Source organism: Panthera tigris, chromosome A2 (assembly GCF_018350195.1).
Source record: "Panthera tigris isolate Pti1 chromosome A2, P.tigris_Pti1_mat1.1, whole genome shotgun sequence".
Taxonomy (NCBI): domain Eukaryota; kingdom Metazoa; phylum Chordata; class Mammalia; order Carnivora; family Felidae; genus Panthera; species Panthera tigris.
Genome location: NC_056661.1, coordinates 53,257,233 through 53,525,347, shown reverse-complemented (window position 1 = coordinate 53,525,347; position 268,115 = coordinate 53,257,233). Strand labels below are relative to the sequence as shown.

General features: G+C 40.4%; 3 protein-coding genes across 9 annotated transcripts; 1 reads left to right on the top strand and 2 right to left on the bottom strand.

Moving 5' to 3' along the window:
• The first annotated feature begins 11,838 nt into the window (after positions 1-11,838).
• MKRN2OS (MKRN2 opposite strand) lies at positions 11,839-18,757 on the top strand. 2 transcript variants are annotated; one of them, XM_007075442.3, is made up of 4 exons: positions 11,839-12,152; positions 15,564-15,613; positions 16,855-17,017; positions 18,481-18,757. In XM_007075442.3, exons 1-4 carry the CDS (start codon positions 11,935-11,937, stop codon positions 18,719-18,721), a joined length of 672 nt encoding a protein of 223 aa, XP_007075504.1. In that variant the 5' UTR covers positions 11,839-11,934; the 3' UTR covers positions 18,722-18,757. The 2 variants fall into 2 exon arrangements, with proteins under 2 accessions (XP_007075504.1, XP_042835465.1); XM_042979531.1 differs by having other exon boundaries at positions 16,825-17,017.
• A 7,091-nt stretch (positions 18,758-25,848) lies between these two features.
• TSEN2 (tRNA splicing endonuclease subunit 2) lies at positions 25,849-75,407 on the bottom strand. 2 transcript variants are annotated; one of them, XM_042979530.1, is made up of 12 exons: positions 75,344-75,407; positions 69,897-70,098; positions 68,660-68,741; positions 61,066-61,102; positions 52,830-53,361; positions 51,576-51,653; positions 41,968-42,018; positions 38,961-39,099; positions 31,231-31,267; positions 30,392-30,503; positions 29,280-29,369; positions 25,849-28,363 (listed from the first exon to the last, which is right to left on the bottom strand). In XM_042979530.1, the coding sequence occupies exons 2-12, from the start codon at positions 70,083-70,085 to the stop codon at positions 28,304-28,306; spliced, it is 1,407 nt and encodes a 468-aa protein (XP_042835464.1). In that variant the 5' UTR covers positions 70,086-70,098; positions 75,344-75,407; the 3' UTR covers positions 25,849-28,303. The 2 variants fall into 2 exon arrangements, with proteins under 2 accessions (XP_042835464.1, XP_007075505.2); XM_007075443.3 differs by lacking the exon at positions 75,344-75,407 and adding an exon at positions 74,327-75,289.
• Positions 75,408-119,785: 44,378 nt separating this feature from the next.
• Positions 119,786-255,461, bottom strand: PPARG (peroxisome proliferator activated receptor gamma). Of its 5 annotated transcripts, none has more exons than XM_042979529.1 (8): positions 255,364-255,461; positions 230,952-231,028; positions 170,854-171,081; positions 169,090-169,259; positions 159,799-159,937; positions 147,051-147,250; positions 137,262-137,712; positions 119,786-120,249 (listed from the first exon to the last, which is right to left on the bottom strand). In XM_042979529.1, exons 3-8 carry the CDS (start codon positions 171,071-171,073, stop codon positions 120,002-120,004), a joined length of 1,428 nt encoding a protein of 475 aa, XP_042835463.1. In that variant the 5' UTR covers positions 171,074-171,081; positions 230,952-231,028; positions 255,364-255,461; the 3' UTR covers positions 119,786-120,001. The 5 variants fall into 5 exon arrangements, with proteins under 5 accessions (XP_042835463.1, XP_042835459.1, XP_042835460.1 ...); XM_042979525.1 differs by having other exon boundaries at positions 230,956-231,028; XM_042979526.1 differs by lacking the exon at positions 255,364-255,461 and adding an exon at positions 254,581-254,829 and having other exon boundaries at positions 230,956-231,028.
• Positions 255,462-268,115: the final 12,654 nt, after the last annotated feature.

Genomic DNA, 268,115 nt, shown 5'->3' with positions numbered 1-268,115 from the left:
AAGTCCCTGGCTGTCATTTCTTCCTGTTCTTTCTTTTGGGGTGCATTCTTTCATTTTGTCATTTGGAGGAAGAAAAAGACTTAAATAAAAATTAAAAATTAGAGACAACCCACAAAAAAATCAAATAAAGGAATCTAGATCCTTGGTGTGTTTTGGTCTGTTGTTGAAAGAAGCTTGATAGAATAGAGAAAAAAGAGAAAGAAAAGTAATAAAATGTTTAAAAATTTAAAAATGTATGCAATAGAATAAAATAAAATGAAGAAGGTAAAATAAAAAATAAATTTACAAAAATGTAGTAAAAATATTTTTAAAAATTATTTTATAAAAATGGAAAAGAAAAATAAATTTTTTCTTTCCGCATCCAAGAATAAGAAAATAAAAAGGTAAAAAAAACTGAATAGATGGACCAGCAAACAGAATAAAATTTGAGTGAAATTACAACCAATTTCCCCTAGAAGTCAAACTATGAAGCACTTTATAGTCCATACATTAAGCAGGTAGAGAGACTTGTGGTGGTCCTCTAGGGCTTGATTAGCACAGTTGGACAGGGCTTGGTGTAATGGCTCCGTTCTCCACTAGGTGGCGCTGCTTAGCTTACTGGGGTAGATCACTGTGGGGTGTGTGCACGTGTATATGCTTGCATGGGAGAGGTGAAAACACTGCCACCTAGCTTCCCAGTCTCTAGCACCAGTACACTGTGCTCTCAATGACCAGCAAACAAGTACCCTCCTTTTTCTGTGGTTTCCATCCACTCCCTGCTTCTACACTGTCTGTATCCAAGCCATCAGCCTGCCAGATGGCACCTCCCTCCAGAATTTTTATCTCTTATGGGTCTGTGTTTCCAAACCCCTCACTTCTGATGGTCCTGTGCCTTGGACCCACTCCTGCCCTCTGGGGGAGGGTTTCCTGGAGCAGTTGTGGGTGCTGGCTTGAGCCTGGGGATGTTCCTGTGATCGCACTGCTGCAGAGGCTCAGAGATTGTGGCTAGGTGCTAGCTTGCCCCAGAATAAATTTGTGTGATCGCATAGCAGCAGTGGTTTAGAGATTAAGGTGAATCACAACATACAACTGGTGCCAGGTTTCATCGCACCCTGGCATCTTTTTTCCAATACCAGCAATGATATTCTCTGGGGTCCACTGGGACCTTGGAGGCCATAGGGCCTCTACCAAATGCCCTCGTAGCATGGGAACTGCTTCTCCCTGTGTGGCCCTTGAACCCTCAGACCTCACTGCCTGCCCTGGGGATTCACACTTCCCACCAGAGCACCACCAGCTATTGAGCTCTTAAATTTCTGATGCTGCTTTCCCCTGTTTATAGAGTTTTAATGGTATTGAAACCCTGTCCTTTCTCCTTGCTCCCTTTCTTTTTCAGTCACCTGTGGGTGTTTTCACTCTTTCTCTTTCTCTCCAGCTACTTTCCAGGGGACTGCTTTTCCTGTACTCTCCTCCCTTTCTCTTTCCTCTCTCCACAAATAGAGCTCCCTACCCTCTGCGGCTTCTCTCTTTCCCATTTCACCTCACTGTGTCACATACCTGCTGAGTTCTGTGGCTCAAGTTTTACAGACTGTTCTGTTAATCCTCAGATCAAGTTTCTAGGTGTTCAAAATGGTTTGGTGCTGATCTAGCTGCATTTTAAGGATGAGAGAAGCAGAGAACTTCCATGCTGCTCTGTCATCTTGGCCCCAGCCCCGACCATGACAGTTTTGAAGAATTCTGGTAAGATATTTTGTATAATATCCCTCCATTCTCAACACATCATATAAAGGGTACATACTATAACAATGACTTATCACTATTGATGTTAACCTTGGTCACCTGGATGAAGTAGTGTTTGTCAGGGTTTTGCACTGAAAAATTTCCCCATTTCCATACTAGTCTCTTTTGGAGGAAATTACTATGCACAGCCCACTTTTAAGGAGTGGGGAGTTATGCTCCATCTCCTTGATGGTGGAGTATCTACATATGTTATATGGGTTTTTCTACATGGGATATTTGTCTATTGCTCCCCTATTTATTAATTTATATATATCAATATGGACTCATGGATATTTATTTGATACTTTGTCTTATAACCTAATGCTAATTTCTTTACTGTATTGTTCAAATTGTTCTGTCTCTGGATACTGAGAGCTTTTTCAGTTGGCTCCTGAAAATACTCCCATAATTGTGTGTTTTCTTCTTTTTTGAGGGCTTCATCACTATCTGGGACTTCAAGATGCTCCAGGCTCATCTTGTATATTACCTGCTTCAATCCTAGAATCAGCCATTTTTTTTCAAGGAGGCCAAGTTACTTCTTCTGGAGAATGTTATTAGAAACCAAGATCTAGGGGCGCCTGGGTGGCTCAGTTGGTTAAGCATCTGACTTTGGCTCAGGTCATGATCTCGCAGTTTGTGAGTTTGAGCTCTGTGTTAGGCTCTGTGCTGACAGCTCAGAGCCTGGAGCCTGCTTTGGATTCTGTGTTTTGCTCTCTCTCTGCCCCTCTCCTGCTCATGCTCTGTCTCTCTCTGTCTCAAAAATAAATAAAACATTAAAAAAAAAAAAGAAACCAAGATCTATGTCTTAGGTATATTCATGGCTACAAAGGTGTCATTGCTTCTCAGCCATCTCAACTGACAAAGCAAACAAATATATATGTGTGTGTATGAATTCATGTATCCGTTTCATTTTTGAAGGGTATTTTTCTTGGGTATAGATCTAGGGTGATACTTTCTCTCCTAAACACTTTAAAATGTCACTTTCTTGTCTTCTGGCTTTTAAAAAAATGTTTATTTGTGTGTGTGTATGTGTGTGTGTGTGTGTGTGTGAGAGAGAGAGAGAGAGAGAGAATGCACAGAGGAGGGGCAGAGAGAGCAGGAGAGACAGAAGCAGGCTCCAGGCTCTGAGCTGTCAACAGAGGCCAACTCAGGGATTGGAACTCATGAGCTGTGAAATCATCACCTGAGCCAAAGTCGGACACTTAACCAAGTGAGCCACACAGGCGCACCCTTCTGTCTTCTGTCATAAGTCATTCATCAATCTTATTTTTATATCCCTGAAGGTAAGGTGTTCCTTTCCTCTGGATGCTTTTCAGAAATTTTAAGAAGTTCTAGAACAACAAATAGCAACAAAACAGTAATGGAGAGAATTTGACTTCCAGAGTAGTCACATTATTTAAAACGTCCAGTTGTCAACAAAAATTACAAAACATTAAAAGAAACAAGAAATTATGGCAATCAACAGAAACTATCCCTGAAGAAGCCCAGATCTTGAATTTACCGGACAAAGATTTAAAAGTCAGCTGTTTTATAGTGATTTTTTAAAGTTTATTTATTTATTTTGAGAGAGAGAGAGAGCACATGAGTGTGGCAGGGGCAGAGAAAGAGAGGGAGAGAGATAGAATCCCAAGCAGGCCCTGTGTTGTTAGCATGGAGCCTGATACAGGGCTCAGTCTCATGAACTGTGAGATCATGACCTGAGCTGAAATCAAGAGTTGGACACTTAACCGACTGAACCACCCAGGCACCCCTAAAAGTCAGCTATTTTATTTTATTTATTTTTAAGTTTATTTATTTTGAGAGAGAGAGAGAGTGAGCAAGGATAAGCAGGGGAGAGACAGAGGAGAGAGAGGATCCCAAGCATGCTCTGTCAGTACAGAGCCCAAAGTGGGACTTCAGTTCATGAACCTTGAGATAATGACCTGAACTGAAACCAAGAGTTGGACACTTAACCAAATGAACCACCAAGGTGCCCCAAAGTCAGCTATGTTAAATGTATTCAAGGAACTAAAAAGGAACCATGTCTAAAGAACTAGGGGAAAGTATGAGAATTATTTCTCATCAAATAGAAAATATCAAAAAAAAAGATAGAACATATAAAAAAGAACCAAATAGAAATTCTGCAGCTGAAAAGTATAATAACCGAAATGGAAATTTTACTTAGAGGAGCTTAATAACAAATTTGAGCAGACAGAAAAAGAACCAGTGAACCTGGAATATGAGTCAAATGAGATTGTCTAGTCTGAGGAACATAATGAAAAAAGAGTAAATAAAAATGAATAGATTCAATGGGTATAAAGTTTCAGTTACACAGGATGAATATGTTTTAGATATCTGCTGTACAACATAGTGCCTATAGTTAACAATAATGTATTGTGCACTTAATTTTTTTTTTAATTTTTTTAACGTTTTTATTTTATTTTTGAGACAGAGACAGAGCATGAATGGGGGAGGGTCAGAGAGAGAGGGAGACACAGAATCTGAAACAGGCTCCAGGCTCTGAGCAGTCAACACAGAGCCCGACGCGGGGCTCGAACTCACGGACCGCGAGATCGTGACCTGAGCCAAAGTTGGACGCTTAACTGACTGAGCCACCCAGGCGCCCCTTAAATTTTTTTTTAAGACAGTAGATCTCATGGTAAGTATTCTTACTACAAACAACACAACAACCAAAAAACCAAAAAGGCACAAGGAAACTTTTGGCAGTGATGGCTATATCTATTACCTTCATTGTGGTGATGGTTTCACGGGTATATACATATGCCAAACTCATCGAATTGTATATATTAAATGTGTGCATTGTTTTGTATTTCAACCATACCTCAATAAAGCTGTTAAGAAAAAAAAAAAACGAACAGAGCTTCAGAGAGCTTTGGGACATTCAAGCATACTAACATATGGGAACCCCACAGAGAGAAGAGAGAGAAAGAGGCATGGAGAATATTTAAAGAAATAATGGCAAGGAAGCTTTCCCCATTTGATGAAAAATATTAATCTACACATCCAAGAAGCTCAACAAGCTCCAACTAGGATAAACTCAGAGACCCATATGTAGACACATCATACTAAAACTGATGAAAGACAAAGAATTTTGAAAGTAGAAAAAGAGAAGTAACTTATCATGCACAAGGGATTCTCAATAAAATTAACAGCTGATTACTCATCAGAAAGCATAGAGACCATATGGCATGGAAAGACATATTCAAAGAGCTAAAAGAGAAAGATCATCAAAAAGAATTCTATATCCAGGAAAACTATCTTTCAAAAATGAAAGAACATAAGAACTTCCTAGATAAACAAAACTACAAGAAATCCTCACTTGAAAACATGCCCTACAGGCTGAAGTGAAAAGGGACTAGACAGTAACTTGAATTCACATGAAGAAATAAAGTGAACAAGTAAAGGTAACTACATAAATATAAAAGGAAGCATAAATGCATTTTTTGTTTGTAACTTTTTAAACTTTTTTTTTATTGTTGAGAGAGAGAGAGTGTGAGTGGGGGAGGAGCAGAGAAAGAGGCAGAGAATCTGAAGTAGGCTCTGCTGTAGCTTTGTAAAAACTTTTTTTATCTACCTTGTTTGAAAGACAACAGCATACAGAATTATAAGTCTGTGTTGATGGGCACACATGTATAAAGGTATAATTTGTATGACAACAAAGGATGGGGAAGGGAAAGGCATAACATAGAAACAACATTTTTGTATGCTACTGAAATTAAATTGGTATTAACCTGATCTATACTGTTATAATTTGTTAACTGTAATTTCCAGGGAAACTACTAAGATGAAACCACTAAGATAATAAATTTCAAAATATACAGTGAAAGAAATAACAAGGGAAATAAAATGGTACACTAGAAAATATATATTCTATACAAAAGGTAGCAATAATGGAGGAACAGAGGAACAAAAAAAGAAACAAGACATATTGAACACAAACAGCACATGTAAATCTTACCTCATCAGTAACTATATTAAATGTAAATGGATTAAAGCCTTCAATTAAAAGGCAGAAGTTGGCAGAATGAAATGGAGCAACTATAATCTGACTACATGCTGTTTACAAGAAAACTACTTTATATTCAAGAATACAAATACATTGAAAAGAAATATAATACAAACAGTAACCAAAAGAGAAATGTAGTGGTTAGACCAATATCAGATAAAATAGATGTATGACAACGTTTTTACTAGAAACAAAAAAGCTTTTAGAAAAATAAAAGTGTGGGGTGTCTGGGTGGCTGAGTCGGTTAAGCATCCATCTTCAGCTCAGGTCATGATCTCGTGGTTTATGAGTTTGAGTCCCATGTTGGGCTCTGTGTGGACGGCTCAGAGCCTGGGGCTTACTTTGGATTCTGTGTCTCCCTCTCTCTCTGTTCCTCCCCCCTCTCATACTCTGTCTCTCTCTCTCTCAAAATTAATAACTGTTAAAAAATTTCTAAAAAGTCAATCAATAAAACAATCATAAATATATATACACCCAAAACAGAAGCAGCAAAAACTCACAGAATGGGAGGAAAAATAGATCAACAATAGTTGGAGACTTCAATACGGATATAGAAACTAGACAAAAGATAAGTTGAAGATAGGAACAACACTATAAACCACCCAGACCTAATGAATATCTATAGAATATCCAACCCAACAAAAATAGAATGTACATTCTTTGAAGTGCACAGGGAACACTCTCTAGGATAGGTCATATATTAGACTACAAAACAAGTCTCAATAGATGTTAAAGAATTGAAATCAACAAAGTATGTTCTCAGATGGACATGAAATAAAATTAAAACTCAATTATATATTGAAAGGAAAGAAAGCACTTAAGACAGAGGCCATTATGTTTGTAGTAATGGGTCATTGCCTACCTTCATCACCATACACAGAATGAAGAATAATGCATGTTAATTTTCTTGTGTTAAAGATGCTGTGATTTGTAAAAAGTAAAAAAAAAAATTAAAACTCAATTATCGAAGAAAAATTTGAAAATTCACAGATATGTAGAAATTGACCAACACACTCCTAAACAACCAATGGTTCAAGTAAGAAGTCACATGGGACGTTAGAAAATACTTTGAGGGGTGCCTGGGTGACTCAGTTGGTTGAGCATCCAACTCTTGACTTTAGCTCAGGTCATGTTCTCATGGTTGTGGGATTGAGCCCTGTGCCCTGTGCTCCACACCTAGTGTGGAGCCTGCTTGAGATTCTCTCTCTCAATCTCTCTCTCCCCCTAACTCTCCCACCCCTGCTCATGTGCACACACATTATCTCTCTCTAAAAAAGGAAAGAAAAGAGAAAACAATATGTTGAGATAAATGAAAAAATAAAAACACAACATACCAAAATGTAGAGTGTGCACTGAGAGCAGTGCCTAGAGGGAAATTTATAGCTGCAAATGCCTATGTTAAAAATAAAAAAGAAAACATGAAAAGATGCTCAAAATCACTTATCAGGAAAGTGCAAATCAAAACTGCAATGAGCTATCACCTCACACCTGTCAGAATGGCAAAATCAATAGCACAAGAAACAAGTGTTGGCAAGATATGGAGAAAGGGGAACCCAATGCAAGAGGGTTCCTCTTTGCACTGGTGCAAACTGGTACAGTCACTCTGGAAAACAGTATGGAAGTTCCTCAGAAAGTTAAAAATAGAACTATCCTACAATCCAGCACTCACACTACTAGATATTTACCAAAAGAATACAAATACACACACACACACACACACACACACACACACACACACACACTACTCAGCCATCAAAAAGAACAAAATCTTGCCATTTGCAATGATGTGGATGGAGCTAGAGAGTATTATGCTGAGAGAAATAAGTCAGTCAGAGAAAGATAAATACCATATGATTTCATTCATATGTGGAATAGAAAAACAAACTGATGGTTACCAGAAGGGAGGGGAGGGGGTGAGGGAATGAGTTAAATAAGTGATGGGGATTAAGGAGTGCACTTATTGTGATGAGCTCCAGGTGTTTTATGGAAGTGCTGAATCACTGTATTGTATACCTGAAAGTAATATTACATTGTATGTTAATTAATTGGAATTTAAATAAAAACTTAAAAATAAGACTAGAAGAGGAAACTAAATATAAAACAAGCAGAAGTAAGAAAATAGTAAATATCTGTGTATAAATAAATGAAGTAGAGTATAAAGACACAATAGAGAAAAGTCAGTAAAACAAAAAGTTGGTTCTTTGGGGAAAAAAATCAACAAAACTGACAAACTAGCTAGAATGACAAACTAGCTAAAGACTCAAATTATTAAACCAGGGGGTGCTTTGATGGCTCAGTTGGTTACATCCAACTTTGGCTCAGGTCATGATCTCACGGTTCATGGGTTTGAGCCTCACATCAGGCTCTGTGCTGACAGCTCCGAGCCCAGACCCTGCTTCAGATTCTGTGTGTCTCCCTCTCTCTCTTTGCCCCTCCCCTGCTCACGAATAAACATAAATAAGTTTGTCATCAGGCTTTTGGATGGCAGTGCATTATGCCGGAAGAAAATGGAATGATGCAGTAAATAAAACGTTAGCCAAGGACTCTATATCCAGCAAAACTGATCTTCCAAGTAGAAAGAACAGAGATAAATTGTTATCAACATGCAAAAACTTGGGGAACATTCTTCCTATAAGCCGTAAGTTACCTTTTAGACCATGCACTTCAGACAACCATAATTACTGAAGAGTGACGAAACCAGTAAATAAAAGCTTGTGTCTAGAATTAAGCCTTAGCGAGGATTAAAGGGGATTGCTGTTTACAATGGCAGGTGCTCTGACCATGAAGATATAGAACCACCATATATATATCAAGGCATGATGCCTCAGTTCCTTTTCATAAGATAAATAAATAAATAAAAGAGAGCATTTGTTGGGTTGGATATTCTACGGTAATCCTCTGTATCCTGAACAACCAAAATTTTCAGTGGGGAAGAAAAGAGATGGGAATGTAATATAGAACAAGGTAAGTAAAAACCCTGTAGTCCTGAATTTGAATTAGAAATGACAGTATGGGGGGGTCTGGGTGGCTCAGTAGGTTAAGTGTCCCACTCTTGACTTCAGCTCAGGTCATGATCTCATGGTTTGTGGGTTTGAGCTCCACATCAGGCTCTGCGCTCATAGTTCACTCACCGTGCAGAGCCTGCTTGGGATTCTCTTTCTCTGCCCCTCCCTCACTTGTGCACTCTCTCTCAAAATAAATAAAATTTTAAAAAAAGTATGTATGAACTCATGAAGTATTTTATCTTTGTGTGTGTGCATGTGAGGATGCACTTTTTTTTTTACCCCACTTTGCCCACTGAACAGGTAGAGAAACGATCAACCAGTACATCCTTAGTGTGCAGACTATACTCTTGAATTATCATTTCCCACTGAAAGAAAGAAATCAGGGCTTCTTGGAGGAATGGCCGATTCCAGGTCTGGGTTCAGAGAAAGGTCTGAGATGAACCTGCAACATCTTGATGGACTAGATAGCAAGGAAATCATCAGAGACTATTAGGTTCAAGTGAAAAGGACTCAGGAGCCAACTCAAGAGGCCCAAATGGGACAATCTGAGCTTCAATAAGAATAAAAACTGCATTGGGTTGAAATCCAGCTAATACGTTTATATCTAGGAGTTCATTAAGTGACACTAGAATAAAACTATATGAAACCAACTGGGCACTTTCTGAGTATGTCAGAGATGTCCTCATTATCTTGAAATGTGAATAAGGAATAAGGCACATATCCAATCTTTCCAGTATACTTGTACCACTGCATACATAAATAATAGGTGAGGGGAAGTGTTTCCTCATACAATTATTCCAGCTAGTGTATGAAAACAACATGATAGAATATCATCATTGTACCACTGCCAATGAATGAATGGAGCTCTAGGCACTGAGATTAATGGGAACTAACATCAAATAAGAGTGAAGACCAGATCTGATGTGCCTTTGGTGAGAGAAAATACCACCACGCAAAGTCTTGCCAAGAGGATCAGATCTCACTCTGATCCAGTCTCTGCAACCAGCTGCGAATGTGAAGGATGTACAGAGGGCAGAGCAGTGTGTTGAACTGAACCCTGAGGAAGCAGTCAGCAACATCAGACTGTAGGAGATATTACAGGTCCCATGATTTGGATGCTTCACAGATATATGATAAGAAAAATCAACGGAAGGAAAGGGAACCAAAACTTAAAACACATACCAAAAATGTTTACATGGACAAGACTAAGCCACAATATCTATGGATGCACACCTAGGTGAGGAAACCAAAATGAAACACAAGGAGTGATTACTATAAAAGTGCGGGTAGGGGTCAGTTTTGGAGGAAGAGAGGAGGATGGACATGGGAGGGGCTTCTGAGATGGCTAGAAAAGTTCCAGTTCTTGACTTGAGTGATACTTACAAGGGGTTCACAGTAAAGTACTTCATTAAACCATACATTTGTTTTGGGTAATCATCTGTATCTATGTTTTATTTTTACCATAAGAACATTTTTTGGGAAACAGAGAAAATAAGGTAAAAAAGGATTTAAGATGCCAGTGTTTTTGTTTTTAAAAAGAGAATGCTGGTGTATTAAAAATGTTTATCAAGGCATGATGCCTCAATTCCTTTTCATGAGATTAAAAATACCTCTTGGTATTGCTGTCATGAAGATGAATATATTCTCAGTTGAAAGTAACTTGGGTCACTCAAACATTCGAACAAGAGCTGTGTGGTTTATATTAATAATGAACAATCTCAGACCTTGGTCACCCGAGCTGGGCATCTAGCCCAGCTAGAGAGCCTGTCTGCCTTCACTGTAACAAGAGAAGATGGTTGAAATGATTTCTAAGGTGTTTTATAGTTCTGTGAGTCTGATGATCATTTTCATATTATTAACAATTAATATGCATTTTTCTGCATTTCAGCCTACTGTAATTTACTTAAAGGTATGCTATGAAACACTTTTCCGAAGCGACCTTACCCGCCATGGTACCTTCTCTGTGGGTCTTCCCTTTGTCATTGCTTTTCTCTGGAACTTTAAGCATTGATAAGGGTTTGGCTAAATAAAGTGTGGTGCAGGGGTGCCTGGCTGCCTCAGTCAATAGAGCACATGACTCTTGACCTCAGGGTTGTGAATTCAAGCCCACGTGGTGTCTATAGATTACTTAAAAGAAAAAAAAAGGGTGGTGCAACCAAACTATGGATTCCTCTGCAGTCATCTGAAAGGACTAGGTGGACCTGTATTCCTGATATTGTAGATACATTTCCAAGATGAGAAAAATACACACATTCCAAACGTACACAATGTTGGAATTTTAAAAAATTATGTGGAAATTTTCATTTAACATACCATTAGTTTTCTCAGGGAGCTGGATTCGGTGAGTGGAAAAATATTACGGAGGAACAGAAGACATTACCTTTTTTTCTCACATTTTTGTGTAGTTTCTCAAAATTATTTTAAAATTGAAGAATCAAAAAGTGCTTGTAGTAAAATGTCCAGCTTGAGGAATTTTCACAAAATGTTCACAAACTCTCATACAACCAACCCCTTGATCATGAATCGGAACAGCTCCAGACCCCCCAAAACTCCCTCATGCCTTCTCCCAGTCAGTACCTCCTACCGAGGGTAACCACTATCCTTATTTCTAACTGTACTGTTAATTTTTTATGAGCAAGATTACTTCTACAATATAAAACATCAAAAGACAACAGCCTCCAAGGATTTCTTTCATGTATTTATCCAACAACAAAACAACATAACTTCTTCTAGAAACACAAAAATAAATGTGGGTCCTTAACTCCAAGCAGCTCACAGGCTAATGACTAATCAAATATCAGAGCCCATGAGAAGCATGAATCTAGTCCCACCAGCGCAAGGGACCACTCGAAGAAGTGGAGCAAAGTTTCACAGAAAAGTAGGGCTTTAAAGGATGAGTAGGAGCTGACTGACGGCGGCTGCAGAACGTACAAGGCTAGAAAGAACCTTTGTAAGTGAGCACAAATGAAAACTAGCTCTTTAAGATACCAGTTTATGGGGCGGTCTGGTAACGGGTTAATCCTATTTGGTTTGGCTTCCGAAGCTGTCAATCAGAATGACGTCATTGTTGATCAGGTTACTCGGGAGGCGTACATTTATTTGCCAGCCAGGTAATGAGGAAAAGGAAGTCTCCGGAAACTAACCCTGGTTGCCCAGGAGGGGAAAACCATGCACCCTGCAGAGGCTGCAAAGCCCTTAATTAAATTCAACCACTGTAAGAAATACATCTACAGCTTCAGTGTGCCCCTGTGCTGCCCCCTCTGCCAGCAAGTCATGAGCTCGAGGAAGCTGGAGGAAGCACCTGTTAGCATCTCCAATCCCTTTACCAATGGGCATCAAGAAAAATGTTCGTTCCTCCTCAGACCAACTCAAGGGACGTTTCTGAGGTACGGTGTTTTTTAAGTGTTACATTGAATTCTGTAAACCTTTCCTTTTGTGTTGTGGTCACTAAAACTTTCTAACATGTACTATACAGGGTGAGGCTTGGTGGATAGTCTTGCCAGTTTTTTTGGCATTAAATCCTAAAATGTAGATCTACTCATTTCATAAAGATAGATGGTGTATGTACTTTCCTAGAGGGATAAGTGCAAGAATATATGAAGAACATGTGAAGGTCAAACCTGCTTATACAATCTTAGGAGAGGAAAACTGAAAGCTTGGAACTTTTTTTTACCCATAGATTTTGCACTAAGAGGCTAACTGGGAAAACGACCCAGCAGCTACTCCAGTCAAAATAATTCCTTTACTGTGAGTTAGCCTGAAATATCTGTGGCAAACAGGTACCATGTACAAAAGCCTGAAAAACGGCCACATACAGACTATTCTACATGGTGGTGAATTAAATTGAAGACCAGACCTGGTGTGCCTCAATTGTGGATGCCACCTGACTTTAAGAAAGATTTCAGAAATCAAAAGAAAGGACCTTACCTCCTTAGTGTCCCTGTGGAGTTTACAAATGGAACTAGAAGTGGCCCAGCACAGGCCAGGTGTTGAGAGCATGGATGCTACAGAACGATGGCACGTGCTTTAGGAAGCGTGTTCGTAAGCATCATTGTGACCTAATGCGGAGACATCCTAGCCTTCTTGAAATCCCCCCTCCCAACGCTCATGTGCCCTCAAAAGCTCTGGTTTGGGGTAAGACGGTTGGAGTTGTCTATTTATTTCCCTGCTTACTAACTTCCTTAATTGATTTCCTTCCTGTCCTTATGTGGATAAAATGAACGAAAGTGTGCAGTTTTGCACCCCTGACTCTTCCCGGAGGTCACAGGATACAGAGAGAACAGTGCAGGCCATAGTACCACAAAGCCCCCAATTCCTATCCTGTTTTCAGACAGCATCAGACCCTCTGGAGTCTCTGTTCCTCATCTGCAAAATGAGGGTCCTGCCGACCTTGCAGGGTGGTGAGGGGCAGTGTTAAGGCAGAAACATGACCCGGGCACCAGACACAAAGTGGAGCCAACATGCTCTTTTCCATGCTGTTCTTTTCATATTCAGTTCAGAATGTAACTGGCAGAAACTTCATTTCCCTTATCTAAATCATGAAGCCCAAAATGTTTCACAAGATCCCCTCATTCATGCTAACTTGGAGAATTACTTGGCTAGATTCTGAAAGCTTTTGAATAAAGTGATTAAAATTCAGAATTCATCCACTATAACATTGATTCATTCAACAAATCCTTACCAAGCATCTCTGTGTGGGAAATGCCAGGGATGTCACAGTGAATGAGCCAGAGCCCTGCTCTCCAGAACATGATAGGCTTTTGGGTTGGCCCCTAATAAGCATTTATGTACTCTGTGATGTGGTAGCAATACTGATGGGCCTGGCCTTCCTTGGCATCAGCAGAAGGGAGGTGGTGGTGTTGAAACAGGTTATATGCTTTAGCATCCTCCCATCCCCTCATGCCAGGATCTGCAGAACTTCAAGTAGTCCCCTGCCCACCAGACCTTCTAAGGCCAACTTCTAAACTGTTCCTTTCCCTCTCATCCAATTTCCAAACTCTCAAGAATGACTCCAACTATTCAGTAGAAAATTTCATCTACTTTGTAAAAGAAAACCTTCAATGACCCTTGGAAATCACTGAGGTTCTCATCAAACTAGGTTAAGATCTCTCAGGGCTGCCACATATGGTTGTACAGGTTGTACACTGCACAAAGATGCTTTGTCAAGGTGGTTTTGGGTCCTGAAACTCAGGAGGCACTACATCTAGCAAGCCAAACATGCTGGGCAGAGCTGCATCTGCAGGAAAAAAGGGAACTTTTCTTAATTTGTACAAAGGAGTTGTATGAGAGAGAGGTGGCCCTGCCACTGCCCCTATGACATGCTTCTGTAACAGTCTACATTTTTTTCCCCTTCAGAGCACTTATCTGTTAAAAACTCGTTAAACTAAAAAGTCTTCTCTGGAAGCAAGCAAACTCCAAGAGGGCAGAGACCTTGTCAGGCTTATTTCCTGTTGTGCTACTAGCCTTTCACTTCAAACGACAGGCCCATAGTTCGTTCACACCTGATAAATATCTGTTGCATGACTGAGAAATAACTGAAGGACAGGGGGAGGGAAGGAACACCTAGGATTGAGGCAGGAAACAAAGTGCAGTGACATGCTTATGCAGCAATCTTGGGGTATGTAAGTGCAGCGCTACAATCAGACTGGTACCTTGTTGCCCAGCTTCATTCTCAGCCTCTGAACCCACAGTCTCAAAACCCTCAAAGTGGTGGCTGCAACAAGATGACCTGGGGGATCACTGTGAAGATGGGGCAGCCATTTGTGTTTTCAGTCATTTTAAACCCTCGGACTGCTCACTTTAATGAGGAACCTGCGGTCTCATGAAGGAGCTTTATCATTTAACAACAACTTCTGATTTATTTACTAAAAGTTATTTTAATGTTTATTTTTGAGAGAGAGAGAGACAGAGGAGGGGGGGAGATAGCATGAGCAAGGAAGGGGCAGAGAGAGAGGGAGACACAGAATCTGAAGCAGGCTCCAGGCTCTGAGCTGTAAGCTCAGAGCCTGATGCAGGGCTGGAACTCATAAACTGTGAGATCATGAGCCAAAGTCGGACGCTTACCAACTGAGCCAACAATAACCTCTGATTTATTTGACACTTGCAGGCACTCAACTGGTATTTTATTCTTACAACCAGCTTGCTAGGAGGTTTATGATATTCCCATTTTCCAGATGAGGAAACTGAGATCAGAGAGAGAAAGTGACTTGCTAATGTCCCCGTGCTAGTAAATGATGGCCTGGGATTGGAAATGAAGGTTAAATCATACGGAATCATAGATTTAATGAACAGTCTCAGGTAAAGAGTAATTTCAGAAAACAAGGCCATCCAGGAAAAGTGGGTGTGGCTGCAGGCTATAAAGACCAAAAGATGCTACTTTAGTTTTGAAGGTAGAGGTCCACTGAGATGCACTCAGGATCCTCTCCCCGGTCAGCCTGTAACCTCACCTACAAGGCGGGAAGCATGAGGATCTCTTTCAAGAACTGACCTCCAGCTGTGCCCCTCAGCTGGGCACCTAAGAGTTAAGCTGACTTTATGCTCTAGGAGGAATGGCCTTCCAAGGCCTTCCACTGCCTTTAGTGATGGGGGGCCAAAAAAATCCAGCTGGGGGGGCCGGGGGAGTATTTTCTACCTCAGATGTACTCTTGGCTCAACCAGTTTTGAAACAGTGCTTCCATTCACATGGCCACTGATGGCAAGTTTTGGCACCGGCCAAGATCACTCTCCTGCTTTTAAATATGGACTCTTCATGCCAGTCATGTGCAAATGAGAAAAAACAGAAAACTTGTTTCTTTCAGGGAGTACGATGGAAGGTCTGATCTTCACGTGGGAATAACCAACACAAATGGTGAGTGCACTGCCACTGGTTTTTTGTTTTGTTTTGTTTTATTAAAAACTTAAAATGTCCCCACACTACTAGGTAGGAGAGAGTGGTATTTCTAGAGAAAAAGTGCTCATGACAACATTTAATTAGGGAATTCCTCTTTTCCCGGGGTTCTCATACCGTACCATTAGGTGGGCGATGCTTACCCCCCTTAAAAGAGAAATACTTGACTTTACAGTAACTTAGTACTAATGACAATTCTAAATATTTGAAAGCTTGTTAATGTTTTCTCAGCCAAGAGTATCACCAAGCCTGTTTTGTTGGTTTTTTGAGAGAGGAACATGATTTCTTCTTGTGTTGGAACCAGAATCTGGACCCAGCACACTGCCACTGGGTCCTCACACACCAGGGTCTCTGGTGGCCAGGCACGGGCCTCAGGAATAAACCAAGGGACAGAGGACTTGGGCATGTGGTGGGTTCACTTAAAAAAAAAAAAAAAAAAAAAAAAAGGCATGTTTAAACAAAGCAGTTCCTTTGCCCAGACTTAGCTCTGAGGGCACAGCCTGGAGGCCCTGAAGCCAGAGCATCCAGCGTACAGGAAGAGGGCCTGGTACCCCAGTCACAGGGGGTCGTGGGCCTAGGGATGGTGAGCAAAGCCAGGCAGGTGAGGCTGTGATCACAGGCCTCATAAGTCAAGTCTGAAGGCAACCTTTCTGCACCTGCTCAAGGTGGGAGAAACTGACCAGCGAACAGAAACCCAGGACTGGATTTTTGAACTCAGATTTACCCACATGAGCAAATTTACCACCCATTTCATCAGTGGAAATTTATTGCTGATTTAAGGAAAGAAGATAGACACATTCGTAAATAGAAAACTTGAGCAAAAAATATTTGGAGATGAATATCTATTCTAGTCTCCATTTCCTGGGGGCAACTTCACGGTGCTGGAGAACAGGTAGAGCAAGAACTGGGTTTCCCTGAAAGAAATGCTTTGCTGAGGGCCCCGGAGGCAGAGGCTCATAACCCCCAATCCTGACTCTAGGCAAGGCCCTCTCTAAATCTGTTAGGTGGGTGGCTGCCTCCCCAGCTTGATCCTGTGAGATTCTAGGGCCTCTCACGGTCTACTGCTCTTCGACAGTAATCACAAAGTACAACTGGGTTTCTGTTATGTGGCATTTCCCAGGGGCAGTTGTCATTTTCTGATGGCCTCTAAACAGAGGTGCATTTTCCCTTAGGCTTCCGCATGACTCCAGTTTTGGTTGCAGGAGTTGTGTATAATTACACCATGCACGGGGTCCAGCGAGATGAAGCAGGGTGGGAGCAGAGCGTAAGCATCCCTTTACTGCAGCCCGGCATGTATGGACTGATGGATCAATGGGACAAGTACCTGGAAGACTTCTCCACCTCGGGAGCCTGGCTGCCTCAGAGGTACAGGGCTGTAGGGGCCACCTGCTCATTCACCATGCAGGTGGGACCCCAGCTCAGAGGACTCTTAAGCTGTTTAGTTCATGGTGAGCCTGTACCAAGAGAGTAGTACCTGTAACAAAGTTTAAACAGGGGTTGAATTACTTTGGGTTTTCTGCAGAGGTGAGCCAATGTACATTTACACAATAGAATCACAGCATTTTTTAAAATAAATGTTTATTCATTTTTGAGAGAGAGAGAGAGAGAGAGACAGAGAGATGGAGAACATAAGTGGGGGAGGGGCAGACAGAGAGGGGGACAGAGGATTCAAAGCAGGCTCTGCATTGACAACAGCACAAACCATGAGATCATGACCTGAGCCGAAGTCGGATGCTCAATCAACTGAGCCACCCAGGAGCCCCAGAATCACAGCATCTTAAGAACCAAAAGGACCATAGCTTAGTACTCCAGTTATTTGACTAGATATTTTTACATACTTAACATTTAATATGTACAGCAAGACCCCTATTATATTCCCTTAAACATTTTTTTAAATGTTTAACATGTAAAAATAATGTTTTTGTGATTTGGCAAATTTGAAATTTCTCAATTTATTGCTCCCTCAACACTTTAGATATATAGCATACTTGTGAACCTAAATTGTCTTGAGGCTTCCCTTAAAATAAGTTTAGACACTGGGATACCCTAAAACCTGGAAGGAGAACTCCATTTCTAGAATGTCAGCTCCCTAAGTTGGCAGTTTCCATACAATGAGTCAGCACATGTAGACATGCCCACTCCTGTCTTATGTAACTTGCAAGTGGACATGGCCCAAACTGCCAAGTGTCCCTCGAAATTGCACCTCTGGGAGCTCTGTCACCAAGGGGGTCAGCACACATAGGGGCCCAGTCCGCTGACAGCCCAATTTCAATTCTGCAAGTCCTTCAACAGCTTCATGGCTTGTTCCTGAGCAGCCTTTTTTTTTCTTTAATTTTTTTTTTTTAACGTTTATTTATTTTTGAGATAGAGAGACAGAGCATGAACAGGGGAGGGGCAGAGAGAGAGGGAGACACAGAATCTGAAACAGGCTCCAGGCTCTGAGCTGTCAGCACAGAGCCCGATGCGGGGCTTGAACTCACGGACCATGAGATCATGACCTGAGCCGAAGTCGGACGCTTAACCGACCGAGCCACCCAGGCGCCCCTCTTTAAATTTTTTAATGTTTATTTTTGAGAGAGAGACAGAGTGTGAGTGGGCGGGGGAGGTGGGGAGCAGGGCAGAGAGAGAGGGAGACACAGAATTCGAAGCAGGCTGCAGGCTCCAAGCTGTGAGCTGTCAGCACAGAGCCCGACGCGGGGCTTGAACTCACAAACTGTGAGATCATGACCTGAGCCGAAGGTAGATGCTTAACTGACTGAGCCACACAGGTGCCCCCTGAGCAGCTTTTAAACCTAAGCCTTCCCTTCTCACCATCCTTCTTTTGTAAGGTATGAAGAAGACCATCACAACTGCTACAGTTACACCCTCACGTTCATTAACTGCGTTCTGACCACAGAAGGCAAGGGGCAACTGGACAAGGGTGAGTTCACGGAAAAGTACGTGGTTCCGAGGACAAGGAAGGCTTCCAAGTACATCACACTCTACCGAGGGATAGAGGAGCATGGTTTCTACGTGACCGACTGCCCTGAGGAAGAGACAAACCCTTCTGAGGGGAGCGGTGTGTGCTGAGTGTGCCGTATGCCAGCAGAGGAGTAGCTCGGGACTTCCTACCATTAGTAGATACTAGAGATTTTTAGGTGGGTTAAACTGTGCTTAATACCAAAGTGTTATGACTTTACGTTTAGCATATTTCCACATACTGCAGTATAAGAATTTATAAAATTAATAAAGATTGTCCTGTTTTTAAAAAATGTTTTATTTATTTATTGCAAGAGAGAGAGAGAGAGAGAGAGAGCATGAGCATGTGAGCGTAAGCAAGGGGAAGGGCAGAGAGAGGGAGAGAGAATCCCAAGCAGGCTCTGTGCTGTCAGCATGGAGCCTGACACAGGGCTTGATCTCACAAACTGAGTCAAAATCATGACTTGAGTCAAAATCAAGAGTTGGTTGCTTAACCAACTGATCCACCCAGGCGCACCTATAAGGGTTTTTGTTTTTTTGTTTTGTTTTTTTAAAGAGAGCATGAGCTGGTGGGAGGGGACAGAGGGGGAGGGAGGGATGGAGAGAATCTTAAGCCGGCTCCATGGAGCCTGATATGGGGCCTGATCCCACGACCCTGGGATCATGACCTGAGCCAAAATCAAGAGTCAGATGTTCAATTGACTGAGACACCCAGGCACCACACCCTGGGTTTTAAAAATTGTATTGGATTACAACTAAATTATTCTCATAATGGTTTGATTTTTAAACTGAGATTCCATGATACAGCAGAGTGGCAGCATTTTTATTTACAGAACAATGAAAACTATTTCTATAATTAAAGCTGAACAAATTCACCTTTCCATGTGAACCCAGAAAGTAGGAATTTGTAGAAAGGTGAGCAAGACACAATTAATGAAGTAAATTCACTGGATTGTTTTTATTTAAAAAGCACATGGTAGCCTTTTGACAGCAATAGTGAAACAAAGAGAAGAAAGAAGGAAAGACGTAAGGAAAGCAAGTAAGCCAGGGTCTTGGAATCTAAGTCAGGAAACAGGTTCCACTTCTCAATTAGCCTTTATGAGCATATATGCAAAGTGGATGGCAATTCCTCAAGTCATTCTGCTTCATTTTGCCTGACCTCACATGAGGAGATCAGGGTATTGAGTTTACCAAGGCAAAGCACATCCCCTGCCTACTTTATTATTTTTTAAACTTTATTTATTTATTTAAGTCATCTCTACACCCAGTGTAGGGCTCGAACTCACGACCCTGAGATCAAGAGTCGCAGGCTCCACTGACTGAGCCAGCCAGGGGCCCCTCCTCTGTCTACTTTAAATGCATAATTCAGGAAGGATACAAGGAAAGGTGGACTTCTTTCTCTAACACCTTCAGGGGAAGGAAGGGGGAACAGGTGGGAGGAGTAATTATGAAGAAATGAGGTGACTTAACAACCACATCAGAATTCATATGTGCAAATAATCACTGAACTTTAGCCAAGGAGCGAAATGTTTCAGCATTCCTCTCTGGAAACTGCTTCCAGAGTTCACTTTGTTTTTGACCAAATGTGATATACTGCCACATCTAATCTTATGCCCCAGCTATGGCACCAAATAAATGATGTCTAATTTCCAAAAAACCAAATCCATCTTTAAGGAACCGGTAATTTACCCATAATAAAGATATTCAGAAAACTTGCTACAGATCCGTAAAGCCTGTTACCAAGGAGGCATTTGGGTAATGTTTCAGAACTCGGCAAATTCAGTGGGGGGAAAATGCATGGCACACCAACATTTGCATTTACAAGTTTGGGTCCTTTTAAGAGAAACGAAACTTCCCACCCAGAACATGATACCGCTTTAAACAGAATCATGACTACTCTTTTGTGGTGTTCAAGAAGTTATAAAGACTTGACTGGGTAAAGATGAAAAATCGAGTGTTGAGTTTGGGATATATTCCAATTTGTCCCTATTCTCTTAACACACTATTTTTGGACTCTACTTCTCTGGTCCAGTTCTTTACCCAATTATTGATAATCAGAGCAGCTGTAATTAATGAATATTCATTAAGGACTCCATACCTGAGTAAATTTCTTAATCTTTCTTCCCTTTTAATCCTTAAGACCACCTTGAGAAGTAGGTACTAACAATATTCCCAATTTGCACATGAAAAGGGAAACTGAGGAAATGACTTGCCCAAAGTCACACAGTTGGAAAATCAGAGATCAAATCTAGGTTTGACTGTGAAGGCCGTGCACATAACCACTGGGCCACCATTTGCCACCATTAGAGAAGATAAAGGAGAAAATAAAGATTGTGCTTCCATCGACATTCAAACAGGGAATGGAAATACATGTCATAAAAATTCGGATAAAATAAGGGTAAATGTTAAAAATGGCAATTTCACCCTTTCTCTTAGTGCAGCATTCCTTGATTTTCAAACAAAGCTTTCACGGCCTCCAGTCCCTGTTTTAGGGACTGCTCTCCAACCTGGGGGTGAGAACGGCAGCAGTCAGCCTATTTCTTCTTTCACTTCAGGAGGCTACAAATTCCCTCTCATAAAAATCACAATACCACCTTACAAACTTTACCCCTAATGAAGGAAATTAAGCACTGACATAACACCAATAGATGGCAATGTTGCTCAGTTTTGCAGAATTATGAACTGAGAGTCCTTCCATTAAGTTTCTTTTATCATACCAGCTAAATGCTAACTGAAGGATGAGGAGAGTCAGCATTGGCACCAACTCTGCTTCCCAGAAGAGTTCTCCAGAACTGGCACCCCCACAATGCACCTCTTCCATCTCACGGTCTAGTGCTGCCCTGGGCACACATCTAGTCCTCATCAACCCTCAAGTAATGACTGACTGCTGGGCTCCTTTTCACTGCAAGGTCATAAAGTTAGCCTCAGGGTTAACTGATTTGAAAGTCTAAAATGATCCACCCAAAGCATTTCCCCAAAGCTTTCAGGGCATGCATGAATTACTCCTATAACCAGGAAAACCTAATAAACATTATTTGAGAAAAAACACACAATGGCCATTTCTGGCTCCCCTTGCACAGGAGGAGAAACTTCTCCCCATCCCCAGAGCTGTCTTCACTACTTTACCTCCAACTATTTTTCTGTCACCTCCTTCTCCTCCACTCTGTCACCTACCAGGGCATAAAATAGGCTTTACATTTCCTAGAGAAAACAATTATGGCAGTGCTTATACTTTTGGTTTATCTGAAAGAGGAAAAAGTACACACGCTTCATGCCAGACACTTTCATTTAGTCCACAAAACACACTCAGCATGCTGTGATCATTTCCATTTCACAGGTGAGGAAGCTAAGGTTCAGAGTGATATGGGAAGGCTCCCAAGGTCACCACTGTTTCCCTAGTGTAGACTTGGAATTTGGACGTAGGTTTTTCTAATGCCATTCTTCCTACTTTATCAGAATGTGCTACTTAAAAGTTAGGAAGAGGCGCACCCGGGAGGCTCAATTGGTTAAGTATCCGACTCTTGATTTCACCTCAGGTCATGATCTCATGGTTGGTGAGTTCGAGCCCCACAAGGGGCTCTGCAATATCAGTGTGGAGTCTGCTTGGGATTCTTTGTCTTCCTCTCTCTGCGCCCCTCCCCAGCTCTCTCTCAAAAATAAATAAATAAACATTAAAATAAAAGGAAGAATATCTACCTGTGTAACATTGTTTCTGAAAATGGAAAGATTCTAAACATCTTAAATGCTTGCAATCTTTCATTTTTTTAAAAGAGTGAATTACTTTGAAATTAAAAAAACCCACTACCTCTTAGTTTAACAGTTTCACAAATGTGCTTTTTCAGATCATATACTCCTACAGGATGTCTCCCTGTATTACACAAAGTGGTAGAAAGACTAAACTTTTTCAGCTTATATATAAAAAAAGTTAAGATTGAAGATAAATCAAGCATTAGATAACTCTCAATTTTAGAAATGGACCTCAGTTTCATGGAAGTTAACATTCATGGTATAATTATTTGAGTCTGTAATCAGATTTTTAAGAAATCAATTTAGTTGGTAAAATCACAAATGGGAGGTAGGTGGTGGTGGGGAGAAGATAACTCATTTCTTTTCAACCTAAGTACTCCTCCACAAGGGGAAAACTAAGTTAAAAACCAATTCAAGTAAATAGCAACTTAAAAAAAAAAAAAGAAGAAAGAAAATGACAATGCTTTAACAATAAGGGCAAAAAAAAAAAAAAAAAGACGAAATCAAAATTTTATTCCACAAGTAACAATGACTTTTCAGACTTGTGTACAGACTATTCTAAAAAATGTAGGGAAACCTGAGCAGCTCAATCCCGGTTAAACTGCCTAAAACCACGTCCCATTCATGTTGGTTTAATCCCTGCCAATCCCTGTATGAATCACTTAATGGAACTGAGTCTCCTTACAGGAGGACTTAGGCCAGTAGAGGCACAGACATCGGGATTTCCCCGCACAGTCTGGGAATGAGGTCAGAAAAATGTCAGTCTCTAAAACTGAAGCTAAGAGAATCAACATACCATAAGCGACTGCACAAATCACTGCCTTCAGATGATGGGTAATGGTGGTTCTTAAGACAGAAGAACTTCCTCTTGCCTCACCAAATGAATCAGCATAGCTGGAAATTACTGGAAGTCCATCACGAGCCAGGCATGGTACTAATAAGCACCTTGTAAAGGCCAAGCCACTTAATCTCCCAGCAAGCCTCTGGACATCATTATTATTTTTAATTTTTTTTTTTTTTCTCATGGAGGTGAGATTCTTATTCCATAAACTTATTTTCAAGGGAAAGATTCTGCACTTAGTAGATTCAGTGTTGTGCAACCATCACCTCCACTTCCAAAACATTCTATTACCTCTAAAGGAGACTCTGGACCCACCAAACAGTTGCTCCTTAGTCCTCCCCCACTGACCCTGGGAACCACTGATCTGTGTTCTCTATGGATTTACCTATTTTGGACATATACCTGGAATCAAACACTATGTGGCATTTCTTTCACTTGATATGTGTTTGAGATCCATCCGTGTTGCACGTACCAGCTCTTCACTCCTTTTTGTGGCTGAGCAGGATTCCCTTGTATGTGAAGGCTGAGAACATTAATTCTATGTTATAGATGAGGAAACAGGTTAAGATCACATGGTGAGTAAGGGGATGAGTTGGGATGCAAACCTGTGTCTGACTCCAAAGCATGTAACCACAGCCATCTTGTCATCCAGCCAAGGCCAATTAAAGAAACCAAGCAAGTGCTGACAACCAGAGTCTCAACATTTTAAAAATCCTGAAGACTGGGGCAACTGGGTTGGTCAGGAGGTTAAGCATCCAACTCTTGATTTCAGCTCAGGTCATATCTCAAGGTTTGTGGGTTTGAGCCTAGCGTTGGGCTGTGTGCGGACATTGCAGAGCCTGCCTGGGATTCCCTGTCTCCCTCTCTCTCTCTCTCTCTCTGCCCCTCCCCTGCCTGTGCTCTCTCAAAATAAATAAATATAAAATAAACTTAAAAAAAAATCCTGGTAACTGTAAGCTACTCAGTCTAACCTGAGGAGGTGGTGCCTTAAAGGCAGGGCAGGTTTGCAATACAGAACCATTTATTGGTGCCCTGTTGCTGCCCCAGCTGGCCCCACCTCCCAAGGGTGACCGACCTGTTCTAGCCATGGGTTCTTCAGGAGGCAGCATGAAGGTAATGCAGTTCACTGAGCCAACACTACAGCCCTTCTGGCCACAGAATAGCCCTCAGCTCTCGACTTGCTGTGCACAGGAGAGCTGAGCTACGACTGGTTCCTTTGTAGAAGGCTCACCCCATTACCCAGCCTTCAATAAAATTATCTCTGTGGAGACTAATTACAAGTTAAGAACCACACAACGCTTCCAGGTTTGTAAGTGGGGTCCACAGATGGTCCTCATGGAATCTGTGAACCTCCTGAAGATTATGCCAAAACCAGATGCATGAGCATGTTCCTGGTGGGGGCCCCAGGCTGCACCCCAACACCGAGGCAGGGGACCACCACCCAGATGTACCAGCACATACCAGGCCTGCCTGGAGTGTTGGGCAGCCTTCCTTTCTAACCTCCACTCAGGCCCTAATGGTGACGTATTTCTGACTTCACATGCTTTTCTAGGCTGGTGTCACTTTAGCTGTGGAGATCTTATAAAGGCACTAAATAGGACTGAGAGCTCTGGGGTCAAGTCCTCTGCTCGCACTCTATGGCGGTGGTGTGGGGTGGTCACGTCTCTGAGCCTCAAACCTTCGTCCTGTGGAGGCTCCCACCATTTGAAGTCAAAAGTCTGTTGTGTGATTCTAAGATTTATACCTTAGTATTTCATGATTTATGTTATTATTTTAAATGATACTATTTTTATTTTTAAATTTCAATTCCCATTTTCCATGTATTTGTAGTTGTTGAAATCAAATTGATTTTCTGTATTGGAAAAAAAGCCTATTGTGTGATAAGCAAGAACACAGGGGTCTGCCCCATCTTAAACTCTACTATCTGAATATCTGCTATACCTATTTACAAAAAAAATGGTATATTGGCTATCCAAATACAAAACAATGAGTATAGGAGTCGTCAGCAAAATCACTCAAGTTGTGAGTGTCCGGACCACACGGCACGTGCTGGTCTTAGCTGACTGCTCCATGCTTGTGCTGTTTAGATGTGTGATGTATTGTTGCATCATTTCCCCTGCTGTATTAAGTAAAAACGTCTCTTATGGGACTGGAAAAGCCCAAGAAGAAAGTAGGTGATTTTTTTTTTTTTAAACTTTACTTATTTGAGAAAGAGAGAGAGCACGTGAGCAGGGCAGGCAGAGAGAGAGAGAGGGAAAGAGAGAATCACAAGCAGGCTCCGTGCTGTCAGCACAGAGCTCAGTGAGGCGCTCGATCCCACAAACCGTGAGATCATGAGCTGAGCTAAGATCAAGAGTTGGACACTGAACTGAGCCAACCAGGTGCTATTAAAGTATGGGAGTTTTGGGGCGCCTGGGTGGCGCAGTCGGTTAAGCGTCCGACTTCAGCCAGGTCACGATCTCGCGGTCCGTGAGTTCGAGCCCCGCGTCGGGCTCTGGGTTGATGGCTCGGAGCCTGGAGCCTGTTTCCGATTCTGTGTCTCCCTCTCTCTCTGCCCCTCCCCCGTTCATGCTCTGTCTCTCTCTGTCCCAAAAATAAAAAAAAAAACGTTGAAAAAAAAAATAAAAAAAAAAAATAAATAAAGTATGGGAGTTTTAAAGGCCCAAGAAATCCCTTTATAAGAAAAAAAAATTAGAAGTGATAGTTCAGAAAGGTGGTCACATAAAAGATACAGTCTTGGCCAAGTATGTATTCCTTCTTTTTTGTGTATATATTTTTTGCACTGGGTAACAAAACAACTTGTAAAAAGTGCTGGTTCCACAAAGTTTCGCGGCGTTCTTGAGTGTGGCGTGCTGTTATAAAGCCAGTGAAATTCTTGTATGGAGGGTGCATGGCCAGTCAGTGTGATGCTACTGAACACATGCTGGTACAATGGGCAGCTTAGACACCTTGGGAGAGCTGAGAGAGAGGATTTGGTGAAGAATTCCAGTTTTAAAGCAAATCTCGGAGGTTTGAGATTTAAGAACCACATAAAACATGCTTGGAAGAGAGTGGGTGAAGCAACTTCTGCTCTGTAAGGCGGCAGCATCTCCCCACTGAACCACAGCCATTTGTGAAGGTGGTTTTATCACAGAGCAAATTTCCAATCTTGCTGAACCTGAGCTTTTTTAAAAAAAAAACACATGCCATCTGTTACATTTATTTCAGAAGGTAAGAAAAAAGTGCCAGGACATAATACATCTAAAGACAAGCTAATACTGCTTTTAGCTGGCAACTGTGAGGCTCATGTAACCCAAAACCTTTGCTGGTACATCATTCCAGAACCCCAGGGCCCTTGGGAAATGCTGAAGAGTGCATGGCCCACTGCAGCATGTTCAGACGGTGTACATGAAGGAGGAAAATCTTTCATACAAGGCTTGTTTAAAGATGGTGCTTTTGGACATCCTTCTACAGCTTTCGTTTATAAGTAGTATCTGTGCAGTCTTGTGGCTTTTCTACATCTTTACTGTAGCCTTTACATGAAGAAGTCACCACAACCTTGAAGGCACATTAGCAGATGATAAGCAGGTGATGTGGGTGCTCACGGGCTGACAGAACTGTGATGAAGGATTCACAGAAGAGTTTTTACCATCAAGGCATATGACGCACTGATCAGGTATGGAGAGAAGTGTCACCACAAATGACAGATGAAATGGGGAAAAAAATAGCGCCTGAAATTTTTGCTGACTTTCAGGGTTTTAAAAAAGTGATGTTTGAAAGCCAAGTCTCTGACTTTGCTAAGGAGCCTGGTGAGAGCAAAGCGGGTAGTAAAAATGTTGAGCTACTGGTATCGCTAACGTACAGCAAAAAGGCATATTACTGAGAGGCTCTTTCAAATTGGTAATCATATTGGTCTGCATCGGAGGGAAAAAGAGGAGCTCCCTTATTTCAATGCCAAATCTTTAAAATGTAGATCATGCGGATCTAATGCTTCTGTTGCGAGAGCAGGATCATGACGTGAACAGAGCACCATGTTCAAAAACGACATCAGGTGGAATCTCAGGCCGCCGGAAGCTCCAAGACCACACGTCACAGGAATGCAAACATTCCAGCTCTCACCGTCCACTTCTGGGGTATGCAGTGTCAAAGAGAAGACTGCCATTGTCTTGAATTTGGACACTGGACGAATCTCACACACCTGTTTCCCTCAGGCTGTCACTGGTTTCCCTCCTGCTCATCTTCCCCTCCACCCCTGCTGCCCTGCAAAACCTTGACTGGTATGTAACCAATTTGAAAAAGGCTTTGTTTACTGAGTTTTACTAAATGCTAACTGCATTCATTATGTATCCTCATACATTATTTCACTACCTATTTTTATTTTACAAACAAGTTCACTGAAGCAAGATGCAATTTTTATCTAATACTGTATAACACTGTGGTGTACTGGACACAAATGTGCCCATCAGTGAGCTGAGAGTTAATGATTAGGTGATGACGTTTTTGAAAGGCTTTACGATACAGAAATCCTGGACAGATAATAAGTGGATTTTCCAGGGTTGAGTAATTGGTTGAAGTTCTTAGAAAAGATGAGACACATCATTTTTTCCATTTAACATATTGGCACACAGAGTCTTATAATCCCCAAGTCTCCTTTCCGGCACACTCTCAGGAACACACTGGATGTGAGTAATGAGATGCGTAGAAAAGAGTTTGGGAAACTGTACCGTGTCACATAAATGTAAACTACTGTCGTTGTCAGGTAAAATCAGAGAGTAACAGAATTTCCCTGTAGCTGGAAGAGTCCTCTTGGAACTCATCTAGTCCAATGTGCTTACTGAATAGGTGAGGATGCGGGCCCACAGACGAGAAATTCAGGATCAGTCAGGGTCAGTGACTTACTCAAGAACAGAATCTGAAGGCCAGCAGAGGGCTCTTTGTTCTCCCCTGTGTCATTTTATCTTTTAAAATACTAATTGCTTTTTGGTGATGGGGGGGGACATGCCCTTTAGAACTTTTCACTTACTGGGCGATTATAGTAAGAGGACTTTTTACCTCACACAGAACTTGGCTTACTGTAGGACACTCAACAGTATTTGTTGGTAAATCAGAATTCTGAGGTTGAATTGTTAAAGTTCGTCTTGGTCACTTCTCTCTCGTGAAGAAACCCAACGGCTTAGAATCACCTCCTGCAACCAATCAAAATAAAAAGGTGACTGAAAGTTTCAACATCAGAAATGAAAGAACATGCTAGGTGTGTGACATCACAGTAACATTTCACAAAGAGTTGTCTGTATAATGATGACACCTGTCCCTATTCCTTGTTACTGAAACATCTGGAGAAAATGTACACACCTTATACGCAAATACTACCTACCGTAATCACACAAAGATTTTAAAAGCTAAATGTGCCTTGGCATCCCACTGGGACATTTCAGGAAAAGGAATCTGAAAGCTAGCACGAGAACCAAATCTGAGATGTATCCGGGTATGCATCTGGTGTATCCGGGCTGGCACTGAGAAGGGAGAAGTGGATCTGGGCTGGCATTTTAGGAACAGCTAACCGAGTGGGCACAGGCAAGACAAACTGGATGGATGAGGCACTGAGGCCGGGGAAGCCGAATGGTGACTGGTGGGGCTGTAGAGGGACCGGGTGGTGTGAACAAGGAGATGGGGTGCAATGTTAGAGATGAAAGAGGACGAGGATGGCTGCATGTGGGGGAGGAGTCACAGCAGACAGGCAGTTACTTGCAGAAATAGCGAGTAACCCTGGGGGACAGCATGATGAATGTGGCAGTCTTGCCAGAGAAAAACTCTCCAGGAAGACTGGGAACTGGGAGAGGCTTGGCTGGGCGGTCCCAGGCCGCCTATGAGAGCAGTTTCAGCTGAATGGTGGGGATGGAAGCCAGATGACATTGCAGGTAAAGCAGCAGCAGGAGTTAAGGGGGACTGAGAGCAGGCTCAGCGGGGAGAGGGCCTGTGGGGGCTTCCTGTTACCAAGGCAAGAGGTTTTCCTTTCTTTTCTTGGGACCACGTGGTCCAGAGGACACAATACAGTGGATACGGTCTTTAGGATGCCATGAACTTGTCTCTGAGTTTACCTACCTGAACTTTGATTTGTTTCATACACTCTGGTGACTCCATCTCTTTGTCAGTCATGGTAGAGGGTTTAATCAAATAGCACAGCATAAGTTCCTATTGAGAAACAAAGAACAATCTCCACATCCCACACAATAATAATATAAATTTGGGTGCGTGATCAGGAAGTGCAGGCAGTCTCCATTCCCTCCCACTGAGTGCTCCTGGAAACTCACAAAGCATACCGGTTTCCTCCAGGAACACGAATGGGCCCGGGATCTAACTAAGGACCAGGCCCATACAATGGGTGTAAAAATACTAGAAACAGTACAGATTTCCTATTTCTAAAAGATAAAGCTATTTTTTACAGGCTAAACCTAAGCAGTTTCACCTGCAGACAAGGCAGTTGCCCCCTGGCCTCTGCTGGGCCTTCTGGTGTCACCTCCCACAGCGCCTCCAGCAGCAGTGGGACAGACTCAGAGGGGCTCACTGTCTGTGTTTGGTTAGCAAGTTATTGAGTAACAGAGAACACACAAAGCTTTCATCCTTAGTAGTCCTGGGGTAAGATGAAATTTCCCTTCTATCTTGACGGGAGCAGGATATGGCAGAAGACAAGTCCGGCAGTCAGACGACTCTGGGTCTGAATCCCCATTCTGCATATAAGCTGCATGATCTTGGGTTTGTCCCTTAACATCTCTGACTCTGATTCCTCACTCTTAGGGATAAGGATACCGACAGGGTGGTGACAAAACATGTACAGTGTTTAGCTATAAATACTAATATCCTTCCTCTTGCTTCAAGAGATCTGCTAGCTTTGAAAAGAAATCAATGTTTTGACTCCTTTGTGAACGTGTGTGAGTAACTTTTGAGCGTGTGTTGACGGCAGGCCCGGGAAAGGAGGCAATGCCCACCAACATCAATCACTAGGGATCTTTGAAGCTCAATTCGTGGTGCTCAGTACCAGAGGGTAGGGGCAGGGAACACGAGAAGAGGTCAGCTTCTAGCCCCCCACCTTTTTAGAACTTCACTGGCAGGAACACTGTGAAGTTCCTACAGATGACTTTTATGATTCTACTACATTTAAGAAAAAAAATCCAAGCATTTAAATGACTTGTGAATGCCAAAGCTGATGTCGTTACCTTGGAGACATTAACTGAAACTCTGCTCAAGGCAGCCAGTGACCTCCAGCTGAAAGGTCTGCGAAGAGAGCCCTCAAAATGGTCGTCGACTAATTCAATAATGACAGAATAACTGGAAGACACACAGAGGGCATTAAAAAGCATGAAATCAACCTCTTTAAAAAGAATAATGCTTGTTCTACCAAACAAAGATACAGAAAATAAAACGTACATCATCTCCTCCTAAATTCTCCTACAACGTTATTGGGAAAAATATTAATGAAAAACTCCTACTTTAAATTACAAACTTTCAGGCTGATCTCAACAGTGACAAGGAGAGAACAGAAATACTTTACCTGACGAGAAAGCTGTGAATTCATTCAACTGTTTAGATACTCACTGATATTAAGATGAACAATTACTGCATAGAGTAACTGAATGTGTAATACTAAAACATATTATAACCTATTTATTACTATGTACATAGTACACCATTAGTGTATAAAGCACAGCTGCAGAGCATCTATTCCTAACAGGCCAAGAGAAACATGATTGTAATTGTTTCTGTGGCACAGGAGGTCACTGGAGGTCAGAAATTTCCTCCTGTCCTTTGAAGCCATTACCTTACTTAAAAAATCATCACAGGGGCACCTGGGTGGCTCAGTTGGTTGAGCATCCGACTTCGGCTCAGGTCATGATCTCACAGTTCATGAGTTCGAGCCCCATGTTGGGCGTGCTGCTGTCAGCCTGTCAGCACAGAGCCCACTTTGGATCTTCTGTCCCCTTCTCTCTGCCCCTCCCCCACTTTACACTCTCACTCAAAAAATAAATAAAACATTAAAAAAAAAATCACTCCAAACCTTGCATGGTAAAATGGAGGGCCTTTTCGATACAACACTGCAAAGAAAAAGAAAGAAAATGTATAACCCCTTAAAATCAAAATCTTACTGTATTGATGTTTTCTCTTCTCCAAAGAGCTATAAATACCCAATTATCTGTACATGGGTAATGTGCAAAATGTCCAGTGGTCTACTTTTAAAACCCAAACTGTTTTCCGCCCCCCTTGGAACAAAATGCAATTAATAAAGCAAATCTGTGGCCAGGACTTGAACATTCTCATCCCACCCTCACCCCACAAATGAAATCCAAACTGAAATACAAGTGATTTTTGTCTTGCCTCTTGTCTTACAATCTCCAGAGTGAGAATGTGAAATAATGTCACAACATGTTAAGTTCATATAATAACATTTTGTTATTAATTTCTCATCAGTGTAATTCAAAGTGCCTGAGCTACTCTGGCTAGGTACAAGTTGACTTGAGTGTTGGTACCAGAGATGAGTAACCATATGTGCCACTTGTGGAGATTAGTCTGCCCTACTAATTTAATCTATGGAGCTCAAAAGCCAGTGCCCAAAAGAGCCTGGAGCAGGGACTCTGCCACGTGGACTCTGGAACTGTGCACGGAATCCTGCAGAGGCACACAGTCTGTGGTGGGGAGTAGCTATCTGTTCATCAAACCTATTTCTCCTCTCTTTCCAGGCACATGGCTAGACCCTGTCTCTCAGTTTCCCAAGCAGAAAGCCTGGCCCATAAAACCCTTCCATGCACCAATTGTGTGTTTATTCCTTTTTAAAGGTGACCTTGAAAGCCATGTGGTGAAGGCCATGGAGCCACAAGGAAGCAACCTGGGCTCCTGAAGCACCTTTGGGAGTCGATTGGCCCACCACTCAGAGATACTGGTTTTGAATTTCACGTGCAATGAAATTGTTAGGCCTCTGAGATTTGGGGTTTATATGTAACTATAGCTATAAAAATTACCTTTACTAATACACAATTACATCTGTAAGCTTGTGGCCAGTGCAAATCAAAGCAGAAAAACTTTTTATCCATTGAAGAATTGACAGAATTTTCCTTTTTGGCCGTAACAGTACTGTAGCTAATCCCATTTCCCTAAGGCTCAGCAAGCTCAGAGCCAACTTTACAGCCTCAGTTAGTAACCCTGTAGGATCCTAGAGACAATACAGCAACCCTTCACCTACAGTACATTTTCTAGGGTCACATTTCCTTTTTATTATTTTATTTCCTATTTAAAGTATATTTAAAGGATTTGGCAAGCAGCTCAAATTCACTGTGTAAGGGCACAAATTTAAGTAAATACCCCAACATACAATCCTCAATGTTTTGAGACGCAGTGGAAAGAAACCACGTACTGGAAAAAACTTGAATTCAGGAGTTTTGTTTCCTGTCCAGTCTCTGCCATTCTTGGAGGTGTGACTCCAAACAAGTTACTAATATCTCTGAGCCTCAGTGTCCAGAATTACAAAATGAAGAACAAGGGGAAATTGGGACCTTTTCTAGCCCTCAAATACCATTATTTATGATCAGGCACACATCTTGAATCTCATGTGCATCTGGAACACTGGAACATTCACAGCTCGAAAGCAGCTCTTACCTACAGGTTGGGTCACTTCAGATGACTGATGACGATGGTATAGTTTAGAAGTTAAAAGCATGAACACTGACATCAGACAGACTCAAGTTCAAGTCTTAGCAGTATCAAGACGACATGATGACGCCCTGTGTTTCAACTTCCTTATTATAAAAAACCTGGCGTAGTGACTGAATGTAGAGGCATTGACATGGTGGCTGGCATAAAGTAAGGGTTCAAAATGTTACCTAGGATAGTAATCATCATGATGACAGCATATTCAGAGGGAAAAGTAAAATTGTTTTTACAAAAATGCCTCTCAAGCAGAAAGATGAAAACTTTGGAAGTCTAAGAAATCCTGGGCATTCAAAAATAAAGTCTGAAAGAACGGGGAAATGAAGGGAAAGCTCCTTCTTTTAAGTGAACGTCAGAGATGGCGTGTGGAAGGAACGACAGAATTACAAAATAATGATTAGTGTAAGAAATTAATTCGGGCAACTGTTGTAATTATCAGGGAACCAGATACGCACAGTCTCACCCTACACATTACTTGTTAATTACAAAAGGAAAAATGTAATTTTACAACAGACATCTGACAATGGTCACTTCGGCCACGTGATCATACAGTGGGACAGCCTGATGTTAAGTACCTCCTGATGGGCACAATAAATACACAGAGAACCCATGCATGCTGAAGAATGGTGAGATGGAGTCTAATGATGAGGAAACAATCGAACATATCTAGAATGTGGGATATCCTCTAGGAGTTTTCAAGAAAACTCAGTATCATGAAAAACCAACAAGGTAGAGAAACCGTTTTAGATTTAAAAAAGCTAAAGAGGCCATAGTGGGGTGAATCGTGGCCCCCAAAAGGTACGTTTACATCTTAATCCCTGAATCTGTGAATGTGGCCTTATTTGAAGAAGGTTCTTTGCAGAGACTGGAGTGATAAGCCAAGGGATGCCAGGTGCCACTAGAAACACTATAGACAAGGGACCGAGTTCCCCTACTGTCTCTGGAGAGAGAATGGTCCTGTGAATGTCTGGTCTCCAGAACTGTGAGAGAATAAGTTTATGCTGTTTTTCTAAAAAAAATTTTTTTTTTAATGTTTATTTATTTTTGAGAGAGAGACAGAGCGTGAGCAGGGGAGGGGCAGAGAGAGAGAGAGACAGACACAGAATCCGAAGCAGGTTCCAGGCTCTGAGCCATCAGCACAGAGCCTGACGTGGGGCTCAAACCCATGAACTTCGAGATCATGACCTGAGCCAAAGTTGGACACTTAACCAACGAGCCACCCAGGCGCCCCAGTTTCTGTTGCTTTAAGCCCCCCACTCCAGTATGTGGTAATTTATTATGGCAGCCATAGCAAAATAAAAGAGAAACCTATAATACCAAATGTGGTAAGTGAACTGTGACTAGAGCTGGTATTGAAAACAAAAACGACCTCCCCCCGCACAGCCACAAGACTGTGTGGACAGTAGAAGAAAATTTAAATTTTCTGATATTTTGGTGATATTGAAAAATTCTAGGGGCGCCTGGGTGGCTCAGTTGGTTAAGCGTCCAACTTCGGCTCAGGTCATGATCTCATGGTTTGTGGGTTCAAGATCATGCTGACAGCTCAGAGCCTGGAGTCTGCTTCGAATTCGGTGTCTCCTTCTCTCTCAAAAATAAAATAAATGTTAAGAAAAATTAATAAAGAAAAAAGAAAATTTCTAATTTCTGTTGGGTATAGTACGGTATTACCGTTATGTAGGAGAACGTCCCTATTCTTATGAGCTGCATGCAGAAATACTAAGGCTTATATGCGCAGATGTGGAAAATGTTAAAGTATTTAAAAAATTTGACTAGAAAAGAAGCCAAGAGAGTGGTTCAGGAAAGAACCAAAAAGGGAGACGGAAGAAGGTGCACCTCCTTGTTCTGTGAGGAGTACAGAGGAGCTGCTCTAAAGCCTCTCCCTGGCTCAGTCTCTAGGTGGGGCGCCATGCCCAGGACGGTTCCTCTGGGCTCTGGGAATCCTGTAACTCTGTTGGCTTCTAACAGCTCCCGTCATTCCACTTGTCCTCTGACTTCTAATTTGCAGGCAGCTGCGAAATCACATGACCGAACTTAGTCAATGCAAATCCAAAACTGGAGTGTATGGGAAGGAGGCTTGGGAGTAACTAGATCTTAAGTTACATCAACCAGTAGCTGCCTGCGTCAGAAAAAAACAAAAAATCTACACCTTGAGTTGGATTTTCGCTTTCTGGCTGGCAGAGAAGTACCACTCCGTGGAAGTACACGGAGCTCGGACCCAGACAGAGCTAATCTCTGCACCTACTTGCTGTGGGACCCTTGGCAACTCCCTTGACCCTTTTAAACAGTAATTTCCTCAGCGCATTATAAAAGGAGGTGAATGTCACACGCCTCACAGGAGTATGAAGAGTAAATAAGACGAGGGAAGAAAAGCACCAAGGCAAGGTGCCCAGTTGCCATAAGAGTCAGCAGCTATGGGAGCTTCTGGGTGGGGAATATAAGGAAAGGCTCCAACTTGGTTTCTAGTCTAGTTTTCATCAGTGGGTGATCAAGGTCAAGTAGCTCAGCAGCTGCACTTGATTTGAGATCCATATCACTAGCTCGAGTACCACTCCTAGAATGAAATGTGATTGACAAGATTTATTCAAGGGAAGAGTTTCCCTGATAAGATGTGAATTTCATAAGGGCCCTTTGTCATGAGTCATTACCTCTGTAAACAGAAACAATGGTCAAGAGAGGATGTCCTGGGTTTAACCTGTCTTGGCAGTTCTAGGGTATGTGTGATTAGGTCATCAACCCTCAAAATAATATTGCTAAAAAACAGCAGCCACCGAGGAACTGTGCCCAAAGAAGAGGTAAAGTTTAGGAAACCGTGCCTCTTTTTAAATTTTGTGGGTTTTTTTTTTTTTTTTTTGAGAGAGACACAGAGAGAGCAAGCGAGTGAGCATGTGTGCATGAGTGAGGGGGTGAGGGGCAGAGAGACAGAGAGAGAAAGCTAGATATCACAACTGTGAGATCATGACCTGTGCTGAAATCAAGAGTCAGATGCTTCAACAACAGAGCCACTCAGGCAACCCTACTTTTTCTTTTTCTTTCCTTCTTCTTTTTCTTCTTCTTCTTCTTTTTTTTTTTTAAAGATTTTAAGTAATCTCTATACCCAATGTGGGGCTTGAACTCACATCCCCAAGATCAAGAGTCACATGCTCTCCCAACTGATCCAGCCAGGCACCCCAGCAAGCTGTTCCTCTTATCCCAGGCTAGCACTGCTTGTGAACCTCTGCTAAAGCAGGAAATGTGAAGACATCCTTCATGTTGCTGCTGGGCCAGAGACCTGGTCTCAAATTAATTATACAAGCAGCCTGAAGTTACATGATATGACCCAGCTGTGGCAAAGGCCTCTGGGGAGTTGGAAAATAGCAGTTGTTTCATTTCTTTTAAAAAAACATCTGTCCTTTCAACCATCCCCATAAGGCAGTTTTGGTTTTAAAATTACTCTTCATTCAAAAATATGGCTTAGTATTGAAAATACATGAGATAAGGTATGCTTAGAAGGCACTCAACATAGGCTCCTGTCCCCTGCAACTTTTTTAGTTTTTATGAAGATGTTTTAAATGTGTGTGTGTGTGTGTACGTTATGGTGTTATCCATGTTATATGATGAGCAAATGGAAACTCAGAGAGAAGTAATTTGCTTGAGGTCACACAGTAAAGAGGCAGAGCTGGCTATGAACCCAAAGAGCTCTCTTTACTAGCCCCCTGCCACTTCTCAATGTGTCCCTGCAGACTTCTTGACTGGAAAGTTCTAATTCAAGTTTCACTCCTACAACGAAAAAGCTGAAGAAGACCTGCCAAGTGTTTACACTGAGTGGCTACTCTTACAGGAGTATGAAAAGGAGAACAGGGCAGGAAGCCAAGGAAGGAAAATGGGCACATAACTTATTTAAACATAGTTAACTGTGGCCAACACAATTACATGGAAACCTAGCAAACTAATCTCAAGCTAATCCTGATCATTCGTGTGGTAACCCTGAGTTAGGATATCTGTACCTGAAATCCAGCCGTGGAACAAACAAAAGGAATCATTTATCTTAGAGGAATAGGAAATTCTTAACCTTTATTTTGAACTGCAGACATGTTCCCTCCCCGCTTGAGAATTTAGTGAAAGGTTCAGACTCTTGACCCATAACAACACACCAATCTAAAACACAGTATTTTATATTGTGCTGGGGTTTCCTGAAGACTATCCTATGATTCCAGGTTAAGCACAGTTTAGAGCATTCAAAGATTTAAAAGAATGAATTGGCTTTCTTTGGGTATTTAAAAAGGCTCAAAGCATTTGGAAGGACCATATGACACAGGTCAAAAGACCTCAGGGGCCGTGACTTCTTAGAAGACCTTTCAAATATATTGACATTTTTTGTCTGAACCTCACAAGTAATTCTGAAAAGCATCCAGGAAGCACCCTCACTTGGGAGGTAAGGAAAATGAGTTTGAGGGACTTGGCAGTGACACTAGTGCTGGGCACGGACCCTAGGATTTATGCCCACTGACCTGGGCCTGTGGCTTTGGGAGCTACTTACACAATGACAACTCTAAATTTTTATCTGAAGGCTGTCCTATGCTCTAGAATCATCTATTTTACAGTATCTCCACTGGACTTACTTAATATGTCCAAAATACGAATCCATGTATGTAAGCATTATCCCTGATTCCTCTTAAATGAAACTCCTACATCCATTCTGTCTGCAGGGTTGGTTGGGCTCAGCTTCCCTAACAAAGTCTATCTGCTTCCATTTTTGCCCCCTGCCCTCCATCCCACAGTCTACCAGTAACAGAGGAGACAGAGAGTTCTATTCGTTTAAGTCACTCCTTTGCTCAAACTCTCCCAAGACTTCTAATCACCAGAATAACAACTGGGCCCTACATAATCTGCCCAAGCTTAATTTGCAGACATCACCTCATGTAACTCTCCCCCGGGATCTCTAAGTACTAGATACACTACCTTTATGCTGTTCCTGAGACTTCCCTGCCTCAGGGCCTTTGTGCTTGCTATTCACTCTGTGCCTACCATGTTCTTTGCTCTTCCCCTGGGATCTCTAAGTTCTAGACACCCTGTTTTTATGTTGTTCCTGAAACTGAGCTCATTCCTGCCTCAGGGCCTTTGCACTTGCTGTTCACATTGAGCCTACCATGTATTTCTCCAGATTCTCAAGTAGCCTGTTCCCTACTGTGGTCACATTTTGCTTGTTTTGATCACATCTTTTCAGAGCCTTTTCCTAACTTTCCTGACTTTCTATCCCTCTACTATGTTTTATTTTTCTTAGTATTTAATAGTCCCTGAAATTAGATTATATATTTACTTGTTTGCTTATTGATCTCCCCAGCGAGAATGTACGCAGCTCCATCAAGGCAGCTCTGTGTTTGTCTCATTCACCTCTGTCTTCCTGGTACCTAACAAGACCTGGCTCACAGAAGAGTCTCCGTAATGATCTGTTGAATGAAGTGCTCATCTGGTCCAAAAGCCTTACTTTAAGATAAGAAGATGCAGTTTCTAAGGGCCTGGGCTCCAGAAAAAGCCCAGCTCCGTAAGTAACTGGTCCTGGAAACTATTAGGGGCAAATGACCCATTCTCTCACAACTGCAGTCTCTCTATCAGAAAAATTAGAATAATAAGAGTATCCTTTGCTGCTTTAGGGATTAAATGAGATAATGAATTTTAAAATGTTTGACACATAGTAGATGCTCAACAAATGGTAGCTGTGATTATTCTTCTAATTCTGTGATTATTCTCATTTGCTAGATGTGACAATGGAGGCCTAGAGGATGAGGGACTCCCCAAATCATAGGAGTGAGTGGCTAATGAGAGGAGGGGGCAGAGCTGTAAAACTCTCTTCTCAGATTACAGAGTGGTGAGAGAAAAAAACCTGAACACTTAGGCCTCCAGGCTTCTATCCCGGGCTTGCCCCTTAGACTTCCTTTCCACTCTTCCTGGACAAACCCTCCACTTCAATCCAAACATTCTTACCTAAGCCAGAAGGAAAGCATCATCTTAGAAAAAAATGAGCAACAGTACATATAACCAATTCAGTTTTCACCCTGGGATCTGCTGCGAACCTTGGTTCTCGCACCTACCGAGTCAAGAATTACTTACATAAATCTGTCCCATACTTCAGTCCCACTTTGGGAACCCAGCCCTTGCTTCGGAAGTAATGGTATGCCATGTACGTAGTCCTGAATGTGGGCTGAACTATAGGGAAAGCTTTCCAGAGCTTCAGGATTGTTAAAGGCTCCTAATATTAAAAAAAAAAAAAAAAAAAAAAAAAAAGAGGGGCATGATTATGTATGTGTTCACTCATCATTCAGCCAGTGAACGGACATCTACACTAAGTGCGGAGTGGAAGCAGGGAACACGGTACCCACAACGGAGGGACTTAACAGAAGATCTAGGCCCATGCTGTCCAGTATGGCAGCATCAGATATAAGCCCGAAGGGAGATGTGCCTCAAGGGGAAAATACACATTGAATTTCAAAGACTTGGTAGGAAAACAAGAAAGTAAACTATCTCAGTAAGTTTGGAAATGTTGAGTTAAACAAATCTTGCAAATAATATAAATTAGTTTCACCTTTTTTCTTTTACCTCCCCCACCCACCCTTATTTTTATGAGATAGAGAAAACATGTGCACATGTGAGCTGGCAGAGGGGCAGAGGCAGGGAGAGGGGAAGGGGGAGGGGGGAGGGAGAGAGAGAGAGAGAAAGGGAGGGGGGAGAAAGGGAGAGAGAGAAAATCTCAAGCAGGCTCTATGCTCAGAGTGGTTCCATGCTTGATCCCATGACCCAGAGATCATGACCTGAGCAGAAACCAAGAGTTGGATGCTCAACCGACTTATCCACCCAGGCGCCCCTTTTTTTCTAGCGGCTACTAGAAAATTTTAAAAAGGACCCACATGGCTCCCCTCTGAGGCTTGTGTTTACTTCTGTCAGAGAGCACTGGTCTGGAGGACCTGGGAAAGGCTGCCCTGAGACAGCAACATCTGAGATGAGGAGGAAGTAGCCGAATGGAAGGGGATGGTGGGAAAATTGGGGGAGGTGGGGTGGCTGTGGAAGAACACTCTGGGCAGAGGGACGAGTGCATGCTGCGAGCTCGAGTGTGACAAATCCACCAAAGCCACAAGGCAGCATGTTCCAAACATTTCACAGACCCAAGAGAGTAGCTACTGTATGTCAGGCCACATTCAGAAAAGCCAAAATGTAATTTTGTAAAAGCTTAAAAAAAAAAAAGACGCTTCATTTAGTCCTTGAAACTGGAGGGTGTGTTATCTCATGGCACAAATGAGCAATCCAACAGCTTCAAAGGGCATTTTGTTCCTAATGGAGGATGTGAAGAGACCAAGAATGGCTTGGTTCAGAGAACATTCAATTTTTTGGATGGTTTAGGGCTCAGTCAATGAGACTTGCTCAGTTTGTCTCAGCCTAAGATTTAAAATCCATAAATATGAGCTACACGTTTTTTTCCTTTCCTTATTCTTTTTTTTTGCAGTTGTTCCTAAGATAGAAAATCCATACATATGTGGCCTTTATTTTTTATTTTATGTATTTACTTTTGAGGGAGAGAGAGAACGCAAATGAGCAAAGGGCAGAGAGAGAGAATCCTAGGAGGGGGAGAGGGAGGGGGAGGGAGAGAGGGAGGGAGGGAGAAAGAGAGGGAGAGAGAGAGAAAGAGAAGCAGGGCTCACCTGAAGCAGTGCTCATGTTTTGCTCAAAGCAGGGCTGATGTTCACCAGAAGCGGGGCATGAACTCACCCAATGTGGGACTCAAACTCATGAACCATGAGATCATGACCTGAGCCAAAGTCAGATGCTTGACAACTGAACCACCCAGGCGCCCCTATGCGTGGCCTTTCAGTCCTAACGCAAGGAAACAGTTGGCCCTCCTCTAACAAGAAACAGTCTTTCAGGGAAGGTTGAACTTTCGATATGGCTAGCCCATCAAGTTTCAGAGGCTGAGGATTCTATGTAGCAGTGGAATGTTCTGGCAGATTTTGGCTAAGGCCCAGGAGAGGAGGCAAAGGTGGGCTAAGAATGGCCACCACCTGAGAAAATGAATCACCCATCAGCCGACATTTGTTTCCAAACCACTGGAATAGTCGTGAAAAGAATTTATATAATTAGAATTTGAAGAATGATAAAATTATGCACTCCCAGGTACAGAACAAAATATACGGTCTCTGTCTATTATTCTGCTTACCTTTCTCTTTTTAATTTTAATTTCATTTGAATGATTTTGAATAGGTATTATATTCACATGCATAGAAGTGTCCAGTGAAGTCTCCCCTTCTATCTGTGCGCCCGGCCTCCAATGCCTCCACCAGAAGGTAAGCCGTGGTACCAGCTTCTTGTGGGACTTTCTAAGGGCAGCAGGCTACAGTATAGAATCACGGCTTTGGGAATACCTTGACATAGCTTCAATTATTAGTTCTAACCAGACTAGCTGTGTGACCTTGGGTGAGTTACTTACTTCCTTTGAGCTTCAGTTACCTTATCTGTAGAATTCTTACCAGGCAGAGGCAAGGATTAGGTACTGCAGGTAAGGTACCCAACACACAGCTTTTACCGAAGTAAGTGCTAAACACGGACAGTTTCAACTTTTGTTGCTAATTTTTAGTACTTTTCTGACACAGATTTCCTGATCATTATTTAAGATATTGATCTTCTCCTAGTCTCTGGGAATGAAATCGAATCTAAAAGAGTCAAAGCTGGCTTTTGCCTTAATAGTCCCAATTCAGGACCCAAAGCCCAAATGTAGAAAAAAAATCTGATCCAATTTTACTGGGTGAAAGTAGGCACATTTGTATTACAGCAATGTGAAAATTACTACAAGCTGCTTTCAACACCAGGAAAAAATATTTTTTTAAATTTTTTAATGTTTATTTTTGAGAGAGAGAGAAAGAGCGAGCAAGCAGGAGAGGGGCAGAGAGAGAGGAAGACACAGAATCTGAAGCAGGCTCCAGGCTCTGACCTGTCAGCACAGAGCCCACACAGGGCTCAAACCCATGAACCGTGAGATCATGAACTGAGCCAAAGTTGGACGCCTAACCAATTGAGCCACTGAGGCGCCAGGAAAATTTTAAGTGGACTGTATCTAAATAAGACATCTTACCTTCTCATAGTAGATGCTTAGACATCCTAGAGCATAGACCAGGAAAAAGGCCTAAAAACAGAGCAAGCAGAAAATGCTCATTAGAAACTGTCCCACATTCTTGAGAAGTTATTTTACAGACTGATTTCTCTTTGCCTCAAGTACAAACTAACATCCTTAAATCATCTTCAAAATGGTGACAAATTTTTAACATAAATGATTCATGCAAATTTAAAGGATTTAAAAAACATCTAAGAAAATATAAAAGTCACAAATTGGTTAAAAATCAATTAAAAAAGCATTTGTATGATATTTCCATGTATTTTTCCCCTTAAAAATCACATAGCTAAACTGGAAAATGATGTAAATAGCTGTAACAACAGCAACTTTTGCTCATTAGATTTTCCTCTGTAAAATTAAGTAACCATATTAAACTGAGAAAAAAATTTACAGAAAGAAATACATGGAAATTTGTGAAAAGTAGGCAGTGCAGATTTGGCTTGCATAACAAAACATGAGTTTTTTAGTTACCCATGCAGTAAAGTGATTTCCTATTAAGTAATCCCTATCTTTCCATGAACTTCATTATATGGTAACTTTTTTTCCCACCCCAAATGTTTGTTTATTTTTGAGAAAGAGGGGGGGGAAGCATGAGTGGGGGAAGGGTAGAGAGAGAGAGGACAGAGGATCTGAAGCAGGCTCTTTTGCTGACAGCAGAACCTGATGGGAAGCTCTAACTCATGAACTGTGAGATCAGGACCTGAGCTGGTCGGATGCTTAACTAAGCCACCCAGGCACTCCCATTATACAGTAACATGTTTTACTTGTATGAAGAGGCAGGAGGAAAAGCAAGGAAAGTCAGCTCTAGTTGAGTAAAATCATACTTGGAAATAAAAATAGTTTTTTAAAAAAGTTTATCTTTTTGAGTAACCTTACACTGAACATGGGGTTTAAACTCCCAACCCTAACTACTGACTGAGCCAGCCAGGTGCTGCAAAAGTGATAAAAGTTAAGACAATGCCAAACATGGATACCACCAAATAGACCCTGTTTTTCACTCTACTTGTAGAGGAGAAAAGGATTCATGTTTATACCTGAACAGACTTATGCAAAATTGCTGTGTACTAGTGGCTAAATGGTGGCTATTAGTAAAACCGGGTTACTTTCTGTATAAATATGAGGACGGGAGATTCATTTACAACCAAACGACAAACATTATGCTGCTGCTGCCACCTGGCACAGATGAGGAGGGCCCTCTTATGTAGTGTGGCAACCGAGATGAAGTCCCCAGCCAGAAAGGAGTGGCAGGTTTTTATCAAGAAAGGATGCTGTATTTTGTCAAATGCTTTCTCTGCATCTATTGTGAGGATCATGTGCTGAATCAGAAAAATATGCAGCCAAGAATTCTTTATAGCAAGGCTGTCATTTAAAATAGAAGGAAAGGGGCACCTGGGTGGCTCAGTCAGTTAAGCGTCCGACTTCGGGTCAGGTCATGATCTCGCAGTCCATGGGTTCGAGCCAGCTCAGAGCCTGGAGCCTGTTTCAGATTCTGTGTCTCCCTCTTTCTCTGACCCTCCCCTGTTCAAGCTTTCTCTCTCTCTGTCTCAAAAATAAATAAAATGTTTTAAAAAAATTTTTTAAATAGAAGGAAAGATAAATTCCCAAACAAAAACTAAAGGAGTTCGTGACCACTAAACCAGCCCTGCAAGAAATTTTAAGGGGGACTCTTTGAGCAGAGAAAAAACAAAACAAAAAGACCAAAAGCAACAAAGACTAGAAAGGACCAGAGAACATCACCAGAAACACCAATTCTACAGGCAACACAATAATCACTTGAAATGTAAATGGACTAAATGCTCCAATCAAAACACATAGGGTATCAGAATGGATCAAAAAACACAAGACTCATCTATATGCTGGCTACCACAGACTCATTTTAGACCTAAAGACACCTGCAGATTGAGAATAAGGGGATGGAGAACCATGTATCATGCTACTGGATGGCAAAAGAAAGCCAGAATAGCCATATTTATATCAGACCAACTAGATTTTAAAACAAAGGCTGTAACAAGAGATGAAGAAGGACATTGTATCATAATGAAGGGGTCTATCCACCAAGAAGACCTAACAATTCCAAATATTTATGCCCCCAACTTGAAAGCACCCAAATATATAAATCAATTAATCACAAACATAAAGAACTCATTGACAAATAATACCATAATAGTAGGGGACTTTAACACCCTATGTACAACAATGGACAGATCATCTAAGCAGAAAATCAAAAGGAGACAATGGCTTTGAATGGCACACTGGACCAAATGGATGTAACAGACATATTCAGAACATTTCACCCTGAAGCAGCAGAATACACATTCTTCTCAAGTACACATGGTACATTCTCCAGAGTGGATCACATACTGGGTCACAAATCAGCCCTCAACAAGTAAAAAAGATCAATATCCTATCATGCATATTTTTAGACCACAACGCTATAAAAGTTGAAATCAACCACAAGAAAAAATTTGGAAAGACCACGAATACTTGGAGACTAAAGAACATCCTACTAAAGAATGAATGGGTTAACTAAGAAATTAAAGAAATTAAAAAGTACATGGAAGCCAATTAAAATGAAAACGTGACAGTCCAAAACCTCTGGGATGCAGCAAAGGCAGTCATAAGAGGGAAATTTATAGTAATCCAGGCCTTCCTAAAGAAGGAAGAAATGTCTTAGATACACAACCTAACCTTACTCCTAAAGGAGCTGGAAAAAGACAGCAAATAAAGCCCAAAACAAGCAGAAAAAGGGAAATCATAAAGATCAGAGCAGAAATCAGTGATATTGAAATTAAAAAAAAAAAAACAGAACAGAGCAATGAAACCAGGATCTGGTTCTTCAAAAGAATTAACAAAATTGATAAGCATCTAGCCAGATTTATCAAAAAGAAAAGGACCCAAATAAATAAATAAATAATGAATGAAAGAGAAGAGATCACAACCAACACTGCAGAAATACAAACAATAATAGGAGAATATTATGAGCAATTATATCTCAACAAATTGGGCAATCTGGAAGAAACAGACAAATTCCTAGAAAGATATAAACTACCAAAACTGACACAGGAAGAAATAGAAAATTTGAAGAGACCCATAACCAGTAAGGAAATTGAATCAGTAATCAAAAATCTTCCAACAAACAAGAGTCCAGGGCCAGATGGCTTTCCAGGGAAATTCTACCAAACAATTAAAGAAGAGTTAATACCTATTTTTTTGAAGCTATTCCAAAAAACAAAAACGGAAGGAAAACTTCCAAACTTATTCTATGAGGCCAGAATTACCTTGATTCCAAAATCAGACAAAGACCCCACTGAAAAGAACTACAGACCAATTTCTCTGATGAATATGGATGCAAAACTTCTCAACAAGATACTAGCAAAGTGAAGCCAACAATGCATTAAAAGAATTATTCACCATGATCAATTGGGATTGATGGGCTGTATGGTTGATTCAATATCCACAATTCAATCAATGTGATACATCACATTAGTTAAAAAAAAAAAAAAGAACCACATGATCCTCTCAATAGATGCAGAGAAAGCATTTGACAAAATACAGCATCCTTTCTTGATAAAAAAAAAAAACTCAAGAAAGGAGGGATAGAAGGAACATACCTCAAAATCATAAAGGCCACCTACGAAAGATCAACAGCTAATATCATCTTCAAATGGGGAAACTGAGAGCTTTCCCCCTAAGGTCAGGAACATGCCAGGGATGTTCACTTTCTTCATTGTTGTTCAACATAGTGTTTGAAGTCCTAGCCTCAGCAATCAGACAACAAAAACAAAAAGCAAGCACATCAGCAAGGAAGACGTTAAACTTTCACACTTCACAGATGACATGATGCTCTTTTGGAAAACCGAAAGACTCCACCAAAAAACTGCTAAAACTGATACATATATTCAGCAAAGTTGCAGCATATAAAATCAAGGTACAGAAATCAGTTGCATTTATAGACGCCAATAATGAAGCAGTAGAAACAGAAATCAAGAAACTGATCCCATTTACAATGGCACTGAAAACCAAAAAATACCTGGGAATAAACCTAACCAAAGAGGTAAAAGATCTGCATGCTGAAAACTACAGGAATCTTATGAAAGAAACTGAAGACACAAAGACATGGAAAAACATTCCATGATCATGGACTGGAAGAACAAATATTGTTAAAATGTTGATACTACCCAAAGGAATCTATGCATTCAATGCAATCCCTATCAAAATAATACCAGCATTCTTTACAGAGCTAGAACAAACAATTCTAAAATTTGTATGGAACCAGAAAAGACCTGGAATAGCCAAAGTAATGTTGAAAAAGAAAATCAAAGCTGGAAGCATCACAATTCCAGACTTCAAGCTGTATTACAAGGCTGTAATTATCAAGACAGTGTGGTACTGGCACAAAAACAGACACATAGATCAATGCAACAAAATAGAGAACTCAGAAACGGACTCACAAATGTATGGCCAACTACTCTTCGACAAAGCAGGAAAAGAGTATCCAATGGAATAAAGACAGTCTCTTCAGCAAATGGTGCTGGGAAAACTGGACAGCAACATGCAGAAGTATGAACCTGGACCACTTTCTTACACCATACACAAAAATAAACTCAAAATAGGGGCGCCTGAGTGGCTTGGCTGGTTAAGTGTCCAACTTCAGCTCAGGTCATGAGCTGATGGTTTGGTGAGTCTGTGCCCCATGTTGGGCTCTCTGCTGACAGCTCAGAGTCTGGAGCCTGCTTCGGATTCTGTGTCTCCCTCTGTCTCTTCCCTCCCCTGCTCACACTCTGTTTCTCTCTCAAAAAATGAGTAAATATTGGAGTGCCTGGGTGGCTCAGTCAGTTAAGTGTCCGACTTTGGCTCAGGTCATGGTCTTGCGGTTCGTGGGTTCAAGTCCCGCGTTGGGCTCTGTGCTGACAGCTCAGAGCCTGGAGCCTGCTTCAGATTCTGCATCTCCTTCTCTCTGCCCCTCCTCCACTCGCACGCTGTTTCTCTCTCTCTCAAAAGTAAATAAACATTAAAAAAAATTTTTTTAAATGAATAAACATTAAAAATAAAATAAAATAAAAAAACTCAAAATGGATGAAAGACCTACATATAACAAAGGAAACCATCTAAATCCCAGGGAACACAGGCAGCAACCTCTTTGACCTCGGCCACAGCAACTTCTTACTTGACATGTCTCCCAAGGCAAGGGAAACAAAACCAAAAGTGAACTATCAGGACCTTATCAAGATAAAAAGCTTCTGCATAGCAAAGGAAACAAGCAACAAAACTAAAAGGCAACTGATGGAATGGGAGAAGATACTTGCAAATGACATGTCAGATAAAGGGTTAGTATCCAAAATCTATAAAGGACTTATCCAACTCAACACCCAAAAAAGAAATGATCCAGTGAAGAAATGGGCAAAAGACACGAGCAGACACTTTTCCAAAGAAGACATCCAGATGGCCAACTGACACATGAAAAGATGCTCAACGTCGCTCCTCATCAGGGAAATACAAATCAAAACCACACTCAGATACCACCTCATGCCAGTCAGAGTGGCTAAAATGAACAAATCAGGAGACTATAGATGCTGGTGAGGATGTGGAGAAACGGGAACCCTCTTGCACTGTTGGTGGGAATGCAAACTGTTGCAGCTACTCTGGAAAACAGTGTGGAGGTTCCTCAAAAAATTAAAAATAGATCTACCCTATCACCCAGCAATAGCACTGGTAGGAATTGACCCAAGGGATACAGGAGTGCTGATGCAAAGGGGCACTTGTACCCCAATGTTTACAGCAGCACTTTCAACAATAGCCAAATTATGGAAAGAGCCTAAATGTCCATCAACTGATGAATGGATAAAGAAATTGTGGTTTATATACACAATGGAATACTACTTGGCAATGAGGAAGAATGAAATATGGCCTTTTGTAGGAACGTGGATGGAACTGGAGAGTGTTATGCTAAGTGAAGTAAGTCATACAGAGAAATACAGATACTGTATGTTTTCACTCTTATGTGGATCCTGAGAAACTTAACAGAAGCCCATGGAGGAGGGGAAGAAAAAAAAAAAGAGGTTAGAGAGGGAGGGAGCCAAAACATAAAAGACTCTTAAAAACTGGGAACAAACTGAGGGCTGATGGGGGGTGGGAGGGAGGGGAGGGTGGATGATGGGTATTGAGGAGGGCACCTGTTGGGATGAGCACTGGGTGTTGTATGGAAATCAATTTGAGAATAAATTTCATATTAAAAAAAATAAATACAATGATTATTATTGGACTCAAAAAAAAGATTTAATGAGATTAAATCTTATAAAAATTTTAAAGGCTACACAAAGCACCTACCTGCTCAATTCATTTTCGTTTTCCCTCCTTTTTAAGGAACGATTTAGATATTACAGCCTGGAAAATTTCAATCCTCTGTTTGCTAAGCAAGAGACTCCTTCCTGGTATGTGTTAGAATTTAAGTTCCTTAGAAACTTTCCATTATCAGTCAACAAGTGTTTCTCTAAGAACTGATGAAACCAATGCCTCATTAATATTTACTGGCCTAAATAAACGGCTTTTATGAATGTACACAAACTGCTCTTAGGTACTTATTACAGATGGAGTGGATCTTAATTCAGTTGAGTCGGCTTTACTTGGAATTAAATCATCAGCAGACTGGGGAAGTCAGGGGAGGGAGCAAGTATGTCCCTTGAGGTCTCATTAGTAAGTTTTTACTATCAGAGCAAAATGGAGGGAAGAGTTTAATGAGGATTTAATGTCACATCACTAAATCTAGTTAGAGCCCAAAGCATTATAACAGAAAAACAGTTCTCAGTAACAGATCTCTAAGAGGCAGATCTTTAAGTCAGCTGTGGTATTACCATTCTCAATCCCTAAAAAGAACTCCTCTGAATCACCACAGAAGGGCCGCCCGTGTTCCTAAGGACATTTATGGAAACACATTAAACTGCAGAGTGGTGCACCAAACATGGGTGATTCATTCATAGGAAATCTGCCAAAACAGAACTGAGAAGCAGAGCTAGGTCTCACTGCACGCTCCCTGAAAACTGTAACACCTCTCTGGAATGTCCTCTGGAACCAAGCAGCTTCCAAGAACACAGAGCAACCTCACCTACCTCCCAACACTCTTGCTTTTCTTCAGGGAGTGTTTGGGAGACAGCAGTGGACAGCAGCCCCTTTTCTTGTAAAAAGCACCGAACGGAATACAAGTGGTCACCTACTGGGACAGTGAGCTGACACCTAACGCTCTCTGCCTACTGCTGCTGCCTCCCAGGGCAGAGACACTGCCTGGCTCCTCCTGGCCTCAACTATCCAGCCCACCCTCCTATTGATGCTTGTTATGGTCCTCACCCTTCCCTGACACAGCTGTCTGCAGTGCCCTGGTGCCACCCGGTAGAGAGACAGACTCCTGGTAGATACTTATAGATGTGCCCTCCACAGTCTAGCCATCCTGTATTGCCATCCAGGACTGAGCTGCAAGAAAGAGCCCATGCTGTCCAGTGTCCAAATGGCAATCCCCCATTTATCCTTTAACCTCCACGGATACTACCGACCTTGTAAAGTCTTCCCAGCTATAATTAGTAATCATAATTATTAAGCATCCTGGGTAAAGGATACTAGAGGAGCAACACTGGCACCATCCACAGACTGCACTGAATGTAATTATTTCTGGGCTACCTTTAGAACCAGAGTCATAGTCTGTTTATTTCTGTATTGTTACTACTAAGCTCAGTGCCTGGCACACAGGAAGTACCCAGTGAAAATTTTTGCAAAATTGACTGCAAAAGAAAAGATTCCAACTAGCTTTTATAAGTAATTTAATTATAATTTACAAGTAATTTAATAACTTAATAATGATGATAATGACAAGAATAGCATGTGGTAACACTTACTGAGCATTTTACTATATATCAGGCACTGTGCTGAACCCATCACAAGCAGTAGTTAATTCCCAGAACATCTTATGAGTGAGATGCTATATAACCCTCATTTTACAGAGAAGAAATCAAGGACCAGAGAGCTCAAGCCCTTAGAGAATGGGTATCCACAGTGCTGTCCAGAACTTTCTGTGATGATGATGTTCTACACCTGTGCTATCCAATACAGTTGCTACATCCACAAGCAGCTGCTGAGTGTGTGAAATGTAGCTGGCGCAACTGAGAAACAGAATTCTGCATTTTGCTCCATTTTAATTAGTTTAATAGAATAGTCACATGTGCCTAGTGGCTATTGTCTTTGACAACAGACTAAGCTATCTCATATAAAATGAGATGAAGTAAATAATTCCAAAAATCCTTTCCTGGTCCATAAGGCTGTACCTTTGGCTTCACTGTGTGGAAGGAAGTACAGACAAGGAAATCAAGAGAATATGGAGACACAATCATTTCTCTGTGGACATGTCTATGAAGTTACCAATGTGGATGCATTCAACACACATTTCCTGAGAATGGTGCTAGACACTGCTGAGGCTACCCAAGACAGGCAGGAGCGCTCTTGGGGAAGAGGCACATGGGTGCAAGGAACGGGTGCTATCTTCCAGGGCAGAAAGGACACTTCTGTGAACAGTATAAACATAAGCAAACAAAGAGGGACTGAACAACAGGTGAACACAGCATAGAGGAACTTTAAATCAGAGGAAAAATTTATGATGCACTTAAAAAAATTTTTTTTAATGTTTATTTTTGAGAGAGAGCAAAACAGAGTGTGAGCAGGGGAGGGCAGAGAGAGAGAGTGAGGGAGACCCAGAATCCGAAGCAGGCTCCAGACTCTGAGCTGTCATCACAGAGCCTGACACAGGGCTTGAACTCACAGACTGCTAGATCATGACCTGAGCTGAAGTTGGACGCTTGACCGACTGAGCCACCCAGGTGCCCCAGATGCAAGTTTTAGTGAGTCACTTTTAAGCCAACTTTTGGGAATGCAGCTATTCCATTAAGAGAACATGTATTAGTAATCCTACAGAAGGAGATATCTAGAATCCATTTATGTAATCAGCAGTCATTACATGACTTAAAGCATGCATCATAGCTTATTAAAAGCTGGCGAAACTCCACAAATATACTGAAAACCACTGAACTGTACACTCTATCTATCTATCTATCTATCTATCTATCTATCTATCTATCTAGAATATGGAGGAAGGGAGAGAGAATCCCAAGCAGGCTTGTTAGTGATGTCAGCGCAGAGCCCGATGTGGGGGCTTGATCCCACAAACTGCAAGACCATGACCTGAATCAAGATCAAGAGTCAGGGGCTTAGCCAACTGAGCTACCCAGGCACCCCTGAACTGTACACTTTAAATGGGTGAATGGTATGGTACATAAACAGTATCTCATGATATAGGGAAGTCCCCCACCCCCAAAATCTTAGACTTGATGAAAGGAAGGCTAAGGAGTGAAACTTAGGCAGGCCTACTTTGGAAGCTGCCTATGGTCATTTCAAGACCGATTTATAACATTCAGTTACTGAATACTCACTTGCTGAATTACAGACAGAATTGCATTTATAGGTGGGCTGCATTTACAGGTTGCCCAGGCCCTGAGACCAAGAGCTGAAAAAATAACATGCAGGAAACATACCTCTTCTAGGCTAAGTTGCAAATACTCCAAGATCCGATATGGATTTCTTCTGCATATTAATCTCTTTTTTGGTGCCAACTGAAGACAGAAGAAAGAAAATACATAGAGAACAAATGAAAGGACTACATGTTACACAGAGCAGATTGCATTTTAAAACAAACATGCTTCTTATAAATTTCCCAATTCACATTTATTGGCTTAATACTGTTAAAAATATAGATTTTTATTATTATTATGTAGAAAAATAAGTTTTAGGTTTTCTACGACTAACATTTTCATTTATTTCTTTTTTCCCCAAGAATTTTTCCCGCAATTGTGATCCTTTTGTTGGTCTGTTTTATGTCCTTCTTTTCACTGACCTGTACCTCACAAGTGTGTGCCTAGGTTCTTAATTAGACTTCACCATCTCATTCTGAAGCGTAGATAGCACTTCTTCAAATGGTGTTTCACGTACTACTTAGCCATTAGATTTTTTCATTTTTAGCTATTATAGACCATTTCAGGGCACCTGTCTCTGACTGTGCATCCATCTTTGAAGTGGCTCTGGGTCTGCTTCCCAGTGCTTCTCCTATGCTGGCTGACTTCCATACCCGAGACCCTCTGCTACAGCCAGACTCAAGACTACATGTACTTACCACAACACTTCTTTTTATCCCACCCAAGGGAAAGAATATTATTGCAGCTGCTTTAATTTATACATTAAAAAAAAAAAAATTAAGTTATTCACAGACTTGAAGTTTTAGTAGAAACAGCCCTCGTAACTACTGAGCCACCAGGGCTGGGATGCAGTGCCTGCGGATTCTGACTGTCTCACCACCTCTCACATGCCCTGAGTACTTAATATGGGCCTGCTACCAGTTCCAAGTAAGGGACACCCTGGTCATCCCATATCTGCTATGGGCCAGAAATAGATGGTTCTGGAGGAAGTGAATGATTTTCTTCTTGAACAATGCAGGGCTGAGGGTGCTGACGTCCTGTAATAGAAAAGCTGTTATCACTTTTGACTCCCCCAAAACCTAACTACTAATAACCTACTGTTGAATGGAAACCTTACCAATAACATACACAGCTCATTAAGGCATATTTAAGTATTATATGCTGTATTCGTACAATAAAGTAAGCTAGAGAAAATAAAATGTTATTAAGAAAATCATATACAAAATACATTTATTGTACTGTATATTAAAAAAAAATCCATGTATAAGTGGATCCATACAGTTTGAACCCATGTTGTCAAAGGCCAGTTATACTCACTTCCTCACGTGGGGCACATTCCTTCTCGCTCACATGATACACATCTTCCTCTACCAGCACATACTCATCACTGGGCCCTCTCTCTCTGGCACAGATGAGATCCACTTGGGGACTCCTGTCCCCAGGCTGAGTGTCACGCCGGGGGAGAACATCTTTGCTGCAATGAACGTGGGGTGGGGGGCAGTGCTGCAGTGTGGCAACCTCTACCAAGTGTTCATCCAAGCCATCTGGAGTCAGTGGGTCAGGCCCTGAGCTCTCTTGTAGGTGGTCTGATTGCTCGTTAGGACCCTCCAGGTCTAGTGACTTTTCCGAGCCCCCATTCATCACAGAAAATTCCTCTTTATCTGCAACACCTTCCATTTTGGGAATGGTTTCAGAATTAAGCTCATCATGCCATTGAAATTCTTCATTCCTTTTTATACCAGGGTGCTCGAGTGGTTTTGTGTAATCCTTGAGGATTCTGTGCACTGTACTCTCATCCTGCCCCTGTCTTTGCATGAGCTTTGTGGCCCATTCTATACTACGCTGATACCTGCAAAAGGGAAATAATGTCAGTAACACTTGAATTTTTTTTTTTTTTAATTTATTGTCAAGTTGGCTAACATACAGTATATACAATGTGCACTTGGTTTTGGGGGTAGATTCTCATGATTCATTGTTTAAATACAACACCCAGTGCTCATCCCAACAAATGCCCTCCTCAATGCCCATCTCCCATTTTCCCCTCTCCCCTGCACCCACCCCACTCGTCAACCCTCAGTTTGTCCTCTGTATTTAAGAGTCTCTTATGGTTTGCCTCCTTCCCTCTCTCTTTGAAACAATTTTTTCCCCTTCCTTTCCTTCATGGTACTCTCTTAAGTGTCTCAAGTTCCACATATGAAGTAACACTTGAATTTCAATATTCAAAAGACAACACAGCATGCAAAAAAGATGGGTAGGCAGTATGCTGAAATGTTTATAGCAGTTTTTCTCAGTGGCAGGCCATAGGTAAATGTTTTCTTTATAATTTTTTTGTGCTTTCTTATTCTAATTATTTCTAATAAGCATGTGTTATTTTTGTTTTTATTATTAGAGCTTCATTTAACTTTTTGGTTTTCGAATAATTTTTTTTATTTGAGAAAGAGAGTGAGCGAGTGTGTGAGTGGGGGAGAGGGGCACAGGGGGAGAAGGAGAAGGGAGAGAGGGAGAAGGAGAGGGGGAGGGGGGAGAGGGGGGGGAGAGGGGGGGGAGAGGGGAGGGGGGGAGGGGGGGAGGGGAGAGAGGGAGAGAGAGAGAGAGAGAGAGAGAGAGAGAGAGAGAGAGGGAGGGAGGGAGAGGGAGAGGGAGGGAGGGAGGGAGAGATCTCAAGCAGGCTCCTTGCTCAGCATGGAGCTCAACATGGGGCTCGATCCCACGACCCTGGGATCATCATGTGAGCCAAAATCAAGAGTTGGATGCTCAAAAGACTGAACCACCCAGGTGCCCCTATTTTTCTCAATTTGAAAAAAAAATTGACCCTAGTTTAATGAAGTATGAAAATTTATGTAATTTAAAACTGGTAGGCCAAATGATTTAGGTAAATATAAAGAGAATAGGGAGTCATCTGTCAGGATTTCTTTTACATTATTCTCAATTTTGGATATCACAATATTTTCTGAAAAATATCCCACTCACAACGTAAAGAGCTTTTGTTCAGTATTGGAGTGAAAAATGAGGATTTTAAGTTTATTTATTTATTTTGAGAGAGAGAGTGCACAGAGACAGAAGTAGAGAAAGAATCCCAAGCAGGCTTCGCACTGTCAGTGCAGAGCCTGACATGGGGCTCAAACTCACGAACTACGTGATCATGACCTGAGCCCAAATTAGGAGTCAGATGCTTAACCGACTGAGCCACCCGGGAGCTCCAAAATGAGAATTTAATAAATAGTTTTCATAGTACCTACTAAGGTTTCCACTACATAGGAAAAGAAATGATTATGGTGCTATACATATAGCCAAGCATCCTAGCAGGAAGGGCCCTTTTTCTCAGAATAATTTCTGAAGCATATTTTGGTGAGGAAATACCTGCTTAGTTCCTCAAATGTAAAGGCAACCCCCAAACATTTCCCAAGTTACATAAAGTCATAGGTAAGACAACAGGGTTCTGTCCCGGTGAGATGTCACCACATGACAACGCCACTGGAACACTTCCGTGTGGGCTCAGACCAACATACTGGAAAATCTCATCATCAGAAGGGCTAAAGGCAACTTTCTGCCTCTACAGCTGTTAGCCTGATAGCACTTAAGAAGGCATGGTTTGTTGAAAGACAGGTAATTTTACTCTTCACCTTGAGTATTTTGCTTTGTGTAAGGATAGCTGAATATGTCATAAACTGCTACATCTCACACGCAATTGAACAAGGAAGCGGGCTGTTATATTTAAGAGATTTGTGGCTGCTTAACCCTGACCCATGAGAAGAATCTCCCAGCTGTCCACACCCTGTTTATCCTACATGGGGATGAACATGCCTTCCTACGTATTGGGAATTGTATCTTAGATTTAAAGGTTAAAACCTAGCAAAGCTATTTTCACACCTGAGAAGCAGGGTGACATCGCGATTACATGCATGAGCTCTGTATTGCACATTTCACATTCAGCCTGACTTTGTCACTTGTAATTGTTTGACAAAGTCAATTACTTAACTTCTCTATGCTTGTTCCCCCACCCAGAAAATGGGGTAACCACATAAAGGGTGTTATGTATTACTTTTAATGATCAGAATTAAAAAAATGTAGCTGCTCATACAACAGCAGGGTGTCTTCTCACCTGCATGGAGAGCATGGCCACGGTTACAAGCAGTTAAAAGAACTTTCATTCAAGAGACCTAAAAAGAATCTTTGCTTTTCATACCACCTACAGCAATGGCTTTATCAGCTTCGTGGTCTATGAATCTCCTTTATCTGAACACAAATTTTTGTGTCAATGTGTACTTTTCTGGGAAGGGATCCACAACTTTCATCAAATTCCTTGACTCAAAATATGTGGAAGAATCACTGAAAGAAAGGTTCAGCAATTGCCCCTCTGAACAAAAGATCTCTAACTGAGAGACAGAGCACACACAGGCCACTGCTCTGCTCTCTGCAGTACGGTGGTCAAGGCAAATATGGGTTCAAACTCTCATTCCATTATGTTCTTGTACCAGCTACACAACCGTGGTAAGGCCCAGTTCCTCATCTTTAAACCAGGACTAACTGCACTTACCTCATGGAGGCTCATTTATTAAAAAAAAAAATCATTTTGGGGTGCCTGGGTAGCTCAGTCGGTTAAATGTCTGACTTTAGCTCAGGTCATGATTTCGTAGTTCGTGAGTTCAAGCCCTGTGTCGGGCTCTGTGCTGACAGGTCAGAGACTGGAGCCTGCTTCGGGTTCTGTGTCTCCCTCTCTCCCTGCCCCTCCCCTGTTCATGCTCTGTCTCTCTCAAAAATAAATATGAAAAAAATAAAATCATTTTGACTCACATTACATTAAGAAATACAAATAATATAAAAAAAATTTCATTTCATGTTTATTTTTTGAGAGAGACAGAGCACGAGTGATGGAGGGACAGAGAGAGAGGGAGACACAGAACCCGAAGCAGGCTCCAGGCTCTGACCTGTCAGCACAGAGCCTGATGTGGGGCTTGAACCCATGAACCATGAGATCATGACCTGAGCTGAAGTTGGGTGCTTAACCGACTGAGCCACTCATGCACCCCACAAATAACATTTTTAATGAATGGAAATGTACACCTTAATTAACTGCTCTTTGAGAGCAGGGACAGCCATGTGGGAACAAGCCCTGCACTAGATCTGGGTTCTGTAGTTGGTTCTTTTGTGTGATTCCGAGCTAAGCCACTTAGCCTCTCTGTCTCTTTGCTCTTCTGCAAGAGGCCAGAATCACACCTGCATTCCTGCCTCATAATGACCTCAGATGTTCATTTATGAAAGCTCAAGTGAGACAGTGGCTGCAAAAGCATGTGGAAGAAAGCCTCTGAGTAAGACTGGTGATGAAAACAGCCAGATACACAAATGACTAAGACATATGGCCTATGAGTCACAGAGCAGGTGTCGGCTCATTGGCTGGCAATACCTTAAAAAGCCAAATCCTGCTGCGATTACCCCCAAACACTGCTAGAGAGGCCGCAGGAAGAAAAAAGTGAAAAGTAAAAGTGAGGAAACATGAGGTGCAGACCGGCAGGAGGAAAAGGTGGTAGCTATGATTAGAAGCAACAATGAGGCTAGGGAAAAGCAGACTCAGTTTAGGGACACCAGACTACAGAAAATTGTGTACCATGTGAATACACCTCTGCTTTTTCTGTTTCTATTTCTTTGAACACACCTCTTTCTTTAGCATGGAACACCCTTCTCCACCGCCTATTGATTAATGCCTATTTATTACTGGAAGATCACAGCAAAATAGTTTTGAGTCAGTGTGCTTAGGTCTAAGTACTACCCTTGAGCAAGTTACGTAACCTCCTCGGGTTCCACTTCCTCACCTGTCAGATAACAACAGGACCTACCTCCAGGGGTGATGTGAGGACTTCAGAGATAGTAGAGTACCTCGTATGTGGAGTATACCCAAGAAACACCAGCATGTACAACTACGGTACTGTTCTATGTGTCAAGTCCTCAGAGGCTCTGGAGCTCAACTGCCTGGTCTGAGCTGACATAATCTCAGACAAGCTGTTTCTAGGTTCCCCATGTATGAGACGGAAATAAGTACATCTACCTCAAAGGCTTCTTGAGAAGATGAACTGAGATGTCAGGTAAAGCATACAGACTGGGAACCAGCACTACTGGAGCAACCAGTACCCACTGACCACGACAATGGTGATGATAATACATCACCATATTTATCACAGAAGAGTGCAATTGCTTACCTCTCTTTCTCTCCCACTAGACTGAATCCCTTGAGAACAGGGACGGAATCTTTTCCTCCTCTTCTATCTGCAGCACCTAGCCAATGCCTGACACACAGGCACCTGCAGTAAATGCTGGCTGAATAAAGGACCACAAAAGAGGAGGGGAGACCAGTACCCCTCTCAGGGCTACTCCTTCAAGGACACAACCAACATACTTCAGTCCCCTTGGGCATTATCTGAAGGCCCTGATCCCCATCTCCAGAAAGGATTTCACGGAAGGTAAAGGCCAATCAGAGTGAATGCACTTGAGAAATGGATCAGAGGGGCGCCTGGGTGGCTTGGTCGGTTAAGCGTCCGACTTTGGCTCAGGTCATGATCTCACGGTCCGTGAGTTCGAGCCCTGCGGCGGGCTCTATGCTGACAGCTCAGAGCCTGGAGCCTGTTTCAGATTCTGTGTCTCCCTCTCTCTCTGCTCCTCCCCTGTTCATGCTCTGTCTCTCTCTGTCTCAAAAATAAATAAATGTTAAAAAAAAAAAAAAAAAAAAAAAGAGAGAAATGGATCAGAGTTTCAGAGGGAATAGTAAAGAAACAATTATAACAAGTATTTAAACTGGAAATTAACCTAAAATATAAAAATAAGCCATTTTTTTAATATTTAGTATTTTTTTAATATTTAGATTGTGACTGTAATTATTACGGCCAAATAATGAATCAAGTATTGATAAGGGGGCATAATTTTCTGACAGAGTTGTCAGATATGGTTAAATCCTAGCCCCTGGCACCTGTGAATGTGACCTTCTCTGGAAACAGGGCCTTCGCAGATGTAACCAAGTTATGATGAAGTGGTACTGAGTGGTATCCTTGAAGGAAGAAGGAAATTTGGACACAGACACAGAGACAGACACAAGGGGACCTCCACGCGAAAATAAAGGAAGAACCTGGAGGGATGCATCTTCAAGTTAAAGAAGGCCAAAGATTGCTGGCTACCACCAGAAGCTAAGGCCAGACACGGAAGATGGAAGGATCATCCTCTAGAGTCTTCCGAGAGAGCACACCCCAGGTGACACCTTGATTTTGGACTTCTGGTCTCCAGAAGTATGAGAATACATTTCTGCTCTTTTAAGCCACCGAGCTTGTGGTACTTTGTTATGGCAGCTCTAGGAAACTACTACAAGGATCAATAAAATCCTTGGAACGTTATTACTACAGAGCTTATGAAGGGAGAACCCCAGGCAGGTGGCAATCTCCCCCCACCCAGAACCTCACATACTCAAAATGGCTTGATGCCATGCCATGTTCACTGCCAGCATGATCCGGATGCAGTTCTGAGGGTCAGGCTTCTGCTCTGTTTCTGAGTTTTATGTTGACTGCGGCTTTTCTGCCAGCTACTACTGGGATGGGGGCTCTACTCCTGGGATGGGGGCTCTGCTGGGTCCTTAGCAGGCCCCTCCCATGGACTAGAACCTGACATCCAGCCCCTGCCTGCAGTTATAGCCAGAGCAGCCACTGAGATCTCCCCGGTATCACTGCCTCCTGGCCACTCCTCTGGCCATGGGGTTACCGAGCACGAAACCAAAAAGGAGCTGTCAGATTCTGCCAGTATGTGCTAGAAGCAAGATGAAACATCATCGTGGGCATGGATATTTTTAGGAGGCTTACAGAAGAGGTGCACTTTGAGTTGCCCTTCAAGGATGCTGAGGATTTATTTATTTATATGTTTTTTAAGTATTTATTTATTAGTACAATTCTTATATATATATTTTAAAATTTATTTATTTTGAGACAGAGTGCAAGCTTGAGCCAGAGTCAGCATGGGGCCCGATGTGGGGCTTGAACTCACAAACCATGAGATCATGACCCAAGCTGAAATCAAGAGTCAGATGCTTAAACTACTGAGCCACACAGGCACCCCTAAATTTTTTTTAATGTTTATTTTTGAGAGACAGAGTGTAAACAGGAGAGAGGTAGAGAGGGAAAGGGGGACAGAAGATCTGAAGTGGGCTCTGTGATGACAACAGACAGCCTGATGTGGGGCTCGAACTCATGAACTGTGAGATCATCACCTGAGCTGAAGTTGGACACTCAGCCAACTGAGCTACCCAGGTGCCTTTATCTATCTATCTATCTATCTATCTATCTATCTATCTATCTATCAAGTTTGTTTGTTTTTGAGAGAGAGAAAGAAAGTACTCATGTGTGTGAGCAGGGCAGGGGTGGGGGTTGGGGGGAGACAAATGATCCCAAGCAGACTCTAAGCTCTGAGCTGTCAGCACAGAGCCCAGCACAGGGCACACACTCATGAATCATGAGATTATGACCTGAGCTGAAATCAAGAGTTGGATGCCTAACTGACTGAGCTACCCAGATGCCCCTCAATGAAGATTTAAATGCATGAATATTGAGTCAACAAAATCCTACCAAGGGACCACTAAGTGTTGGGGCTGAAGGGAGGAATCCGGCATGGTCTCTGCTCTCCAGGAACCGATAGTCTCAATCCAGGTATGTGATGGACGGCACAGGGAGGGACGCCAAGGCAGACTGCATGGGAGCCAGAGGAATGACCTCAACCAAGGGTGGGGTGGTGGTGAGGAAAGAACCTCTAGGAGAGTGGTATGTAGGCTGGATCGTGGGATGTACAGTGATAGCTAGGCAGTGCATGTGTTAGGGGGGGTCAGGGAGAAAAGTTTGGAGGAAATGGGAAGAGTGTAAAGAAAAGCTAGAGGAAGGAATTGTGGCTGTGTGAGTGGATGAGGAAGAGTCTCTGTGAAAGCGTTTCTGTCACCCTGCAAGTGTAGAGCAAGGAAAGAAGACAGGGCAGGAGGCCAATTTTAGATCTAAGTGTATAAGTGTATGCATCTTAGCACTTAAAGACATATACATTACAGGGTAATTGTTCATAATTTGGAAGGAATTAGAAGGGCAAAATATTTGGTTTAGGATTATTTAAAAAAGTAAACAATACATTTCAAATTCAATTTGATCCACAATAAGTTCAGACATAATTTTTTTTTTTTAATTTTTTTTTCAACGTTTTTTATTTATTTTTGGGACAGAGAGAGACAGAGCATGAACGGGGGGGGGGGGGGGGCAGAGAGAGAGGGAGACACAGAATCGGAAGCAGGCTCCAGGCTCTGAGCCATCAGCCCAGAGCCTGACGCGGGGCTCGAACTCACGGACCGCGAGATCGTGACCTGGCTGAAGTCGGACGCTTAACCGACTGTGCCACCCAGGCGCCCCATTCAGACATAATTTTCAAGGACACATACACTACCAAAAAGAAGAAAAAAAAAAAAGCCATGGACTACCACAGTGGAAAAGGTTATCTACAAACAGATCTGATTTAAGTTGTAGTTCTGGCCAAGGCCATCATGACTTACTTTTCTGACGTGATTATAGGCATGTCTGTCTTCATATCTGTAACAACAAAGACGTTCTGTTAGTTCAGACAAATTTTTTTCCTTAAGGAAAAAAAAACACTGAAAATGCAACAAAGACAAAGACAATTTTAAGAAGCCCCAAATCGCACATCTAACAGGTTCACTAATCCTGCCCAACCAGCAATGGCAAACACGTGCCTCATTAGCCATCCCTCTGTGAACCCAACCCCTGGAAGGGGATGCTGACAGATCACGGTGCTCTTGCTGTGCTCAGATGTGACCCTGAAATCCTGCTCAACTCAACCTTGCAGCTCAGCAGCAGTGGCATGTGCTTAGGATTAGAGGCTTGATAATCTGCCTCCTCTATGCCACCTCTCAATGTACATGCCCTCTACTTTTGGATGAGAACATCAAGGCCCTAAAGCTGCGCACTTTATCGCTATTGTCCAGTGCTCCACAAAGCATCTTTTATTTTATTTTATTTTATTTTTATTTTTTTATTTAATTTAAAAATTTTTTTTGTAATACAGCTTAAAGTTGGTGCCGTCAGTGCAATCAACCTGCCCTATACTTTAAAGAAAGGAAGAGTGGCAAAATAACCTTCACATTGCTTTCAGCAGTTTTTTTTAAATTTTTTAAATGTTTATTTTTCAGAGAGAGAGAGAGACAGAGTGTGAGCAGGGGCAGAGGTGGGGCAGAGAGAAGGGAGACACAGAATCTGAAGCAGGCTCCAGGCTCTGAGCTATCAGCACAGAGCCCAACACGGGGCTTAAACTCATGAACTGTGAGATCATGACCTGAGCCCAAGTCGGACACTTAATCAACTGAGCCACACAGGCACCCCTTAGCAGTTATTTCATAGGTGGTAGCATATTGTGTAAAAAACTAAATAATTATGTTGATATGATTGAGAGCCAGGATTTTTTACATGAAACAACTTACACCAGGAAGCAAGGAAGCTTATCAAAAACTGCTACGCTTATTTCAAAAGAGACTCTGCTGGCCAAACATGGAAACATTCGAGCATCAATAAGAATAATACTACAATTTGTTTTAAAATCCAGTCATTGGTAATAGTATCCCCCAAAATGCTTGAATCTTTTAATTTATACTGGTACATACTAATACATGCCAGAAGAAATTCACTGTTTACCTGTGGAGGATTCATCATTTTGGAAATTGGTAAACATGATCTGGCTCTCAGGGTAACCAAGTAGTGAGGGGTTTCTCTTTATAGAACATTCTCACCACTAAACAAAGAAGGAATAATAGGATTCGAATATCACCATTTTGCATCCTCTATTAAAGCATGATCACCAACAGTGCTGATGACATACAAGGAGACAAGAAGACATTTTTTGTCTTGTAAGGAAACACACAGGACCACCCATGAGATAGGCTGCCCCCAAACTTGAGCCTGAATCCAATCAAGCCTCTAACTCCACCAATTCATAGGAAACAGTGTCAAAGAGTATATTTATTAAGCCAGTGTTGCTCAGAGTACTCAAGTGTCACAAGGTAAGTCCTTTGCACCAGAATGGATATAGATGACATGGTATTTAGTTATTTACCTACGGCTTCCTGCTCTATGAAAATCTGACTGTGGAAACAAGGTGAGCTGAACTAAGCAATGTGCTGAGTGAGTCGGTTGCTTAAAGGTTGGTGCAAGCCCTTCTTGGACTGTCCACAAGCAGATGAAGGACCGCACTGGGCCTGTGACCTCCTTTGTTGAGCACCATGTTAACAGCACAATAAGGATGTAATCATCTGAGATCAGACCAGGGGTAAGTTGTGTAGGACAGAAGATCCATTGCTTCAACAAATGAACCACCAGGAAAAAAATCATGGCAGGGAAACATATGTTAAAATCAACTTCAGGTATCTCAGTCAGTTGCAGTGTATGGGCCCTAGATGGATTTTGAGTCAGTCTCCAAAAAAGAAAAAAATTGAGATGATGCATAGATTTTGGATGAGGCTAAGGGATTAATATTAATTTTTAAAAGTGATAATGGTATTACAATTATGTTTTGGGTTCTTTTAATATTATAATTTTTTTTTTAAGTAAGCTTTATGCCCAACATGGGGCTTGAACTCATGACCCCAAGACGAAAACTTGCATGCTCCACCTACTGAGCCAGCCAGGCGTCCCTTTTTTTAAAATAGTTTTTTTAAAAAAATTTTTTAATGTTTTTATTTATTTTTGAGACAGAGACAGAGACAGAGCATGAGCAGGGGAGGAGCAGAGAGAGAGGGAGACACAGAATCTGAAGCAGGCTCTAGGCTCTGAGCTGTCAGCACAGAGCCCAACTTGGGGCTTGAACTCACGGACTGTGAGATCATGACCTGAGCCAAAGTCGGATGCTTAACTGACTGAGCCACCCAGGTGCCCCACTTTGTTTTTTTTTTTTTAAGCCGTTAGATTTTTCAAAAAGAATCATTATAGAAATACATAATGAACCACTTAGAGATGCTGTGATAGGATGTGAGGAATCTTTTTCAAAATAACCTGGGGACTGGAAGAGTGAGCAGAACAGATGAAGCGAGACTGGCCATGAGTTAATTATTAAAGCTGATGGGTGAGAACATGGGAATTTATTCTACTATTCTCTTTACTTTTGTATGTCTCAGAATTTTTTTTTCATAATTAGTGTTTCGAAAAGAGAGAAAGGAAAAGTGGAAAAAACAGCATGATGACCTTGCCTATACCCGCCATCCAGCTTCAGCAGTTACTAACATTTGGCCAGAAACCTAGAAAGTTTTCAAATAGTGTAATGATCTTAATAATTGAGAACCTGTTCCTGATCTATGTAGGAACTAAGTTTCAGACAGTAATAGAAATTTGAAGGAAATGAATTTATGCCAGGGAAGCAAAAATTAAGTTTGTGGGCCACCCTGAAGGAGTAAATCTCAAATATTCATTTTAGGAGATTCTTCAGATTCTGGCTTTAGCCTCATCTTCTATCCTCTCTGTCCACTCTCTTCTACTTGTTGGCCCTATTGCCACCTCGGGCTGCCTGCCATTCCATGGACCTGCCGTGCATTTGCTCCCTCTCAGCCTCTGCATGGCTTCCCCTGCCTGTTTCCCCCAGTCTGTTTGGTGAACTCTTACTCATTCTTCAGAGCCCAGCTCCTCCTCCTTGGTGTTTCTTCCTAATCTTCTCAGGCAAAGTTAATCAGTCCTTTTATAATCCTTCACTTGGTCATATGTCAGCTAGGGTTAGAATCCATCATTTCTGGTCTGTGCCCTCAATTAGACTGTATCTCAAGGAGAGGGGATTTGCTTTTTTACCTGTTTATCTCTAGCGCTTGGCACATGGAAGGCTGTCAGTAAAACTTGCTAAATAGTTACATGTTAAATTACCAGAAGAGGGAGGTCATGACACATCAAACTGAAATTCCTAAGGAGGTAGGAGTCTGTGAACTCACTTTCCTAGGCTTTTAACAGCCGATTGATTATCCTCTATTCCAAGCCTCTAACGCGCTGGGGTGAAGGCTTGAGTTTGGGTAAGGATAAATGACTTGCCCAAAGTCAGGGTGAAGGAAGATGAGGACTAAAACCCACACCATCAGGTGACCAGTATGTAACATTGTAGGCGGAAAGGTTCAGCCAGCCAGATTCCCAGAGCTAGAACTAGAGCCCAGAACTCACAGGTCCACACCCAGAACCAACACTGCCATGAAAGTTACTTCACCAACCCTTTCTGTAGGTATGCATGGGGCACTTTCAGTGAAGATGCTTTGTGGAGCACCAAAAACCATAAAATACCTAGGAATAAATCTAACCAAAGAGGTGACAAATCTATATGCTGAAAACTATAGAAAGCTTACAAAAGAAATTGAAGAAGGCACAAAAAAATATAAGAACAGTCCAAACTCCTGGGTAGGAAAAACAAATATTGTTAAAATGTCGATACTACCCAAAGCAATCTACATATTCAATGCAATCCCTATCAAAGTAACACCAGTATTCTTCACAGAGCTAGAACAAATAATCCTAAAATTTGTATGGAACCAGAAAAGACCCCGAATAGCCAAAGCAATCTTGAAAAAGAAAACCAAAGCCAGAGGCATCACAATCCCAGACTTCAAGCTATACTACAAAGCTGTAATCATCAAGACAGTAAGGTACTGGCACAAGAACACTCAGATCAATGGAACAGAATAGAGAACCCAGAAATGGACCCACAAAGTATGGCCAACTAATCTTTGACAAAGCAGGAAAGAAATAAAAACAGTCTCTTCAGCAAGTGGTGCTGGGAAAATTGGACAGTGACATGCAGAAGAATGAACCTGGACCACTTTCTTACACCATACACAAAAATAGACTCAAAATGGATGAAAGACCTCAATGTAAGACAGGAAGCCATCAAAATCCTCGAGAAGAAAGGAGGCAAAAACCTCTTTCATCTTGGCCACAGCAACTTCTTACTCAACACGTCTCCAGAGGCAAGGGAAACAAAAGCAAAAATGAACTACGGGGACCTCATCAAAATAAAAAGCTTCTGCACAGCAAAGGAAACAATCAGCAAAACTAAAAGGCAACCGATAGAATGGGAGAAGATATTTGCAAATGACATGTCAGATAAAGGGTTAGTCCAAAATCTATAAAGGACTTATCAAACCCAACACCCAAAAAACAAATGATCCAGTGAAAACTGGGCAAGAGACATGAATAGACACTTCTCCAAAGAAGACATCCAAATGGCCAACTGACACATGAAAAATGCTCAAATACAGACCAAAGCCACAATGAGATACCACCTCACACCTGTCAGAATGGCTAACATTAACAACTCAGGCAACAACAGATGTTGATGAGGATGCGGAGAAGGAGGATCTCTCTTGCACTACTGGTGGGAATGCAAACTGGGGCAGCCACTCTGGAAAACAGTATGGAGTTCCTCAAGAAACTAAAAATAGAGCTACCCTATGGCCCAGCAATTGCACTACTAGGCATTTATCCAAGGGATACAGGGATGCTGTTTGGAAGGGGCATATGCCCCCCCATGTTTATAGCAGCACTATCAACAATAGCCAAAGTATGGAAAGAGCCCAAATGTCCATCGATGGATGAATGGATAAAGAAGATGTGGTATATATATACACAATGGAGTATTACTCAGCAATCAGAAAGAATGAAATGTTGCTATTTGCAATTACGTGGTGGAACTAGAGGGTACTATGCTAAGCGAAATTAGTCAAGAGAAAGACAAATATCATATGACTTCACTCATATGAGGACTTTAAGACACAGAACAGATGAATACAAGGGAAGGGAAGCAAAAATAATATAAAAACAGGGAGGGGGACAAAACAAGAGACTCTTAAATATGGAGAACAAACAGAGGGTTATAGGAGGGGTTGTGGGAGGGGTGATGGGCTAAATGGGTAAGCGGCATTAAGGAATCTACTCCTGAAATCATTGTTGCACTATATGCTAACTAATTTGCATGTAAAATAAAAAAAATTAAAAAAGAAAAAGAATCTGTGGTATATCCTTCCTTAAATTTAAAAAACATATTTATATCCACCCACCTCCAGAAAAACCATAACATACTATGCAGACTCCCTTTTACTCTGCTGTCTTCACTTAGGAATACATCTCTGTATTCTCAGCTCAGCTCCACAGCACTTTATTATACGAATGTAGTACAGTTTAATGACTGGTCCCCTCCTAATGGGTATCTGGATTGTTTCCAGTGTTTTAATGTAAGAAAAAGCACGGCAGTGAATAGCCTTGTGCTATTTCTTTTCACATATTTGCCAGTGTACCTTTTAAATAAATTCCTAGAAATGGAATTGCTGGGTTAAAAGTAAATGCATATACTGGGACAACTGGATATCCACGGGCACAACATTGAAGCTGGAACTCTACCTTACATCAGACACAAAAATTAACTCAAAATGGATCAGAGACCTACATTTAAGAGCTGAAATTATAAAACTCTTAGAAGAAAATACGGGGATTTGGCAATGGTTTCCTAAATATGCTACCAAAACCAGAGGCAATGAAAGAAAAAAAAAAAAAAAAGATAAACTGGACTTCATGAATATTAAAAACTTTTACCACTTCACACTGAGATGGCTATCATAAACAAAATAAAACACCAAAAAATCAAAAGCCAAAAAACAGGAAGTAGAGACATTAGAAATTTTGTGCATTGCTGGTGGGAATGTGACATGGGGTAGGTGTTAAGGAAAACAGTTTGACATTACCTAAAAAAATTAAAATACAATTATCATATGACCCAGCAAGTTCACTCCTAGGTATGTACCTAGGAGAAATGAAAATATATGTCCACACAAACACTTGTATATGAATGTTCACAGTGGCACTACTCACAACAGCCCTAAAGTGGGAACAACCCAAATGTCCATCTCTGGATGTATGGATAAACAAAACATGATATATCCATAAAATGGAATATTATTCAGGATGAAGTTCTGATGCATACTACACAGGGATGAATCTTGAAAACATCTTAAGTAAAAGACACAAAAGGCTTCAAAATGTATGATTCCACTTACATAAATATCTAGAACGGGCAACCTCACAGACACAGAAAACATATTAAGGTTACCAGTGGTTAGGGGGAGAGGAGGACCAGGGGAAAAAGCAAATGTATATAGAGGCGCCTGGGTGACTGAGTTAGTCCAGCATCTGACTTTTGATCTCGGCTCAGGTCATGACCTTGCGGTTGGTGAGTTCCAGCCGTTCTTGGGCTTTGCGTTGACAGTGCAGAGCCTGCTTGGAATTCTTTCTCCTTCTCTCTCCGGCCCTCCACCACTTGTTCTCTCTCTCTCAAAATAAATAAACTTAAAAAAAAAAAAAAAAGCAAATGTATATATAATTTTGTCAGGCATTGCCAAATTCCCCTTGTAATAGCTGGACCACCTGCATTCCCATCAGCAATGCGTGAGAATATTTCTCAGGGCCTTACCAAGGAGAATATTGTCAAACTTTCAGATTTTTGCCAATCTGACTGCTGAAATGGTACCTTACCACAGTTTTACTTTGTGTTTTTTTCTTACAATAAAATGTTTTTAAAAACCCTAATTATGTTCTAATCTGCCAGCATTGGTTATGTAATCACCATGAGACTTCCTTAAACAAATACACTAGGGTAAAAGATTTATATGTTAAAGAAGTCAAGGTAAGCAAGTAAGAACTATACACATTGGTTAATGTTTTAACAAATTCATTAATGTTATGGTTATTGTTGTAAATTCTAATTCTAAAAATAAAAAATATAAAACTCATTTTGCATGCAGGTGATGAGGTACTTAATTACTAGTACTTTCCACATGCACAGTACCCTGTTAGTCAACGTTCAACAACAGAAAAGCGTAAATAACATTTCTGACAATTCCAGAAATTCGATAAAACACATTTTCACCAACCATAAGGACCCTTCCACCTTGATTAGAATTAGTGTAGTTGCTAGTTTTAGCAGTAAAATTGCCACTGTGCATGTTACCTCTTCTCTAGAGAATCTTCCTATATAATTTTCAAGAATTTCCTGTGTAATCTGAAGCATAAGATCAAAAATAAAAGAAAATAACTAGTCAAAAGAATTGAAAGATTTAAGTTTACCTTTCCACTTAGCAACGAGCTTAGGATCTGAAATTGTGAAGTTTGGACGGCTTCTAGACAGGATACCTTTTCCAAAATAACCCTTCCGGGAAAAGAGAAAACAAGTTAGTACAAGTTTAATTACTAATTTTTTAGCAGAAGGAAAACAACTATTTGTTTTTTTTTTAAAATATATGAAATTTACTGTCAAATTGGTTTCCATACAACACCCAGTGCTCATCCCAAAAGATGCCCTCTTCAATACCCATCACCCACCCTCCCCTCCCTCCCACCCCCCATCAGCCCTCAGTTTGTTCTCAGTTTTTAAGAGTCTCTTATGCTTTGGCTCTCTCCCACTCTAACCTCTCTCTCTTTTTTTTTTTTTTTTCCTTCCCCTCCCCCATGAGTTCCTGTTAAGTTTCTCAGGATCCACATAAGAGTGAAAACATATGGTATCTGTCTTTCTCTGTATGGCTTATTTCACTTAGCATCACACTCTCCAGTTCCATCCACGTTGCTACAAAGGGCCATATTTCATTCTTTCTCATTGCCACGTAGTACTCCATTGTGTATACAAACCACAATTTCTTTATCCATTCAACAATAGCCAAATTATGGAAAACAACTATTTGAGTTAACAAGAGATTCATTCTACTTTTCATAGCTTTATATCTTCCCTCTAGTTACTTAAAAAAAAAAAAATGCCCCCATTAATGAATTGGCTATGGAGGGGAAAAAAAGCAAGCAAGCTACCAATCTCAACCCACACCTATCATTTATGGAAAACAGCAAAAACTAGAACTTGCCTTCATCTAAGAAGAGGTCCTCAACCAGAAAAGAGAACAGATAAGGAGCCAAGGACATGCTGAAGCCTCATCTGTCCATGACACAGAACAATATGCCACTTAGGTTGCCTCCGGGGATGGAATGGGAGCGAGTGGGGATTCTTACTTTTTACTCATTACATTTCTGTAAACTGCTGGACATTTTTATGAACACTCAAGCCTTTTATAATGGAAAGACAAGAAAGGTCAATGCGTTGAAATATGGGTTCATGGGTCGGGGAGTTATCCTCATTAACATATGGCTTTGGGGCACCTGATTCAAATTGTGCTGTTCCCATACTACACTGCACCAAATGGCAAGGAAAGAATATGGCTCAATTATAGTTTGCTTTGGGAATGGATGGGGAGAAGCAACAGGGACAGCTGGCTCAGGGCTGTGAGGAAGGAGCCACACCAAAGCAGCTGGCACTTACTTTCCCATACAGCTGCTCGATATCTTCTGCGTTTCTCACAATTACATTGTTGTTTATCATTTCAGCAGTGAATATTTTGAAGTCTTTCTTAGGCCCACCATTCTGACCAAAAGGGATTGGCAAAGGAGATTCATAACTCTCATACACTCTTCTTTTCCGCTTTGGGGCGTGGAAAACTGCTTCCGCCATTTCTCAAGGGTAGCTGGTTTTTAAAGAGTATAACAGGGAGAAAGAAACAGCCAATCAATAACTATATTGATCAAAAATGGGAGTGCATCTCTAGGCTCAGAAAATGTTGTAGTCTGTCAGAAAAATAAATATATACAACGCAGGGAACTAAAAGAAAGGGTAATGAGAACAAATCCCAATCACGTAGAGTATCTCAATTCCCACAACCATGCCCAAGAAGCCAGTGGCAATATTTCTAATTATAGTGGACAAGACTGAGGCCTAGTGACATGCCCAAAGTTACAATGCCATGCAAAAGTCTGATAGCAAGCATGATAGGATTCCCGCCTTTTAGGATTACTCCCATTCTTTCACTCAGGCAACAGACAATTTACTGAGTACCTACCAGCGGCTCCCAATACTCAGAGGTGCTAGGGGTATAAAGATAAAACCAAAAGAGACACTGTCCTCAAAGGATTAAATCTAAGTCAGCATTTTGTTTTTCAAAAAAGGACCTTAAAATCCATTCTAAACATTAGGTCAATCATCTCCCAATTTTTAAGGTAAATTAATAAATAATAACAATGACAGAAACAGTTATCATTTAAGGGTCTATCATGCACCAAGAGCAGGAACCCTAAAGCCAGAGTTGCAGCTGTGTGCTTTGGGGCAAAAGTTACTTAATCTCTCCATGCTTTGGCTTCCTTGCTTGCAAAATAAGGCTAAAAACAGACTCTATCTTGGAGTTAAGACCCATAAAGGTCCTAGAAGAGTACCTGATACATAATGAGCACTGTGGGTATATTTGCTTTAATTATTATTATGGGGTGAGTACTACCAACTCCGTTCTACAGATGAGGAAAACAGGTTCAGGTTACAAAGATTTTGTAAAAGGCCCCTTCAGATGATCCCAGGTCTGTGGAATTCTAAAGCCTATGCTCTTCTCTCTGGGTTCTGCTGCGAGCACAGGCTGCATCTGTCTCCCTTTGTCTGAAGGCTCAGTATTTCTCAAGGTTAGGAGCTAAAGGGTTCCGGAGAATGATGGAATTGCTTGCTGTGCACTGAATACTCTGAGGAAGTAAAGGAAGCCAAAGTGAGTACCTCTCCCTTCCAGGCCTTATACTCAATTTGAAGAGACAAAACACACACAAAAGCAAATCGAAGGTAACACAACAAGCTGCAATTCAATAATGGCTAAAGGAAGGAAATGGAGTTCAGTGCCTTGGGTGATAAAGCAACAGAGCCACAGCAGATACATTTGACTTAGGAAAACTCAACCCCATGTAAGGAGGGAAAATGTAAACAGTGCAAGAGTTTGGGCACTCCACTCTCCCAACAGACGCCCTGGAACATGAGGGGAGACTTGAATCTGCTGCTCCCTCCATCCCGGGCCTGGGCTCGACTTAAGCTGAGAGCATATCTGGTGCTTAAAGATACACTGGAGCCAGATCACACGTTTCATCTACATGGATCCAAAGAACGAAGTAAAACTTCGTTAAGTGCCTCCTGCAGTTAACACCAGCATCCCACTGGGCAATACATGCGATCAAGCCTGAAACAGCCAATGATGGTGGCCAAATCTGAGGAAGGTAAGTGGTTTTACGGGTTTATGACCATTAAAAAGAAATTGCATGCCTTGTCCAATGTGTGATACCTTTATACATCCATCCTCTCAAAGAAACTGAGGAATTAGATCGGGACAAAGGAAAACACAGACCAAGGAAGAGTTATAGAGATTGATAAATTACAAAGATAACTATGAAAAATAAGAATCAGCAAGTTGGAACCTTTATAGAATTGACCAAATATTCTAAGCAGCAAAATGCTAGAATAATTTAATTTTTAAATAGATCCCTCAATGGAATTACATACTGAACATGATACATATATACATTTTATCTATACACACACACATTATTGTAAAAGGCAAAAGATTTATACTATCTGAAGAGAAACCAGAGCATACGCACACATTATTGTAAAGCATTCATAACAAAACAATGTGTATCGCATGTTGATGCACAATTAAGAGATTTTCTTCCAAGAGCATTTTATCTAAATTTTCACTTGCTGACTTATCCCTCAATCCAAGCCAACTATAGTATTGAGTATTCAACAGAAGCAGCAGCAATTTATTCTAAAACTTAATGCTTTTTTGAGGCAGGATGTTGGAATCTAGTGAGAAACTTTCAAGAGATATCCAGGAACAATTTGGACTTTTATCAGATTTTTCACTTTTATAACTTCTAGGTAGTATTTAACTTGTATAGGCTACATTTGGAATTTTTGAAAAAGAGGAAATGTTAAATGGCTAACTGCAAGAACTTCCAATTAAATTCCCTTGAACAAGTGAAAATGAAGTTATATTTGAATTTGCCTGGGTTGGAATCTTCCCTCCGATTGCTGCTATACTCTTAAAAAGCAAGAATGAGCTAGGACACTTGGTGGCAAAAACCCTGTACTCCAACCCAAGTGTGTGTAACAGAAAGCTTCCTGCCACAAAACATGCCGTTTTTCACAAAACCTCAGTCTGTGATCTGGTGTCACTTCCGCCCATGTGGCAGCATGCACATCAAGAAGCTGGCTCATAGTAGGCCTCCTATATATGCAAACCTGCCATTATTATCATGTGAACTTGCATAACCCACTTAAGCTCTCTGAGACCTGTTTCTTCATCTTCAAATTGAACAGGACTGGAAAACAGTCTGGAAATCACTCAAATGTTAAACACAGAATAACCATATGATCGGGGCACCTGGATGGTTCAGTTGGTTAAGCATCTGAGTCTTGACTTTGGCTCAGGTCATGATCTCATGGTTTGTAAGATCAAGCCCTGAATCGGGCTTTGCACTGACAGAGTGGAGCCTGCTTAGGATTCTGTGTCTTCCTCTCTGTCTGCACTTGCTCTCAAAATAAACAAAGAAACAAAAAAAACCCACAAAGAATAACCATGTGATCCAGCAATTCCACTCCTTGCACAGATATAAGAAAACTGAAAACATTTTCATGCAAAAATCTGTACCCAAATGTTTACAGCAGTGTGATTCATAATAGCCAAAAAGTGGAAACAACCCAAATGTCCATCTACAGACGAATGGATCAACAAAATGGGGTGTGTCCATATGTAATGGATTACCAGCAATAAAGGAATGAGGTGCTAATACATGCTACAGTGTATATGAAGCTTGAAAGCATTATGCTAAGTGAAAGCAGTCACAAAAGACCACATATTGTATAAGACCACTAATATGAAATGTCCATAATAGCAAATCCAGAGACCCCAAATGGACTAGTGGTTGCCTGGTGCTGAGGGAAGGGAGAAATGGGGTTATAGGTACAGGTTTATTTTGAGGGTGCTGAAAAGGTTTTAAAACTAAATTGCAGTGATGGTGATGGCTTCCCAACTCTGTGAATGTACTAAAATCACTGAACTGTACATTTTACAAGGGTGAGTTTTATGATGTGAATGATCTCTCAATAAAATTAAATAGGAGAAACCAAATGATCTTTAGTTGCATAGTTTTGTGAAAGAGTTGTCTTGTGCTGAATTTGAAAGACAAAGCAGGGGAGAAAGGAATTCACTATTCTCCATATCTGCAACAGGCATTTAAGAAATGTTTCTGTAGTGCCATTATAGAAGCACAACATAATGTAAGATGTGGCATGTGAATAAAACTAGAAGAGGTGATCATCATCAGTAGGTACAACACACCAGGCAGTCTATGCCATTTTTATACACATGGGTACTACTATTCTTATTTCACAGACAGGGAAATTGAGGCTTAAAGAGGGCCAGTTACCCAAGCCCTATCGTATGGAGACATAGCATTGCAAGAAGACTAGCCTAAAGGAGGACCCATGTCTAAAGCACACACAGATACAGAGGAATGACTGGGCCAGTTGTCAAGGGGTTTGTAATGTGAAGGCTGGTTCAGACTTGGGAGTCAATGCAGACTCTTAAGCAGGGAATGATAGCTGAAGAGAGATTAATTAACCTTGTATGCAACAGTGGCTCTCAAGCTTGGTTGCCCTTAGAATCACCTGGGGAAATCTTAAAACTCCTAATGCTCAGAACTTACCTGCAACTCTATCAGAAATTCTGGGGTGGGACCCAGGTGAGTTCAACATGTAGCCAAAGCTGCCAACCACTGGTGATAGGATAGCCTATTCAAACTCAATCCCAACATCTCCTTAACGTAAGTACTATTACTATTCCCGTTGTTCAGAGGAGGACAGGGACTCAGGGGCTGAGTGCTACCCACCTGTAAGGGATTTGTTGCTTTTCCTTTACCAAACCTGGGCATACTTGACTCCAGACACAAGTAGTGTTAAGTATATTTACTATCAAAAGCAGGGCTTGTTCCTTATTCTTCCCTTGAGCAGACACACACTGTTTAGATGTTCAGTAAATGTTTATTCCAAATAAAACAAAACACAGCAGAACAAAAATGGGGGAGGTAGCTCCATTTAACTTTCCAACCCCCTTGGAACACTCTGCCAAACAAGCCTGGTTAAAACCTCCCACCTAGTAAAGCTCACCTCCCAATTAAAAAATGTTTGAAGCTCCAAAGGTGTACCTCCTGGGCTTAGGGAGGCAAGGATGAAAGGGACAAGGCAAACAATTCAGTCCCTGGGGAGCTTTCAAGTTAGGACCTGAGACTAAGCCACATAAACAAAAGATAACCCTTTGAAAGCAGTTGTGAGGATAAGGTGGGTAATTGCGTGAAAAAGGCCAAAGCGCCTCATACTGGGCCTGTCGTGTGCAAAATGCTAGTCAGATGGAGGTTGCAACTGCAGTAAATGATGGCACACAAGCCAGAAAGTGTTCAGGGCCCACCAAATTCATAACTCCCTGTCTTAACTTATCCCTTTGCGGATTTCCTTGAGTGCCCCCAGCGCCCCAAGAACCGCATTAGCTGCTGAGGCTCCCCTCGGGCAGAGACGGTGTCCGATGCACCTCGACGTCCCCAGCCCCCAGCACCGAACGTGGCGTCGTGTTCTTCAGAAAGAACGAAGAAGGGAAGCATGAACGGCTACAGGTGCTCGGACAAGGGGAGAGGGGCTAATTCCGGCGGAACCGGGAAGCCTGGCTCCCCATTTCGGCCCATTCTATTCTGGCTGTGGGACCCCGGGGAAAGTCTCTACACTCCCCACTCCAGCTCCTGAGGACTTTCGAAGAAGCCAACGTCTCCTCTCACAGCAGACCCCCCCCACAGGGAGCAGCCGCCGCGACGCTTAGCGTCACGAGCCGTAGCTCGCCATGGGCCCCGGAGCCTTACCTTCCAGAGCCCCACGCGCCCCTCGTTACCTCGGCAACACCAGCCGGAGGGCTGACACCTCCGCCGTCAAGCAGTACGGTCGCAAAACCGTGCGAATGCGCAGCCGCAGAGTCCGCGGGAGCGCCCGCGGGGGGTCTTTGCCTCGAGCGCCTGCGCACAGCGTGAAGGAGGGTTTTCTGGGCTTGCTGCTGGCTCTTTGGTGCGTGTGAGCGAGTTGTCTGTATTACCCTTCCCAGGATTGTACGGACCGCTTCCTACACAGATGGTGTTTTCGTTTAATCCTCACGACAGTCTCGCAAGATTCATTTTACAAATGAGGTCCGAAGTTATTTGTCCGATGTCACATAGCCAGGAGGTAGTGGAGCCCAAGCTTTAACCCAGGCATGAAGACTTAGAATCTGTCGGGGGCGGGGGGGGGGGGGGGGTGGTGGTGGTGGTGGTGGTGAGGGGGTAGGGATAGGCACTTGAGGCGACAAGACTTTACTGTTTGACCTGGCCCTGACGCTGACCTCCGCTTTCTCAGTGTGTATGTATAAGCTGCAGCATGCCCGGAACTTGTAAGGAAGCGGCCTCTCACAGACACCTGACTCAAAGTCTCTGTGTGCACTGGTTGCCCTGTGCAGTGTGAAGGATAACAGCCAGGAGTCAGACCTGTCTTTGAATGCCCACCTCCTCCCTGGTCTTGAGTGACTTTACTTTTCTAAGACTCAGGTACCTCTATTGAAAAGTGGGCCGTCAGAATTATGCTGGATGAGCAAAGCAAAATGTGTTGGGAGGTGTAAAAATTTCTCCTGACCTGGTTATTTTAAAGGACTTCTAGTAAGGAGTCCAATATATGCCTTCCCAAATAGAATCCCAGGGTCCCCAGCACACATACCACACATGCTGGGCATGTGGGGAAGGTGGGTGACAGGGAAGGGTGGCAAATAATGACAGAGATTCATGGGGCTAGGGTGTGATGGGCTTTGAAATCCGGGACTTTTCCCCAACTTTCTCTTGTCTCCAGGCCTTCACCCCCCCCCCCCCCCACACACACACAACTTGCCTTGGCCTAGAACATCCTTCTCCCCTCTGTTTGCAGCAGTAATTCCTTAGTAATTAGGCCTCACCTCAAATATCTCTTCCTCCAGGAGACTTCCTTTTGACTCCCCGAGCTGAACTGGATGACTTTCTTCTATGTTCCTGCAATATTCTGATGGACACGGTGTTGTCCCTGTTTCCTGGTCCTCCTTAAGCAGAGGCTTTCAGGGGATGGTCTACCTGCACAGGCCTTAATTGCTCTGCTAAGAGTTCAGACTTAAGATAAATCAAAATCAGAATAGCTTCCTGGTTAGAGTGTTGCAAAAAGGGAGAACTTCAGCAAGGTTCATCAAACAGTGGTATCACAGGATGAATTGGCAGGGAAGAGACAGCTGGCAGAAAGCTCTAATATTGTACTACCAGAACTTGCCAGTTTAGGAAATATTGGTTTTAGAATGAGATAGGCTTTTTTAAAAGTTTATTTATTTATTTTTCGAGAGAGAGTGGAAGTGTGGGAGGGGCAGAGGGAGAGGGAGAGAGAGAATCCCAAGGAGGCTGCACGCTGTCAGCACAGAGCCCGATGAAGGTCTCACACTCATGAACCATGAGATCATGACCTGAGCCAAAATCAAGAGTCGGACACTTAACGTCCTGAGCCACCCAGGTGCCCCTAGAATGAGAGAGGAAAGGGAACCTGGAGGTTGTCCAGTTCAATTTCCTTATTTAACTGATAAGAAAAAAGGTTCAGAGGCACTGCGAGTTGCCAAAGGTGGCAGAGCATGTCTTAGGTGGCACCGACACTGCAGCCACATCTCCTGAACCTCTCAGCACAGAACTCTGCATTCAAGGGTTTGGGATTTGCCCATAATGAGATCTCAGGTGGCATCATGGAGAGCCCTGTCCCCACAGAGGTCCAGAGTGAAAGCTACTGAATAAGATATTCTTCCCCTGAGATTTTCACTAAAGTGTGTTTTTTTAAAACCTTTTGAAAAAAAAAAATAAAACCTTTTGTTATGGTCATTTTCAAACACAAAAGTAGAGATAATATTCTAATAAATCATCGCTTCCACAATCTTCAACCTTTGCTATCTTGTTTCTTTTATACTCTCCCTATATATGCCTTTATCCCACTGCTAGAATATTTGAAAGCAATCCTAGACATTGATTTCGCTCATAATATTTCTGCATGTATCCCTAATAGATAAATGTTTAATTTTTATCACATATATATTTCATATGCATAGTTGATATGTTTACATAGATATGATATATAGTTGATTCTCATTATTCACAGTTCTATAGAGTCACCATGAACACCAAACCATTGCTCATGGGGAAATACAGGGTTAGGTTCCTGACAGACTCTGGCCACAATATTCTTATCAACTGATCAGTACATAACCTTGCTTTCTGTTTAAAGATACTTTATTTAATATCTACTGTTGATTCATTACCATTGAACTCATGGCCAACAGCACTGTAACTCATGCCCGTATGAACCTTACCTAACACAGGTATTTCCTCTGTAAGGCACATCACAGCCTTTCTTGGCTTAGGAACACATGACAGCACTTCAGCACTCTGCTTGGTGTCCATTTTAAACAGTGAAATCGCTAACAGAAAGCACAAAAATGAGAAAAAAGGTGGTACTAAAGAAACTGCCAAAAGCAAACTTATTTACAGTATGAGAGCTGGAACAAGGAGTATCAAGTGTTGACTTCAGCTGGGAACGTGCATATGGGGAGACTCAAATTTTTCTGTGCTCTGCATGTGCATGTCTGCGAATGACTAAGTGCTATAAATATTGATTTTGGCATCACAAATAAATGTTAGCCAGTAGGTGAATTTGCAAACATAGAATCTGCCAGTTTGTGTGCATGCATGCGTATGTATGTATGTATGTGTGTATACCTCCCCAACATCATTAGCAAACATAAAATGAACAATAATCCTTAGCATTATTTATCTGTGAAATGTTACATGGAACCTCCATGTAATATTTGGGATATACTTATACTAAAAAAAAATCATTGGGGGTGCTTGGGTGGCTCAGTCGGTTGAGTGTCGTACTCTTTATTTCGACACAGGTCGTGATCCCAGGGTTATGGGATCGAGTTGTGAGTTGGGCTCCATGCTGAGTGTGGAGCCTGCTTAAGACTCACTCTCTCTCTCTCTCTCTCTCTCTCTCTCTCTCTCTCTCTCTCCCTCTTTCTCTCTCTCCCTCTGCCCTTTTCCCCTGCTCATGCTCTCTTTCACTCTCTAGAATAAAATTTTCAAAAGATCGTTTGTCTGAAATTCAAGTTCAACTGGGTATCCTGTATTTATCTTGTATATATATCCTGTGTATCTGACCACTCTAATGATGATTTGTTGGGTGTTTATATGCGCTGGCCACTTGGCATCCTGTTTTGATTCTCACCACAGCCCTGTGAGGCAGGTGTTCTCACTACTTATTTCATAGGTGAGGTTCCCTCTCTCTTCCTAGTTCCCAGAGCTGGGAAGTGGTAAAGGCCAGATAAGGATCCAGATCCACGGGGACTCCAGGGCCTGAGATCATTTAAATCCACTGTGTTGGACACGAGAGGGCAGTGCATTGACAAAACACAGCTTTAACTCTGAAATACAAAAATAGCCAACAACAAGTGTTGGTGGGAGGTCAGGGAAGACCAGGATGGGTTGATGGGTGGGGGGGGGGGGGTCTTCCGAGAAGAAGTGGCCTTTGAGCTGAGCCTGGAAGGAGGGTTAGCTTCAGGAGAGTGGCAAGGAGGAGGGAGACAGTGGGCTGGGGCACATGGGCAGGCCCGGCAGGCCCGCGTGCCAGGCAGGTGTGGGTTTTGAGGTACTGGAGGGGAGGAGCTGGGCCTGGCTGGCGGGGCAGGAGGTCGCTGCTGACGATAAAGTTCGATAGGCAGGGCGGGGGCTGATTGTGCAGGCGCTTGAATTCCAGGCTTGGCATTTGGACTTTACCCCGTAGACAATGGGGAGCCACTGGCGTTTCTGAGCTGGGCAGGGCGGCCCCAGCTGTCGCCCCATTGTTTTTCCCAGACAGTGCCTAACTGTGCAGTATTTCAGCGAGCCCACTAGATGGAGATATTTTAGCAAATTTAAAGCACCCAGCTTTTCCTGGACACAATTTCCAGGGAGAAAAACAAACACGGGGACCCCACAAAACCTCCATGTGTTGACTTGCAGCATCTGCAAAGTAAAGTGCAAGGCCTGGGAAACAAAAATCAAACTAGGGACAGTCCAGCTTCACCCTGCCAGCAAGATGAAACTTCAGGTAATTTCACTGCTTTGAAGGAGAAAGGGTCAAGGTGAGCAAGAAAGGACACAGTTTTAACAAGTGCCCTGCATTTATTATCTAGCATTTAAGCCTCACAACAGCCCTTTGAGGTAGGTGTTATCGCATTGTACAGGCAAGGAAACCAAGACGCTGAGAGGTACATTTGCTCAGTTATTTGGGGAGCTAACACCAGGCCAGGCTCAGGGATAGAGTTGACAGCATATAGTAAGGTGGGTTGGGCAAGCCTCTGAGGCTTTGCTTTGCTGGGCCCAGGTCCCTTGTGCAAAGCACAAAGGATATGCCTTTCCATCCTTCTTTTGTTGTTAGAAAAATCTGTAACATGAATGATGAGACCGGGCTCTTACCATTTGTGCTATTCCAGCTACTTTTTAGAGACAGTCTCACTTAATTTTAACTCTCACATCAGCCCACTGAGTTAGGAATTATCATATACCCATTTTGTAGGTAAGAAAACAGATTGACAGAGGTGAAGTGACTTGTCCAAGGTCACACAGGGAATAAGCACCAGAGGGGGGATGAATCCCAGGTATGCCTACTCCTGTCCTGTTCTTCACAATCAAGCACATTTGACTTAGGGATAAATTCCTTAGAGTATCTTGGGCACAGATGTTCAAAGAGATACATACAGAGAATTTTAAAAATCAAGGCATAATGGTTTGCAATTTAAAAAAGTGGGGGTGGGAGGGTGGGGGGCACCTGGGGGACTCAGTCAGTTAAGCGTCTGACTCTTGATCTCAGCTCAGGTCTTGATCTCAGGGTTGTGAGTTCAAGCTCTGCTTTGGGCAAAAACAAACAAACAAACAAACCTAGAAGCAAATGTGGCTGTGGGAATATAGGTGATTGTTAAATTATTTGTTGTATTTCTTCATTGATTTTAATTTTTGCACAAAAAGATGCTTCAGGTAAACAAATAAATACAAAGATAGAAAAACCACAAAACCAAAATAATTTTCCTGTTTAGCATCAACGGTTTGATGAGGGCGGTTGCCAGTACTCTGGGTCTGAGAGGAGCCTGGAAGAAAGGGATCAGGGGAAGTGGCAGACAGGTTCTAGCCCTATAGGGTGCACAGGCCGAGGCTCTGCTATGGGAATGTGGCTGGTGGGGTCCAATGCACCAGCATTTCAGCGTAAGATCCCATCCTGGCATTCTACAAGCAGTCCCAACATGTTGTGACTGCTGTCCCTGCCAGGGAGAAGCCAGTGCCAGGTGAGGTCACAGGAACCCCACAAGGAGGACAGAGAGGAATAGGAGGGGGTGTAGGGGCCCTGGGGCAGATGTGGCTTCTCTGTGGCTGGAAATGGCCACATCCTCTGGCTTCTCTCCCTCCTTTCCTTTGGTCATTTTTTCTGACCTCATGGTCACAGACCATTTCTTCATGCGGGTCCTTGAGGGGTCACACCCACTTTCCAGCAACAGGTGCTCCAACCACAAATGAAGGGTAAGGCTCACTTTGCCCGTCTCCTGGGGCTGAGCTGGCAGGCATGTAAAGTCATGAGTGCTAATGTTCTTTGCAAACTGCCAATCACTACAAAGAAATAAAGAGAAATCTTTTTCCTCTTCCTTTACATTTTCATATTACACAAAATAACATGAGATACATATAGAGCCTAGCACTTTCCTTGCATTGGCTCATTTCCCCACTCATTTATTCCTCATAGCAGGCCTATTAGTAAATACTTCTATTCTCCCCTTTAAAAAATGTTTATTTATTTAGAGTGCAAGCAGGGGAGGGGCAGAGAGAGAGAGGAGAGAGAGAATCCCAAGCAGGCTCCAGCTGTCGTGCAGAGCCCCACTCGGGGCTCGATCCCATGAACTGTGAGATCATGACCTGAGCAGAAATCAGGTGTCAGATGCTTAACTGACTGAGCCTCCCAGGTGCCCCTTTATTCTCCCCATTTTGGAAGATGAGGAAAGTGTATCAGAGAGGTTAAGTAATTTATCCAAGGTAGCCCAGCTAAGAAGTGACAAAGGTAGGATTTAAATCCAGGTCCACCTGACTGCAGGACTACTGTGCTGCATTGATACAATATGTTTTATAGTCTCATAAAAGGTCTCTTACCCTATAAAGGAGGTACAGAGAACATTTTGTGGTTTTTACTTTCCCATAAAATTCTTCTTTGTTCCAAGTTGCTTTTGTCTTGTGTGTGACCCCTTAGAGGTGCTCACCTCTGAGCTCAGGATCATAACTTCCTTGGTGGTTGGAAAACTCTCTATTCTGTTCACAGGAGACAGGGGAGGAGAGGTCCAACATGGCTCAAACCTGGCTTTCCTGCTCTCCTGGGTATGGCTGCCTCAGATATCAAAAGGCCTGAATTCCAGGCAAACCAGCAATAATGCCCCAGTCATCACATTTGAAACCAAAATTCAGCAAAGACTTGTATTTGCTGCCAGAAAGCAAATGGCTTTTTCTTTTCTTTCTCATTTTTTTTTTGCCCAAACAAAACATCCTCTTATGAAATATGTCCAATTTGCAATATTTACTTTCCCTTTATTTAATAACAGGAAAGGGTTTGCAGGACTTTTGTTGATTTTTGCATTTCTTATTAAAATTCTTAAGGGGGTTTCGGGGGAACTTAATCAGCAAAAAAGGAGGAGGAAAAAAAATCTCATCTGCATTCCACAGGCCTTATTAATGGAGGAAACTTGCTGTTTGTTTAAGAGCGTTTTCTGATGGGAGAAGGCAAATCGTCACGTGCTCCACAGCCCTTCCTCTGACTCTTTTTCTTGACTGTGCTTCCTTCTCAGCTGTCTCCAGAGCTCTGAATCCCTTGTTTCAAGCTTTCTGCCCAAGAAGATGGAGCTGGAGTTTACACTCCACTGCCAGGCTGGGAGGGAAGCTAACACTCAGTTTAACATCGATAGCACAGCTGTCTGCACCCAAGATCTCACTTCATCTCAAAATAGCCCTCTTGACAGATGAGGAAACTGAGGCTAAGGATTGAGTCTCTTGTCCAAGCTCCCTTTCCTTGTAGCTTACAACCCTTGGGAGTAAAGGGAAAGGAATTCTAGCATTCATGGAGTCCTATGTCCAATTGAGTCCTAATAGCAACTTTCTGGGGGTAGCCGGACAATGTCCAGCTTTCAGAGCTCAGAGAGGTAAAGTGACTTGTTATGGGTCATGCAGAGGGTAGCAGAGCTGAGATTTGAGCAGTGTTCTGCCAGACTCTCATATCCATGTTTATTTCACTTCACCACATTAGTTCTTTGGGCCCAAGGCAGCATGGTGTTTCTTGTAATGACACACACTGTTGCCCCAAAGTTAAAAACTCTCTCCCCTTGAGAGGTCTTAGTCCTGCCTTCCTTGGTTCTAGGTAGACTGCACGTGACTTCTAGGACTTTGCTTTTGTCTTTTCATTCTACCAGAAATATTTATATACATTATTGTATAATAAATACATACAATGTGTATTATACAATGCATATATTATATGCATTATATATAATTATTACAATATGTTTATTTCTAGAACAGTTTCTTGTACAGAGATAGTCTTAATAAATAACCTTGTAGATAGTGAAGTCCCAGTGCTTTCCTGCAGAAAAGGAACTGAGGACTAGAGAGAATAAGGAATTTGTCCAAGCACCCAAGGGGTTAGGAACCTGAGCCTGACCTCCTGATTCTCTCTGCATGGTGCTTCCCCACGAGCATCAGAGAACTTCTCATTCATTCAGCCTTACTATGTGTGGCACCATGCTGGAGGTTAGGACACCCAGATAAACCAGACACGATATTTGATGTCAGGATCCTCATGGTCTAGGAGAGGAGGATGCTTGGAAAAGTTACACTCTCATATATGTGGTAAATGCCATAATTAAGGGTTTCGAGGAAGGAAGGGGCTCAGGAAAGACTCCAGGGAGGAGTGGACATTTGAGCTGGGTCTTAAAAAAACAAGAAGGAGTGGGCCAAGTCGGGGAAGGTGTCCCAAGCCAAAGGCCTTGCCCAAGCCAAGGCCCGGAGGTGTGAGCATGCATGGCATATTCAGGAACCATCCAGCAATCTGCTGGGGAAAAGCGGCAAGCCTGGAAGGGAAAGTTGAGGCCAGGCTGTGTAGGACTTTGCATGCTGTCTTCAGGGATTTGGGAGTTTATCCCATGGGTAGCGGGCACACAGGAAGGGTTGAAGGAGGGGAGTGAGTCTGTCAGATTTGGTTTAGGAGGATCATTCTGGAGGTCTGGGGTAGAGGTAAAGGGCACTGAAGGCCAGCAGGAAGGAGACTGCAGCACATTCGAGGTCAGAGAAACCCAGCCCTTGCCCACTGAAAATCCTCTTTCTCCTCCTGCCCTTAAACAAAATCTGTCCTGTGCTTCCTGCTCCAGGCACCCTTCAGACCACACACCCAGCTGGATCTCCTCTTTCTAGTTCCTCTAGTTCTTTTTTTTTTTTTTTTTTGGGGGGGGGGGTTGCCATTCATTCCTTCCTCTCCACTCTCAGAGTCTTCTATAGCAATGGATCTTAACTTTGTGGAAGTCAGAGGCCCCCCAGGATAGTCTACGGAAGGGCTTGGAAAAGGCACAAGTACGTAAACGTTCTGAATGTGGAAGGTCCAGGCCCCCTGAAACTGCTCACACTTTATAGAAGGGAGGCAATTCCAGCACAACAAGGGGAGGGGCAGACACCCCCAAAGCTATAGGCTAGACTTTGTAAATCCCCAGGAAATGGGAAGGTGGCCCAAGGAGGCACAGGAATTAGGGATGAAGATTGCTTTGAGAGTTCAAGCATACAATCAAGGAGGGATCGTGGGCCAGAGGAAGCACTAAAATGAATGTAGTCATGTTTCTAAAGAAAGAAATGTCCATCTGAAGCTGGGCAGCTAGGGAGGCAGAGGAGGGAAAGAGGGAGGATCCGTAGTCAGGGATTCTGTGGACCCCGGCGGTAAGTCTAGCTTGCCCTGATGCCTTAAATCCTGGAATCCTATAATCAACCCCTCCTTTTGCTCATGCTGTGTTCACCAAGCATCTCCTGATTAGAGTTTGGCATCCTGAGGAGTGTGCCTACAGGGAGCTGGTGTGTTGGCTGGAGGACACGTGTATCCGGTCCCCTTGGCAGTTACATTTCTCGTCGTAAATTAGTAAATTGGGAACAGACAATTCACAGAAGAAGCAATACAAATGACTAATAAGCACATGAAAAAAATGTTCGTCCTCACCAGTATTCAAAGAAATGTAAATTCAAACCAAAACCGAGATTGTTTTCTACCCATTAAATTAGAAAGGATCTCTTTTTTTAAGTTAATACCTATTACTGGGAAAGAGGTGGTGCAAAGGGCACCTTCATGCGTGGCTGATGGGAGCATCTTGCTACCTGCTGGGGTGGGCAAGTCTCCTTCCGGTTGTTCATGTTCTTTGAACTCCAGCAGAATAGATCCATGCAATCTCACCTGCCTGGAAGGAATGGCTGGAGGGTTCTCTTCACGATCTGTTCACCACCTATTATGTTTACTGAGCACCTATTATGTGCCAGGCTTATGAGGCACAGTGTGGGGGAGGGGTCACATAGAAATCTTATCCCAAAGGCCAAATGATCTCAGATCAAGAGAAAGGCTGAGGCCAGTCCCTCGGTTGGCTGGAAAAGGAGGAGCTGGAAGGGGAAGGGAGGAGAAGAAGAATCAGGTAGCCTTCCTCTCTCCCCCTCCCACTATCCAATTCTTTCTGAAGTTCCAGGTCTGGCTGAGGCTCTTGGTAGAATGCCAGGCATGTCCTAGAGGCAAGGTTTTCAACCCGAGTCCATTCCCAGAGACTGATTTAATTGGTCTGGGATGGGCCTCACCATAGTATTCTAAATAGTATCCCAGGTATTGTGAATGGGCAGCCTCGGTTGAGAATCCCCGAGAACGGAAAATGAGCAACGCATTCAAGTCATCGTTAAGAGGGCAGGCTTTAGGGTCACCAGACCTGTTTCAGGGACCAGCCACTTACTGCCTGGGTCACCTCCGGAAAGAGGCTTCTTCTTTTCGAGACCGGGTTCTCTTCTCTGTAAAACGGAGATGGAATATCACTGCGTACTGTCATCAAGATGAAATGAGGGGGTGCATGTGAAGCGCTCTCCATGATACTCATGGTTATGACTATCATTGATCAGCCAGACACCATCGCAGGCCGAGGTCTAGCACGAACAAGGGACACAGGGCTCCCAAGTTTTCTGAAAACTGCACGGGAGAAAAACTTTCCAATGAAACAGCCCTGACCATCCACTTGAGGTTTTTCCATGATTTCAGAGTTGGTCCCCATAGTTTGACTTGAGCTCCAGGGACTTTTGTTCCAGCTGACTGTGCAGATGGGGAAACAATGTGTGATTCTACAATCATAACATGGGAAGGATTGATCTGAGCAGTATCAGGACTGAGCTGGTTTACAAAGCCAAAATTTACTGACCCCACTTCTGTGAAGATAGCAATTAAGAGCTAGGGGCTGTCAGACCTAATTCTGCCACCACTTACTTAACTGTGTGACCTTGGGCAAATGACTTCACCTCCCTGAGCCTCAGTTTCCTCTCTAACATGGGGATAATTCTGTCTTTGCCTCAACTGGCTTTGGGGGAGGATTAAATGGGTTAATGCGGGTAAAGCTCTGAGCTGGGATCTGGTGTATGTTAAGGCCTCCATGAATGGCTGCCATATGGGCCTCTCACCAGCCAGAAACAGCCCTTCCCACAACAGTTTGATTCCCTTGTGGCCCTTACGCCCTGCACATGGGTCTTGGGGGTATAATTGCTTATGTGTGTGTCTTATCGAGGGCCTGGCTCGATTCACCCCCTTCCTTTGGTTCCATGGTTCACCATTATATTTAGCCGCTGCTCAGGGAACACATGTGGAACTGAACTAACCTCTCTGCTTTCCCGGATAAGAAAACTGAGGCTCATGGGGGTGGGCCAGGGGTAGCTGAGCTGAGGTCACACACCTCGTGCAGGGTCCTGAGCCTCGGCTTGCTGGGGAAGGATTCTCAAAGGGGACACGCCTGGACAGATTGGGTGGGACCTTCCATGACCTTCTTGGGCAGTGAGCTTTAATGGGGGAGCAGTGCAGGAAAAGGTGACCATAGATACCCCCTGGGACTCTCGCTAGAGGTGGGTGAGGCTTTGCAGGTGGCCAGAGAACCAAAGTGAGCAAAGGGAGGGGGAGGGGGAGGGCAAGTAAAATTCACACTGTTACCGGTAGGGTGACTCATTTGTGCCAACAGGCTGGTGAGACATAGAGAAACTCTGGGTACAGGAAGATCAGATGGGATAACGAATTTGAAAGTTCTCTGAAAATGGTAAATCACTCTAAGAGCAGGGGCTCTGGCTTCTGATAGACCTGGATTCAAAGCCTGCTTCTGGAACTTACCTGTGTGACCTTGGGCAAGAAGCTTCAGATTGCTCATCCGAAAGGAGGGGGCGGTAGCAGTAACAGCCTCAGTGGGTTGCTCTGAGGAGTAAGTGATGTAATGTGGATAAGGTGCCTGGCACAGAGCTTGGCACGTGGCCACCCGTGGTAGCAGCAATGATGGTGAGAAAGAAGTTGGGCCCTCGGCCCTCCTCACGGTGTTCCCCCATCTGTTTCCTACCCATCTTTCAGCCTTGCTGATTCCCTGAGACAGAAAGGCCTTTTCCCTTCTCTGCACTCTCACGCCTTTTATCTAAGCCTTCCTCACAGCACTTCTCAGAGTAGGCCCTGCATTCATTGCTACTTAATGAGCATGCCTGATTGCCCCCAGCAGCCTGGGTCTTACTCGTTTCTGCCCACTGGGCCAGCACACAGCCTCGACCCTGTCCAGAGAGGCATCAGTGAGCAGTGGGATGGCCAGGATGCAGAGACAGCAGCTGGGCGGCAAGAGTCCCGGCCCTGATACCAGAACGGGGTATGTCATTTGCACTAATGAAGCACAGAGGAAAAAGGAATTTGTAAATACATTTTTAACAATTCTACAGACTTTTTTTTGATCGATACAGTTGAATTCATATATATTTTTTTATGAATACAGTTTCCTGTTTGTTTTGTTTTTAGGCTTTGATACAGATGGAATGAATGAGAACTTCCCATGTTATCACAGGGTGATAAGTCTACCTGGAATGTTTGGTAAAGAGCCCGACAGGGGAAGTTGGCCCAGTTGTAGAAAGTCCTATCACCAGGCATCAGCAAAGGCCAAAAGAGATAAAAAGAAAAAGCTTCCACTCTCAAAGACTGGAGAATTCAAGAGCTGGTACTTATGTGCCCTTGTGTGACATGACTCCCCCCAAAGCCGCCGGTTGCTTACCTGTTAAATGGGGGAAGGACAGCTAACCTTGTAAGCACGTGGAGAGGTCGGAGGACGACGTGCGCGGGGCCTCGCTCAGCACCTGGAAGGTAGTGCGCGCTCAATGACACCAGCTACTCTTTCTCTCACTACTTGGAAATGGCGCGAGCTTATGTTTTGTACTTATTACATACCATTTAAAATGAGTTGTGCATAAGATGACCTGTATCCATCACTAAGAGTGAGCCTAGCCTAATACCTCTTACCTGAATAAACCTTTCACAATCACGATTTTGATCTTGAGTCTCTGTTAAATGGGTGTAGAGTGGAAGATGCGGTGGAAAGGTCAAGGAAGAACTGGGCAGGGGGAGATCTCCAGAAGCTAAAGGCCTGGCTGCCGGGTTTTGTTTTTGTTTTTGTTTTTGTTTTTTTCAGTAAGAAAGTTCAGGGACTGCTTTGACCAGGCAAGTGAACCTATGCTTTGTCCATTACCCATGACCCTGAAAACCAACCTACCAACCAAACAACCAAGAAATAAAGCCATTCATCTTAATATTCACTGAGCTGAGAAGACTTTGCCTTCTTCCTTCCTCCCTCCCCTCACCCTCACTTCCTCCCTCCTCTCCCCCTCCCTTCTTCCCTCTCCTCACCCTCACTTCTTCCCTCCCTTCCTTCCTCCCTCCATCCTCTCCATCAGTGTGAAGCCTGGTACCAGAAATGCCTGGTAATATCTCTGATTTAGCTCTTCAGGACAGAAACACCTCTGGTGTTTTTCTCTGCCCTTCCTGCCCATCACAGGGTAAATATCCTGCTCCTTTGTGCCCCTGATCTGTAGCCAGTGTGGCTAGCCCCAGCTTCATGGGGCTGAATAACCTGTTCTGGCTGCCCGAGCCCTGTGTCCTCCCCACCCTCTGCCTTCTCCTGATGACAGGTGCAGCAGGAGCAGATAGCCTTCAGGCCCTTTGGCTCTCCACTGTGACCTTAGGGAGGCCATCTGTGGGTCTAGAGCCTGACTGATTAGCGTTCCATTCCCCACTCCACCACTTACAGCTGGGTGGTCTTGAACAAGGTATACAATCACCAGTGAGCACACAGGGGGCTAATACTTGACACCCCCTCTAGGGTCGGAATTAAAGGAGACGTTACATACTAAGATTTACACTTGTGCCAGCACATAGAAAGCACTTCATAAATGCTCTCTACTGCTGTGATTATACAAAAGAGGGAGCGACAGCACATCAGACTCATCTCACACGGACAGTGGGGCCCTGTCCCAGGATTCACTCTCTGCCAGTTCCTAGACGCAGCGGCCCTACTTGCCAGCATTGTGGCATATCATGATGTAACGCTTAGTGAAAGGGTGAGGTACAGTGGCTTCTAAGAGGAGCTCGGTCTAGGTCAGGGCCATGTCCCTTCCGCCCCGGGTATCCAAGGGTCCCCCGACCTGGTGCAGGCATGGACACATCAAGCCAAGCAGATTGTGTAATTAGTAAATCCTGTGCGCCTAACAGAGGCCTGGAGAGCACATGCCCAGCCTACAAGCAAAGAGACTCAATGAGGATTTCCATGCTGCCAGCCACACAAGATCCCACGGCCAGATCCAATCTGCAGGTCTAATTATGGCACTCCTCACACTGCCTGAATGCTTGCTTTGGGCTTGAGTCATGGTCTTCGTCGCCATGTGGATATAGGTATGCATGGGACAGCTTTATGGAGGTGTCATTCAAATACCATGCAATTTGCCCTTTTAAAGTGTGCGGTTGTTGTTTTTCTACTATATTCACAGTGTTGTACAACCATCACCACCGCCAATTTTAGAACATCTTCAGCACCACAAAAACAAATGCCCTACCCACTAGTAGTCATTCTTCTTTCTCTCCTCCGCCCAGCCCTTGGCAACCACTGATCTACTTTCTGTCTCTGTAGATTTGCCTATTCGGGGGACATTTCATGTACGTGAAATCTTACAATATGGGGTCTTTTGTCACTCCCTTCTTTTGCTTGGCATAATATTTTCAGGGTTGATCCATGTTATAACATCTATCAGGACTTTGCTCCTTTTTTCACAGCCAAATAATATTCCACTGTAGGGACGGACCACATTTCGTTGCATCTATTCATCTGTTGATAGACTTGTCGGTGGTTTCCACATTTTGGCTTATGTGAATAATGGCGTTCTGCACATTCGTGTATGGTTGTTTGTGTAGCTACATGTTTTCATTTCACTTTTGAAATTACCTAGGCATGGATGGTGGGCTCCTCTGGTCAGGCGTGTATTTAACCTCATAAGTGCCGTACTGCGTCATTTTGCGCTCCCATCAGAAGCATATGAGCGTTCTAGTTGTTCCACATCCTCCCCAATGTTTGCTAAGGTCAGTCTTTTTATTTTTATTTATTTATTAAAAAAAAATTTTTTTTTTACATATAAAGAGAGCACGAGCAGGGGAGGGGCAGAGGGATGGAAAGAGAGAGAATCCCAAGCAGGCTCCGCATTCACCCGACGCGGGGCTTGATCCCATGACCCCCGGGGATCATGGCCTGAGCTGAAATCAAGAGTCAAATGATCAACTGACTGAGCCACCCAGGCACCTCAGGTCAGTCTTTTTCATTTTAGTCATTCTGATGGAGGAATAGAGGTGTCTAGCAGTTTAAATTTGCATCTCCCTGTCCTCACTCTGAACCACTGTGGTCAGCTGCCTGGCCCTGCATGTTCTCCCATGGGGTGAAGAGAGACAAGTAGGTGTTGCTGGTGGCAAATCCGGTAAAGAAAAGAAAAGAAAGAGCATTTGGCTGGATGGGAGGGGGAGCCAGACAGGGGCAAAGCAGAGAGCTGACTTAGCAGTCTGTAGGTTGGCTGCCTTTGTTTTTCCAGCACATTGGAATCTCCTGGCTACTAGTCTTTTATTTCCTTTAATTAGCCTTCCCCATTGACAGGGACAGGTCAAGATTTCTAGGAAGTGCTCCAGACGACTCTGCCTGACAGACATACATCCCTAGGCATTCATTCCTTAGGGCTGAATTTCTCATCCTCTGAGCTGACTTAGGGGCTGGCAAAACACTTGTGCTTCCCGTGCATTGACTTTTCATTCCTTGCTTCACCTCCAACACAAAAGAAGTGTGTTATTTACAAAATATCTCTATCGCCTTAGAAAATATCTCCCTGGGAAGAATTAAACAGTTACACATTAAAACCTTTTAAAAATGCAGGCATGCACCAGTCACTGCAGACCCGTTTGGCATCTATTTGGTAGAAAAACAAGCTACGAAAGGTTCAAGGCAAAGTTGGCTGACTTGAAAGATGTTTGATTGTAAATCTGAGCACCCTCCGAGATTCCTCAAACAGCAACAGTCTGAGTAGTCACCATGCTGGGGAGGGAAATTCCCTAAATGTGGTGAGGAAATTTAAGAGTTTGGGACAAAGTACTCAGAAATCAATTCCTAACCTACTAAGCTTGTGGTCCCAAGCAGGAGACAGATCTATAAAGAAGTAAATGATAAGATGGTGTGATAGCTGACACCAGAAAGATGGAGAGGGCACAGAAAGGAACTGTTTGGAACATGGTTTAGGGCTATCTGACAGAAAAGGGGATATTGAAGTTGGGCTTTGAAGAATGAATAGAAGTTTGTTAGAAGATAACAGAAGGAACAACCTACCAGCGACAAGAGCATGCAGAAGGCACTGAGATATGAAACTGTGGCAAGATTAGGAAACTGTGGGTCCTTAAGTGAGTCCAGAGCATAGGGTGGGTAAGAAAAATGAGGGGGGAGGGAAGCTGGTGAGTTCAGCAGAGGCCATACCCTGAAGAACCTTGAGGGCCAAAATAACGAGCTTGGGCTTCAAGCACTGCAGGGTTTCAAGCAGAGGTGTGACCTTGTCAGAGTATGTTCTTGAGAGAGCACCGTGGTCACCATGAGAGGGAATGGATGGAGAGAGCAGGCTAGGAGTGATTTTATCAGGGCCTTAGTGCCAGGTGTGGCCCAAGTATGGGTGATGTACCTGGGATTGGAGGTTGGCTGGCAGTACTCCCAGGGAGGCTAGGGTCTGCCAGGGCCTGAAGGAGGGTACAAACCCTTCCCAGTCGTGACCCATTTTATTCCCAGAGGGGGAACCAGAGGGGGATGTTGACCCTCTTCTTCCTCAGGGGAGATCCCAGGCACCATGGATCATTCCTATTCTAGGATGGGAAAATGGCCAGGGCTCAGCCAGGACAGCAACAACCCAAATGTTCTAGGGCCCTTCGATGGCCTTGGTACTTGAACCCCTCATGAGCCAGTGTCCTAAGCCTGGTTGACAACCCAGCTCCCCTCACAGCTATGTTGCACCCTGGGAGTCGGGCAGATCAGGGCGGATTAGATACCCTGCTTTTCCAGAGTTGGAGATGGAGGTGAGGACAGGGCCCAGGTTTAATCATTCCAGGATTAAGAAAGGGGAGGGTCAAGACTTGGAGGGGGGTCTTGAGATTCCCAAGTCCCTTTTCCAGGCTGCTTTGCACAGAGGGTCAGGAAAACCAACACTGTGCCACATGGTAAATGTACATCTTCTTACTTTCATTCTCATGACTATTCCTGTTTTGCAGGTGAGGAAACTGAGGCTCCAAACAGGTAAGACACCTGTCCATGTGATGTTTTGAAGATGTGTCAAGCTGCCTTCTCAAGTCTGAAAACAGACTTGGAGCAAATTCTCCCTCTACACTGGCAGCAGTCAAGCCTGCTTTGCTAAGCAAGGGTTGATGGAGACACAGGCCCCTGGAGACGGTAATGTTTTCTGCATTGGCATGGCAAATGACTTGCAAAATACCATGGTGCTAAGAGAGGTTTCTGCAACAGAGCTCTTGTGACAGGGTGAAGAGGCCATAATGCTCTGGGACTTGTGCTTTTCTTTTTAAAAGTAATCATTTTTTTTCCTCTTTTTGACAAATAATTCAGATCCCAGGACAACGTCGGAGCAGGGAGGGGAAGTTGCCCTTCCCCCCGGCGGCACCCACTTCCTCCAGGGCCCAGGAGAGAGTGGGTCTGCTATCTCCCAGGCCACTCTCTCTGAGCCGGCCCCAGGTACCAGGAGTTTGTTTTATGGATGGGTCTGTCGTGAGTCAGTATGATAATGTTTCCTGTGAGAACTTTATTTCCCTGCATTGTTTGCAAAGTCTGTGTGTGTGTCTGAGCACGTACTCCTAATCTCGGTGGAGACTGTGCCCTGGTTATAAGACACCCCTGAGGGTGGGGGTAGGGACCCAAGGAGACCAGACATGGGCTGTCCCCGTCCCCTCTAGTGGCAGGGAGAGCCGGGGGTGACTCACATGCTTAGGTCTCGCCTCCAGCCTGTGATAGGCTGGCTTCCTTGCTGAAAGCCACTTCAATCAGTCATCTCTTGCTAGCACTTATTGTGGGACCAGGCCACACTGGCTGCACCCACCCATGGCCGTCTGGGACACTTCTGAATCAGGTCAGGAGATGACCCTCTCACTTAGCTTTTAGCTCCTTGGTTTGCAGATGGGGAAACCCAAAGAAGGTACATGACATGTCTAAGCTGAAACCGACCGGTGGAGAGGCACACAGTTCAGCAGTAAAGCAGGGTGTTCGGAGCGCCCTCGTCCTAGGTTCGAATCCTATTCTGCCACTTGTCTCTGGGTAGGTTGCATGATCAAACTTCGGTCGCGTTGACTGACAAACGGTGTTAATCATACTCACCTTGCAGACCAGCTTCAAGCATTAAGTCAGAAAACAGATACGGACCAGGTGCTACAGGGGTTGGGAGACTATTCTATTCCTTCCCCGTTTCCTCTGAAACTCAATTTGGAGTTGGTTTGCTGTAGCAAGCGCTATACCGCAGATGCCTCCGGGGAAGGTGTCGAGGGGACACCGGGGCACCTCGCTCACAGTTCTCCCCAGACCACTTAGTCAAAGCCACTGGACTTCTGAGCTTTCCTGAACAGAGAGGAAATGGCCCTGGTGTTAAGAGATAGCTATCAGTAGTAGTCAGGAGCTTAGCCAAGAGTTTTAGAAGAAGAAGAAAGAAGAAACTGTAAGTTGTCCCAATTCTCCTGAACATCTTAGCCCACTGCCCACTGGCTTCTCTGACCCCTGCCCAATTTTTGAGAGAGAGAGAGAGAGAGAGAGAAGGAGAGAAAGAGAGTATGAGCAGGGGAGGGGCAGAGAGAGAGGGAGAGAGAATCCCAAGCAGGCTCTGCACTGTCAGTGCAGAGCCCAACATGGGGCTTGAACTCACGAACCATGAGACCATGACCTGAGCGAGAAAGTTTAATTTATAAATTATGCACAGGAAGACATTAACAACAACAACAATAAAATAGGGCAATTAGAACAATATACTATAATTAAAGTTATGGAATTGTCTCTCTCTCTCTCTCTCAAAATATCTTACTGTAGTGGGGTGCCTGGGTGGCTCAGTCGGTTAAGCATCTGACTCTTGATTTTGACTCCACTCATGATCTTGTGGTTCATGAGTTTCAGCCCCACATCGGGCTCTGGACTGGTGGTGCGGAGCCTGCTTGAGATTCTCTCTCTTTCTCTCTCTCTCTCTCTCTCTCTCTGTCCCTCCCTGCTCAAAATAAATAAATAAATAAATAAACTTAAAAACAAATTTTACTGTACCATACTCACCCTTGTTCCTGTGATGATGTGAGATGATAAAAGGCCCACGTGATGAGATGTGATGAGGCGAATGACGTAGGCACTGTGACGTCGCGTTAGGCCACTTCTGATCTTCTGCCGATACCTTGGAAGGAGGATCATCTGCTTTGGAGCTTGACCGTGGGTAACTGAAATCATGGAAAATGAAACTGCAGATAGGGGGAGGGGGGCAACTGTATCTATACACTGATATCCTGTCTTCCCTCACGAGGAGGGACTGACTCATTGTATCCATTCAGTCATTTATTTATTCAACACACCATAACCAAATTCCCACTTTGTATCAGGTCTGTGCTGGGAGTTAGGTTTTCGGAAAATGAAAACACGGTGCCTGTCTCCAAGCAGCCTGAAGTCTGGACCACCCTTGTGAAAATGTGCATTACTCCTCTGTCAGCCATTCATCGAATGACGCTCATTGGACGTGTATGGTGCGTCAGGTGCTGTGCTGGGGCTGGGCTGACGGTACAGAAGATGGAATCCCTGCACACACATAACCATAGCGATCTGCACAAAGCAGGCGCTAAGATGAACTCAGGATTCCAGAAGGTCAGAGTCTGAGGCCATCCAGAATCCACACAGCCCACTGGTTTTCAAACAATCCTGTGTGGGTACTGGGGATTGAGTATCGCTGTTTCATAAAATATTCTAGTAGTTTACAGCTTTATTGAGGTATTATTTACACACCGTAAAATTCACCCATCGGAGGTGTACAATTCAAGGCTTTTTAGCAAATGTACATTGTGCAAACATCACCACAATGCAGGTTTAGAATGTTTCCATCACTCTCTAAAGTTCTCTTGTTTGCAGCCAGTCTCTGCTTGAAGCATTCTATTTTCTAAATAAGCAGAAGGAAATTTTGAGAACCAGCAATCTATTCTAACCCACTTACTCTACCAATGAGGAAACTGAGGCCCAGAGAAGAGGAAGGGCCCTGCTGGGGATATGTAGTGAGCCAGCATCATTGCTGGGTTTCATCCCCAGAACAGCCTGACTTCCAAGTCAGGTTCTTCTCACTCATGGGAGGCAGTGCCCAAATAGTGGTTAAGGGTCCTGGACTCACTTAGTTTGAGCTCAAATCCTGGCTCCACCATTTATATGCTGTGTGACCATGGGCAAGTTGCTTAACCACTCTGGGCCTCAGTTTCTTCACAGGCTCGTGTGCAGAAGAACAGTACCTACCTGAGAGGGTTGGTGTGTGCATTCCACGAGATCACGTACATGAAGGGACTTAGCACAGTACAGGATGTGGAGTAAGTACTCAGGGAAAGTTGGCTAATTGGCTAATGATCATTTCACCACATCATGGTCTCCCAATTTGCCCTCAGAAATTTGGAAGTGAAAAAGACAATGATTAAACAAAACCAGTCCAGGCCCCAAATGGAAATGCATGTACAGAGGCAGCTTTCTAAGAACATGGTGCAACACCCCACCCTGGGGCATCATCACCCTGCTTGGCAGAGATGAGGCAACTGCTGGGGGCGTTGCTCAAGCCTCCTCGGACCCAGCAGGAGACTCAGCGGTTGCTGTTCCTTCCTCCCCAGTTTCAGCGTTGCCCAACAGGCCCACAACAGACACGTTTCATCAGCGTCCAGGGAGCCTGGCTTCCTTCCCACTCCCACCCTGAGGGGCCAGATGTGTGATTCTGGAGGACAGTCAGGAGGGACCAGGCTCCGCCCCCTGCCCCGCCCCAGCCAGCACTTCTCAGCCCCTGGTGTGGAGGAGGCATCTGAGCGACAAGGCGACAGGGCAGGGCACCCAGGAAGGACGGTGACTTATCACAGCGCTGCGTGCCTTGTGTGTGTTATCTCTGTCAGCCTAAGAAGGAAGCTATTAGTATCAACCCCATGACAGTGGAGGAAACCGAAATTCAGAGAAGGTGGGGGTGTTTGCCCAGGTAGAGAGCTCCCAAAAAACCATTCGGTTCCACGAGAGGTGGGATTAGGTCCAGGTAATGCTGCTTCTATGAAGCAGAGTGGGATTTGTTTTGTTTTGTGTTTGTTTTGAGCATGCAAACATCAGACATACTTTAGACACTGTGGAAAGAGTTCTGCCTTGGAAACTAAGCATATCTGACTTGGGGCAAGTTGCTTAACCTGAGACTTCATTTGGGAAAAAACACTGTCTAGTTTGCAAGGTTGCCATGGTGATTAGAGAGCCTACATGTGAAAAGCACCTACATGGTTTACTGAGCTGCTCCTGAGTGCAGGGTATGGAGGACACATAGCTAAAACAACACCCCTAACCCTAAGAAGTTCCAGTGTATGTGACAGCAGACAAAATCCTATGGTAACCTAAGTTCCATTTTTTTTTTAATTAAAAAAAATTTTTGTTTAATGTTTATTTATTTTTGAGAGAGAGAGCACGAAGGAGGGGAGGGCAGAGAGAGAGGGAGACACAATCGGAAGCAGGCTCCAGGCTCTGAGCTGCCAGCACAGAGCCCCACGTGGGGCTCGAACTCACAGACTGTGAGAAAATGACCTGAGCCAAAGTTGGACTCTTAGCTGACTGAGCCACCCAGGCGCCCCTCTAAGTTCCATTTTGATGAAGGTTAGAATAAAAGAGATGTGGCAGAAACCAAGGAGGGAGCCAGGGACAGCTCTTAAATGGTGAATGGACTGCCTTGAATGGTGAATGGACTGTTGACAGCTAGAAAAGGCTTTGTGGCCCCTTGTAGCTGGAAGTCAGGGTGTGAAAGGGGAGGGGGCAGGTGAGGCTGGAAAAGCCCACTGAAGTCAGACCATGAGGGTCTTGAATGATGGAGATTTTAAACTTTATTGTGTAGGTCACAGGGAGCCATTGAAGGTGTCTGAGCAAGGGCATGACCCGACCAAAGGGCCCTGATCTGCTGGCAGCTACACTATGGTTGTCAGAAAATGGCTCCCCTTTTAGGGCCCTTCTCTGGGCTCTCGGGCCAAATGAGAGTGTGAACGCTGCTTGCCTGCCATGTGTGAGGCACCTGTTGGATTTAGAAATGACTTCAATATATGCACCACTTTAACAAGGTAGTAACTCTGCCACCAGAGAGCAGGTGATAGTTTGGTGAGCGGGGAGCACTGCTGAAAGCTGACATTAATGAGAGGTGCCAGCCCCCAGCGAGGACAGATGTACCACAGGTCAGTCAGGGAAACAGCGGAGGTCACCAGTCAGGGCAAATAGCTCTGTGGCAGCTCATAATGATGACAACAAGTCACCGATGGTCTGGACACCGTTTTTGCCAAGGCAGGGAATTGCTCATTTTATCACTATCATGAATACATAAGCAATGAGCACGTACAAAAAAAAAAAAAAAAAAGGTGATAGAAATAGTTCCCCTGCTCTGGGTCGTCGTTGGCTATCTAGGACAGCCTGAATCGTGCTGCAGTGAAGCCAGACCCATTTGGGTGAGGCCACAGGTGGGGGTGGGGCAATGAAGGCCACTCTTTTGCCACTGGGGTCACTGGGTTAGCCCATCATCCATCCACCATCCGCTTTTATTTCCAGACACTCCAGGAACCCCCTCCTCCTTACTGCCTGGTCTTGGGCCACTTTGCACAGATGTTGTTGCCACGACCCAGGAAACTGGCCACCAGCCTTGGGCTTCCCCCCACCCCAGATGATGCCGAGGCTTCTGCTGGGTTTCCACTATTGTTCCATGGCAGCCATAAAATACCAGGTTTGTCCTTAAGCTCGGGCCGACACTTGCTGACCCATTCTAGGAAGAGCCTCTCTGTTGTACTGGTGGAGATAAGGTTTGGGGACAGATGTCCTCTGTCCACTGTCATGACTCTCAGTCAAGAGCCGCTCCTGCTTAGCTCCTGGCCACCTCCCCCCAGGTACCACCAAGGGCAGATGCAGACCCTGACCTTGCAGTGCTTGAAGACCAGCCATGCTCAGCTCCATCTCAGTGGCCTGAGTCGTCCCATGTGGGGACCCTCTGATCCATAATCCTGAAGCCTTAGGAGTTCAAAAAAGGGTGAGGCCACTAAGGGCTGGGATGACTAGGAAAGGGAACCGAGAAGGAGAAAGAGAAGAGCTCAAGTAGGGGGGTAAATGCGATGAAGACGGAATGGAAAAGATCACGAAAGCCCGTACTTGCATTTTTGTTTACTGCAGGTGCATGCTTTGTGCAGGATAACTTGTTGCCACGTCAATTTCTGACTTGTTCTTGCTTAATGTAAGAGGCTCATGGAAGACAGAGAGGTAGCATCTCAATCTCTCCACATCAGCTTTCTCACTGAGAAGAATTTACCAGCTTTTTCCCTGCCAAAGCCAGTGTTCCCAGAGTCGATGGTATTGGACGGTTCTGGATGAAGGGGAGTTCAAGGGTCAGAGGGAACAGAAGTGGGGAGGAAAGGGTTGTGTCGACTGAGACTTGGGGGGGGGGGGTGCTGGGAGGTGGCCTGGAGGTAGTTGAGCCAATGATAGGTGTATTGGCACGCAGGCCATGGGGGCAGACGCTGGGGCTGTGACCTGGGGACTGTGGCTTGGCCTGCAGGGATGGAACCACCTTCCTCTGAGAGGCAGGGGAGGATTTGCAGAAGCAGCCACGAGAGACCGCAGACTAGAGGCCCTTCCTTGACTTTCCAGGTGGCCCCACCCCGAAAACATATTTGATTTAGAAAGAAAATATATTTACTTTTATATTTAAACGCTGTGGAACAATTTGATACCTTTTCTATTGGCACTGAAAAATCGATGCAGAGGGAAATCACCACCAAATATTGGCAGTGATGGTGATGTTCGTGTTTGATCTTGTGCCACTCACAGTTTGTACTTTGTCCATGATGAACAGGAATTACTATTGTCATAACGCTGTTTTTATGACAATGAAGCATATTTGCAAACAGCATTTTGGTTAAAAAAAATTTTTTTTTTTTGTAAATGTGGGTATGTATCCACTTAGACCAGAAGTTTGGGAGATGGTAAGTGCCCTTGTCTGTCAGTGACCAGGGCGTAGTTGATGCTTAACTTCTCGTTTTTCATTCTGAAATGAATAGAGCACTTCATTCTCTATTGAGTCTATTTTTTCTACAATAAAATGAATTGTATAGTAAAGAAAAATAAAGGAAATCTTTTCAGAAGGGGAAGTAGGGAGTCCCCCCTCACACACACACACACACATCCACAGCCCCTCTGGGACAAATGAGAAGGACACTGGGGTGGGGGACATGATGTGGGGGCAGCCAAGGCTGGGGTGAGGACAGTCCCCATGGGAGCCTGTGTTGAGCAATGGGGTTGTGCCGGGCAGGGAGGGAGGGACTGGATTCCAAAGGCTGCCCATCAAACCCTTGTCCATCTCCCTGTTAGCATTTGCATCAAACTTTGGTAAAAGTGCCCTTATCTACCCCTGCAAAGTATGTAGCTTAAGTATATCCCCCTCCCAGAGGGTAGGCATTTATTAGGTCCCAGTTGTTGCTAGGTCCTGGGATGCATAGGTGAATGTGATAAGTTTGGTGGGAGGAGCCTGAGCTCAGGCAGCCTTCAGCAAGTTACTTACTGGCTCTGGGCTTCACCTCATTGCTCTGTCAGAATGAGGAGAGGGGCACCTGGGTGGCTCAGTCGGTTAAGCGTCCGACTTCGGCTCAGGTCATGATCTCGTGGTTCGTGAGTTGGAGCCCTGGATTGGGCTCTATGCTGACAGCTCAGAGCCTGGAGCCTACTTTGGATTCTGTGTCTCCCTCTCTGCTCCTCCCCAGCTTGTGCTTTGTCTCTCAAAAAGCAATTAAAGTTTAAAAAAAGAATGAGGAGAATGCCACATCTCCTGAAGGGGGCTGTCACCAGGGTTAAAAGGGATAACAGACTATGCAAAACCCCCATCATGGAGATGGGCACATCATAGATGTTCAACAGAAGTCCTGCTCCTCTGTGTTTCTCTTGGGTGTCCTGCAACTTCCCTACTCAGAGCTAGAGGGGAGAGGCAGACGGACACAAGAGCATTTACACAACAAGAGTAAAATGAAGGCAACAGTAATGGTGATGATGCTGCCATTTATTAAGCATATATTTTGTCTCAATCCCTGTGCTAAGAGCATGAACAGTATTCTCATAATAACCCTGAGAAGACATTCCTATTTTACAGAGAAGGATATTGAGGGTCAAAGGGGCTGAGTAATTTGTCCAAGGCCACAGAGTTAGAAAGTGACAGAGGTAGACTTGACTCCAGATCTATCTTGCTCTTGACCACAAAACTGTATCCTTTTCTAATCTGATAAATGCCAACCCAGAGGTCTGTCCAGGGCATTAAAGAAATACAGAAGTGAGAACATGGTGATGGGAACCAGCAAAATCCAGGGTGGCTTCTCAGAGGTGGTGTCATTTGTACAGTTCTGTTGGGAGCTCATCAGGTTCCATGTTTGGCAGACGCAACGGTTAATAAGAAGGTGACTGTCTCTGAATGGAGTTCTCAGGCTCACGTGGAACTCAAGATCCTGGCTATGGGGTCCCTGATCCCACATCTGCCTTTTAGGACAGCGACGCAAATTGATTAAAAAACACCCAGTGGGTTGGCGAGTATTTATTGAGTGCTTTCAAGGCACTCCAGAGTCATCAGCTCCTTGAACTCTCAGAGCAACTTGCAACACAGAAATTCCCACCCTGTGTTAGGTTCCAGGAATGGAGACCACGCAGGCCAAGGCACTTGGCTGAAGCCACAGAACCTGAAGTGGATCAGGACTCGGACGCAGGTCTAGTCAGGAACCGAACGCCCAGGTTTAGCCTTGGACGACACTGCAAATCCAGACGCTTGCTGCATGCGAGCATGCTTCCCAGGGGGGACACAAAGAAATGGTCTCCCACCCAGCCATGCAGTCTCGGTGCAGAGAGCCTGGCCTTAGAACAGAGGTGGCAGACTGGGGTGGGGGTCAAAGAGTCATATAGCTCTGGGTTCAAATTCTGACTCAGGCACTTAATATCTATGACTTTGAGGGGCGGCTGGGTGGCTCAGTCTGTTAAATGTCCGACTCTTGGTTTCGGCTCGGGTCATGATCTCACTGGTTTGTGAGTTCGAGCCCTGCATCGAGCTATGAGCGGACAGTGCGGAGCCAGCTGGGGATTCAATCCCTCTCCTTCTCTCTCTGCCCCTCACCCACTTGCACGAGCACGTGGATGCATGTGTGTATGTGTGTGCGCCCTCTCTCTCAAAAAAATAAAAACTTAAAAAAAACCCTGTGACTTTGGGTGCCATTTTCCCCCTCTGAGCCTCAGTTTCCTCATCTATAAGAACCCAGGAGTACTGTGAAAATAGGAACGAATGCATATCCAGTACCCTGGCCTGTGGCTGCCACTCAATAGATACCCAAGAAAAACTTGTTGTGTTTATATCTAAGGAGCCCAGCATTGTTTATCGGGGCCTCTGACTGGCAAACCCTTGACCCAAACCGTTGCACAACATTGGTCCTGATCACATGAGCCTTTGCACCAGAGCTCAGATCCCCTGAGTCCCCATGGCCCTATCCTAAGATGCTGAGTCCCGTGCATGTGGCAATAATCGTCTCACATGGCAGCTGCCCTTCCTGCAATGAGGACCGTGGAGGCAGCCAAAAGCCCGGTGGTGTCACCACTGTGTGCTCCATCCCAGGGCGGGCCTGCTCTGCTTGGGGATTGCTAAACATGGCCCCGTGTCCCTGGCACCATTCAGGGAGCTCATGCCAGGGCTAGAGGGGGATGGAGATAAACAGGGCGTCCGGAGTCCACCATTGGGAGGGACACAGATGCCCGACTCCACCATCTCTTCAATCTGCCCAACTCTACCCTGCAAGACCACGGCCTTAAAGGCCAGAGAGATTGGGGTTCAAAACTAGGCTCAACCCCTTGTTAGCTACGTGACTCTACAGTGCACTTGCCTTCCCTGACCCCATCTGTAAAATAGGATTTATCATTCCTATCGTTCAGTGTTGCCGTAAAGATTAAAGGACATGTTGGGTATCATGGTCCCAGCAAAAGGCCCAGCCCCCAGTGGGTGTTGAGTATGTTTCCCCCTTTTCTCTTAGATAATCTGCTTTTTCTCTCTGGACTTCAGTTTCTTCACATCAGACATAAGACCTGATGGCCTCTTGGGGCCTTTCTAGCTCTCATCGTCTTCAGGGCTGGCCCAAACTGGAACAAGAGTCGTGGGTGGTGTCAGCCATCAGGCAAGAAACAGAAGGCAGAATCAGCCCCATGTCACTCAGCCACTAAGCTAGAGACTCGGGTCAAGATGCAGATAGTGGGAGCTTCCTGCCCCAAACTTCCAAGCAGTAAGGAACTTCTGCTTCTATGTCATCAGAATAGGGGCTTGGCTGGCTGTCTGCCTGCCATTAAGGTGCCTGGACACTTTCCTGGGCCACTTTTAAACATCTGAGCCTATTCAATTTATGGTTCTCTGGAGTACTAGCTTGTGCTGGACTCTTCTTAGTAAATCTCTATTTTACTTTCCAAAAATAACATTAGCTCTTTGGGGAAGGGGCAGGCCTTGCACAGTGTGAGGGCCCAGTCAACACTCACCAATCACTAACTGAGTTACCTGTATATGGCAGGCTCTGTGCTAACACTGGGCTGGTAACCAGCCTCCAGAGATGGCCTCCAATGATTCCAGCCTCCTAGTAGCCACACCTTTGTGTAGTCTCCTCTCAGAGTGCCTACAGCTCAGCTGTATGGCCAATAGGGTCTTGTAGAAATGATAAAATTGACTTCCAAGGCTAGGTCATAAAAGGGCAGTATGGATTCCACACTGCTCTTCTAGATCACTCACTCTGGAGAAACCAGCTGTCATGTTGTGGGGACACCCAAGCAGGGGAGACTATGTGGCAAGTAACTGAGGCTTCCTGCTAATATCATGTGAGTGGATCATCTTGGAAGCAGATCCCACAGCCCCAGTCAAGCCTTCAGATGATGCAGCCCCAGTTGACATCTGATGCAACCTCATGAGATACTCTGTGCCAGAACCTTCCAGCTAAGCTGCCTTCAAATTTCTGACCTGCAGACACAGTATGAGATAATCAATGATTATCATTGTTTTGGGCCACTAGATTTTGGGATAAATTGTTATGCAACCATAGATACCTGATACACTCAGAATACAAAATGATATATCAGTATAATTGACCCCTCATTCTCTATTTTGAGGGACTCTGACTTGCTCACAGCCCCCAGTGCCTGAAACATGGTGTCTCGTCCTGCATGGAAGTTTCCCCAACTATGGTTTACTGACCATCTCTTTCAGGAACACCTGGGATGTTTGCCTATAGTGCAGGTTTCTGGGATCCACACAAGACTTATTTAGCAGATGTGTGTGCCTCTGGTGCCCATTTCACGTGACAGGCCCTCTTCTGATGTCATCCACTGATGTGGTGACAGTTTTATGCATGCCCAGCCTCACCCTGAGCTGTTAACTGTCCCATGCGTGGTGTGGGCAGCACATCTTTTCACACTCTGTCCTGGGACTTTCTCCAAGGTTGGGGGAGCCCACACACAAACATAGTCAGGATGCCCCTGAGGGTGATCCTTGACTAATGTGGATGGGAACTGTCCTTCTAGCACATACTCTTGGGAGTATTTATTTACTGAGAGAGCAGTGACTTCAGCAGTGCACCCCTATATGGACTTTTCCTCCTTCTCTGTCTGGTACTCTTCATTCTCTTACTACTGCTTCCTGTAGTCATCTCCCTCAGACACCACCTGCACCCATGGCTCTGTCTTGGGTGCAGGAGAACCCATCATAAGACATACTGAACCAGAGTCTGTGAAGTGGGTCCCAGGACACTGCATTTATGAGAGTTCCCTGGGTGATTCTCAAGCACACCTGATGTTGAGAACGCTGCTGGAAAGAGAGTTTCCCAGTGTGGGGACCAAGCGCTCTGCTTCTAAGACCTGCTGGGTTCTCATACGTGCTGGACACCTTCCATCTGCCTGTCAAGGTCCATGCCCACCCTTGTCCTGGATACTTTGCAACCTGAATGGTTGGCATCAACAGACATCCTCACCCTCTGGTTCCTGGCCGGCTTCAGTCAATGGGACACATGCACGAGCCCAGAGGGGTAAACAGAGAGGGATTTGGGGCTTATTCCCCTGGTTCTCTTCCTGTGGGGTCCCCACAAGCTGGCTACCACTTTGGATCAAGGTCAATACTTCTGTCAGGTTGTCTTCTTCCCACAGCTTGCTTTCTTTCCAGGTTATGGTGACTGCTGTCTCTTTGTCATTGTGTCTAGCCCCAGGTTCTGCACTATCCTTGTGGTTTTTTAACACTCTGCCCACTCCTTTGTAAATAATCCCTTTATTAAACTCTTCGCAAATTACCCAGTCTGAGTGTGCCTGCTGTTTCTTGGTGGGATCCTGACACAATTCTGTTGGGCACCATGCCTTGTAGTGGATGGCATATATCACGTTTCCCTCACAAAACTGTGGTGGTTGCAAGGTGTGTGCTCCTTCCCTGACTTTTGTTTGGAAATGTCCTCACCTCCCAACGTATCAGAGGTGGGGCTCCACCCTCTGTTTCTGGGATAGGTGGAACACAGGCATAAGCTCATTGGCTTTTTGCATTCCCCTGGACACAGTGATTGGTTAGGTGGTATATTGTGTGACTTGGGCTGGTCCAATCAAGCTGAAGTGCTGGCCTGTGCTACCAGAAAAGAGCAGCAGTTCCTCATCTGGGGGCTGCCTGGCTATGCTGGACTTCTGGCGATGTCAGAGCTTCACCTTGGGCAGAGGTGCAGTGTGGGAAATTGGCTCCCTCCCTTCTCTGCCAGCTTAAAAACTGTGTGCTTTGGGGGAAATTACTTCCCAATTCTGCACTTCAGTTACCTCTTGAAAGGGGGCATAGGAATTTAACAAGTGCCTTGGTGGATTCTTTTAAGACTAAGCCAGAGAATTAATTCATGAAAAGAATTTGGAACAGAGATTTTATTAATGCAGCTTTTAGGTTTTACCCAGAGGCCTCTTCTTTCCTAGGATATGTCAGCAGAGCTGGAGAGATTTAAGTGACAGCCTGATGCTGTGCTCAGAATTACCCCCACTGAAGACTCTGCTATCCAATCAGGCTTCTCCACCCTCATTCACAGGCTTCCGTGTTGCTCACAGGGACTGTCTTCCTACCTTCCTTCCTTCCTTCCTTCCTTCCTTCCTTCCTTCCTTCCTTCCTTCCCTCCCTCCCTCCCTCCCTCCTCCTTCCTTCCTTCCACCCTCCCTCCCTCCCTCCCTCCCTCCCTCCCTCCTTTACTTCCTATATTTGTTATTTGAGAGACAGTGTGTGTGCACATGTGTGAGCAGGGGAGGGGCAGAGAGAGAGGGAGAGAGGATCCCAAGCAGGCTCCACACTGTTAGCACAGAGACTGATGTGGGTGGGGCTCGATCTCATGAACCTGAGCTGAAACCAAGAGCTGGTCACTTAACCAACTGAGCTACTCAGGCACCCCTCACAGGGACTGGCTTTCTGTGGCTCCCTTCCACTGGCTCACCTGATGTGGCCAGGAATGTCTGAATCACCCCTCCCCTTTACCACATAAATTATAACCCAGACCCAATTCTTCCATATTTTCAATATACTGGGATCTCTGAGAAGAGTGGAAGCTGGGTCCTGGGAGGCTTCCCACCAGGAAGCGGCTTTAATGGCTGGCTTTCCCTAGCTGGAGAGGGGGAGCTCTGTGCCACCCCGCTGTTGTCCTGGTCTAATCTGTCCTCCAAAGCCTTGTGAGTCCTTGCTGCAGACATGCCCGCAGCACCCTTTGCAAACAACCATGTGGTCATAGCCAGGCCTGGAACATCAGGGAAGCAGGACTAGGAGAGGTGAAGGACCTTGTTTAGCACAACTAATCCTCTGGTGTCTGAAACACACCCTCATCCGAGCTTCCTTCCCTGGGGTTATACACTGCTCTGTTCAGATTTCCCTATAAAAAATGCAAATGTTGGAAAAATAAAAGGCCTTTTAGGATCTGGATTTTGCCTCATTTCCACTCTTCTTTCCGATGAGTCAGGTCCCACATCCCCAGTGGATGACTTAGTTTTTCCAGAACCAGGCCAGGCTCTATCACATCTCCGTACCTTTACCTATACTTTCCTTTACCTGGAACACTTCCACACTTTCTCTACCTGACTGACTCCTTTTGGACTTTTAAGATTCAGCCCAGCTGTTGCCTTCTCCATCCCCCACACTGAGTTTGGGTCTCTCCACTATGTTCCCTTAGCATCCTGAACAAGATTCTGTAGTTGCCCATATCACTCTGACTGGTAACTGTTGGGTTAATTGTCTGACTCCCTCGTTAGACACTGTCTAGGAGGCAGGGTCCATGACTGGGTCACTCCCAGCATCCCCAGGATGCAGGGTCTAGTATACAGTAGGTGCTCAGGGTGTTTTCCCTGACTGTATGAATGGGTAAATGCCACTGTCTTAACAGGCTACTGGCATTGCTAACTGGGTATCTTAGTTTGGACTTGCCCCCAAGCAGACTCTTAGCAAAGATCTGAGTGTAAGTTTATTGCAGAGGTGATGAGAATACCATCAAGGCCCTGGAATCGAAGTCAACTAAATGAAGTGTGTCTATAAGCGGGATCCTAATCCCACTGGGCATCTCCAGGAGTCAGTACAGATTGTATCTGACCTGGGGAGTAGAGGAGCTGGGGTGTTTCTTCCCCACTCCTATCAGTCTTTGACTGGGGCTCTTCTCAGAGAGGAGTAAGACGGTGGCAAATCAGGTCAGGCAAAGCAGTGCAGAGGCTGGCGGTGGGAGCTGACCTTGTGCACTCAAGCACCTACCGGCAAGGGGAATGGGTGGACTCCTACCCTTGTATTCTGCAACCTCCACTCTCTCCCTTCCAATCCTGACAACACACTCCTTGAGGGCAGTGACTAACCCATTCATCTTTATGTGGCCAGCATTCAGCAACAGTGCCTGGCTCGGAGAAGATGCTTGGTGACTATGGAATGAATGAATGAATGAATGAATGAGTGAGCGAGTGAATAGTGATTGAAGACAGTGGCTATCAGGTTAGCAACTTTCTTCCTCCCTGGCAGGAGACACTAGAGGTGTGGAGGCCCCTGGGAGCCCAGAGAGAACGCAGGTAGGTGCAGGAATGAATGAATGAATGAATGAATGAATGAATGAATGAATGAATGAATGGAGGTGGACTGTCAGTGGGAAGGGGAAGACCGCCCTGCAGCTTTGAGGCTGGCTGGCCCGGTTGCCGTGAAGAAAAGCTCATTGCCTGTATTTTTTATGGGGTGGGAGGCTCCCCAGGCTCGGGCCTTGCTGTTGTGGGAATCAGTTTCCGCCCTGGGCCTGTGGGGTTGCGTGACTCCCGGAATGCTGGGCCCAGGGCGTGGAGGCAAGCAAACGCCATTAGCCATATCAGCGATCTCCTGGCGCAGATATGGAAGTTTGAGGAGGCCCAGCCGGCTCTGCCCGACTGTAAAGAGACCTGATTGAGCCGGGTCATGGGGAGGTGGCGGTGATTAAAGGGGGTTGAGTCCCATGGACTTCCTGCCCAGCAGGTAGTGGCGACCTGGGGGGGCGGGGTGAGAGGGTGGAATATTAGTCATAGAGTAAACCCTCTCTGAGCTCATAAAACCTGGGCAGAGAGCTGCCTCAGGAACCTCCAATAGCTCTTGGGGGGGAAAGCTGATTCCCTGGGGTGGAATTGTAGTGCCCTGGCCTTATCTTCCTAGTCTGGGACTGAAGTCTGGCTTCAGCCTTGGCAGTGCCTGTCCTGAGGCCTGACTCAGGCAGGCAGGTGCAAAAGACAGCTCTAACGAGGGAACAATAACTCCACAGCCCCAAGATTTCTAGTTTATAGTGTTTGAGAAGCACTTTCTCCTCCCACTGCCTCATCTGTCCTCCAAACAGCCTTGCTAGGTCTGTAAAAACGGTTATAACCTCCATTTTATTGATGAGAAAACTGAGGTCCCAAGGTTTCAGGCCTGAAATATGGGGAGTCAGACTAGGAGGCTGAATTTCAAAGACGGCAAGTCTAGCATTTGGCTGTGGCTGAGGCCCAGAGGACATGGGTTGGGGGTGGGGGGAAGGGAAGGGAGGAGGTGTTTCCTAGTCTGGGAGGCAGGGGAGGGGAGAGGAGGGAGTGTTTCCTAGTCTGGAAGGCAGGCACCTGCAGGGAGAAGGAATCTAAGAGTGATATAGGACGCTGGCCCTGAGCCCTGCCATCTGTCTGGGCCACTGCTTCCTGATAATAAAACTCTTTCTGAAAGCAGAGACAGGATCTCAGGGGAGCTTTCTGTTGAGTTACGGGAGAGAATAAAGTCCTATGAAGGAGTCAGAGCAAGGCACACGTCTTCAATGGTATGTGTGTGTCTGTGTGTGTAAAGATGGGACTGAAACACCCATAGGGGCCCCATTTAAGCAGATCTCTAAGCCCCAATTCCTGGGTGGGGGTGATGAGAGTGAAATAGAATACTATTCATCTCCAGGGGTCACTGTGTAGGAGCAATGAGATGACATATGTCCTTGTCTGTGGGAAGATCTTAAGAACTGGTAGTTGATCGGAATTCTGTTTCTCCAGCAGCTCCTAGCAAGTAGAAGGCACTCAATACTTAGGGAACCAATGGATAAAAAGAAAGCAGAGAAAGTGAAACCTCTTTTTTGACTTCGGTGGGAAAACTGGGCTTAGAGAGTCAACGTGAATTTTTGGAATACTTTTTGGTCTTCTCCTTGACTGTCACTGTCCTATAACTGTCCTCACTCTCTTGTACTGCCCCAACTGTGCCTCTCCAGCCCATGTCACCTCTCAGCTGCAGACACCCATCTATCTAACAGCTAACTCGACCCCCTCCTGGATGTCCACCAGGTTCCCACCCTTAGTATTTCCAAAACAGAACCTGTTATCCTTCCCTGAGATAAACCTCCATCTTCTTCTTCTTCTTGTTTCAAAGTTTATTTATTTATTTTAAGAGAGGAGAGGGCATGAGCGAGGGAGCGTCAAACACAGAGGGAGAGAGAGAATCCTGAGCAAGCTCCATGCTGTCAGCCCAGAGCCTGATGCAGGGCTTGAACTCACAAACCATGAGATCATGACCTAAGTCGAAATCAAGAGTCAGATGCTTAACCAACTGAGCCGCCCAGGCGCCCCTAAACCCCTATCTCAATAAGGAGCATGTCCCTGTTCCTGCCATGTCACCGAGGTCAAACCCTGAGAACCACCCTGGAGTGCCCCCACCCTCGCATTAAGCAGGCCCTGGACTGTTCTGCAAAACTGTCCACCCATTCTGTCATCATTGCTGATGCCCTCCCCTCACTCATGCCACCTTCATCTCTCATCTGTGGGACAGCCAGAGCCTCCTAAAGGTCTTTCCACCTTCCCATCAAGTCCTATCTCCTTGCTGGATGACAGGATGAATATATCTGATTTGACACTTCCTGGCTTAAAATCTTCCATGGCTCTCTGCTCCCCTAAGATAAGGTTCAAACTCCGTTGTCCATTAGTGTAGACCCTGCTTAATTTGATTCCATTCTGCTCCAGTCATTTCTCCCCCTGCCCGCCACCACCCTTCTGTTCCAGCCACACCAAAATACTCATCCTGACTAATGTGCCATGCACTGGAGCCTTTGCACACAAGCCCCTTGCCCGGACAGCTCTTCCCTGTCTGCCTGGTCAACCCTTACAAATCTTCCCAGTCCATCTCAAATGTCACCTCCTCCGTGAAGCCTTCCCTTACCCCCACCCAGAGTTAAACCTCTCCTGCACTTCCATGGCAACAGAAGCCACAGAGCTCAGATTCCCTGGGAAATTTAGGATAATCTATTTTGACATTGGATCGCAAGAGCAATTTTGTTTAATGTTTATTTATTTTTGAGAGAGACAGAGAGACAGAGCACGAGCAGAGGTGGGCAGAGAGAGAGGGAGACACGGAATCCGAAGCAGGCTTCAGGCTCTGAGCTGTCTGCACGAAGCCCAACACGGGGCTCGAACTCACGAACCGTGAGATCATGACCTGAGTTGGATACTTAACTGACTGAGCCACCTAGGTGCCCTTCCAGTGCAATTTTTGATTGAAAGAGCATGGCTGTCCCACTTAGCCCTGGTGTGCACAGTCCTCCATCCCGGTGTTTATCACAGTACAAAGATGACAACTAAGTCACATTTGCTAAGTCAAAGTGCTGCATGCTTTCAAACCTCATCTCTTTTTTCCTCACGGTAACTTTATGATGTAAGTATGACCTTGCCCAATTATAAACGAGGAATTAGAAAACCTTTCTAGCCCAAGGTCATACTCCCAAGAACTGGTAGAGGAGGGACTTTGAACCCACATGCCTGCCTCTGAAACTTCTTCTTCCTTCCATTTGTCAGGTACTGTTGGCCTTGGCAGTTTACATGCCTCTCTCCTCTAGGGGAGTGAGCTCCTTGATGACCCAAGTCATGCCAGGCACATCTGAGTGTCCCCAGAGCTGGGCACAGATAATGTCACTGAATATTGGCTGACGTTGAGCTCATGCCCCTTCCTCCACACCCCTTCCAGGTTGACCACCTTTTTCCCTTTTGAGACTCCATTTTGGCCAGGCTTCCTTTCTCTCAACCAAGCAGGGAGCAGGGTCATGGGACTCCAAGTATGATCATTAGCTATGAGGTGTTGGGCAAGCAAATTCTTTCCCTAAAGGAAACTAGGGCCTGTGCTTCTCAGGGTGGGGTACATGGCCCTTTCTTAGGGGTGCTTAGAGCCATCGAAAACACATAGTACCCCTCCATGGAGAGCCTTTTTCTCCTTTAATTTTTCAGTAGAAATAAATTAAGTCATTTAACTTCTAAGCATTATTTTAAACATTAATTTACTTTAAGTTTATTTAAAAAAATTTTAATTTATTTTTTAATGTTTATTTATTTTTGAGAGACAGAGAGACAGAGCATGAGCAGGGGAGGGGGCAGAGAGAGAGACACACAGAATCCAAAAGAGGCTCCAGGCTCTGAGCTGTCAGCACAGAGCCCGACTCAGGGCTCGAACCCAAGAAATGTGAGATCATGATCTGAGCCGAAGTTGGACATCTAACCAACTGAGCCACTCAGGCATCCCAAGTTTATTTATTTATATTTTATATATTATTTATTTTGAGACAGTTGTGTGGGGGAGGGACAGAGAGAGAGGGAGGTTGAATCCCAAGCAGGCTCCACACTGTCAGTTCAGAGCCTGTCTCAGGGCTCAAACTCACATACTTCGAGATTATGACCTGAGCTGAAATGTCAAATGCCCAACCAACTGAGCCACCCAGGTGCCCCCGTTAATTTATTTTTTTAAGTTTATTTACTTGAGAGAGAGAGAGAGAGAGAGAGAGAGAGAGAGAGAGAGAATCCCAAGCAGGCTCAGGAGGGGCTGTTAGTACAGAACCCAATGGGGGGCTTGATCTCATGAACCGTGAGATCACGACCTGAGCTGAAATCAAGAGTGGGACGCTTAACCGACTGGGTCATCCACATGCCCCTAAACATCAGTTAAAAAAAATTTTTTTTCGACATAAACTACAAAGCTTACATTAACTTTTAGGATAAAACTTACATGGGCTGTTTTGGGCTACATGCCTTAGGTCTCCAGGGAATGCTATGGAAAGATGTGGGAAGTATCCAATAAAATTGTGCCAGTTTCCCAGCTGCCAGGGTCCACCCTGGCTAGGGGCATAAGGAGATGCTGAGTGTATCAGCTTTTTTTTTTTAATGTTTACTTATTTTTGAGAGAGAGAGCAAGCACGAGTGTGGGAAAGGCAGAGAGAGAGAAAGGGGAACAGAGGATCTGAAGCAGGCTCTGCACCGTCAGCAAAGAGCCCAACACAGGGCTCAACCCCACGAAACAGATCATGACCTGAGCTGAAGTCGGATACTTAACAGACTGAGCCATCCAGGTGCCCCATACACTCTTCTTCTTGTTCTAGTCTCTTAGGTCTTCTCCCACAGCGGTTTAATACAATGGAAAGAACTATGTCTTTGGAGCTACACAGACCTGTTTGAATCCTAGAATGGACAGTTACCACTCTGTGACCTCAGACTTAAAATTCTCCATTTCCTTTCAGTATCGTGGGCTTAATGATACCACCTACCCATGCTGGATATTCTGCCTGTCCTACGGATTTGCCCTCCTCCCTTCTCTACCCTGCTCTGGGCCTGGGAGCCTAATGGTATCCATTGCTTCTTTTGTTCCCTGGCTTCCAGTAGGATTTGGTTAATGAAAGATTCAGGAGGGAGGATGTGAAGAGAGAGAAGAAGGGCATATATCTACCACTTTGCTCTCTGCCATCCGGGGGACAGCAGTGAGAATGTTCCTCACGTCCTTGGGCCAGAGGTCTCTCGGGTGGCCCCAGCCAGGTAGCCCTCTCACATGGCTCCAGCTCTCTCGGGTTCCAATAACCTTCTCCCCGCTGGCCTTAGTGCCCTGGCTAGCATTGGTGGGGTGGGTTGGTGGGGGGGGGGGAGGAGGGTCTTGTCATGCTGTAGTGGTTTCCCTTAACCTTCCCACAGTTTGCAAGTAGTCCCTCCTCCACCCCACCCCCACTAAACTCTCCCCAGGGGTCCCCCTTCTGAGTGTGCCATTGTTTCCTGTGGGACACTGACCCATAAACCACCTCACTGGGTTTTGCGAGGATTAAATGGCTGCAAAACGGTTTATAAGTAAAGCTTGTACTTGATGTTTGAGAGGAATAATGGCTGTCATTGGCGACAGAGCAGGGAGACTGGGGAGAGTAGAAGCGGACCCGGGTAGAATCTTGCCAGAAGGAGGCAGCTCCTAAAAACATCTTCCTTCACCAACAGCCGCTCCCTACCCCGGAGCCCTGGGAGGCCTGGCTGGGGACAGGCTTTCTCAGGGCACGGTTCCTGCTGCTGTGGCAGCAGCAGCAGCATCATCGGTAACACGCTGGGCTCCTGGGAGGCCCTCCTGGCTGCATCTCATCTGGCAGGCTCGGGTGGCCAGGGAGCCTCAGTGTGGAGCCGCCAGCTCGCTGACTCAGCACACCGCCCCTCTCTCAGCAGCTTGGCTTGGGTGGGAACCAACCAGCCATCCGGTGGCCCCTCCCCTCCCCTTGGAGGCAGCACCCCCTCTGGCTGGAGCAGCTCCAGGCCTCTAATGAGTGCTGGCTGTTGTCTTGTCCAGGCCCCGGACGCACTGAGGGAGAACACACTCAGGCAACAAAGAACACAGGCATCTGTTGGTCAGCCAGAGAACTCTGTCTCCCTTCCAGCCTCCCCTAGAGGCTCCCAAGGACCTGGGGTGTGAACAGAGCCTCTGACTGTGTAGATGGGGAAACTGAGGGCCACAGCAAATCACCGTCAGGCCAATGCTGGACAATTCCTCCCAGGCTGGAATCTCACGGTTTCTTCTATGGTTGGGGACATTGACACACTGATGTCCCCAAGTCAAAACAAGTGCCTCAGCAGATTGCGTGAGATTGTCTCTAGAAGATGTTAGTTATTTAGGGGCTCTAGGCATGTCAACTACATGTGACCTCTAATGCTCACAGCAGCCCTATAAAGGCAGGAATTGGGATTATCACAAACCAGTTGCTGAGGTCCAGAGACAGGAAGCAGCTTGTCTGAGGTTGCACAGCTAGTATGTGGCAGAGCCAAAATTCAAACTGGAGTCTTTTACGCCATAAGCTTGTCCTTTGCCAACCAGGCAACACTGTCTTTGCACATCGCAGCATGTGGTAGGAAAGAGCCCTAGGCTGGGCCTCAGGAAGCCAGAGGTCTAGCCTTAGCTTTGCCTCTACCTTTCCTAGTGTAAACTTGGGCTAGCTCCTGTACCTCACTGGGGCTCACTTTCTTATCTGTGAATAATGGTGATCAGGCCTGCCCTGGTTCCTTCATGTGATATTCTAGAATACATGCAGGGTAGGTGCTCTTATTCCCATTTTACAGATAGGGAAATTAAGACCCATTCCTTTATTCATAATGAATGGATTAGATGTGATGTGCTGAAGAACTTCTTTCTGTAGGTCAGGTTCTTTGTCCCCAGAGAGGAAAGTGACTTGCTCAAGGCCACACACCTAGAAAGTGGCAGAGCTAAGCCTCAGACTTACTCTAATATACACTTCATGGCCTCCAGTATTATGCAAAAGTGGCCACAGGATCACAGTTTTCCAATTCTTGCAGAAAGCCACTTGGATCCTCCTTGAGTTCAGCTCATGGCACTAAATAGACCCTAGGAATGCTATTCTCCTGGGAACTTTTGGCCTGGAACATATTTACAAAACTCTAGAGGGGATGGAAATATCCCAACCCACTCCCTACAGACCCAAATTAGCAATTTTCTTATTCTTTATAACCCCTCTGGAAACACAAACTATGTAATATTAGTCTAAAATTAGGAGCATAAGTCACAAGAGAAAAGTCCCACTACTTTGGAGAAAATGTTTTCCTAGCCTCATCCCGGCAATTTTTCTAAATCAGAACATGACAGTTGTCTTTCAAATAACTATTTTCTCCTAGTGTCTATGGACTGGAAGCAAAATACTTTTGGGAGAATGTATTTTTCACTGTACTGCCAAATGCTGAGATCCAATCCCTTTACCAGGCTCTCAGTCTATAGGATATTCAGGTAAGGCCTAGAATACTTGAACAGGAAGAGCCTGTTCTATGAGTCCAGGATGCCTTCTTGAATGGAGGGAGCTTTATTTTTATTTTTTTAAGAGAGAGAGAGAGGGAGTGCAAGTGGGGAAGAGGGGCAGAGGAAGAGAGAGAGAGAGAGGGAGTGCAAGTGGGGAAGAGGGGCAGAGGAAGAGAGAGAGAGAATCTTAAGCAGGCTCCAAGCTCTGTGCTGAGCCTGACACAGGGCTGAGTCTGGGATCACGACCTGAGCCGAAATCAAGAATTGGATGGTCCACCGACTGAGCCACTCAAGACGCCCTGAATGAAGGGCACTTTAATAATAATAATGACCGTAATGTTATCTGTAGCCAACACAGACTGACTGGTTAAGATGTGCCAAGGAACTGTGTGAAGTGTTTTACAGCCACTATTACATTTAATTCTCATGATTACCTGTAAGATGGGTATTATTGTCCTATTTTCCATATGAGGGTAATTACAGCATAAAGAGGTAAGAGATTGACCAAAGTCATATGGTTATAGGACAAGTAGTGGTAAAGTTAGAATTTTAACCCAATCTTGTCTATCTCTAAAGTTCAAATTAAGATACTGTCTTCTGTAACAGGTCCACATACTTTGTGGCAGACGCAGTGCTAAGTGACTCACATAATAATCTCTTGATCATCGCAATAATCCAAAAACTTTATAGCATTCTTTCTCCTTGCTGTCTAGTGCAGATACTTGCACCAGCTTCAAGTTTGTCATGCACTTTGAGATTCTCTTGTTAAACTGTTGACTCCACCAGTGGGCATGTCAGGGTTGGTAAGAGAAAGTGTGAAATATAACACCTTTGAATAAATTAATCGTAGTAGACGCCTAGGGCCTTGGGCATATTACTTAACGTCTCATCTGTCATTTGAGTGGGTTAGCTCCTTTGAGTTCTAATTTTCTAGAATTTTATGACAAATGCAGGGCTTGCCTGGAAATGTGTGTAGGGTGTGTAAGTTTTGTTACATGGAGGTAGAAGTGACCTTGCCATCAAGGCAGAGGGACATTGTGGGTTAGGGGGGACGTGAGGCTCCGGCTCCTAGGATTTGGTTCAAACAATTGGGCCAAAAGATTGTAACCTGATTGAAGAGGATGCAGTGAGTCAGAACCCCTAGGGTGCAGGAATAAGCATGTGGTATGTGTGACCCCAGGGGCAGAGATGGGCCTACCGGATGGAAATCACCAAGGGACTTAGAAGGGAGAGAGGTCCCCATCCCTTCAGGGTTGGACAGCTGTTGGAAGCATGCTAGAGGGGATTTGATCTTTAGAGAGCTCACTTTTCAACATGCAAAGCTGATCACGTCCCTCTTCTGGTTAGCACCATCCACTGGATCCCAGTTGGTTACAAAAACAGCCCAAGGTAGCTCTTTACCACGGAGGGTGAGGCTTGTTACAGTCTGATGCTGACTCGGCCACATTCACTTCTCACTACCTCAGCTCTGGTAGCCACACCTAATTTCTTGTTTTCTGAACACATGATATGCTTTTACACTTCTGAGTCTACCCACATCCCCTGTGAACCCTTTTTCACACCTCTAGGCAATCCATCCCTTTGGCCGAGTTGTAATTGTGTGTCTGACTTTGTCAACAGACTATGACCCCCTTGAGGGCAGGGCCTGGTCACACTCATCTTCACAGGGTGGCATGGTGAGTGGGATATGAACTGAGTACATATTATTGAATGAAGTGGGATCAGATGACATCTGGCAGTCTTAATACTAAGATCCTGCTGGGTTTTTTTGTTTTGTTTTGTTTTTTTCATTTCAATCATTAGAATGGTGGGCCAACCATGCACAATCACATGGTGAGGGTTGGGGATACACAGATAATAACAGTGCTAATAATGTGAACGGAGACAACAGGGGCCAGGGCCAGGAACCAGGATGTGGTGAGGAGAGAGGAAAATAAGGAGGTGGCTACCTAGTGAAGAACAGGCGTCTTGGTCTGTCTCTGTCTCATAGCCCCAAACTGTTCCAATGAGTGGGTGGGAAAGAGGAACAAGAAAGCAATGGGGATGATCCTACTGGCAATGAATTTTGGTTCTTTTGGGATTTAGAAATGAGATTGGCTTTGTTTAGAGGCCTCCACCCCTGTTTCCCAGTGGGTATTTCTAAGGGAATAGGTATCTGGGGGCCAATTTCCAACCCCTCTCACCCTTGGCCCACTATATCAGCACTACAGAGTTAGTAATAGATATCTAGCAAGTTGGGCTTGCCCATAAAAAGAGCTTGCCTTCGTTAGCCTCTAGGGACATGAGGAAAAGTCACTGGAATCCAGTAGCAAGTAAGTAGGCGTACCACAGAAGCCTAATTCCCTGCCATCCCTTTTTTCTTCAGTGGCACTGGTGTGGCTGTCTCCCTGGTTTCTGTCCCCTAGGTTATCAATCAGAATTTGCACTGTGGCATCAGCTAGTGACTCCCGACTCTTTGAGTTCCTACTGAAGACCCCCATTCTCTTGCTCCTCTCCCCAATTTAAAAAAAAAAGAAGTCAGAAACTCAGATCAGCCCAGTTTTCGATGGTGGTTAGATGGGTTGGGTAGATATGGTCTCTCCCATGGGTACCCTGCTGTTCCAGTGCTCCACAGGCAGCAGGGAGCTAGAGGGGAGCCAGGCCAAATTCAAGGGCGGTGCTGGGTGTAGGCTCTCATGGGAGCCTTGAAAATCTCCCCCCTCCTTTTTTGGACTCTTGGCCAAAGTTACTTTTCTTCCTATTTTTATTAACACAAATCCCTAAGTGTGTTTATGTCCGGAGAAAGTACTACGAATAACTGATGATACATTTGTTGATTAAATTGTGAATCATCCTGGGGGGAACAGAAGACCGAAGAAAGGAGCAGGAGTTTTGGAGGCTGTATAAGATGTGTCGTAAAATATTTAGCAAATGATAGTCCAAACCACAGGGAAGAAGTAAGAGAGATGGGAACTTACAAGCTGCCAGGGTTTAAAAGCTATTTAATGCTAACCATCAGTGCCAAAGAGCTGAGAGCGTCCCCCTTACTCCCCACATTGGCAGCCACAACTCTGAGATTGTGGAAAGGGTTTGGACCGGCTGCACGAGGCTGGTGGGAACAGAGAGCAGGCAGCGTGCTGAAAGACTTTTTGTTTAAGAAAACTTGTAAAGAAGGGATCTCCTCTGAGGTGGAATCCTCACCTTGTCTACTGCTCACAATTTTTTTTTTTTTTTTTGAGATCTGCTGGATGATAAACTCTCCACATGGAACAGTAGTGAAGCCTCTGGTTAGTCACGGAGATGTTTGAGAATATCCTGATGTTTGGCATCAAGGGAACAATAGCCATGTGACGCACTGAGTTTGTTACTTTCCTTCCCAGTGTTTTGATAACACTTTGACAATGACTTCAGTCTCTTCATTCCTCCCAAAATGTGGTGGTTGTATCTAAAGGTTTGAGCTCAGAAATCATTGCTCCGAAAGAATTAGGGATCTTACATTTCTAGGGCTGCAGACAGGACTCACTTCTGTAACCTGACTCTTTGGAGATGTTTATTTTTGGGTAAAGGATGAAAATGTCTTTCCTGATATTCTGGCCTTAAAAGCCTCAAATGTAAAGTTATGTCCTCCTAAGTATTAGTGCCATAAGGAAAGATAAACTAAGGGAGAAGCAGCAGGGAAGTAATTTAGGTCAGTAGATATAACCATCCTGGAGGAGAAAGACCTCGAGAGGTCTCTCTTTGAAGGCAGTCTTCAAAGTCACTGTATTGATTCAAAGTCACTGAATTTGGTGGCTTCAATCATCGAATCTATTAATGTGCCAAGAAGGTCCCTCCTTTTAGGGAACATGTAATCTGCATGCTGGGGAGGCCTGCATCACCTAAATGGTACAGATAATTAGACTTTCAGGTTAGAAAAGTAAGAGATCTCTGGGCATGGTGGTCCCAAGGAGGACAGTAGGAATAATTATAGCAAAACTGGTCTGTGTACATCAGAACTGGAACTTGGCTCTTCTCCCTCATTCACGGTTGGTTTTGGTTCCTCTTCTTGTTGTTCCTGCTGTTTTGCTTTCCTGGAATATCTTTTCTCCTACTCTCTACCTATCCCAAATCCAACACATCCTCTGAAGCCCACTTCAATAAATTTAGAGTCACGTTTAACTATTCCAATCTTCATCCATCCTTACTTCCTTTGAACTCTAACAGTACTTAGAGTCTGAGCCATTTATTGGTCCATGATTATACCGAGCATTATAATCTGTTTTTAAGAAAGATTAATCTTTTCTCCTTAGTTCAACTCTAAGTTCTTTTTTGGCAGATGCCAAATTTTAAAACACCTGTTACCCACATCTCCCAGCAGTTAGCATTTGCCCCCGGGTATACCATGTATGCCGTGGAACCCTGCCCGTAGGCTGCTCTTGGTGACTGAAAGTCTTGGTTGGGGTTGTGGAAGAAGACTGGATCCTTGGTAGGCCTGAGGGATATGCCCCAGACTCACACATGCAGGGTAAGAAACACATGCTCTGAGAAGTTTTTGTCCTGAGGCTTCCCTGCCTTTCTTAGTTGTGGGTGTTAAGGCAGATGGAGGGTTCAGAAGAGCGAAGTGAAGAAAAAATTAATTTACTGAGAATGAAAGTCAGTCCGCAGTTCCACTCCCATTTTGACAAATGTGTAGGAAAGAAGAAGGATGGAAAGGGGGCAGGGAGGGAGGAGGGAAGGAAGGAAGGGGAAGGAAATAAAAGGGAATGAGCCTGGTGGTGGGGGGAGGGGAGGGAACGCATAAGACTCAGTCTTCAAATACAACCAGCAATTTCATAATGCGGTAATTTTTAATATTAAAAGTAAATTGTAAATGTATCTTTATAAACAATATGCATAAAATAGATCTATTATTCTAAAACCTTTTCTTTTTTAAAATGCTTTTTCACAGTAAATTTTTTAGGTGTCAGATTTTCCCTCAAAATAATAGTGCAACTGGAAGAAGGAAAACGTGGTCAGTGAATTTGGACTTCTCTGCTAATACAAGTCCTTGTAAATTTCTTGTAGGAGCGGGTGGAGACTCATGTCTGTCTCTGTTTTCTTTATTACTTGCAATAGCTGCACATGTTCTGTTACAATCTGTCTGAGGTCTGTCATTTTCTGCAGCAGCTTGGCAAAGAGCTGGGAGGACTCCGGGTGGTTTAGCTTGAGCTGGAGCTCCAAGGCTTGCAGCAGGTTGTCTTGTATGTCCTCAATGGGCTTCACATTCAGCAAACCTGGGCGGTCTGGGGGAGCAGAAGAACAAGAGGTTCCGTTACAGCATTCTCTGGCCCCACATCTGAGGCATATTCAGCGAAACTACTCCCCTGTCTTTTTGTTGGCTTGTTTTGCTCTGGTTCTAAAATAAGGTGGTGAGGGAGGTTAAGTAGACAGTGGAGCAGGAGGATGGACTGAAACCAAGACTATTAGAGCTCTTTCCAGGGGCATCGCTTCCCGGCTGGGGCTAAATCTGTCTGATCAGTTGACATAACATGATGGTGGCGTAATCCTCCCCCCAGACTGAGGACTCTTCTGCCAGTATGTTTCTACTCACTCAGAAATCTCATTTTCAACTTCTGCTCGTTCCTGATGAGTCTGTTTTCTAACCTCCACTTACTTTCTCACCACAGCTTTAGATATGCTTTTGAAACCAGCTTTGCCTTGGGGCGCCCAGGTGGCAGTTGGGTGACTGACTTCAGCTCAGGTCATGACCTCATGGTCTGTGGGTTCGAGCCCTGTGTCAGGCTCTGTGCTGACACCTCAGAGCCTGGAGCCTGCTCCAGATTCTGTGTCTCTCTCTCTCTCTCTTCTCCTCCCCACCTTGTGTTCTATCAAAAATAAATAAACATTAAAAAAAATTTTTTTAAAGCTTTGCCTTTTCCCCTTAATATATAGCATGTATGTATGTATGTATATATACATATACATATATCCTTATATAGCATATATATTTTTTAATGTCTATTTATTTTTGAAAGAGAAAGAGAAAGTGTGAGTGGGAGATGTGTGTGGAGAGACAGAGAGAGAGAGAGAGAGAGAGAGAGAGAGAGAGAGAGAGAGAGAATCCCAAGCAGGCTCTGTGCTGTCAGCGAAGAGCCTGATGCAGGGCTTGAAATCACACACTGTGAGATCATGACCTGAGCTGAAATCACAAGCGGGATGCTCAACCAACTGAGCCAGCCAGGCACCCCAGCATATACATTTTCAGTGAGGCAAGACATAGTTTTTAAATACTGGTATAGTTTGGAAGGATAGAGCCCCAGATTTTAATAGAGCTTTCTTCTGAGTAGTGAGGTAATTCTCACTTTCTTCTTTATACTTTCCGTATTTGAATTTTTAAACAATGAACTTAAATTACTTTTAAACTTTTCATGTTTTTCTTCATGTGGATCTTGTTAGATGAATCCTTAAACACAGTATCCTTTACTTCTTTAACTTACTTCTTTGCTTAATAGTATTCTATGCTTCTTTTTCATTATTTTTTCTAATATATCCCTGCTGGTGCTTAGAAAAAAATTATTGACTTCAGTACACTGAATATATTCCAATTTCCTAAACTCTTATCAATTCAAATAGTTTTTATCATGGATTTGTTTTTCTATTTTGGATAGACAATTACATCCACAAATAATGGTAGTTTCATTTATTTCTTCTTTTCTAGTGTTTATACTTCTCATTTCTTTTTCTTGCCATAGTGTATTGGCTAATATCTCTAATATGGTATTAAATAACAGTAGTGGTAGGAGGTATTCTTGTTTTATTCCTAACCATGAAGAAAATGATTCTTAATGGCTTACCACAACTATGAAGTTTACTGTAGATTATGGTGGATACATTTTACTCCTGGCTTTCTAAGAGTTACACAGTTTTTAATTTTTTTAAGTCAGGAATGTTGTTGCATTTCATCAAATGCTTTAAACTTTTTCTCTCTAAAGAGATGACCATATGGTTTTATCTTACTCTAGTATAGTACATTATATTCATAGATTTCCCTATACTTTTGTATTTGCTCCTATTTTGAGTTTTAAAATTTGTGACAGAAATGTCTTTTTTGTGCCATCCTTTGTTTGGTAATAAATGTTAACCAGCCTTATAGACTGAGTTGATAAATTTTCCTTCTGTTTCTATGTAGTAATGATCTGTTCCTTGATGGCTTCTTGGAATTCATTGGTAGAACTCTCTGAGCCTGATGGTAAATCTCTGGCTACCTTTAATTTTTCTTCTGTAGCATTTAATCTTCCTAGTGAAGAGCTTAGTCGAGATTTAGTAAAGACCTTTTACTCTTTATAAAAGTAAAATTTTTGCAATTCATATTGAAATAGAGTTGTAATGACATTCTCTCAGAATCTGAAATCTCCTATCATTTTTATTTATAATTGAATGCTTTTTATTTTGTATATTCTGTCATTTAAAAATCTGATTTGCTAAAGGCTTATCTTTTTTTTCTTTTTAGAGAAATACAGCTTTTGGTTTTATTAACTTTTTAAAAATTCTATTTTGTTTTCAATTTAACTAATTCATTCTTTTAACTTTCTTTAGGTTTATTTTTTTCTCTTTTCCTGGCTTCTTGAGTTGAATGCTTAATTCATTTAGTTTTAGTATTTCTTGTTTTCTGATAGATGCATTTAAAACTCTAAAGTTTCCTGAATGTCACTTTGGTTTTACCCCATAGGCTTTGGTAAACAGTACTCATGTAGCTCTCTCCCAAATAATATGTCTTACTATTTTGATTTCATTTTTAATCTAAGAGTTATACAGAAGTGTGTTTTAAAATTTCCAAGTGGAAAGTTTTGGTGTTTGTCTTGTTTTCTAACTTCTAAGTTTATTTTCTAATTTCTAAGTTTGTTGCGTTGTGGTTATCATGTAAGGTTTTCTCCGTCAAGCTCACCAGAGAGGTGCAGGATTCTTGTACATCATTCAGGACACTCACCTGACACCTTGTATTGATTCCAAATTTTAGTTCTTGAAGGCTTTTCACCTTAGCTTGTCTTCCCTTCCCTGTAAACTACGGCACTGTATAAGAGCTTTTACTTACCTTTTACTACCCTTCATCCTCTAACCTCACTTCCTTCTGTTCTGGCCATATTAAGGTATTACCATACTAAGTCCCTCAAACATCCTATTTTCTGTCATGACTGTGCTGAGGCAGATTCTGTTCCTCCCTCCTGAAATGGTCTTCCTTTCCCTTCACCCATCTTACTGATTTCAACCTATTCCTCAAAATATAAGCCCATGTCTCCTATGTCCTGGGAGCCCTCCTTGACATTATCCCTTCCTCTCCCCTGTTCTCCCAACCCCCTTTCTCTAGACCTGTTGCACCTTATAAACACTTCGATCTCTATCTTATGAGGAGATTACATTTATTGAATGGTTATCATTTTCCAAAGAATGTGCTAAGGGCTTTCTACACAATATATCATTTGATTGTCACAATAACTCCATGAGGTCAGTGTTTTATGAAGGGAAAAATGAAGATTGAGAGACAGGTGTTAAAATTTGCCCCAAATCTGCCACCTCCTAGTAAATGGCAGAGCTGATATTTGAATCTAAGTCTGTTTAATTTCAAATGCTGTATTATTAGCATATTGTACTTATAAATTGTATTGTAAGTACTGATTTCCTTCTTTATCTCTCCTTTGAGGTCATGAGGTATCAGAGGGCAAACACTGTGCCTTGATCGTCTCTGAGCCTCTGGTGGAAACACAGGAAGCACTCAGTTGGCTGAGCTAATGAGCGAGAAGGTTGTTCTGGCTGAGTCCTGGATTGAAAAGTACAATTCTCCTGGTTGGTGAACAAGCCTAAAGACAGGATCGCTACACAATGAAGAAGTCTCCTGTAAACTGTGTTTTTCTGTGTCTAATAAACTCTAGTAACCTCTATCCACTGAGGTGAGGCACAGGAGAGGAATGTTAGACGGCCTCATGGTGAGGTTTTCAGAACTCTGAACATTCTCTTACATTAAGTTTCTTTTCATTCTTTTTTTTTTTTTCCCATTTTTAATTACAGAAGGAAACTTTGGATCGATTCTTTCTTCTAACATCTCTAACATATCCCATTGACTGGAATAAGTATACTTTTTCTCTCTTGGCATTTAAATTTGGAACCATCAGCAAAAATCACAGGTTCTGAGGCTGAAACAAGTGATGTTGTCCTGGCTTGGATAATCGCGCCCCTCGAGGGCCTGTGCCTTTTCTCATAGTTGCCATGCAGTAATGAAAACCCTGATGCCTCAGTCTCTGACATGTCCTGGACCAGTGCCTTTGGTTTCATGACTGCTGATTCTCTCCCTGACAAATGTTCCAGATTTCAACTGCCAGGGGCTATGCAAATGAATTTGCATCTCAAGTGGCAGCATTCTGTGTGAAGGCAGGTGTTGAATGTGGCTCCTCCACCAGCTGGGACCCCACACCCTTGTGTAGAACCTCGGCTCACTGGGACACTGGTTCCTTACAGCCCTTTCTCCTTCTTCCTTCCTCGTGGGCAGCATCAGTCAAAACTTCTGCAGAACAGATTACATTAACCTAGTAGGCTTCATTTATCATGACAGCTCAAACAACCAAACCCTAAAACGCAGCTGATCAGGCTTGCTGGAAACACTTGGCTTCAGTGCAGTACAATGGAACTGGCTCCTCGAGGAGTGGAGAAGGGTCTGGTTTGAATTTTCAAACCCTTCTTTGGCAAGTAATTTTTTTATTATGTGACAGATGAAGTTTGGCTGAAGGGCTGAAATTCTGTGGCCACTGATTTATATTTTCTACAGTGACAAGTTAGATCACTTACAGATCTGTCCCACTGTCCCCTTTACTGAGCCTCAGTCAAGGCAAAACAGACTGCAGTCAAGTGTAAAAAGTACTACACTCTGACCAGCTCTGTGACCCAGAGCAAGCTGTTCAAGTTCAGGGGGCCCCAATTTTCTCCTCTGTAAATACATAATTCACATAATTAACCTGGGGAAAATACACTCAAAATTTAATTAGAAAAGTATATTTACAGGCTTACATTTTAAATTTAAAACACTTGGCTTCTTTAAAAACAAAAAACAAAAAACAAACAAACAAAAAAAAACCTAAAAAGCATCCTTTGGTCTTAAAGCAATCCCTAGAATCAAAGGCAAAAGGGATCTGTCAGGTTTGCTCCCCACCTTCTACCCTGTAATCAGCTACAAGGCCTCCCCTCTTCCCTCTCCCTCTTTCTCCTTCCTTTCACTTTCCTTCCACACGCACTCAAACCCTTGCTGAGCTAAGCTAGGCAATCTGTCTAAGCATCCAGAGCCATCCTGGGTCCCCACCCTTTCCTCTCCACTCCTCAGTGGCTCAGTGCCTGCTAAGACCCTGTTTTTAGGAGCCCCGTCTGAGATCTCTCTACACCTTGCTGAGGGTCAGAGTTGAGGTCTGGGACTGGATCAGGGTCAAGGGACCTCATTCACTGGCCTAGGCTGTCTAGAAGGCCCTTATGGGAAAGTGAGTGTTGATTCTCATACTCCAGGACACAACCTTCTAGGAAGCTGGAGTCAATTACTGGTGGTTCCTTACTCCCAGGCTGCAAAGAATTGGGAAAGCAACCTTTCTGGTCCCCACTCACACAATGCTGGAACTGATTAGTGAGGGCTGCTGATTATGAGCAAACCTATTAAACTCCCATCATATCCAGATCTGGCTCTGTTATGTGGAGAGCTATCTGAAGAAGATTTCAATTCTCTTGACTCTCCTGGGATCTGCCCACCTGGGCCAGGCATTTCCTGAACACAGATTTTCTCAGAAGGTGTCTTAGGGAAGCAGAGGGCTCCAATGGAGTCTTCAGGAGGAGAGGGAGAAAAACCAAGTAGGTGGTTTTGTCTCTATTCTAAGAGCTGCTATTAAAGCTATGGTCTTTTGGCTTTCTGAAATAGAGTAATCTGAAAAGGACTGTATCCAGGGGATTCAGAAAAAAAAGAAGTCTGATAGCTGGGTAGTTGTAAACTGATCCACGGACAATGAAAGACCTTAGTTCAGGTGCCCGGTGAAAACCAAAGGGGAGGTAGGACTTCCTTTTACACTTCCTCTCCAATGTCCTTTATTCCATTCTTCCAAAGTTCACAGATGAGCTAAAAAGAGCAGTGGATTTGGAAACTGAAGACTTGATTTGAGTCCTGTATCACTTCCACTTAGTTTCTGTATGATTCTGGACAGGTCCTCTAATATTTCTGGGTTTTGGCTTAATTTTTTTTAGAACGGTGCTGTTTCTTTCATAAGGTTCTGGTGAGAATGAGGTACGTACTGGGGCTTTGTAAGATATTATTATTCTCTCGGTTTGTGCAAATAAAGGCAGTTTCTACAGGGATGGGGTCAGGAGTATAAGCAGGGTTGGGCTGGCATTTACACAATTGGGAAATGGAAGATTTCTGAACTGCTCCTGGTAAGAGCACAAATTCAGGGGCACTAGAAGATAATTCCTGATGCAGACCCATGTTTGAGGGGTTTGGGCAGATTCTCATTCTTGTAGTTGAATGCATATAAGCAAGACAGTCTAAGAGCAATAATAAAACAAGGAAGCCATTGGTGCCTCAATTTACTTGTTCCTTGAAGTGATGGTGTTAGGGATTCTGCAACACTTTTCTGATCTATCGGAATCATGGTGAGCATTAGGCAAAACTGTGAATTCAGCCAACTTTACCTTTGGTAAACTATGGTATGGCCTGTAGCAATTCCCTCCCACATTCCTACCCTTGGGGGGAAAAATATTGTAAGGAAGTTTCACATGTATGCTTCTTTTCATATTTAATTTTCAATTGGAGCTTGATGGAGTGCAGTGATTCTCAACTTTGGTTACACACTGAAATCATGTGGAAAGATTAAAAACCCACCAACTAACACCTGGATCCCATCTCTAGAGATTCTTATTTTCTTGGCCTGGGGTATGACCTTGAGCTTTTAAAAGCTCCCTGGTGATTCTGATGCACAGGCAAGAGTAAGCACTCCTGCCTTAATGAGAAGCAGTTGAAATCCTAGCCTTAAAACTTACTTACTGGGTAACGTTGAGCAAGTTTCTTAACCTTTCTGTGCCCCAGTTTCCTCACTTAAAAAATGGAGACATAAAGGGGCACCTGGGTGGCTCAGTTGGCTAAGCGTCTGACTTGGGCGCAGGTCATGATCTCACGATCTGTGAGTTTGAGGCCCGCGTCAGGCTCTGTGCTGACAGCTCAGAGCCTGGAGCCTGCTTCAGATTCTGTGTTTCCCTCTGTCTCTGCCCCTCCCCCACTCGTGCTCTGTCTTTCTCTCTCTCAAAAATAATAAACATTTAAAAAAAATGGAGACATAAGAGTAGTCCAACTCATAGATGGAAAGCTCTTAGCGCAGTGCCTGACACATAGTAAGGTAGCTATTTCTAATAGTATAATGTCACTTTCCTCTTTTTCCTTCCTACCTTTCTTCTCTCATTTCTCTGATTTTCCTGGGTACTCTATATTTCCTGTTCTTTCCCCCTCAATTGCTCCCTTCTTCTCAGCCATCTCTCCATTCCCTCTTCCAGATGTTATTCCCCTTTCCACTCCTGGAGCTGCACCTTGCTGGAGATTTGGTATTAGGAATCCTAGCAGGGCAAGCCTAAATTAATCAGAAGGCTGCACCTTGGATGACTTTAGCAGCAAGGCAGTTGATGGTGGCTGTCTGGGCACGGGCACAACAGAACTAGCAGATATTGTAAACGTGTTATCAAACAGATAAAGATCTTCTGTAATGAGCACATTCTGCCATGAAGGCACATGTAGCCAGCAGAGTCCTTTATTCTGGAGTGGGTTAACACTCTAACATTTTTCTGATTAATGCTTTCTCTATGTCCAAATGACAACCACTCCTCACAACAATAACACATATGATGTGGCCAAGATGGTGAAAGGGGATAACCACCATGATGAAACCAAGCCAGGCATATTTTCTTTTATCTGGCCATTGAGTAGCCATTCCACACCAACTTCCCTCATCTTAAACACTTACCTACTCAAAAGCCACCTCTCCAACTATGGCAGTAAACACAAAGGTACCTAATAACAGGTGGGTAGCACTTTCTTCTTTGCTGTCCTCAAAGCTCTTTGCATTGCTCAATGGTACCTCCATGGAGTGAAATGAGCTTGGGCTCAGTTTTATTCCCAGGTCTTTCAGAATGGAAATTTTACTTGAGATTTCCATCCTGCCCTTGGGAAGTCCTTGCTTTCCTGTCTTCCTTCACCCTGGAGTTAGGGTTCCCTGTTCTAGTCATTCAAGGTTGCTCAAATGAAGCTCAGCCACACGGTTTGCTCCCCTTCTCTGTGTCAGAGCCAGGAGAGCAGTGTGTTCTTCCTTTGAGCCGAGGGATATAGATAAATTTCTGCTCCTTCTATGTCCAACACTGGATCAGGACTGGAAATGGGGGGTGGGTGGGAGGTAGAGGAAGAAGGCTGGACAGGAAAAGATGAAGGAGAGTGATTTCTTCTTTCTCATCAAGTTGGACACACTCCTGTTCCAAATCCAACCACTCTTCCTTGCTTCCTCAACCTCTAGAAATGCCAATAACCAAACATAAAAGTTCTCTGCAACACTCCATGTCTTCCTTTCCAATGTTTTTGAGAAGAGCCTGTGATCTCAAAACATAGGTGTGATCTCTAACTAACCTCAAAAATGACCTCTCAACATCTAATGGCCCAAAACTTTATCAGAACTTTGGGAGTGTGGAAACTCATCACTCTCCTGCTGCTATTCTCTGTCTCTTTGAGGGGCAAGGGGGCTTAGAGTTCTCCCCTTAGCTTGTCAGGCCACTCCCCCTTCCTCCAGTGTCTCTTTCCCTTGGGGTTTTGTTCTCAATCCACAACTAATCCCCTTAAAGTGATAGCTGATACAAGGGATTAGCTGATAGCTCCCTGGGGGCATTTATATTGTGATAAGGGATTTAAGAATGACTGTTGGTGGAACTGCAAGCAATACGACTGGCAGGATTGCTGCGGAGTTACTTCAAATTCTATCATGGTGGGGGGGGGGAGGAGGGAAAATGAGCATTTACTGTGTGCTTACCATGTCCCAGGCATTGTGCCAGAGCCTTCATGTAATGTTATTTCATTTACTTAGGGTACTGATAAGGAAATTAGGGCCCAGGGAGGTAAATAATCGAGTGAAATCATACATCTAGTAAGTGGTGGAGGAGGGGGTGGGGTTTGAACTCAGGGCTGTCTACGTGAGTCCAATGTTTTCCAATGCCCCATCCTGCGTCTTCTGGCTTTCTTATTTGTGAAGCTGGCAAGACCCTTGAAAGGTGCTTTCCCTGGGAGTGCATGATTCCTTCACAACCTGTGCTGGCCTCTCTGTGATAAGTGACTTGAACTAGTCCTCAAGTTTCATTCTTCTTCACTTGCAGATGATCAGTCTGAATGTCTTGGTGAATTGTGCCAGTCTGGAAGGCTGCCTGGGGTCACCCAGAGTTTAAACACACATTGTGAGAACCCAAAATGATAAAGTGCTCCAAAAAGCAGCCCACTGACTGACTGACTGAACCTTTTCCAAGACTGCTGGTGCGGTGACAGGAATGACTCAGCAGTTTGGCTTTCAATCCCATGTCTGTCACTGAGGTCAAACACAATCGTGTGCTCACTTACTAAGATGATTCCAGCGTACCAGGCCCAGGGTGAGGAAGAGATGGTATTTCTGAGCAATCACAGAGAAAGATGCTTCTATGGCCTACAATCAACAGAAGCCTGTGTGTGTGTGTGTGTGTGTGTGTGTGTGTGTGTGTGTGTGTGTGCGCGCGCGCGCTCATGTGTACTCATGTATTTTTTTTAAGTTTTTCAGATGATTCTAGTAGGGTTCATCTTCTCCCTGTCTCCCCATCCCCCTGCCAGCTCTTTGTTTTTTAGAATTTGCATGCCAGTTGAGAACTCATAGATATACCTCATCTCTGTCCAAACCAAGTCTACAAAGGTTATGAAAAGAGTGGTCTAATGGGACATTTCCTAATTGAGTCACTATTCAGAGCCATCCTGGTCATCTCACAAGGGTCTCCCACTGGTCATGGCAGCACTGTGGGAAGAGCAGAAGAGATGAACGCCATACACTAGGTAGACACAGTGTAGGTGCCCATTAAACATTTTTCAGTTAAAAATGAATGCTATTGGGGCACCTGGGTGGCTCAGTCTGTTAAGCGTCCGACTTCGGCTCAGGTCATGATCTCACGGTCCGTGAGTTCGAGCCCCGCGTCGGGCTCTGTGCTGACTGCTCAGAGCCTGGAGCCTGTTTCAGATTCTGTGTCTCCCTCTCTCTCTGACCCTCCCCCATTCATGCTCTGTCTCTCTCTGTCTCAAAAATAAATAAACATTAAAAAAAAAAAAGAATGCTATTACTTTCTGACACTATCATGGCCCAGATGAGAGATCTGAACCACATAATAACATTCTTCAACTGTCCTACTGAGGGCTTAGAAACATGAGAAATCATATGTCCTTGTTTATTCTCAATATCATGAGAAAGAAGTTAGAAAAACAACTTTTACCACTTAGGCAGCAGCCTGAGTCTTGTACAAAAAACTGTATGGATAAAATAGCTGGATATTTAATTGGCATAGGAGGGTAAGTCTTAAACTATTTTGGGTTGTCTCCTCCCAGTTAACTAAGGATGATGCTAACAGACAAAGAAGATGTGGGAGCCACTGGGCCCTGCAGAATCAGAGGTCTCGGGGTTTCCTCAAGAAAAGTGGAGGCCCACTCAGGCACCTGTACTCTGTCTTCTGTTTAGAGAAGTGCTATACTGTTCATTCTAACTTACAGAAATAGCTCTGCAGAAAATGGAAAGATTACAAATGAGCTAGAAATAGCCTCAAGGTTTTGAGGGGCAGTTAGGGATGGGGAAGAGAAATGAAACATTCAAACTCAGAGTCCTCAAACCCTATGTCTATGAACTGGCATGAAGTGTTTGCAGCTATAGCTGAATGAATGTTCATTTGATTGTTTCTGACTGACAAGATGAAATTAAGTTACTGGATGATATTTTAACAATTCAAAATTTCTCTCATAAATTTTTTCTGCAACACTTAGCTGTTAAAACCTGGCTGGTAGGATGGTACCTGATTAAGAACAAATGTATTCACTCTGTTACTTAAAGCTTATTGCCAATTTTTGTGGTGAGTGCTATATCCAGTGCCATTGTTTCCAAGGGCCATGCTACCTGAACAAGTTTAAGAACATAGTACCAGTCTTCAGTGTTATACTGGGCCCAGTTCCTTCCCACAGCAATTTTCAAACTTAAGGTGTAATTTTGTTAGGTTAAAAGGGTGTCTCAAGGGCTTTGGATATTATTAAGTAATATCTGGACTAAAACATGAAAACTCTTGATTGAAATATTTAGAGGCAAAATGAAATGGGCAGTTTTTGATAACTGCACCAAACTCCCAGATCAAGGTAATTAACTGGGATGCTTCCACATCCCAATACACAGAAGGGTATCAGTTTTAAGGTCAGAGAGACCTAGGTCTGAACCTTGGCCTCACCACTTAGTGGCTCTGTGACCTTGGGCAAGTTGCTTAATCTCTCTAAACTTGTTTTCAACATTTGTAAAATGGGGATAATAACAGACTTTGCAGAGCTGCAGGAAAGGTTAAACAAGGATTACTGCATGTGCGTAAAGTGCTCAATATATACTGGCACGCGGTGAAGTATTCAGTAAATGGTAGCTGCTATTACTATTATTATTATTATTATTTGACTATTATGCATTCAACATGCACCCAGTAAGTATATATTCTGAACTAGATGCTGTCCTTTGATTCTAATTCCAACAAATTAAAAAAATATATGTATATATATACACACACATATATAGTCATGACTAAGGGTAAGAAACAGAAGCCTCAGGTTACTGACCTGATAGAACTAAGACTCACTCAATTGTCTCAGAATATCTACTCTTCCTTGATCTGCAGATGTACAGCCATGAGAACAATTCCCCTTTCTTGTACCCTGTTCTCCCTGCCCCCTGCCCTCTCAACAGCAGAAACACATAGCAACACTCCAAGAACAGTTGGAGTCCAAAGTTGCCTCACCGAGAAAGAACATGGCTGGGATTGCTGGAAGAGGAAGGAGCTGCTATAGAGGTGGTTTGCGTAACTAAGCCAGACTCAAGAGGGTAAATGAGGAGGCTGATGATTTACCATCTGTGGCCGCTGTATCAATATTTACAGCCTCTCTGTCATTAGGATGACGGTGGCAATTTGCCTCAAAAAATATATTGTAAAACCCATTGAATTTCCTCCCCCCTGTCCTGGAAGTTGGGGAAGAACTGTAATGGATTCCAAACTGTTCTGAATTAACAAAAAGAGCTTTTTCCTGTTGCAGCGTTCCAGCTGGAACCTTCCTATGCTTTTCTTCACTGAACAGCAAATGCTCAAGGGGGCAAAGTGTCCAATGGAGTGTCCTGGAGCTTGTCAGCTTTACTGAGCTTTACACTTGGCTGTGGTTGCTGGGCAGTTTTGGGAGTTTGCTAGTGTGGCTGGCATGAAGCTGTGGCGCCAGTTGCAAACATGCCCCTTGCTGGAGGCAGTTTTATTACTCTTGACACCACCCATCCTAGAGGGAGCAAGGGAAGCTGTTACTTATCACGACTACTGAGGAAGCATGACTTCTAAATTATGGGCCCATACCTTACAGAGTATTGTGTAGACAGCACAGGTTGCAGCCACCAACACAAGTGTAAGAAGGGTGACCAGGATCCGCTAGCCAGGTGGAAGGGGACAGGTTGTGTGGCAGAGAGAGCACTCTGAGGTGACAGGACACCTGGGTTTCAGCCCTAGTTCCACGGCTCACTAGTTTCTCGATCTCAGACAAATTACTTAAGTCTACGAGCCTCGCTTTTCCTTCTATGAAATGAGAATAAAAACACACAAAAATTCTCAGGATCTAATAAGAGAACGTATACGAAATGCTGTTGAAAACGTATGAAGTGCTGTCCTTTGTCTGATTCTACAGTGTTGTTCTTTTTAGTCCCATTTTTTTCTTGCCTTGAGCTCAGAGGAGAAAGAGAGAGAGGAGAAAAACTTGAGAAGAACTAGGTCATCTTTCTCAGCTAGCTTGGTTTGACAGCTGAGTAGACAGCCAAAGATGCTAAGCACCAGGCCAATCTAACTACCAAATCTAAAAGTATCAGCAGTTTCTATGGTTGAAGTTGAATGACAGTGATCTTACTATAGCAACTCCAGTTTCCTCAGCAAATACTTAGTTGGGTCAAATCAGATACTTTCACCCCCCCAAAAAAATCCTCTTTGTTCTTCTGGGGACCCTTTGCCCTTAATCTCCCTAATTCCCTACCACTTCACTCTTACATGATGCCCATCTCCCCATACTCCCTTCAGTCTAGGGTCATGATGCCTTCACCAGAATGAAACTCTTCTGTGATTTTAAGGCTAGCTCAGAATGAGGTCAATGGGACCCCTGCCAAAGAAGCTCTTCTTTCTGAAGCAATCCATAGACTTCAATGTAAACTACAGAGGAGAAAATGATCACTCTTGTCAAGATTGTGTAGGATCACAAATTTGTTTACTGGATCAAAGCCTCTTGCTTATATGAATGTTCTTCTTTTCTGGAAAACCCAGGATGGGAAAAAAAAATAACTGAGAAATTACATGTTGTACTCTAATAAACCACAATCTGAGATACTGATCTCACTATACTACAGATAACTGGGATTCTGATCTTACTGGAGTCCAGTCTCTGGACTGGAAAGGCTTTGAGCAGTTCTTTCTCTGACCTATACCCAATCGGCTTCTCTGAGTAAAGAAGAGAATCAAATTCCTGTGTGTTGAGCAAACATGGGGTCCAGTTTATTCATTCTTATCTACTGCCTGTAGGTAGACTTCATCTACAAAAGCAAACTTTGGTCAGGGAAGGATTTGCCTTTTGTGATATGGAAACCAGTCAATGGTTAATTCTATTTTTAAAAGGAAGTCTAAAATTATTCACAGGGTTTTCTTCTCATTATAACCACAGGTATAAGATTTTAATCTATGGCTGGCAGCTACCTTCAGATTTCTTTCATTGTTGTCAGGATCCAATAAGATCTGGATATTGGATACTGTTAAAGCAGTCTGTAGAAGACCAAAAGTAATTCATTTTTACAGCATCTATATTTAAATTGTACCATTTAAAATTTTCATAATTAAAAGCCAAAGCCTGTAGTATCTATTAAACTGAATCAAGGTATTCAGTTATTTTTTTTAACCAATTAATGAAAATTTTAAAGCCTAACAAATCACTTTTTTTTTTTTTAAATAATCTAGCTTTTAAATAATCCGTGAGTTATGGGCAGTAATAGCATCTTTTTCTAGATGAAAACACCCTATTCTTTCACATGCCTGTAAAACAATACTGCTCAGGTTCAAAAGTTCAGAATTATCATGACTGTTTCTTGTCTATCCTTCCCCGGCTAGAAATTAATCATGTTGAATGGCTTATTTCAAATGCCTCCGTTAGTGTATGTCTATGGTGGGAATACAAACTGGTATAAATGTTGTGGAGAACAATCTGGCAGTGATGTGACAAAAAGACTTAAAAATATTTATGGCCAGGGTGCCTGGGTGGCTCAGTTGGTTAAGCGTCCAACTTCGGCTCAGGTCATGATCTCATCGTTTGTGGGTTTGAGCCCCACATCGGGCTCTGGGCTGACAGCTCAGAGCCTGGAGTCTGCTTCAGATTCTGTGTCTCCCTCTCTCTCTGCCCCATCTCCATTCATGCTCTGCTTCTCTCTGTCTTTAATGTAAATAAAACATTAAAAAATATATATTCATGGCCATCTACCCTGCAATTCCACTTCTGGTAATTTACAATGAGAAAATAATTTGGGGGATGCCTAGGTGGCTCAGTCAGTTAAATATCTGACTCTTAATTTTGGCTCAGGTCATGATCTCATGGTTTGTGAGATGGAACCCTGCACTGGGCTCTGAGCTGGGCATGGAGCCTACTTGGCATTCTCTCTCTCTCTCTCTCTTTTTCTCTCTCTCTCTGTCCCTCCCCTGCTCATAAAGGAGCATGCATGCTCTCTCTCTCTCTCTCTCTCAGAAGAAATAAACTTAAAAAAAAAAAAAAGAAAGGAATTTGGAACTTGGACAGAAATTTACATATAAGAATGGTCACTAAAACACAAATTTAGAACACATATTCAATAGTTTTCTATATTCTTCTTTATAGGTTTTGTAATAAATTATAAGTAACCATAAATAGATAATTTAGCATGTAATGGTCCTTTATAAAATGGAATATTTCCTAGTCATTAGAATGGTAGTATGTGTGTGTGTGTGTGTGTGTGTATACATACATATACATATACACATACACATATACATATATATGGTACCACATGCATAGATACTTTCTAGGAGGAGAAACGGGGCTTTGTTAATCTTATTTTATTCTGAGGACAAAGACTTTTACTTTTCACTCATACCTTTCTGTACTCTTTCAATTATGAAATGACCATGTATTACTTTTATTTTCAAAAATTAATAAAATGTATTAAAGAGTATGTAACAACATGATTGGGGAAATGATTAAGTGAATAAAAGGAATAAAACATGGTATATATAGTATGCTTAGGAAAAATCTCAGAAATATATCAAATATTAATAAATCTAGTTTTCACTAAAAGTAAAATGTGCCTCAAAATATTAGCTAAGCAATATCAACTTGTTTTTCTCAACTGGGTTTTCAAAATTTAAGCTTTTTCTCCTAATGAACCTCAAATAAATTAGAATCTCATTCTTCTTTGCTGAATTAGTCATGGATCCGGGGAGGATCAAGGGTTGATCTGTTTAAATAGATTCAGTGAAGATATTAAAACATGCTGGATGGTAGTTTTTGTTACATTAAATATAATCCCCAAAATGTCACTCTTAAATGTGTTACAACTTGACACTGTACTGCAGGCTCCAGAGTTAACCTGCGCTGTATGTGTTATCTATTTGCACCCAAGTCATGTAAAGGGCAGTATTACTGTAGACTCTGGAGCCAGACTGCCAGAGTTCATAATTCTGGCTCCATCTTGTGTTAGCTGGGTAACTCTGGGCAAGTGATTGAACCTTTCAGTGCTCCAGTTTCCTCATTTGCAAAATGGTACTTACCTCACTGGGTTGGGAGAATTAAGTGAATGTGTATTAAGCACTTAGAATACTGCCTTGGACACAGTAGGTACTTAATAAGTGTTTGCTATTATTATTATTATTAACACATGATGCACCTAATTTCAGAAGCACTCTGCTCCCAAGTAATTGGACAACAAAGGATGACAGAAGGCACCGTGTTCTTAACAATACCTTGGACAGTTATACGCAGCTTTCATCTATAGGACAACCAAACCCCCCTCCCTCCCACCACGTCAGCTTTTGCCAGATGATATTTTGTAGAGTACATACAAAAAGCTCACCTGAAGTCCATTTCAGTAACAAAAACTCATTGCTTTTAAGCAATTGTTTATAAACAAATTTTATAAAGAGAAACGACAGTAAAACTAACTTCTACTTAAGCTGGAAATGTGTGGAGAAGCCAATGAAAGTAGCATTTAGTATAAAATCTGGCTTTTGGAGTTGGTTAGTTAGATCATGTACTTACAAGGACAAAATTACAATGAACTGCTAAATAACTCAATTTATTTCTCTGTGTGCTCTTTGGTTCAGGTTGTATTCTTAATCACAACTAACCATCTCACAAAGGAACTTTCAGGGAAGCCATCAGAGAAGATTTCTGGAAATCAGGTAGATTTCCTGAGAGAGTGGGCAGAAGTCAGTAGATAAATATTCCTTGATTCCTGATATTAGGAATGCAATTCAAAGTAATATCTTCCTGATGGTAGGGCAGAAACAAAATCTGCCCCAAACCAGTTAGTTGTGCTTTCTCTATGCCAAGTGAGCACTGACTTAAGCAAAGTTGTACATGTCATTACTTAAATGAAATGAAGAATATATTGGACTTCTGGAGAGAAGGGAAGGGAAGGGAAGGGAAGGGCATTTGTTTTCCATGTTTGGATTGGACTTGAAAAAATATTATGAAGGAAAAAAAAAAAGCCTGGGTTGCTGACAGCCTTTAAACTGCAAAGTTGTGATATTCTTTCCTGGTATTTTACCTGTGTAGTGATGCTCTCATGGCATTAGATCATTGGCATTTTCTGTAGCAAAATGCAGTAAGTACAGAGGAAAGGATGAATGCTAAGGGAAGTCAAAATTCTTTCAGCCATCCCACCACAATCCCACCCCCTTTCACAGAAGATAAGAAGATGAATCTTACCTCCACTGAGAATAATGACGGCTATAAATATTGCCAAGTCGCTGTCATCTAATTCCAGTGCATTGAACTTCACAGCAAACTCAAACTTGGGCTCCATAAAGTCACCAAAGGGTTTTCTCAGGCTCTTTAGAAACTCCCTTGTCATGAATCCTTGGCCCTCTGATATGAGAACCCCATCTTTATTCATCAAGGAAGCCAGCATCGTGTAAATGATCTCATGGACACCATATTTTAGGAGAGTTACTTGGTCATTCAAGTCAAGGTTTACAAAACCAGGGATACTTTTGGCATACTCTGTGATCTCCTGCACAGCTTCCACTGAGCGGAACTGACACCCCTGAAAGATGCGAATGGCTACTTCTTTGCTCTGCTCTTGCAAGGGGGTGATGTGTTTGAACTTGATTTTATCTTCTCCCATCATTAAGGAATTCATGTCATAGATAACAAATGGCTGCAAAAAAAGGGAGAAAACGTAGTTGAGTTGGAGATTTCTAATTTAGGGTGAACAACCTTACCAGTTTCTTTATACACATTTGCTTTGTTAACTAGAATCTTTAAGGTCAAAAATAGTTTATGAGAAAATACTCTTAACTCTTGATTATTCCTCCTAATTGTCTTCCGGATCCAAACATATTTTACCAAGCTTGGTCTTCTTTTCTTTCAGCTTATACTGCAACAGTTTACCTATGACTGGCTAAGAGTTCCAATTTTGTTGTTTGGAGAGTCTTTGTTGCTGACTTTTAAAATCATACAAAATGCGTTGTTTATTTTGGCTTTCAATAGAATGTGTTTTTAACCTTCTTTCAATAAAAAACAAATCATTTTGGCAACTCAGGGTTGAATACATCCACTTGAACATAAAGTAATCTTGCAGTTTTAGATTAAATCTACTCAGATCTCAAATGAAACGCAGTGTGCATGTAAAATATACTTATAACTAAAAAGAAATCAGTCTGAAAGCAGATGAGAAATACCAAGCCAAGAAAATGTCTATTTCTTTTCTTAATGCTCTGGAAGCAATCTGTTTTAGAAACAGCCAGATGTTTAAAGCCTGTGGGTAAGCGCTGCATAAAGTGGCAAAATTAAAAAAGGGTTTTGAACTTATTTTTCAAAATATCTGTCCTTAAAGGTCAAATAATCAATAAAACACATGGATCAGTTTATTCAAGTTTGCAATAGGCTGCCTTCAAAAGCAAGTTGTTAGTCATTAAGTGATCTTTCTCTTTCATTTTTCTTGTATAGAACTGACCAAAGGGTTGTGGTCATTGTGAAATCCTCCGGCTACTCTGATTGAGAAGGGGCAGCATTTTACATACATTGGAAATACTGAACTATAGAAGTTAAGCCCCAATCCCATTCAAATAAGCATATACTTGAAAACACTGGAAGAAGAGTTGAGGGTATTTGGCTTATAGCTTGGATTCTGTGGTTAACTATGTGACTTTAGGAAAGTACTTTATCTTTCCTAGGCTCAAATTTCCCAACTGAGAGGGATGGATTAAGCTGGATATTTCCATTTCTTCTCTTGAAGATATTCTAGTTGCATTTCTCAGAAGCTGTGTGTGTGGTGTACATGTGGATTTGTGTGAGCGTGCATGTATATGCATGCACACTGAACATGACATTTCTCTTAAGCAGAGATGCTCAGAATTCCCTCCTGATGGACAAGAGGAAGCAACAGAATGAGTGGCAGAAGGAGCCACCTTTAAGACCCACTGGTTTGGAGATTGTTAATCTCTACACAAGTCTTTGATTTTCACCATTAAGTCTATTCTACATTGAAGGAAATAACACTAAGGATTCTTAGATGTTGAGTAGATTTGCAAACTTGCATATTATTTCAACACCATTCACTGGAGTTATTCCAGAAATTCTTACTTTTCTAACCAAAAACTTCACTTCAATTGTATTGTTTATCCAACCCCAAAGGAGGGCAGATGTGTGGACTCAAGAATAGGTTTGCTTATTGGCTTTAATTCTTCAACTAAATTAGGAGCAAATAATGCTTACTATGTTTTTGGACACTCTGCTTGTATTTTTTTTTCTTTTTTTCTATTTCAGGATTGATATTAATGAGAGAGGGGGAAAAAAAAGAGCAGATAATCAGTCACATCAGTTAAAATGTGCTGAGTTCCCCCAGAATGTCAGATTCTAATCATGAGAAAGACTTGTTTTTATAGAACTTAGTGGTTTCTGTCCTCTAGGAGTTTTGTAGCATATTATAAACTTATGTTAATGAAATACTGGTTTTCGTTACTGCCATGGGAATCTGATGGTATGGATACTTGAAAAGTCTACCTGTATATATAGAAGTACAAAATAACATGAATGTAAATCATCCCCTCTTCACATTGGAAAGACTGTACCCAGAACTGCCCACTGCAACTTCTAGATGAGCTTCTGCTCAACCATTTGGCTTCTTGGCACAGAATGTATGCATGAAATTCTTCCACCTCCATGTAAGCAATTTATCTGGAACTATGCCCTGATAAATCACCCTGTGACTCTTCCCCTTGACTTCCCCTGTCCCCTCATATAAAGTCCCAGGTTCCTGTTTTTGAAACTCTGTGATAGTTGAACATAGGGCACAAAATCCTGCTAATTTTCTCTCCCAATTTAACAACAATGTGACTTTAACCCCTTGGCAATCGATGTTGGTCAGGATTTCCTGGCAGTAAACACTCAAGGACAGAGAAAGGAATCAGCAGCCCCCACCATCATGCCAAACCATTCTGTTGTTTTTTTTAAAATCCCTTCAGCATTTGAAAAGTGATGAACTGGTAGAGAATTCTGGATATTGACATGCAAATGAATACCAGTGGATTTTTTTGTTTTTCCAAGATTATGCTGTTTTCATCGCATTTTTGAAGTCTGCACAGGCACTTTCGGCCTCCATGTAAATCTGTCAAACTGCAAGAGGGATCACCAGACATGGTCTGCCTGGAGACCTGCCTTTCTTTGCTACCAATTCACCGGTTCTTAGCCTGCAAACAGTTGCACGTTTCACCCTGGACCTCCTTACCCTGAAACAGTGAAAAGATAGTGACTCACCTGATTTACAGAGAGCTGACCTTAAAACCAGGTGGAATTTGGCTTATGTAACTTATCTTGGGTTATTAATTTAATTTTGCACTTCTGGTAAAATGTTCTACATAAAAAGGACTTCACTTCCATATTTCTGTATTTTCTACACATCAAAGGGAAGCCATCTAAGTTCTATTAGCTTGTACGGTATCATCTGATGATCTGCTGTTATAAGAGGAACCATATCATCCTCAAATTTGGTCTTAATGATTTTACGCCTCTAGTTTGGAGCTAAGGATGTATTTATCTTCAGACATTGTAGCAAATGGCCAGATAAGCACCTCTCCTTAACAGGAAAGAATGTTTAATTACATCTAGGACATTATCAGGGACAGATCCAGGTTTTGTGGGGCCTGAAATGCACTCAATCATTGGGTACATTTAATAACAACCGTTAGGTTCAATAATACAAATTATAAGAGCAAAATTGTTCGCGCCCTTCTCAGAACATTGGAAGGGACCCTGTACAAAAGAGAAGCCCTGAAGGTTAAGCTTCATTAATTTATATAAAGTGAATCTGCCTCTGGCCGTAGTGATGCTTGTAATTCTCAAATATTGGGCAGACCAGAAAAAGGTGAGACTGACATGAAGAAAACTGCACTTCAACACAGTGTTTTTCTAGGGGAAGCAAAAACAGTTTCTGTAAGAGGAAATTAGTTTTCTTTAGAGAGATACATCAAATGTAATTGATTTTTATATATTCTGATTTTCAAAAATGGCTCCCCATATCAAAGCCAGGATGGGATTAAAGGTACTGTGTTATAATATAATTATATTTAGTTATATAATTTTATATTATATTAATTAATTATATTAATTATATTATATTATATTATATTATATTATATTATATTATATTATATATTATTATATTATATTAATTATAATTATATATAATTTATATAATTATATTTAGTTACATTATATTTAGTTACAGACCTCTTGCATGCCTCTAATGTGTAACACAAAGATCATGGAGGAAGCTGGCTTAATAATGAAAACAAAGTAGAGTAATAAAAGTTTACTTTTTTGACTGGAGAAGTAGAACAATAGTGTTCCTTAGCAGTCCATAACATCAGCATTTTAATATACAAGTTATGAAAGGGATTATGCATGAATGAATGCTCTAAGTTTACAGCTCTTTTTGAGTACTAAAATAGCAAGCTAAAGGAGATAAATGAGAGTCAACCAAAGCAAAGATTGTTCTGGTGATTGCTCCAATTTTGGAGACTATAATTAGTGTAAGAGACAACTCTACCCTCTCACAAACCATCACTTGGTGAACACGTCAGAGTTAAAACTGGCCTGAAAAAATGTGTGTCTCATCTCATGAATCTCTCCTGATATCCTTAGTTTTCATGATAGCTTAGAGCAAAGGCTCAAGGAAGAAAAATTGAATTGTTGGGGCCTATCTTCTTCATTTTGTTTCCTTCTTCCTTTTTTATACTTCTGACTAGCTTTCACCCATTTAGAGATACCTGGTTCTTCTGGATTAGCTATAGTGGGTGAATGTGAATCAAAACTCATTGGTTGGGTTTCTTCAATGTCTTTTTGGTTTTGCCTGTTTCTAGTTTCCTCTTGTTGAGAACCATGGGATGTATAGAACCAAAGGGGTCTTCAAAAATCACCTACATCATCATTCTTTGACGAGGTATGAATAAGTTGAATGAAGCCAAGAGACTTTCCGAAGTCAAATAACTATTTACAACAAACTTTGAAATGGAACTAGATCTCCTGACTCATGATTAGTTCTTTTCCCTTTCTGTTGCTTTCTACATGACTTCCCCACTTTTTCTTTTTTAAATAAAATGACTATTCTGGAGGAATTTGGGGTTTTTAGAAGCTCTTCTATGGTGGGGTCCTGGAGGCAGGGCCTTTTGAACTATATTTCCTAGAAGTGCTAGTTTAGTGCTGGATGTGACTGAAGTTAAGTTTGAAAACTCTCGCAAATGTAATTCTGTTTTCCTGTGTGGTTTAGAGATTGAAGACAAATAAAAACTTAATGGGAAGAATTATTCACACTCTAATGAACTAGCCCATAACCATAGCTCTTAAAAAGCCATCTATTGCCAGCCAAAGCGTTACTCAGCTGGCAAACAAGGGTGTTGGTCAAATGAATCTAGTCATTAAAAAAAAAAATCCACATGCTCTTCTTAACTATATGCTATTTATTTATTGTCTGAAAGAACACTATTGGTTCAGATCTATCTTTAGCTATTCATGACAGTCCCGGCAGTAAAGGAATTTATTTTATTAACATTAATATATGGACTAATGATCCCAGGAGCCCAATTTCTTCATCAGCTATCAAAACAAATCAGCACTACTATCCTGTTCTTTATTTATACCTGGGCTCCTAAGTCTCTTTTCTCTGACGGTTTGTCTGGTATCTTTCTTCTCAAGGGAGCAAATTCCAACTCCCTCAGGCTTTTCCATAGATGAAGGAGAAAGAGACCACACTTTGTTTAGCTGTAAGTGTAGGATTTAAAAGAAGAGATATCTTCCCAACAGCTTGAGTTACTAAATTTGACAGCCATTGTAAATTTTAGAATAGGAGAATTTGAATGGGTACAGAATTGTTTTCACAAAAGGTGACGTTTCCATATTGTTTTTATTTGGTAGTTTCATATTTCACACACTATTTAGAAAAACCATTTTTATGATGGCACAGTTTGCTCTCATAATTATAAAAACAGTGACTCTACACGTACCCATCATAAGCAATGTGATGCTTTGGGACCCAAAGTCCAATATAGAACAAATAAGTTTTATTCCTTGTTTGCAGATAGAGTGCAGCCAGGGCCTCATCATCTCTCAGATATGGGATGAAAAGTTGTCAGGCGCACCAAGGGTTTTTCTATTTATTGTTTTATGACAAACCATAGCACTGAAAATGGTTTTTGAAAACCATTCTCTGTTTATTTTCATCAACAAACATGGGATCATGTGACAATGATACACCCAGTGTGTTCGGCACATCAGGGTAATATTCAAACACTGGGAACTTCCAAAGTCCATTCAGTTCTCAAATTGTCGTCATGGAACAGGCACCCTAGTTCTATATTCATGTTTTTCAGAGTTCAGTGGGATCTCTTAAAAGACGCTGCTGGGCTGGCACAAGCCACAGAAAGGGAAAGAGATTGTGAGAAGAGTCAATGCCATTCCCATTTGAGGGTGGCTAAAAGGCTTACTGCTATTGAAATTTCTTTTCCAGTTATCCATATCCAGTGATTCCAAATCCCATCTGGCCCTGAGCCTAAATTTCCAAGCATTATTCTTTTAGGCAAGACAATGAAAAGTAGGAGTATCATATCCCAAAGATAGGATGTTAAGGTTAAGAAACATGGGAGGGAAGCAGAGCATTTAATTTATCTGCTCATTTATCTGTTTTGAAAGGTGTAAGTAGCACCAGGAAATAAGATACAGGAGACAGAAGTTTAATTGAGAAGGGAAAAGCCCTGGTTGGCCTAGAGGCATATGCTGGTACAGGTCCTGAGAGGAGAGATTAGCCAGTATCTCAAAATGCGATGGAATAGGCAATGGTTAAATTGAGCAGTAAGACAAATTTAAAGAATGGCCTCTCCAATAAAGTCATTTCCTTTTCCAAAGGTTTTGGGTAACAGGCCGTCCTTTATGCTGAACAGCCTCCCCCAGGCTTGGCCTAACCAACGCTAATGACATCAGTCTCAAGCAGGGTGTATAATGAGACCCAAGCTGTTCTACTGCACCAGCCATGGCCACTTTTCCACATCCCCTACCCTCTCAGGAGTCCATACTTCTGCATGACTTTTTCTATCAATGCAAATCTTAACTTTCATAAGTCCTGGCCAAGAGATAACATAACACCCCTGAGAGAGATGCTATCAAATAAATAACATGACCACGTAAGATAAAGAACAAATATCTAGTCTCATTGGAAATCACATTTTGGATTTTTTTTTCTCTCCCATATTCCTCTCTGAACTATTTCTTTCCACTAATGCTTAATTTGATTTTGCAAGATAAGGAGAAAAGAGAGAGCCAAACAATTCTATTTCAGTTTTGTGTAATCAGGGACTGGATTATTTTAATTTGGCCCAGTTTCTCTTTCCTTTTCCAGACCCTAACAAGAGGCAATTCTGCCTCTATCTAGACCATTAATGATGTCCAGGTTGGTTAGCAAATATTGGGCGAGTGAGAGGCTCTCTGTTCAAAGTCCAGAATTTCAAAGGGGCATAGGCAAGAGTTTTTAATTCAATTAAGCAAATACATTCTGAATAACTGTTATGGGCAAAGCACAATGTTAGTTACTATAGGGGAAAAAATGACAAACATTTGGCCTCTGAACTTGAGAAGCCCATAATCAAGCATTTTGCGGCCCTTTCTCTTAAAATCCTTAATACTCGGTTATCCCATAAAGAGTCTACAATTATCTTATTTTTAACTCAAAGATTTAGAGCCAAATCGCCAATTGGCGTGAGGTTTTAAAGTGATTTACAGTGGACTGGGCTCTCTGCCTTTCAGTGACAGGGAAGAGTATACCAGTCACTGGTAGTGTACATTTAAATTCTTGCCTACTTGGGGGATTTTTTTTTTTTTTAAATGCCTTCCTCCTATCTTCCAGGTACTATTATTAAATTGATGGGATTTCCAGCTTGGATAGCAGTCTGGAGTGGGAGATAAAGAGAATGTGAGAAAGCAGTTCCTGGAAAAAAAATGGCCCAAGGCAAAAGTGTGGAGTAAACAGTTTGCTTTAGGGTTCTTTCCCTGTCCAGCTCCCTTCCCAGCTCCAGGCCTCCCAGCCTCCAGGTCCCTATCCCACACTGGCTCTCAGCAAGCTGCTAAAAATGTGCCTTACACAGTTAACTATTTCTAGCCATGTCACCAGTTCTCCTTTTATTTCTCTCCCTTCAAACGAACACAACTGTTTTCCATAGTCACATCAGCTACAAAGAGGTCTTCACTTGCTTTTGTTTTGCTGTGCCCCGATTTTTTTCATTAATGAATACACAGACTCAGCTTTACTAAGACCTATAGTCTGTAGTCCAGCCTGTATGTGAGACAGTTGTCCTAGCTGCTATTATTTGGGAGGAACAAAAGAGTAAAAGACAAAAATTTCCTGGCCATGAATATATTGGGATAGCAGGACAACGTAAAAGATTACTGTCATTCTAAAAAGTGATAAAAACAAATCATAAGCCAGCATATTTTCCCAAGGTGAAGCTTTCCAAGTGCATTTGTCAATTTGGCTCATTTCTAGCCAATGGGGAAGTAGCTTCCAAGAGGGGGTATCATGCTCAGAATGCACTGAGGTAGAAGCAAGGAGGCCTGCATCATAGGCCTGGTTCTGTTGTGTGCTAACTGCGTGATCTCAAGACAAAATGTCCAATCTCTCTGCACTCCAGTCTCCTCATCTTTAAAGAGGGAATAATAATAGGAGCTCTAGGATGGTCATGTGTCTTGAGCATAATGAATGTGTAAGAATTGTTTTTAATTGTGGAGAACTGGACCATACTGTTAAGGTATCAGTGACTCTCCTGCAGTCAGGAAACTCATTGTCCTTCAGTGTCCAAAGACCATTTGGCTCTTTACACAGCAATATCCCACTGGAGTTTTCTTTTTCTATTAGCTGATAACTACTCTAATGGTTTACAGCTAAAAGGAAAAAAAAAAACACATCGTGAGATAGTCATCAAAATACATTAAAGGCTAATGAATATTTTCCCCGAAATATAACTGAGTGGGGGACTAAGTTACACATATCTATAAAGTAACTGCATGCCTCTCCTGGAGGTGTTCATTTGAAAATAAATGATGGCACAAAAGGGCTTTCAAGGGCTGGGACGGTGTCTTCTGAACATGTTCTGCGCTTCTTACAACCCTAGGAACCTGCTGCAGATATTACAATCAAAGGCAGACCTCTGCCTGTGAAAACAGGTACGGAGATGTGACCCAGGTCACATTGCAAGCTGATGGCAGAACTGAAATTCCGGTGTAGCTGTGTTTTGTTTTAATACAGTTCCATGTTGCTTTCTCAGCTTCCTATCAAGGAAGAGTTCTGCTTTGGAACATCTGACTTAGTAACAATTATAGCCTATTCTGGGTTTTCCAAACAGTGGTAATCAAAGAGCCTGCAGATGTTTGGAATCTACGGGAGGAGTAGCCCAGGCAGCTCAGAGCCTCACAGAAGATAAAACTCACATACGTAATAAGAGGATACAGCCTCTAGCTGCCCAGGAACAATCAACAGAGCTACAGGGAAAAATACTTAGATGTATTTTTATGCCCCCACATGGAACTTTGTGAGAAGTGACTCTAGCAGTTCTCCTGAATTGTAAAATAATGGGACTGAATACCTTTTCCAAGCCTAGGTCAGGCCATTCCCAGAGAAAGCAGGGCTGCTGGGATGGATATAGTTGTGGCCAGTTATTCAGTTATTCAGGCTTTTTACTATTCTCAAAGAATTTGTTAGGAGAATTTGAAGGACTTTTTCCCTTTTCAAAATAAGTTTTACTTATCCTATCTGCAAACATTTCCTTTCCTGTGTTTCAGACACAGCCAGCAACATGTAACAGCCAACAGCTGAACATTGACTCTGTATATGTGTGTGTAACAGGGTGAATTATTTTCTCAAGGACAAAACAACAACAACAACAACAACAACAACAACAACAACAACAACAAGGAACCCAGCCACCCCAATGTAGACAGCAGAAGAGAACTAACTGATTTGTCTGTTGTCTTTCCTGTCAAGATCGCCCTCGCCTTTGCTTTGGTCAGCGGGAAGGACTTTATGTATGAGTCATACAAATGTTTTGCCAGGGCCCGGAGATCTGCCGACTCTGGATTCAGCTGGTCGATATCACTGGAGATCTCCGCCAACAGCTTCTCTTTCTCCGCCTGTGGCATCCGCCCAAACCTGATGGCTATAGAGGGAGAGAAATGACAAGGATACATCACTGAATTACTGCTGCTCTCCCCTGGTCCTAGTGCCCAGACCGTAGAAAGCCCCTCCTTCTCTCTGCCAATCTCAAGGTCTTGTTTTTCTATCTCCAACTTTGTTCACGTTTTTTATTTCATGGCAATAGCACAGGCTGTCGGTAAGAATTAAATTGTTCAGTTCTTTAATTAAAATAAAATTAATCCATGATCTTGCTAGGAAGGTGAAAGAATCTGAAAGTGTAGCAAAGAAATTAAAGTATATTTACTTACACATGAAATAACTGAGGACCAGCTCCTACTGATCCCTCAAGACCCAATTCAAATGTCACCTTCTTTGTGAGGCTTTTCTTGACTTCTTCAAGCAGCATTTATTATTTATTTGCCTGTACTCCAATAGCCTTTGGTACATACTTCAATGACAACGATTTCGAAACTGTGCTTTTTAATTTTATAGGTCTATTTATCTCACTCTAGAACACTATCCTGAAGGCCACGGACAGTGTCTTAATCATTTTTGTATCCCCAGCCCTTAATATACAGTCAGGCCCTAAAAGGATCACAAATTCTTTTACAAATTGAAGGAAGGAACTGTGCAGAATTCAAAGTTGTACAGACAGAGGCTCTGTTCTCACAGAGTCTGTATGATTTATTTTGTCCATGTTATAAAGAAATATGGATGGTGCTTTCTTTCATGTTATTAGACCTTTTACATTTAGTAGAGAGAAGCCATAATCATTCCCCTGACTCTCTAGGATTACCACTTAATGATGTTTGTCAAAAAGACCATTTCCTTACTTAACATTTGGCTTCCTGTGGGGTGAGGAAGTGTAAAGAAGAAGAAAACTAAAGAAAGAAAGGCAAAGAGGAACATTTAGCAGAGGTTAGTAAGGCCTAGGTTGGGGGAAAAATCATGTTTGTACCTCTTTCAACTCAGATGGTTCTCCCCTCCCCCACCAATACGATCTGCAAAATATTTTGAATAATGCTACCTTTGGGCCCCACTTTGGACTCTCTACATTTTCCCATAATAAGGACATTTGGATATCACAGCCAATATTACCCTGTGTGTAGCTCTACTCTTACACTTCCCATGTGGTGGCACAGTTGTGTGTTTTTGTGACCATTTCCCCTTGAGGGCCCAGACTGTCATATTCATTTATATCTCTAGCACTTAGTTGTGCTCTGTGGGTGGTTGCTGAATGCAAGAATGAATAAATGGATGATTCCCTGCTATATGTTATTATGCTAAAGGTAGCATTCTACCATAAACACATTTCCATCTGAATACTTAGTGAATTTCATTTACAACTGGCTAGAGGAGAGACTGCTGTGTACCCCTGAGTCTCAAATTCATATTCACTTCAGTTGACCCTATATAAGCTCTATCACTAACTAATACAGGTATTGTGTTTGGGGGGGTGGAGTGGCTCCTTTGTGGTCTCTGACTTAGAGGGGAAGAGAATCTTACCTCTCAGTTAGGATGCTTTTAAATTAAATTAGCCTATATCCATTTGGTAAATCTATCCTCTCTCTGCCCATGACCTCTTCAAACAGAAATCTTAAAACAATCACCACTTTTTGGTCAAAAATCTTGTCTATCTACTCACTCTTTCCCATTCTTTTTTTAGTTCCACAGGGATGGGCCATGAATGGTTGCTCACATTCTTATCACAGTCCCCCACCCTTCTGCCCCAGATTGTTTAGGTCCCACAGGATATGATCTTATTACTTATTGTATTCTCTTTCTCAGCACTGATCACAGTAATTATCTACAATGTTTTCTTGTCTCTCTTATGTAATCTCCATGAAGGCAGGAATCTTGCTCAGTATCATATCCTCCGCACTCAGTATAATGTCCAGCACATGCTAAGTCTTCGTGTAATATATACTGGAATAAAACAGGAAAAAAACCCCACAAACCCCTGAGAACCAGATAGCAGATTCCTTTCAAAATCATTTTCTGTGAAGCCAGTCCCATCATTTGCTTCCCTGTACTATATTTATTACTTTTTTTTATCAGCAGTTCTCAGTTGAGAAGTATCGAACCAAGGGGAGGCAGGGCATATTAGAATCACTCGATAACTTCTAAAATTATGTATCTTCCATGGAAAATGGTGTTGATACGCCATCCCTCCTCCCAATGAGGAGTGTATAAAAAACCTGGGGTTTCGGACAGTTTAGGAAAAGCTTCTCAAATAATGGGCTGCTGTTGCATTCATATATTAGCTCAGGTAGCAAACTAATACTGTACTTCTATATTGGTTTATGTTGGTTATTCTACTAGAATCTATGGGTACTGAGTTTTCTCATCTTTGCTCCTGGGTGCAATACACATGGTAGGTATACAAAAAAATGCTTGATGAATTAAACTTTAAAGTATCAAGTTTAAAAACAGGAAGTTTGTTGGGAATGCAAGCTGGTACAGCCACTCTGGAAAACAGTATGGAGGTTCCTCAAAAAACTAAAAATAGAACTACTCTACGACCCAGCAATTGCACTACTAGGCATTTATCCAAGGGATACAGGTGTGCTGTTTCGAAGGGGCACATGCACCCCCATGTTTATAGCAGCACTATCAACAATAGCCAAAGTATGGAAAGAGCCCAAATGTCCATCGATGGATGAATGGATAAAGAAGATGTGGTACATATATATACACAATGGAGTATTAGTCAACAATCAAAAGAATGAAATCTTGCCATTTGCAACTACGTGGATGGAACTGGAGGGTATTATACTAAGTGAAATTAGTCAGAGGAAGACAAAAATCATATGACTTCTCTCATATGAGAACTTTAAGAGACAAAACAGATGAACATAAGGGAAGAGAAACAAAAATAATATAAAAACAGGGAGGGGGAGAAAACAGAAGAGACTCATAAATATGGAGAACAAACAGGGTTACAGGAGGGGTTGTGGGAGGGGGGATGGGCTAAGAATTATGGCACATTGAAGGGAGAAGAGGTTTGGTGTAAAGCGTGGAGACAACCCAAATTCTCTAACAAAACAGAGTGGCTGGAATCACCAACAATCTGTGGCTCTTTATGTAACAGAGTGCACAGTGCCATCTCTTTACACAATGAATAATTACTGACTATCTACTGTGTGCGCAACATTGTTCTAGGCTCTGGTTAAATTTTTACAGGTAATAAAGTATAAATATACACATCTAGGAAAATACTTTTTTTCCTAAAAGGTAATCCAAAAAGTTAATTTAAAATAAACAAACAGCCAAAAGGGAGTGGGAGGTAAAGACTTCCAGTTATGGGATGAATAGGTCACAGAGATGAAAGGTACAGCATGGGGAATATAGTCAATGGTACTGTAATAGCATTGTACGGTGACAGATGGTAGCTACACTGTGGGGAGCACAGCATAACACATAGAGACGTTGAATCACTATGTTGTATACCTGAAACTAATGTAACATGGTGTGCCTACTATATTTCAATTAAAAAAAATTATAAAATAGGGGCTCCTGGGTGGCTCAGTCGGTTGAGCATCTGACTGCGGCTCAGGTCATGATCTTGTGCTTCATGAGTTCGAGCCCCGCGTCGGGCTCTGTGCTGACAGCTCGGAGCCTGGAGCCTGCTTTGGATTCTGTGTCTCCCTCTCTCTCTCTGCCCCTCCCCTCCTCGTGCTCTCTCTCTCTCAAAAATAAACATTAAAAAATTTTAAAAAATAATAATAATAAAATAAAATTTCTGTTAGGAAGAGCCCAGCCAAACATTGCCACCTATTATATTTGCTAATCTTGGTTTTCTGTAACATAATAAAAACAGCCAAAAAAAGCTTCTGAAAATTAATTTAGAATTAGGACATATTAAGGCAAAAAGCCTTCTGCTACGATCTAAATAATATGTGAATTTTTAGAAGTCAAAGTTCTCCCAAAAGGCTAGCTCTTATGAACAAGTTTTCTGTATCATTAAATGCTCATTAAATGTGCTCATGCTGCACATTAGATTCAATTAACTATTAATGCAACTAATCAGATAGGTGATTTTAGCATTTTTATATACCAGAGGTTCAACAAAACAGATAAAAAACACATTCTATTTGGTGAAACTAAATTTGCATAAAACATGGAAATCTGAAGTTGTAGAGGAAATACCATTTTTTATTTGTATGCATTTTTTTTAAATTTTTTTTTTAATGTTTATTTATTTTTGAGACAGAGAGAGACAGAGCATGAATGGGGGAGGGTCAGAGAGAGAGGGAGACACAGAATCCGAAACAGGCTCCAGGCTCTGAGCGGTCAGCACAGAGCCCGACGCGGGGCTCGAACTCACGGACCGCGAGATCATGACCTGAGCTGAAGTTGGAGGCTTAACTGACTGAGCCACCCAGGCGCCCCTATTTGTATGCATTTTTTAAGGGAGAAACTCAATTTTATTTTGCTGCTTTTGAGTCCTATGTAATAATATCTATCTACCGCACGTGAGGTGGTGAGATAAGGCACAGAAAGTGTTCAGCATAGCACGTGGCACATAGTAATGCTTAATAAACCCAGCTTTTGTTACTTGTGGATGAAGTGGTCTAAGTTAACCATGTTTACTGTGGACTATAGACCAGACTACAGATATCATTTTGTAGTCAGGGACACAGACCTAGATTCTTTCCCATAGATACAGAACAAATCCTGAAAACCTCTTCTATCTATGTATGTCTCTATCTCTCTGTCTTTAACTTGTTTAAGGAATGGTGTACTAATTCTTAAACCTCAGTTTCTACCCATTGGGTAGAGCATCTGAAAACCAAGAAGAGGGGGGAATTCTCCCTTTGGATTGCTGTTTCCGATAAGACTGAAATTAGAGCTTAAGAAATAGAAAACGAAAGTTCTGGGTTGGGGACCAGAAATATAAAGGCTGAGTGTGCCCATATAAAAGTATATTTTTCCACATCTTCCACTATTGCTTCAAAGACAGAGGAAAATGCTCCATGTGTTCCTATGAGTCACTGAGGGAGTACTCTTGGCCTCTCTGGAAGACAATGAAATTAACACTACACTTCAAGTAGTCAGGAAGTCAACTTTCTAGTTTCAGCTCAGTGAAAAACTATCCAAGTGGCTTAACTTCTTTGGTTTTCAACTGGTTTATCTATAAAATGAGGGACTTGGAAAAGAAGACTTCTAAAATTTCCTTCTTTTAGCTCTAAGTTTAGCTATAAAATTCTATAAATCCTGACGACATATAATGTTGCAGAACATACTACACTCTTTCTTTCTTTTAAGCAATTTTTATCTAGTCCCTGAAGCCCTGAAGAAAAAAAAAAAAAAAAGACACATTATGTCTGTTCTAAAGATCTAGCACCTGACAAACAGCAACTTCCAAAATACTGGCATTCAGTGTCATATAATTAGTCACCTACAGAGAATTCATATTGCTTGGTTTTAAAAAAATCTGTCATTATCAGCATCAGTATGCAGCCTTCAGGAAGAAGAGGTTTGTAGAGACTCAGTTTCTGGTGAAAGTGTATTAGCTTGCCTTTATATAATACACTTTTACTGAACTGAATGCAGTTCACTGCTACCATATAACAGATTCAGTACTGTGTATTTAGTGTTGATTTACTGAACACATGCAGTACTTAGATACCCTGCTCTTTGGATCTTGGTATAGTGCTAAGAAACAATATTTCTTAATGACAGTTAATAACACTCTTTTAAAACACCTATCTAATTGTAGGAGCATGCAAGACAAATGTTACTTAATTTTAAACATTAAAGCGATTTTCAAAATAATAAATCAGAAAACAGAAGAATGAATTGAGTTGTACTAAAAGTATTTTTGTCTGTCAACATCTAAGGGGTGAACTGGCAATCATACTAGGCTTTTGAGAATTGGTAAGGCTATGTCTCATGGTCAATTTTAACATTTATTTTGTAAAAGCCTATGTAAATAAGACAGATAATACTATTGCTTTTAATAGGTCTGTTGCCAATAAGTTATGTTTTTCTACCCTTCTTTTTTTAATGTTTATTTCTGAAACAGAGAGAGACAGAGTATGAGTGGGGGAGGGTCAGAGAGAGAGGGAGACACAGAATCTGAAGCAGGCTCCAGGCTCCAAGATGTCAGCACAGACCCCCATGCAGGGCTTGAACTCACAAACCGTGAGATCATGACCTGAGCCGAAGTCGGATGCTCAACCGACTGAGCCACCCAGGTGCCCCTCTACCTCTCTTTCTTGAGAAAAAACTTGTGCATTCTGAGGTTGCGCAGAAAGCACTGCCAGAGCAATCTAATAACTATCATTTTCTTGCTCCTCTAAGTAAAACAAGGAGCAGCTTTAGCACTAATATGAAGTGATTTTTATTCAGGGGTAACATTTTCAAACTATCTGCAGAGGACATGTAAACATTTGTCTAGGTTTCTTCACAAAGCAGAGATGGGCAAAACACCCCTGGCCTTACCTGACTCACTGATTCCCTGAAGTCTTACCTGAGATCATTGAATTCACTCAATGAACACCTGTTTGATGCAAGACACTGTGCTAGACAGACTGGACTGGGGGAATAGGAGGACAGGACATGTCTAGTAGGGGAGAGCCTATATATACACAGGTTATTCTCTCTCATGTACCTCTCTTCACTAGCTCCTTCCTTTCCACCTAAGCGGATGTTGAAGATTCTAACCCTGGTTATAATCTCTTCAGTCCATCTTTCCTCCACCACTGAAACTACCGAAAGAGTAGTCTTTCTTTTTTTTTTTTTGATTTTTTTTTTTCAACGTTTTTTATTTATTTTTGGGACAGAGAGAGACAGAGCATGAACGGGGGAGGGTCAGAGAGAGGGAGACACAGAATCTGAAACAGGCTCCAGGCTCCGAGCCATCAGCCCAGAGCCTGACGCGGGGCTCGAACTCACAGACCGCAAGATCGTGACCTGGCTGAAGTCGGACGCTTAACCGACTGCGCCACCCAGGCGCCCCCAAGAGTAGTCTTTCTTCCTTGCCTGCATTTGTCACTACTTACCTCCCAACCTACTGCAATCTTGCTTACGCCTCATTTAAATTTCCAAAACTTTGCTCTTAAAAGTCCCCATTGCTTTTTCTCACAGCCAGATCTAGGGGCCTCTTCGGAGTTCTTGTTTCTGCTTGAGCACTCCAGCATTCACTCTCCCAGCTTTTGCTACTGTTGACCTTCTTCACCCTGTGACTTTAAAATGTTCTCATTGTGGTTTCTGCTTTTCTGGTTCTCCTATCTTTCTGCCTATGTTCCAGACCTTTATGATGGCCCCTCTTCCTTCCCTTATATTCTGTTGTTCCTAATTCATTCTTCTAGCTCACAAAATGTGCTCATAACTCCTGCCCTCTCTTTTCCTGAGATCTGGACTGTTAGTTTTCTCTTGTTTCTATATTCCTTTATATATGGATGCTGGATATCCTGTAAGACCCTCAAATGCAACTTTAAAAATGAATTTTTGTTCTTCCCCTCCAGTTTCCTTTCCCTGTTTCCCTTTCTTAGTTAATTCATTCTATCACCTGACTAGATACCCTGAACAATTTTTGATGACCCCTCTTTCCCTCAGGCACTTGCATTCACTGGTCACTGCTCCGATATTTTTCACAATTTAATTTCTTCTCACTAACCCTTCCCACTGTCTTGGTTCAGAATATTGCATTTGTCTTATGAATTTCCCTGTTTCTCTAACTTATCCTTTTTACAGCTGTCAGTAGTTTAGATTTGGGCAGTATAGATCTGATCACTCCCTTGCTTTACAAAGCAGAGTGTGGGTGTCACAAGAAAGGTTTAAAACACAGAGGGAAGAGGGGGAATTAGAAAGTCTTACAGAAGAGAAGGCATTTGAATGGGGCCTTGAATGCCTGGTAGGATTGTGACAGGGAGCCAAAGGACATAATAAACAGAGGGAAAAGGAGGTGGAGGCTAGCTTGTACGTAGCCACGAATGCCATGTGGGTCTCAGCACAAGCTACCATGTGCATCAGGACCTCATCCATTGTTATATTTTCTGAAAATTAACATTTGGATAATTTTTCCTTTATATTACAAAGAAGACTTTAAAAAAAACCCCAAGTATTAAAATTTAAACTTATTTGCCATTCAGGCTTTTCTTTTTTACAAGGAAGGAGAGAACTGACTTGTAAAATGCTGAGTGCCACAAATATCTGTGAAGCCCTTTTTCTGGATTTTTATGAAGCTGCTGAGAAATTATTTTTAAAGTTGTCAGCATTTTTTTTAAATAACAGAAAAAAAAAAAACCCATACATTATATAATAGGATGTCCTAATCAGTAAAGCTAAAGCTTCACTAATTTTTACATTTATGAAAAGCATAATTTTCATTCAAATCTCACTGGCATAGGGAAAACCTAACTGAATGACTCATAAGTAAGTCAATTTTTCTCTACTTCACATTATTTTTTAAAAAGTAACAGGCTATACTTATAATTTTATTATTTAGTTCATACATGAAAAGCAGCTCCAAATACGAAATATTCACTATTCAAAATTTATTTTTATCTTATCTTATCTTAATTTTATTTTAGAGAGGACAAGCAGAGGAGAGGGGAAGAAGGGGTGGGGAGAGAGAGAGGGAAAGACAGAGAGTAAGGCAGATATCCTAAGCAGGCTCCATGCTTAACGAGGAGCCCGACACAGGGCGTGATCTCACAAATGTGAGATCATGACTTGAGTCGAAATCCAGAGTCAGACACTTAACTGACTAAGCCACCCAGGAACTCCAGTAGTCAAAATTCTTAATGAATAAATTATCTTATCAAAAATAAAGAAGTCAAGGGGCGCCTGGATGGCTCAGTCGGTTGGGTGTCTGACTTCAGCTCACATCATGATCTCATGGTTTGTGGGTTTGAGCCCCGCATCGGAATCTGTGCTAACAGCTCGGAGCCCAGAGCCTGCTTCGGATTCTGTGTCTCTCTCTGTCCCTCCTCCGCTCACATGCTCTCTCTCAAAATAAATAAATTAAAAAAAAATAAAGGAGTCACATTTTAAAAATATGATTCATGTCAGGGATCTTGCCAACAGAATTTTAAAACAAAAATTATACTAAGAAAAACTATAAAAGTTTAAGTGTCCACTTGACTGAAGAAATATTAATCTATGTGAGCATTTTTATCAAGAATCTGTAGACACCAGCTTCACTAATTCAAAATGTAAAACAAGAAGCAGGTTATGCTATGATCACTTGGTAAGTCACATGCACCTCTGGGTAGCCTAGGAAGCTGGGTCTTTATTTCTGCTTTACTTTCATTTGGAGCTTTCCTCTAAAGGTGTCTGGACAGGGTATTGAACTGATTGTGCCAAGCATGACTCACAAAGACTGGGGAGCCATCAGTGGAACTGGCCCATGGTCTAGAAATGATGATATGTTAAATGACCAAAACAATTGCAACACGTGTTTATCCTGATCACTGCAGAAAAATAAAAACTGCTCCCAAAGCACTTCAGTCCAACGCTTGGATATTTTTCCTACCCAGTGCTGAAAACAGATTATCTGAGAAACAACTAGGTTCCCAAGTGTAAGAATTCTGAAATCCTCCTGTCCTTCTACGATGTTTAGGCTACATGTCACAATTAAAATGGAAGTTCCATCTGAAGATGGAACCATACACTCTTAACCAAATATACCATCTATGTTCTTTAGCCTGGACTGCTCTAGATTTGTACTCTGGGGCTAGGCTACATTGTTATGTGATCATCAGATGTAATGCCTTAAATTGCTGAGCAATTGATCAGAACATCTAGATGACCTGATTCAAGCATATGAATTATATTTTTATGGCAACAAAACATATAGGTGTCAGATACCTACATATTTGAGAAGATGGTAACACTGTCTATAATATATGGACTAGCTTAATGAAAAGTGAAAACTTTGGTGAGGTAGGTTGTCTGACTTACGCAGAATCTGAGAAGATGGTGACACTGTCTATAATATATGGACTAGCTTAATGAAAAGTGAAAACTTTGGTGAGGTAGGTTGTCTGACTTACGCAGAATCATAGAACTTTCAAAGTTGAAAGGATTAGCAACCCTTGTTTCAGTGATTTTCCAACAATGTTGCCCATGGCCCTGAGGGTTCCTTGAAGGTTACTTATAGAAGCCTCCTTTAAAGCTGGGAGTGGTGGCTAATGGGCAACCTAAATGCACCGAATGGATTAAACAGACACCAAAGAGCAGAAACACAAGTAATAGAGAATGGAGTACATTTACTTTGGGGGATGTTCATCTCTTCTTGTGTGTACTGAAAGCAGCAAGGTGCCGATTTGGTACAACACTATAAGCCTCTTGATAAATTGGGTGGGTTATTATAGTGAGGTCCATTCACAGAAAACATTAATATAATAACAAAATAATTTTAGATAGTTACTACAACCTCCTAGAAATTTTGGAGGATTTGGAAATGTTTCCTTTCTCAGGATAACAGGCAAAACTATTCAAAACCTCGTTGTTGGCTTTCCCTTCTTGTGCTTTGATCAAATGTTTTCCATACAGCAAACACATTCCTGTGAACACTTCTTAGAAGGGATTTTCTCAGTCACTGCTGCAATCTTGTAAACGTTGAACTGCGTAAGTCTAATTCTTTTTTTTTTTTTTTTTTGTCTTTGCAAGAAGAATTAACTGAACACTCCCTATCAAGATTGCTCTTCTCTTGGGGTGACTCAGTTGGTTGAGCATCTGACTTCAGCTCAGGTCATGATCTCACAATTCATGATTTCGAGCCCCATGTCAGATTCTGTGCTGACAGCTCAGAGCCTGGACCCTGCTTTGGATTCTCCCCGCCCCCGCCCCCCTCTCTGCCCCTCCTACACTCATGCTCTGTCTCTCTCAAAAATAAACATTAAAAAGAAAAGATTGTTCTTCTCTCTAAACAGAATATTCTAATCACCATATAAAGTCAAATGATGACTTTATTATTAGGTTTATGATGGTTTTCTTTGAATTTTCTGGGAAGAGAAAATTATACCATCAATACTATATAGGTTGGGCTTTAAATGTTGTTTGCTTATTAACAATAAGCAAAAGGAGGCATATTTTATGTGAATGTGTGCAAGCAACAGGAAATACATGTTACATCAATATGTGAAGTGACAAATTTAAAGGACAAAAAATAAATAGCATGAAAAGCAGAACTGGCATGCTTTTCTAGGCAGTCTTAGTAATAATGATTTCAAAGTCAAAGATTTCACCATAAAGATAAAATAAATGTATTGCAACTTGACTGCATCATCTAAAATATAACCCTTGACTTGAAATGAAAGAAAATTGATGGAATTAAACCAGTAAATTATTTTTGCAATCAATGACTGCAGTTGTATACTGCTACACAGCAGACGTAATCAACTGTGAGGAAATTTGGACCAAATTTCCACTCTGTCCAGTATAGCTGACAGATTTCTTTATAATACATTCTTGCCTTCAGAGGAAATGGCCCATATTAATTATAAAAATATAATTTCGTAAACTATTTTTAAAGAGTAGGATATCAACCAATTAGCGATTCTCAAATACTTTTAAGATTTCCGCTGTGAAAACCAAACATCTGTGTGATGGAATAAAACTAATTTTCACAGATGCTTTGGAGCCTTAACATATGAAGATTGACTTCAAATGTTATCTTCTTACCAGATCAGTTTTGAGACCGGTGAAGGCAAAAGAAAGAAAAAAAAATAGAATATCCAGTGAAACAAGCTTCAGATTTTATTTGAACACTTTGGCATTTTAGATTTCTTGAGCCCATAATGAATTTTGAAAGAACAAATACTTGACAAATATAATACTATAAAGTTACTATCAAATTTGTTTTGTGATTTTGTTAACACCAATCAGAGCTAAATGGAAATCAAGAACTACTTCTTCAAATAGGCCTATCTTCCGTGATTCTACTGAGTTAGTTCTACAACTCATGAAAACAAAGGTCTTCTACATTCTTTCTCTTAAGCCAACACTCAAAATCGTAAGCTTGATTTTAGATACAGGTTTATAAAATAGAAATTTTTATTTTCTTATGATTCTATGGACACTGAAGTTTTGTGGGAGCTTAAAATCTTTGCTTTATCCACAAGCCTGTATGCTCTTTGAAGTCAAGGGTACTGCTATATCTATACTCATCTTTGCACAGCAAAGAGGAAAAAAAGGATATACTCTAGATTCTGATATTCCACTTAAAGTTCCACAGCCAGAAACCTGCAGTTTTCTCAAAGCAGAAAGAAACTACTGATATACACAAGAATAATGCCATTTTTAATGCTATTAAAGCAACATAAAAAATGAATCACAATCATTACATTCATTTGGAAATACTACAGTTATTTCTTATCACTTCTCATATTTTCAAGTCTTCTCTCCCATCATGGCAGATGCCAAACCACTGAAAGAAAGATTGCACACTAAGAGCCTAAACCTCACCCGAAATGAGAAATGCTTTATCAGCATATAATATTCTGAAATCTGGAATTTTGTGGAAAACTGTCCACATTTTCAGCAATGGCCCTACAGGCTACTTATCTGGCAGCCATAATGAGAACAGTTAAATATGTGTACTAAGTGTTCACTTACCATTATGAGACATCCCCACAGCAAGGCATTTCTGAAACCGACAGTACTGACATTTATTTCTACTTTTTTTGTGGATACGACAGTTAAGGTCACACCTATCGTAAATGAGCTTCAATCTGATGGTCCTCCGGAAGAACCCCTGCAAAGGGATATGGAAAAAAGAAAGCAAATTTTAAGTCTTTATGATACACGGAAGCAGCAACATTTGGCTAACATTTTGCTGGCCTAGGTATCAGCAAAGGAAGGTTCTGTCACTGGTGACTTCAGACAAGTCATGTAACTGCTACAAGATCTCCAGTGTCCTTCTTTAGCTCTGAGACGTGACCATATCCAACTGATGTCATTCAATGTATCTTGGCTCTACGTTTGAGTTTCAGCACACTCTAAGAAGTGCTCTGGATTTAATGTAATGCAAATAAAACACCATGTAATCAGTTCAGTTTCTCTGCAAATCCTTCCAACAGCATGCCCCAGCCTTTATTATTGTGCTAAGCCATTTGGCGAAGTTATAATCATTTCATTCTAAAACATGATCAGGGCCAATAAAAATCCACATGTGGACAATTTTTTAGAATTCTCTATGTTGCATAATTTCCTACAGAATTGGTTTCATTTACTTATGCGATTGAAAGAGTGTTCCATAACTGTTGTAGCCTACACACAAAAAAAGATTATAGGAAAGAACAAGAGAAGTAATAAATCCTTAGACAATGGACTGCCATCTCAAAACAGCAAATAGGTCAATTCGAGGCTAATTGAATTCTGCTGTATTTATATATTTTTGAAAGACCTAAAAGAAATTCTAATTGGAAATGTTTGCTAATAACTCCATTTTTTGTTGTTGTTGTCAGAGTGTTCTTATTAGTTTCTATTGTTCTCATCTCCATGAAACTCAATTCTTAACTCTTTCAAATTTATCTGGCCCCATTTTGTGCAAAAACCCCTGAACTAGTATGGATTCTGCTGCTGACACACATTTTCACTTTCTCTGCATTTGCATCTTGAACTCCAGACAAGTTTCTACTGCTTACTAGGCATGTCACTTGGAAATCTAACAGCTACCTGAAACCCAGCATGTCCAACCCTGAAACTCGGGTCTTACCCTGCAAACTCACTTCTGGAGGCTTTCACCATTTCGGTTGGTACAAACACTCTCCCAGTCTCTGATGCCAAACTCCTTGAAATCACTCCTGACTTTTTTCTCTCACATGGAAAGACCTTCCTCTAAATATACACTTGCTTACTCGTCTCACTGCCTTCAAGCTTGCTAACATGTCAACTTCTCAATGAGGCTTATATGCCCTATTTAATACTGTGGCCAGTCTCTGCCCCCACCTCTCTTTTGGAACCTCTGGTTTTCTTCACAGGGCTCTAGTTTCTGTTTTGTTTTGTTATTTTCTAGTAACAGTTAGGACTTTCTAACATACCATATAATTTACTTATTATATTTTAAGTGTTTATTTTCTGCCCATCCCCCACTGCCTAATTAAAATTGTGAGCTTCATGGGGAGTCACTGGATATGACCTAAATACAACAGTCTTCTAATAAAATCTGTTGAATGAATATGTGCGTCACTTAACTTCCTTTCTGGGCCATCTCTGATATTATTTTGATCCTAAACCATGACTGAGATATCACAAGGCCATTGGTATACTCTTTTCCTTTTCTGTTATCTTATTAAGTATAATATTAATTACTAACATGTAGAAAATATATGTAATTATAAAACATAATAAGATAATTATTAGACATGAGCCCATAGCCCAAGATTTAAAATCACGACTGGAATAGTTATGTATTTTTCCCCTATCCAACTCCTGCACTCTGTTTCCCCTGGGCAAAGTAATCATTATTCTCAATTTTGTATTTATTATTTTCTTGACTTTTAAGAAAATACAGTTTTACCACACTGTATGTAAAATTGAAAAATACACTGCTTACTTATGCTTGTTTGGGGGCTTTATTAAATGGTATACTTCATACAGTATTTTGGGAGTTTCATTTTTTAAAATTTAGTATTAGATTTCTAAAATGTATCTACTTTCTTGTGAAAAGCTATGATTTATTCATTTTCACAATTTCATAATATTCCATTCTATGACTATTTCACAATTTATTAACATCTTTTCATGTGTTTTTAAAAATATTTTATCATTTTTTCTTTAAGAAGGCTCCTATCTTCTCACATTGATGGATGTTTAAATTGTTGCCAATATTTTGCTATTATAAACAGTGCTTCTATAAATATTCTTGTAAATGTTTTATGATGCACATGTACAAGAGTTACCTAGGGGTGAAGTTTTTGGATTGTACAGAGGTGAATGATAAATTTTACAAGATCATACCAAATTGTTTTTCAGAGTGAAAATATCAACTTCCATTCCCTCTACCAATTGGTATTATCAGACTTTAAAAAAAATTTTTTAATGTTTATTTGTTTTTGAAGGACAGAGCATGAGCTGTTGAGGGACAAAGAGAGAGAGAAACCAAAGCAGGCTCCAGGCTCTGAGCCATCAGCACAGAGCCCAAGGTGGGGTTGGAACCCACAAGGCATGAGATCATGACCTGAGCTGAAGTCGGACACCCAACTGACATGACAGAGCCACCCAGGCGCTCCTGTCAGACCTCTTAATATTTCACAATGTATAACAGAATCTAAGTGTGATCTTAATTTGTATTTTCCTGATTCTTTATTTCCTAGTTTTTAATTGGATTGTCTCTTCCTTAATACTGAATTTTAGAAATTTTTTATATATTCTAAGACACTAATCTGTTGTCTGTTAGAGATGTTGCAAATATATTCTGCTTTCTATGCTGTACCATCTTTGAAATTTACTATTTCAGTCTCTTGTTGTTGTTTTTACTATTTATTTATTTTGAGAGAGAGAGCACGCACATGAGTGCACATGAGCAGGGAAGGGGCAGAAAAAGAGGGACAGAGGGAATCCCAAGCAGGCTCCATGCTGTCAGCATGGAGCCCGACATGGGGTTTGAACTCACAGACCATGAGATCAAGATCTGAGCCGAAATCAAGAGTCAGAGGCTTAAACCCCCTCAGTATCATGTTTGTTTGTTTGTTTGTTTTTAACCTGTAAACGTTTTCATTTCACTCTCATTGTTAAAAGATTATAGAATACTCAGTTATCTTCACTTGGAGTTCCATGATTGCTGCTGTGGAGGGGTCTACTGTTAACTTACTCTAAAGTGTTTTTTTTCTTTTCTCATTGGTTGCTTTTATATATTCTCTTAGTTTTTAGTATTCTGCAGTTTTACTGCAGTGTGTCTCAGCATGCGTTTCTTTTCATTTATTTTCTTGGACTGTTTTCTGCATCATGATTTCACTTGTTTATCAGTTCTGACATTAATTAGCTAAGTATTAGACCTTCTTATTCTAGCCTTCCATATTTCTCAACTTCTCCTTTCTAGTTTCCATCTTTTTGTCATACTAATATTGATTATAAAAGTAAACATCAGAGCAATCAAATAAAACAACAAAAAATATATAATTACAATGAAAAAAAAGGGCAACATTTCTTACCAAAGTTCATCAGTGATAAGAGTTCTGTACATTACTCTTCTATTGATTAGTAAAGAAGGCATATTTTTAATATTCCAAGATTCTATGAATCTTTCAAGAACTAAGAGGCTTCAATTTTTAGCAGGTTCTGGATAGCACGTATTCTTTAAGGCACTGTGGTTCTCATTCTCAGTAATTTCTTTACATTTATCTTCCAGTTCACTAATCCTTTCTTCTATTATGTACAATATGCTAATTAACCCCTCTGCTGAATTTTTATTTCGATAATTATATTTTTCACTTTAGAAGTTTCACTTCACTAAACATACTGATTTATTTTCAAATCTGCCTAGTTGTTCCTGTCAAGTCTACTCTTGCTTGTTCATTGGGGTGATTCTGCCCTTTTTCTTGAAACAATTCATACACAGCTTTTTTCTCTATCAGGCATCCCAATTATCATTATCTGCTTTCCTTGTATAGGGGCAGATGGGTCTAAATCTGTTTTTGTTTATTTTTTTTTTATTTTTTTTTATTTTTAAATTTTTTTTTTTCAACGTTTTTTATTTATTTTTGGGACAGAGAGAGACAGAGCATGAACGGGGGAGGGGCAGAGAGAGAGGGAGACACAGAATCGGAAACAGGCTCCAGGCTCTGAGCCATCAGCCCAGAGCCCGACGCGGGGCTCGAACTCACGGACCGCGAGATCGTGACCTGGCTGAAGTCGGACGCTTAACCGACTGCGCCACCCAGGCGCCCTGTTTTTGTTTATTTTTGATAAATGTTATTCAAGGTGATTAACTTCTTAATATGCTTACTGATATTTTGAACTTGTATATTGACCTCAAACTGTGGGAATCCTACAGGGTCTAAATTGAGAAGTCTTTCCTCCAAAAAGAATTTGCAGACGCTTCTGTTAGAAGCCAGGGGCTCCAGTGACTTGTGACTATTTCAGATTCTCTTGAGAAAGCTGGCTCAATTCAAAAGCCCCAGACTCAGCTCCCTCTCACTGATGGCTCTGGATACTGCTATAGGCATCTGTCTTTGGTGCAATGCTGCACCTCCTATGGGCACCTATCACAAGAGAAACCCTGCCCCAGTAAATGTGCCTGCAGGTCACAGCTCAAGACCTAGGGTTTTTTTTGTTTGTTTTGCCCTTGTTGGTTAGGAGAAGTTTTCCCTACCTCTTGTGAGATCAGCAATATCTCAAAGAATAGGTACATATATAGACCTATATATAGATCTGTTAGAACTTGAAGCCTCCTTAATTCTCAAATTAAGGTTCTAAGGACCTCTGAATATTAAAAAAGGTATTTTTTTCACATTAAAATTTTTTTAATGTTTATTTATTTTTGAGAGAGAGAGAGAGAGACAGAGTGCAAGCGGGAGAGGGGCAAAAAGAGGAGACACAGAATCTGAAGCAAGATCCAGGCTCTGGGCTGTCAACACAGAGCCCAAGACGCAGCTTGAACCCACAAACTATGAAATCATGACCTGAGCCGAAGTCAGACGCTTATCCAACTGAGCCATCCAGGTGCCCCATTTTTTTCACATTTTAACAGAAGGCTAATGTACAGAACCAGTCTCATGAATAAATGTTGGTGGGAAATTTTGTTTGGATTTTTGCCATTGTGATCATATATGTTTTATGCTATTCCTTGAGTGCTTTTTAAAATTTTCACTTTTAAAAACTGATCCTCGTGGTTGAACATACTGCTTAGCTAGCTTAAATGGGCAGGTTCCAGAGTATTCAGTTATCTGGCATGGCTGGAAAGGAAGGTGTTTTTGATGAGAGAATTATGTTACTTACAATGCAAAGTTTTGTTTTGACTCATACGATATCTTTCAATGTGTATCATATTATTTTTGTGATGATTTGGGGTCTTTCAATGTTAAAGGAAAATAGTCCTGAATATTATTTGTGTACTGTACATGTACATAAAACCATAAACTAAAAATATACACAAATTCAGCACACAGCTTAGGAGTTGCTTTGGTGTATATATTATTCAATAGCCAAAGGTTCTTTTTTATCTAAGTCTGCAATATTAATAACCAAGAATCTGTCACTATTCCACTTTAATCCAAGCCCAATTCTGTTTATTCCTGTTTGAATTTTGGCAGGGATCACTAATATAAACCTGTTCCATTGACAATGTAAAACTGTTTCAGATGACCCACTAACATGTATCATAAGCAATACTAGAACTATTCTTTTTTTTTTTAATGTTTATTTATTTTTGAGACAGAGACAGAGCATGAGCAGGGGAGGAGCAGAGAGAGAGGGAGACACACAATTCGAAGCAGGCTCCAAGCTCCAAGCTGTCAGCACAGAGCGTGATGCGGGGCCCAAACCCACAAACTGCAAGATCATGACCTGAGCTGAAGTCGGAGGCCTGACTGAGCCACCCAGGCACCCCAGACTACTCTTTTCAATTCATAAACTAGTCTGCAGGTTTACGGTTAACTGTATTCTAATCATGGGCACATGCTACATTCTGCTGAAATGTCAAATGTTAAACTGCCAAAGTACCCTTTACAAAATACAGGTGAGTCAAACACATTTGTTTGTTCACTTTCCTGGCTTTTTGTTGAGTATTGTTGATAAGCTAAGAAGATATCTTTGATTACTGATAGCCACTGATCTAAATTAGCTGCATTCAGACTGCGGCAGCAATTTTGTTTAATTCCACAGCAGCAAAGAATGAGTATTTCTTCAGCCTCAATGCCTTATAACAGTGGTTCTCAAACTTTCTGGTCTTAGGACCCCTTTACTCTCTTAAAAATTATTGAGGACCCCATGAGCTTTTGTTTATGTGGGTTATATCTACTGATACTTGTCAGACTAGCAATTAAAACTGAAAAATTGTTATGTACAAGAACATAACAGGCAAACATTCCATTAGCCACCAAAGCTATATTACTATTCCATGTCATGTAGTTTCTGGAACACTCCACTTATACTCCTGAGAGAGTGAGAGTGAAAACGGTAAATGACAACTGAGAATTGTTATAAAAGTAGTTTCAACCTCACAGGTGCCTTGAAAAGGTCTTAGGGAATCCACAGGCTTCCAGAACACACTTTGAGAACTACTGACTTATATGTGGAGAAGCTAAATTATATTATTCCACTAACATTTCTTTTTATTCTTATCTTTAAAATGAGTAGATATTGGGGCGCCTGGGTGGCTCAGTCGGTTAAGCGTCCGACTTCGGCTCAGGTCATGATCTCGCGGTCCGTGAGTTCGAGCCCCGCATAGGGCTCTGTGCTGACAGCTCAGAGCCTGGAGCCTGTTTCAGATTCTGTGTCTCCCTCTTTCTCTGACCCTCCCCTGTTCATGCTCTCTCTCTCTCTGTCTCAAAAATAAATAAACGTTAAAAAAATTAAAAAAATAAAATAAAATAAAATAAAATGAGTAGATATTTATTTTGCCTTCCAAGGTTAGCATAACCTTCTTTGCATTTTAGTCTCAGAAGTCTGTAATCCAGGGTCTTCTTTGGATTTTATTAAGTGTTCATTCTCCATCTCTGCCTTAGGACCCTTTCTGTTCCTAATTTGATGGCATCTGAACTTTGTCCTTCTCCTTCTTGCTATTTTTCTTCTTTGCTTGCTTTTACTTTGTAAGTTTTGTGCCCTCAGGACTTAGTTTTTATTACTGTAACCAACTACTGTCTTTCAATTTTTAGCTGTTATCAGTAATGGCCACTGCCCACAAATACTGACATGATGGAACTATTTGCTTAAACGTTCTCATTTTCTAAGCCTATAAAAAGCAGTAATATATGGAGGAAACTTAACCAATCACACTGTTTTTATTTACCAATGTTAATTACCAAGATGACCAAACAGAATGGTTTCTTCAGGTGTTTCTCAGAATTTGGCAACAATTTACTCCAAAATTATATAAATCTAACACAATAAAATGACATATTTTCACTAGTCACTGCAATCTTAAATAACTGACTATACCTTATGATTTCATTCATCACAGATATTTTAGTTTGGTTTCAATCACACAATGAATACTTATTAGTGTTTTATTTTTTTTATTTATTTTATTTTATTTTTTTTAATTTTTTTTTCAACGTTTTTTATTTATTTTTGGGACAGAGAGAGACAGAGCATGAACGGGGGAGGGGCAGAGAGAGAGGGAGACACAGAATCGGAAACAGGCTCCAGGCTCCGAGCCATCAGCCCAGAGCCTGACGCGGGGCTCAAACTCACAGACCGCGAGATCGTGACCTGGCTGAAGTCGGACGCTTAACCGACTGCGCCACCCAGGCGCCCCCTTATTAGTGTTTTAAATGAAAGTATCTCTCTGCCAATAGTATTTCAAAAAGTCATTTTGGAATTTTAGACCTTAGAGATGAATAAGACCTTGGATAAGTAATTCAACCGAGTCATTTTACACATGAGGTGACTGAGGGTTTATATGATTGGCTAGTAACTCTGGACAGGTGGCTGGGTGACTACAATCTTGTCTCTTTTCATTTTATTAGGTTGCCTTTAGAAAAATAAACTGAATTAAAGAGATTTTAGAGATCATCTAATTCAACCCCATCATTTTATAGATGCAAAAACTTAGGCAGAATGTGGTTAAAAAAAAAAGCATCTTATACAATATCTGGTGCATAGTAGATATTCAATAAATATTAAGTTCTGTTTTGGCTTAGGAACCCAGATGTTCTAACACCAGTTAGGAACCCAGATGTTCTAACACCTACCTAACTGCGGTTGTACACTTTTATTCTGAATAAAAAGCCCAACTGAGGTTTGAATAGGATCTTATATAAGCAGTGTTTATTTTATAAGGTAAATATTTATGAACAACATATTCTGAACCTTAGGGTATATAACAAATAGTATTTTTTACTATTTTATTCACTGAGTATATTAAAATTATTTTAAAAGATTACTTACTAAAATATGAGTTGGTTAAGAATTTCTTAATAATTGGGCAGAATATTAATAAATATTTGAGCTTTCCAAAATACACTTTTCACAAAGAAGGGACTTGAGGAAAAACAGTATGTCTCTTCCAAATCAGTTCTATCTTTTTGCCTGTCCATCATACATGTCTCAGACCAATGTGAAATAGGAAAACACAGAGCACTGGTTAAGGAATCGTAAGATATATATTCTAGTTAGCCCTAGTTCTGCCACTTCCTAATGGATGACCATGGGTGGGTTTCTACATCTGTAAGGTGGCCATAAATAAGCTCAACCTCATGGGACTGTTCTAGGTATCAAATAAACGTATCTATCTATCTGTCTATCTATCTAATCTATCAAGCCTTACATATACAAAGCCTTACATACACTTGGAATAGTGGGGAAAAAAACAAAACTAGAGGATTCAGAAAATCTATCAAGCCTTACATATACAAAAGCCTTACATACACTTGGAATAGTGGGGAAAAAAACAAAACTAGAGGATTCAGAAAATCTGGGTTCTGGGTCACCTCATTGCTATCTTGCCATGACATACTGAACAACTCATTTATCATTTTTTTTAATCTGCAAGATGCAAGGGTTGAATTAGATCAGTGGCTCAAGGACCAGTTTGGAGAGAAGGAAGTGAGGCAAAGCAGCTCTGCTTTCACTGATTTTCTTAGGTTTTCAAATATATCATTTGAAGAATGGGTTTTACCAAAACAAAAGTTTGACAATTTTATCTCATTTCCTTGCTGTGTGTTCACAACAAGAAATGAAATAAGAAGTAAACTGTCAGAAAATTTTTTGAAAAAAAAAAAAAAATTTTTTTTTTTTTTTTACCTTGCATCCTTCACACGCATGAACTCCATAATGAAACCCAGAAGCTTTATCTCCACAGACACGGCATTCAATTGCCATGAGGGAGTTGGAAGGCTCTTCATGAGGCTTACTGTACAGCTGAGTCTTTTCAGAATAATAAGGTGGGGATGCAGGCTCCACTTTGATTGCACCTGTGTACAGAAAAATGTGAGCAGATAATTATCACATGACAAACTGCTAAAAAGGCACTGTGGCAAGTCTCCCTTATTGCCATGTTTATTATTTGAGCGTAGAAACATTATGGAACATGAAAACAAAACATAGGAAAAAGTAGGCTTTGTAACCACAGGCAAGTCACAACACCTCTGAGCTTCACCTGTAAAAATAAAATGGGGAAGGGTATTAGGTCTGTGGTTCTATGACCCTTCAATACCTGGTAGTACTAAAGCTCTGACAGACACCACATAGTATCTGAGACCATTAAGGTTATTTTGTTACATAATGTGCTGTATTTGGCATTCATCACAATATTAAATTATATATTTTATTTATTTAAAAAAATTTAATGTTTATTCATGAGAGAGAAGGAGACAGAGTGTGAGCAGGGGAGGGTCAGAGAGAGGGGGAGACACAGACTCTGAAGCAGGCTCCAGGCTCTGCGCTGTCAGCACAGAGCTCCATGTGGGGCTTGAACCCATGAACTGTGAGATCATGACCTGAGCCCAAGTCGGACGCTTAACCCCCTGAGCTGCCCAGGTGCTCCTATATTTTTATTTAAATATTGCATTTAGGAAGTATTTTTAAACCACTCTTGTCAAAGAAACACAGAAGCAACCAATGCTGTGGAAAAGGTACTGGAATGCCCAGCTTGAAGGTACATGAAAAATAAGAGACCAGGTTTTCCAACAATATTGTGTTAGAAAAGGTGGTTTGTAAAATAATTTTTGATAGAGAGTGAGAGAACCCATGGCAAGTAAGTACTACCTTTCTGCTCCTTTCTGCTGGGTAGGATCAGGCCTATTAAATTTCCATATTAGGCTCTAACTGAAAACCATGCAAATATAACGAAGTATATTATTTATCTTTTTGAAAAAAACTAGAAATACAGGAAGTTCTTATTGTCAAGTAATGGTTGCCAATTACACAGAGGTGGCTTTGGAAAACAAGCATTTCAGCACATGAAGATAAAATCAAGGAAATAGCATCACAGAAATTCATTTTATCTTGAAAAGTGCAGTTTTGGTTTGTCTTGAGTCTGATGTTTTGACATGAATTTAGTTAATGGCAGGAAGATTTATCAATAGACTACAATGGCGAAATTTAAATTTGTGCAGAGAAACAGGTTTCAGTATAAGTTACTCAAACTGTAGAATTAGGAAAAATGGACAACTTTGCAATTTAGTGATCATAAGTTATATAAAGTAGCAAACTGTTACTTATTAACTTAAGCAGCCAAAAGAATTCAAAGTTTGGGTGATGGACTCTTAGCCTGAGATAAACTTGGCAATGTAATCATGCTGGAAAATGCTCCTACGAAGGAAAGAAACAAGAAATAAGGAAAGGAAAAGGGAAGGAAGGAGGGGAAAAAAGAATAATCTGGGGATTTACACACTACCTTTCTTTTTGGTATACTGTAAATACCTAACATTTCAGAGATAAATGGATGAATAAATGAATGGTATATATTTTCTATAGAGTTTTAGTCTCTGGAGCATTTATTCCAGTGTTGAGAGGTTAGAACGATTTTAGTCTTAGCCATCTGAAAAGTGAAAATAAACATCATACTTTGGTACTCTTGGAGCTTCAGGTCATACTTATAATCAGCAACCATTGGGTCTGCTCTTGCAAATGGAAGGTCTTCATAGTGTGGAGTGGAAATGCTGGAGAAATCCACAGTGGTGAAGGGCTTGATGTCAAAAGAATGAGAGTGGTCATCCATTACGGAGAGATCCACGGAGCTGATTCCAAAGTTGGTGGGCCAAAATGGCATCTCTGTGTCAACCATGGTAATTTCTGAAATGGAAAGAAGAACAGCTATGGAGTTAGTCCTGAAGAGCAGAGTAATCTTCTAAAAAGATATACAGGAAGGGAACTTAAAGGTTCTTTGGTTCAGTGATCTCATCTAGGTTACCATAATGAGAGAAGAACACATAACCACCTTCCGAGTGCTGTCCAGGCTGTTTCACTAAAGGAAAGAAGCCATCCCTTACCAGGATATCACTCACAGTAGAGAACCCTAGAATAGTATCAATGTGGTCAGCGTGCCCATGTGAATGTCCCACAAACAGTCCTGCTCTCGTTATCTCCTAAAGAAGATCATCAAATCAAGTATGCTAATGATTTTTATTATTTATTAATTTTTTTGTTAATGATTTTTTTTAAAGGCATAAAGTTCTGGGACAGTTTTACTTTCTCGAAGTTAGAGATCCTAAATATTTTTCTCTTCAGGATAAAAATTTTGCTCCCCTATTTGTGTTTATAATGGTCTTGTGTGACAGAAAATTTGGCACATTAAATTTAGGTAAAAATTTATTCCTTAACTGCATTGTAAGAATAATTTCATTCTTAAACTTTTCTTTTTTAATTTTAGAGAAGAAAGGAGAGTGCACAGGCAGAGGAGAGGGGCTGAGGGAGAGAGAGAGAATCTCAAGCAGACTCTGTGCTCAGTGTGAAGCTCGAGACATGGCTCAATCCCATGACCCTGGGATCATGACTTGAGCTAAAATCAAGAACTGGACACTCAACCAACTGGGCCACTTAGGTGCCTCAAGAATGATTTTATTAATTTTTTTTAATAATTATTTATTTTTGAGAGAGAGACAGAGAGACAGAGTATAAGCATGAAGGGGCAGAGAGAGAGGGAGACACGGACTCTTAAGCAGGCTCCAGGCTCTGAGCTGTCAGCACAGAGCCCGACGTGGGGCTCGAACTCACGAACTGTGAGATCATGACCTGAGCCAAAGTCGGACGCTCAACCAACTGAGCCATGCAGGCGCCCCAAGAATAATTTTATTCTTAAAGTTAATTCAAAAATGAATCTTTTAAAGAAGGGAAGATCCCTCTATGAGAACTTCCTCAAATATTTATCTTTTCTGTGCATACAGTTTTCCTTAAAGAGGAGAAAGTGTTCTTCATATTGAGAATGGAAAGGTTAGAGCTATGTGGAAACATATCTGATTATAAATGAGTGAGTGTCAAAATGAGAATCTAGCCCAGCATTAATTTTAAACTACCCTCAAACCAAAACCACAACAAAACAAAAACAGAAACAAGAAAACATATAAAAGACAAAGGTAAAAACACTTATATGTATTCTAAGACCGCAAAATAACTTGTTTCATCAATTGCCTGCTGAGGATGATACATGCCACCTACATTTTTCAAAATATGATTTGCGGCCACAGTGAGTGAAATCCCTGAGGGATTTTAGTTCTTAGTATTTAATGTGGACTTGTGAGGCACCAGAGTGTGTGGACTTTAAACCTTTATGCAGTAGGAACCTCTCTGGGTATTTATTTATGTAGATATTCAGACATGTGAACCCAAATGGTACCTAATGGGTCCTTGGTTGTCCTGAAACCAGTTTGCTCTTCAAAGTGGTGCCAAAAAGGCAGTCACTGAGTATTTTAACTGGTAACTTTTTGGTCAAAAACACTAGTGAAAAGCTGTGTGAACTTGGGACCGCTGACATTGGAGACAAAGAAATGAACTGTTCACAAACCCGAGAGCTCCTGAAATCACAGGCTTATGTGTCTTATTTGTAGTCATATCTCTATCACCTAGCAATGGGCCTGGCTCATACTAGGTGCTCATATTAAATACCAAATGAATTGATGAGGTGGCTGTGTGATGAGGCGGCTGTGAAATTTTAGCAGAACGAGGCAGGGAAGGGGGAGAAGCGAACTAATATTTATTGAAGTACTTCACATATACCAGACACATTCTATCTCTGATTCCATGTAACCCAAGATCTTATCCCCACTTTATAGATTAACCAGGACCAGAGAAGTAAAGTGACTTTCCCAGTGTCCAATAGATGGTAAACAGAGGATTCAAACTCAAGATGGACCCAGGATCCTATTCTGTATATAATCTCTTCATTCTCTCATTGATGAAAACAGTTTATGGAGGAAGGGCTACTCTCCTAGGGGTATTTGTCAGGGGGCCTCTTGGTTTTTTTCCCAGCAAGCAGAGAGCTAAGGAATTTACTCTCAAAGGCTGACTCTTGCATGAGGTTAAAGATTCCAGCTGCGGTCTTCATGAGGAAAACAAAGTGCCTTGAAAACACAAATAAGGAGACTGTCCTATGAATGTGCTTCAGTGGTTCCAAGAGGACTCATTAGGCACCGTGTGGGTTCACATGTCTGAATATCTACATAAATAAGTACCCAAACAACCCTGTTATCTGAGTCACAGTATAAACACTACACAAGAAGAGGAATGTGTATTGGTGATAGCTTAAAGGTCATGCTGGGTCTCAATGACATCCAGAAAAACATTTATGCTCTAAATGACAAGGGCACCCATCAAACTGTGCCCTCTGTTTCACAATTCATTTAAACCTAACTAACCCAGGTCACTCCACTTACTTTACCCTTCTCCTCAGCAAGCTTATTTTACATTTCTCTATCTCCTTTTCTGGGTATAACTTACTTTCCTATCAAAATATACCTCTTTTGTCTCAATTTTAATATCCATGAAAGTAAATCCATGGGTTTATCAACTATTTCTCATGTCTGCTGCAAAGTTCATCTGCAAACAAAATAAAGGTTGACTGAGTTAAAGGCAGTGTATAAGCATGTATATGAATACTGGGAAATAAAAATAAGGATGCAAAAAAAACATCTATGTTGCAAGAAAAATTGGTTGCTATGACTTCAATAACGCCCTGTCAACCAAAGCCATGCTTCTTAATACAGGAATCATACTCCAAGGGGTCACTTAATTTATTGAAAAATTTGGGGGAAAATTTTAATGTTAAAATAGACATTTATGTATAAACAAATAGAATGAAAAATTCATGTGATTTTAAAGATGTAATATCTAACTTAAAAAATGGTACCTGTAGTACATTTCATGGCCGAAAGAAAGCCGTTTTTAAAAAAATAGCTTTGGGGCACCTGGATGGCACAGTTGGTTAAGTGATTAAGCCTCCCACTCTTGATTTTGGCTCAGGTCATGACCTCACATGAGATCAAGCCCTGAATCTGTCAGCGTAGAGCCTGCTTAGGATTCTCTTTCTCCCTCTCTCTCTCTGCCCCTCCCCTGCTTGCTCGCTCTCTCTCAAAATAAATAAATAAACATTAAAAAATAAAAATAGCCTTTATTTTTATTTATTTTTTATTTTTTAGAGAAGAGAGTGTGGGCATGCGAATGGGGGTGGGGGGGTGGGTGGGGGAGGAGCAGAGGGAGAGTGAGAGAATTTTAAGCAGGCTCCTTGCTCAGCATGGAGCTAGATACAAGGCTTGATCCCATGACCCTGGGATCATGACCTGAGCTAAAATCAAGAGTTGGATGCTCAACTGACTGAGCCACCCAAGTGCCCCCAAAATAGCCTTTATTTTTAAAATCAGTTTTAGGTTTACTTAAAAGTTGAGCAGAAAATACAGAGTTCCCATATACTTTTATTCCCCTCACTTTCCCTGACCCCTGAAACACACACAATTTCCCCTATTATTAACTTGCATTTCCCTTGTTATTAACACATGGCAGTAATGTGGTATGCTTGTCACAAAATTGATGAGCCAAAATTGACACATTATTATCAACTAAAGTCCATAGTTTGCATTCCAGTTCATTCTTTGTGTTGTACATTCTGCTATTTTGACAAATGCATAATACCATGTATCCATCATCACAGAAGCACACTGAATAGCTTCACTGCCCTAAACATTCCCTGTGCTCCACCTCATCATCCCTCCCTTTTCCCACTCTCTCTGCCCCACCCCAGAATGGTACACTTTTTCTGTCCTCTTCTAGTAAGGGCATATTAGTTGAAATGCAGGAGAAGTTCTGACCTTCATACATTGTATTTAATAAGTTAAATGTCTAACATGGCATTCAAGGCCCCTCCCCTCACCCCGACAGAGTCCTAACTTACTTATTTTCCACTAGTGATCCCAAACCCCATTTCCATTCTTGGCATACTCTCTACTTAGGCATATCACATTATTTGTGCAGGTTAAACATGCTGCACATTTCCTAGTCTGCTCATCTTTGTTCATGCCAAGGCTGCTGTATTTTCTTCCTATCCCCCATCACTACAAGTCACAATCCCTCTGTCTTTCCCACTGTGGGAAATCCCATAGTATCCAAATGCTACATTTTTCAGGAAACCTTCCATGAAGTCTCCAACTTAAAAATTCTTTGCGTCCCTACAGCTCTTTGTACCTCCCTTTTAATTCTGATATAATTATTTGGATAAATATCTCTGCTATCAGATTTCAAGTTTTTTTTTTAAAGTTTATTTATTTATTTTGAGAGAGAGAAAGAGCGTGCGTGCACATGGGAGTCGGGGAGGGGCAGAGAGAGGCAGAAAGAGAGAATCCCAAGTGGGCTCCACACTATCAGTGAGGAGCTGGATGTAGGGATCGAACTCATGAACCTTGAGATCATGACCTGAGCTGAAACCAAGAGTCGGATGCTTAACTGTCTGAGCCATCCAGGAGCCCCTCAGATTTCAACTTCTAAATGGACGGTGTCTTATTTTTCTGTTTTCTCTTTACACCTTATGCACAGTTGTTGCTCACTAAATGTCTGCCAACTGAATGATATCTTATAGAGAAGAGTAGAATGAGTATTCACTTTTCTGTGAAAATAGAAAAAAAGTAGGGGTGCCTGGGTGGCTCAGACAGTACAGCATGTGACTCTTGATTTTGGGGTTGTGAGCTTGAGCCCCATGTTGGGTGTAGGGATTACTTAAAAAATAAATAAAAATTACAATTAAAAATGCACAAAAATGTTTAAAAAATAAAAGGAGAGGGAAAGAATGAAGATACTCTCTCAATGATGTAATTTTGCTAACACTTGGGTTCCCCTAGAAAAGATGTTAATCTTCAATATTGTAAGTAAAATGCAATTTAAGCTGTAACCTCTCCCCTCAACAAAGTATACTGCATTCAGTTTTTCTCTTGATAACTGCAGAAACAAGATTAGGGTCCTATAAATTCTCCCCCCCGCCCCATATGAAAGACAACATAAGAAAGAAAAACACCTTGCCTCTTCATCTCTACAAAAACATATTAACTCAAATACATATTTTCCTTTTCTCCTTTCACTTCTCTCTGTCCTTTTATTTTGGGACATACTGACCTAAACAATATTACTCTATGGACTATAGTAACTGGGAGGCATAGTGGTTTCCTAGACATTTTATTTTATTTTGACTTAGGGATGGGTCCAGAGAGCCTGCTTCTAATTTTGTCTCTAGAAAACATAAGCTACTGTTTCTGCCAAGCTGTAAGTCAAGTAGGTGTTTTTTGTTACTCTGTGCAATTACCCATGAAAGAACAAATGAACAAAATATTTTCATGAGCAACAGCCCTTCTCAGGGATAAGTGTCTTAACTTTCCAGCTGGGTGACAGGAGTGGGTTGCATCAGCGTTTATCCATCAATTTCACAATCTTAAGTGTGTTTCAAGCAAAAGTCTTTAGGCAGACATTGTAAGCAAGGACATGAATTTGTGCCATTTATTTAAACCTTCAAACTTGGCTTTATGCTCTACTATAGTCAATGAGCAGACTGTGCACAATACTCCAAAGTATAATGTATTTCAAACAAAAATACAACCAGTATCATGCCAAAATAAAGTAACCTCTCTATATGGAAATGTATCATTATTTGGGAATATGGAAGTGGCCAGAAAAGGTGATAATGTATTAAATCAAGCACCAGAACTATGTGGTTTACCTTTGGGGTTTTACGCTGTCCCCTAAGAAAAGGAAAACTTCTATTGGAATTTCTGGAGAAACACTGCATCTCCCTAATACATTAGTTAATTACATTAGCTAATATTAACAGAATGCTAAATCTTTCCTAAGTATTGTGCCAAATACAACACTTGGACCATGTTTATTTAATCCTCACAACAACCCCACGAGGCAGGTACACTCATAATTCTCTTTAGAAAAGGGGAAAGTGAGACATGGAAGTATCTAACTTGCTGGAGAACACACAGTTACTAAGTAGTAAAGGTGGATAATGAACCCAGAAGGTTGAAAATGCCATAGCCTGCACACTTCACCTTCTAAACTTTTTTTTCTTAACTTTCTAAACTGGTTAGAAAAACAAATTCTCTTTCTGATCCTACTGTTCTATCCTAAACAACAATTAATTTCCACAAGCCTTCAGTGAACACCTAGGATGTGCCAGTACAGAGCGTTGGGGATATACTATCCCCTATTTATTACCAAATAAAACTTAACTTTAGAGAAAGGTGTTGTGCTCGCTTGGGCAGCACATATACTAAAAAAGAGAAAGACTTCCATAGATTTTCTAAAATTCAGTAGCCTTGTTGGAGGTGACCTTAAAGAGACATTTAAGTCACTAATTTTTTTCAATCTCTTCTAATATAGTACTCGGCAGGATGGCTCCCGCTTATTTATCCAGCCCCTCCCATTGGTTCATGCAAATCATTCTGCGGTGTAAACTGACCTGGGAAGTTTCTAATTTAAGTCTTCTCCCATTATGATAGCTGATACCCAGAGACAAAAATCATCTTGAAATATTAGAGTGGAAAAGGCCTCTTTGAGATACTCAAAGTCCCTCATTTGACAGATTAGGACAATGAGAGAAAGTGATTTGCCCACAGCACATAGCACATAGCTGACCATGTGAGAATCCAGGTTTTCTGCCTCCTACCCTAGTGTTCTCTACACCACATTACAAAGGTGTTACTATATGTGAATATGCTGAAAATGGGGCTTTTTAAGGATTGTCCCAATTTTCACAGATCCAGATTTTTGGGGGTCTTAATATATAGGAACAACATCAAATTTATGAAGGCAAGAAGTCTCATGCAACTGGATGGCAAATTAGAGTAAAATCATCTGTAATGGAATTTGTTCCTAACAAAAATTAATAAACTCTGAATTCATCAAAAGGTTTAGGGAATAATCTAATAGAGTGAGCAAGTCCAAATCTAATAGAGAGATCAGTCCAAGTTTTTACATAAAAAATACACATAAGTTACTTATTTTTTGCGGGCTGCCGTTCTGAACATTAACAATGGAGGTAAATGAGCCAGTTATCATGTGAGATGCTCTGGGCTTCAATCTTGACCTATTGCTGGGTCAGTTTTGTGTCTCTTTATCCCTAATTAACCCATCTATAAAAGAATATTGCCTACCTCATGGAGTTGTTACAAAGATTAAATTAGCGAATATGTGTAAAGCACCTAACATAGGGCCAGACACTTAGTAAGTTCTCAATAAATATAATTATTAGTAGTAGCAGTCATTCTTATACATATCAGGAACCACAGTACTAGAATCATGTAAAAGGTAGGCTCATGGTCTCCAAAGCTACCACTAGGGGACAGGAAGAGGAAGAAACACTAGCAAAGTCCTATTGTTCAAACAGGACTACGCCTTCAACAGATGTCCTGTTTTAAAGACCTCTGGAAAAGGAGTCCACAGCTTCTCTCAGTTGCTCATTCCAATGCTTAATTGCTCTTTTGTAGCCAGGAAAGTCTAGGTCTTACCTGGCATTTCTCCAACTGTGTTATACATATGTTAATGATGTTCCTTTTAAAATAATTAAAAAGAAAAATTTGGTAAGCAAATAAATTTCGGAAATGCTAGGTCATGCAAGGTTAAACAGGTTTATGCAGAACTTCTTAAGGCTCATATGCTAATAATTCATAAGAACGTACAAAGGAGAAGAAAGGCACAGTATGCAACATCTGAGGAGCCTCACATTTGATGGAATAGTTTGGGAAGTGATGGTGTAACCTATGTTGGAGTTTGTAACTTCCCCCCCCCCATCCTGTTTCTAAACACACAGTTACCATTCTCTGCATATTTGCCCATTACCACTTGTACTTGAAAACTGTTATCAAGCTGTCCCTCAAGTTTTCTTTAACTATAGAGTGACCAAGGGCAAGGATTTACATTGGCTAAAACAATAAAATCCAGGGGTACCTGGGTGGCTCAGTTGGTTAAGCATCCAACAACTTTGGCTTAAGTCATGATCTTGTGGTTCATGAGTTCAAGCCCTTCCTTGGGCTCTGTGTTGACAGCTCAGAGCCTGGACCCTGCTTTGGATTCTGTGTCTCGCTCTCTCTCTGCCTTTCCCCTCCTCACAGTCTGTCTGTCTCTTTCAAAAAAAAAAACATTAAAAAAATTTTAAAAACAAACAAAAACAAAAAACAAGGAACAACAATACCCAAGAGAGAAAGGACTTCTTAGTTAAGCCACGCAGAAAGGAATCACTAAAAAGACTAATGCTCCGGGTGCCTGGGTGGTTCAGTTGGTTAAGTGACTAACTCTTGATTTTAGCTCAGGTCATGATCTCACAGTTTGTGGGTTTGAGCCCTGTGTCAGTCTCTGTCCTGATAACGTGGAGCCTGCTTGAGATTCTCTCTCTCTCTCTCTCTCTCTCTCTCTCTCTCAGCCCTTCTCTCTCTCATTCAAAATAAACTTAAAAAGAAAATAAAAAGATTAATGCTCTTTTTTATAGACACCATCCTAAAAGCTACCAGACAGAAAAAAAAAGTCCCATATAAAGGATCAGGAACCAGAATGATAGTGAACTGCTGAACACAATACTGGAAGCCAGAAAATCAACAGAGCAAAGTCTTCAAAATTCAAAGAAAAAATTATTTCCAACTTGGAATTTTATACATTTTCAGAAATATCAGTGCTCAAAAAAAGTCACCCCCCCCCCATGTACTTTTTCTAGTTCCACACCACAACAAAAAGAAAATATGGCATCCAGGAAACAAAGGCCCTAAATACCAGAGAGGAGTGAAAGGGAAGACCACAGGACAATAGTTCTCGAGCAGCCTGGAGGGAAGAGAACAGGAAAGTGAAGAAAGCCATGTGACATCACCTAGGAAATCAGAATCCCTGATATATATGACCATTTAGAGTTCTTATTACTTTCAGAGAGTTTGAGAGTACCTAACATGTGGAAAAGGAACAGCAAAAATGAGCAAAAAGTTTCTGGTTAAAAAAAAAAAAGTTAACTTCAGAAAAATAAACAGCTCTTCAGGATCTGAAACAACTGTAGCATACTGTGCCTGGTTCAACTGGAAGCAGTATTTCCAAAGCTAAGATGATGCAGACACGGACAACTGATTTCACTTACAATTACAAATAGCTGCATCATGAAGATGGGGGGGGGGTCATGATTGGGGGGAAGAAGTTTGTGTTTTGGGAAAAGGGGTGTGGTGATAAAGGGCTAACCTCTTATCTTCCATTGTAGGAAGTCAGTGGGTAATGAATACAATTTTTAAAATTAGCAGCATAAGCATGTTATTTTAAAGACATAGAGGTAAGTTCCAGGAGAAATGTTTAAAAGAAGTAAAATTTACTTCTGAGGAATGGGAACTGGGTGTGAGACTGAGGGTCACTGTTCTTCATGAGAAGCTTTATCCTGACTTTGAAAACTGGGTACAAGTATTACTTTCATATAAGTAAAAATTAAGTTAAATATCTTTTAATTGTAGTGTCACTGAACAGAGGGAATAAATATACTCCTTGCCTATTTCTCAGTCTTCCTAAAAGGAATTATCATACAATAAAACCTGGAAAAGTAGAGAAAATTTTAATGTAGTATCAAGTAAAATAAAGGAAGATCATAAAATATTTTTTGTACTTGATCAATAGTTGACTGTCCTTTTGGCTCAAGCATTTAAAAAACAAATTCTATCAATTCATTTCTTTTCCTTCACTGGTATCACTGATTTTGATCAGTAAAGCAGGAAAAAGTAAAATTTAATAATAGCTAACACTTCTGAAGTACTTACATGACAGGCACTGTACCTTAAAAACATTATATATGTAATTTATAATTTATTAAATGTTTATGTGTAAAATTTATAAATGTATACATATATATAATTTAAATCTATAAATAGTCCTATGGGTTATATAATACTATTATTATCACCCAACAGATTGAAAACATTAGACAGAAAGGGGTTAATTGCTTTGCCTGATGTCAACAGGTAATAGGTACTAGGGTCTGAATCCTGTTTTGGTTTCTCTGAACAGAGAACCTCTTATTTTGTACACCATGAATTAAAAGGATTAGAAATGGATTACCTGCTGTGTCATTTGTTCCTTCAAAGTAAGAACATTTATTTTCAAAAAAAAAAATGTATTTTAGAGAGAGAGAGAGTGTGTGTGTGTGTGTGTGCGCGTGCGTGCATGTGTGAGCGGAGGAAAGACAGAGGGAGGGAGAGAGAGAGATAATCTTAAGCAGGCTCCATGCATAGAGCAGAGCTTGATGTGGGGCTCAATCCCACAACTCTAGAATCAGGACCTGAGCCAAAATCAGGAGTTGGACACTCAACTCAATGAACCACCCAGGTGCCCCAAGAAAATATATTTTCATTCTGTTCTCTAACTTAGACTAAAACCCAAATGCAATGCTTCTGTGGTCTGGTTCCCCGTTGATACTCCCACTGGGAACCTTGGCAGAGGTTGAAGCATTCCAGTATGTAACCATATATGCACTTTTCTTTATAATGAGCCAGAAGGTCTCATAGCAAATTTTTACATTCAGATCAACAAAGCACTTTTCACCAGCTTTTAGACAAGGACACATTCACTTAAGTTTTTCAAGAGTTCATTTTCTCTTGCCTGGGCCACGTCTTATTTATATAGCTTGCTTAATCCAATCCTGAGGTATCAAGAGACAGGAAAGATAACAGGATCATGCCTTCATCCGTGACCATCTTTTCTTCTGCTTCCTGAGCTGGAGATTCATGTCCTCGTTTTCATCATGGTCAAACTAACTCAAGCTTGGGTCTTTTACTAAAACTACCTTCACGTGTTTCTAAAGGGAGGCTTACTAGTAATCTAATCAACAGTAAAGCTAAGTCTGTTGAACAGTTATTACTATAGTTTAGCTGAAATTCCTACTTTACTAAGCACGTATGAGCAGCAAGTGAAGAAGGAACAATGTGGAGGTCAGAAAAAAAAAATCGGAATGTTCTCTCCTGCTTGCTCCTTTGACATATTTTGGTTTTGGCTTTGTAGTGAGAAGGGAATGAAAATAGGAGAGAGGACACTGAGTGGAAAAGAAAAAATTAAGGGAATGGTCCAGGAGTTTGTAACTACTCAGAAAGGAGGGACCACCAAAGATCTGCCAGAGTACTATTTCTCTTTGCTTTGTTCACCTCTCCAATCTTGTAAAGGGCCCTCCTGCAACCAGGAAAAGATAAGAGTTGTAGCGGTTTTAAATAATGCTTTACTACTGAAGCATCTCTAATAGCCTGAAATTATCAGAGTGGGAAGGCATTGTCTTACTTAGAGTTGTTTAGTCTGGCAAAATGATGTGATACACTATGCTTCTGTGTACTCTTGTTTTTAATTTACTGTGCCAAGCACCCTTAATGAGAAGACAATAGTCATAAGCTAAACAAACATGAGAACAAAAGTGTCAAAACAGATGTAGCCAGATTTCCAGTGGTTATGGGCTGATTTGCAGATTTTCACTAGCTATACTATATATTATCTCAAAAAATATTACAATGTGATATTAAAATAGCCATAGTATTATATAGTAGTATATAATAGTATATAGTAAAATGTAACAGTAAAAATAGTAAATATTTTCATGTTTAAATACTCCTCCTGAGCTATTATAGCATTATTAAACATATTCTATATGAAAGCATTTTACACAATTCAAAACTCATTCATGATTTTAAAAATCTCTTAACTAGGAAGAAAAGGTAACTTCATTAATCTGATAAAGAACATCTGTAAAAAACAAACAAACAAAAACCTAAAGTAGCCATCATACTTGATGGTGAAATATCTAAAGTTTTCCTTTGAGATCAGGAATGAGATAAGCACACTAGCTATCACTGCTTCTATTCAACAGTGTACTGGAAATCCTATCCAATGAAAAGGGGGAAAAAAACAACAGCAAGGATTAGACAAGAAAAAAAAAAACTAACATTACTCACAGATGACATGATTGTGTGTATAAAAAAGTTAAACCATTACAGTTAATAAGAGAATTTAGAAAAGTTGCTGGATATAAGGTCAATCAATATTCAAAAATGAACTGTATTTTTATAAGCCAGCAACAAATGGAAAATGACATTTTAAAAATGATTTTTACAATAACATCAAAAACATCAAATACCTAGGGGGAAAAATCTAGCAAAATATGTGTAAGACTGCTATAATCAAAACTCAAGACTATTATTTACAAAAAAAAGTATCTAAATAAATGAAAGGATATACTGTGTTCAGGGACTGGAATATTCAATATTATAAAGCTGTCAATTCTCTCCATATTTATCTAGAGTCAGAAAAAATTTTTATAATGTTTATTTATTCATTTTTGAGATTGAGAGAGACAGAAAGAGAGACAGAGAGACAGAGAGCGAGGGCACAAACAGGGGAGGGACAGAGTGAGACAGGGAGACACAGAATCTGAAGCAGGCTCCAGGCTCTGAGTTATCAGCTTAGAGCCTGATGCAGGGCTCTAACCCATGAACCGTGAGATCATGACCTGAGCCGAAGTTGGACGCTTAACCAACAGAGCCACCAAGGCGCCCCTAGATTCAGAAGAACTCTAATCAAAATATTAGCATTTTGGTGTAGAAACTGACATGTTTAGTCTAAAATTTATATGGAAATTCAAAAAGCCAAGAATACCCAAGGTAATCTTGAAGAAAAGAACAGTGCTGGAGGATTTTACTACCAGATATTAAACCCAATTATAAAACTACAGTAAATTAAGATAAAACATTAATTGGCACAAAAAGAAAAATAGACCAATGCAACAGGAGAGCAAGTCCACAATCAATCCCACATGTATATGGTCACTTAGGTTATGACCAAAATGTTACTGCAGTGTAGTTGGGAAAAGGAACATGTTGTCAATAAATGAAGTCAACTGTATATCCATATGGAAAAAAGTGAATCACCCCCTACCTTACAACATATGCAAAAATCAATTCCATGTGGATTGCAGATCTAAATGTGAAATATAAAACAAAAGAGTTTTTAAAACAAAAACTCAAGTAACACTTCATCAACCTTGTAGTAGGCAAAAATTTCTTTGACAGGATATAAAAAGCACTGATTATAAAAGAAAAATTAGATAATCTTGATTATATTTAAGATTAAAACTTCTTATTAAGCAAATGAAAAAGCAACACATGGGAGAAGATATCTGCAATAGGTATATTTGACAAAAGTATGCTTTAGAACTCCGGGACACCTGGGTGGCTCAGCCGGTTAAGTGTCCGACTTCAGCTCAGGTCATGATCTCACGGCTCGTGGGTTCAAGCCCCACGTCAGGCTCTGTGCTGACAGCTCAGAGCCTGGAGCCTGTTTCGGATTCTGTGTCTCCCTCTCTCTCTGCCCCTCCCCTGTTCATGTGCTGTCTCTGTCTCAAGAATAAATAAACATTAAAAAAAAAAAAAAAAAAGAACTCATACCTAAAGTACCCAATGTAAAAATGGGCAAAAGACCTGAACAAGCAGTTCACAAAAAAGTAGAGCTAAACAGATAATAAATATATATTTTTAAGTGCTTAATTTGTTAGTTATCAGAAAAAGGGAAATAAACATTACAATGTGATGCTACCATAAAGGTGCCAGAATGGCTAAAATGAAAAAGATAGAAAATGTCAAGTACCAGTAAAGATGTGGACCAAATGGAACACTCAGACACTGCTGGGGGAAGTATAAATGGTACAGCCATGTTCAAAACTGTCTGGTAGTGTCTCTTAAAGCTGAACACATCGTATGGCCTACATATACATCTAACAGAAATGTGTACCCTTGTTCACTGAAAGACCTACATGAGAATATTCGTAGTTGTACTATTTGAAATAAGGAAAACTACCTGAATGCCCCTCAACAGGACATATAAATGTACTTTGATATATCCACACAATGAAATATAGTAATAAGAATGAAGTGGAATTATATTCAGTAATGTGATTATCAAACAAATACTGAGCAAAGGAATCCAGACAGAAGAGTAAACAATGTATGACTTATTCATATAAAATCCCAAAACAGCAAACTGATCCATGGGTTAGAAATTAGAATAGTCAGAAGGTTTCCAGAGGGCTGGTATTGTTCTATTTCTTTATCTGAGTGTGAATTACACATTTGTTCATTTGTGAAAATGATTTACATACTTTTCTCTATGTATGTTATACTTTGGTAAAAAGCTTAAATAGGAGAGATGGTCTTGGGAGTAGGAGTTGATAGAAAAAAACATGCAGACCACATACATAAGCCAACAAAAACTCTTTCATTTGTGTTAAAAGTATTGTTATAGAATTTCTAGTGTATTTATTTAAGAATTTTTCTAAATTCAGAAGTTGTAAAATGGTATTAAAATCGGTCTTAATAAACCACCTATTTTTCTAACTGGCTTCATTGTATAATACAGGCTAAATACATATTCAGCTAAGGTTCTCAAATCAGCAGAGACAGGTAAGGTAAAAATTCAAAGGGTGCACATTGTATCCTAAAGAGTATTAAAAGTTATGTTTTTGCTTTATTTTTTTAGAAGTTTATTTATTTATTTTGAGAAAGAGAGAAAGAATGAGTGACGGAGAGGCAGACAGAAAGGGAGAAAGAGAGAATCCCAAGCAAGCTCCATGCTGTCAGTGGAGAGCTTCATGTGGGGCTCTTTTCTCATGAACCATGACCCGAAACCAAGAGTTGGACACTTAACTGACTAGGCCACCCCAGTGCCCCTGATTTTGCTTTAGATATGCCTGGCTTATATGCAAGGCCTATTCTACTTTACAAGAACCCTGTATTTTTTTTAAATGCAGGGAATCTTTTCACAAATATTAATGCCTACATCAGGTGTCCTATATTTGGGAAGTTAACACTTTTGGATTAGTTGTCTTTTGAGACATTCTATTTAAATTAAATAAAGTCAGTGGCTTAAATCCAAGCTACCAGTTTTATGGTAATTATCTAACTCTTCTTTGTATCAACAATTTATTTCATAAACCTTTTTTTCTTAGAAGAGTTATCATTACATTTTAGTACAGTATTTTTCTTCCCAAAGCCTCTCCTTGTTTTACTTTTCTTTGGTATTTTCCTTTCTCAATATCTTAATCTCAGTACATGCTCAGTCAGTAATATAAAACCCAAACTATCTCAAATCAAGATAACCAATTACCTAATACTATATGCAAGGTATTTTTCAGGATTTACAAGAAAATACATTATAATGTAGTTCTTGACCTTGAGAAGCTTACCAAGGTGAAAGATGTTTATAAGAGAAGGCAGTATAGAGACCAAACCAGTGATAGAGACAATAAGTGCCTTAGAAATGTAGAGTAGAAAGAGACTAATATGTTCTGAACTAATCTGGGATAACTTCATGGTAGAGATGTGTTTTGAATTATGATGACCCAAGGGGAGGATTAAGATTTGCATTATTATTGATAAATATATTCCAAGGAAAAGACACTTGTTTCTATCATACAGTATGTCCCTTAGATTACCTTGGTTTCCTTAAGCAAAGTAACTAAATGTATATGATATCAAACATGATTACATTTTTTTTAATTTTTTTTAATTTTTTTTTAATGTTTATTTATTTTTGAGACAGAGAGAGACAAAGCATGAATGGGGGAGGGTCAGAGAGAGGGAGACACAGAATCTGAAACAGGCTCCAGGCTCTGAGCTGTCAGCACAGAGCCTGACGCGGGGCTCGAACTCACGGACTGCGAGATCATGACCTGAGCTGAAGTCAGCCGCCCAACCGACTGAGCCACCCAGGCGCCCCAAAATGATTAAATTTTCATTAGGACATATGCTTGCAAACTGGATCAATTTCTCCTAGGCCAATTGTTTGTATCTTATAAATGGCTAGAAATGTGGTTATATCAATGGCAAAGAGACTTCTCTGTAAATGGCAGAGATTTCTATATAAATCTGGCCATACTCACATCAAACTGACAAGTTTGGTTCTTATTAGGATCATATTTTAGTCAATTAAGCTAACTTTCCCAGACAGTCTATATAACAGGTTTAAAATTTTAAAAACTAAAATCAGGGTTTTAGGTAAAGCATGAGACAACAGTAAAGTAATATCCAACAATCTTATGTTACAAATCTTCAATTGCCAAAAAAATATTCAACTGCTAATGTAAAGTCAAAAATAAGAATAATGAATGTTTCACTTTTTCCAAAAGAAGTGACTTAATTGAGAAGAAATAAGGTGAGCCATGGTGTTTACATGTCTGGAACCTGAGAAAGACAGAAGCATATTTCAACTGTTGCTCTTTGTTGAAATAATTTTGCCATTGGCTCTTTGCCAAACAAGAAATTGAACCAGGGCTTCTTTCTTCTGGAACTGTGATTAATAATATGTATCTATCAGATAACACCTAAATATTCTGGGGGGGGGGGGAACTGCCAAGGAAAAGATTGTAAGCGAGTAAACAGTAAGTCTGACTTAATTAATCATGGTAACAGAAAATTTTTGATAACATGGATAATGAAAATCTGTATTATCCCCAAGTTGTAACTTCCATTTTAGGGGTGAGAAGACAAAACTAAATTTGTTGGACACCTATTACATATCAGGCACTGTGCTAACTGCTTTACATACTGGATATTGGTTACTTAATCAAATATGTTGCTTTTTTTAGCACTGCTAGCAAATAGGTCTCCTGAAAGTCAAATGAATACTGGATGTATCAAAAGGTAGGCAGGACTGCAAAAGAAGTCAGGCATTTGGATAATTCACAAACCTGTGATATTCAAATATTCACATGATATTCAACTAATGATAATTCAAACCAACAGAGCCACATGATGCAAATCACTGCATAATAGGGAATTCAAAATGTATTTGTACCTGGTTGTTAACATATATAATGTTGTTGGTTTGTTTATATTAGCATGGATTTTAGAATAATATGTTGGCATGTACACTAAACTTTTGTTTTTACTTCCTGAACATATTCCAGTGTCTGAGCGCAGGAGCTGGTAAGCTACAGCAGCAGATCAACTTGGTACTAATAAGTCAACAATGAGTTTATTAGATACCTATTATATGTTAGATACTTGTGGAATAAAGAAGATTATAAAACATGAGTCTTATCTTCAATGACTATATAATTTGGACTAGGGGAATGTATAAAGCAGAAAATAGTATCAGGCAGTCTCCAATTAAAGGCTAAATAGTGTGATACCGATCAACATAGAGGGTTTTGTTTTTTTATTTTAACAAGTATTAATGAGCCCGGCCATCTACCGAACATGTCTTAGCCATTTGGGACATATCAGCGAGTGAGCCAACAAGACAAAGACTCCTGCCTTCATATGTTAGTTAATGTTAGTTAACATGTTAATATGTTAGTGTGAGAATGTGGGCAATAAACAATAAATACAATGAGTAAATTATATGTTATGTTAGAAGATGATGAGTGCTTTAGAAATAAGAATACCGAGCAGGGGGAAGGGGAAGGATGGTGGGGAGGACAGAGAATTCAACAGTGGGGGTAGAGGCAGTCCTTACCAGAAGTGATATCTGAGCCAAGATTAGAAGGAGCTGACAAGAGAAGATGTCAGAGAATGAGGGTTCAAGGAAGGAGCAAGAACTAGAGCAAAAGCACTAAAGCAGGGGCATGTCTGGAATGTGGGAGGAACAGTAAGGAGGCCAGTGTGGCTGGAGCTGAGTGAGGAAAGGACAGATATGTTGACCAGGGTGGGGTTGGGGTGGAGGCAGACTCGGATTTCATCCTAAATGAAGTGAGAAATTGATGCTGGGTTGTTAGCTGACTGACAGATCTGACTTACATTTTAAGGTGATCCCTCTGCATGATGGGTTGAGGCTAAGCAGTTGGGAGGTGAGGGCAGAGGCAGGACAACCTGTCAAAGAGTGGGATAGCAATCCAGGCAAGAAACAATGGCTTGGCTTAGGGTGTTAGCAGTGGAGGAGGGAGAGGAGATCTATTCTGAACATATTTTCAGTTTAGAGGAGAGAGAGAACAATTAACAGTAATGTATTAAAAGGTGTCTGGGTGGCTCGGTCGGGAAAGCATCCGACTTCGGCTCAGGTCATGATCTCATGGTTTGTGGGTTCAAGCCCCGCACAGGACTCTGTGCTGACAGCTCGGAGCCTGGAGCCTGGAGCCTGCTTTGGATTCTGTGTCTCCCTCTCTCTCTGCCCCTCCTCTGCTTGCACTCTGTCTCTCTCTCTCAAAAATAAATAAACTTAAAAAAAAATTAAACGACAACAACAACAAAACAATAACGAATTAAGAAAAGGCTTCATGGCATAAAGGTTACTTGAACCTGACCTTGAAAGATAGGGAGGATTTGAAAAGATGGAAGTATTAGGAAAGGCATTCCAGGATGTGGTAGGCTTGGAGTCAAGAGTGAGTCCGGCTTATTCTTAGGACAATGTGATTAGCCCAAGTATAGCAAGGCAAACCAATCTCTGGGGTGTGGAGGGAAATAAAATATACAAAGTGGAAACAGAGTATAAAAGGCTTTGAGAGCCAGGCAGAGGTGTTTAGAAATCACATTGTTCACGTTGTGCACTACTTGTATGTAGTAGGCGCTCAATACGTATTAGTCTGATAGGCTCTGAGGACCACTTATCTGGCAGATTAGATTGGATAGCTGAAGCTTCTCATTTAGAAAGTCAGCTAAAAGGCTGTACAGGAATTCTGGCATGAGGGAATAAGGGATAATGATACATGTAGGTAATTGACAGTTGACTGTTTTAAATTTACTTTATAATGTAAACCATTCACCGCTTGTGGGAATCTCAATCTTGTGTTGGCAAATCTCTTACCCTGATAAAAATTACATGGGTCTAAAAAACTGTGTACTCAAATAGCCACATGATCTTAATTCTGAGGTTACTGGAGTTGGACAGCAGTTGCTATCAGATGCATATGTAATTCCTGTGTCTCTAAACTAGTTACAGGTGCAAAACTGCATCTATGAGAAGGGGTAATCCAGTAGATGTTTATGGAAATTTAGTTCCATTCAGAATGAGTCTGATTGATTCACTATCACATATACTTTTGCAAATATTCAACACTAGTAGAAGGACATGGGACATTTACTGGACAACTTTCTTAGGCCTAATTTAAGGGTGTACAAAAGAAGTTAAAATAACAGAACCCGTGTCAGTTCCACTGATCTAATACAATGAAGAAATTTACTCTGCTTGGATTTCCTCTGATACAAAGAGTATGCACTTCACAACAGGCTATGATGATTTTAGTAGTTCCTCAGGGTTACCTTATTCAAGTCATAAGTGAGAATGTTGACAAAGATGATAATCTATGACAACCTCTATCGGAGCTTTTTATGAATTGTTTTCCATTTGATGACCTATGTTTTACACTGTGACAAATAGTTTAGATGGGTAACTGCTGTCAGGCAGCTTTAAAGACAAGTTGTATTCCTTAGGGATGCCAGGGGAAAAGAAATAAAAAATTTTAAAAATACATCTAATACAAATTACCCTTGTTTTGGGTGTGTCCTATAATTCATAATTAGGGGGAAGTACATGAGAAATGACAGTTTTTGAAACACAGTGAGGAGAGTCTCTGAGTTTAGAAATCTACTAAATCTTCTAAGTCCTGGTAATCAGAAAAGAGGTTTGAACAGTTAATTCAAAGAAATACATGATAAAATAGAGCCATACTAAAGAAAAAAATTAATATGGACAAGAGCGAAATTTTAGAAAAAGACCCTGAAATATTATTACATGTGAGATTATGAAATTCAGAACTGTGTCAATTACCTAAATCTTCATTATAAAGAACATTATAATCTAAGACAGTTTTTCAATGTCTCTGAAAGAAAATGTGTAATCACTGCTTTCATTTAGGGCCAAAGAATGATTTCAACTTTTGGAAATTCAATCTTTTCCTAAACAAATGTTAATGAAAGTGGGAGGTAGTTCCCCCATTAAAAAAAAAAAGTCAGACAGAAAGATGCTTTCTCTAAGTTTGATCATTTCTTTATCGAGACACTCATGGGAAATCATGCCTAAGTCTTATCTCACTCAAAAACTGCCACTTATTTTGGTGCACAAAGAATTCTGCTGTTTCCCCCCATATTCCTTAAAATGTTTCAGACGTAGGATACTAGAAACCTTCTATTCTATCCACAAGTGATTAATACTCCAAGACCAAAACAATAAACTCTATGTAGGACTTCAGATGTGCTTTCGCAAATATTGTGTCATTTAATCCTTGCAATAACCCTGTATTTACTGTTGTTATGTGTAGAAACAGGGAAGAGAGGATAAGTGACTTACTCAAATCCACATGGAAGGTATGTGGCCAAGACAAGCCTAAGAGTTACATTCCCTGACACTACAGGGGTCCCTTTAAACCTCTAGGAAGGTGAAAAACTTTGGTCAACTATCTAAATGCTTCTAAATACACAGTTGCCTGGAGTCACACAGACACAGTTTAAGTATCCCTCAATAAAAATGGCGGGCAATCAATCACTCACTCCTATCTCAGGAGAGGCGCTCGTTTCAAAGGATCATCTATTGCAGCATTTATCATGTCTCCAAGGCATATTTCCATTGCTCAATCAGCTCCAAAGGACAAGTGTGTCATCATCTTTCAATGCTCTGGTGCAACACTTTAAAGTTATAGAATTCACACAGGACTAAGTCTGGCACTAAAAGCAAGAGGCACATTCAGCTTGAGTTTGTGGAAGCTTCCCTTCGATCTTGCCAATTTTTACTAGTGGAAATGGTTTTAGGGCCAGCATGGGGTTACTTGGGGTTACTTGAGCTCATGATGAAAACAGGGGACTAAGATAAAGGGGGATCACAGTGATAATGGAGCCCAGGAAAAAAATGCATGAGTCCTTTTTGGGCATAGTGGCTGCATACATTTTTGAATTTCATGAATAGGACCAATATAGCTTGTACATCTGGGATCATTCACACTCAACAAGCCATTTTTTCTTCAAAGTAGCAGCACACAGCTACTTGCAACAACCCCCAATCCCACTTTGCCTATGGTGAGGAAGAAGGAGCACCTAAATTAGTTACTGTATTCAAGCCAAATACCTAAACTCTACAGTGTTTCACCTCTGATGGCCTCCGCAGCTAATGATGATGATATGTCCAATTTCAAGTTTGTTTGTTTGTTTGTTTGTTTTGGCATGGGTGGTATAAACAGTGGTCATCTACAAAATGTAATAGAAGTTAACAACCACAGGTCTTTGGTCTTTAGGAATTCATATTTTTAACAAACAACCCATGAATAAGAAGTAATTCAAGACCGTATAAACAAAAATTAAATTATTGGCACAATATATAATTTCTTAATTGCTAATATTCTATTCTGTACCATGTTAAGTGCTAAGAATAACTGAGTTATTCTTTTGGAGGGGATCTGAGACTCAAAAAAAATTAAACCCAGGGCAAAGTCAAGGTGTAAACATATAGAGATTAGTGCAGAATGAAAACTTAAATCACATAACTCTCCCTTACCATGAATAGTACATGTCCTCAGTTAACCAAAACTACTTGTTGCACTGCATTCTTGGTGTACATACTCTTTTCAGAGACAAAATTATCAAATTTTTACTCAAGAACTATTTCACAGTATAGCTAGGACATCCTGCCCTGATACAGGTTAAACCAATAACTGCAGAAAGCAACAATTTTTGTGGCTTTCAGAAAAACAGAATAAACAGATTTTTATATAATATAATAAAACCAATCTCCTATTTAAGAGGCTCAGAGGACAGATATATGTGTTGAATCAAATCACCATAAAATAATGAAACAGCATTTCTGGAAATATTTTTTCTTAATTTTTAAACAGCTTGATTAAAAAAAAAAACTATGATTAATATATTCAAACTTCAGGCTTCCAGAAAAATTAAAATGTTAAGATGTGAAGCCATTCATTTCAACAATTAAGCGACTTAATTGTAATGCTTTAGCATTTATATTATAAAACATGAATCACACTAACACAATCTATTTTTATGTGCCATCTATGAGAAAAAAAAACAAATAGAAATACAGAAATAAATATGAAACAGTACAAAACATAAGAAGCTGTGCTAAGGAACTCCAGTAGAAGGAGCTGTAGAAATGAAGAAGTGACATTTTGCAATGGCCAAGAAAGGAATTTTGAAAAACGAGGTATCTGCTTAAATCTTCTACATCTGAGTGAAAGTAGTAATTAATCAATTATTTAGCATGCAATAGGCATTTAGGGACTTTGTTTTCTTTATGGGTAAAATGAAACGCTTGGAATTGGAATAGACATAGGGCCCACAATCTATTCTACAAAGCATTGGGCACCATGTTAGGTATCCTAAGAAATATAAAGAAGAATATAGGTTGGTCCTACACTCCAGAAGCTTACAATTCTTTGGGAGAGATAAAATATACAAATTTCTAAAATTTCAAAGTAGAACAAAAACACGCTGAGAGCACTTTAAGAGAAATAAAAGTGCTGTAGGAGGGATAAAAACAGCTAGGAGAGATATGTAACATACAAGACTATATAAGGGGAAAAGGGACCCCTCAGGTATTCTAATAAGATGTTAAGTATATTTGGGAGACACACATAAATTGAGGAGATAAAAATGAATAGGATTTTTAAAAATATAAATATATCTTTAATGCTTACAATTCAGGAAATGGGAGCCATTCACAGAGATACAATATGGATTAGTTTAGGTTTCTTTTTTAAAGTTCTGATGCTTAAAAGTGAACACTAACACGGCAAACTAAGCATTAAAACACTGAACTATCCATATCTCGTATTAGAATACAGCTTGGAAAAAAAACTACAAGAGCAATTTTACCATTCCATATATGCCCATAGTATCCCAACAGCCATATCTGGAATTGACTTTACCTTGTGAAGTGCTTGCAGACAGTGTATCAGCAAAGGAATCGCTTTCTGGGTCAATAAGAGAATCTCCCAGAGTTTCACCCATAACAGCATGGAACAGGGATTTGCTGTAATTCACACTGATATTTTGTCTATTTCTTGCAAAAGACCAATCCGTTAAAAAAGAAAAAGACTTGCAGTAGTAGAACTTGTGAACACAACCAATGAGTTAAGACTTCGGTTTCCAAATATTTGGGAGAGGTGGGAATAAACCCACAAAGGACCAGGCCTGAATTGGCTGGCACTCTCCTGCTAGAGAGCCAGCTGTGACAAATGTTGTGTCATAATGTTGTTCACTGCTTTGGCAAGACTTGGTACATTACAAGGAAAACATTGCCACACTGTCTCGCCAGTGACCCACATGTTCGGTGTCTTGTGAGGGGCGTGAGCTGTACAGTATTTAGAGCTATCAGAGCAAAGAGACTGTTCAGTTTTCAATTGCTTCTTAAATGGAAAACTTTGCATCTCTGGGTTATGAAAGACCAGATTAAGTTACCTGGACAAAGTTTTTTCTAGCTGCCCATTCCTGGTTGAGTCTCTAACCATATTATCTGAAGAAAACTACTTAATTCATTATTATTATTACTACTTTTATTTATTTTAGAGAGAGAGGGAGAGAAAGAGAGAGAGAGTACATGAGCTGGGGAGAGGGGCAGAGGGAGAGAGAGAGAATCCCAAGCAGGCTCCATACTCAGTGTGGAGCCCGACAAGGGGCTTGATCTCACAACCCTGGGATAATGGCCTGAGCAGAAATCAAGAGTCGGATGCTCAAACGACTCAGCCTCCCAGGTGCCCTGAAAACTATTTAATTCAAACATGTACTTACATTTTATTCTTTTATTAAACAATTTTTTTGAGGTTTATTTATTTTTGAGAGACAGAGTGTGAGAGGAGGAGGGACAGAGAGAGAGGGAGACACAGAATCCAAAGCAGGCTCCAGGCTCCCACCTGTCAGCACAGAGCCCAATGTGAGGCCTGAACTCACAAACCGCGAGATCATGACCTGAGCCGAAGTCGGATGCTTAACTGACTGAGCCACCCAGGTGCCCCAAACATGTACTTATATTTTGAAATTTGGCATCAGCATGCTATTAAAATGTTATTTTAAAGGTATTCCACCACTTTATAAAACCCAAAATGATACTACTATCCAAATTCTATAAAATTAAATAGTTGAGAGATACAGTTGAGATTTTATATATCAGGGTTGGCTTTTTAAAAATCTGATTATTAAATTTATCCATCACTAGCAAAGGCAGTCATGCTGCACCAGTTGATGTCTGAGCACAAGCTGATGTTTAAGTGATAATTGCCATGTCATAATGAAAAAAAAAAAAAAAAGTGGAGTCCTCTCTGGGAAGAAGAATGCGTTACCAGAAAAAAATAGAATCACACTGACAGGTTGGCAAGGAACTGTGGTCAGTTTTGTAATCAGGAAAACGCTGGCTTCTTGCTCAAGTCCTTTGCCCTTTTTGGCTCAGAGAAACACTAGCTGTGCCAGACTTCAGTATGGAAGCAGGTCTCCACTTGTCACTTAAGTGGCCTGATAGAATTGCAGTGGCTTGTGGATTTAATACAGATGCCCCCACATAGGGCAATATATCAGATAGCAATAATTCTCTTAGACTTATCCCAATATTCTCCAGGTGGAATAAATATATATCTGGTTAATTTACATTGCAAGGGGACTAGCAAGTTTCCCTGTTAATCACAGAACAATAACTTGGGGGAGGGGGAATTTGGGCTGGGTCTCGACAGCACAGAATAAAGTGGAGAGTTGGGCAGTTATAGTGGTTAAAAACCTTTAAAAACCAAAAACCTTTTACTAAGGTAGTTCAAGTTAAAGCAAGCTTCTTCTTGGCAGTCCAAATGACTAAGGTAATTATAGGTATGTAGAACTAGTTTTGTCTATATTCAATTTGAATTATCAATAAAGGAGTTTCTTCTTCTTTCTCAAGGTTGGGGAATTACCCGTATTATATACACAATGACATAATCTTTAAAGGTGCGATTAGTCCAAAGTTTTTGGTTGAATTTATGATATATCAAAATAAATTACACAAGTCAAGGATAATTTCCTTCTTGATAATTAAACAGAACAAAAATTTAAGTCCCATTCTGCTTACGGACACCCTTCCTCAATGTCCCAAGATGTGTTTGAGTCTGAAGGCAAGTTTTAGGCTTTCTTCCTATTAAGTGGCAGTTTCTCACTCCATTCCCTATCCTCACCCCATTCTTGCTCTCAGGTTCCAAAGTGCCTCTGACTTTAAAAAAATGATCAAGTTTATTAAAATGTTCTTAAGATTATGCCAGATTAGGGGTGCCTGCATGGCTCAGTCAGTTCAGATCATGATCTCACGGTTCATGAGTTCAAGCCCCGCAGAGAGCTCCATCCTGACAGCTCAGAGCCTGGAGCCTGCTTTGGATTCTGTGCCTCCTTCTCTCTCTCTCTGCTCCTCTCCTGCTTATTCGTTCTCTCTCTCTCTCTCTCTCTCTCTCAAAAATACATAAATAAATATTTTTAAAAAGATTATGCCAGATTATAAGAATGATAAAACTGGCAGAAGAATACCATTTTAGAATGAAACTCTCTATAAAAGTCTAACACTCTGTTAATAAGACGAGAAAGACAAGGCCCCCAAATAAGTAAATTCTCCAGGTTAAACAGCTAGGTAGTGACGGAGCTGGAACTGGAATCTAGGTTTTTAGGTATCTGACTCCCAAGGCCAGCCTTCTACTGGCCTTCACCAACTTCTACTCTTACAAGCGTCTAAATCATCTCTTTTAACAAATCAGTCACCGCAGGGAGGGAGTATAGGGTGACTTAAAGGGAAAATATGCTAACTCTTTCAAGGAATATCAGTGAATAACTGTGTTATTCATTTTTCAGTACCCATATCCATGGATACCGAGTGGGTGTGGGCAGTTTCTCACTGCCTTTTTCTATCTTATTCCCGTATTTCTTCAACAATGATGTAGCCTGGAATCTCAGTTTTGTTTCCGAGGCCAATAGCATTAACCTGGTACTCCAGTTCTATAGTAGTCTCTTTTATTATTTGGACAATACACAGATCCATTCTTTCCAACTATCATCAAAGAGTCTAATTTCTGGATTCTTCACCTACTATTACTTCTATTCTTTTTTTCCCCCTCAGACAACATTCATCTTGTCTAGCTACTGCTGTAGCTACACTTTCCAACCCTCTAACAAGTTCTTATACTGTGCTTTAGCTATTCAAACATAAAATTATTTTTTTAACAGCTAATTATTCGATAACACCTGACTCTAATGGCATCTACTCTTATAGCACACACCACATCCTGTCCTCCCTTCTCCCCTTGGACTGTATTATTTGGGAGCAACAACCTGTCCTATTCACTGTATTTCACTCATTTATTTGTTCAACAAATATTTATTGGCAAAAAATCAGAATATATTGGCAGGCCCTGAGTTAGGTGTTGGCTTGATGAATAAGATGGATGTGTTATCTTGCAGATTTCAAAAAAAAAGCCGGTAAGCAAAAATTACAATTTCTATCAAATGTTGTTTAAACTCTTGACAGCATATCAAGCAATAAAGAAAACATCCCAAGTTATTAACACAATACTTGTATGATGTGGATTTTTAAATCATATTTTTAATGTTAGTAACATTTTAATATTTTGTATCACACTGTAGCACTGGGTCACTTGAGAAATAACTTGCTCACATGGATATTAAAATGGACAAAAATAAACTGAGCCAATCTCAATTGTATCTAACTAGGCAGCTGCTTTGCTCTGAGATAAAAAGACTCATTATATATTATTTTACAGTGATTTATCCATGCATTCCTCAAATATTCAAACACCTCCTGAGTGCCAGATATTCTAGCTATAGGAGATAAATTCATTAATAATCCAAAGTTCTTATCCTCATATCCTTCATACTTAACTGTATTTATCAAAATTATCCCAAAATGCCTAAAAGAGTGATCTTTTAGCTCACTTAACTTTGAAGGTCAATTAGCATTGATACCAGAAATAATGTATTTGTTTACAGTCATACCTATGACTGGACAGTATATGATCACCAGAAAACTTATGGGAGCTTTGACATGCATGGAATATTTATTTATTTTTTTAAGTTTCTTTCTTTATTTTGAGAGGGAGAGTAGGGGAGGGGTAGAGAGAGAATCCCAAGCAGCCTCCTTGCTGTCAGTGTGGAGCATGATGCAGGGCTCAAACCCACAAACTGTGAGATCATGACCTGAGCCAAAATCAAGAGTTGGACACTTAACCAGCTGAGCCACTCACATGCCCCTGCATGTAAATATTTCTGTCTTCAAGACTTTATGATTCCCAAGTATCCTACTCTTTACAATATCAAAATATAAAGGATATTATAACAAGGTAACTAAAAAGCATGCCAATAAATGGGACTGTCATGTAAGATCTTGGAGCTATAGGCCATGTCTAGGTATTCTGCATACCAATTCGGTATCAGTGCTTTGCATCTGAAGTGTACTTCTACACTTCAGAAGTCTATGGCTTTCCATTCCATGGAGAATCTCCTTTGAAGGCTAGGCCTTGGTAATTCTGCAGAGTGAGGACTCACACAAAAGCTAACTCAGCTTCTTCTATTGAGGGATGTAGGACTTTGTGTGATGGCGAGGCTGAGAAGGTCATCTCCTCTTGGACTTTGGAAACACAGGGGTATGGATGTGATTGTGGGCACAGCAGACATGCACAACAAGAGAGAGAATGAAGATAATTAGGAATGGCCATATAACAAGGAAACTGCAAAGCTTATTTAATTCTATCCTAGTTTATGACACTTGAAAAAAACGTAGTTTGGCATTTGAGAATGCTTTCTTCAATATTTGGTCTTCATGATTATTTATGATTCCTACCTTTAGCCAAAAGAATCTGAATATTACTCAGTCAAAAAAACTCTCAGATTTTAGTACATTTAGGAGAGGGCAACTGGACTCCTAACAGCTGTGCATGATTCAGTAACAAAGAGAATGTCTAAAAATCCACAGTTAATAAAATCATAGTATTAAGTATTATATCTGTATACAGCTTTTAAAATATTATTCAGTGTTTAGAATAATTTATATCAAATATCCCCATAAAATAGAATATTATATATTTGTTCTGTTGTGTTCCTCTTGAAAGCTAATTAAAACCTTGCTTTTTTTTTTTTTTTGGCCATAGGCTAAATTTGGATTTTATTCTCTAGATTAAAATTAAAATTTTAAAACTGCTTTAATTACTTTCTTCTTTTATGTAAAATAAGCTATGTTAGTATTGGTATAAGATAGTGTACATAGTATTTTTTTTTCTTTTGCTAGGAACTCCATTTGTTGCTTCATTTAATGCTTTAAGTGCTGTGAATACTTATGCTGGAGCTCCTTGGGAGAACAGTATTTAACACTGCCTTGTATCTCTAGAGCCTACCACAGCATCCCCAGTTGGCAAAAAGCACATGTGCGTTGTTTTTGAGGACAATGAGAATCATGACAGAACAGCTGCTGGCACATCTGTCTCACATGGATCATTCAAGAAGAGGTTAGAGACCTAATGAACTGACAACAACAGTTTTCTTCTTGTTCCAATAGGGCATTTCGTGCTGGTACTCCAAAGGACACCAGATAATTGCTAACAAGCAGAATGACGAACTAAGCTCACCGCTCCCTCTACCCAGAACTGCTGCCTTTTTTTCTACAGCAATTAAAGTTGGCTCTGAACTTTATCTTCTAGCCATGGTTGCATCAATTCAGGGTTTCTTCACAGTCATCACAGGGGACACAACATGGAAGAACTGATGTTCCAATGGGACACATGTCTAACAGAAAACCAAATAATCCTGTATCCTAAGATGTAAATTCCACTGCAACAATCACAGTAAGCCCGCTATTCCCATGGAAAGAGACAAAGGAAACATCTGTGCTATTTTATTAAAGGCAAAGTCCATTCTTCCTTAATAAAAAATTATAACCGCTCAGATTTTCAAAAAGTAACAGGATTGTATATTTCTCTACAGGATTAGTATTTTAAATTAATACACCATTTTGATTACTCAATGAAATGGTGTTAATGTGTAGCCGATTGCTCCAGTAGATAAATATCTGGGTTTAAAAAGGTCTTCTTGACCTTGAAGTAGTGTAGTATATGGAAAAGCACACTGACACGAGGCAGAAAGCCTCAGTTTTAGGTTCTTATATGGGTTCAGATACAGACTTATTAACTCTTTGGGTTCAGATTTTTCATCTCTAGAATGAGAAGAAGGCCTTTCTGCAAAGTAGAATAATCCTTGAGGTCCTCTTGGGTTCTAATTTTGAATACTTAATAGCATGCCTGTAATTAGTTTAAATGCAATGGAAATTCTTTTTACTGTATTCTTATTCATGTTCAGATCATAAGTTAAACTATTTTCTTTTGTACTTGACTGCTAATTAGGTGACAGTATAAAAGGCACTTTTATCTGGAAAAATATGCCCAATAGGAAGTTAAAAGTCTGTAAAAGAAAAACCAACTGAAAATCTCCTTTTCTTTTTCCCCTTCAAAAGTTAACTTGCCAGTAATACCTGAAAAAGAGCCTAACCTGTCTTACTACTTTCTAGGGATCAACTAAACACTTTCCAAATTACTGTACCTTTGAACCAAAGGCATCCCACCTGAACTATGTTAACTTGTTTTTGCCTGTAATATCTGAACTTCTCCAGTCATGTACTTTCCAGCATAACAAAATACCATGGGCTACATTATCATCTGACCCATATTAGTGTCGTACGAAATCCTAAACTTCTTTTTTATTTTTAATGTTTACTTATTTTTGACACAGAGAGAGAAAGAGCATGAGCAGGGGAGGGGTAGAGAGAGAGGGAAACACAAAATCCGAAGCAGGCTCCAGGCTCTGAGCTGTCAGCACAGAGCCCAACGTGGGGCTCAAGCTCACGAACTGTGAGATCATGACCTGAGCCGAAGTCAGACGCTCAACTGACTAAGCCACCCAGGCGCCCCAACGAAATGTTAAACTTCTTAAACACATCTTCTTCATTATTCAGATTTTAACAATTAATTTTTCAAGATCAGTTATACCGAGATTCCTTGGGTAACAGATCTATCTTATCACTGGTGAACCACACTAGAATTCCACAAACACTCTAAAGCAACCTCAGAGCCACAGTGCTATATGCAAGTTTAGTTTATGTAAAATAAGCAATTTACAAGTTTTGCAACTGTACCAAAGGAAATATATGGATTATTGAGATCACAGACTCACAAAACTTAATGCCAGGGAGATTAATACATTCAAACTCTTTTAATTTTTCACATAAGGAAAATGAGTTCCAGAAAAATGAAATGATTTGCTCAAGGTATTACCCAGATAATTAGGAGCAGAGTTTGAACTAAAAATCAGGTTTCTTCATTCCCAGTCCAAAGCTCCAAACTGTGCTCTGTCATGAAAATGACGCAATAAAATGTTCAAATAAATTGTTCCGATCCATTATATCCTTAATGCCAACTATTATGTTAGACGTCTATCAGCATGAAAGCATTTGCACTATGATATGATTCACTTAATGTGAATGAATCACTAATGAGAATGCCATAGTTCATCACAGAGTTTAGAGACTTTGCTTTCTACAAAGTAAGTACTCAATAACAACTTGGTAAATAAAATTTGGTAATATTTGAGCAATCAATTCCAGAATGCATTTTTCTGACAAATGTCCTCTTGCCTCATTTGTAGATTCTTCAAGGCTCATCCTAGTATTCTGGAGTTCTCATGGTAGAAACAGTGAGTGGCCTTTCTACTGAAGTTCCTTGTTCTTATGAAAATAAAATTACGAAAAACTTCTACTTTGAGGTAATAGTATTCTATAATTACTTTAAAGTACATTAAAGCTGCGTGGTATTTTTACTTCATTTGGGGCTACTGGGAGGTTATTCAAAGCAAAACGAGAAAATAATGGCAATTACTGAATAGGGCTTCAATACGGAACCTGGTAATGGGTCTGAGTCATAAAGTTATACTTTATTTTTTATCAACCCTGTATAAAATGGTCTACTTCTAAGTGAACTTGTAAAATTCACACTTGATTTTGAAAATTCCATATTCCACATACCATTTCTTCATGAAACATATTGATGTTGATGGAACATATTTAAAAGCAATAGTGATGTTAGTGTTTGCTACTTTATTAATCAGATAGCTGTCATGTGCAAGATTTAAATTTTTTATAAGAATTCATAATATTTTAACTTTGAGAGCCTATTCTGTTCCAGGCATGGATTTATTTAAATTCTCTTTAATTCTCACAATTATTCTTTTAGATGAGAAAAGAGAGGTTTAGAGAGAGACGGTGACTTTGCTGGAAGTAAACATGTTTGTAGTTGACAGTTTGAATTCAAGCTCACATCTTTTTAATTCTTTATCCCACACTGACCAAAGACAAATAGGCAAAGCTTTAATCCACAAACTATTACCAGATGTTTTTGAAAGATAAGAAAAGTGTTTTTTAGTCTTTGAACCTTTTTTCTTCAAAAGAAACATATTTACCTTCTTTAAAAAATAAAGTACATGTTGGCTTGTCTTTATGTTGTTGTTGTTCAATAACCTTTTCTTATTACAGAACCAGTATGTTGATTGTTGAAAATTTAAAAACTAAATCATTTTAATTCTACTACTCAGTGATCATCATTGTTGAATTCTGTGTTTGTCTCATTGGTTCTAAGAGCATACATTTGATCCTAAGTATATACGTGTACCTAAGCACATATATACAGTATTTGTATTTTTTTTAATAAAAATGATATATGGTACTTAGTGGTAACTTGCTTCAAGTCAACAATCTTCATCTTTCCAGTTTGTAAATTTTCATTTCAAATAATATTCACTCTGTATTCAAACTTCCCCAGCTGACCCAAAATGTTTATAGCTGGTTTGTTCCAAACCTGAATCTAATCCAGGATGATGAAATGCATCTGGTTACATGCCCCTTAAGTCTTTTTTAAAAACTTCCCTTAATTTTAAGGTCACTGACTAACTGAAGAGATCAGGCCAGTTATCATGTAGAATGTTTCACCTCCTGGATTTGTCTGGTTGCTTTCTTGTGGTATCATTTAGCTTGCTTATCTAACACTGTGTTACTTATACACTGGGTGTTAAAGATTTATGAATTCAAAGCTAAACATCTTTTACTTGAATGTAACGTATGTGATGTTCTAGACTTCCTATTTGATCACATCAGAGACACAGCGTACAACTGACCATTGATGATGCTAATTTAGAAGTAGATCTCTCCATTGTAGGGTTACTTTTTCTCCTAGCAACTAGGAAGTGACCTGTGTTCTGTGACTTTGGCATATAAGGTTTTTCAGTTTCAGCCATCATTCACTTAGGACATTTAATAATCTTCTCCTGAATCAATACTCTGAATTTATGAAATTAAGTTTTTCTAATTCTATCACTCCTACATTTGTTAGCTGGCATTTTGCAACAAGGTAGAGCTTTCCTTTGGGAAGTACAGCTACGTGGATACCCTGAAACATAGTTCCTACTACAAAGGAAGGATAAATATCTAATCTGTCCTCTATTATTGAAAAGGTAGATATCTTCAACACCAAACTTTCTTGGTTAGGAATATCTGTTTCTTCTGTTCATTGAATGTTCATATCCTAAAATATACTAAGTTTCTCTTTTTTCAATTATTTTTAAAGAATTTTATTTCAACTTCAATTTTCTCTGTTATCCTTGGTCCTAACAGTTACAATGAGGACACCCATGCTCTGGTGTTTTTTCTTTTTATGACATATACAAAACCATTTATCAACCCCCAATAAAATAACTAATACTTCAGTTTTACTTAACCATTTCCACTAACAGGATTTTCAGTTTTTATCCAATGTTTATTCCTCAATTATAGGGGATACGCAGGATATAAACTTAACTGGTTCATCCAAACTTATGCTGTGGGTCAGCATAGCTTGAGGAAGAAGAGTCTAAGATTCCTGACAAGTTTATGGACTAATTAAACCACATTCCAACTACCTGGTTTGTTCTTTATACTCCAAGGCTGCTTTTCTGCAGACATACTAAGCTCTAGGAAGTAAGATGCTATGTTTCTATATTTACAAACACAAACCCCATTTTCACAAACTTTTTCTTTTTTTTTTTTGAGGGAAAGGGAGAGCATGCATATGCGTGTGGGGGGGGGTGGGGAGGGGCAGAGGAAGAGGGAGGCAGAGAGAGAGACAGAATCTTAAGCAGGTTCCATGCTAAGCATGGAGCCTGATGAGGGGCTCAATCCCATGACCCTAGGATCATGAACTTAGCCGAAATCAAGAGCTGGGGATGCTCAACCCACTGAGCCACCCAGGTGTCCCTAAACTTTTCACTGTAAACATTCAGAACATCTTACTGAACACAAAGGAAAGCAGAAGACTAAAACATGAAGACAGACGAGAAATAACTTTTCCAATTTGAAAATAAGCACATTTCCCTCCCCAATAGAAATAAAAATAAAACTGAGTCTTAAGTCAGTCCTCCTTCTAATTATGTTTTTATTTATCTATTGCACACAGTCAGATGAACAGCTCAAAATGCCTAAAGTCATTCTGGGCAAGTTGACAAGGATCCTACACATTGAAATGAGAAGTGGGAAGAAGGCCAGATTGCTTAATTGTTACTTGGGAATCCAAGGAGGTGGACAAGCCAAAATCTTAATGGGGATCCAAAGAGTACAACTTCTTCCTTAGGCAGCAGGGAAAACAATGGGCCAGATTCTCATTCTGTGTAATTTTATAGGATGATTCCATTGTATCGTTCATTGTTTCTTTCATGTACTGCCTGAAGGGGAAGTGTATTGTTATCTATGGAAGAGCATCCATAAGAGTTACAGAAAATGAGAACATAGCCTCTGGGAGATTAATGAATGATGTGGCATTCAGTCTAGTATGGAACTTTCAGATACACATTCTGGGAACTGTGTACTTGAAAGACCTATACATTAAGGTCAGGAAGTTTCAGTGACCAAGATTTAATGAGATGAGCAATATGCCAAGCTGAGTAAGGGGGCTTTGAAAAAGAGCATTTTTGGGGGGGGCGGGGATGGTAAGTAGGAGATTGAGAGAGGATAACAGAAATGTAAAGATGACGTTGTCCTATCTACAGGAAGTCCTTAGAGAGCATATAATCTAACCCCCTCTTCATTTATAAATGGGGAAACAAAGGCAAAAATGACCTGTCTGATGCCTTGCCTCAGATAAAATAGAGTTAATGCCAAATCAAAGCTAGACTAGACTCCATGATCTCCTAATTACTGGATGCTCTCTCTGGTTCCACTAAAACAGTGTTGTTTCAACTGGGTCTCCTTACCAGGGAGGAGGGATATCTATGGATATGTATTTCCTGAAGTACCAAAAAAAAAAAAACCTTTATTGGGGATATTTTATATGCCACAAAATTCATTTCAAGTGTACAATTCAATGAAATTTAGTCAATTTACCAAGTTTTTTAGCCATCATCATAAATCAGTTTTACAACATTTTTATTACCCAGTAAGATCGCTCATGCTGATTTATAATCAATCCCAGTTCCCAACTCCAATCCCAGGCAACCACGAATCTATTTTTCTGCCTTCATAGATTTGCTTTTACTGGACATTTCATATAAATGCAATCATGCAATATATGGTCTTGTGTCTGCCTTTTTTTTTTTTTTTTAATTAAGTAGGCTCTACTCCCAACATGGGACTTGAACTCACTATCCTGAGATCAAGAGTCACATGCTCTACCAACTGAGCCAGACAGGTGCCCCTCTGGCTTTCTTCACTTAGCATCACTGTTTTAAGGTTCATCCATGTTGTAGCTTGTATCACTAATAAATTCCTTTTTATCGATGAATAATCTAGGCGAGGCTGTATATGAGCATACCATATTTTGACTATCCATTTAGTTGATGGACACTTAAATTGTTTCTAATTTTTGATAAAAAGTTCTTAATTCTATATTTTCAATTTTCCTTTCATTTTAATGATAAAAACTGAAGTGATTCATATTTTAGATTATCTGGATATCTGGATTGTCTGGATGGTTTTGTAACTGAATACTTACTGGCAAGTTCAGTGCCACAGTTTGTATTTATGATTTCATAAACTCAAATATGGCACCCAGTATTACTACTTTAGGATTCATGACAGAGGACACAGGTAGACTTTTAATACGTAAATGATTCATTTGAGTTAAGTGAAAACTTAATGAGATCCAGTAATATTGTCAAGAGGACTGTTCCACAGAACAGTTCAATAAGAAAAGTTGAGGGAGAATTTAATCATATCTATGGCATTGAATAGCACAGGGTGTAGAACCTCATTTCCATTTTGAATTATTAATTTGAATGTTAAGAATTTTGTAACTTGTTATTTGATTTGTTTTGGTTGAATGTAAGAGCTATACGCATTAAAAGTTTATAGCTAAGAGCACCTGGGTAGCTCAGCTGGTTAAGTGTCCAACTTCAGCTCAGGTCATGATCTTGTGGTTCGTGAGTTGGAGCCCTGCACTGGGCTCTATGCTGACAGCTCAGAGCGTGGAGCCTGCTTCAGATTCTGTCTCCCTCTCTCTCTGCCCCTCCCTGACTCGTGTTCCTTTTCTCTCTCTCTCTCTCTCTCTCTCTCTCTCTCTCTCTCTTTCTCAAAAATAAACATTAAAAAATTTTTTTAAGTTCATAGCTAGTTTTGTACATATTTAAGTTACATTATAATAAAAATTATGTGAATGCTGACAATCATAAGAATTTTTTTCCTTAAATAAGTCTGTGCTTTAACTCAAATAAGACATAGCTCTATAAATAACTGAACCAGACTTTAAAAGTGTTTCTAACCCTCTCATTTTATAGATAAAGAAAAAAGAAGTGGTATGACTTGTACAAAATTATGCAGCTACTCAGTGTATAGAGCTAGGTCTAAAATACAGACTCTTCACTGTGATGGCTATAAAACATTTATTTCCAAGTTGTATATTGTTAATCTCATTGAGACTTTAGTCATTTTATAAATAAGATATCCACGGAGATGAGACATGAAAGAGATTCGTTTTCTAAGTCATATTTTTCTACCAATGATTGAATAATGATGACAATCCAAATCTTTAATTGAGGACCTAAGTTCTGGTATTCACATAGCTGGCACAGGGAAGAAGAAAAAGATGTTTCAGCTAGATTCAAGAGTCAAGAGGCAGAATGGTATGCATAATTGGAAAGTGGAAGACCAGGATTCAACCTTTGGTTCTGTCACTAACTCTGTTTACAAAACCACAATGGCTCTGGTCTTAATTCCCCATTTTTAAAGTGGAAATAAGGAAAGGAGGGTAGATTAGATGACTTCTAACATTTTCCTTTAGTTATCCCATTCAATGAATTAGAAGTGTTTAGGTCTCATCTGTTATAAACTTCTGTCCTTAATTAGAATACACATAACCTCTGCATAGGTTAATAATATTGCTATAACCTGCCCACACACCCACCTACTCACCCACCTTATTATTCACTATTTCCTAACATGTAACTTAAATTCTATTCAAAAGGATATATCTAGTCATTCTTATGTACCTACGGCATGGTAGATGTTCAATAAATGTGGGGTGGATACTTTAATGTGTGAAATAATGTGTATATTCTCATTTCTGCTCTCTGCCATAACTTGTTTTTGGCTTCTCGATCTTATTTATGCTATAACATTTAATATTTCCTTGATTAGCACAAAGTAAATGCTCTTTGAGTGTCAATTTATTATTTCTAACTCCTGATAATTCATTGACATAGGGTCAATACTACATAATTTACACCTAAGTTGTTTCATATGTTTGTTTTATTCCTCCAGGTATGCTGTGAAAACACAAGAGGATATGCCTTTTACTTCATTTATTCTTTTTAGTACAGCATTAGGTGTTCAAGACTTGACTGACTGTTAATTCCAAACAGGTAATACCTTTGAAAGGTCTTTTCAAAGGCCTGCAGGAAAGTATCCTACCCCAAACTTAAATGTCCACAGGAAACTCAGCCCCCTTGTTTTACTTTCAGAAGAGATGCTAAGAAAGATGGTTACTATTCTTTGAGTACTGCCCCTATACAAACATAAAGACCATTATTCAAATACAACACTCCTCTTCCTTACATTCTTTTCTCAGCTAAAGAACCAGTTTCTCACAATTAGTTCTTTGGACTAGATTCAGTTTTTGGTACTTGAAGATTCTAGTATAATAATTCCTTGAGTTGTACACAGAAAGAGTCTTGGGCTGTGAAAGAGCACAGGGTTCTCTAATCAAGGTTCTACTACTTATCGATGTCTTTGGGCAAGTCAATGAGCACTCCTGGGCTTCAATTTCCCCATACGTAAAATGGAAATTAACATCTACTCTGCCTTACAGGGGTATTAAGAGGATTAAATATTTTACTATCTGAAAAAGACTTTACATGTTTTAAAGCTCTATGCAAATGTAAGATATTATTTTCCTATTGTTGCCAGAACACTAAAAGCATTTTCCTTATGGTTATGGAGTTTAAGAACTCCACTGAATACACATTAAAATACACACACACACACACACACACATACATATATATGTACATATACATATGTGTATATATGTATATGTATAAGAAGGCTGAAAGGAACTATACTATTTTAGTTATTTCTGGGTGATGGGATTATGAACAATTAATCTTTGCTTTATATTTTTCTGCATATTTTTCAATGGTGGCTACCACTCTTGGAATTTAAAAAGTTACAAGGGCACCTGAGTAGCTCAGTCAGTTGAGCATCCAACTCTTGATTTGTGCTCAGGTCATGATCTCAAAGTCGTGGGACTAAGCCCCGCTCTCTGCACTGAGCGTGGAGCCTACTTAAATTCTTTCTTACTCCCTCAACCCCATCACCTGCTTGCATTCTCCTTCTCTAAAATTAAAATTATATATATATAAAATAAAAAATTATTTTAAATAAAATAAAGACACTGTATAACAATTGAGTATGAAAAAATAACAGCCATTGGGGCACCTGAGTGGCTCAGTCAGTTAAGCGTCCAACTCTGGCTCAGGTCCTGATCTCACGGTTCGTGAGTTCAAGCCCCGCATTGGACTCTGCTGTCAGCACAGAGCCCACTTGGGATCTTCTGCCTCCTTCTCTCTCTGTCCCTTTCACTGTCTCTCTCTCTCTCTCTCTCTCTCTCAAAAAATAAATAAATAAAAAAACAAACATAACAGCCTTCAAGTATGGAGGACTCTTTAAAAGAGATTATTTTATGGTTAATGAAATTAAGTTTCTCAGTAGATTATTAAGGTAAATGGAAGAGATATCCAGCTAAGCTTTTCAAAGAGCAAGGTTATCAAGAATAATATGTTTCCATTTTTCTAAAGAACTATTATCTTCCATCTTTGTTTTTTTTTTTAATTCTGTGAAGTGCTTCTACTAGATATCAGCATCACCAGTCCTCAAAGAGTATCAAGAGGTGAGAGACTCACAATATGGAAAACCTCAGACAGGAAGCTTAACGTTAGTATTGCATAAAAGATACCACAAACTCCTGACCTGGTTCTTGTCCTCCGCCTCTCCCATGGCAGCCAGTATTAATCTGATGGATCTTGTGATGCTCAGAATGCATTCACAAATCACTTAGTTACTGAGAATTCTGATCACTAGCCTTTGATCCCAGTACCCTCCTAACCCTAATACTATTTCCCCTTTAGTAAGTTCTCCTCATTCCCAGCCCTCACCTCCTAATCAGTGTCTCTGAGGGATGAAACAAGAAGATCCTATACTTTATTGCCCAACCTGGGACAGTTTCAAGAGTGACAGAGGGCAATATTAAAAACAACATTCAAACAACAGATAAAACTGAGACTGTCACAGGCAACTGGGAATATAATCAATCACTTTAAAATTCAGCAGAGTGGGGGCACCTGGCCAGCTTAGTATATGACTCTTGGTTTGGGGGGGGGGGGTCATGAATTCAAGCCTCACACTGGGCATGGAGCTTACGTTAGAAAAAAAAAATCAGCTAAGTGAGGATATGTAAGAGAGGAGAAGTTTCATGATGTCTTTGGGTCTGGCCCTGAAACTAGGTCAAGGCTGCCATTGTTTTTTTACACATTGTCTTCCACTTCTAATGGTTGTTAGCTCGTGAATGTAGGGATCATATGAACACTTTTATTGGAAATTTATAATTAAATGCAGTGAAGCAAATTTTCTTTGCTTTTCTTCTTTTTTTCTTAATGTGAAAGGTTCACACAGGGCAGTTGTTTTGCAAAGGAGGGTGTGAATTGCAAAGGTTTTGCCCTAGGCTGTCTTGCATTAAGAATTGTTGCATCTGGCCACTTTTCAAGCAACCAGATGTGAAATAAGTAATGCCCATTTGGATTACAAATCTCATTTTAATATCTTTCAACATAAATAACAATAATAGTCAATATATTTATTTCTAGGCTTCCAAGAGGTGAGAGACACAAGAATCACACTCTAGAAAAGCTACAAAAGACAATGACTCTATTATTAATATTTTTAAATGATCAAAAAAGCATACTTCAATGAAGGCAGTAAAATAAACTTTGTTTGATGGTTAACCAAAGCGTCAAATTAACCAAAGCATCCAAAGTAGCAAAGACCAGAATAATGCAATTCAGTAAATTTGTAACACTTGGGAAATCTTAATCATAAGCCTTAGCTATTGAAACTATTGTATTTTGGGGTTATTACTAAGTCTGCCATGGTTCCATCCAGACGACCTAAGGCAATATAGGCTTTGATGGTACCAGTCCTAATATATTCTTTGAAGAGTACACAGAACTCTCATATAGACTAAAAAGCATCTTCATATCAAATTCCTAAAAACAAACCCTTTATATCAATCTGAAACTACAAGTGAATGAATTTAGCTACCTTGAGCGAAAATTAACAATAAATTCTATTATTCTCAGCTTTGTAGTATGATGGGCCCATTAATTTGATGGACCCTGTGATCCATTATATTAGGCTAGCCTCATAACAGTTCATACTATTTTTCATGTCCACATCTGTAAATGCGATTAAGACTTGGGAATACACAAAATAAAGGAGAAAAAGTTAGAATAAACTGAAGAGCAAGTAAGTTAAAACAGCAAAGAGAGCCATACAGTAGGATAATAGGGATAAAAATAGATCAAGTGAACACGTGAAGTAAATGTTGGGACACATAGTATCTACTGCAAGAATTCAGGACAGGGCTGCTTTCACCACAAAGTATAAAATAATCAGTAACACTTGATAGTCTTCTAAAGTGTACAAAGTCTTTTTACATATATTATTTAATCTCAAGAGGTAGGAATTATTTCCATTTTACTGAAAACTGAGACTCAGGGAAGCTAAGTGACAGTCTAGAATGTCTGACCAAAAGAGTAAACTCTGAACTTAAAAATTTAATGCAAATTAACGAACATTTGCTGAATGAATCCAGTCAAAAATTTTTTGCTATTTACAAGACACTGTGGGAAATACAGAGAAGGGTAAGCCTGCCCTTAAGGAATTTATACCTCGGTGAAACAAGCTGCAAAGAGGTGAAAAGTTAAGCAATGATTCATGATTTGAATAAGATTCTAGCCAATGATAGAAGAGATGTCACAAGGTAGCAGCTGATTAATTGCTAAACAAATGAAAAGTTTCACAGGGACTTCCGAAGAGCATGTCAAAATGGGATGGCTCATAGAAAAGGCTCCATGGGAGAAATGGGATTTCAGCGAGGGCTTATATAGTAAGGAAGATAAAGATACTACAAGAGTGTGACCTCCTCAGAGACAAAGGCCATGCATCTATGTCACTTTCATATTGATGTCACAGAACCTCAATAACTTACTGCATGATCAAAGACCATCATCTGGCCAACTGATGGACTGATTACCAACTGGATGAATGAACACAGGGATGGAAAGTGTGGAGCATTCTAGACAGGGGGAAGGGGCAAAACTATGCCTGGGGGATAGTGAATGCAAACGAACTACTGTGCTTATCCAAGGCCATAGAGGATGCAGCAGGACCTAGAACATAGGTCTCCTGGCTTCCAGTGAGGAACAGAGGTGTAAATGGAAAGAATACTGGTTTTAAAATTAGATAAACTTAACCTAGAATCCCAGCACCACCCTACGTCAGGGCTGCAACTTTGGGAAGCTATTGAACCACTTCAAGTTTCAATTTCCTTATTTGTAGAGAAATTATGTACGTAAAGCACTTAGAAGTGTTTGGCACAAAGTATAAATGTTAGTTTCCCTCCCAAAAGACCCCATTTTAAAGGGTATTTTATTTCATTAAAAGATTCACTTTGGTATTGCTACCACTGGAAATATGCCCTGTGCAGGTGACTCATGACTTAATCTGCTCAAACCTAATTTAGGCGTAACCTTTCAGATGGCTCTTCACCGCACACATAGCTGTATCTGTAATGTCAGAATAATTTTGAAATAGCTGTATTTGGAGTCAGTGATCAAAGAGTACACATTTTGATAAAATTAACAGTGCTGAGTGAGGCGCCTGGGTGGCTCAGTTGCTTATGTGTCTGACTTTGGCTGAGGTCATGATCTTGCGTTTTGTGGGTTTGAGCCCCGTGTCGGGCTCTGTGTGGACAACTCAGAGCCTGGAGCCTGCTTCAGATTCTGTGTCTCCTTCTCTCTGCCCCTTCCCTGCTCACGCTCTGTCTCTGTCTCTCTCAAAAATAAACATTAAAAAAATTAAAAAAAAATAACAGTGCTGAGGAATATACTGATACACCTGGTTCTAGTGAGTTAGAATTATATAAAAACCCAGCTATTAAACAAAAACAAATGGAATATAACTTTCATTAACAATCAAATACTCTTAGTGTGCTGAAAGTTGTTACTGTATTTTTAGAAAAAAAATGGACAAATGCTAAGGGTGGGGGGGGGGAGCAGTTAAAAGTGTTTTTAAAAGCAGCTTCCAGAGCATTTCCTGAGATAATCTTTAATATTTTCTATATCTTCAGAAAAAAATGTCATCTGCTATTCAAAGTGAAACTAAGACATTAAAAGTTCTCGAATCACCAATTCAGTTATCTAAATTCAATTTAAATTTTATTTCACCCCACAATATTTACCAAGACAGAAAAATGGCTTATTGTGTTTAAGAAAGATTTTATACAACCAGAAGTGAAAAGGGTTTTCTCGCTGTCTGAGTTAACCAGAAATTCAATTTTACCATTGTACATCACAATTTATAACATTTCACACGATTAGATTCTGGGAAAAGGACTGGAAAAATTAATTTGACAATCAGTAGTATAAAACTATATATCTCTGTGTGCAAGGTACATACACATTGTATGGAACCAACCATTTAACTTTTCCATCAAAGAGCAGACCCGTGAATCCTTGCTTTTCTTCCACTGCCTTGTCTTCTTCCTGGCCCCTGAGATACCAATTACCCTATCACTCAGGCTTCTCCTTCCTCAAGGCTCTGTCTTAGGCTCTTTCACAATTCTAATTCCATATGCTCTCCCTAGACAATCCAATTATAGAAAGTTTCAAATATCATGAATATATTGAAACCAAATCTGTATCCCTGCCCTGGTTACCTCTTCCGTGCTTCAGCTCTGCATACAAACATCTATTTGAGATGTCCACTGAAATATCTCATTGCCAACTCAATAGCAACCGGTCAAAAACTGCAATCATCACCTATTCCTCAAAACTTGTCTCTCTCAGTGTGCTCTATCTTTAGTAAACAGCTCCAACAATCCCACAGCTGATCATGCCCCCCAAAAGGGAATCAAAACTGACTGCTATAATACCTACAGGCAATCAATCACTATGTCCTTTTGATTCTACCTGTTAAATACATTTAGCCACTTCTCTTGATCTTCTCTATCAACCCTAAACCAAGCTACTTTCATCTCTTACACATATCTTTACTGTAGCTTCTTCCTACAGGGTCTCCCTACATCTGTCTGGCCTTATCTCCTCTCCAATCAATTCTGCACCTGCAGCCAGAGTACCCTTTTAAAGAGGCAACTGAGATTACATCACCTCCTTATTGAAACTCCATATTGACTTCTAATTGTCTTAAATCTACTGGAATAATCTGGTCCCTGTTTACCTCTGAACCCTCTTTTCACTCCTTTTCTTCATTTAAACCAGTAAGTAAACTATGCTTTTCTCACCCCAGAGTCCCCACACATGTTATTTCCTCTGGAACATTATTCTTTTCAGGGCTCCCTTAAGCTAACTCTGTTCTCTCTTTGACTGTCAGCATAAAAATCTCTTGCCCAAACCCTCAGATGAGGTTAAACCACCCCATCATTCTATACTACTCCTATTACCCTTCTCCTCCCTCACACACATCATTTTAGTTATTCCTTGTTCATTTTCTGCTTTCCCACTATATTTTAAACTCAGTGATGATGGGATCCCTGCAGTATCCCCATTCTGGCACAAAGAACACTGAATAAAGCCTTAGAAGACTTGGGTTTTAGTGCTGGTTGGTTTTATTAATTTGTCGTGTTATTCTGGTGAGTCACTTAACTTTTCTAGGCCTTTTCCTTTTCAAGGAAAGGCGTTGGATTTGATCAGAGTTTCTTAAGCTTCACTAATGTATGGGTTCCTTTTAAAGGAAGAAAAAAGTCTTAGAGACCTGCCAAGGTTGTGTCCTCAGATTCCCCAGAGGTCCTAGAATCCCCAGATGAGAGAAGTGATATAAGAAACCATTAAAATGTCCTTGAATTGTGAAATTTGGGCTTTTTAATAATGACCTTTTAGATTATTATTAGTGTAAAAATGTAGTATTTTTAAATTCTAAAACTCTCAGATCCCAACAATATACTTGCGGATCCTCAAAGAATCTTTGGATCTCAGTTTGAGAAAGAGATGGTCTCCTCCAGGTCTAACATTCCATCACTCTAAGAAAACAGATGTTTGTTTGTTCGCTACCCCTTCTCCATCCCTCCACATGGGCTCATTAAACTGAAATTTGGGAAAGAATACAAGGAATTCCACAGTATCAAGGCATTCAGAAAAAAAAAGTTTCCATTTGAAGAGAGAGTCTTAGGTACTGATTTTGGCAACATGATGAAAGTCAAGGTGTGTGGCAATGAAAGGCTGATAGGAAGTATTTCTCTGAGCTCAAATTATCTTTTTTATTATATAGAGAGGTATGTGAGAACATGAATTAAAAAGTGACAGAACAATAAAAAGGCAAAAGGAAAACAGCCCAATTAAAAAAAAAAAAAAAAGGCAAAGGACATGAACAGACATTTGACCAAGGACATACAGATGTCCAATTGGTACATGAACAGATAACTCAAGATCATTAGTCATTAGGGAAATGCAAATCAAAACTGCAATGAGATAACAGTTCATACCTACTAGGATGGCTGTAATCAAAACTAGGGAAAACAACAAGAGTTGAAGAGGATGTGAAAATCTTTGTACACTGCTGGTAAGAATGTAAAATAGTGCAGCAGCTATGGTAAACAGTTTGGAGGTTCCTCAAAAAGTTAAACACAGAATTATCATAAGAGCCAGCAATTCTACTCCTAGGTATGGACCTAAAAGAAATGAAGACAGGGATGCAAACAGATACTTGAACCCTTACAGGTTCACTGCAGCCTTATTCATACAAGTCAAAAGGTGGAATCAACCCAACTGTCCAGCAACAGATGAATGGATAAACAAAATGTGGTAGGTAAATACAATGGAATATTATTCAGCCAAACAAAGGAATGGGAGTTCTGATATGTGCTACAACATGGATGAACTTTGAAAACACTGTGCTAAAAATGTGATATAAACCATACACCAAAGGACAAATATTATATGAACTCATTTATATGAAATAGCTGGAATAGGCAAATTCATAGAGACAGAAAGTAGAACAGAAATAACTATGGGCTAGGGGTGGGTAATGGGGAGTTACTGTTTAAACGGGTAGAGTTTCTGTTTGGGATAATGAAAAGTTTTAGATATAGACAGGGCTGGTGTTTGTACAATGTTGTGAATGCAATTAATGCCACTGGATTGTATACTTAAAGTGGGGCCAAAAGACACCTGAAAAGATGCTCAACATCACTCATCATCAGGGAAATACAAATCAAAACCACAATGAGATCACCTTACACCTGTCAAAATGGCTCATACACAACACATAAGAAATAACAACTGCTGTAGAGGATGGGGAGAAAAAGGGACCCTCATGCACTGTAGGTAGGAATGTAAACTGGCATAACCACTGTGGAAAACAGCATGGAGGTTACTCAAAAAATTAAGAAAAAAAATACCATATGACCCAATAATCCCACTACTGAGTATTTACCCAAAGAAAATGAAAACACAAATTTGAAAAGATATACGCACTCCTATGTTTATTGCAGCACTACTGACAATAGGCAAGATATGGAAGCAACCTAAGTGCCCATTGATAAATGAACAGATAAAAATGATAAACACACACACAACACACACACCATGAAATATTGCACAGCCATAAAAAAAGGATGAGATCTTGCCATTTGCCACAACATGGATGGACCCAGTATTATGTACTATGTTAAGTGAAATAAGTCGGACTAAGAAAGACAAACAGCATGATTTCACTCATATGTGGAATCTAAAAAACAAAACAAACAAAAACAGAATGAGACCAATAAATTCAGAGAACAAACTGATGGCTGCCAACAAGGGAAGGGGAGTAGGGGTAGGGGCAAAATGGGTGAAGAGGAGTGGGAGACACAAGCTTCCAGTTATGGAATGACTAAGTCATGGAAATAAAAGGTACAGCACAGGGTATACAGTCAATGATATCATAATAGTGTTGTCTGGTGACAGATGGTAGCTACACTTGTGAACACAGTATAACAAACAGAAATGCTGAATCATTATGCTGTAGACCGGAAACTAACGTAACACTGTGTGTCAACTGTTCTCAAATTAAAAAAATGTTTTTAAAAAGAAATAAAAATAAAATGATTAAAACGTCAAATTTTATGTTAAATAATATAACTTACCACAATAAAAAACAGTGACAGAAGAACTTGCTTATTTACTGGTTGGACAACTAAAAGGTTAATGACCTAACAGAGGTAAAAAATATACAATACATTGTTTTAATAGAAAAACTTGTTCTAAATCAAGGATCTCAAGAATTTGCAGTAATAAGTGTATGACTAATCACCTAATCATATTTTGGAATTATGGAAGTCCCCATAACTGGTTTATCCACATCTAGCAGTACAAAATCTAATTCTATGGCTCAAGTTAATTACTAATCATCCTTAATGATGAATACTAGAGGCTTCAAGGATAAATGAAGAACAGATGAGCTACAAATCTAAGTATTCTGATTTCTTATTATCCTTTGTATCTTTTACTAGTAGAGGTGATAATAAGTGATTTAAATGACTATCAAAATCAAGGAGAGAAAAGTTAGAGCACATTCTGCACAGTAGGTTCTAAGAGCAGAACTTAACATTAGTTCTTTCAATATCTAACTTACAGTACATATGCTTTACAAGGGAAAACACAGAACTCCAGTGCCATTCAGATGCTAAAGAATTATTTTTATTTGTTCAGTTTGTTTGCTTTGTCTTTCAACTTGATGAGTGATTCTAATAGAAGTGCCATTCTTGGCTGAAAAACCCTGGGATTTTACCACTTCTTTTGTGACATGGATATATGTTTCAAAGGACCTTCCCAAAGGTATCAACTGTACTGTGGAACAATGATCTCTCTTACTACCTTTCAGATTTTGAGTCTGAGGCCTTTCTCAACAGTGCCAAAAAGGCATTTGTGCCAGCTGTCATCTTATGTTCTCTGCTATGGTCTTCATTCTCTTCTGATTTGGACTCTTCACTCTCTTTTAAAAATACTGCCAAGTAAGTGAAAAGAGACAATGTCCTTCGTTTTACTCAAGCTGCTTGGAATTAAACCCCTGAGAGAAAGGTAACATCTATTCATAATAAATATTCTGTTCTTCAGGCTTCTCTTTTCTGGACTTCTTACAGAATGCCCAGAGGCCAGGCTCTCAAATTATCTAAATATAAACAAAATGCTTGTTTCCTGACTGAGACCTCATCTGCCAAGATTCCACTCAGACTGCTGATTTATAGGTGGCTCTAACTCTCAAAGTACAGAAGACTGTAACAGAAGTGGTGACACTGCCCGTGGTCAGGCAAGTAACAGCTAAAATAAAATCCACAGCACTCTAAAGAAGAAGAAGCAAATTAGGATAAAACATCCAGTTTCCTTCTCTTTTACCACTCAATACTTTTTATTCTACCTCTCATATTCTAAATATAGAATATATTCTACAATATCTTTTCGACATAGCTTATATGTATGTCATAGTAAACTGGTGACTCATTTTAAAATAATACTGTGGATTTTGAAAAAAAATAAATACTTAAAATTGAATACACTTTTAAGGAAGAAATAAAAAATTCATTTATCCATTCCTTCAAGTACATATTTTCACAGGATGGCTGATTCTACACACTATGCTATGTCCACTCAAAACCCAGGATTACTAACTATAGAGCTTCCACTGAGCATTCGGTGTTTTGATACTTAGTTGTCCTGCCCAATATTTCAGTTTCTATCCAAGAATCAAAAAGCTATTTACTGAAGTCTGCATTTTTATGTAACCCATGTAAACAAATACTGTAAATCTCTAACTCAGGGTAAAGAAGGACCAATGCCAATCTGCAAGCTTGAAGCTTGGTAAAGAAACGGATAAAAAGACATCTTCAGATCATTGGATCACTGAAGGTGAAGTTGGCTAACAATGAAATGTCAACTCTGGCTTAATTCTTCATCAGAAAGATGAGAAGAATCAGTGACTCTCAAAATAGCACTAAGTAAAATTCACAATATTCTAGAAAGTGGTATAAAGTATATAAAAACGTGTATTTGCAAAAATATTTTCTCATTTAAGAACACTAACCAGAGATGTCTCTGTTGATTCTGGCATGGCTGTAATGTCTCCACCATACCAAGCATTAAAGCTACAAATTGGCTTGCTGTTTGAGTGGTTTGAAAAAAGTATATTCCGTATCACTGAACTGCTGTAAATTTAAATCCATTTCCTGTAGTTCTCAGCTTCTTTTGGCAGAATACTTCTAACTAGCATGTAATAAACTATATTGTCATACCTCAGGGTTTTTATAACTCCATCTACTGGGGGTTGAGGAGGTAATAAGAACCCATAAGGAAGTAAATGTATCATGGTGACATTTTATAACATTTAGCTAGCCTGGGGACAACTGAAATCATGTGTTTAAGATGGGAAGTATTACTAAATTTGGGATGACTTCTTGTGGCATTATTTTTCCTTACACAAACATCACTACATTTGTTCAGAAATAGATTTGTTTTTTTTAAATCATTTTTCCTTCACAGTATAAATTATAAATTTTAAATTAATAAAAGATGGGAAACTAGGATACTAATTAATTTTTAAGTTACTACAAAAGATAATTTTGAAAAATCCTGAGATTTCCATTAACTAGTCAATTCCCCTAGTTTTTGTTTTTTTGTTTTTTCTTTGTTGTTGTTTTTTGTTTTTGTTGTTGTTTTTGTTTTATAAGAAATCAGCCTAGTAGCCAAATGAAAAACAATTAAAATGATACAAAAACAAGGCAGGTACATGACTGTCTTAACATAATTAACATGTTTCTGAATTGTCATGGGGGAGACTGACAAGAACCATCAAAGCAGAGAAAAAACATGGAGAGAGTACTATATGAAGCCTCTACTGGTGACATTTTATTTTGTAATTGACTTTTCATTCATTTAATAAGTATTTATTGAGTTGTTACTGTGTAGCTGGCATTATGCTCTATACTAAGGACATGCCAGAGAACAGGATATAGTCCTTGACTTCGAGAGTTTACAGTTAGCAATACAGTCAGACATTTTAATAATTTTTAATAAAGGGGAAAGGAATATACCTAAAAATTTTGATTTGTGAACTTAAAATTCAAGTCTCCTTTGAGCTCTAATTTTAGTTATCCCTGCTTGCAAATTCTTTTGATATATAAAGCTATATGACTGCCATATCTGTGAACAGACCAAAGTTGACCCATTCTACTCACTTAGAAAATTAAGTATTAGAAGGGTCTTTAAAGATCAATTTGTCTAACCTAATTTGTCTAACATATGGGGAAACTGTGTCTAGAAGAGGGAAAGAGATTTGATTAAGGTCACTTGGCTGCCATGTCTTTATTTTAATGAGTTTTTCTTCCAAGTAAGATATAACTTCGGGAATATCTTTATAACTAGTCCTTTTAATTTATGCTTACCTGACACCTTTCTTCTTCACCCTACCTCTTATTTCCACTGGGAGAGTGGGTCACATTAACCTCATTATCCTTTCTTATGAACTTAGTGGAAGCAGTCTTTTCTCCCCACAGGGTCTGTTTCTTTTCAATGGCCTTCCTGAGACCTCACCCCTATACTATTTCCTCTTCTCCACTGATGTGCTCTCTCCTGAGTTTACTTGACTTAGCTGCTCCAGTAGAATTGTCCTACTTGTTGCCAAAATTCTCAGTGGTCTAAAATCATTCCCTATTCACATACTACCTATTACTTGTTGAAACACTCTTATCGTTGGACATACATTCTAATCTTAAATGACAGTCTCCTTATAACTGTTAACGGCATTATTTCTTTCTTCATTCATCATTGATCTTATGCTGTCATTTTTATATTTTATTTCAGTAAAAAAAATACACGAGCTTGGGAGGCAGAAAGATCTCTGTTTCAATTCAGATTCCACCTTCCACTGGCAGTGTACTCTCAGGCAAGTTACTGAACCACGCTAAACTTTACTTTATTCACCTGTAAAATAGGGATAATCATAATTCCCATTTTACAGGGTTCTGTGAGGACTAAATAAGATTATATATGTAGTTATTACCACAATGCCAGATAACTAGAGATACTATTTTCTTTCCCTTTTCCTAAAACCCTCTTCATTTGGCATCGATGATACCTCTCTTTCCTCCCTCTCATCTTCCTCTTCCAAACTTCACCTGTGTGGTTTTTTGTTTTTGTTTTTTTTGAAGACCTCAGCTTCACTCTGTGCCAATGACACGCCAATCAGCAGACTAATTCCGCCCTCTGAAATGAGGCTCATCCTGTATTCACATCTCTCTAGGAGGGATATTTCTTCTTAGATATTCCACCTTTCACTTCAAATTCAACAAGTCTAAAAGCAAGCTCATCTTCCTCCCCCCAAAAGTGTCCCTCCTCTCTATTTCTTTGAATATCTCACGTCTCTATATCAGCCAAAAGTTCATCTTTGACCCTTTTTTCTTTCATCCTCTTCATTTCTTAGTCACCAAATCTTCTAAGTTATCAAGATATCTCTCTCTGTCCCTTCCACAGAGAGCTTTTGTCTTTCCTCTTCCCCATCCCCACATCTTCAAGTTCCCAATGCTTCCTAGACAAAGTCCAGGTTCCTCAGTCCAGTGTTTGTTCCCTGCCAAACCCAGCTCTTTTCCTCTGTATGTGAACTTCCCATTGACTCTCAAGTGCAACATGCCCACCAATTATCTTGAACTTCCTACCCCATGATGCCTATGTTTACAATTTCCAGCTTCTTCCTTCTTATGTATCCATATCCTTTCTTCCAAGTGGCAAGCATCTAATGAAACTACTCACCACTCCAGCTCTGCATGTGTGTTTTCTGCCACAAATTTTTACTACATGTTTTTCCTCAGTCACACACTGCCCAGCTCTGTTATTTAATTCTCTCATGTGATATGTGTAGGTCCTGTCTTTGACATAAGACTGTGAGCAAGGACTATCTCATCTCTGTTTTGTCTAGAAGAGTGCTGGATATACGAAACTAGTTCAATAAATACTTGTTTAGTGAATAATACACATAAACTGGTTACCAAAAAAAAAAAAAAAAAAAGATGTCAGCACAAATAACCATCTTAGGCCTTTACCTGGCTTAGAAGTCCTGCTTCAAATGCAATAGAAAATTGAAAGACCATAACTAGTCTGTGAAATAAACGTTCTTCATTCCTGAATTATACAGGTAAAAAGTAGTTGATTAGGTACTTATGTGGTTTTATGGATTCACTTTCATTATTTGCAAAAAGAAAAAGCTTATGTAAAGGTTAAATCTATAAAATTACAAATACATATAGTATCATGGAAATTCTTTTAATTTTTTTTTAATGTTTATTTATTTTTGAGACAGAGAAACAGAGCATGAATGGGGGAGGGTCAGAGAGAGAGGGAGACACAGAATCTGAAGCAGGCTTCAGGCTCTGAGCTGTTAGCACAGAGCCTGATGCGGGGCTCGAATTCACAGACCGTGATATCATGACCTGAGCCGAAGTCAGACGCTTAACCGACTGAGCCACCCAAGCACCCCTGGAAATTCTTTTCTTAAAATAAGTAAATTCTGTACATGCTTTGCATCTCTAGCTGGTAAATTTTAAAATGATATTTAGGCAAGGCTGTGTATAATACTATGTTTAGTTAGTAGAAATAAAAGTATATCTAAATCATTAACTTCAATTACATTATTTTAATACTGGTACAATATTTGCTAGGAATTGTGTTAAGTGCTAGGGATACCCAGAGAATAGTCTCTGCTCTTGAGAAGCTCCCTAATATTGACTACAAAACCAGTAATAGTCTGATATAATGATTGGTATATTCTAGTTATGAACCAAATGCTGTGAGAGGAACACTGGCAGTCTGGCAAGGCTGCACCGTAATACTTGTGGTAGCAAATTGGAGGGGACAGCCTGAAGGGGTAGGCTGAGGCTGACCACAAAGTTTCTAATGCTCCCTGAAAGAAAGGTAAAATGTAAACACACAGCGTTTTAGAAAGATAACTGTCAACTTGGAGGATGAAATGGAAACAGTAAACTGTTGAGTCAGATAACTTGCAATTTTCAGGTAAGGAAAATTTAAACTAAATCAACATCAGAGAAATTAAAAAGGTTGGAAAAACAAATGTAGAGTAGCAGCAATCAGTAGATTCATATATAGAAAGTTTGGCACTGGGGAGAAGTGTACAAAAAATGTATTCTTAGACTCTTACTTGTTGTTGCTATTACTTTTATTTCAAAGTCTGATGGATAAAAATAGTCTATATACTGAGAACACAATTTGGCAGCATTTTTTATAACCATGTTTCACGGAAGGTGAAAGTCAAGTCACTCCAACACATTCCAGCTACCACCCCATCCCAGGTCAGTTACTCTTTAGAAGGATGTGAACGTAAAGGAAGTTAGTCTACTTTGTCAGACACAGAGGCACTGCATTTTTAGAAGTGTGACTGCTTCTAGTAAGCACTTTTTCTGGTAAAATGTGATAGAGTACATATCTGTTACATGTCACTCTTTTCATATGGGTGCTTAAAACAAAATAAAAAAAAAACTAAGTAATACAATAAAGGGGCTTAACGCCTTTCTTGAACAAAGATATTTTAAAGACATACTGAATAGTTACAGAGATTCTTTGAAATCCTATCATACAGATAAGCATTTAAGCAAATTATTTTGTAATTTCTTATTATGTGCCAATATATTATTATGGGGTCTAAAATTAAAATAACTAAATGCAGAAATATGTCAATAATTTCAACAAATGGCTCTTGCTACTGAATGGACCCCAGCAGGTAGGGCAACCAGGTATGTTCCTATAAATCCTTAAATTGCTGAAAACACATAATCAGAATTAAGGAAAGAAATAGCAGCAGGTCAAAAGGCAGAAACTGCATTCTGTTCCACTTTAATTGGTAATAAGAAAGTACAGAATAGGGGTGCCTGGGTGGCTCAATGGGCCAAGCATCTTACTCTTGATTTAAGCTAAAGTCATGATCTCACAGTCACGAGATGGAGCCCTGCATCCAGTGTGGAGCCTGTTAAGATTCTCTCTCTCCCTATGCCCCTTCCCTGTTTATACTCTCATGCTCTCTCTCAAAAAAAAAAAAAAAAAAAAAAAGTACAGATTAAGCAATAAGGATATGCATTTCTGTAAAGCAACAAATAAAAACATTTTCAAGACACATTTCCAACAATGCACCCTCAAAAAAAAATTACTATGTACTAGGAAACAATCATCCTGATGGCAAAATGTAACACTTGTACAGTATTATACAGTATAATGGAATGGCTTCCACTTAAATCCCACCCTTTTAAAAAATGACTTGGATTTGGCCAGTGAATGGAGCACTGATCAGGGTGTTCTGGTGACTTTTACCTTGAGTAGGATGGAATAAACCACTTGTCCTCTGTCCACTTTGATTTCATTTGGAGAAGATAAAAATTTAAGGCAAAAATTCTAATAATACCTTAAAGCTATATATTACTGTAAGGATGTCCTAAGCCCTTTATATATTTGAACTTATTCGATCCTCACAATAAACATCTCCCACTTAACAGATAAAGGAATTGCGATCTCAAGTTTTAAGAAAGTGCTAATTAACAGAAGAGGAAATATTACAACCCATGATTTAGCTAAATCAACTCCCAAAACAGCAATGTTCTCTCGAATTACATAGTTAGCGTTCTTCTAAAGCATAGCTGGAGGTCAGTATTGGTAAAAAGTTGATGATTAAATATGTCTATAGTAAAGAGACTGGCTACCTCAGTAGGAAGAGCATAGGGCTGTTGATCTCTGGGTCATAAGTTCAAGCCCCACATTGGGTCAAATACTTAAAAATAAAAATCTTCAAAAAATAATACAAATAAAAATAAACATCTACGTGTAGTAGGAAAAATCGTCTTCATTGTTTGTATGTAATTATTATAATACTTTCTGAATGGTACACCTTATATTTCCAATGAAACCAGCAAAAAATGTTTCATGGTTTAATAGTCATGCTAGATTTCTCTTCATATTCAAAATAGGTTGCTAAAAGAATTAGTTCTTGTCAATTATATTTATACGTCAGTGGTTACTTCTGGACACAAAAAAGTGCTCTCATCTGGAAGAAGTTCAACAGCACATTGTTAATACTCTACTCCTACAAAATAATTTTAAGGCTCCATGGGAATTTAGATTTGCACAAGTTATTAGGATGTGACCTTTCCCTTAGATTTCTTATTTTAGGATTGACTTAACATGGTATTTCCCCAGTGGGAGCTGTTGTACTTCCTTCGCAGATAAGAAAAATAGCAATCACAAATTATAGTGAGTAAACTTAGGAAAACATATATTTCTGTGATGCAGATGAAACCAGAATCATAAAAGTAGAGCCTGCACTACATATTCCTTGAGTTTGAGAGGAAAGCCATGTGGCTTGCTAACAAAAGAAAACAAAAGTCATGCCATTTTGGTATTTCCCTGAAATTTATACTTAATTGTTTTTTGTCCCAGCTACCAAGTCTTATGACTTTTAAAGATTATTAAAGATGTTTACGTCACTAAATTTCCTACGTCCTGTCTACTGAGAGTATAAAAGGTTAAAAATATCAAACTTTTAGTAATTTAAATGATTTCAGATCACAGGATCTGGACTGAAGGACAAGGAGTTCATCAGTACAAAGAAAAAATTGAACAAAATGAGAGAGATCACAGTTACTTCATGTTCCACAGAATAATAGTGGCTTCCAATGATTGACCTCTAACTATATGACACTGTGGTAGAATTGAGACACATGATTTGTAACATGGGAGTTATTCAAAGTAGCCAAAGAATCAAGCATGCTATAGCTAGGACTCTCCAGCTCCTTCTTGGTATTTTTTTTAAAGGCAAACAAAACTGTGGAAGGGGAGATGATGAGGACATGTACAGTTTTCCTAATTACGTGCCAAAATCCATTTTATACAGTGCTAGTTGATGAAAAAATTAAAATTAAGAAATTACAAAAAGACTAAAATATTTTTCTCTTCTAAGAATGAAAGCATAGGATATAAGTGAAAATTAAGGAACTGTCAAAAGTAATTTTTTATATCCTCTCTTATCAGATATATTTGTACAGTAAGTTTTTTAAAAATTACTTAAGGACACTGCTTCATTTAATTTATTATTCAAGAATCTCAAATAATCAATTCTACCATGTGTTCTGCAGTCTAACAAACTCTTAATTCAGAGTCTCTATATCACGAACTTTTTCTTTCAGGCTTAATTTTTAGGAATTAACCCTCAACATTTTACAGCTGCGACTAACATTTTTAAGTAAAGACAGTAGCCACGGTGGTTGACACACATTTTTTTCAGAAAATACTATGTAGCTTAGATAAAGTTAGGTTTCAAAACATTATTTTCGAATGGAAAGAGAATATAGAAATCATTTACCACAAGTCCTTAATTGGGTAGACTTTGGGGGTCAGGGATAGCAATGTATTTATCAAATACTACATACACATATCAAAATATGTGTGTATATTAAGAACTAGAAGGCAACTTGTAGAATAGTTTGAATAACAATTTGAGATTACAGATAATTTTCTTCTTTAAATGATCCGTACTGTTATTACATTGCTTATTTGATATTAAAAAAACAATATACTGCACTGTAATTAAAAACTACAATCTCTGTTTCAGGTCATTAACTCTATCACTTAAACCCTCAAATTAAAGTTTAGAATGAAAAGCAAAGACAATCACCCCTAATCTTTTTCCTGTTCGTTGGAATACATTTTAACCATGTAATTTTGTACCTTAAAATTTTCTCTGTGTCTGTATTCTGAAGTAACTATTCCCCTCGAATATTCAAGGCACAAGTTTAGAATATTTGATTTAGATAAATCTTTTTTAAACAACTGATCTGTATCCATCTCTCCAGAAGTCCTACCCACATTTTCAAAAGCAGTCATTCCTTTCTAACCAGCAACATGTGGACTTGAAGGACATTAAGGGACCTGCAACACAGTCTACATTTTATTTAAATTTGGCATAACCTCAGGAAATGATCTGCAACTCCCTGGAATTAAGTCGGTTTTTTCCTAACCAAAAACAAAACAAAACAAAAAGCACCAAAACCCCCATATTATTCTGATACCTAAACTTGGTGAAGCCCCTCACTCTCCACCCTCATTCTACTATCACACATACATATTTCTACAAACAGAAATCATTTAAATGTATACTTTGGAGGAAATACATTTCTGTTCATATTGCTGGTAATATGTCTCCAGAGCAATTTGAAATGCCTTAAATACTAATGATGAGAGACGAATACAGTTGCTCAAACCCCTTAACATAGAAACTCCTTCCAGCAATGTCCCCAAACAGCTATTTTTTTAAAAAGTGAAATACGTGCATGAAGACATTCACTATATGTAACGATACAGAATAGTAATTGTATAATAATAAAAAAACTTGAAACTACCTCAAAACTTGCTTAGTAAGTCATGTGGTACATGTATTATTGTGTTGCCACTATGACAAATCTGGAAGCCAGGTAGAAACAAAGAAAGATTTATATGATCTAACAGTAAAAGAAGCAAAAATGCCACATATACTATAATTACTAGTAAGTAAAAAATGTGAACACATTAATAAGATCTGGAAGAAACTATGCACAAATAAGAATGTCATCTTTTATTTAAAAATATTTTTTCAGTCATAAAAATGTCTTAGAAGAATTTAGTGTAAAATGAAACAAACCCAATAATCAAAATTCAAAAGCAGAAGCAATTTGTTCTAGTTCCTAATCTTATTTCTAAATGTACCACCTACCTGCCTCTTAGGTTTTAAAAGTAAACATTATCTCTGTTCCAATCCTGAAGCTCTGAATTCATACACAGCAGTATAGCTAGGCAGAGAGTTTATTTACAGAGGGCAGGACTGAACTTTGCATGTGAGCACATACAGAAGACGATAAAGATCGTTGTGTCCTATTAGTAATTTACAGAATTGTGATTTACTCCACCCAGTACACCTATAATTGAATTCCTCAGCCATAAAATCATTGGGACCAAACAAGCTCAGATATCTTTTATCTAAACCCTTTTTTCTCCCTTACCATCAGTTAACATATTTCTTATGAGGCTTTTCTTCTTTTTATAGATTCATTTGTCTTAGTTATAAATTAACCTCACAAGCAACTCTCCCTACCACCCAGCTCTGTTTCCTGTGTACCAGGATTCCTTTTACACACACAATTTATGATACAGGGGCCATTTAAACTGCCAGTTGGTAAATGATGCCCAAGGAATCATTTCTAGATTAATAATAAAATTAAAAACTCCTAAGAATAAATGCCCTCAAGCAGATATTCTCCTTACAGCTGGGCGCCCTGGCAAAGAAGTAAAATGTTAACTGCAGAAACCCTGTTATTTCCTTTTGGTTTTTCAGAAAAATTGCGGTAAAATATACACAACATAAAAATTTACCATTTCAACCATTTTTAAATGTACAATTCGGTAGCACTGAGTACATTCACACTGTACTCCATCACCACCATCCATCTCTGGAACTTTTTCATCTCCCCAAACTGAAACTCTGTCCCCATTAAACACTAACTCCCATCCCTCCCTCCTCCCAGTCTCTGGCACCCACCACTCTACCTGCTGCCTCTATGAATTTGACTGCTCTAGGGACAAACGTCTGTTTTTTTCTTGTTCCACCTGAAGTGTGTAAAATAGTGTAGTTTTCTAAATTGGTTGAACACACAAAGAGATTTTCTGGCAAAAGTAAAAGACTTCAGGGAAGAATTCCTAATATTTAGCATTTAATTTTTTATGCCCAAATGCTTGGATGTGGACCAAACACTCATATTCAGATGCCAAAGTATGTACCTGCCCCTTACCTTTTGTCTTTCAAGAGGTTGGTCTTTCAATTTTAAATGGCTTTAGGTTTTTCTAAAGTTACACTGGTTTTCTAACCAAAGTTAATCCTACTATCGATTTCCTTTAAGAATCAAAGTTCCCTTAGTACTAGTTGTATTCACCGAATTCCCAGACATTTAACTTAAAAACGTGATCTTCCCTCATCTTCACCATTCCAATATAAGACTCCTAATTTTAAGTTCTTGTTCAGATGTTGCCTTGGGTAATGAAGATTGGTGGACCAAGAGGTTATTAATGAGATCTAAATGCTTTCACAGTTTGGGTTTGAAAATTCAAATCAGACACTGATTGTCACCAACTAAAAACTTTGCTAAGAGATGGTTCCCGAGAAGGCAGAGCCTTGTGGAATTTTCCCACTCACAGGTCTTCCAGGGGACTGAAAGTAACTGGCTGAAGTATTAAGTGGAAATCAAACTTGTGGAGATGGGGACTGCAGTGTGTATGGACAGGATTAAGAAACACAGCTCAAGGAGTTATCCTTGATGAAAAGAAGGCCCCTGCTTCTCTCTGTTCTAAGATCTGCAAACAAACAGAAACTCACCCTATAAATCAATGAAAATCTACTAAGAATGATTATTTAGGGACTCCAGTGTGACTTTTTTTCAAAGTTTATTTATATATTTTGTGAGAGACAGAGACAGCACGAGTAGGGGAGGGGCAGAGAGAGAGAGAGGGAGAGAGAGAATCCTGAGCAGGCTCCATGCTGCCAGTGCAGAGCCTGATGCAGGGTTCGAACTCATGAAACTCTGAGAGCATGACCTGAGCCGAAACCAAGAGCTGTATACTTAACCAACTGAGCCATCCAGGTGCCCCTCCAGTGTGACTTTTAAAGAACTTTTTATTTTGAAATAATCTGAGGCTTACAGAAAAGTGGCAAAGATAGAGAGCTCCCATGTACATTTCACCTACCTTCCCCTACTGCTAACATATTACAACCACAGTACAGTGATCTAAACTAATAAACTGGGGCACCTGGGTGGCTCAGTTGTTAAGCGCCTGACTTTGGCTCAGGTCACGATCTCATGGCTAGTGGGTTCGAGCCCCATGTTGGGTTCTGCGCTGACAGCTCAGAGCCTGGAGCCTGATTCTGATTCTGTGTCTCCCTCTCTCTCTCTCTCTCTCCACCCTCCCTCTCTCTCTCTCCAAAATAAATAAATATTTCTAAAAAACTAATAAATTAATGTTGTCACAATACTATAAACTACTTTATTTGGACTTCATCAGTTTTCCCACTAATGTCCCTTCTCAGTTCTAGGATCCATTCCAGGACCCCACATAGCATTTAGTTGCCATGTCTTCTTTTTCTCCAGATCTGGGTAGTTCTTCAGTCTTTCTTCTTTTAAACAACTTTGTTGAGGTATAAGTGATATAGAAAAACTGTACATATTTAACTGCACATTTATTTATTCAATAATCTACCTGTATCAATATGGAATCACATATGTATATTTTATTTGGGGAGCTATAATTCAATAGTATAGCTATTTAGTTGCTCAAATTATTTCAGCTTTGGCCATCTGGAGCTGGAAAATTTTGAGCAATAAAATAAATATCTGTAGTATCATATTTTAACCCCCCAAATAAAATACATGAGTATTGGATATTGAAATTACTTTCTCCTTTGTGAGTAGGGATCATGGTTGCATGGCCTACAGGGAACCAGGCAAGATATTACTTTTTTTTAATCTCAATTTAATTGTAAATATCATAGGAACCTAAAATAATATACTTGTACTGAGACTTATTTCTAAGGATCTAAGTTATTTTTCAACTTCTAGGTCACTCTTCTATCTTTGTTTTGTCTGTGACAAATACATTACTGGGTTCTCCTTCAACTGACTGGTAAATTATATAGTAGAAGGTATTCTGATAGCCAAAATAAAATCCCTCTAAGAAATTTTACAATAAAATACTATGAAGAATTTGCATGTTCTTTTAAAAAAATACTTTAAAAATACCAATTTAATAAGTAAAATAAATTTTAATATGAATTTAGAATAAAATAATAAATTCTGCATTTACCTACCGTGGAAGGGTGACTCTTGTTTGAGAAAATGACCTTCTTGCACACTGTGGCTTAAAGTTGATGTCTTTCAAATCTGAATAATTAAAACAAAAAAAACACAAAACTTTTGATATACATATACTCAAAGTTTTCAGACAACCTATGCTGCCAAAATGTACAAGCACAAATACATTTATTTTCTCTGTTGTATTTCATTCTGAATGCTTGTTTTCCCTTATTTTTATATTCTCTAGAAGTAACCAACAGACTACCAACAGACTCACTGTAAATCACACAGGGCTGGAAAATATTCTTAAAGAGACATGTATTAGATTCATTTCACCTACTTTCCTACTCTGTCACTGATCAGGAGTTAAGGTCCTTTATCTCATTCATCTTTTTTAAAAAATTTTTTAAAGTTTATTTATTTTTGAGAGAGAGAGAGAGAAAGAGAGAGCACACATGAGCAGGGGAGGGGCAGAGAGAGAGAGGGAGACACAGAATCTGAAGCAGGCTCCAGGCTCTGAGCTGTCAGCACAGAGCCCGACGCGGAGCTTGAACTCACAAACTGCGAGATCGTGACCAGAGCCAAAGTCGGATGCCTAACCAACTGAGCCACTCAGGCGCCCCTACTCATTCATCTTTTATGTCAAATTAATAATGACACTTACATTATTGGACAGACTTTAGAAAAACTAGATCTTAAAAGGATTAATAACCTCAAAAGACAGGTGTTTGATAAAGGTTAGAGACAGCAAAGATGCTATTTATTGAAATATAGAACTTCATTTTAGATGGCACATGGCTGTTACATGGTTACAGTAAAATTATAGGCATGTGTCACAATCATTTAGGGACAGAAGATGCAGCACATTCCACGTGGAGATTTTTAAAAGGAAAACCCAGAGAGTAGAGTATTCAAGTAAATGTGCCAAAGGTCTCAGGATTCATATCCCTGGTTCTTATGAAGGGCGCAGGGATTCTAGAATAGCTGTACATTCCATAAAGACAAAATAGCATCTAGTTCCAAAGCCTTATCATCATGGCCTTAAATGCCCCAACATCCAGACCTGATGACCTGCACAGTCTAATCGATACAGAATTCTAAATTTTTTTTTAATTCTACACCTTTGTAAGCTTGGAACTTGCAAAAACTATTCTATTACTTGATACATAACATAAAAATAGTGGATCATGAGTATAAAGTGTTATCCCATTTTGTTATTTCTAACTTGAAATATAAACTATAGCCAATGTATTTTGTTTGTTTCTCTAGCATTATTTAATACTTCTTGTTGGGAACTGAAAATTTCTTAATGTAGACTCAACATTAATAACAACTGTTTGTTTTCAGAATGGGAAATATTCTTCTATGGAAAAATCTGATTTGTTAGTGTTTCATTTCTGTATGTTTTGTTTTCTGACTGATTACTAACCTATATGAGAGCAATTTACATAAATGCTCTCTGATTTGTTAGTCAAAACCGAAGGAGTACCCACACCAAAACTATTCATTACATATAACATGTATAACACATGAGAAATAACTTTACCTATAATGGGTTACCACTTTAACATTTTTTTACACTTAATTCAACTAAAAATTCAACTGAGGCGCCTGGGTGGCTCAGACGGTTAAGGGTTTGACTTCGGCTCAGGTCACAATCTCACAGTTGGTGGGTTTGAGTCCCGTGTAGGGCTCTGTGCTGACAACTCAGAGGCTGGAACCTGCTTCAGATTCTGTGTCTCTCTCTCTCTCTCTCTCTCTCTCTCTCTCTGCCCCCCCCCACTCATATTCTGTTTCTCTCTGTCTCAAAAATAAACATTAAATTTTTTTTTTACAATTCAACTAACTATATGGGGAAAAAAAGGAAAGAATATTAATAAAGAAAAATTTGAAAAAATCTCCATCTGAAAAATTAAAGAATGTTGATTCCAGATTAAGGTAAATCATACTAGCAATGCTTGACACTGGTCTCAATTTCCCTTTGACATATATATGAATTCATAAAGAAGTAGACAAGAACAAAGTAAACTGCCATGTGTTCCTAGCTTGTGGCCCTAAGAGTTGGATCAAAGAGAAAATTGGGCCAGGTCCTGCAGCTTTCAGAGGCAGACAGGTTTCCATAACCTCCCCCAGGAACCCCTCCTATAACTGAGATCAGTAATCTCCTTTCTGAACACATTCAAAATTGCATTGTACCATACACTGAAGGTGTAGTTTCCAAACATAAACTACAGTAGGGAAGAAACAAGATCCATTTGGGGGGTAATGCATACCAAGGATCTTCCACATTCTCCACCTGGTCAGTTAATTACAGATTGGTTTATACTCATTAGATTGTAAATCCTTCTACTCATCCCTATAAACCAGAGAACCAAGACTGTGAAAACAGCAGACAAACCCCTTACATTTCAAGAGAACCCACATTCAATAGGGGCTGTTCATATCTACTCATCCAACTTTTTAGGTTCTACTAAAAATCCTCATGCAGATGTAAATAGATAATAACTTGGGCCAAAGGGCAATTTAATCAGACTAATTTGTCTGAAATGGTATAAATGGCAAAAGCTGACTTTTGAAACAACTTTCAGAAAACAGAAAAATAATTAACAATGAAAACCATCAAAAACTTATCAAAGAATTACTTCCCAAAAAGCTCTGGGACTAGATAATTTTCTAGATTATTTTTTTGTAACTTTCAAGGAAGAGATCATTCATTTTCTTGTGACAAAATTGAATGAATAAAAACATATACAAACTTGTGGTCAAATTACTTTTTCAAAAAGAGCGTAATATTGATATTAAAAGGGTGCCTGGGTAGCTCAGTCAGTTGAGCATCCAACTTCAGCTCAAGTCATGATCTCATGGTCTGTCTGTGGGTTCGAGCCCTGTGTCAGGCTCTGTGCTGATAGCTCAGAGCCTGGAGCGTGCTTCAGATTCTGTGTCTCCCTCTCCCTCTTCTCCTCCCCCACTTGTGTTCTATCAAAAATAAATATTAAATAATTTTTTAAAGAAAAAAAAGTAGTGAAAAACAAAGAGAAAAATACCAGTCCCACTTATTAATACTGATTTAAAATTATAAATAAAATGCTAATGAGCAAATCCAATCATATACTAAAGGAACAAACCACCATAATCAGGTTGGATTTACCTCAGGTAAAGATTTACCATCAGAATATCAATTAAATAACATGTCACAGCACTAGGTCATATTTTATTTTTTTATTTATTTTTTTTTTTAAATTTTTTTTTAACGTTTATTTATTTTTGAGACAGAGAGAGACAGAGCACGAATGGGGGAGGGTCAGAGAGAGAGGGAGACACAGAATCTGAAACAGGCTCCAGGTTCCGAGCAGTCAGCACAGAGCCCGACGCGGGGCTCGAACTCACGGACCGCGAGATCATGACCTGAGCCGAAGTCGGCCGCCCAACCGACTGAGCCACCCAGGCGCCCCACTAGGTCATATTTTAAAAGAAATGAGATGATTATCTCAAACAACACAAAAAATATTCAATAAAATTCAACATCCATTCTTGACATTGTTCCTTTAGAAAACTAAGAACCTTTAATAATGGGGATATTTATCTCACTCAGACTTACAACCAGTATCATCTTATTTGTGAAATATAATGACATTTCCCAAAATGTGTTCTGTAGGTAGCCAGTTCTTTAAGACTTTCCAACAGAAAAGTTTTACCATAAAAAAATTTGCACGTGTTACTCCTTTTTTTTGGAGATTAATTTATTAATCTCCAAAAGTGCATAAGAATTGAAAAAAAAACAGTAATAATCTGCCTTAACTCCTCAAACTTATTTGAACATGTTTCTTCACTTTCTATTATTTCACTTCTCAACCCACTTTGCTACTGACACTTAAGCAAAATTTACAAGTTGTTTCCTTCTTGCTAAATTCATTAGTCTCAATTTTCAATTCTATTTATCCAAAGTTGCTCTGGTGTTTGAAACAAGTGGTTCTCCTTCAGGGAAAAATGCTCTGATTTGCAGTATTTGCCAATTTCAGTGGTATAAATACTTCCACCGTGACTGAGTTCATGCTACCAACATGACGTCACTGAGCATGGAGATGGAAAGAACAGGCAAAGTGACACACGCTATACAGCATTTCTACCATACGGATATAATGAATGTATAATGTATAATGTATACAATGTATAATGTATACATGATTAGGAAGGATCAACAGTGTATAATGATTAGGAAGTGATGCCTGTGGTGTTTATTATGTTTGTTTTTTGTTTTTGTTTTTATTAAAAAATTTTTTAAATTATATATAGAGAGCACAAGCTGGGAAGAGGGGCAGAGGGAGAGAGAGTCCCAAGCAGGCTCTACACTCAGTACAGAGCCTGATGGGGGGCTCAATTCCATGACCCTGGGATCATGACCTGAGCCAAAATCAGAGTCAGGTGCTCAACCAACTGAGCCACCCAGGTGCCCCACACCTTTGTTGTGTTTTTTTTTAACATAACTTGTTTAAGAGCAAGTATACACCACTGTATTTTAAATAATGGTTGTGGATAATAACTGGCTCACAAAAATCTTAAAATTTTAACAGCTGACTTTCACAAGCCAGTCTGAGCTGGCTCTAGCACGCTGGTGTTCTATAGTATTTGATACTTGGTCCATCCTTTATCTCTGAAACTGTCTCCTTCTTTAGCTGCCTGAAGACCAGTTTCTCCTAGTTCTCATCTGGTCATATGACTACTACTAGGGTGGCTTTTCTTGGTACCTCTTCTTTCTGAGTGTTTCTATTTTATGTGTCCTGAAAGTTCCTTCTTGGCTCACCCTTTTCCATAAACACATCTGCTTGCTTATAGCTCCTCCATCTTTATCTGTAACCACAACTGTTCTCTCAAGAGTTCTAAATTTGTATTTCCAACTTTTTTTTGGACACTGCTACCTGAGATCCTTCAGGAACCTCAAACTCAACACCACCCAAACTAACAATCCATCTTCTCCCTCTAAAGAATGAAAGAAACACAACTCAACTCATAATTGGGCCACTCCTCGTTCCCTGTAAGATTAAAAGGAATTCCATTCTTTACTCAGGTATTTCAAAATATGTTACAGAAGATTCAGTTCATAATCACAAGCCACGCTTCTCATATCCCTTTTCCCTACTTCCCTTCAATTTTTTTCACACACTGCACTCTCCAAAATGTCTCCTTCACCTAAACCCCTCCTCCTCAACATTTTCTCCATTCCCAGCCCAGTAAATCCATAATCTCTCCGCCTTCCTCCCCTTTTCCAGCACTTTAAGATGCCCTCCAGCTTTTCATACCCGGTTCATTTCTACTCATTCTCCAGCAATTCCTCACAAAAACTAGGAAATGACCTTCCTTGCAAGATCAACTTTTCTAAGGGTAAAGGAACAGGGTGTTGTACTATCAAAAGAAAACTCTCTTTGGTGGACTGGGAGGAAACTGAAAGTATATGAACTTACCCAAATGACTAATTTTTATCCCATCAAACCAAATCTTTCACTAAATTCCCCCTAAATGCTGGCTGATTCCATTACAGTCCAGACTCAAGAAGGGCCAATTATATTCTTCCTTAGACGTTCACAACAGTCAAATAAAACTTCCTATTAAATTTGCCTTTTGATCCTGAGATGACAAAAAAAGACTTTTGCGTAAGAGACTCAACAGGTAGAGGAAAATGGAAATGAACAATCTCTTAACAGTGGTTGGTTTTAAGTGATAGTGGAATTACTGAACGTAAGTTACAGATCTGGTGATTTACCTTGTCACAAGTTACAAGAATAAGTACTTAAAGTTTCTTAGCACTTACAAGACACGCAAACTGATGCAGTGAACCAGAACAACTAAAAGTTTAGGTCTAATCCACAGTTATACCTGAATACAGTTTATATTTGTGTAGATCTAATTGTTAAGTGTGGAATGGTGGTAGTGGTAATGGTGGTGAGAGTGGGAGTGTAGACATCTCATTCTCTAGCAAATTAAATACTGCAAAATTAGGCTGTTTGTTAAAGAATACAAGACAGGGTGGCTGGGTTCAAACTATTTGGGTTCAAATCCTAGTTTTATCACCTGGCAGGCTATTTTTACCTTTCTGTGTTTATTTCTTCATCTGAAAAATAGAGATAACAGTGTGTACTTTCTATGGTTGCTGGAAGAATAAAATGAGATAATGTACGCAACGCTTAAAACAGAGCCTGACACAGAATAAGTACTCAATAAACATTAATTATTACTATCAACAGCTAGATTACTCTTTTGGTGCTTGAGAACAGTCCTTTAGAAGGATAGTTTAGTGACATTTTGGCTAAGGATTTAAGCTGTGGAGTAGACTAAAGGGTAGACTGAATGCAAAGAAAGCATTCTCTAAACATGAACTCATACGGTTACATTTATAAATCAATTATAAACTAAGTTATCCTAGTGACAATATAACTCCAAAAAGTCATGATAGCTACTTAGGATTAGGAAGTAGAATGAGACTGTAGATTGGAAATAAAAAATGACAATTATTTGCTGAGCATCTGATATTTGTTAGCAGTGTTCTGGGCTCTGAGGATAAAGAATGAACAAAACAGACAAATGTTCCAGCTCTTGTGTAATTGCATATATGAAGATGTAATAAAAAACCTAGATCATGAAGGATCATATGATATATCTCATGTAACTGGCATTTGGAAAAAGAGATAAAACTAAGGTTGTTAGAGACAATTAGGAGTTACTTCAACAAGCTACTATGCTTTACCAGGATTTACAAATCAAGGTCTATTGACCCCCTTCTCTCAATATGAAGATCAGTGATTCAAAAAATTTTTATAAAACCAATCAAAATCCATGTGTAAATCTCAGAAAGAGCAACATAAACATTTTGTTCATGCTAAATTCAAGATAAAAAAAATCCATACTTCATCATTTGACAAGTAGATAAGAACACATTTTATTTCCATATTCTAGTTAGAGACCTAACCAAAGACAGACAAGTTAGGAATTGGGAAACAGAGAAAAAAGGAAGAAAGCCATTAGAGGCGAGAAACAGAGAAAGGGGAAAGAAAAAAAAAAAAAAAGGAAAAAAGAGAATATAGGAAATGGCAAAAATGAGGGGGAAATAAGGAGGGTGGGAAAGAGAGGGAATTAGAAGGAGAGCTAGAGCAAGAACTGAGGGGACAGCCAGAGGACCTCAAAAATCCAGATTAGTCACAGGTAATAACTTTTTATGTTTAAGTTCAGCTATTCACTGGATATAAACATCAGAAACTGTCATCATTGGTATTTTATATATTATACAGAAATTAGAACCCACTAAATTATATAACCACACTGGTATTTTTACACTGATAACTACAGACAAATGCTACCTTCAGAAGACTACCCTGGCTTTTCTCTAAATTCACATTTTCCCTACTTTGGTGCCTATGCTCATACTATTTTTCCATTTGAGATGCTTTGTCCACCATCACCCCACATCCAATGAACAATACTCATTAAATATTTATTTAGTACCTACTATATACCAGGCACTATTCTAGGCACAATTCAAAATTTTACACATATTTTAATGAAAATGGGTTATTTTAGGAAAATATTCTACTAGAACAAAAATGATTTCTTTCTTCTGCAGTTAACCTTTCTCTTCATTTGATACCATAAGCACTAAAAAAATAACATTCCTTACTTAAAAGCATTCTAGAATCTTCCCCAAAATATAGTGAGGATAACACTCCCATAGGAGTGTAAGTCCTACAGATCCTCCAAAGTGCAATTAATCTGTATTAATTCCAGCTGCTAAATGTTGACACTACAGTTTTGAAGCTTATAATAACTATGTCAAAATGTTAAACAGCAGGGGTACCTGGATGGCTCAGTCAGTTAAGTGTCTGACTCTTGATTTCCGCTCAGGTCACGATCTCGCAGTTCATAGGATCAAGCTCCGCCTTGGGCTCTTTGTGGACAGCATGGAGCCTGCTTGGGATTCTCTCTCTCCTTCTCTCTCTGCCCCTCCCCCACTTGCTGTCTCTCTCAAAATAAATAAATAAACATTTTTAAAAAGTTAAGTAAGAGGTGCCTGGGTGGCTCAGTTGGTTGCTCAACTTCGGTCAGGTCAAGATCTCACAACTCGGGTTCGAGCCCTGCGTTGGGCTCTGTGTTGACGGCATGGCCTGCTTCAGATTCTGTGTCTCCCTCTCTCTCTGTCCCTCCCCCACTCACACTCTCTCAAAAAAAAATTAAAAAAAAAAATAAAAACAAAAATAATTAAAAAATAAAAAGTTGAATAATAAAAGTAATTTGAAATTTCACCCCCATCAAAATGGAATCCCAAAGACATTCCCAAAATGGGTAGTCATGGCTGATCTTGTTCAACCCAAGCAATATATCACAGGAGGGAGAACAAATGATTTTAAGATCAGCAGCATGACTGTGATTTAGATAACTTGCTTCTGCAGATATAAACATCACTTGGATGAGGAACTTACCACAAATATTAAAGGTGGAATTAAATGATGGGTGAGAAGCCATTAGAACAGTACTTTCTTTAAAAAGAACTGTGGAACTAACTGTACAGATATGCTTAAAATTGAATGTGCATTCAAATTTAGGTAAACATAATTACAAATTCTGATGAAAATGTCTAGATACTTAGTATACACTGGTGTTCCAATGCAGTCAACAGCGAAAGAAATATGTTCTATGAAATTAATATTATAGGCTAGGGAACTGCTAGGGAATCACCCTATAAGTCATCCGGTTTATTTGTACTATCAAACAATACGTCTTGACATTTTGCATGAATGTCTCTACTGACATAGTATTCACTTCCTCACAACGCTTCTCCCATCATTGGACAATTGCAGTAATTAGAATCCTTACATTGAGCTGAAGCATGCCTCCTTTTCATTTCTAAAAATCCTTTGACAAAGGGCTATCTAGGATACAGGAAGCTCCGTAAGTCTTGCCTACTGCTATACTCTCAGTGGCTAGCACAATGTGTGACACATAGTAAACATGCCATAAAAATGAGTACATGGCTGATGACTGCCTACAGGACTCAGTCACGAAGTCCAGTCCAGTTGTCCTTTAGGGCTCCAACTCTGAGGTGAAGGAACTTTTCTTTCCAATCCTTGTGGATACTTTTACAAAATGCGAAATTATGTGGTTGAATGTCATGACAATTTAAATGCTTATGCTTCCATTTGCACTTACCTTGTACCAACTCAGAAACTAAGGGTTTATAAGCAGATCAGTCTCATTTTCCCTACCTCTTTGTTCCTACAGGCCCTGCTCATTTTATGTCCAGATGTTGCGATAGCCTCCTGTTTTCCCTGCACCCTACTGCCAAATTAATCTCCTGATTAAATCATCCCACTCCTTTTCTCAAGACCTGGAATCTCACCACTCCTTATAAGATAAAACCCACACTCCTTTGCCTGCATTCCAGACCCTTTCTCATCTGACCTAAAATCTGTATCTCCAACCATATTTCTCCTACTCACATACACGTACTACATCCACTTCAAATGCGTTGATCTCTGCAGAGTTCCCCCCAACCCATGCTTACGCATTATTCTAGGCTTTGTTTTCTTAGGCTGGATATTCCTTTCCCCTCCTTTTAGGCTGCCTCAAACCCTGAACTTTTTTTTTTCTTTGTTTTATGGGGAAAAATTCACAGAACACAAAATTAACTATTCTAAAGTGCACAACTCAGTGGTATTATGCACATTCTTCAAGCTGTGCAACCAGCACCTCTATCTAGTTCCAAAACATTTTAATCACCTCAAAAGGAAATCCTGTACCCATTAAGCAGTCACTCCCCCTTCCCCCAGGCCCTGGCAACCACTAATCTGCTTTCTTTCTCTATGGATTTGCCTCTTATGGATATTTCATATTAAAGGAATCATACTTAATTCCCGTGTTTCTTTTTCTGTATATATTTTTTTGTTTTCTCCCCAAAAGGTCACCCTGTCAATCTTTGAATTTTTCAAGTTTGTTTAACCCATCTACATGTTTTTTTCTGGGTACACCCTCCACTCCCCACCGATGTGCCATTTCCTGAACTTTTGTAGCATTTGCTTTCTGTCTTACTTATTTTAGCTCTTAATCATATACTGCTCTGAAGTGTTCGTTACATGTTTCAATTTCACCCCATTTTGATTCATGTGGACTATAAACTCCTCCTTCTAGCAGCTTTGGTGTCTCCCTTTGTGCCTACAGCCTACCTGAACATGTGTGCCATCCACAGTTTCCAGCCATACACAAATGAATAACAAAACTAAGGAAACAAATCTGGATCATCAGCAAGAGAAAGCTTCAAACTCATTTCAGTTCATCTTTCTTTTTATCAGGCTCTACCCTCCCAGCCATTTTGCTTCTCTCTCTTGGTATTTCTATCAGGGCCCTTCTTTGCCCTAGTAGGAGGTGAACAGGTGTGGCTACAGAAGGATAATGGCAGGCTGCCCAAGGGTGGAGAGTGCAAATTCCCTGCATTGATCTTTTGCTAAGGGACTCCTACCTTCATTCTATATCCACAGAGGGAAAGCCTGCTGAGAAGAGGGGGTGTACAGAGATGTCACAAGGCCATATAAAAAAAAGGTTCCTCTATTTGCTTTGCTTTTATATGTATATCAATTTCTTTGGTATTTTGATTTGAAGTCACTCATAAACCCATATCTGCCTTGTGAAAGGAGATTAACTGTTAAATAATGACGGTAATACCTGTGATTCATATATGAAATAGCACAGTGATTAAATTATTTTATATACTATAAACAAATCAATAGGCCCAAACTTGATACTCTTTTATCTAATATTTAACAAAATGTTTGAAAAGGATCCTGTTTTATTTTATGCATGAGTAAGAAGTCTTAATGACATTTTAATGTACATTATTATGAGTTTTTCTCCAGCTGTAGTATTAAATAGAATTTGTTACAGTTGCTATTAGAAGCCTCGAAACAAGAATGTAAAACAGTGCTCTGGCCCTTAGGCCATTTAAAACCTGTTTTTCTGACCAGAACAACTAAAAGATCCAACACAGAATGCTGAAGTCTATAATTAACATTTTTCCCCCTTTTCATATCCCATTTTGCCCGATTTACAACAAGTAAAATGGATCTCTCTTCTGGCATTAATTTCAAATCATTATTTATCATCAAAAAATGTTAAATACAATAAAGAGTAATTTAGGGAATTCCTTAAATATGTAGAGAAGACTAGCACTGAGAATCCGATACAAGTGATATGAAAAAACCTGTCCTCAAAATCAGATCGAGTTTAAAAATATTTTTAAAGTACTTAGAATGTACCCAGCCTCTCTGTGCTACAGGCTGTGAATTAGGGAAATCAAATCAAATTTAGAAGAATTCATAAAGTACTTCTAATGCACTCAGTCCCCAAGCTACAGGCTGTGAATTAGGGAAATCAAATCAAGTTTAGAAGTATTTATAAAGCACTTATCATTGCCAGTCCCCTGTGCCATAGGCTGTGAATTAGGGAAATCAAATCAAGTTTAGAATTTTTATAAAGTACTGATAATATACCCAGTTCCCTATGCTATAGGCTGTGAATTAGGGAAGGTATGCAGTACATATATATGTAAGAGGAATAAGAACTACAACATTCATTTCTATCCTCTATGAATTAACAATTTTTCTTGGTACACAGAATTCATACATAAAAATTGTAAGAGGGGCACCTGGGTGGCTCAGTCGGTTAAGCGTCCGACTTCGGCTCAGGTCATGATCTCATGGTTCATGAGCTTGAGCCCTGTGTCAGGCTTTGTGCTGACAGCTCAGAGCCTAGAGCCTGCTTCAGACTCTGTGTCTTCCTGTCTCTCTCTGCCTCTCCCTCACTTGTGCTCTATCTCTCTCTCTCTCTTAAAAATAAACAAACATTTAAAAAAATATATGTAAAAAAAATTGTAAGACATGACAGCAAAGAATCAGCAAATATAAATGTGTAATACAAAATATGGGATGCATTAAATTACATTTCAGAGTAGATCTGGCTTCTAATTGTTTTCCTTCAGCTAAGATGAAAATTAGCTTGCATTTCCTGAATTCAAAAGCTGGTGGCCAGTGTAAATATTTTACATACCTTGCATGACAAAGGACATCCACCTGACGTTTTAAAACGTAATGTGCTTAATGGAGACAAATTAATCGTGTGTATGTATCGTACTTTGCTAGGATTAAAGATTGTTCCAGCAGACACAGAGAAATACACAGCATGAATCATGTGCACAACCTAAAAATGTCTTAGATTTTCTCGGCTTTTACTGTACTGTGGTTATATGCCTCCCTGGTGCTAGATGCTGGTTCACCTACCCAGCATGATATGCTCTCCAGACTAAGAAGTACTAGTTCACTGTCTCTAAGGCCATGTTTTCAGATGGGCAGATTTTATTTCCTATGTAAGGATATCTAGTGTTGAAAAGCAAGTGGTCAGTCATTCATTAAATGTTTGTGGAGTTTGTGGAACTGAATAAACTGCAGTGAAATCTGTAAAATTTGAGAGTTTCGATTATATCTGAACTATATTGCACTCTATTTTGCCATGGCAGCCTATATATGAATGGATTAATTCTATTTAACTTCACATAAGCTCCTTCAAAATGTATTTTCCTTATCATTTTTCCCCAAAAGTGTCATGTTGTTCACAACTTATGTTTAAGTGGTTAATAAGATATTTTCTGTCAATGTAACATCAGAACCAAAATGACAGACAATTTATATGTGAGTATAGCAATTGGAAATAGCTATAATAAATCATCTGACCAAAGGATAGTCATTTCAAACAGTATCTGGGTTTCCGTTTGCTCAAATATTATAGTCTAGATATATAAAAGTTCTTTATTGGTTTTTTTTTTTAACGTTTATTTCTATTTTTGAGACAGAGAGAGACAGAGCATGAACGGGGGAGGGTCAGAGAGAGAGGGAGACACAGAATCTGAAACAGGCTCCAGGCTCTGAGCTGTCAGCACAGAGCCCCACATGGGGCTTGAACTCACAGACCACGAGATCATGACCTGAGCTGAAGTCAGACGTTTAACCGACTGAGCCACCCAGGTGCCCGCTTTATTGGCTTTTAAAGAAAAGTAGCTAGGGGTGCCTGGGTGGCTCAGTCGGTTAAGCGTCCAACTTGGTGTCAGGTCACCATCTTGCTGTTCACGAGTTTGGGCTCTGTGCTGACAGCTCAGAACCTGGAACCTGCTTCAGATGCTGTGTCTCCCTCTCTCTCTGCCCATCCCTGCTCACGCTCTCTGTCTCTCAAAACTGAATAAACATTTTAAAAAAAATTAAAGAAAAGTAGCTAACTTTATTTCCTGGGGGTGGGGGGGATTTTAAAAAATATTTTAATGGGATAGTCCCAGTGAACTTTGTTTTACATTTCTATTAAGTATAAATAATTTTTCATAAGTAATTAGGTTACAAACTCACTTGTATAATTCACCCCTTAAATATTTTCACTGTGAGAGGTGCCTGGGTGGCTCAGTTAGTTAAGTGTCTGACTCTTGATTTCGTCTCAACTTATCAGGTCATCATCTCAGGTTTGGTTTCTGAGTTTGAGCCCCGTGTTGGGGCTCTGCGCTGACAGTTTGAGGTCGGCTTGGGATTCTATGTCTCTCTCTGCCCCTCCCCCACTTGCACACAAGCACTTTTTCCTCGCCCTCAAAATAAATAAATAAAAATTTAAAAGTATACATATATATATGTATATATATATATATTCACTGTGAGAACATTTAAAATAAATCTTTTGCAAAGTGAATAATCACCTTGTCATTTGGATTTTCAATAACAGTAGTACCCTATTAACAAAGGGTGCATTCTACCTTCTTTGTTAATAAATTTATTACTGAGAAGACAGAAAGTAATGCAATAATACATTATTCATAGTATATAATACATACATATGAACTAAAATAATATAGTAATAAGGGACCCAGGAAAAATATTCAAGGACACAGGTTTTCCCCTACTTCATACGCAACTCAAAGACAGCTGTCTGACTCCATGTTGGTCTAGCAATGCTGCCTACTCACAGGACATGGGCCAACCTGTGGCTTCTCTAGATACCACCTCTCCCACTACTGTTCTTGTTAAATCTAGTTGACAATAATCATAAATCCTAGGAGAGATGGAAATTGTTAGTCTTGTTCATTGCTTTATCCTTCTTCTCTAAAACAGCTCCTGGCACAAAGGAGGAGCTCAATAGATATTTGTTGAATAAATAAATCTTCGTTAAAAAGGAACTTCTTCTCAGTCAATCTGTCCTTCGAGGTATCATCACATGAAGTCTGTGTTAACCACAAACAAACTCTAAGTGCTATAAACTGAATTTTGTTAGCTGAAGTTTGCCTTGTATTAAGGACTAAATTATCAGAAACGGGGGAGACAGAAAGAAGAGAGAAATATTCAATATTCCTGATACAAAATTTATAAAAGCTTTTACAACTGTTTTCATTTAGATAAAGGTTATTCTAAAGACATCAAGCTGGGGCGCCTGGGTGGGTCAGTTGGTTAAGTGTCCGACTTCGGCTCAGGTCATGATCTCGCGGTCTGTGAGCTCTAGCCCCGCGCCGGGCTCTGTACTGACAGCTTAGAGCCTGGAGCCTGTTTCAGATTCTGTGTCTCCCTCTCTCTCTGACCCTCCCCCATTCATGCTGTGTCTCTCTCTGTCTCAAAAATAAATAAACGTTAAAAAATTAAAAAAAAAAAAAAGACATCAAGCTGATATAAACTCAAAAGAGGTTCCAAAGAAAGTGACAAGAAAAATGTAACCTGTAATCTGGTTCAAAGGCAAAACCACTTAATTTTCCCTTTAGGATTTCTAGAACAATGCAACAGAAAAAAGGAAAAATGAGTTAATTCAAAGGCTATTGCTCTGGCCTGTTGTATGCACATATACTTGTATGTATATTATATATTGCTCTATGTTTATTTATATATTATATTAAATACACATTACATATATAATATACTAAAAATATACCTTTTAGGGATACCTGGGTTGCTCAGTTGGTTGAGCATCCAACTTCAGCTCAGGTCATGATCTCATGGGTCATGGGTTTAGGCCCCATGTCAGGCTCTGTGCAGACAGCTCAGAGCCTGGAGCCTGCTTCAGATTCTGTGTCTCCCTCTCTCTCTGCCCCTCTCCACCCCCTCTCTCTCAAAAATAAATAAACATTAGAAATTTGAAAAATAAATAAAAAATAAAAGCTCTGTTTGTCAGTGTATGCTAAAGATCAAATAGGGAACATAAATATAAACCAAATCAAATCTTACGTATGGCTGAGAAAATTAAGAGGCTGTAACAGAGATGGGATATTTTTCTCCTTTCAAATAGAGGCTAGTCAAGCAAAGACTACAGAGGAGACCAAAATGTGGAATAAAAGTAAGTATGAAATAAAATTGGATATAACCAAAAAGAATTCATGTGGTGTCTTACCATTATCTTCACTGGCTTTCAAGGAATAAAATAGGTAGAGGATTCTCAATGTTTGATTTGCTCTTTCCCTTGATTTTTAGTGATAAGAGTTACAGGCATACTAAAAAACAGAAAAGCTATAAATGTATCCTTTTAGTTACAGATGTAATTTTATATTACTGGCTAAACTTTGGAAAAGAGGGAAAAATATAAACAATTTTAAAACCCTCACTATTTAACATAACTGTCATAATTTTTGTATATTCCTTCCCTTCCAGACTTTTTCATACACATACATTTATATAAGGTTGTAATCAATAGTGCAAATACATTTTATGCTACTTTCAATATTTTTCAGATTTGTTATCATTTTCTAAATTGTCATTGATGAGTGTGTAACATTCTACCTACTGATTACACCATAATTTACTTAACTGTTTCCCTGCTATTGAATAAGTTACTTCTAAGTGTTGGTCCCTATAACAATGCTTTTATGAAAGTCTCTGTGTATATTTTTTTTCCTATATCCTGCATATCTTCGGGAAATGTTCCATAAGTATGAGTACAGCATCCCAGTGTTTGATACACTGCCTGGTCTCTTTCTAAGCAGCCGGAACTCAATCATAGTGACATCAGAAATACATAAAAGTACAAGTTTCTTCAATTCCAGAACCAAAAATTTTAGAATTAAAAAAAAGTATCATCAATAATCACTAGGAAGGGTACACAGATGTTCTACTATTATTAAACTGGAATTGAGGCGTACAAATCCATTATCTTGTAAGTCTGTTTAATGTGAAACCTCTGGGGGTGAATCATCCCCAGTGAGCTTATAAAACCAAGTCCTGAAGTTGCAGTATTTGAACTTGGAGACTCAGGATTCCTGACGACCATTCTAAGGTAAGAGGAACCAGTAACACTCAGACTATGAAGTGAGCCGGCTAGTCTCTCTTGACACAAGCTTACTGACAACACTGAGCTTCTTTAAGTAATACAATGCCAAGCCAATGGAGTTAATTTTACAGGATGATCCCAAGAGAGTCTATCATGGGGAGACTGCAGCAATGAACTTAACTATAGCAAGGGTAAGGCCCACTAAAAATAATCTAAACTAAGTGCACTCATCAGTGTAGGTCCAGGCCATCTCATGGGATGCAGGAGAAGGGGGGTTCCAAAAACAGTATCTATCAGAATTTTTTTGGAGAGTCTGTTAAAACATATCCCCAGAGTTTCTCTGACTCAGTAGGTTTGGGTGTGGCCCTAGAATTTGCATTTCTACCAAGTTCCCAGATGATGCCGATGCTGCTGGTCCAAGGACCACACTTGAGAACCACCGCCTTGGACGATTTCTTCATTCTTTTTAAAACATTTATTGAGTGCCTACTAAGTATGGTGCTATATGCTGGAGTTAGGAAGATGAATAAAACCCAGTTAGTACCTACTTCAAGTAACTGATAATCTATATTTTTGTAGACATTGTACTGCTCTAGTCCTATATGCCAACAAATTTGGACCTCACTGAAAACAAAGCTTAAAAATATATTATACTGCTTTTAAATAAAGCCAGGATGTTTTTAATTAGTTCCAAATGCTTTAGGAAAACATGTAGTAATCCTACATTGGCAAATGTCTGAGTATTTTCTTCACTCTTCTGGATTTTACCGACATGTGCAAATAATTTGTTAAAGTATCTTCTTCATTTACATATATACCATTCATACATTTGTTCTCTTTCACAAACTGTATCCACTACATAAAACAAGTGACAGAATTTATCTAAACACTTTTCCACATGCAATCAAAAACTTGTTTACACAGGTAATTATCAACTGACAGAAAAGAATGACATTTAGCAAGGTAGGACTTTGGGATTCTCTGCTTTAGATTCAGACTTCCACAACACTGGAAAAAGTGAATGGCAAGTAAACAATTTGCATGAGGGTGGCCCAAACCTAACTGTTAAATACTACTGTCAGCTGATTCACAGAATTAATGAACTTGCTTTTGACATGGCTACTAAGCTTCTATCTCTAACAGAGATGTGTTGGCTTGCCATAACTACTGTTGGCAAAAAATAAAAATAAAAAATAAAGCATGTATTAAGTTGTATGATCTGTGGATCTGCAAAAGCATTAAGTATTATTTATACTTCAGTACATTATTTTCTAGTGTGATTGAAAGGTTCGCCTCATTTCAATCTATTAAGAAGCTACTTTAAAAGTCTGGAAGAACTAACTCATGGAGACACTAGATAATTCATCTAACATCGTAGTGAAAATAAAAAGACATAATGAGATATAATATTCAGATACTTGATTACCGTAACTCATAACCTTAATTTTGATTACATTTCCTAGGAAAGTTGATGTTGGAGAATAACAACTTGTTTTCTTTGAGGGGAAAAAATGGTTTAAGGAAGACTTGTATTGATTTTTCAGAGAAAAATAAAGGCATGTATGAGAAAATATATCCTTTCCGATCACTGCTATTTCCAATGGTTACTTTCCTATTCGTTTCAAAGAGGCTGGTTTATGGAGAAACTGGAACATGAATCACCTTAATTTTATTTTTCCTCCTCCAGATCACCTCTTTCAAACTCCCACGCATGTTATCTATTCCCTAAAGGCCTTGTTTTCAGGTAGCAAGGAAACTAGGAACTAAGCTCTCAAATTTTTGCTGACAGTGATTTAAAGAACCAACCCTGCTAGGAATATTGGCATTTTGAAAGTGGACTTCAAACTTTCAAATGACAAATACAGTTTGAGAGGTGAAATGCCAGCTAGTGGGGTGGGGTCAAAGTTAAGGGGTTCTTCCTAGCACTTCATCATTGTACTCAGAGAGTTTGACAGGTCTGTTTCCCCACTGGCTTCCTTATAAAGGAAAATTTATTTCTTAAACATACAGGATAAGAATATTCTCTTTCCAGTCACTTTCCCAGATTCCCTCCTGAAGCAACTTACAGAGCCAGAGAGAACAGCACTGCTAGGTGGCAATTTCAGAATTTAAAGATATATATATTTAATTTTAAGGCTTATTTATTTTTGAGAGAAAGAGACAGAGTGGTAACAGGGAAGGGGCAGAGAGAGAGGGAGACACAGAATCCAAAGCAGACTCCAGGCTCTGAGCTGTCAGCACAGAGCCCAATGAGAGCTCTAACTAGAGAACAGTGAGATCATGACCTGAGCTGAAGTCTGATGCTTAACTGACTGAGCCACCGGGGGCCCCCAGAGACATTTTAAAATTCTGTGATGTCACTGAGGAGCACGGTAAATTCTTAGAAACCAACCTTGTATTTGAGGTCTATGCACGGTAACTGCAATCTGCTGATTGTGGGAGTTGACCATACACAGATCTCTTACACTCCTACTCAGGGTATTTCCCTATTTTTCTACCTCCCTCCTATCTCCCTTCTCCTTATCTGTGGTAAACTGTGAAGGAATTCACACCCCAGGTTTATGCTAATATGAACTCTTGCCAGAAGGTCAGAAAATCTGTTTCAGTAAGTTTTATCCACATTGTTAACTCTCCTAGATGAGTTCACAAATGAAAGCGTTTTTTAAGAAATAGTGAATCAGTCAAACTAGCAATGAATTTATTATCTAAAATCAATGAAGTAGAATGTCTCCTAAACAGATAATCAAATTGAACTAAACCATTATGTGATCTAGTTTAAAACCTGACCATGAAGTTTTAAATTTCAATTTTAATTGATTTGTGTTGCATGAATTGATCATTTCATATTTTCCCTTTATATCTGAGAAATCACAGTAGGGAAAGGAGACTCATCGCACCGTGTCGCAAAAAAGATCTTCAAGTTGAGAACGGCCTAGTCACTGAAATAGCTGAAGGTACAGCAATGACTCTGAGAAAGCCCAAACGGAAGAGAGTGGAAGTGAATATTGCTCCTCCTCCCCAACCCGAAGGGGAAGCCACAGGAAAAGGAACACTCACCTACAGGCACAGGCCTAAGCTTTCTTTGCCCTCTGTCTCCCTAACCCTTTAATTATATTCCTACATGGGCTCTGTAGCTCCATATTCCCGGAACAGAATGGGCTTCAGACCTGGAATCAAGTCTCTTACTTTCTTGCAGAGGAGACACTTCACAACAAGATGTATTTAACAATTCATAAGCAGAATTTAAAATTTATTATTTGGGGGTGCCTGGGTGGCTCAGTTGGTTGGGCATCCAATTTTGGCTTAGGTCATGATTTCAGGGTTCGTGAGTTCAAGCCCTGCATCGGGCTCTGTGCTGACAGCTCAGAGCCTCGAGCCTGCTTGAGGCTTCCTCTCTCTCTGCCCCTCCACCGCTTGTGTGCTCACTCTCTCTCAAAAATAAACACTAAAAAATATTTTAATTTATTATTTGGATGATGCATGGTTTTCTAATTACTCCCTACTAGTAAAATGGTGGGCTATTAGGAGGCATACTCACTTTTAAGCTTCTAAAAGCCAATTTTTGGTTATAGCTTGTCAGAAAAAGACCCAATTCTTACAACAAGTACAAGTCACTTTTAGTCTTTTAGTCGGAGATAAAAACCTGTCTTTTGATTTGAAGGTTCACAGGCCTCATTATACAATAAACCTGCTCCTGGATAACATACGTTAAATACTCACAGAGTATACCATAAAAATATGTAAAGAATAGAACTTATCAAATAAAAGCACAATCTGCACCTAGATGGCATTAGATACACAATGTTGACACAAGAGGATCCACGTTGTGTCTACACAGGACTCACAAATATAATGTAATAAAACAAAAAAATTATTTGTCTGATTTTTTATTGAAAATCATCAAGAATAGGAAATAAAATTTAAAATTGAAGAGTGATGAAATATTTCCAGAAACATTTTATAAATTGATCACCACATGGTAAGTATTATCTTTAGCTCATTCTTAACAATGATCTCAAAATTAATACTAGGGTGAATTATTAGCATTTGTAGAAGAGTTAGCTATATGATGTGGATAACCATGAAGTTTCTCTTTAAAATATCTGCTCAGTTAAATTCAGGACAAGGTCATATCATTTAAGATACACAGGTTTTACGATAAAGTCTTAAAATCATACCAAAAAAAAAAAACCCAAAAAACAAAAAACAAAAGCATAGAAAAATAACTGCAATACTTTCCCATTTCATAGACGAGGAAATGCAGAGTTAGAAAGGATAAGTGATCAATGGCCATTACCACCCTGCTTGTGCTGGAGCTCATCTGATCTCAGAAGCAAAGCAGGGTCAGGCCTGCTTAGTAATCAGATAGGAGAAAGAACAAGTGACTTGCCCCGTTGTAATAACTGAAACTGTGAAAAATGTAAACATTCATGTTCTGGGTTAAATATTCAGTATTAAAATGTTAATATGTATTGATTGTTAAAGAAAAATATTTCTTGGTATATAAACATTCAAAAAAATAAATAAGCACATACTCTTATTGGTGATAGCTTTTGTCTTAACATCTAAAAAGCTATCTCCAAAATATGGTCTATTGTATTTGAATCTATTTCCTTCCAAGAGCCAACTTAAGTAATTAAGGTAAATAAAAATAAAACGTGACATTTTTATTAACTTAGTTCTAAAACATATGCCATATAACTTCTCAAAATCTACCTCCGTATTGTGGTAAAATACAAATACTAAATGAGAAACTCCATGAAGATTTCAAATAATCTTCAACTTAAAAATTTTATCTAGAATGTTATGACATGTATAATATATGGGGGCTGTCTATGCTTGCAGGATGGTTATTCACAAATCTTACTGTACTTTGGTGGAGTCAAATTAGATCAGTTTCAAAGGATTCTGTAAGCACTTTTTGTTGCTTTTAGGCCTCAACTATCTACCCTAATATCAAGATTTGCTAGGAAAAATAAGAAAAGCAACTTAAAAATTCAGTTTAACTGTTTTCAAGAACGGGGAGCGTATGTTTACATTTACAGATTGGTGACTTAAATCAAGTTTTTTTGATTAGTGATTTTTTAAAAAATCCTCTACAACTGGTATTTATTTAGTGGAAACAGAGGAGACCAAAAACTTCTTCTAGTACATTTACTATACCTTTGGACATATATTTCCAAGTTCAAGCGACAATGAATTTAGTGGGACACCCACAAATCAGAATGATGACATTTTCTGTGTTATCCATTAGCAGATCGATCGATCGATCAATCGATCCTATCAAAGAAGTAAAAGTATGGGCCAGGATTTATAAGAGAATTTGTGAAGTATTACTTTAACATTTTTTCCCTACTTTATGAAAGTCTTGTCATTAGCAACCGTTTTACAATTTGAAAACTAAATGAAGTGTATTAATACTTGTGTATGTTTTCACAGCATTGCCTTTCACACAGCTTTCACATGCATAATTATCTTAATAATTAAGGTTCATGGCAAACATCTTATTTTCAGAGAATTACAGAAGAGAGAAAAATAAGTATTTGTTTACAGTTCTGTAACTTACTAACTAAAAGCAATTAGCCGTGATCAGTAATGCATTTCTAATTCATACGCCTAAAGTCAGGCTTTGTCTCCCATATAAAATTTAAATGTCATAGGGATTTTGAAATTAATAGCAAATTTTAAAAATTGATATAGTTTTTAAAATGTAATTCTGAAATATACGAAGAAATGAATATTAAGGAAATTTGTCCCTTGAAAGAAAAGTGTATTCAATTATTAAAAACACCAATCACAAAAATATATCAAAGTATTTTAAGTTCAATAAAGAATACGATGCTGGCAGACATATATGTTTTACTTTTTAAAATTATATTCTTATAATTTAAAAGAATGAAAAACAATGTCCAAAAATCTTAGCCAAGATTTGGACATATATTTGTCCATATGGACATTCATCAATGCCATTCAAAAAATGGCATTCATCAATGCCATGCTTTTATAGTAGTTATTGTAAAGACTAGAAACAAACTTTTAAATATGAAAAAGAATTTTGGTTTAAAAATGAAAACAACACATTTCTCCCCTTCAATGAGTTGTAGAAGATTAAAATGGTCACAAGGTGATTCTAAGATGCTTTAAGTTATAATTATCAGCAAGTGAACATATATAACTTAAATAACGGAGAAAAACCACGTGGAGTACAGAGTAAGGCAAAATAGATGGTTTTGTAACAAGCTTCATTTTTTGGCTAACATAACGTTAGTTTTAAATTTTCATATATCACTATGGCACCGTATTAGCCACAGAATGCATCTGTGCACCTGACAACAGACAACACAAAAATTATGTTAAAACTTGAACAGGTTCTCTTGAAACGTCACTCCTAACGCTAACTGGTAACATGGGTAAGTGTCTTCCACAAAACAATCATAAGAGTGTGAAGTATTTCTTTAAAAGAGAAGCCCCAGGGAATGTCTATGTCAGTCTCTATACCAGAAGGGTTTCCTAAATCATCTAACACCATCCGTTTGGTTCTGCTCTCAGTTAGTGATTGATCATTTAGCTATAGACAGAAGACTGCCACAGAACATCTGAGATTTGTGGAAGAAGATGATACCTGGGTCCTTTTAAAGAATAAGTTATTCACTCTTCTCTCAACAACTCTGCTTACAATTTGTTTCATGAATGATAAAAACAGTTGACATTAAAATAATGCACTTCAAAATAAGGAGACTTCTCCAGGAATTGGGTTCCTAACAACTCAGTTCAGCATCTTGCTTGGTTTTGTTTTCAGATGATGATTTAAACAAAATTAATTTTACACTTCATCCCCCAATCTTAAAAGGAAAAGAAGAAAAACTTCAGCTTCTTCATGGCAGATTACTATTATTTGACTTTATTCCTCTAAAATAGAAACTGTCTTCCCAAGAAAATAGTGAATTATCCTTAGACTCAAGTGAATTAGATTCTTATGTTAAAACAACAGCACAGCCAAATAATCACTATATAGTATAATCGTCACCAACATCACCTTGCAAATTCTGGGTACATCAACACATTTCGCAAAATGCAATTAGAGTGAGGCGACTCACCTAAGCAACGGAAGCTAACAAGAAGAATTTAGAAATGCAGCCTTCTGATCCCCAGCAGAGGTAAAGGCCCCTTCTTTACCTAACAACTGATCTTATATAAAAGCAGCAAATAGGTTACTCCCAGTTTCTGCCTCCTTACCTTAGGCTCCTCCCCAAATACCAAGGCATACAGTACCACAACTACACACCCACTTTGCAACCCCTGCACTGAGGGACCAGCGCTTTTTAAGTTACCTGCCTCTCCCAACCTCAGAGTACACAGAGCAGGCGCTGAGGCTCGGCAAGTGTAGGAGCCCCCAACCGGGTAATTCCACCTTTCCCAACGCGGGGGTGGGGCGGGGGACGCACGCATTCTCCATCCCCCTGCGACCCTAGGGAGTCTGGCCAACATCCCAGCCCCTCCACTCGGCTCACGGCCTGCACAGCGCTCAAGGGCGCCGGGATGGGGTGACCCCAAGGGTGCCCCTCGCTCAACTGTCACCGCGCCCCCCACACAGTGACCGCCGCCTGGGCTATGGGGACTGAGCAGGAGACTCCACGGCCGAGGGACCGACACGCATCGGAGCCCGCGTTTCGGTCCCAAAGTTCGCCTCGAGCGCCTCCTGGACGCCCGCGCACCTCCGCCAGGGGCTCGGAGGTCCCCGGTTCTCTCGGACCGCGCGACCCAGGCGCTTCCTCGAGGGGGCCTGTCCGGGGAGCGCGGGACGCACAGCTGGCGTCTCCTGGTGCGCGGCCGCCGCTCCGTGTGGGGCGTCTCGCGTGCAGCCCGTGCCCTCCCCCGCCTGGAGGGCTCTTTCTGCGCCCGGACTTCTCAGCGCGCGCGCCAAGACCCTCGCCCGGGACCTGCCCGCTCCCGTCCCCTCAGACTCGACGCCGCAGCCCGGTCCCCTCAGCCCCACGGCCCCGCAGCCCCGGCCCTCCTCGGGCCCCGACCCTTCGGCGCTTCCCCGCCCTCCGGACTCCCCCTCGACCCGCGGCCCCGCCGCCCCCAGCGCCGCCCCGCACCCGGACACTGACCTGCGGCGGCACCCCGCTCCGGCGTCCCGGCGGCCGACCCGAGCGCCCCAGGCGGCGGCTTAGGCGCGGGCGCGGGCTCGGGCTCAGAGTGCGGTCGGCCCCGCCTGCCCGAGGCCGAGCCGGGCCGGGCCGGGGGCGGGCGCCGCGCGGCGCGGGGGCGGGCGCGGGGGCGGAGAGCACGCGGCGCGGGGCGCCAGCCGCCCGGCGCACAGTAGGGCCCCTGGCCGTGCAGGCTGCCTTGGCGCGCGCCCACTCGGCTCGGCCTCGTTCGTTCCTCACAACCACCGCTGGGAGGCGGCTCAGAAATGGTCCCATTTTACAGAGCGGGCGTTCGAACACAGCTCAGATAGGGACCCGTAGGGCCACGTCTGGGAAGAGCACGAAGTGCGGGTTCCGGAGCCCGCCTTCCATCTCCAGGCCGGTGTGTCTCACCCTTCGCACTGTGGTCTGCGAGGCTTCTTTCTTACAAGTTGTTATTTTTAATGACATTCTTAAAAAAGAAGTTAAGTCGTGTTGAGGATCACCGTTGGGCCGTTTAGCTGACGGCCCAGTGGTCCTGCACGCTTTCAGTGCACCCCTTTTGCATTTGTACTTCACGCCGGTGTCCATTAGTCCTTTAAAGTGACAGAGTTTTGGTTTTAATCATTAAAAGCATTTCTTAAACTCATTAACATAATTTCTTGAATTCTTCAGTGGTGTTTCCTCCACTGAGGGCCTGGGACACATGGTGGGGGTGGGGCAGGACGTGGGGCGTGGGACTTAAGTTTGAGAAGCAGTTTAGGGCACTCTGCCTTGTAAATGTACTAGGTAGACTGTGGGCGGCTTCTTCTGCAGCTCTCTCCACGACCACCCCTCCAGAGGGGTTAACAGATGCCCAGTAAGAAAGCTTCTGGTCTTGTGGACTTGAGGCCTTTCCTTCTGTCCCTTCTTCCCATGTCATTTACTGAGCGTCCTGTTCTAGGCCTGGTCCCCCTTGAGGAGGCAAAGATGAAGAAAGTCCTTGTCCAGAATGCTCTCTGGTCCTTTAACGTCTTAACTTGGTGGAGATGCCTAGTTCTTCTCCCTTCGGTGCGGAAAGTTCCTTTTTGTAGTTTGCAGTAAAATTTCGTGAGGGTGAGTATCACTTCCGAGAAGGTTCAGAGCTTAAGTCAATGGATCCATGCCCTTCTATTTGTGCCCTCCAACAAGAAGTGCCACAGCTCTATAGGATGTCAAAGAACATTTATTGACCCTTGAAAACCCCATTTCTTTGCCTGAAATCTAGGTAAGTCGCGGCTCAGCATTCTGAACTCAGGCATAGAAGTGCTGCATGCATCCTATTTATTTATTTTTTTAATGTTTATTTATTTTTGAGACAGAGAGAGACAGAGCATGAACGGGGGAGGGTCAGAGAGAGAGGGAGACACAGAATCTGAAACAGGCTCCAGGCTCTGAGCCGTCAGCACAGAGCCCGACGCGGGGCTCGAACTCACGAACCGCGAGATCGTGACCTGAGCCGAAGTCGGACGCCCAACCGACACACTGAGCGTATTAAGAGTCCAGACAATGGTTTTTAGAACAGCATTTCCCACTATAAGACACCAAGAATTCTTGGGGAAGTAACTCGGGAACCATGAGATCATGACCTGAGCCGAAGTCGGACGCTTAACCGACTGAGCCACCCAGGCGCCCCCTCCTATTTCTTGATCTTTCCAGAGTTCCAATCTTTTTTTTTTTAAACAGCTTTATTGAGACAGAATTTACATGAATATCATGCATTTCAAATATATAAATTCAGTATTTTTCACTTTATTGACAGTTATACCACCATCGCCATAACCAAATTTTAAAACATTTTCATCATCCCCAAAAGAAACCTCCTCCCCATTAGCACTCAGTCCCGGTAACCATAGACAACCACCAATCCAATTCTGTCTCTACAGATTTACCTATTTTGGATATATTGTATAAATGAAATCAAACAAGAAGATCTGTTGTGACAGGCTTCTTTCAACTTAGCATAATGTTTTGAGGCTCACTAGTGCTGTAACATGTATCGATATTTCATTCTTTTTATGGTCAAATAATATTCTATTGTCTGGATGTATCACATTTTGTTTATTCATCCTTGGTTAATGAATATTTGGGTTGTTTCCACTTTTTGACCATTAGGAATAATGCTGCTATGAACATTCACATCAAGGTTTTGTATGGACATATTTTTTTCATTTCTCTTGGGTATGTATCTAGGAGCAGAATTGCTGGATCATATGGTATTTCTATGTTTAACTTTTTAAGGTACTGCCAGCCTGTTTCCATTTTACATTCCTGTCAACCATGTATGGAGGTTCCAATTTCTCCACATCCTTGACAACATTTGTTATTGTCTTTTCTATTTTAGCCAACCTGATGCATGTGAAGTGGTATCTCACTGTGGTTTTGACTTGCATTTCCTTAATGACTCGTCACACAAGCATCTTATCATGTGCTTATTGGTCATATGTGTATCCTCCTTGAAGAAAAGTCTATTAAAATCCTTTGCTCATTTTTAAATTGGGTTACTTATTGTTAATTTATAAGATTTATTGACTGTTCTTTATCAGATAATTAACAAATATTTCCTTCTATCCAGTAAATTGTCTTTTTACTTTCTTCCTGGCATCATTTGAAGCAGAAGAGTTTTTAATTTTGATGAAATCCAATTTATCTATCTTTTCTTTTGGCGTCACATCAATGCCTAATCCAGAGCTATAAAAATTTACTCCTAAATTTTCTTCTAAGAGCTTTATAGGTTTAACTCTTACATTTAGGTCTGTGATTTATTTTGAGTTAAATTTTGCATATGGTGTGGGGTGCCTGGGTGGCTCAGCCAGTTGAGCATCTGACTCTTGATTTCAGCTCAGGTCACGATCTCAGGGATGTGGAATCGAGCCTCGTGTCTGGCTCTGTGCTGAGCATTGAGCCTGTTTAAGATTCTCTCTCTCTCTCTCTCTCTCTCTCTCCCTCCCTCTGCCCCTCTCCCCTGCTTTCACTCTCTCTTTCTAAAGTAAAATTTTTAAAAAATTGGGTATGGTGTAAGGTAGGGCCAATCTGCTTTTGGTTGGTGAAATTCTCATAATTAACAACACTGACCAAAGAGAATCCCAACACAGTAAACTCAGAACTGGCGCAACATTTTAGAGCTGATCTGAATACTTTCTAAACATTTGTGTAGATAAAAAAAGTTCTGTGATTTTTGAAAGTGACCTATAGTTAGTGAAGCCTAAAAATGTAAGAAGCTAAGCAATGTAAATATAAATAGTATAAATCTGTTTTTTAAACTACTGGTCTTGATCCACTGGTGGGTTATTAAATCAATTCAGTGGGTCATAACCAATATATATTTGTTAAAGTCCAATAAAAACAGAACAGAAACTATCAGAATGTACTCCCTAAATTAAAGAGTGTCACTTCATAACTTTTGTGTTATGTATATGTATGTTTGTGTATAAAAGGAATTGGTGTAAAATGTGTTTCTTACTGTTGACCATATTTTTTAAAGTTAGAAAAACACTGTGTAAGCTACAATTGCAGAATTCTTCCATTCCACAAACATTCATTGAGTGCTTATTTTGTGCCAGGCCCTCTGGTAAGTTCTGGGGATAAAATGATAAATAGCACATGGTCTCCACCCTATAACAGCATGCATACGCAGTCCTATCCATACGTCGTTTCCAGACATAAGAGATTATTCCTTGGTTCACTTTTCCCCAACCACAAAGACACCTTCCAACCATTGATGTTTGGTCCTGTGGCACTTATTTTTTTATTTTTATTTTTTTTGCAATTAGTGCTTAGCTGTTTACCTCATTCAAGATTTGCAATCATATTTGCTTTTCTTCTGACTAAGGGAACTTTGTTCCCAGGTTCATAATTGCATACTATGTTTATTATATTGGGAAGAAAGTATAGATTTAGTAGTGGGAGTTGGCCACAACTGAATTGATTCCCATTTTATGCCAATTAAAACTAGTTCTAGTAAGAGAATTCAGGTATTTTTAAATACGGTTATATTACTTCTTAAGGGAGAAATATCAAATAATGACAAAATTTTTATTTTTCAAGGGTTTGGCAAAACAGAGTGTTGGCATTAATAGTGGTATTTAACCACTTTTCAGTTTGGGTTTAGGAAAATTAGTGTGCTGTGTTTCCAGTCATCCAATTGAGTCACTTCTTTATGGCAGCTGTGTACAATCACAGCTCTGACATTTGCTCCTTCTCTTTATCTGAGACACCATTTGTCAGCATCTAAACACCATACATTCCCAGGAGATATAGAAGATCTTAATTTAAAATTTAAAAAATTATAACCAGTTCAACATGCCAGACAGGTTGAACACTTACACACACACACACACACACACACACACACACACACCCCACTTCCACAAATACATCCAATTTTGAATGACTCTATTATGTTCCCACGCATGATTTTTAGAGCTTATAAAATTTTACCTGCAACCTCCCAATTTTACTTTGAATTTGATTAAGTTCCTTTTCTCTTCCTCTCCCTAATTCTGTCAACTGTTATCTTGCCCTTCACTAAATGACTTGCCCATTTGTTACAAGATCTTAACTACCAAAGCCAGGCTCGTAACCCATTTCTTCTGACCTCCAACTGATTGATCTTTTTCATTATACTTCTCTGTGTTAAGTCAGCTTTCTTTTTCTGAGTGGTTGCCTATAAATAAGAAAAAAATCTGGAACATTTTAATATAAGTGTTAATCTTGATTATAAACCAATAATTAGGTTACAATATGTACAGCTATGTTTTGATTTAAATCAAAAAACATAAGAAAATAAAACTAAATCAGTATTTTATTTTTTCTTAGTATCCAAACTTAGAGATTTTTTTTAAAAAGATAATTTGGAAGGGGGTGCCTGGGTGGCTCAGTCGGTTAAGCGTCTGACTTCGGCTCAGGTCATGTTCACGGTCCATGAGTTTGAGCCCCACATCAGGCTCTGTGCTGACAACTCAGAGCCTGGAGCCTGCTCTGGATTCTGTGTCTGTCTCTCTCTCACCCCTCCCACACTTATGCTCTGTCTCTCTGTCTCTCTCTCAAAAATAAACAAACATTAAAAACATTTTTTAAAAAAGATAATTTGGAAGAATTGAAAGAAATAATTTTAAAGCCATTTCAAGAGTAATGTTTTCTTTCCTACTGAATGAAATAACTCCGTTTTTCTTTGACTCGTTTGTTTTTGAAAATATTTTCTTTTATAATTTGTAAACATCTATGAAGTTAATGATGACATTTAATTCCAAGGAAATTCCATTCGGTAATTTCAATAGTTTTAAGTTAGACTAATTAAATTTTAAAGTTTTTAATGGTTTGAAACATTTTAAAGGTTCAAAGACACTTTGATTTTCAGGGAATAAAAAAGAGAACTTTTGGGGTTGTCTGGGTAGCTCAGTAGGTTAGGCATCCAACTTCGACTCAGGTCATGATCTCGCAGTTTGTGAATTGGAGAACTACATCGAGTCTGTGCTGACAGCTCGGAGCCTGAAGCCTGCTTCAGATTCTGTGTCTCCCTCTCTCTCTGTCCCTCCCCTGCTCATGCTCTGTCCCTCTCTGTCTCAAAAATAAATAAACATTAAAAATTAAAAAAAAAGAGTTTTTGCCCTGCTTCACTGGATTTTCTCTACTTTTCCCCTAAAAATTGACCTACTTTGCATATCAGACAGGCCTCTAAATATCAAGAGGTAGGAAGCAGAATGAGTAGATGTTAGGAAGAAGAGAACTCCTGGTCACCCTGGAATGGCAGAGCTTTCAGAATGGGAGAGTCGTCCTACTTTCTCATTAGTCTTTTCCTTTCAAGAGTATTAAGTAAGTGTGGTAGAATGGAAAGAGTCCCGACCTTTATCTCTGCTCATTGTGACCTTGAGCGGGGACTCACTCTCCCTGAAGTTAGTTTCCTCATCTATAAAATGAAAATATATATTCCCATAATCTCATCAATGAGATGACTTGAGAAAATGCTGATTCAGGCTCCTAGTAGGGACTCAGCAAGTGTCGTTTAGCAACTGGGTGAAAGCACTGAGAATGTTTTCTTTTTTTTAATTGATTGATTAATTTTGTTATTACTGTTTAATTTTTTTTAATGTTTACTTTTGAGAGAGAGGGAGAGTGTGAGTGGGAGAGGGTCAGAGAGAATCAGAAGCAGGCTCTGTGCTGACAGCAGAGAGCCCAATGTTGGGCTCGAACTCACAAACCGTGAGATTATGCCCTCATCTGAAGCTGGACACATAACTGAGCCACCCAGGTGCCCCTGAGAATGTTCTTTCTGAAAGTCACTCATTAATATACTAAAGCACCGTTTGGATGCTAAATTGTATTTTTAATACATTTTTGTGAAATACTTTTTGAAGTATTTTTTCATATATATACATATATATATCCTAGTCCTCAATCTGCATCAACACTGTATCTTCCTTTCTTGCATGTAACAAGTCACTAGTATAATGAATAGACTTTTAAAAAAATGTTTATTTATTCTTGAGAGACAGAGTGTGAGTGGGGGAGGAGCAGAGAGAGAGAGAGGGAGACACAGAATCTGAAGCAGGCTCCAGGCTCTAAGCTGTCAGCACAGAGCCCAATGCGGGGCTTGAACTCACGAACCATTGAGATCGTGACCTGAGCGGAAGTCGGACACTTAACTGACTGAGCCACCCAGGTGCCCCTGAATAGATTTTGAAATAGCGATGAACCTCATATTTCTGTATGAGATTGGTTTCTCATGACACCTGTGTGATTTTAGAGGTCGTAGGCTTTGTCATGTAAAGCTAAAAAAGCAAACACTTGTTATGATGGAAAGCATGAGACATATACAGAAGTGGACAGAATAGGAAATGAACCCCCTTGTACTCATAATCTGGTGTCAGTTTGTGGCGACTCTTGTTTCATCTGTACTCTCACTCACCTCCCTCTCGTTTATACAATCCTGAAGCAAATCCCCCAAACACATTTCATCATAAAACTTTCAAACTGTTTTAAAATGTTCTTAAGTATTCTACTTAAAAGTTGGTTCAGGGGCACCTGGGTAGGTCAGTTGGTTACTTGATTTCAGCTCAAGTCATGATCTTGAGAAGGATCCGGAGTCAGGCTCTGAGTTAGGTGTGGAGCCTGCTTGGGGTTCTCTCTCTCCCTCTCTCTTTCTGCCCCACACCTGCTTGTTTCTGTGTGCATTCTCTCTCTCTCTCTCTCTCTCTCTCTCTCTCTCTCTCTCAAAATAAATAAATAAATATGGGTGCCTGGGTGGCTCAGTTGGTTAAGTGTTGACTCTTGGTTTTGGCTCAGGTCATGATCTCATGGTTTTGTGAGTTTGAGCCCCACATCAGGCTCTGCACTGGCAGCATGGAGCCTGCTTGGGATTCTTTCTCTCTCTCTCTCTCTCTCTCTCTGTGCCCCTACCCCGCTCACACACACACACACACACACACACACGCACAGTCTCTCTCTCTCTCTCTCTCAAATAAATAAACTTTAAATTTTTTTTTAAATAAATAAACTTAAAAAAAACCTGGCTAAAATTATTATACTCTGGGAGATTTAGGACTTATCAGAAAAGTTTCTTTATGGAAATTATTTCAGCTCTATTACCGGTGAGTTATAAAATGAGTTTATTGCTGAGAGGACCATTGTCTGCATGCTACAAGTTCCAGAGTTCCCAAGGACATAAATATGTTCAGGCTGAGAAATGGGCAAGTAACTTGGACATGGGGAAAGGCAGTTATGGTAGTTTCAGTTGCTAACAACAACAACAACAACAACAACAACAGCAACAATCAAAAGAAAAAACAAAAGCAAAGCAACCCTTGTGTACCTATGCCAAGAACAGATTTCAGCAGATGTTGGTTCCCTAAGCTTTGGGGTATCTGGGTGGGGCCTGGGTTGGCAGAGTCCTGGGTGGTCATGTTGAGCCACTGGTAGCCCTCTTTGCGTTCCTCTACCCCTTGTGTGAGTGTACAAATGAGAATTGTGTACTAAAGGTTAGGCACTGCAAAGACCTTAATCTTCCCTTGTGGAAGACCTTACTGGGAGTAATTATGCTCCTCTGTGCGTCTGCTTGTTCCTATGCACATAGTTCAGTCTTCTGGTCCAATACTTATTATATTTTGGTTGGTGAAGTGTCTCTCTTCTCCTACTAAGATTTAATTGCCTTGACACAGAAGCCATGGTTTATTGATTTTTTATTTTTTTATGCCAAGGACCTACTGGACTGAATGCCTGAAATTAAGTAAGTGGGCTAGAGATGTCTGTTGAATGATTGGCTGCTGGCTGTTTAATTTGCAAAACCATGACCAGTAGTAAGCAAATAATGCAAATGTCACCTCCTCAAGGATCTTTTCATCATTGCGATTCTTTATTCTCTTAACGGTTTTATTTTTCTTCATACCAACCGAAATTATGTTTTTAAACTTGTGTTTATTGTTTGTCTCCCTGTACTAGAATGTGAACTCCATAAAGACAGGGATTTTTTTTTTAAGACTTTATTATTTTAGAGCAGCTTTAGATTCACAGCAAAACTAAGAGTAAGACACAGATTTTCCCCTGAGGCAGGAATTATTTATTCACTGTTGTAGCCCTAGCTCATATTATGCCTAACTCGACAAGTGGTAGGTGCCCAACAAAAATCTTTGTTATTGTACCAGTAGTAATGTCATAGATTCAATCACCTTTAGAAGTTGTATTTTCGTAATTTATGCCCACAAAATTGGTTAATATGTAAATCCCCAGGCTCCGGCTACTGATGTGAGTTTGTCTCAGGCAGCCACCTGCCTTTCTGGTTTTGTGAACATAATTTTGTTTTGAACTTTTGAACTCATGTGGCAACTTTGCTTTTGATACACTGAACAGCTACTATTGATACACAACTTTTGTTTTGAACAGAGCTTTAGGACTGACCTGGAAGTTTGAGCCTGGAACTCCACTCTGTGCTTCCTTATTATTTCAGATATTCTCTTCCCACTGTGATTTTTCAGTAATATTATTTCCCTTATCCCCTTTTACATAAGAGGTTTTCCAGCACCTACATGCCTATTTCTTAAGCTCCTGACACCTAAAGGAACATTTTTAATACATCTAAGACACGACATTTGGGGGTGACACCTTTCTGGAGGTGACAGTCTGGCACAGGGTAGACTTTCCTTCTGTTTTGCATTTCAAACAAATGCATTTTAAATGTTTGAGTAACTGGTAGGTTGGTCATGAATTGCATTTACAGTTGACCTTTTAACAATATGAGTGTTAGGGGCTCCCTGTGCAGTTGAAAATCTGCTTATAACAGTGACCCCCCACTAATAGCTTACTGTCGACCTGAAGCCTTACTGGTAACATAAACAGTCAATGAACACATATTTTGTATGTTTGATGTATTGTACACTGTATTCTTATAATAAAATAATCTAGAGAAAAGAAAATCATAAGGAAAGGGCACCTGGGTGTCTCAGTCGGTTAAGCATCCGACTTTGACTCAGGTCATCATCTCCTGATTCATGGGATCAAGCCCCGAGTTGGGCTCTCGCTGACAAAGCAGAGCCTGGAGCCTGCTTTGGATTCTGTTTCCCTCTCTCTCTCTCTCTCTCTCTCTCTGCCCCTCCCCCACTCACTTGTGGGTGTGCTCTCTCTCTCTCTCAAAATAAATAAACTTAAAAAAAGAAAATCATAAGGAAGAGAACATATATTTACAGTGACTATACTGTATTATCAAAGAAAAATCTGTGTGCACAGTTCAAGGGTCAACTGTATATGTTTAGAAAGGTTAACTGTTTATGCTTAGAAACTTTTGTACACTCTTGGGAGGAGATTGGGGAGGGAGTTAAGGGGATGAGTATGCTCTACTAAAAAGTAATACTTTATTGACATTTATATTGGCAGCATCTTTTCCTAGCCCTGTAACATGGATATGTGGATATTTTTTCCTCATCAAAGTATTTTTCTGTTTTAAATCTCCTGTAACTATCCAATTATTCTTTCAGTAAAACTTCAGTAATTCTTTTTTTTTAACGTTTTTTTTTTTTTAAATTTTATTTATTTTTGAGACAGAGAGAGACAGAACATGAACGGGGGAGGGGCAGAGAGAGAGGGAGACACAGAATCGGAAGCAGGCTCCAGGCTCTGAGCCATCAGCCCAGAGCCCGACGCGGGGCTCGAACTCACGGACCGCGAGATTGTGACCTGAGCTGAAGTCGGACGCTTAACCGACTGAGCCACCCAGGCGCCCCAAAACTTCAGTAATCCAATCTAATCCTCCACTACTTTCGAAAACATATTTTTAATCTATCATATTGCATGCTTAAAGCATGTAATGTCATATGAAACAGATAAAACAAACATTTACAAACCATAAGATCAGTAACAATTATAATATATGGGCAAAGTCAACCCAACCACAGGATGAAAAGATATTTATGTCTAAATGGAAAAACAAAAACAAAATCGAAAAGAAAAATAAATCTCAGCCTTGACTTTTTATGTAAATAATGACTTTTTTCCTTTTCTTTCTACTTATTTTTTTAAATGTTTATTTATTTTTGAGAGAGAGAGAGAGAGGGAGATAGCAAGTGGAGGAGAGGCCAAGAGAAAGGGGGACAGAAGACCCCAAAAGTGCTCTGCGCTGACAGCAGAGAGCCAGACACAGGTCTCAATTTCACAAACCATGAGATCATGACCTGAGCTGAAGTTAAATGCTTAACTGACTGAGACACCCAGGTGCCCCTCTTTCTAATTATTTTAAACATTGCAGAAGCCATATAAGCTTCTTGTAAAAAAAAGTCAAGTCACTTGAATACCAATGTTCATAATAGTGTTATTCAAAGGAGGACAAAAAAATGTCCATCTAAATGGACCACCTAAACCATCTAAATGTCCACCAACTGATGAATGGATAAACAGAATGTGTGGTATATACAGTGGAATAGTATTTAGCAATAAAAATGAAGCACTGATAACGTGTTACAACATGTATGAGTCTCAAAAAAAATTATATCATATAATTCCATTTATATGAAATGTTCAGAATAGGCAAGTCCATAGTGACACAAAGTAGAGTAGATAGGAGAGGAAAGAATGAAGAATAATTGTTAGTGGGAATAGTTTCCTTTTTGGGGGTGACAAAATGTTCTGGAATTAGACAATGGTGATGGTTGTACAACTTTATCAAACATACTAATATCCACTAACTTATTTGTTTAAAAGCCTGAATTTTATGATGTGTGAATTTTATCTCAATTTTCAAAATATCAAGAAAAAAATATTTATATCCTCCTTTGCTGAATAAGAACTATCATGTGTTTTTACTTTTCCTTGCTTCACCCGTCTACCTTGTTATGTCATTCTGTTGTTCCAGAGTTGCAGCTCAAAGAGGCCAGGCAAGTGGGCAAAGAGGGTCTAAAACCCTAGCTATGTACTCATTCCACCTGAAATAAGGGGTGACTTTTTCTAATCCACCCAGAAGTGCTTTAGGAACTAGCAGTGGCTTTAATCATTTTAATGGGCTTTTAGGGTAGTGAAGGTTGGCAAATATGTGTACTTAGGGTACTATCTTGGATTAAAAGTCAAATACTTCATTTTCCTATAATACTATAATGGGTCATTTTCCAGAATGGAACACTCTTTCGCCATCTCTTTACAATTTGGGTTGAAAATTATCTGATTAATCTCAAGAAGCACATTTCTAGTTTGAATGTGTTGAAGGAATTACAGTTCCTTTAAATTTGTTTAAAAAAAAAAAAAGATTCAGTGTATTGTTCAACTTTACATGATGATCCTCCAATAGTTTTTATATATCACTAAAGTACCACCACTACCAAGGGGGATTTCCTGAAACTTACTTGTTCTAACAATGCAACTTTTCTGACAGCATTCTTGTACATTTCAAAAGTGCTCAAATAATAGTATTCTTGACACTAAATTTAATCAGTGAGTCAACACACATTTATTGAATTACTATTATGTTGAAAATAACACTCTATTCCAAACAGGAAGAATCCTTAATCATGGTACTGCGCATACAAAGTGTCTGTATGCCTGGTGCGTGGTAGGTACTCAACAAATATTTGCAAGTGAATCAAGAACAAACACAATTGATCAAGAGCAGTCAATAGCCATAGATTTAATAGGTCCTTACTTCCATCTTCAGAGAGAGAAGGGAAACTATCTGATGTAAAAACTGTGATATAATTAATGACTAGTTCTAAGAGAAATCCCAGAATTCTGGCAAATTAACCATTGTTTTAGTGTTAAGTATTTGCAGTGTTTTAAGCTGCAAATTTTCTTCAGTGATTGTGTGTGTGTGTGTGTGTGTGTGTGTGTGTGTGACTATGTTTTCTGTTTGTTTATTTGTTTATGAAGGCAGTATTTACTGCTAACTTTCAGCATCACTCAAAAGTGTTTCCATATACAAATCAATAATCAGTGGTTCTCAAATCTGGCTGCAAATCAAACACTTAGTGTTTTGTTTTTGGTTTTATTTGTTTCTAATCCTAGAAAGGTGGAATCCAGGATTCCTAGAGTAATTAGAACCACATGGTTGAACTTGTAAATATAGATTTAAGATGTATCCTAGGTGATATTTCAAGTTTTTTATTTGTAACTACTCAAATTCTACATAAACATTTTTTTTCTTATAAAAAAATCAGAAGATTTCAAATATGCCAAATTCTCATCCTGGTTCCCAATCTTGCCGAAGCACTTCTTATGCACAGCTGAAAGTTTTACTAGAACTCAAA

Excerpts from the sequence above, each read along its gene's own strand:
- PPARG (XM_042979529.1), bottom strand. The coding sequence starts at position 171,073 with ATGGTTGACACAGAGATGCCATTTTGGCCCACCAACTTTGGAATCAGC. Across the intron at positions 147,251-159,798 it reads TGTGGGGATGTCTCATAATG|CCATCAGGTTTGGGCGGATG; the intron begins GTAAGTGAACAC and ends CTCCCTCTATAG. Across the intron at positions 120,250-137,261 it reads CGTCATTATTCTCAGTGGAG|ACCGCCCAGGTTTGCTGAAT; the intron begins GTAAGATTCATC and ends CTGCTCCCCCAG.
- MKRN2OS (XM_042979531.1), top strand. The coding sequence starts at position 11,935 with ATGCACCCTGCAGAGGCTGCAAAGCCCTTAATTAAATTCAACCACTGT. Across the intron at positions 12,153-15,563 it reads ACTCAAGGGACGTTTCTGAG|GGAGTACGATGGAAGGTCTG; the intron begins GTACGGTGTTTT and ends TGTTTCTTTCAG. Across the intron at positions 15,614-16,824 it reads GGGAATAACCAACACAAATG|GCTTCCGCATGACTCCAGTT; the intron begins GTGAGTGCACTG and ends ATTTTCCCTTAG.
- TSEN2 (XM_042979530.1), bottom strand. The coding sequence starts at position 70,085 with ATGGCGGAAGCAGTTTTCCACGCCCCAAAGCGGAAAAGAAGAGTGTAT. Across the intron at positions 51,654-52,829 it reads AATGTGCCCCACGTGAGGAA|TTGGCACCAAAAAAGAGATT; the intron begins GTGAGTATAACT and ends TTCTGTCTTCAG. Across the intron at positions 42,019-51,575 it reads TGCAACTTAGCCTAGAAGAG|GCCTTTTTCCTGGTCTATGC; the intron begins GTATGTTTCCTG and ends CTCTGTTTTTAG.